Below are 288,358 nucleotides of genomic sequence, written 5' to 3' on the forward strand. Positions count from 1 at the left end.
TCCCGCCGCCGCCGCCGCCGCCGCCGCCGCCGCCGCGCGCTCCCCGGGCCGCCGGCCTGAGCTCGCGGCGCAGGGGCCGCTCCCGACGGCCGGCCGCGGGGCGCGGAGCTGCGGGGGGCGCGGGCTGCGCGGGGCGCGGGGGGCTGCGGGGCGCGGGGGGCTGCGGGCTGCGGGCTGCTCCCGCGCGGCGCGCCGGCCGAGGGCCAGCCGAGCAGGGCGCCTGCGTGCTCCCGGCGCGCTCGCTCCCACTCGCCGCGCCGCGCCCGGGGCCGCAGGAGGCCCCGCCGAGCGCCGGCTCCCGAGGCGCCTTTTCCTGCGCCCGCGGCCCCCGCCTCCCACCTGGGAGGCTGCACCTCCAGCCGCCGCCGCCGCCGCCGCCGCCGCCGCCGCCGGGACTGCAGCACGCCCTCCTCCCTCGGGGCTGCGCCGGGTACTTGCAAACCGGGGCTGTGCTGCCCCCTGCCGGCCCGAGCGCCCCCTGCTGCTGTAGGTGTGCTCACGTGTGTGCACGTAGGTGAGCACACACGTGTTTCCGGCGCCCCGGGCCCCCGGAGCCCTGCGGCCGCCCGGGACTGCCCCCCCACACCCCCCGCCCCCCGCCCCAGCCCCGGGAGGACAGCGAGGCCGCGTGCCCCGCGGGAGGCCTGGCCCCGCGGCCGGAGGGCGACGGAGAGACCAGCGTTCAGGGAAGGCCCTCCTGGGTCCTCAGTTTCCCCTTTTGGAAAAGGAGAGGGGCGCAGCGGGTGATCCGCAGCGTCCCTGCTAGATTCAGTTCTACCCGTTTAAGATCTCAGAGCTGGAAGGGCCCTTTTAGCCATTCGGGGCCAATGCATCAGTCCAAAGAAGGAAACTGAGCCCCAGGCATAGAGGGGGAGCACTTTCCCAACCTACTCCGCGGGAAGAAGAAGAAGAAATATACACCTTTCCTCAAGAAGCTTGTATCCAATACTGAGGCAGAGATAAATAAATAGCTATAACCGGAAAGGCTGGTAAAGGTGGAGGCAGAGAAGTGTAGACCAACATGCTCCTCAGGTATCCAAGCTCCAGCAGGCCTCAGGGAGAAGTGGGTCGGTCATTGTCGCTGGAAAAAACCTTGGGAACACCCGGTTGAAAGGAAGGCAGGCCTCTCCAGAACAATAACACTGCTTTTTTTTTTTTTTTTTTTTTTTTTTTTTTTTTTTTTGTGCCTGACACTGTGCTAAGTAAGCCCTTTGCCTTCATCATCCCACTTAATCCTCAGAATAACTTGGTTCCACAGACGTCTTAGCCCCATTGTCCAGAGGAGGAATTGAAGCTTAGCACGCCTAAGAGACTTGCTCCAGATCTCAAGGTTAACTGGGGCTCATTTGCAGGGCTTGGGAGCTGCTAATCACCGCCAGGCTGAGGCATGTGGCAGGACCCGCAAACAGTGAGGGTTTCTGAGAGGCCTGCAAGGAGGCAGTGGCCACTTGCCGCGTGTTCCCTTGCAAAGGGGACAGAGAAAGAGGGAGGGATGAATTCAGACAACAAGCCGGAAATAGATGTTGATTGAGGATCAGGCCCTGTCTTAGGTGATTTCATGGATGATATTTTCATTAATCCTCCCTCCAACCGTTGCAGGTAATTCTGTTTATCCCCATTGACTTAGGTGGAGTTTGAGGCTTAGAGGAGTAATATCCTTGCCTGAGGTCTCAGAGCTCCTGCATGGCAGCAGCCAGTGCCTTCACCTGTTGTATGGTGCTCTCTGGACGCTCTCCAGGGCTCTACTACGTGACACGGTGCCGTGAGGGGCATCTGCAGTCAGCCTCCACATACCCACTCGGCTCCCCTCCCTGCAAGACTCGACTTCATGGAATACCGTCAACAAGTTGGTGTACAGAGCTAGCCCAGTCTGCTTACCAGTTTCTAAGGACAGCTCATTTCCTACTTGATAGCCCAGAAGCAGCAGTTAGACTGAATAATGGGCCGCCAAAATCTCCACATCCTAATCCCCTTTGCAGATACGGCTAAATTAAGGAGTTTGAGGTGGGGAGATGGTCCCAGATGATCTGGATGGGCCCACTATAATCCCAAGGGTCCTTATAACAGGGAGGCAGGAGGGTCAGAGTCGGAGAGAGTGATGTGACATTGGCAGCGGATGTCAGCGTGATGGACCCAAGAACCAAGGAATGCAGGCAGCTGCTGGAAGCTGGAAAAGGTAAGGAACAGATCATCTGCTAGATGTTCCAAAAGGAATGCAGCCCTTGATTTTAGCTTATAAACTCCACCTCAGACTCTGACTTCCTGAATTGGATAATAATACATGTGTATTGCTTTAGGCCACTAAGTTCACGGTAGTTTATTTCAGCAGCGATAGGAAACGAATACAAGTGCAGTATTAAATCATATCAGTTTGGTGCACCAGTTTTCAAACCACCCCTCTATAGTGAGCATCATTCAGTTTGTGATTATTCACTCAACATGGTCTCCTGCTAGACACCAACCTCTGGAAGGACAGAGCTTTTTCATACTCATCACTGTATCCCCACCTAGCACCTAGCTTGCTGTTTGGTAAGCAGTAGGTGGTCAAGACGAAACAAAACAAACAAAAAAACACTTGTTGCATGAATTCAGGATCTTATTTCATTGGCATTATGGGGTAGGAAGTGCCATTGCCGATCCCGTGTGCTACCAACAGCACTGAGGGGCCGCCACATGGCTTAAGGTCTACCTCCACCTCCTCTGTTTTTGTTTTGTTTTGTTTTTAAAGATTTATTTATTCATTCAGAGAGAGCAAGAGAGAGGCAGAGACACAGGCAAAGGGAGAAGCAGGCTCCATGCAGGAATCCTGACGTGGGACTCGATCCCAGGTCCCCAGGATCATACCCCAGGCTGCAGGCAGCGCTAAACCCTTGCGCCACCGGGGCTGCCCCCTCCACCTCCTCTGTATGAGGCACTGTCACCTTCAGGATCTCATTCAGTCCTCATCACATGAGTGATTCAAGCACTCTTGTCTCTACCACGCGGAGCAGAAACAGGCTCAGGCCTTCCTTTGATTAAATTTCGTGTCATTCATGTTTCAACCTGAGAATTTCAACATTTGATGAGCCAGTTTTCATTTTGTCCACTCGCGGTGCTGTGTATTTCCAAAGAGCAATGTTCTTTCTTCATCTTTGCCTTTTGGGCCTAGAAATCCCTCTCCTTGTTATCTAAGGTTCTGTAACCAGCGCTTCAAAAACATTAATTGCCATTTCCCAGCCCTCCTCTGTACTCAGTGTGAACAGGCCAGAACTGCCCACGGATCCTGTTTGCCAACATATCACTCTTTTTTTTTTTTTAAGATTTTATTTATTTATTCATGAAAGATACACACAGAGAGAAGCAGAGACACGGGCAGAGGGAGAAGCAGGCTCCCTGCAGGGAGCGCAATGTGGGACTTGATCCCAGGACCCCAGGATCACGCCCTGAGCCAAAAGCAGATGCTCAACCACTGAGCCACCCAGGCGTCCCAACACATCACTCTTTTATGAGATCCTTGGTCCTCAAACCATTATTCAGGAGCCTCAGTGTTTTCCCTTGCATTTCTGTCTAGAACCATCATGAGCTGAAGTTCCCAAGAAACAGTGTTTGCTAAGTGCCAGGTCCTTTCCTGGATCGTCACTACTAGCTTGACTTCCTCGGTGTCCTGGGCCATATTTGGAGTCTGGCCCCTAGAATCACCTCCCTGCCGGGTCCTCATCAAAGCTCAGCTCCCGCTTCATCACCCACCTGCTCAGGTCCACGAGAGCTCCCCACTGTCCCGGCCCACGCTACTTCTCCACGCACTTCGCATCATCCGCAAACCTTGGAGAGTTCCTCACGCACTCCCTGCCTCCAGAGTCGTTTTACAAGTTAATTAAACAGCCCTTAGCCCCGTCTCTAAGGAACTCGGTTCACAAGTGTGCCATTTATCCCTATCCTTTGTTTCCTGGCTCCTTTCCTAGACTCCATAAAATCATGCCCTCATTCCATCAGACTCCTTTCTTCATAGAACAAGATTACACTCTAGTACGTGTTCCTATGTACTCTCTTGTCAAGTTTTCTCCGTGGACATTTACTGAGGCCTTACTGTGTGCCACGAGCTATATATAGCTAGGTATACACCACTATATAGCAAACACGCTTTCTAGTGTTGGATAAATGTCCGCTTAATCCTTCGGGGGTTGTTCCACAATAATAATAGCTTTCATTGATTATGGACTGTGTAGAGGGCCATGGTGGTTTGTGCCTGCCTACACCTTCCTTCTTTGGGTTACATCACAAACTACTCCCCCTGCACCCGGAGGCCTGGTGATCTAATTGAGGCTGACCCCAATCCCCTGCCTCAGGTTTGGCTCTTGATCAGGCCTGGCTAATCAGAGCATTGCGTGTCCCAAGAGACCTGGTACTACCTCAAGAATGGGCAGTAACCCATGGAGATCAGCCCAGGACCTCTTGTTGAAATCATTTGGAACCCACAGTGTTAAGCCTGGAACTGCTTGTCGTGTGCCCACCTTGGCACCCTGTAGGAAGAAAACCGAGGATGATAACAACACTAAGAAAAGCAGAACCAAGAGATGGAGAGACATCACTTTCTGGTGACAATTCCATTTTTGACTACCTGGATCCAGCCGTGCCTGAAGCTACCCCCTGGAATTTACAACTGAAGGAGTGAATCTGATTCGCATGATGATTTTCCAGGTCCCAGATCTTTCTTTTGCTTCCTTCACTCTCTTTCCAATGCATGAGCATTGTTTTGAATGGACGCTCACTTTGTTCATTCTTTAAAGGACTCGTCTTCCAGCGAGTAATTTGCAAGGCAATGCTCAGCACTGAATTGTACAGAAATAAATGGGGATTTGTTAACACAAATCATCTAAATTTTTAGATACAGAAATGGCAATGACAAAAGGACGTGGTGACTACAATTGAGTTCCAAATTTGTATTTTTAGCCAATTCTTACCCACCCACCCACCCCCCCGGCTCCAGATCATATTTCTGACTTCCTCCTCAACATTTCATCCCTAGATCTTCATTCCATACATCTACTCTCCAGCCCTCTGTCTAGACTCAAAAGACCAACATCCGGAGGGAACTCAGATTGTCTCCCTGACTTCCCTGATGCCAGCCCTAGCATCAGTTTCCTATCTGAGGACCCATTTCATCCCTAGAGGACATGCATCCATCTTCGGGAAAACACCTCTGGCTCCGACGTGTAGCCCTACCGTTCCTACTGGAGATGCACACAAAGGGCAGAAACGAGGCATTTGTATAGAGCCTGCCCTCCCTGCTGGCTCCCTGGCTACATCTCCAGTGTTGCCCCTCCTCCTGGCCGTCCCCGAGGAGCTGGCCTTTCTCTTACTCTCTTAGCCAGCTGCTTACCTTTTATTCTTTTCTACCCGGTGCTCTAAAATCAGTGCCGTCCGATCGAACTTTCTACAGTGAAGCATTCTACATCTTGTGCCATCTAAGGTGACAGCAACTAACCCCACATGCCCATTAGGCACTTGCAAGGTAGCTAGTGCAAGCAAGGAACTAAATATCTCATTTTGTTGCACTTAAATCGAAAAAGCTATGTATGATTAGGGGTCACCATGTCAGACAAGGCAGGACTAGACTTCACCCCACCCTGTCACCAACAGCTGGCTTCACCGGCCTAGTCTCCGCTCCACGCCTGCTAGGAGAGTCTACTTCCAAAGACTGGCCCCTTTTGCTCTGTCCCAGACTGCTGACATCAACCTTGCCATGCCCACCCAAGTCACAAGATGATAGCTCTGATCCTCTTTGTCATCAAGTAAAAAAAACAAAAAAAAAAAAAACAAAACACAAACTTTTGTCAAGTTGGTGAAGCCAAGGTAAATTGTTCTTTTGTGGAAAGCCCTTGGCAGCTGGGCTAGTGGCGGAGGGGCCGTGCTTTTGAGACCCTGCTATGGCTCAGAGCGCACTGCAGAAGCAGTATTGCAATAAGCGAGGCTTCCGTGACTTGCCTGCGTTAACACCCCACAACCAGGGACCCCTCCCCATCACCTCCTCCTCAGACGTAGACTTCGAGCCCTAGGTCAAGCCAAAGAAAGAGAATTTGAAGAAAGAGAAGGTAGTGGGTAGTAGGGTCAGATGCATGGCAGCAAAGGTGAAGGTTTAAGAGGAATGAGCTCTGTGAGGCGCCTCTGAGGTGGGCTAGCTGGGGAAGAGCTATGGCCTTGGTGGCCTCGAGGATGGGACAGGGGTGGAAGCAGTGAGTGGATTCTACGGTTGAAGAGAAAATGAGAGCAGGGAAGTGGAGATGGTAGGTCCAAGCCATTCGTTTTAAAAGCTTAGCATCAAAAAAAAAAAAAAAAAAAAAAAAAGCTTAGCATCAAAAGGAGGCAGTGAATTATCGAAGAAAGAACGTGGGACTTCTGCGGGATTCTTGTCCGAGACTCGCTTTTCTCATCTGTAAAATGGGCAAGTACCCATTTGGTGGTATCAATACTACCAATAGCAATACTACCACCTGGAAGTTTTTTAATGCTAGGACTTCCAGCTGCTGCAAGGAAGAAAAGAAAACTTTATGAACAGCAAAATCCTGTAAACAAAGGAGACCGAAAGGAAGAGGAAATAGGCCAGTAACTAGAAGAGGCAAGAGGACCAAGCAGGGGTTTGAGACGATGGTTCTTATTTTGATATTGCGGAGGCTAAGGCACATTAGGGGAAAACAAGGAAGACGCAGCTGGAGGGGGAGACCCCCAAGGGATGAGGGACTATGGGAGAATAGGCACACAGAGGGTGGGAGGGAAGGGGTAGGCGGCATTTGGTGAAGCTGAGCAAAGAGAAGCTGGGTGGAGCTTGGAGCTGCAAAGTGGCAAATGCCTATCGGAGGCACCCTGCTTTTCATTCCCAAGGGAATCCTTTTTTTTTTTTTTTTTTTTAATTTTTATTTATTTATGATAGTCACACAGAGAGAGAGAGGCAGAGACACAGGCAGAGGGAGAAGCAGGCTCCATGCAGGGAGCCCGATGTGGGATTCGATCCTGGGTCTCCAGGATCGCGCCCTGGGCCAAAGGCAGGCGCCAAACCGCTGCGCCACCCAGGGATCCCAAGGTCGGATTGTTTATTAAGCGCCCTCACGGACCTGACAGCATTTAGGGCCGCTGCGGGACCACCGGGGCCGTGAGGCCTTCTTGTGCCCAGTTTATAGCCTGGGAACCGGGGGCGCAGGGAAGTTGTGGGACCTGCCTGAGGCCCCATAGCGGGTGAGCAGCAGCTGGCCTGGAACCCCTGGATCCCACAGCTGCCTGGCGGGGCCTGCCTCCCTCCCTCCCTCCTGGCCCTCTCCGAGCAGCCCGGCCCTTCCCTGCAGCCCTCGGCTCCGCCCTCGCTGACTCACTGGGAGGGGGCCCCATCCTCTGTGCTCCCCAGAGCCAGTTTCGGACCTCCCGAGGCCCTGCCCTCTTTTTCATCCCTTCATTCCACCCCCCCCTTCTCCCTTTTGATTAAGCTGTGAGAAATAAAGGCAGGGATTTTGATGACATTGCGATGGAAGCCACTGCAGGCCTGCCCTGCCCTGCCCCTCCCCGCACCCCGGAGATTCCCAGGGGAACAGGCCGCCAGGGCACTTGGGCTGCACACAGGCTCGGCTTTGTTTCGGGTTTGCTGGGCTTGCCCAGCACCCAGGGCCTCTGATAAAGCTGAGAGGGAGCCTGGGGCCTGGCCTAGAGGCCTAGGAGTGCCTCGCCCTCCCTCCCCCTCCCTCCCCCTTCCCTCTCTCCCTAAAACCTCCTTTGTTTGTGGGATGTTTCCTCCCTGCCAGTAACTGGCTCCAGATGCAGAGGCAGGGCACTAGGTGTGGGTGTAAGGAGGAGAGGAGCACATTCTCGAGTGTCACTTTTATGCTCGCTGACCCCCCACCCCCACCCCCATGCAAGTAAACTTGACCTAACCAGCGTCGTTGGAATCTGACCAATCAGATTCCTATTCCGTCCTCTTGGGGTGGAGAGCACAGGGGTGCCAAGGAGACTTCCCTGGTGCAGGGAGGACAGGAGGACTGCAGGGCCCGCCAGCCCTCCTTCTCCCCGGGACACCCACACCCTGCCCAGCCCATCCCCTGGACCACTCCAACGCGTCCCTCCCTCTCCCATCCACCCTTTACCCAGCCCCCCACCCATGATTTTTTGAAAAGGAAATAGGCCAAACCATTGCCTTATTTATAATCTCAATCCCTCTCTTATTTATAATGTCATCTCAGAGGCTGATGACAAGGGACACTGGTAAAAATGACGGTCCCAGGAGTGTGGAAGGGGGCCTGGGGCCATCTATGTTTTATATTGGACAAATTCCACATACATATTCTTAGCTGGCCTATATTTATTTGCTGGGGAGACCTAACAGGTTGTTTTTTTCTTTTTTAAAAGATTTTATTTTATTTATTCATGAGAGACAGAGAGAGAGAGAGAGGCAGAGACACGGCAGAGGGAGAAGCAGGCTCCATGCAGGGGACCCTGATGTGGGCCTTGATCCCAGGACCCCGGGGTCACGCCTGAGTCCAAGGCAGACACTCAATCACTGAGCAACAGGTTTTAAACCAGACTTGCCCTCACTTTTGGAGGTCTTGTCTTTCAGTAGCTCCCCATTACCTACGGGGAAAAGGCCTTCTTAGTCTGGCCCTGCCTCCCGAGCAGCCCGAGCAGCCCCATCTCACTTCACCCCCTATTCTGAATTCTAAATGATTGCCTGTCTTCAGACACCCTCGGGCACCTTTTAAGCCTTTAAATGCAAATCAGTCCCTCTCCAATACATTCCCCCACCTTCCCACCTGCAAACTCTTATTCACCCTTCAGAACCCAGATGGGCCCTCGGGGTAAGGTCTTTCTGAGCCTCTCCAGATAGACCTGGTTGTTTCCCTCTCTGTTATCTTAGGCACCATAGGCACACGCATCTCCCTCTGCCACACAAATGGGGCAGCCTCTCTGTGCTGAGACCTTTGGTCCTTAGCTGTTACGGATGAGGGCAGCTGGGGCTAGCGTGCACAAAGAAAGAATTAGGAGATTAAAAAGAGGTAAATCCCATAAAATGTGGTGAGGGATGGGCTACTGGGGCAAGGGAGGCAGTGTCAGGCTGCTCCTAGGTTGTGGGCTGGTGAGTCCTCTTCCCTCTCAGATTAAGATCTCCTTGAAGGCGGAGCATGTCTTGTTCAGGGGTCCATCCCCTGCCCCAGTGAGCACCCAGTTGTGGGAATTCCATCAGAAGGGGTAGGCCTGAGCCTGCTGAGAAACCAGTATCGGTGAGACCAGCCAGGATCCAGGCGTGAGGAAGGGGCACCCGGTGAGTGGTCCTGGGCGTGTGTCCAAGAACATTCATTACAAGTTACTTCACTTGTTGGCCATCTGCCCCTAACCTGCTCCCCAACTGCTATGGGTGGATCAATGCCCACGGGAAGCTAGAACGGTTGGGGTTTGAAAAACTCACTTGGAGACCCAATATTACCCTTCCCTACCACCCTGACTTGAGTTAAGGGACTTCTCGCCGGGGCCATTTTGTCCTAAGGGTGTGCTCACTCCTGTTCTCTCTCTTTCTCTGTGTGTCTCTCTCTTGGTCTCTCTCTCTCTTTTACATACACACACACAATGGCTGACGCACATAGATGTTCAGTAAATGACCTTGGTCACCAAGCAATCCAATCCAGAAGTATGGTTCAGAGGTGGCATTTGAATCCTTGCTGTATGACCTTGGGCACAGAATCTGAGCCCTCACTCCTTAGTGTCTCATCTGTTTACAGGACATATAATAGTATTGACCTCACGGCTCTGGTGTGCGGAATAAAGGACGTGAAGTATGCCAACTATGTCTGGTAAGGTTACCCAATGAATGTGACTTGTTCTTGTTAGTGTTTCTGTTCCTGTAATTATCGATAATTTTACATCCATTAAAAGAAAGAAAGAAGAAAGAAAGAAAGAAAGAAAGAAAGAAAGAAAGAAAGAAAGAAAGAAAGAAAGAAAGAAAGAAAGAAAGAAACCGAGGCCCCTGGGTGGCTCAGTGGTTGAGCAACTGCCTTTGGCTCAGGTCGTGATTCCAGGGTCCTGGGATTGAGTCCTGTATCGGGCTCCCTGCGGGGAGCCTGCTTCTCCCTCTGCCTGTGTCCCTGCCTCTCTCTGTCTCTCATGAATAAATAAATAAAATCTTTAAAAAAACAAAACAAAACAAAATAGAAACCTTCTGGGTCAGAGCCTGGCAGGCCAGGCAAGGTGACCCAGGGGAGGACAGGGACCCCAAGCCTTGGGCATGGAAGTGGAAGTGAAGTCTGTGGCCCCGGGCCTTGGGCCTGGGGGTTGGCAGGGACTGTACAGGGCCTGGGAGAGAGGAGAGAAGAGAAAGGAAAAGAGAATTTAAGAATAGACCAGAAAGAAAGGGAGAGAGAGGAAGCCGCCAAGGTGGCCCCGGGAACCAGCTCCCAGTAACAGAAACCCTGCAAACCGGTCTGGGCGGTCCTGAGCCGGAGCCAGGCCCGTCAGCTGGTGTGGCCCCATCCAGAGGGAGCAGCCCGGCCCCAGTAGCACTGCCCTCGGGCCTTGCCTGAGGCCCACTCACCCCACGGGGAGGCAGGGCAGGGGCTCTCCAGGCCTGGCCGCTGACAGCCTTTCCGGGTCTGGGACAGAAAGACTGGAGAAAACTGGGGCACACACTCTACTACAAAAACGCCATAGCACTTGAAGTGTGACAGAGCTGGGTTTCAGACTCTGCTCCTACCAGGGTGCCGAGACCATTCAGATAGGAAAGCCAGTGTCTTTAATCACTGGGGCTGGGAAAACTGGGTATCTGCATGCAAAAGAATGAAGTTGGACCCTATGTTATATCATAAATCAAAAATTAATTAAAAATGGACCAAAGGGACCACCTGGCTGGCTCAGTGGTTGAGCGTCTGTCTGCCTTTGGCACAGGTCGTGATCCCGGGGTCTTGGGATCAAGTCCCACATCAGGTTCCCCACAGGGAGCCTGCTTCTCCCTCTGCCTGTGTTTCTGCCTCTCTCTCTCTCTCTCTCTCTCTCTCTGTCTCTCATGAATAAATAAATAAAACCTTTAAAAACAAAACAAAAATGGACCAAGGACCTAAATCTAAAAACCCAAACTATAAACCTCTTTGCAAGCCTTTATATGCCAATCCACCCCCCCCCCCCCAATATATTCTCCTACCTTCCCACCGGCAAACTCTTATTCACCCTTCAAAACCCAAATTGCCCCCCTTGGTAAAGCCTTTCTGAGCCTCTCTCGATAGACTGGTTATTTCCCTCAATGTCGTCTTACAGCATCGTACTCATTGTGAAAACAGTACTCTCAGGCAATACCTAACAGAGGGAGTCGGTTTAATAATAAAGTTAATTTAACAATAAGTTTTTAAAAGTTTAATAGTTTAATAATAACCTTCTTAAGTAAACAACATTCTTTATTTCACAGAAGTGTAACACAAAGACATTTTAAAACAAAAGATAAAGCGTGATATGACGGTGCAATCAGCACACACGATAGTCTGTCAATATGAATATATCCTAAAATTTTAAGCAGACTTAGAATGGTCTGTATGACTTGACCTTCTTGCTGTTGGAAAGCTACTCAAGTGACAGTAAGGGTTGGTTGGAGGTGACAAGTCATCAGTAAGATATTTTTTTCTAAACAAAAATGGGATCCTCTTCCACATGTCATGTTGTTGCTTCCTTTTTCAAGCCACAAAATATCTTTCCAGCAGCCTCACTGATTTTTCAAATATATTATTTAAAATATTTCTTAAGATATGTCAGGGTTTATGGGTGCCTGGGTGGCTTAGTCGGTTAAGTGTCTGTTGATTTCGGCCCCGGTCACGATCTCAGGGTCTTGAGACGGAGCCCTGGGTCAGGCTCCCCTCTCAGCAGGGAGTCTGCTTGGGGATTCTCTCCCTCTCCCTCTGCCCCTACCCTGCTTGTGCACACACAGCCTCCTCCCTCTCTCAAAATAAATAAATATTTAAAAAGAAAGATATGGGGGTGCCTGGGTGACTCGGTTAGTTAAGTGTCCGCCTTCAGGTCATGATCCTGGAGCCCTGGGATTGAGCCCCACATTGGGCTCCCTGCTCAGTGGGGAGTCTGCTTTTCCCCTCTCCCTTTGTCCCTTCCCCTGCTTGTGCTCTCTCTCTTTCTCTAATAAATAAATAAAATCTTTAAAATAAGTAAAAATAAAAAGAAAGATATGGCTGTGTTTCATCACTGTGTATTGGTGTCCAAAGTGGAGTGACTGAGGGATGCCATGTTTTTGCCCACTTTGGGCAGCCTGCTGACTTTAGTGTGGGCATGACCTCTAGGCCAGGGCGGGGCTTCTCAAAGTACCTCCTCCAGGTCACCATTCCTTCGGCATGCTTGGGCACACAAGGATCATAAGGCTGGCCAAATAGGTGTGAAATTCTCTTGGAAGTTCACCAAGCATTTGTTAAAGGAGTACTGAAGGCTCTGAGAAGCCCTGCAGTTAAGAAATGGGCTTGATTTTCTTTAATCCGGTTGCCTTGTCTTTATAAGGACATGGTGCCTGGACAAGTATGCGTCCCAGTCATTGCGTGCAGAACAGCCCTGGAAAACACAATAGGGACTTGGCTACAATGGAAAAAGACTGCTTTTCGGGCGGGGGAGGAGGGTAGGGGTCGGGGATGCTGCCGCTGGAAATATCAAAAGCTGGGGCGTGCTTTCGAAAATGGGAGACAAGGAGAAAAATAGTAGGAGAAGGGGGTGTCTAGATGACATTACTTTGGGAAACGCAGGGAGAAAACACAGGTAGTAACTGCACCGATGGGACACATTATCTTAATGATTATCTTAACTATAATTAAACACAACGTAAATTAAAGCAGACTTTAGGCACTTTCAAACCTTTACTAAAGAAATGCAGGGGATTAGGAGGGAAATGCAAAATAATATTGTCGGTGCTGGCAAGGTTGTGGTAAAACTGACACGCTCAGTTAATCAACGATGCAGTGAAGTCACACAACCAGTTGGGAGGTAACCTGTGGCGAGAACCGCAAAGATAAGTATCTCCTTGACGATTAACCCCACTAGGAGCAATCTATCCTAAGGAAATATTAAATGGAAAGCCTTACACTGAATTACTACCAACAAGAGCAAAATACCGGCGGTCTCTTAGGTTAAAGTTTCAAACGGGAGGTGTGAGGTTAGGTACAAGTGTCCTGTGGGAGGTGACTAAGTACCTATGGAATTAAAACACACTGGATAGGAGTGCGTTGGAGTCTCCGGAGGAATTTTAAAAACACAGATTCCGAGGCTCTCCCCCATTTATGCAAAATCTCAGTCTCTGGCTGAGAGGGCTCTCTCGCTGAGCCACTCCGTTTAGCTCCTCTTCTCTCAACCCCCATCTGCCATTTCTGCTTCCAGTTTAGAGTCCAGAGAAAGGAAATCTCCATGGAGGGCATTCTTTTTTTTTTTCTTTTTTCTTTTTTTTAAGATTTTATTTATTTATTCCTGAGAGACACAGAGAGAAAGAGAGAGAGAGGGAGGGAGAGAGGCAGAGACATAGGCAGAGGGAGAAGCAGGCTCCATGCGGGAGTCAGATGCAGGACTCGATCCTGGGACTCCAGGATCACACCCTGGGCTGAAGGTGGGCACCAAACTGCTGAGCCAGCTGGGGATCCCCCCATGGAGGGCATTCTTTTGTGCAAGGTCATAGGTCACTGTCCAGCCTATGAAGCCAGGGGCTCTGGGGTCAATGCCCAGCCCTGATCCAGCCAACGGCAGGCGGTTGACCAGAATAGTACAAAACACAGTCCCCTGTGTCCGCCTGTCTGTCTCTGCTCAGCAGGACCTCTGCACGGGACAATCTGCCTGGACTGCAAAGGCTACCATGAACACATCTGCAGCTCCTGAGGGTGGGGGGAGGGCAGGCGCAGGGAGCTGATTATGTAATTCCAAATTTCCAGTTGATAAGAAATCAGGCTGAGTCCTTGGATTGGGCCACGATAGAAAACCTCAGCAAGGGAGCCTGCCTTTCTGGGCCAAGTGCTCTGACAGAGAGAAACAAATATTCTATAGCCATTTCATAAACAACCACTGAGACAATTAGCACGTGTAACCTCCAGTAGCATGGACTTTTGCCTCCTACAAATTGCAGAGAGGTTGCTTTCGTTCATGTCGGGGTTTTAAAGTAGCACTTTCCCAAATTATTTTAGCAAATTAGCAGTTTGGAACATGACGCCCAGCTTCAGCCATCCTTGCCAACCTCATCCTGCTCAGAGAAAGCCACACTCAGTCTTTTCAAAGCAGATAGCGTAACGTTGCTTCTTGCTGAAGTTTGGCCAGTGGGGTAGGGTTAGCCGAGGAGAGGCTTTGGCCGTGGAGCTGCTAGAGACTGATGAACCAACAAGGAGAAGCTGAATGTGAGGGAAGCAAGAAAACAGAGAAGTCCAGGAGGATTGAAGCTGGTCCCGTGCGAGTGCTCAAGGCCGCATGAGTCCCGTGGCCGTGGGCTGCCTGCAGATGCAGACCGCTCCTCTTACTGCAGAAAGTTCTGTTGGGCAGGGCTGTAGAGCAAGCCCTGGTCTCTTCCCACCACCCCATCGCTGAACACTGGTCACACCGGGCCCACCTGCTGGGTACCGATGTCACAAAGCCAGCTTGGCAATCTCTTAATGGGTTAGCATTTGTGCTTGGAAATCCGAAGAGCCAGGGCCACGTGATAAAGGTCATCTGAGTAGGGACACTTGACCCTGTCAAGTCACTGCTCACAGGTTTCTTGGATGGAGAGCTTCCCTGGATTTTCTCTCATTTTGCCAAGAGGGAGGGTCAACTGGGTCCTCCTTTCCTTCTTTCCTAGCAACACAACCATTGCTATAATTTCAACAAGGTGGTGATTGGTTTTTGTGTCCCTATAAAGGGAGAGGAACCTTGAAAGAGGGAAGGAGTTTGGGGTCTGAATGTTATGAAGGAATGGGGGACACCTGGAAAGTTGTAGCTTAAAAATAAACCAAACCTGGAATCGAGTCTCACGTCAGGCTCCCTGCATGGAGCTTGCTTCTTCCTCTGCCTGTGTCTCTGCCTCTCTCTCTCTCTCTGTGTCTCTTATGAATAAATAAAATCTAAAAAAAAAAAAAAGGAAACAAAATTTAAAAAAAATAAATAAACCAAACTTCCCACTCCCACTGGGTCAACTACTACTAAGTACCAGGCTGCCCTGGGAGGTCTTGTGGGGGGATCATGTGAACCCCTGTCCCATCAGGATAAGCCTCAGGAGAGAGTTCCACTCAGCAGAGCTGAGCCCTCACTGGCAGATTACTGGCACATGCCCTAGAGGTGCCTGAGGCCTCACTTTCAGCTGAGTCTCCCCTTATTCGGGTCCCACTTCTGGAGACACAGGCCTAGCGGTTCCACTGCAGGGATGTGGGGCCTGGGACATTGGCTTGCTAGATGCTGCAGGTGCCTGCTTGCTTGCTTGCTTTTTTGTTTTTTTTTTAATTTTATTTATTTGAAAGAGAGAGAGAGAATATGAGCAGGGGGAGGGCCAGAGGGAGAGGCAGAGAGAGAATCTTTAACCACTCTCCCCACTGAGCTGGGAGCCCCAAGTGGGACTCGATCCCGGGACCCCAAGGTCACAACCTGAACCAAAGTTAGACCCTTAAAGGACTGAGCCACCCAGGTACCCCACTGCAGGGCCCCTTCTGCTTAATAGCTCCAAACCCAACTGCTCCCTCTTTTGCATTCCCAGCCTGCGTGAAACCTCAGAACGTGCTGAGCAGAGACCTTCTGATTGGTCTGGAGCAATCGAGCCAGCCCTGTTACAAAACACACTGATGATATCGACCAAGGTTTCTCATCTGAAAGGTTTGACTTTTTTCCAAGAGAAGCCTTAATAGATTAATTAGATCTTTGCCTCTCAGGGATTTGGCAAATAAACAATGATGCATTTATACCAATAATAGGTATAAAGAACTAGTGTTTTATCATCAAAATTAGCCAACTGGGGTTTAATATGAAGGGCAACAGGGAGTTAAAAAGTATGCATCGTGGGGAGGGTGGACAATGTTAGGCAGGGAGGTGAATTTACTGCATTTTTAACCCCCAGCCCTTCAGGTAAAATGTGGTCGAGGATAAATCTAAAGGCTTTTTATGCTTGGCCTCAAAGTGAGCCCATATTTCTTGCTCTTAAGGAAGCATAATGCTGCCCTGGATGGCCAAACAGACCTTGTTTCTCAGAGTTACAGCCCTCTCTAGCATTTGAATACATTGAAAATATTTATAAAATTCATTTGTTCTTGACATCTTAAGTCTCCAGTAATTTTTTTTTTAAGATTTTATTTATTTATTTGAGCGAGAGAGTGAGCAAGAGAGCAAGCTAGCAGAGGGTCACAGGGGGAGGGAGAGGGACAAGCAGACTCTGTGCCGAGCATAAGCCTGACGCGGGACTGGATCTCACAACCCTGAGATCATGACCTGAGCCAAAAATCAGAGTCGGACCCTCAACCGACTGAGCCACCCAGGCGCCCCCAGGAATGTTTTTTAATAGTAATTTTCCACTATGTGTTACTAGAACTAAGTGGAATGCCAAAATCGTCAGATGAAATTTCTGTGATTGAAAAATAAATTTTGTTTCTTATTACATTTTTATTTCTGATTATTTAAATAATGAAAGAGGGGATCCCTGGGTGGCGCAGCGGTTTGGCGCCTGCCTTTGGCCCAGGGCGCGATCCTGGAGACCCAGGATCGAATCCCACATCGGGCTCCCGGTGCATGGAGCCTGCTTCTCCCTCTGCCTGTGTCTCTGCCTCTCTCTCTCTCTCTCTCTCTATCATAAATGAATAAAAATTAAAATAATAAACAAAGAAAGAAAGAAAGAAAGAAAGATAGGAAAGAAGAAAGAAAGGAAGAAAAGAAAGAGAGAAAATGCAAGCAGCAAGAGGTCCAGCCCCTACATGGGTTAAACATTCCTTAACATGTGGTAACCAATATGAAAAATCTCCTAAAGTTTGTAGGAAATGAGAGTTTTCTAATGAGAAGGAAATTGTATTACGGTCTTAAGTGCATTTTGCTCTGTGATCCATGAAGGCCCAGCAAAGGGCTCTGGGGCCGATTCAGTATGGCCCCACTGTCTCCCCACCACCCCTGGCTCATTGTCTCACTCGCTGTCCTTTGACACATCACCTCCTCAGTGCCTCCAGCCCTTTGCACACAACAGTCCCTGTGCTTGTGGTGTCCCCTTGGCCCAGCCCTATTTTTTGACAGCTTGGCATACTCTTACTTACTGTTTAAAATGCAGACAGTAAGTGGGTGCTTTCAAAGTACGAAGTAGATCCACTAGCAAATATGACATACATAGCAGAGTGAACCTGTTCAGCTGGTTCCAACAGCTTCTCCAGGAAGCCTGGCTTCTCTGAGTCCTCAAGGGCTGAATCCCAGATGGGCCAGCTCCCTCCTCCCCCTGCCCCTTCCCCTGGCCCTCAGGAAAGCACTCCTGGGTTTCTGGGTACCATTCCTGAGCTTAGGCCAAGGTACCTCTGCAGATAGCTGTCAGGGTCTCCAAGGTGGCTGCTTTACCCTCCCTGTGGATTCCCACCCTGGAAATCTCTCTCCACAGGTCTTGCCGGATCCCTGGATGCACATAGAAGGCCTTGGTTCCTGGAGCCCTGCCCTAAGACTGCCTCTCCCTAGAGCCACTTCAGAAGGGGCCACAGACTTCCTGGTTGGCATTATAGCCACTCTTTGGGCCACAGTTAACTGTGGGATCTGGGCTTAACTCTCAACCTTGGATTGGTCTCTCAGTGGAAAGGCCTGAGGGCATGTTAACCCCAGTAAGTCAACATTGCATGAACTGCATTCTAGAACCAGAAATGAGGAAAGTGGTGGCCTACCTAGAGAAGGATTCTCTCCTGTAATTTCATTTTTTTTTTAAAGATTTCATTTATTTATTCATGAGACACACACACAGAGAGGCAGAGTCACAGGCAGAGGGAGAAGCAGGCTCCATGCAGGGAGCCCGATGTGGGACTCGATCCCAGGACTGCGGGATCATGACCTGAGCTAAAGGCAGATGCTCAATCACTGAGCCCTCCCAGGTGCCCCTGTAACTTCATCTTTTGAGTGACATCGACGAGCCAGAAGGAAAAGGGTATAATCCTTATTGAGCACCTATCTACTCTGTACTGATACAATTTTTTTTTTTTTTTTTTTTTTTTTTTTTGCATTTAATCCTCACAACCACCTAACTGATAGGATTGCTTCCCCCAGGCCTGCCTGTCACATTGGCAGGGCCAGTGTAAGTCCACATACCGCATACCACATGCTTCAATGTTTCAAAATTAAAAATCAAGCTAAGAAGTTGCTGAAATAAGTGCTAATCTCCTAAATTGACAAATATTTTCATAATGACCTGGGAGGCCAAGTTCCAATTTAGAATCCATAGCCTCATTAGAGTTCTGAGCTGAAGTGTGGGGAGGTGGGGAGAACCGCCCCTTCTCTTCTCAACCCGGACTCTGTCCTAAGCCACTAGGAGGACACAGCTGTGTGGAAACCAGATGTCTCTGTTCTGCCCACCTCCATCCCCGTCTCCTGCTCCCCAACAGCTGCCCTTGGCTTCCACCGGGCTTCACACAGGCAGCGTAGCATATCCTCATGAGCAGGGATCTGGGGAGCAGCCCCTACAGATCCTAAAAATGGGTACAAGCCATTTGGACAAGGGGATTTGGGGGATCTGGCTCCTTCTGTGTAGTCTAGATGGGGAGCATGGGTTTTAAGCAACAGGTCCTTTTGGTCTTATTAACCGCTCACCCAGCAGGGTGGCATTGAGGCAAAGGAACACCAGACCAGGACCCTATAGACTGAGAGGACCAGAGCAGGGAACCCTCTTGCCTTAGTCTAAAGAGTTTTTCTGACTTTATTAATCTCCTGCCCAAATGAGCGAGTCAACTATATAGCTGGCCAGGAGGGGGCCGATCCCTGGGAGGATGAACCCAGGTGCAAGAGGCAAATTCCCTAATCCAAGGGGAACACAAGATCTCATCTCAAGCCATGCAGGGTTGACAAAGCAGCACTCTGTACTCTTGATCACCCGCTGAGTCCCTAGATGAGAAACAGAACTCTGAAGGGTTGAACATTTCATGACTGTCCCGTGGCTAGTAAGTGATGGAGCTTGAACCCAGGAACCCACGCTGATCTAACCCCGGGTCCCTGCTCCTGCTGTGCCCTACACTACAGTGTCTGTGGTTGACAAGAGGAAAGGATGCAGAAAACAGAGGGCAGCATTTTGAGGCTCTGGGATGTGACGAACCTGGGCTTTCCTGCTTGCGAGGCGAACAAAAGTCCAGTCCAAGGGGCTCCTGGATGCTGGTGCCGCTGCCCAGGTAAGCTCCTGTTCTTGTCTTCCCGGCTATCCTACTGCATCTAAAATTCAGCCTCTTCCCCGAGGGTGCATATCTGATGTCCATCCAGCTTCTCGATCTGCTATCTTCCAGTTTTTGCTTTGATGCACTTTGACTTCGTCTCTCAGTCTTCCAAGCCAAGCCTGTTTAGTGAAAAAAGGGTGGCCCCAGATGTGCCAGCTCACAAAGCCTTTCTCAGATGGGGGTAGCTCACAGAGCACAGTGACTCAAGGTATTTTTTTCCCTCATTAATTCCAACTATTAACATTTTAACTTGTTTATAGATCTCTAATTGGCTTTGTCAGTGAAGGCCAGAGTACATTATAAAGCAAGATTTAAAGAAATCAGATACCTAAGTACAGACTAGAAATATGGCCATTAAATTTATATGGCCATCAATCCATTAAAGCCTTGGCCTTCTTTCATTATTCTTTTAAGCTCAATGGTTCTCAATCTGGGCTATGCAATGGGATCACCTTGGTTGCTCCAAGAACCATTGATGAATGGGTCCCACCCCCAGGCATTTTGATATGATTGTTCTGGGAGTGGGAATTTCATTTTTTTTATTTAAAAATTTTCCAGGTGATTTTAGGCAGTTAAGATTGAGAACCACAGATTATTATTATTATTTTATTTATTTATGATAGTCACACACACACACACAGAGAGAGAGAGAGAGAGAGAGGCAGAGACATAGGCAGAAGGAGAAGCAGGCTCCATGCACCGGGAGCCCGACGTGGGATTCGATCCCGGGTCTCCAGGATCGCGCCCTGGGCCAAAGGCAGGCGCCAAACCGCTGCGCCACCCAGGGATCCCCACAGATTATTTTTTTAAGGGAAATTCTTACCTGAACCCCATCTGTGTTGCTTTTAGCATTTAAAAGTGTGGGTCCTTGAGCTTGGCTAGATCCACCTTTCCCAAAGCTTCCTATTTCTGCCTACTATAAACATCCACTGTCTTCCTAGGTACCTGCGAGTACTCTAGCACACAGTCAAAACTTCCTATATTTATAGTTTAAGGAAAGGAGGTCTTAGTTTATCGCCTGCACAAATGAGCACATCAAGGCTGGTGACCCAGGAGGGGCCAATCCCTGAGGAGATGGAGTGGCAGGGAAGAGGAGGCAAAGTCCGTGGTCCCAGGGCAACAGACCATGCCATCCTAATTCTCGGGGGATGTCGGGTTGCCACAGCGGTATTCCACATTCCCAGGGCACTTTCTTTCTCTTCTCATCTGCATTTGCCCAGCCACTGTTGGCTGCATGGGTCTGGCAGGCTTTCCTTGTGTTGGACTCTTCTGCTATAAGAACCATCTAGAAAAGGTGGGAGGGGAAAAAAAAAAAAAAGGAAAAGGTGGGAGGGATCGCAGAGGATCTAAAGCCTGGGGAGCCCCTGCCTCCACCTCCTCCAAGTAGGTCAAGAGTCCTAGTCACATGGCTTGCCACCCACTTGTTGGCTGGTGACCCTGAGCCTTGGGCTGAGGACAGTTACCCCCAACAGTCTCTCTAATACAGTCATTACAACTGCAGAGAACTAGTACAACAAGTTCCACAAGATCTGGCCTGGGGCTCTGGGAGCTCACGGGGACTGTGGCTCCCTGGGGCTGGGGTGGGGCCTGCTTCCATAGCCCTCTTCACCGGCTGAGCTTGGCCTTTGTGGTCACCCATTGGTCATCTAAAGATCTAAAGATTCATGACCACACTTGTCAAAATTACCAACTGAGCTCTGCTCCTGACCCAAGATGGGACCAGGCCTGAGAAGAAAATGCTCACATTGTTTCCTCATGAGATCAAGCATAGCTTTGCCAGTGGTGAGGGGAAGCCCTCAGATGCCTTTAATATTTCTTCCAGTCTTGGCAGGTTATTTTCATTCTTCACCAGGACACAGAAAACTATTGTTTTTGAGAACTCTCAAGCTCCCTCTAGTGTGTACAATATATTGGGCATTACTTGAGCGTAAAAACTTTGAAGGACCTAAGGAAGTAATTAGAAATTTGAATGAAGACTTACGAATTATAATAACCATTGCCATGCCAGTTATGATAGCAAAAACATAGAAATCACCTAAATAAGGGCAGGGGAAAAATAATCATGCCACATTACGGTATAGAACTTTGAAATATGATTTTTAAGAAAGACTTTAAAAACACAGGGAGGTCGGGGCAAGATGGAGGAGGAGTAGGGTCCCCAAGTCACCTGTCCCCACCAACTTATCTAGATAACTTTCAAATCATCCTGAAAACCTATGAATTCGACCAGAATACATAGCTGGAATGCTACAGAGAGAAGAGTTTGCACTTCTAACAAGTAAAACTAATTTTTAGCCACTCTGCACTGAGTAAAATGACTAGAAAGAACTCACCACAAAAGAAAGAATCAGAAACAGTGCTCTCTGCCACAGAGTTACAGAATTTGGATTACAATTTGATGTCAGAAAGCCAATTCAGAAGCATAATTACAAAGCTACTGGTGACTCTGGAAAAAAGCATAAAGGATTCAAGAGACTTCATGACTGTAGAATTTAGATCTAATCAGGCCGAAATTAAAAATCAATTAAATGAGATGCAATCCAAACTGGAGGTCCTAACGATGAGGGTTAATGAGGTAGAAGAAAGAGTGACATAGAAAACAAGTTGATGGCAAGGAAGGAAGCTGAGGAAGAAAGAGAAAAACAATTAAAAGACCATGAGGAAAGGTTAAGGGAAATAAATGACAGCCTCAGAAAGAAAAATCTACATTTAACTGGGGTCCCAGAGGGTGCTGAGAGGGACAGAGGACCATAAAGCATATTTGAACAAATCATAGCTGAGAACTTCCCTAATTTGGGAAGGGAAACAGGCATTCAGATCCAGGAGATAGAGAGGTCCCCCCCCTAAAATCAATAAAAACCATTCGATATTTAATGAAACTTGCAAATTCCAAAGATAAAGAGAAAATCCTTAAAGCAGCAAGAGACAAGAGATCCCTAATTTATATGGGGAGAAATATTAGATTAACAGCAGACCTCTCCACAGAGACCTGGCAGGCCAGAAAGGGCTGGCAGGATATATTAAGGGTCCTAAATGAGAAGAACATGCAGCCAAGAATACTCTATCCAGCAAGGCTCTCATTCAGAATAGAAGGAGAGATAAAGCACTTCCAAGATAGGCAGAAACTGAAAGAATATGTGACCACCAAACCAGCTCTGCAAGAAATATTAAGGGGGACTCTGTAAAAGAGAGAGGACGCCCAAAGAAATAATCCACAAAAAGAGGGACTGAATAGGTATTATGATGACACTAAATTCAAATCTTTCAAAAGTAACTCTGAACGTGAATGGGCTTAATGATCCCATCAAAAGATGCAGGGTTTCAGACTGGATAAAAAAGCAAGACCCATCTATTTGCTGTCTACAAGAGACTCATTTTAGACATAAGGACACCTACAGCCTGAAAATGAAAGGTTGGAGAACCATTTACCATTCAAATGGTCCTGCAGGGGTAGCCATCCTCATATCAGATAAATTAAAGTTTATCCCAAAGACTGTAGTAAGAGATGAAGAGGGACACTATATCATACTTAAAGGATCTATCCAACAAGAAGACCTAGCAATCATGAAAATTTATGCCCCTAATGTGGGAGCTGCCAAGTATATCAATCAATTAATAACCAAAGTAAAGACAATACTTAGATAATACACTAATGCTGGAAGACTTCAACATGGCACTTTCTACAAATCACAGATCTTCTAAGCACAACATCTCCAAAGAAACAAGAGCTTTAAATGTTACACTGGACCAGATGGATTTCAGATATTTACAGAACTTTACATCCAAAAGCAACTGAATACACATTGTTTTCAAGTGCACATGGAACTTTCTCCAGAATAGACCACATACTGGGTCACAGATCAGGTCTCAACCAATAACAAAAGATTGGGATTGTCCCCTGCATGTTTTCAGACCATAATGCTTTGAAACTCGAACTCAATCACAAGAAGAAATTTGGAAGAAACTCAAACACGTGGAGGTTAAAGAGCATCCTGCTAAAATATGAAAGGGTCAACCATAAAATTGGAGAAGAATTAAAAAGATTCATGGAAACTAATGAGAATGAAGATACAACCGTTCAAAATCTTTGGGATACAGCAAAAGCAGTCCTGAGAGGGAAATACATCGCAATACAAGCATCCCTCAAAAAACTGGACAAAACTCAAATACACAAGCTAACCTTGCATCTAAAGGAACTGGAGAAAGAACAGCAAATAAAACCTACACCCAGCAGAAGAAGAGAGTTAATAAAGATTCGAGCAGAACTCAAATGAAATAGAGACCAGAAGAACTGTGGAATAGATCAACAAAACCAGGAGTTGGTTCTTTGAAAGAATTAATAAGAAAGATAAACCATTAGCCAGCCTTATTAAAAACAAAAAAGACTCATTAGTAAAATCATGAATGGAAAAGGAGAGATCACCACCAATACCAAGGAAATACAAACGATTTTAAAAACCTATTATGAGCAGCTATACACCAATAAATTAGGAAATCTAGAAGAAATGGATGCATTTCTGGAAAACCACAAACTACCAAAACTGGAACAGGAAGAAACAGAAAACCTGAACAGCCAGGGAGGAAATTGAAGCAGTCATCAAAAACCTTCCAAGACACAAAAGTCCAGGGCCAGAAGGCTTCCCAGGGGAATTCTATCAAACATTTAAAGAAGAAACAATACCTATTCTACTAAAGCTGTTCCGAAAGATAGAAAGAGCTGGAATACTTCCAAACTTGTTTTATGAGGCATCACCTTAATTCCAAAACCAAAGACCCCACGAAAAAGGAGAATTATAGACTAATATCCCTGATGAACATGGATGCAAAAATTCTCAAGATACTAGCCAATAGGATCCAACAGTATATTAAGATGATTATTCACCATGACCAAGTGGGATTTATCCCCAGTATGCAAGGCTGGTTCAACACTCGTAAAGCAATCAACATGATAGATCATATCACAAGAGAAAAAACAAGAACCATTTGATCCTCTCAGTTGATGCAGAGAAAGTGTTTGACAAAATACAGCATCCATTCCTGATCAAAATTCTTCAGAGTGTAGGGATAGAGGGAACATTCCTCAGCATCTTAAAAACCATTTATGAAAAGCCCACAGCAAATATCATTCTCAATGGGGAAACACTGGGAGCCTTTCCCCTAGGATCAGGAGCACGACAGGGATGTCCACTCTCACCACTGCTATTCAACATAGTACTAGAAGTCCTAGCCTCAGCAATCAGGCAACAAAAAGAAATAAAAGGCATTCAAATTGGCAAAGAAGAAGTCAAACTCTCCCTCTTTGCAGATGACATGATACTCTACATAGAAAACCCAAACGACTCCACCCCAAGATTGCGAGAACTCATACAGCAATTCGGCAGTGCAGCAGGATACAAAATCAATGCCCAGAAATCAGTGGCATTTCTATATACTAACAATGAGACTGAAGAAAGAGAAATTAAGGAATCAATCCCATTTATAATTGCACCCAAAAGCATAAGATACCTAGGAATAAACCTAACCAAAGAGGGAAGGGATCTATACCCTAAAAACTACAGAACACTTCTGAAAGAAATTGAGGAAGACACAAAGAGATGGAAAAATATTCCATGCTCATGGATTGGCAGAATTAATTTTGTGAAAATGTCAATGCTACCCAGGGCAATTTACACGTTTAATACAATCCCTATCAAAATACCATGGACTTTCTTCAGAGAGTTGGAACAAATCATCTTAAGATTTGTGTGGAATCAGAAAAGACCCCGAATAGCCAGGGGAATATTATAAAAGAAAACCAGAGCCAGGGGCATCACAATGCCAGATTTCAGGTTGTACTACAAAGCTGTGGTCATCAAGACAGTGTGGTACTGGCACAAAAACAGACACATAGATCAGTGGAACAGAACAGAGAACCCAGAAGTGGACCCTCAACTCTATGGTCAACTAATATTCGACAAAGGAGGAAAGACTATCCACTGAAAAAGGACAGTCTCTTTAATAATTTGTGCTGGGAAAATTGGACATCCACGTGCAGAAGAATGAAACTGAACCATTCTCTTACACTGACACAAAGATAAACTCAAAATGATGAAAGATCTAAATTTGAGACAAGATTCCATCAAAATCCTAGAGGAGGATCTATGAAGGCAAGGGAAACAAAAGCAAAAATGAGTTATTGGGATTTAATCAAGATAAAAAGCTTCTGCACAGCATAAGAAATAGTCAACAAAACTAAAAGACAACCTACAGAATGGGAGAAGATATTTGCAAATGACCTATCAGATAAAGGGCTAGTTTCCAAGATCTATAAAGAACTTATTAAACTCAACACCAAAGAAACAAACAATCCAATCATGAAATGGGCAAAAGACATGAACAGAAATCTCACAGTGGAAGACATAGACATGGCCAACAAGCACATGAGAAAATGCTCTGCATCACTGGCCATCAGGGAAATACAAATCAAAACCACAATGAGATACCACCTCACACCAGTGAGAATGGGGAAAATTAACAAGGCAGGAAACCACAAATGTTGGAGGGGATGTGGAGAAAGGGGAACCCTCTTGCAACGTTGGTGGGAATGTGAACTGGTGCAGCCACTCTGGAAAACTGTGTGGAGGTTCCTCAAAGAGTTAAAAATAGACCTGCCCTACGATCCAGCAATTGCACTGCTGGGGATTTACCCCAAAGATACAGATGCAGTGAAACAGCAGGACACCTGCACCCCGATGTTTCTAGCAGCAATGGCCACAATAGCCAAACTGTGGAAGGAGCCTCGGTGTCCATCGAAAGATGAATGGATAAAGAAGATGTGGTCTCTGTATACAATGGAATATTACTCAGCCATTAGAGACGACAAATACCCACCATTTGCTTCAACGTGGATGGAACTGGAGGGTATTATGCTGAGTGAGGTAAGTCAATCAGAGAAGGACAAACATTATATGGTCTCATTCATTGGGGAATATAAAAAATAGTGAAAGGGAATAAAGGGGAAAGGAGAGAAAATGAGTGGGAAATATCAGAGAGGGAGACAGAACAGGAGAGACTCCTAACTCTGGGAAAATAACGGGTGGTAGAAAGGGAGGTGGGCGGGGGATTGGGGTGATCGGGTGACAGGCACTGAGGGGGGTACTTGACGGATGAGCACTTGGTGTTATGCTATATGTTGGCAAATCGAACTCCAATAAAAAATATACAAAAAAATAAAAATGACTTGTAAAAAAAAAGACACAGGGAAATGTTCGTGATGCAAGGGTGTTAATGAAATTATATATACACTGAGATACAAATAGTGTAAAAAAACATAAGTAAGATGGGGAGGTACAAATAGGGGGAATGCAGAGGATTTTTAGGAAAGTGAAAAATATTCTGTACACTATTATATTGATGGGTACAGGCCATTATACATTTGTCCAAACCCATAGAATGTACAACACGAAGAGTAAACCCTCATGTAAACTATGAACTTAGGTGTTTATGATGTGTCAATGTGGGTTCATCAAATGGTAACGAATGTACCTCTGGGGGGGATGTTGATGATGGGGGGACTGGGGTATATGGGAAATCTTTGTACCTTCCTCTCCATTTTGCTGTGAATCTAAAATTGCTCTAAAACAAGGAAAGTATTGGGGCAGCTGGCGGCTCAGTTGGTAGAGCCTGCAGCTCTTGATCTTGGGGTTGTGAGTCTGAGCCCCATGTTGGATGTAGAGATCGCTTAAAAATAAGATCTTTAAGAAAAAAAAAGTATTTTTAAAAGTTCTGGAAGAAGATAAAGGTGATGCTTATACAACATTGTGAATGTATTTAGTGCCACTGAATCATATACTTAAAAAAATTGTTAAAATGGTGGGGCACGTGGGTGGCTCAGTGGTTTAGCGTATGTCTTTGGCTCACTCAGGTCATGATCCCAGCGTCCTGGGATCGAGTCCCACATCGGGCTCCCTGCAGGGAGCCTGCTTCTCCCTCTGCCTGGGTCTCTGCCTCTCTCTGTGTGTCTCTCATGAATAAATAAATAAAATCTTTAAAAACTTGTTAACATGGTAAATTTTATGTTGTTTATATTTCACCACAATTAAGAAGAAAACCCGTGTAACGTGTGCTCAGAAAAATCTTGGAAAGAAATCCTCCAAAAATGTTAGATATCTTTAGGAGTAGCATTATGGATGATGTTTATTTTTCTTCTTCAATCTCTGTCTGAAGGGCCCACACTATGCATGTAAAAATGTAATCAGGATATGGAATCTGTAATCTGGAAAAAGTTATTCTATCAGGGTCTCAGTAAGAAACAGATGATACACTCATATCAGAATAGTTGGGGGAAGGTTCCCTGATAAAGGGGTTAGCTACAAAGGTACAAGGGAACCTCAAGGGATGCTGTGAGACCTGAGGTACAGGAACAGTGAAGCTGGGGCACCTGGTGGCTCAGGGGCAGAGCTCTGCCTGAGCCTTTGGCTCAGGGTGTGATCCCAGGGTTCTGGAATCGAGTCCTGCATCAGGATCCTCACAGGGAGCCTGCTTCTCCCTCTGCCTGTGTCTCTGCCTCTATGTCTCTCATGAATAATAAATAAAAAATTTTAAAAACCTTAAAAAAAAGAAGAAACAGTAGAGCTGGTACCATCTCTAGGCTGAAAAGAAGGGGCAAAAAAGGAGTTAACAGAGAGCAGGAACCTTCAGTTGGGGCAAAAGCCCACTAAAGAGTCACGCACCTCCCTCCTGAGCTCCTGCTAGAGATCCCCGCTAGACAGGGCCCGCTCCTGGAGGCCAGGGCCCGCTCCTGGAGGCCAGGGCCCTAGACCGCAGCGCATACTGGTTGGCATTATGAAGCTCAGAGCAGAAAGGTAGAGTGACCGGAGGGGCACGTTGAAGACAGACAGTAGTAGAGTTTTTAATAGGAATGTTGAAGTTTTGGAAAGGACAGATGCTCCTCTGTCCCCTAGGAAGCTTCTGACTTGCGTTGTTTTCAGAGTTTCATGACCAGAGCAACAGAAGCAGTCAATGTTTAAAGAAGTCTTTCTCCTTTGCTGTGCATAAATTCTTGGGCCCTTTCCCAGAAAAGACTTTCCAGAATAATTGTCCTAGAAAGCTGCACATAGACTGCCTGTCTCTGAATTGCCACACATTGGCGTTAATTCACAGTTCCCATCACCTACCCGCAATGACGACGGCTAGTCACAAAAAAGCCCTTGGCGTGGAGTTAGAAGATTCTAGGCTCAATTTCCAGCTCTAGAAGGTTCTCTCCGGTTACTAGTGTTTACTTGAGGTGTTAAAACATCAGGTGGAATGACTCATTCACTCGTAAGTTGCCTAACACACATTTAACACACTTGTCCCAGGCTCTGTAGGGGCGGGTGCTAGAGCGATACAACAAACACTTACTAATGACCTCAAATGGATCACGTTCTAATGAAAGAGATCGGTAACACAGAGCTATAATTTAAGGATGGAATAGTGTAATTAATGGTAGCTGCTGCATCAAACAAACTTGCCAAGAATAGTGGCCGATCATGAAACAAAGCCAGGTTTTTTTGTGTTTTTTTGCCCATGCAAAGTCCAATGCCGGTTAAGAAGCCCCCTTCCGTCTCATAGCCACACCATATAGGACACATTATGGTCGCAGTTGGATAAGGAGAGGTGAAGGGGTACCTTGGCTCTTAACTGCCTTCGCCCAGAAATAACACACATCACTTCTGTCCATAGCTCACTGTCTAGACCTGGGTCACCTGACCACCCCTAAATTACCATCTGTGGAGGTTGGGAAATGCAGGGGAGCTCACAGACACCTCGTGGGTGGGTCTTTGTCCCCGCGGGTAATGCGACGATACCAGTGAGCAAGGAATCATGTATTAACCAGGATTCTTTGGATTCAAGTAACAGAAACCGGCTTGAGTTAGCATAAACAAAAAGGGAAGTTTATTATAAGAGTTTTAAGGATTTGGGGTGGTCCTCAAGAACCAAATGGCAGAAATGCAACTGAACGTCAGGCAGGGATTAGAATCAGGAGATGCAGAGCCACTGCAAGATTTCTCTTGCTCTGGTACCATTTTGTGAAGAGAAAAGGGAGTAAGCTGGCTGTTCGCTTCATGGACAATCCATTAGGTAGGTGAGCTTTGCAGGGAGTTCGGGCATTCCTGATGGTGGATATTTAATCCACGTTAGGGAGAGAGAGAGAGAAAGGCATTCCAAAGGAGATGATGTCTGCCCAGTTGTTTTTTGTCATTTTAATATGTATTTTTATCGTGGTAAAATTGCCCTGAATTTTGAAGGCTAAGAAGGCATTTGTTGGGTGAAGACAAAGAGCAAGGTCTTTCCAGGCAGCAGATGCAAAGAAATGGACACACAAAAGAGCTTGGAATATATGGGAAAGTACAAGCTTATGGCTAGAGTTTAGGGTAAAGTGACAGCACTACTAAGTTGACTCCCAATATATGGTCACCCTTCTTTTTCCTTGCTGATAAGGATCCTTGATTTTAGATCCTAGAGGCATCTGTAGTACCATTTCCAAGGTGATCATGACAAGGAGATCTAGGCCAATTATGACCATTTTGTTCCTCACTTTTTAGATCCCTTTGGAGCTAGTGATGGCCATGTGATTTTTCTCCTGGCCAGTGAGATCTCAGCAGACTTCAGCTAAAGAAAGGGTGCTTCTGGAAAAGTCTTTTATTGCCATGATAAAAGAAAAGAGATGCAGCAGGGATGGCTCCTTGTCTTTTTTTCCTCTTTCCTGCTTTATGTGATGAAGCATTGACTGGAACCATGGCAGCTATCTTGAGTAATGAAGCAAGAAACGTGAGGATAAAGACGTCATGCCAGTAATAGCACAGAGAAAAAAGAAGGAGCCAGTGTCTCTGACAGCATCGTTGAGAGGCCAAACCATTGCCATCTATTTCTCACCTCTAGATTTTTGGTTGTGTGAGAAAAATAAACCCTCATCTGTTTAAGCTCTGTATTTCAGGTACTTGTGGATCACATCATGTCTCTAAATCGCTGATTCCCATCACATATATGTTTTGCAAATACTTTCTCCCAGTCTCTGGTTTGTCTTTGGTTTTCTTAACAATATCTTCCGAAGATCAAAAGCTTACATTTTGACGAAGTCCATTTTATCAATTTTATTTTTAAAGTTTGTGTTCTTTGCCTACACCCAAGGTCACAAGCATTTTTCTCTTTTTCTTTTTCCTAGGAGAGTTATAGTTTTAGCTTTTATATTTAGAACTGTGAATGCTTTTTTTTTTTTAAAGATTTTATTTATTTATTCATGATAGTCACACAGAGAGAGACAGAGAGGCAGAGACACAGGCAGAGGGAGAAGCAGGCTCCATGCAGGGAGCCCGACGTGGGACTCGATCCCGGGTCTCCAGGATTGCGCCCCGGGCCAAAGGCAGGCGCCAAACCGCTGCGCCACCCAGGGATCCCTGTGAATGCTTTTGAGTTAATTTCTTACGTGGTTTGATATATGGGTCAAAGTTAAATTTTTCCATATGGATACCCAGTTGTTCCAGCACCGCTCGTTGAAAAGTCTATCCTTTCTCCATTTAAAATGCCTTGGCTTCTTTGTCTAATCAATTGACCACATTAGAATGGGGCTATTTCTAAAATCTCTATTTTTTCCATTGATTTTTGTGTCTACCTTTATGCTAGGGTCTCAGTGACTTGATTATAGTACATTAGAGTGTATTATACATGCAGTTGATTTCTTAATTTTATTTTCCAATTGCTCGTCTCAGTATAGTAATGCAATTAGGTTTTGTATCTTGGCCTTGACTCCTTTAATCTTGATGGATTCACTTATTATTCTATAGCTTTTTTTCTTTTGTATATTCCTTATGATGTTCTGTGCACACTTTCATGATGCCCACAGACACAATTTTTCCTGTATGTAACCTGCTGTTATCCTTGTCACTGTCAGGATTTATTCCTTATCACTGGCTTTAGTTGACTTTAATGTAGCTCAGCATAGCCTTCTTCATGTTCATCCTGTTTAATGTCCACTGAGTATCTTAAATCTTGAAATTTATGCTTTTAACCAAATTTGGAGAAATTTCAGCCATTATTTTTTCAAATATTTTCTCTGCTCCACTTCCTTCTCTCCTGTCCTGGCACTCCAATTATATATGACAGACCACTTGATAGTATCTAACAAGCCCTGAGTCTCTTCTTTATTTTTAAAGATTCTATTTATTATTTATTTGACAAAGAGAGAGTGCACAAGTGGGCAGAGCCACAGGAAGTGGGAGAGGGAGAAACAGGTTTCCCGGTGAGCAGGGAGCCTGACGTGGATCCCTGGACCCTGAGATCATGACCTGAGCTGAAGGCAGATGTTTAATTGACTGAGCCACCCAGGCGCTCCCTGAGTCTCTTCTTAAAAAAACAAAAAAACAAAACCAAACCCACACAACCTCTTTTTCTCTGTGTTCTTCATATTATATAACTTTTGTTGCTCTACGTTCAAGTTCACTTACTCTTCCCTCTGTTATTTTCACTTGGCTTTTAAATCTATCCATTACATTAAAAAAAATTAAAATAGTGTGTGTTTAATTTCTAGAATGTCCATTTCATTGAAAAAATCATTTTGATTTTTCTTTCCCTATTGAGATTTTCTAGCTTTTCATCCATCAGAAGTATATTTTTTTTTATTCCATTGTGAATAGTTGTAACGGCCATTGAAAAATCCTCATCTTCTAGTTCTAACATCTGGATTATCTTGGGGCTGTTTCCAGTTACTTTTGTCTTGAGAATGTGTTCCATTTTCCTTGTTCATTACACACTGGGTTATTTTACATTGTAAATTGGACATTATGAAAATGGGAAGTCATGTTGTACGATTTCCCTGCCCCAGAATCTGCCTGATTTCTGGTCCCCCTTCTAGTGATTTCAGGGAGCTGTTCATTGCATCATGCCCAGATTTTATAGCTGTGGTCTGTAGGATTATTCATCTAGCAAGATCTTATTTAATCAGATTTTTAATTCATTCATTTCGCCCTGACAGATCTCACCTCAAGGACAAGCTCTACAGTTTTCATGTTCTGCCACTTGGCTTCTCCAATGCTCCTGGGAAGGATGGTTTACACATGTGCAGCCCAGAAGGGTGGGGGAGTGTGGGCCTTCTGGGGCAGCCATCATATAGTGGGGGATGGGAGTCAATGGATAAATACTTCTCCATGTTGATTTTAGAGTAGATAATTCCTGTGTGCTCCTCAGGGGGGGCCATAGCAAGACTGAGGTCCAATGGCCCCAGTGGTGACTAACATAACATACTCTTCAACTGTCTTTTCCCACTTTCCCTGTTTCACTTTGTCTGGTACCTCTCACTTTTGGGGTCAACTCCCAAATAAACTATCTGCACTCAAGTTCTTGTTTCCCTTTCTGGAGGGATCCCAGGCTAATGCTCAGTTGTCAATCACGTTACTCCTCCTGTAGCCCAGAGCAACAGTATCTGATACAGATTCATATCAGAAGAAGATGAAGTACAAGAGCTAGGTGGGATTCTGGTTTTAAAGGCTTGCAATGCCATCTAAGAAGTTTGGTCCAGAAGAAAGAGCCGAAGGATACTTGCTATGAAATGGACGTGATCCAACTATTTACAGTCTCTTATTGTCCCAAGATCTGAAGACTCTCTGACTTGCTATCTCTGAATTTCAGTTTCTCTCATTAATACATTGAGAAGAGTAGCACTTTCCTGTCTATTTTGCACAGTTGTTACAAAGACCAAATTAGATAATGCATATTCCACAAGGAGCTAAATGAAAGTAGGGTGTTACTACTATTACTTCGATCTGGTGTTATATGTTAGTGTGGGAAATAAACATTGCAATATTAAAAAAAAAAACAACAACCCATATTTACCTAATAGAATTTCCAACTGGGGCAAAAGTAAATTTTGAGGGACTGTGCAATCCAAATATAATTTTAGGTTGTATCTACAAGACAACAGAATAATAAGCAAACTCTAATATACCTGTAAGGAATTGTGGATTCTACAACCAGGGGCTTAAACAGATAGCGGTGGGCCTTCTAAGACTGGCATGGCAACTCTCTGATGTCCCAGACTTCTATCGTTCTGCTGCCAACTTGAGAGCATGGCTTCTATCTTCCAAGTCCCAAGATGGTTATTGCAGCTTCAGGTCTCGTGTCGACTTTCAGGCAGGAGGAAGGGAGTGGGAATGGACAAGTGTGAGTCTTCAAGTTGAGTCAATGCTTTTGCTCCAAAAACTTTCTCAAAGTCTCAGCTAAGGATTTCTGTTTGTGTCACACTGGCCACCCTTTAAACAACGAATGCTGGGAAATATAGCCTTTTAGCTGATAACAAGTCATCCCCAAATAAAATTAAGGTTCCCTCAGTAAGAGAAAAGAAGAGAATGGGTACTGGGCGGGCAGTTACCTGTCTTGGTCATAGATGGTGTCTCAGAAAGAGCCCTGGGGGCAGCCCGGGTGGCTCAGCGGTTTAGTGCCACCTTCGGCCCAGGGCGCGTTCCTGGAGACCCGGGATCAAGTCCCATGTCAGGCTCCCTGCATGGAGCCTGCTTCTCCCTCTGCCCGTGTCTCTGCCTCTCTCTCTCTCTCTCTCTCTCTCTCTCTCTGTGTGTGTCTCTCATGGATAAATAAATACAATCTTAAAAAAGAAAGAAGGAAAGAGGCTTGGGTCAAATCCTGTATTCAAATGCTACTTTTGCTCTTATTTGTTGGCTGACAGGGCACATTGCTTTTTGAGATTCGATTTCTGCTTCTGTAAGATGCTGTTAACAACTTGTACTTTGGAAAGATTTGCACCATACAGAATCATTTCGGGGATTCTGCGAGTATTCCATGTAATGTGCCCAGAACGACGCCTGGCACAGGAGAGATGCTCAATGTTTCTGTTGACTCTAACAATACTCTGCGCCAGGTGCTAGGCTAGAAGTGAAAAAACACAACAGCACATAATCTCTGCCCTCCAGGAATTCTAAGTGCGTGTGTGTGTGCGTACGTGTGTGTGAAGACGTGTCACACCGTGCCATGCTACTCCACGCAGATTCTTTCTTCAGTGTCCCTGCTCCTGTACCCCAGTCGCTGGGAAGAGTTGCTGCTGATGGCTCCCAGCTGTGCACTTCAGGGGACATTGCCTTCAGCTGCTGGGGACCACCTGCCCCCCATTAGGCACCCTCCTATGGGGTGGTCCATGGCCAAGGACTGGCTGATGCACGGATCAAAAGCCCAGCCCCTTTGTCTTGATTTTGGGACAACTCTCAAGGGCCATCCTGGCTCTGGAATTCCCTGGAGGATCAACTGAGGCTCAGTGGCAGCTGCATTTCATTGTTTTTCCCTCAACGCAGTCCTTCTTCCTTCACTTCTCCCTGGCCTACCTCCCGGAAGCTTCTCCAATACCTCTTGGGCACACAGCCTGCCTCAGAGCCCGTTTCCTGGAAACCCGACTGTGCTACATGACAAGGTACCCACAAGAGATTTCTCAGGTGTCTTCATTACAGGGGCCGGGCCTCGAGCTGGAGAGGCATGAGCCACCTGCTCTGGTCTCTCTCACCACCCCTCGCAGCTCCTGCGCACTGCCGCTTCCGAGAGCCAGGCTGGCCCGTGACCTCTGGTAGTCCTGGTGCCATCTCAGAACTTCTTTTACTTGACCTCCCACCGCTAACTCCCTCATTCTCTGGGCATTTCTGTACGAGTCCCTGCAAGAAAGCACCAGCTAGGCTCGGCCCACCTTTGCAGGTCAAGCACCCCACAGGCTGTCGGGGGGCCTCTAGATTGGCTGGTTGAGGGGTCATGCACTCACCACTGGTCAATCAACTGTGGTTGGGGGGAGCAGGGGGTGCAGAAGGGACCGTGGCCCAGGGCCTCCCCCTGAGCAGGGCTCAGCGGGGAAGGTAGGTGTCGTGGGAAAGGTGTCCAGTATATTATAAAGGGTGCTCCCGGAGCAAGTGAGGCCCCTGAGAGCCCGGGAAAGGGTGACAGCACCGTGCCAGGCAAAGCAAGAAGGCGGGGCTGCTGCCCCTGTGTTCTCGGCTAAGGAGAAAACCGGCTTGATCTGGAATGAAGGGGTGAGGGTGGCAGAGGGAAGAGCAGGTGTGTGTGGAATGAAGCCACGTGGGCTGGCATGGCCCATCTCAAGGGCAGTTGAACTGCAGATAGGGGACAACGGGGACGGAGGCAGAGGGGGGACCCAGGGCCACTGCAGGAGCGAGCTGGAGCCAGCGGGCAGTCGGATGTCCCTGGGACGGATGCGGTTCCCTGTTGTCACATACAGAACGCCTTGTGCCCCGGGGGGCCCCCGCTGGCCCGGGGAGCAGGTGATCGCAGTCCATGCGCCACCACTTTGCGTGTTTTCTTCCCCTGCCCGAGCTCACAGCAGCAGCCTCCTGCTCTGCAAGATCCCCGCCGTGGAGGTTTCTCCGCTGACACATCCCCACGTCCCAGGATGCTTGCGGCCCCATTTATACATTGCTTTGATCCTCTTACAGACTAGGAGAGAGGGTGATAGGTGTCATCTGCTCTTCCAGGCACAGTCTGTCGAGGTGGCCACCTGCCTCACGTGGCTGTTTGCATTTAATTCCTAACGGTCTGCCCCTCAGGAGCGCTCACATTCCAAGTGCTCAGCAGCCCCATGTGTCAGTGGCCTGGATGGTAGAGACAGAGCACATGTTCATCATCCTGCCCAGTGCTCCTGGGTGGTGCTGCCCTTGGCTGGGAACTTGAGCGTGTGTCTGTCCAGCTCCTTGCGGCAGGCCTCGACCTCACAGCAGGGCCAAGGACCTGGCATGTCATCAGTGAACCATTGTGGGACAACTGAGTTGACTGACAGTCTCCACTGACAAGGGGGGAAAGAAGATTCGGAGAGATGCTACTTTCAGGGGTGGTGGAGCAGATATGCGACCGAGCAGGGACTCCGGCCCATCCTTCCCCGGCCAGCACACTGCTTGTTCAGTCTCTCCCTGCCCCTGCTTTATTGGCCCCCAGGCTCTGACAGGAGAAGGTGGGTCCTCCGTTGTCACCCCAGCAACCTCCCACCACCTGATTGGAAAACCACTTCTAAAAAAATGGCTTATGATGTTTTCCCCTAAGGTGAAGGGAATAGAGAATGTGGCAAATACAGGCAAGGAGAAAGAAAAGTTACTCATACCTGTTAACGCAAAAACTGGCTCAGTTAACATTTTGGTACATGTCCTCCAAATGTCTTTTCAGTACTGTTAAAAAACAAAATTCAAAGCAGTAAATTTACACATCTGGGGCGCCTGGAAGCGTCTGATTCCTGGTTTTGGCTCAGGTCTTGATCTCGGGCTGAGATCACAGCCTGAGGTTGGTCTCCACACTCAGTGTGGAATCTGCTTGGGATTCTTCTCCCTCTCCCTCTGCCCCTCCTGCTTGTGCTCTCTCTCTAAAATAAATAAATAAATCTTTTTAAAAAGCTGGCTTTATTAAATGACCCATGAATTGGACAGCATCCCATCTAGCAAGTAGAGAGATGCTCCGAGGAGTTGCACAAAATGGAAGGTTTTTATAGGAAGGAGGCTGGGCCAAGGAAGTTATTAGCAAGGGAACAGGATTGTATCCAGGGAAGGTCACTTGCCTTTAGGGGGAAGAGCAGAGGGTCCTCTCATGCAGATGACCTCATCTTCATTTAGGGGAAAGAGAGAGCTCCTGTGGCTGGTCCCCTCATTGGTGCTGATCAGAAAATTTCTGACTGGCTGGTTCAGACTCACCCCCTGGGGAATGTTGAAACTGCAATTAGATTAGATATTAAGCCCCCGGTTTGGGGATTTGGTCTAAATGATGCCATTTGGGGCACGTGGTTTTAACAATATAGAGGTGTATTGTTAAAAAGAGGTTTTCCACGAGTCTATGTCATTTGCTTTTGAAAACATATTTTTTAAAAGATTTTATTTATTCATGAGAGACGCCAGAGAGAGGCAGAGACAAAGGCAGAGGGAGAAGCAGGCTCCATGCAGGAAACCCAAAGCGGGACTCGATCCCGGGACCCTGGGATCACGACCCGAGCTGAAGGCAGATGCTCCACCACTGAGCCACCCGAGCGTCCCAAAACCTGATTTTCCAAGAGGTTTGTGGGGCCAGACACTTACGGCTTTCTTCTCCCAGCCTTTCTCAAGCTCCTGGGCCTATTTCTCTCTTCAGATGTCAGTGTAGTCCTGGATTCACGGAGGTTCTCCGTCCCTGTGAAGTGTGCCACGACCACTACACGGTGAAGCTCAAGGCAGGAGCTAATAAGATATCAAACCTGGGTGGTGGGTGCTGGAGATCTCAGGCCCGCCTGCGTGGGGAGTCCCGCCTGGGGCTCTGTGCTTGCAGGCAGATGAAAATGCGTTGCCTGCCTGAAAAAAGCTACGAGGCACAAAGGCTGCCTGGCTAAGGAAGCGGACCCTCAACAACTCGGCCTCTTGCTCTGGCCCTCGGGGAGACGTGGGGTGCCCCTCACCTATCCAAGTGGAGAGATGATTGTAAAAACTTGTCCAGAACGGGAGGGGGACATGAAGGTCCTTTATGAAGCCAAGGGACAGGGACACTTGTATAGTCGGAGGCACAGGGCACTCAGACACCCAATAAAGATGGGTTTGCAACACATTTCCAAACCCAAGTGAGGAAATCAGCCACATGCAGTGGGCTGCTGCAACGAATGGAGAATTTGTAACCCAAGAACTAAAGATAATAAGACGATGTGAAAAAAAACCTCTAAAGCAAGCAGGTTTACAGTTGGAGTGATAAAGAAGCAGATATGTTGAACCTTAAAACCAGAGCAGAACAGTAAGGGAAAAATAATGGGCAGGTTTGAAAAGTGTCTACATAGAAAAAAATTTTTTTTTAAAGTTTTAAGATTTATTATTATTTTTTTTAAAGATTTTATTGATTTATTCATGAGAGACACAGAGAGAGAGAGAGGGGCAGAGACACAGGCAGAGAGAGAAGCAGGCTCCATGCAGGGAGCCTGGTGTGGGACTCGATCCCAGGACCCCAGGATCAGGCCCTGGGCTGCAGGCGGCGCTAAACCGCTGCACCACTGGGGCTGCCCAGATTTATTATTTTAGAGAGAGAGAGAGAGAGAGAGAGAGCGTGTGTGCGTGAGCAAGCAGGGGTAGGGACAAAAGGAGAGAGGGAGAATCTTGAAGCCGACTCCAAGCTGAGTGTGGAGCCTGACACAGGGCTCGACCCCAGGACCCTGAGATCACGATCTGAGCCGAAATCAAGAGCAGGCTGCTCAACTGACCGAGCCACCCAGGCGCACTTCTACATAGAGATTCTAGGGAAGATACAATTATTGAAATACAGGGAGCCCATGAGTTCAGAGATGTGAGGAAAGAATGGGAACGGCCTTTTAAAGGACGGTTCTGTTCATAACAATCGTTGGCCTTCCCTATGGCCCAGGCACTGTTTCGGGGATTTCAATTGTATTAATTCACTTAATCTGCTCAGTCTTTTGAAGCGGGTGATAACCATTCCACACTGGGGAGGCAGGGAAGATTCCAGTGGGCCTGTGAACCAGCCATGCCCAGCACAGTCAAGGAATAATAATAGGGTGTATTGTATGTAAACAATAAAGCACTTTGCATGGATTATCTCATTTAATCCTCACTTAGTAATTTCATTAATCCCTCTAACAATCCCTCAAGGCTGGTGTTACTGTCACCTCTATTTCTTGACGGAGGCTGAGCTTACAGCCATTAAGAAATCTCCCTAATGTTTACACCTGTCACCAGGCAGTGTAGTTGGGATTTTAAAATGAGGCAAGCTGAATCCACAGTTCGAGCTCTGAACAACGATGCTAGGGAACCAGCGGTTGTTCATTTTGCCTTTAATTTTGTGTGTTACTTATTATTGAATGGGCAATACAGTTGGTGATTGGATGTTAGTCCTACGGAAACAAAAAATATAAAAATGACAAAAAAAAAGGTACAGAATCGTCTAGAGTGCAACATGTCTGTTTTTTGAAAACCAGTGTTCCAAGTTTCTTGGGTGAACTTCCAGTTATTTCATGCCGACAGAAGCAGGCGTCTCTACGTGCACGTATATACAAATCTATCTGCCCACATAGATGGATGTTTTTTCAACTTTTTTATGTAATTGGAAGTTTCCTCTACACTTGGTTCTTATCTTGCTGTTTTCATTTAACACTATCCTGGAGAGCATTCTGTATTAGTACAGAAGAATAATAAAAGAGCAATATGGAATATTTAGGATTACCAGTAATGTATGACTACAGAGTGATGACGATAAAGGGCTTCCTCTTTGTGCCTGCTGAATATCCCATTGTAAGTCTGTATTATAATTTCCTTAGACCTCGATGCTGGGCATGCAGGTTATTTTCGGCTTTTGGCCATTAGAGTGCTGTAGTGAATAATCGGGTACACGGGCTACTTCACACACGTGAGGAACACACTCAAGAGGTTGAAAGTGCCAGGCCAAAGCGATGTGCCTTTGTGATGTTAAGTTGTACTACTAAGCAACCTGTGACCAGTTAAAAGTCCTGGGGACCTTTTAGAAAATGATTTTTTTTCCCTGATTATAAAAACATACATGGTAGTTGTGGAAAAACCCTAAAAGCACCTTTAATTCATAAACCTAGAGAATATGGTGGCTCAGCGGTTTAGCGCCTGCCTTCAGCCCAGGGTGCGATCCTGGAGACCCGGGATTGAGTCCCATGTCGGGCTCCCTGCATGGAGCCTGCTTCTCCCTCCTCCTGTGTCTCTGCCTCTCTCTCTCTCTCTCTCTCTCATAAATAAAAAAATCTTTAAAAAAAAAAACAAAACCTAGATAATATTCCCTGTTAACCTACTGGTATAATCCTTGGAACCTCTTTTTATGCACGCACACGCACACACATACACAGCTTGAAGATCATGCTACTTACCTAGTTTGTATTGAGCCTTTTACCCTGAACATTATTACATCATCATTGTTTTTAATTTTATTTAAGTGTTCTTTACAAACGGCATTTTCCGTGATTGCATATTCTATATTATATGGCCATACCATAATTTATTTAACTTATATCCTTGATATTGGACACTTATTTGTTTCCAATTTTTCTATGTTTTAGAAGCCTCTGCAATGGGTAATACTGTATATAAATTGATCCCATTTCTGTTTGATTTCAGACACTTTTTATTCTAATCATCAGAATCAATGACTGGAAGTGGAATTTAGATAAAAGAATATCCATATTTTTCAAGATCTTAATACATGCTGTTAAACTGGTAGCCCTCCTGGAAGCTTGTACCCGTTTATGATCCAACACCTTCATCACACGACCCTCTTACCATAGAGGCTTATCCTATAGGAAAGTCAGCAAAACGTGGCATCTGTTGCTTTGCCCTTATGATTATACAGATTATGCTCATTTATTATAAACAAGTGGAAAAGAGTGAAACCTAACAAAAAATTCCCCTCCGGGCAATCCCACAATTATGGTCTAATCATGATTAAAATGTTGACTTTCTTTCTTTCTAGGCTTTTCTCTATTCAAATATCTCCCATAAGATTGTCATTAAATATGCTTAAAAACAAGACTTTTATTTTTGCCAAGTGGGAGCTGCAAATGGCATCTCTTATTTGAAAATTTTGTCATATTTGTTACAAATATTTTTCTCAGTTTATTGATTGCCTTTTTCTTGTGTTTATGGTGTCCTAAATTTTTATGTGGTCAGATCTAGAGATCTTTTTTCTTTCATCTCTCCTCCCAGCCCCTTTATAAACTTCTTGCCAGGGCAGCCTGGGTGGCTCAGCGGTTTAGCACTGCTTTCAGCCCAGGGCCTGATCCTGGGATCAAGTCCCACGTCAGGCTCCCTGCGTGGAGCCTGCTTCTCCCTCTGCCTGTGTCTCTGCATCTCTCTCTGCATCTCTCTGTGTCTCTCATGAATAAATAAATAAAATCTTAAAAAAAAAAAAAAACAACTTCTCGCCAGAGGGATATGGGTGAGAGGCGGTGTTAAGTGACATAAAAAAGGCAGCATGTTAGGGGGAACAGGGTCCTATCTGAGACCAGCAACATAAGGGAGAGGGCACTGGCTCGTGTTCATTCAACAGGCGCTTACCGACACCCACTTGTGCTGTGATTCTCTCGGGCGGGGAGAGAAGGTAAGCGTCACCAGGGGCTAACACAGCAGAGGGGGACATATTCCCAGCCATCAGAGGGCCACACAAAGGGAACCCACACTCACTAGCTGTCACTCCCCAGCCCTCTTCCTCCCAGCCCCTGGGATCTACTTGGTCTCTACGAACTCGCCTTTTCTGGATCATTCCTACACACAGAATCCTAACAATCTGTGACCTTCCACGTCTGGCTGCGCTCACTTGTCATGTTCTCAAAGTTCACCCATGGTGTCATGTGTGTCAGCACTTCATTCCTCTTCGTGGCCGAATAATATTCCACCGCAAGGACAGAGCAGGCGTTGGGTCTCTAGGCATCAGCTGAGGACGTCTGGCTGGTTTCCTGGGAGGCAGGCCACTGTGAAGATCTTTTGCAGTTCTCGGTGGGATGAAGCAAAGGCAGGAGAGCCTACCTGGGAGAGCGAGGCAGGAAGGGGACGATAAGGAATCCGCGGGCGCAGGCCTGCTGAGACCAGGCTCCTTTCGGCCTGAGCCCACCGGAGGCTGCTGGGCGCCGTCTGCAGGCTGGGGAGCAGCAGGGCGGCCTCCGGGACCCCTCGTGGCCACAGTGCCTGCAAAATACGGACACAGGGGACACAGGGGGCCCACAGGGCCCGGTAGGTGGCACCACCCAGGTTTGCTCCCAGAGAGGACTGGCCACCGGAGGGCTCTACCCTTAGCGTTTACCTTAGACTGTTTCTAGGCATTGCTCAGTTGTTTCTGTTTCCATTTTCTTGAGTTTTTATGGGTGACTTGGGCAGCCCAGGTGCCTCTCAGCACCACCTTCAGCCCAGGGCGTGATCCCGGAGACCCGGGATCGAGTCCCACGTCGGGCTCCCTGCATGGAGCCTGCTTCTCCCTCTGCCTGTGTCTCTGCCTCTCTTTCTGTGTGTCTCTCATGAATAAATAAATAAAATCTTAAAAAAAAAATTTTATGGGTGACTTGACGTCCCGGCCTCGATCACTATGAGGCCTGCTCTCATGTGCACACGTCTGGCCGTGGCCAGGTTGGTGTCTTGCTGCTGCCGAGGCTGCGCCCGGTTCCTCGCTGGAGCCCCAGAGGCCCAGGCCACGGTGACTCCACACCCGGGATAGAGTCCAGCCAGCGTGCCTCCGGGGCCAGGTCCCTTCACACCAGGCAGTTGTACTTTGTCCTGGCCGCATCAATACATATTATATATGTTTTAAAGATTTTATTTATTTGCTCATTACAGACACAGAGAGAGAGGCAGAGACACAGGCAGAGGGAGAAGCAGGATCCCTGCAGGGAGCCCCATGCAGGACTCGATCCCAGGACCCCGGGGTCATGCCCTGGGCCGAAGGCAGACGCTCAACCGCTGAGCCACCCGGGCACCCCTGCCGCATCAATATTTAGAGATATTTTACCTTGCTTTTCTTCTCTCACTTCTCCCTTTACCGCTTTACATCCTGTCTGTGCTCTTCTGCTACCGCAGCCTGACGCGCCCAGGACAACGGCGGATCACTGCGGACGGCTGCCTTCGTAACTGAGCGACCTGGAGAGCTTTAGAGCAGATCAGAATGTGAGCACCAATGGTACCAAACAAAAAGCATCTACTGTGGCCAACGGGAGTGGCCGGGACCCAGGGGGTCTACGTCAGGTAACAACGAACCTCTGTGCTCAGACACTGCTGAGACTCCTCAGGCTGGCTACGTGTGTCCCTAATGTTAGGCGCTTCAGACCCAAACAACAATCTCACCCCCTACTCCACACCTAGTCCCCCTGGCTGGTGGCACCCGCCCCCGCCCCCACCCCGCTGCCCAACCCTAGACGCTGGCCCATCCTGGGCTCCTGGGCAGACCCACTGGTTACAGAGTCCCCTCTCCTTCCTCTTACATATGTTGGGGCTGTGACCACGCACCTCATCCTCGCCATCTCTCTCCCGGACCTCTGCCATCACAGGTCCCAACGGGTCTTTCCTGGCTCTTCCTCTGGTTTGGACGACGATGCTGGAAGTCCTGGGGGCAGCCTCAGGAGAAATCCTGGAGCCTTTCTTGACCACGAGAGGAATCCAGAGGTTTAGGGACTGATGAGCATTGGATACAAGTGGGGGGGTGGGCGCTGCACAGGAAGACTGACTTGCTTAATTCAGGGGTGGGGCTCTGGGGTTTCTACAAAAGAGGTGAAGTTTGGGTTATCAGTTTACTCCTATTGCAATGACTTCTGCATGTAATGGGTGGGTGCTGATCTTGTCAGTGGGTGAGTGCTGTACTCCTGGGTGCTGGATCGGCCTCGCTTAAATGACATCATTACATCTGTTCCTGTGTGCTGGGGCTGGAGCAGGGTAATGCCTCCTAAGTCAGCTCTTCAGTAGACCTGCAGTCAAGAAATCTGCAGGGGAGCTGCTAATGTGCCCTAAGAATCATCTCCCCTTCTTCAGTCCAAAAACTCCTGAATTTTGTTTGAGTGCAATCCAAAATAAAGACTTCACTTCCTCTTTCTTTCCAGCTGGAATGCAGATATGATGACTGCAGCTGGAGCAGTCATATTGGACCATGAGGTGGAAAGTTGGAAGGTGTCAGCTGAGGCGAGGGGAGGAACCAGATGGGAGAGGCACAGAGAATGGCAACCACGCAGCCACTATACTAGCTCTGAACACCTGCGTTGATCTGAGAGAGAAAGAAACTTCTGTTTTGCTCCAGTCCACTTCACTTTGGTTTTTGGGATTCGGAATCTGGTCCTCAAAAGTGGGATGCTGCAAATAACATCTAAAATGTGGCATTGGCTTAGTGGAATTGGCAGGCCAGCAGATGGCAAAGACAGATATTGCCCTTTATCGAGTGATTAATGTGTCACTTTGATGAAAGTGTCATCTGTGGTACTTTGGAGGAGGGACCTCATGCTGACCAAGGCCACGATAATGGAGAAAATGGTGGGAGCGTACAGAAAGTGTGGGTGTTGCTCCCTCTTGCTGTTTGCAAAGTCCCCTAGAAGTGAGATTGCCTGGGGCTAGAGCCCTGCTGGGCGGGGGCGGGGGTGGGGGGAGTGCTGCAGCAGAGACGGAAGGGAGCCTGGCTTGCCAAGGGAGGCAATCTAGAGCCTGTGCTCAAAACTGATGATCTTCAAGTACAGTAAATGCCAACTGCTGCTGTTCTTCAAAATGCAGCTACACAAAGTGGTGACCTTCAAGCAGGGGACAAGGCTAGGGGCAGCAAGCCATCTTCAAGACTTTTCCGCTAGGAAATAGGAACCAGGTAGCTCCAATGGTCAGCTGAAGGGTCTTGCCTTCCCACCCAAGCTTCTCTTTCTGGTCGCCTCTAGGTAGCCACATTTTAAGTTAAGACGTACGGGCAGAGCGCAGAACATCATTCTAGGCCAGACCTTCAGCTGTGGGTACTTGCTGGAATTCTGTTGACAAAGAAGTCACAACCTTGGGGCCCCTGCCAAGACTGCCCCAGGAGCAGATAGGCTACAAAAGCTGTCCCCAAGAACGCTGCCCACCGTGGTCCCACCTTGGATGTGGCCATGGAGGCCCACGGATGAGGAGGTCCTCCCAGGGAGCAGGACCTGGTTGTGAGGCAGCTATCGAAGGGACTTACTGGCGTGCCAGAAGTGATTTCATTCTTCCTGTGCAGTGGGCTTGGATAATCGCTGGGGGTAGCGTTTGCTGTTCTTCCCTCTTATGAGGGAATGGTTTTCCTCTTTCTACTTCACTGCTGTTTATGCGCTGTGCTGAGCGATCACTTGTCTCAAATTTATAGGTTATTAGACAAGAAGCCACCCAGAGTTGGAGATGGAGAAGTCCACAGAACACCTGAAGGTGATCTTAGCTTTAGCTTCACACCACAGGTGGCTGGTGAGTGGGTTGTCTACCTTGGGGAGAATGGAATGGCGGAACCAAAGAGTTGAACTATGGCAGAGATCATTAATTGTCCCTCAAACTCTTTCTTCTCAGAAACAGAACTCCTGAATTTGTTAGATACATGTTTGTTGGAATAAAAACCTTCCCTAGGCTCTCTTGCAGTAATTATAGCCCTGCCACTAAGTTCTGATCGATGTGATGTACAACATCCAGACGACACACCCCAGGGAAGCGGTTTTGTTTTCTCCTTCCTCTTTCCACCATCCTGCTGGCTGGAGCCATCATCGTGGACCTCAGCATCAGAGCCGCATACTGGGGTTGGCAGGGCACCAAGTGAAAAGGAACCTGGGACCCCAGGGATCATGGAGCCCCCCTGACAGCCCTGTGCGATAGAAAATACAGAAACTTCTTTCTGTAAAAGCTACTGTTGTCAATGACAATTGAACCTAATTCAGATCTAGAATTTGCCCCACAAAGTCAAGACAGAAACAGGGACTGTGCGTGGTCATTCGTGCTCCTGACCAGAGGGAAGGGAGGGATGGGCAGAGAGCACTCTCGTCCGTGAGAGGTAATATTTACTTAAAACAAAACAAAACAAAACAAAAAAAAGAGTGAAAAACCCTTTCAGAAATCAAGACAATTACTAGAATAAAAATGTCAACACACCGTAAGTGTTGCATAGCTTGAATGTCTTTATATTGATTAAACTTTTCCAGTAGTCACTGACAGAGCGCAAAACATCCTCGATTTACAGAAAAAAAAATATTGCTCGTTAAGATACTTTTCAAAACTACATAATACCAATCTTTCCGTTGCTCCAAACAGAATGGGTTATAAAGATGGTGGACAGTCAGCCATTGGACTCTCACGTGTTTGGCTCCTCAGAGTTAGGCTGAGGTCAGGGTCTTTGCGGATTCCAATCTCAGTGTAGAATGGCGAGAACCAGATGGTGGCAATCCTGGTCATTCTCGGCATTCAACCCTGCTAAGGTTGGAGGGACAATCTCTTGGAGACAGGTCATGGAAGTGGGATACCTCTCTAATAGCTATATGGCTTTGATTTGGGGGCTAACTTCAATTCTCTGGAACAATGACTCCCAGAATGATAAACATTCAAAGAACTCATTTAGTCCAGCCCAACCTCTTCCTTTTTTACACATAAGGAAATGGAGGCCTGAGGGCGACACATCTCACCAAATCTAGGTCTAGACCCCAGTGAGCTTCATCTGAGCTCCTCTGAGCCTTTCCTATTGATCCTGCCTCTCTGTTTGCCTTTGAAGGATGAAGCAGCCTGTTGTTTCCCACTCAAATGATCATTTCTGAGGAACAACAACAAAATATCAGGTAGCAACACAGGAGCAATGGCAACTAACCTAAAAGCATTTTTAATGTTAACTATCTGGAATTAAAACAAAAAAAAAACTTAATTAAAACACATTTTAAAGTATAAATTACGATGGTAGGAATTACAGACCAGCATGTCCGTGATAGAACCCTCCCCATCCTGCCCCACCCAAATTGTGTTCAAGCTTTCTTTCTTATAAAGTCAAAACACCAAGTGCAGGTACTATAGTGACACAGGGAGGAGTGTCCCATCTTAAGTCAGCACATCAATGGGTCCCAGCAGATTTTCCAGAGAACAAAACACAGATGTAAAATGTCCTCTCTATTCACTCCCCGCCAAATTTCCCAGGCAAAGTATTCCCTGTGGTCTTGATGCTTTTCACTTACGACTAAAAAAAGGCTTAAGTGTAATTGCCTACATGTACAAGGTATTGAAGCACGAATGTTGAGGCACAGAATTTAATCGGCTGTATCTGTAGTAATAACTTATTTGTGTATTTCGCCCCTTTAGATAATTCTCTTGTCCTGTTCTTCCTCTGCATTTCATGAATTGTGTTCCCTGCTGGGTCTGAACTACTGGCCTGCATGATGGCAGAAAAAGGCTCGTGGCCAGCTTTTTAGAAATTTATGTACGATAATGACAGCATTTCCGCAACTATATTGAATAATTTGCTTTTTTAAGGAAAAAAAAACAACACTCCAAACACATTTAGACTTCTTAAGCTTCTTGTACACAGGGTAAGGATGCATTTTTATGAAATAGCAGTGATTTGCTAGGCATCCTGATGACATTTAAATTTAGGTCAGCTTTCCACCTTCCCCTCTTTTTTTGGGACATAACTGATAGAATGTTTTGAGTCCAGATTGAAGAAAGGCACTGGTACGAGGATATTCCTTTGTGCTTCTGTTCTCGGCAAAAGAAATTTTCTTTTGTGGAAAGAGCCATATGATCATACTTCTATTTCATGGGTTTCTGGGCTAATGGCTGGTAAATTAACTTTTCCAAGTAACGCACCTGTGGCAGTGTCAGATCGCTACCCGCTGATGACAACTCCCGCTGAGAGCATTTTATTCAGTCCTCATATTCAGCCCATAGCCTCAGTATTATTTCTCCTGTTTTACAGGAAATAGATGAAAGGGAGGTCATGCTCTCAAGTGACCAGGCCAGGAGACAGTTAATCGATGAGTGGGACCAGGAACCAGATCTCCAACTGCGTTAATTCCAAGCTTTCCCGGCTCATTCTGCTAGCTTAGCACGAATTGGACAACGATGGGGCTTCAGGGTCCCCGGTCACGGTAGCGCTATGGCACTGCGTAACACTTCCCTCCCACCACTGCCGGTGAGCAGTAAAATATTAGTGGGCAAAAGATGGGAAGTATGCAACTAAATGTGCTAAGTCTGGAGATAAAGAACCTTTAGAAACCCGGCTCCCATCATCTAGGTCTTTATCCAGCCTGCAACCAGGAAACTACTCGATTGGTCCAGAGTTTGCAAGGCATCAAAATGGCTTCACTTCTGTGCACTATGATATAAAAGCATCCTTTTTCTATAAGTCCCATTGAGAAACTGGCTTAGCTTCCTCTTCCTTCGGGACACATAAAAGCCGCTATTTAAAAATACCACGTTAAAATTTTTATGTAATTTATTTTCCTTAAATAATAATTTGCTACAATCCTGTCACAAATTTTTAAAAAATTTAACACAGTATGAACAAAGGCAGAATTCTTTAGGAAAATCAAAATTAGGGTGCACTTAGAATAAATTAACATCAAATTGTGTTTATATTCAGATAGCCTGATCCTCTCCTTTGAAATGAAATGGAGACCATTCTAACCGAGGGTGAATGCACACATTTGTTCTTCTATACAGAGACTCATTCTTTATAGAAACTCAACTGTAATTTGAATCAAGTTAGGAATCCTGAGAAACACTTACCATGGGCGCACACACACACATCCACACACATCCACGGACAACCCTCTAGAAGCTGGGGTTCCCATGGTTCCATGACTAGATCTTTCCTCAGAAGGGCCAAAGATTCTGAATAGTTAGATGATATCCCATCTCCCCTCAGGAAAATCGTAATGTTTCAAGTTTAATAGCTTGAAGTAGCAGCAATCCATGTAGTAGATTCAGTAGTCGATAATTCCAGTCTTGGGTTCTGCAGGTGCAGCAAGAGGCAGGCGGAGGCGAGAAGCACCCACTCCTAAAACTAGCGACGGATGACAAGACGCACTGGGAGTCTTCGTTCTGAGTCTCAACTGAAAACTCGCCCGAACCTACGTTACTAATCCGGTCCAGGCCCTGTGTGAGCCCCCGAAGAGGGTCGCTGATGCAGGGAGCAAGCGGGGCGTTTCAGACAGGATTCTCAGAAACACCAGTATGGGAAGTGGGAGGGAGTGGGGATAGAGGAACGCAGGGCAGAAAGGGTACTGCCCGCCCTGCAGCCTGAATTCCCCCCACCCTGCCACTTAGTACATCCAGCAGGGTGCCCTTAGCATCGGCAGGTGAACGCCAATGCTTCCAGCTCCGCCCTGAAGCCCAGAAAGCTCAGCCCTTAGAGTCCTATACACATATACACACAAAACATCCAAGCAACTCCGAAGCGCCGCACCCTCTTGTTTCTGGAAGGTCAGCAGCATCGCTGGCATCCCCTCTCAACTGCCCAAGGATGGTTTACAGGAACATAGTAATGTCTAGGGAGGAAGGCAAATAGGACAGGCCCCAAACTGAGATCCCCTTTTGCTTATTTCTGAGGAATAACAGGCCTAAATGTTGCTGTAACTGCATGCGTATCTACACAGTTCCTATGTACACGATACCTCTTCTACAGAACTTTAAAGTGCCCGGCTTCAAATGTGCTCATTCCTCCCCCACAGCCTACAAATCCCTCTTGCTGCTTCCAGAGAGAAGGTCTGTCCTTAAGGAGGATGCCCTTGGGAAAGAGGAATGAACGTTTTTCACAGTTGTCTTAACTGGGATCCAGCATTTGGACTAAGCCCTCTTCATAAACACGAAGAATCGCTTCACATACAAACTTGTACTGGCTCTGGAAAAGAAGAGAAAAGCAAGCTGTCGGTCCACCCACAGCTCCATGAACACTGCACCGTTTCGCATCTATGCCCACTCTTTCACATCGCTCATAAATATGCCCTGAGGTCCAGCTCTGGGCCAGGCCACACCCTGTGCTACACGCCAGGGAAGCACCCGTGGAGCAGATACACCCGTGAAGCCGTCAGGCCTACATGTGAGGGCTGGGCAATGGATGGCGGAAACCACAGTGTAGGGAGGGACCAGGGGTCTGGGGGGGCGGGTCGGGGACACAACCCTGCAGGGTGACCATTCTAGTGTATGCTCAAGTGTGGAGACTCCGACAGCCCGTTCCGCGTGGCACAGTCAGGGCTCAGAGCCCCTGCCTGGAACCCCAGGGCCTGGGAGGCAGGGCTTGCATAGGTGGCTGGGACGTGGTTGTGCAGGGCCTTGTGCCGGGGTAAGGGGTCTGGACTTTGTCTTAAGGAGGGCCATTGAAAGCTGCTCTGTAGGATACGGTTCTTTCTATTCACCAACACCTAAGGAACTTACTTAGTGACGTGTACAGGCTGAAAGAAAGCATTTAGACCATGCTTCAGCAGCTAGGAAGATCTACCAGGATGCACTGTAAACATTTTTAACCAGCCGTCCCCATAACATGAAACAGGGCAGAGAACAATAGTGTCTGATTTTTTCCTCTTAACCATATTTCCAGAGTATAATATAAAACAAGAGCTCACAATTATTAGAGAAATCTTACACGCTCTGTCCATGAGCTTGTGCGGACACAGAGCTGGCTGTAACGTGGAATTTCCGCTCCTTTCTTTGCTGACTCCACCTCCTTCATCTGGAGTCACTCCTCCAGAAAGCCTTCCTTGACTTTCCAAAGTCGGCTTTCGCTGCTCTCCATTGAGTTCTCAGACTCCCCCCTGGACTTCCTCCATTACCGTTGACATTTATAACGGACTAATCCAGTTTTCCCACCACATACAAGCCCGGGTCTTTCCAACGTGTGCAATCCTCTAGACGAATGTGGGCTGGTCCCCATTTTGCAGATGCGGAAGTTGAGGCTTGGAGAGAGGTTAAGGGACCATCCAAAGGTCACCCAATATGTGGGGTAGCCGGAATCATGCTCTTTTTTTTCTACATCACCTCCCCCTCCCCCCGCTTCTCTTGAAGTTCCAGGGGGAAAACCACAAGATCTCCTCTTGAGGACACTTGCAGTGTCCATTACCCAGATGTGACACACCCGGGAGACGGCCCAAGGAGGAGAGGGTAGGGCCATGTGAAACATCCATTAAGCCAAAAGGCTCACCCACAGACAGGCAGGTGGGGTAAAATCTTCGGGTGATTCTGCTTACTTCTGATGGATAAATGATGGGCCAGGGGCTTGACGATGTAGAATGCAACCAGGGGATATCCCTGGGTGGCTCAGTGGTTTGATGCCTGCCTTTGGCCCAGGGCATGATCCTGGAGTCCCGGGATCGAGACCCATGTCGGGCTCCCTGCATGGAGCCTCCTTCTCCCTCTGCCTGTGTCTCTGCCTCTGTGTGTGTGTGTGTGTGTGTGTGTGTGTGTGTGTGTATGTCTTTCATGAATAAATAAAAATCTTAAAAAAAGAAAATGCAACCAGGACTGCTGCCTGGCTATGGGGTTGGCAGGAAACACGTCATGGAGGGAGGGAAACGGGAAGGACAGTGAAGGGGTGGGCTTTGGGGATCGCTCAGCCACTGACAAGCTCTGTGGCCTTGGTCTCTTGACCTGCAAAACCCTTCGGCAGGTCCAGCCCACGGCAAGGGCTCAGAAGGCGTCGCCCATCGTTACTACTTTTATCAAATGGCTTTCTACTCACTGATGTCTGCACCATCATGGCGCGCTGGTCTCGCATCTTCCGGACAATATCCAGTGGGTAAACAGGCAGGTTTCTCTCAATTAGGCACATGGCTGTTTCCATGGTGACCAGCACACCGGTCCGACCTATTCCAGCACTGGGGGGACAGAAGCGGAGACTTGGGATTTGCTCAGGCCGTATTTCTGCACGGCCCAGCTTAACGCCTAGCCAGTTCCCACGTTTACTCAAACAGAGCTTTCCTCCCCTGACCTTCAAGAATACAAAACACACATTCAGGGCGTGCTCTCCAACAGGCTGAGAAGGCCTCTCCTCATATATTCTGAGGCCAGGGGCTCAAACACCAATGAAAAGAAACCCACCTTTCAGTGCAGGCTGCACCCCACTCTCACATCTCATGTGAGGCGACCCAAGGAGAGAGGGAAAGCGGAGGGTGGGGCTTTCCTCCTCTGGTCTACATCCAGAGACTTACGCTTTCGTAAAATCCCGAATCTTTTGAAATAGTGAAGAAATAAAGTAAACAGAGCCTTCTGGTAAAAGCATATGGTCTCGGGGGATTGAGGGTGATCCTTGCCAACTCTCTCCAGGTCTTTCCCTACGGAGTCTGTGGATTCAAACAAACAAGACCAGCCACGGTACCTGCAGTGAACTAACATGGGTTCGCCATCCGCTCTCAGGGACCTCACATAGTTTACGAACTCCAGAAAGTCCGAGGAGTCATCAGGAACGCCGTGGTCGGGCCACGCGACGTACTGGAGATGCGTGACCGTGTGCTCCTCCCCGGTCTGCGGAAGATGCAGGGCGGCCTTGGTGAGTCAATCTGGAAGGCGGGCGGCAGGCTCCGGGCCTGGCCCCAGCTCCGGTGGTGCGGTCTCCTGCTGCCCTTGCGCCCACTGTGCACAACCCTGTCGAGGCCCCTGCAAGCTCCCACTCACCCTCCACGGCTACTCTCCCACGCGCCCATCTTCTAGGACTCGGCTCGGGCCTGCCCCCCTCAGGACCTCTTGCTTCTCCTCTTGCACCCACTATGATTTCTCCCCTTCCACTCCTACAGTACTTGCCATCAGTGGGGCAAAATATACATAACGTGAAGTCTGCCATTAACTATTAAGAGTACAGCTCAGTGGCATTACATACGTTCCCAGTGTTGTGCAACCATCACCACTATTTCCAGAACTTTTTCATCTTCTCAAGCCGAAACTCTGTACCCACAAAGCACTAACTCTTCATGCGCTGCTCCCCGCAGCCAACCACCCTTCCACTTCCTGTCTCTGATTTTGACTACTTCAAGTACTCCACAGTCACACAGTACTTTCCTCTCACGACGGGCTAACTTGACCTCGTACGATGCCTTCAAGGTTTACCCCTGCTATAAATGCATCAGAAGGGCCTTCCTTCGAAAGGCTGAATTGATCCCACTGTATAAATATACCGCATCTTGTTCACCGGTTCACCCGTCAATGTCCATCGCATGTTCCCACCTGCGGGCTAGTGTCAACAGTGGTGATGTGAACAAGGATGCTGGTTCTTTCACAAGTCGGCTTGTACGTTTACCGAAATGTGCACCAGGTAAAAATGGGGAACAGACCTGGAAGCACTGCCCTATCATCCGGGACCATGGTGGATGCTGATGTGGCACCTGCCTCTAAGCTGGGCTGTGCCCGACCAGTCCCTGCAGGGGCGCTGCTTACCTCAGTGTTGGTGACCAGCATTTCTCGGAACACGTAAGCGAGGGTGCAGTCCTCTGACTGACATCGGATGTGAAAGTTGCCATGTTCCATGACATCGGGAGGATCGGGCCAGTACTGGTGACATTTGGTCTGCAAGGGAACCACTGGGGGTGAGCTGACCTCCGCTGTGGGGGGTGCACATGAGCAGTCACCTGGACGGCCAGGTGGGGTGTTTGGCCAGAGCCCTCACACTCACACCAGGGACCGTGAGAGCTGCAGGTGGAGAGAGACTCAGGCAAAGCCAATCTGCTCTGTGCCTGTCTCCTGAGAGCAGCAGAGGAGCCTCCCCTCCTCCCCTGGAGAGCAGGGTGGGGGTGGGCCTGCCAGGGCTGGGGCTGGAGCCTGGAGGAGGAGTCCAGAGCTCATCCACTTCATTACGCGGGTCCCGTTGCTGGAAGAACTGGAGAGGTCTCAGACAGGGTGTCTTTTTATTTTTATTTATTTTTATTTATTTATTTTTTTTCAGACAGGGTGTCTTGATACAGGAGCGACCTCTCCTCCTCATTCATCCCCATCCCCCATCAAGCCCACTCCAGGCCACAGGCCCCACCTTCTCTGCTCTCCACACCCCCTTTCGCCTCACCCTCCTTCACCATCCATCCCCTGCCTCTTCGAGTAGGAGGCCTCAAGGCATAGCAGTTAAGAGCACACAGGGGGAAGTCAGAGCGCCCCTGGACTCATCTCCTCTACTGGTTAGCCTTGTGACTTTGAACCTGCTACTCGACCTCTCAGATTTTCACCGTCTTTGCCTGATAGATGGGGACTGCACCTGCTTCCCAGGTGGTGACAGAGGCGGGAGGTTAACAGTGTGTAGTACTAGGCTTACCCGGGGGTGCGGTGGGGGTGGGGGGCAGGTTATCATTGTTGCTACGGGCCCCACATCAACTTCACTAAGGATGATCAGAAATTCCTCAGAAATCTCAGTGAAAGAAGTCTCCAAACTGAGATGAACATCCCGTTACATTCAAGCCATATCCCCTAGACCCTCAGATGCCATTGTCCGTGACTCACGGAGCTGACGCATCTCCCAGATGGCAGACAGGGAACCTCGGCCTCACAGGGGGTAAGCGACTTGCCCAGGGTCGTAGGGCCTGCTGTGGCTTCCCCACCGGCTCCCTGAGCCCACAGCCTCTCCCTCTGTTTGATCCTCCCTTCCAAATCCTGACGCTTGGGCCACAGCTGTTTCAGCTCTTGCCTCCGGCTTCAAAGCAAAACTCAGGACCAAGCTGTCCATCCCATCATAGTTCCATCAAATTCTGACTCATTCAAATTTTTTTTCCTCCAAGCCTATAGTTGCAACATCTTACATAAAAATTATATTTGTGTACAGCTAAAAGGGGCTATAAACCAACAGATGCACGTAATTTGTCTAGAACAGCTTTTCTATTCTTATTTCTGAACGTCACAGTGAATATCTGAAATTAAAATATGCGGCTGGAGAGCTGGAGTTAAGAATTAACTTGTAAACCTTAAATATGGGTGTGTTTTGGTTAGTGGCCATTTCCCAACTTCCCTTAGACATGAAGGGGCGGCTGCGCCCCCAACCCAAGGCAGAGTCGACACCCACTGGTCTACACCTGCCTCATCCTCACAGGGTGTTTGAAAACATCATCAAAAGGCTGTGACTGCGCTGTGGCCCGTGAACTGGCCCTGAGCACTCAGAGGCATCTCACCCTCTCAACCCTCCGCCGTCCCCTGACCGGAGAATGTGGGTTCTGCTTGCCAGAGGCTGCTCCAAGGGCACAGCCTTAAGACAGTAAGTAATGTGGTGCTGAAGACACCCATACCACATACATAGATAGGGTCTCTCTCGTTATAAACTTTTAAGATTTATCGGGAATCGCAGGGATCCATGTGTCTTGCTGCTGCCCAAGACTAGACTTGGAAGTTCCCTTTGCTTATTACAACTGCCACCTGCCAACCTGGGGTGGCCTGCCTTCAGTTTCTCCCCCACCCCCTGCATAGAGGGGTGGGGGTGCAGAGCACACCTGGGCAGCCCCCGGGAGGGTAGGACCAATATGAGGTGGCGTAGCTCTCTGCTACAGACTCCCGAGTGTCCTGCCCACAGGACAGCTGATGGGAAGGGTCTCTGAAGTGATCAGCCCATACAAGGCAGAGATGCAAATACCTACTTCCAGAGACTCCCAGTGAATGTGACCAGAACTAGACTCTACCCTTTGGTCCAATTTAGATTTTAGGTCTGTTTGCATCTCAAAGCACTGAGGGTGTAGTAGAAAGAGCAAGGCGTCTGTGGAATCCCGGAGTTTCTAATAATAAGCTCCACTAACCAACTGTGTGATCCTGGGCAAGTCACCAGACTTCTTTTGAGTCTCCGTCTCCATGTTAATGCTGGCTGTGGGGGGTGAGGATGCTAGAGCCTACCAGCTATTGAACAGGGCATGCCCAGCGCTAAATGGCACTTTTTAAGGACATTAGCTGGGCCTCAAAAAACCCTACGAGGTAGGCAGCATTGGTGTCTCTACTTTGCATATGAGTAAATGGAGGCTCTGAGTGTGAATCTGCCGCCGATCATACGTATCAGAAGTGGTGCACACATAGATCTAAGAAATAATTTTCACTCAAAGGAAGCATCCCTGATGGAAGGTTCGGGAGAATGCTTTTTCAGTAGAAAAGCCGTATCTCCATAGGTCTTTTTTTCTCTAGGAGGAAACCTGTGAACCTGAAGAGAGACTATAATGAAAAACATTTTGGGTGGGCATGAGAAAAGGCAGAACTCAAAGTGATGCTGCAGTGGGAGCCCCTCACAGGCTACAGGGCGACACAGGCGCTAGAGGAGACCCTGCACCAGCAGACATGCTTGCTGGGCGCAGCCGTGAGAGGGGACTCCGGCCAGCCCCATGCCTGTGGGGCGGCCCGCTCTGCTAAATGCACGGGTGGGGGGTGAAAGCACATGGGGCATGCTGAAAGCCTCATCTCTCAGAACAAGGACGGGGTGAAGCTGCTGACCTGGAGAGAACCCATGGGTGGTGGTGAGGACCAGATAAGGGACCTCAAGATAAAGGGCTCAGGTCAGCCGAGGGTGTGTAACAGCAGGAGGAGGAAACGTGCAGCCTGGATTTTAGAAGAACAGGTTTCTCATGATCGATAAACAGGAGGGCTAAGTCCCCAGGGCCCCAGATGGTGAAGGGAATGCTGACTCAGGACCGGGGGCCGGCTGGGATGCGCTCAGTCAGGTAGATGGCTGGGAGACAAAGCCCACGGTCACAGGGAGACCTCAGAGGGGCTCAGGCTCAGGGCAGATGCCAACAAAAGGCAGGGAGGTGGGACGTCAGTAGGCAGGGCAGGACCCACAAGGGCAGGTGGAGGAAGCAGGGCCTGTGGGTTATAAGCTTTCACAAAGTCTGAGATTATTTTCAGATACCTAAAAGGCCAGTTACGAGAAGACAGGGGTAACTTATTCTGCATCTTCCAAGTGGGAGAAGCACATGGGGTGAAGGTCCAAAGTCATGTGGATTTCAGCTAGTTGTAAGGAAGAATTTTTTTTTTTTTTTTTTTTTTTTAATTAGAGCTGAATACCCACAGGATGGACCCTGGAGGTGTTTTTGCAAGAGTCGGGAGCCCTCTGCCTGGGACAACGCACTGAAGTCCTTTGCAATCCACAGGGCTCTGCAGAATAAGTAGGAATCCTTATTTTGCTGTTTCAGGTGAGAGTGTAGACTGTTCTCAAACATACTAGTCGTTCTATCCTGCATAATTTGATTTTCAGCCTGGATCAATTTGGTATTCCGAACTATGTACCAAGGAGAAAGGCCTCGGAGGAAGCTGCACACAAATCATTCAAAGCAGGTGGCTCAAAGTTAATTTATATCTGATTTTGGAATGGGTTTCTGAATAAATGTTTCATAATGAAGTTATGTTGATGCATGCACAAGTTAGAGGATGCACAACACAGGTATCCCTTGCACAGTGACTTCTGTTATACAACCAGCGATCTGCTCCTCTGGAAATGCCTGCCCGCTAAGCACAGTGTGGTGCCCATCACTCTCCTAATCAAGCCCTTATTCCTCTTTGTGCATCGGGTTTTGAGGCAACCCAAGTGAAGGCTGACAGAGGTTACAACTTCTCCTACTTTTTTATGGCCACTGTGGCACCCCACACTGTTCTTTTCAGGACCAGCGCTTGTCCTAGGTGGCTGAGAATATAGTCAACACAGGGGTTCTGGGGCAGGTGAGGGGAGGGGAGGCAAGGGGAATTGCCTTCTGGCTTGTTATGATGGATCTAAGCTAGGAGTGAGGGGCTGTTGGATCACTCGTGAGCTCAGGGAAGGCCAGGGAGGGAGCAGGAGTGCTGAGGTGCCCATCACTGGAGGTGCCTATCAGTAGCTCTGTAAAGGAGTCTTATGGGTCATTTACAGGCTGGACCAGAGGACATTTAAGACCCTTTCCAGGTCTGAGATTCAGGTTCCACAGAGCACAGTGTGACATGGCCACACTGGAACTGGAAATCAAGCCACTTACCCGTCCTCGCTCTGTGAGAGTCGTCAACATGACAATGAGTGACAACTTCTGATCCCAGACGACTTGCCAAAATTGTGCACAGGTGTGTGGCAGGGGACCCTGAGCAGCAATGTACTTGTTCACAAGGTTAGCAGCAGGAATTTCCATCTGGCAAGAGATTGTTAAGGCATTAGTACCTGTCACTGCGACAAGGTGGACACGGAACTGGATCTTAAAGACTCTTCAAGTTGATCATTGATGTCAGTCACATCAGAATATCCTATCAATTTACAGCCAATAAGGAAAATCAAAGAAAAGGCTATTTCTAAAAATCCTTGAAAGACCCTTGGCGTAACACTAGCATTAAGCACTTATGCTGTTTGACACTCAGGAGGCAATAATCAAGAAATGTGCCTACAAGAGGGCAAGAATTTTAATGACCTTTACTGCTGTATCCTAAATATAATCCATAGTGGCCATCTGTATTTTCAGCAATACATACCAGCCCTCATGCTCCAAATCTTTCCCCAGACAGGGCTTTCTATCAAAATCCATTTACTTTTCTTTGAAGCACAGCCCATACAGGTTTATGCCACCGCAAATGCTGCACTTAGCTCTCTGCGGGGCCGCCAACGCTTGTGTCACTGAGTTGACCTCCACCCAGCCTTCCTGATGTAGGATCGACACAAAACTGCATGTGTTTAAGGTCTACAACACGACGCTCTGATAGACGCATATGTTGTGAAATGATCACCACAATCTAGCTAATGAACACATCTACCACCTCAGTTACCACTCGAGTTGATTAACGTTAAACGTCAAAATGTTTTCAACTGTCCTCAGTGTCTCTCCCCCATCCTGGTTGGTCTGCTTTGACTTCTTCCCTCTGAACTGAGTCATTTCTATGAAAAACGACGCAGAACCTGCTGAGCTTTGAAGTGACACTGTGATTCACTCATTCTTAGGTGGGGAAGGCAAACAGAGGCGCCTAATTCATGGTTTGGTTGATGCTTGGGTAAATGGCTTCATCAACCCTTAGTGTCCCTACATCCCCATGATCAGAGAGATTGGATCACCTGACCTTGCTGACCTCACCAATTCTGATGCTCTGCTGTCAAGACACCAGGAATGGTGAAGTGAGGATCAATGAATTCCATAGGTGTTTTGGAATAAATGGAATCACTGATAAGACCCATTTTTTTAGGGTAGTTCTTGATACTTTGCTGTAACTTAAGAACTTGAGAAATCCTCTGTTCATTTAGAGCAGGGGTTGGCAAACTGTGGCCTGAGGGCCAAATGTAACTGCCACTTTGCAAGCTCAGAGTCTTTCTTTTTTCAAAGATTTAACTTGTTTACTCAGAGAGTGTGAGCAGGGGAGGGAACAGAGGCAGAAGGAGAGAGAGAGAAGCTCAAGCAGACCCCATGTGAGATGTGGAGCCTGATGCAGCGCTCCATCTCATGACCTTGAGGATCACAACCGGAGATGAAATCAAGAGTCATACACCTATTTGAGCCACCCAGGTGCCCTGCAAGCTCAGAGTGTGTAAAACATATTTTTACATGGTGGTGTTTTAAATGGTCATGTTAGTACCTAAGTAATATCCTCCATTTTGCCACGGCTTGCAAAAACCAAAATATTTATCACTTGGCCCTCTACAGAAAAAGTGTACTGACCCTGGTTTAAATGAAGAAACTGAGATTCAGAGAGCCCAAGTAAGCTGCCCACGATGCATTTTCAGGGTGAAAAGAATGCCCTTCCTACAACATGTGATATCCTGTACCTTTTCTGTTGAGATTATATGCACAAGCAGATTTTTTACCCCTTATTTTTAGGTGGGATGTACGGTAATAATGTGGGAGGGGGGTGGAAACACAGAAAGTTACAAGCATAGCACTGGCAAGGGCCAAAAGAAAACAAAAAAAACCAAAACCCCAGAACAACAGAAAAAATAAAAAAGCCCAAAATGTCCACAGCTGAGGCCAGAAGGCATGTGAACTTTGGGGATCCGGGTTCTGGTCTCACCTTCCGTGAGCTTTGTGACTTTTCAAATTATTTAATCTCTGAACCTTAGTCTTGCCCTCCGTAAAATGGGACTACGCTGCCTTCCCTCAGTGGCTGCTGAGGGGCTGAAATGAGGGGGTTCGTCCACGGCAAGCCCCACCCGTGCCACGATCGCGCTCGTGACAGTGATCAACGTGCTCCGGGGTCCAGGTTCTTGACTTACGTTCACAGAACTCGCATTAATATAATCCTCATTTCCCTGCAACAAGACCCGGGTGGTGTCATCTGCGGGGGAGAAAAACAACAACAAAAAAATTTGCCGATTATCCCGAGCGTTATTTTTATCCTGCCAAGTAAACAAGAGTTCAGTGCGCAACCCCATCTGCAGCTCTCGCCTCATTAGCATCAACACGATTCCCCAACTGTTCCGAGTCTGACATGGCGGCAATAAAGACGGTGGTGTTTACAGACACAGTGAGAATCGTTCCAGAATACCAGACAATCTGTTTTAAAAAGGGAAACATTATCTCAGCGTGTTGGGGGGGCGGGGGGAGGCCTGGGCTGGTGGCGGTGGAGGAGGGGAGGGAGGCATTCACACTGGGTACTCACAAGGCAGCACATCTTTATAGCGGTTTTTGTCCAAATTTTGAGGCAGCTTTGCAAACGTGATGGCCAGACCGGGCTTCTTTCTATAGAGTTGCTATATAACAAATACAGAAGTGAGAAAAAAAAAAAAAAACAAAAAAAAAAAAACCCAAACCCAAAACACCAACAACCCAACACTGCAAAAGACAGCTATGGAGGGAGTGAGGAAATCTACTTTAACAATAAAGTCTACCACTCCTGGCACTAGATCTTAGCACTTAAAAGCGATTAGATGCTTTAATTAATTAGTTGAGAGAGTGGGGGACGGGGGAGGCAGAAAATCTCACAGAGCCTGACAGGGGGCTCGATCTTACAACTCTGAGATCACGAACTGAGATAAAATCAAGAGTGAGATGCTCAACCGACTGAGCTACCCAGGTGCCCGTGGGTACTAGATTTTAAAAGAAAACTCTTCCTAATGAGGAATTTTACACTCCCATGAGAAACAGACTAGATTCACTTTTTTTTTTTTTTTTTTAAACCTAAGGATCTTTGGGGAAAAGGAAGTCATAGGAAGGGGTCTGAGTCATAGATAATGGAACGTTGGTAAGTAAAACCTCGCCTTTATGACAGTTATTTGACAAATGCTAGGAGCAAGTAGAGAAAGGAAAGGATCCTGACTCAAAGTTGCATGGAAACCATTTACATTAGTCTAGGAACATTTCCCTCTGGTTCAATGGAAGGAACCAGCTTCTTAACTAAAGAACAAGAGCATTTCATTCATCATTTCAGAAGTCTGTTTCTACAGCAAAAAACGGTAAACTTCATTTAAACAGGCATTTCCCTGTGCATGTAATAGCTAGCAAAAAAAAAAAAAAATGCAATTCAAACCACCTTTGCACATCTCTAAGCACCTATGGGCACACTGGTGCGGCACCTGATAGGATTCTGGCAACGGCTCGTGGAGGTACCCTTACTTTGCAAGCAAGACACAGAGATCAAATATCTTGCTCACAATCACGAATGACAGGCTGAATTCAGATCTGACTCAAAGCTTGAGTTTTCTTTTTCTTTGAAACCAGACTATGGAGGTGTGGTTGTCATGTACGATGTAGTACATACTTCATGTATACAACTTGCTGAGTCGGGTGGGGATAAGTATATACCAGTGAAACCACCACCACCACAAAGGCCACAGACACATCCATTCCTTACCAGTTTCCCCTGCTCTTGGGTTTTCTTTTTTTAAAAACATTTTTATCTATTTATTTGAGACAGAGCATGAGTGAGGAGGAGGAGCAGAGGGAGAAGTAAACTCCCCACGGAGCAGAGAGCTCCATGTGGGGCTCAATCCCAGGACTTTGGGATCATGACCTGTGCTGAAGGCAGATGCTTAACCAACTGAATCACCCAGGCGCCCCTAGAGTTTTTTTTTATACAACTGTTTCTCATTCTTTGAACTAGAGAGTGAAAAAGCCTGAGTGAGCAGAGAAGAGAGGCAGAGATGGAGAGAGAGAATCTTAAGCTGATTCTGCGCTGAGGGTGGAGCCCCACCTGGGGCTCGATCTCATGACCCTGAGATCATGATCTGAGCTGAAGCCAAGAGTTGGGCACTCAACTAACTGAGCCACCCAGATGCCCCTTGCCAGTGGTTTTTTTTTTTTTTTTTGGCCAGTGTTTTTTTTTTTAAATTAACTTTATGAAAGTTTAAAAACAATGCGATTTTTTTTTCAATATTGGAAGTGTTCTTTTCTTCCCCCTAGAAAATCTGGGAAATTCAGACAGGTTTAAAGAAAAAAATATTACCAGTAATTTCACAACCCCCAAAACAACCCTTTTCATATGTTTTCTCTAATTTTCTATGCATACATGCATACAAATAAACATAAGTACACATGTAAACATGTAAGACAGACGTGCTACATTTTTAAAAATAAAAAATGAGACTCAACTACATATTAGCACCTCCTATACTATGTTCCATGGAACCTGAGCATTTTGAAAGACGCTAATAAGTATTTTAGAGAGGGATCCCTGGGTGGCGCAGCGGTTTGGCGCCTGCCTTTGGCCCAGGGCACGATCCTGGAGATCTGGGATCAAATCCCATGTCGGGCTCCCAGTGCATGGAGCCTGCTTCTCCCTCTGCCTGTGTCTCTGCCTCATTCTCTCTCTCTCTCTCTCTGTGACTATCACAAATAAATAAAAATTAAAAAAAAAAATAAGTATTTTAGAGAAAGTTTCAAGGTCAAAGAAATTTGGGAAATACAAGCCACCTGTAGGTTCTATGACTCTCCAAGAAGGCCAGCCCTAAAGTACTTTATCTTAATTCTGATTACCTGAGCATTTCTCAAGCTAATTTGGAGGCCATGGAGGAACTCACATCTCCTAAGAGGTATTCTGGGAAATACCACCATAATTTTGAAGGCTGTTTTTTCCTCCTTATTACAGTGTCTACTTCCCTGTGCCATTAAATCTTCTAAATATTCTCGATATAAAATGATGTTTTCCCTGTATTAATTTATATTCTCATAATTGAACTCTTTTTCTTTTTAAAGATTTTTATTTATTTATTCAGGAGAGACACAGAGAGAAGCAGAGACATAGACAGAGGGAGAAGCAGGCTCCTTGCAGGGAGCACGACGTGGGACTCGATCCCCCAACTGGGATCACACACTGAGCCAAAGGCAGACACTCAACCACCGAGCCACCCCGGCGTCTCTTATAACTTAACTTTGACTCTACTTTTTTGATTGGGCTGTTTTCAATGTTCTTATTCTTATAAATTTCCTGGAGAATTACTTCAAAACATATTTTTAGGGACTTTGATACGTATAACTAAGTTGCCCTACAGGGATGAATGAGAATGGTTAGTCCATCAAATTGTGGCCAAAATCATCAATGTGTTTACAATTTGAAGAAGGCTGAAGAGTATTTTCCCCCCAGTGTTTTTGCAAATTGTATTTCTTGTTTTGTAAACTGACCTCTGGGAGTCTGCGTTTCTCTTATTAGTTTTTTTTTCACTAAATAAACAAGCTGCATAGAAATCACCAGGAGAGGATTAGCACTGAGTTTTGGCAACAGTAATTGTTTCAGGTCTCATGCATTTACCAAATGTTTAGAATTTGCAATCTCTCCCCCAGCTCAGCTACTGAACTTCACCATTCAGGTTCATAACCATCAAGTAGCCACTGAACAACTTCTTACACATTTGCCAGCTTTAATGGACAGAGACCATTCTAGAAATAAATTTATGATTTATGAGAAGGTTTGGTCTGATACTGTAAGGAGAATATCTGAGTCAAATTTCCCAAAATGACTTTTTGGTTCTAACTGCATGGAGGTAAAATCCAATTAAGTGAATATAATCAGTAAAGCTAAGCCGGAGGTTGAAAGATTTTTTTCCCCCCAAATAAAAAACCATAAATGTAATCAACTTGAGATGGTCTAACAGAAAAGCACAGATGTAACAAAAGGTGTTAAGTACAGTACATGAATAAATATATCTTAGCAATAATGATCTGTTGATAAGATTAAGGTACTAAAATAAAATAGCAGTGTTTAGACATTTTTAAATGTGCATACCCTGGGTTTATCTGACAGGAATGCATAAAGATTCATATCAAAGAAACTTCTTCACAGCAAAGTATTTTTTTATTAGCAGAATACTGGAAACAGCCTGAAAATTTCCCAATAGGGAGAAAGAAGTGTTGCATTAAATTATGGTACCGTCATACCACAAAACGATGGGCAATGAAAAGAATAAGATTAAAGTGCAGATTTGGAATGATATGCATTCATCTATTTTTAAGCGAAGAATGCAAATCACAGAATAAAGTGGTGATCCCTTCTGTGTACAACAGCACACACACATAACGCATATATAATGTATATACGTGTGCACTTTTGTGTATAAAACATATTTGCAAGAGCACCAGAACAAGTATGGAAGGACAGGCACCGAATTGTTTTTTGTAAATTGTAACAAACAGAGGTAAACAAGAAGGGAGTCAGGAGACAATTCTACTTTGGCTATTCCTGAATTGCCTGAATTATTACAATGCAAATTCTTTTTTAAAAAGTCTTAAAATTTAGTTAACATATAGTGTCATATTGGTTTCAAGTGTAGAATTTAATGATTCATCACGTACATACCACAGCCAATGCTCATCACAAGTGTCCTCCTTAATACTCATCATGCATTTATCCCATCGCCCACTCCTCCCCTCCGGCCGAATTCTTTCTTTTTATGATTTTTTTTTCTTTTCTTTTTATGATTTTAGAGAGAGAGAGTGTGTGTGTGTGCATAAGAGTGCAAGTGACTGGGGAGAGGGAGAGAATCTCTGCTGACTGCTGAGCATGAAGCCTGATGCAGGCAGGGCTCGATCCTACCGCTGTGAGATCACCACCTGAACGGAAACCAAGAGCTGGATGTCCAACTGACTGAACCACCCAGGAGGCCCAGCCAAAATAGTTCTTAAATTCAAATGACTAAATGAGGAAAAAAAAAAAAAACTAGAATAAATCTATACATAAAATTTTAAAATTCAACCAAAAGCTGGGTGAACAGGGAGATGATTTTGGGGGGCCTTTAGAAAGTAGGACAACACACTCATATTCATGTCTGCCTCGCCAAGATGAACACTGAACCCCATTTCTACTGAACTGCTTCCTAGTCATCCACTTAGCTTCTGAAGGTGTTAAGAGTTGGATTTCCACTTCCTTTAATTTATTGGCCTTTTCTCGAGATCTTGTGAGTTGCTCAGTAGGCTATGCAAACACTACTCTGAAAAGGGTGGTCCGGGGTGGAGAGTGAGGGGTTGGAAACCCAGATGTGTCTTCCCAGAATGGTGAGGGATGGAGGGAAAGAAATTAAAGTCCCACAGCCCCCTGTCTGGAGGCGACCTTTAGAGCAGGCTCTTTCAACTACTACTCATTATAAAAGTATACTTGGCTTCGGTTATTCCCAGGCTGAAGGTATGTGAGGCAAGCAAGAGCTCCCAGTCACGGCACCCTTCAATTGTGCCCTAAGACAAGAGCAACCGGGAGGCTGGAAAGGGAGTCTCAGGGGCAGAGGGTTAGAAGTTTTATAAAAAACTATTATTTTTTAAATCCTATAGTGCTTTGTTCTCATCTTACCGGACTGTAGTTCTAAGAAGCTGTGAAACCAAGGGTGAATGATAAAAACATCAGCTGAGAAAGGGTTGCCGTGGAACAACCATATTTAAGTTAGCACCAATATCAGTGGCCCTGGCCTCCAAAGACAGAAAGCTGAGCAGCGGAAACTAGATGTCTCCAACACAGTATCGCAGGGATGGGTAGGATGTGTGGCTTTCCAGCCTAAACATTTCTTCTTCTTCCAAAGATCCTCTAATATTAGAGAGAGGCCATCAGGAGAGGATTCTGATCTCCCCAGACTACTGGCCCAAGCAAAAGTGTGAAATGTGGTCGCCATCCTCGGACGAAGGCTTCAGACACCCCACAGGCTCTGATCCGTGGATGCTGGCAAGGCCCCGCACGGGGCAAGAGAACATTTTGTCAGCTCTCTCACGGGAGAAAAGGAGAATTCTCGAAGGCTGAGAACCCAAGGGGGTGGGGCTGGGGGTAGGGAGAAAAAAAAGGAGGGGGAGTTGAAGGGGCAACAGGCAAGGAGAGCTCAAACAGTAGAAAGGTTCCTTTCACACCCTCAGCAACGACCAGGATCTACTGAAGGGCAAGGATTTTTCAAACAGCTGCTTACAGCCTACTTCCCGTATCAAGCAACCAACAGCGGTCTTCATGGAGGCAGCATCTTGTTTGCTTTGTCCATTGCCATAAACCCTAGGCCAGGAATCCCTGGGTGGCGCAGCGGTTTAGCGCCTGTTTTTGGCCCAGGGCGCGATCCTGGAGACCCGGGATCGAATCCCACATCAGGCTCCCGGTGCATGGAGCCTGCTTCTCCCTCTGCCTGTGTCTCTGCCTCTCTCTCTCTCTCTCTCTCTCTGTGTGACTATCATAAAAAAAAAAAAAAAAAAAACCCTAGGCCAGCACTGGACCTGGCACACGGTAGGTGCTTCATCAAAATGTGTAGAGCGATGGAGCAGTGGGATCTGCAGCTTGAACAGAGGGTGCAGACCACTGAGTAAAGCATGACAAGAGGCGTCACGGAGCCATACAGGGAAGCCGAGGGTGCGGGTCTTGAGAGGCTGTTTCCCTTGTAGTACTTTGTAGACATAATTCGCTACTCAGGGGTGATCTGTCTACACTGGGGACTTCCCCTCTCTTTCCCTTGGTAAGAGAAAGATGGTACCTGACCCAGCCAGAGGGCAAGGGACGCTGTCTGGAGGGGACCTGAAGCCTCCCCTTATATTCCCATAAAGGTTTGCTGAAATAAACACTATTGCTAGTAATTTGGGGACCTCCAAAAGCGCTACACAGTCCCAGATGTAGATCCCCCCAGCCTGGGATTAAGCATTCCTTTGAGTCCTTTTCACACATAAATACAGGATAATGAGTTGGGGTGACACTGCCTTTAAAGGGCTTCCGGAATTTCAAACGCAAAGCCCTCCCACTTGCTTTCTGTATTCTACAATTATGAAACATTTTCCTTAAAGAAAAAAAACCAGGAAAATTCTTAAATGCTTTTTTTTTTAAGGTATGAATTCTAATTGTAATTGCCTTCACTAATTCCTACATGTGTCAATTTGAACCTCTCATTAAGTCTTCAGCTACCTCAGTCCTTCCAAATCGACTTTTATAGTAGTCATAGGAGCCAGTGAGTCACTAGTTTTCACACTAATGGATGTTTCCTGTAAGGGGGATGTAGGAGGGGCTTCAGGAAAAATGGGTCGGGAGAGAAAAAGCTCTGGGTTTCGTAGAGGAGGACAATGATGCTGAAGTGCAATGGGTGGGGGTTTCTGAGCTGGAGTCCTGAGGTCTCTGCTGTATCAGTGCAGAAAGGGAGGAGCACAGAGGTTCATTTCCTATTGTCCTCACTCCAAATGTCCAAAAAGAAGTCTTCACTGGACAAGAAAGAGGCAGAGAAGTTACACATCACTTGGTCACCGCATGGGAACGGGCGCAAAAGTCCTTTGCTGGGAAGCTGGTTCTCAAAGGACACCCCTCCCCTTGCTTAAATAGGTCAACCCAGGGAAAGCATGAAACGAGCCACAGAGTTTCCTTTGCAAAGAAATGAACCTGGGGCCGACTTAATGAGTTCCTTAACAAAAGAGCACCCTGGAGATGGTAAGACTTGGAGCGTGCAAACCCCAAATCTTCCCCTTTAACGTGAGACAGAGCGACGCCCTCGCTTGGCTGAACCAGGTAGAGTACTGAGGCAGTTAGATGCCAATCTGTAGCTCCCGGAGGGAAGGGCTCCGATTGGAGGCTGGGTGAGGAGCTGGGGGAGCACCCAGCAGTGGTGAGTTCGGACACTCGCTAGACGTTAACAGGTTCTAACCCTACCTCTGTCCCACCGGCCACTTGACACGAGGCAAGTCCCCACCCCCCCAGCCTCATTTTCTCCATCTACAAAGGTGCCCTCCTAAAGTTGCGAGAATCAACAGAGACAACATATGTGCAACATACTTGGCAGATTCCAAAGTGCTACAGAAATGCTAATAATTATTAAGCGTGATTTTATCGCAGCTGGGACCGAATGCTTTCTGGAACACATTAGTAATTGTTTACCAAAAGCCACGGGAGGGATGGGGAATTCCCCTAATGAAAAAAATGCTTCCAAACAAGCTTTGCTGAAAACCAGCTAGCCATCACAGGGGGTATTGCATCCACGGCCCGGCTACACCAGGGCAGGCCCTTAGCTGACGCTAAGGGGGTGGGTAGTGCGGGCACCTGCTAGGGACCAGCCCCCCCCACCCTGCTCCTGCCAAGAGCACAGCCCCCATCAGATATGCTGCCACCATCTGCCAATGGTACTGGAGAAACAGGTGGAAAACCAGAAAAGCCAAGACGCTGGAGTCAGATAGCCCAGAGTTCCAAACCCAGGAGACACGACCACTTCTTATATGGAGACTAAACGTGTTGTTTATAAATAATAATAGTTGTTACTCTTTATTGCATTCTTATCATGTGCTAAACCATGCGTTGAGTATGTATCTCATCTAACCCTTATAGCCAACTCATGAGCTCCCCAATTTATAGACAGGGAAGTAGAGGGTACAGAGAGGTGAAGGGACATGCTGCCTGAGGTCACGCCGGGAGTGAGCGACAGAGCCAGGATTTAAAGCCTGGCTCTGTGTGGCTAGATTGCTTCTCAGATCTTTTCTAGGTCTGATGCTGCTGGACTATTCTAATAACAACTCCCACACGTAAATGCCACTTTGTTGTTTCCAAAGTTGTATACTTGTTAAGAGAACAAGCTCCTGAATTAGCTTGTCTGGTTCTAATCGGGCTGAACCATTTACTGTGCAGTAAGCTCTCTGAGACTCTGATCGCTCATCAATACAGTGGGGAGAACAGTTCTGTGAGGCGATGCCCCCCACAAGGTGCTTGGCACATGCACTAAGTGCTCAATTAAAGGTTTCCCTTTGTAGTCATTTCCTGTTTGATCTGGTTTCCTTGAGCATTCCTCCCCTCTAAGGAGGTGTGGGAGACATCTTCCTCCTTCTATAACAGGGGTCGTTATATTATGTTCCACACTCTAGGGTTCCTTGGTTGGGGGGGGGTAGTGTGGGGAGATCAAGAAGGCAGGGCTCCAGGTACCCCACCAGCTCCATCAGGGAGCAGCTCTGGTGTTACCTATTTTGCAAAAGACCATAGTTAAAAAGAGGGTTTTTCCCCCACTTGATTTCTAGGAAACGTATAGACTGAACGAAACGTGCACATCCTAAAATGTAACCCTAAAATTTCTAAGGTCTCCATTTCTCATGCTGCTGTCCAACTGTAAGCTCTAAAGAGGACACTTGACATGGGCAGCAGTGGTACAGTCCCCACTCTGTGGTCCCCCTGGGGCAGCGTGTCCATCAGAAATCTCCCGCCAATCTTGTGAGGAGGATCAACAGCCAGGCCCCATCCCCATGCGTGCGGCTCATCCAGCAGCTGTGGGCTGAGCCCCATTTCACAAGCACCTGGGGGTATATTCCATGCAGGCGGTGGGTCAGTGGGTCACCCTTGGAGAGACACTACTCAAAACTGCAGGGGATGGCGGGTACTTGTCTCTCAAGTATTTTTGAACCTCTCAGTGAAGGTCGGTTGAACAGTGCTCAAGGAAAATCTTACGTGGGATTCCCATATGTAAAACCAAAGCGGAGCTGGCCGCATGGAGGGGGTTTCCCGGAGCACTGTGGAAGACCACGGTTAAGCTCTTTTTCCCTCTTTGAGGACCCACAGTGCCTCCTTGTGGACAATCCGATCGAGGACAGAGGTGCGCCATTCAAGGACTCCCAACACCTGGAGACTCCTCCCAGGACTCCTTGTGGCACTGCTCAACCCAGGTAGGTACGTGTGTTTCCCTGTACTACCTGACACCTTAGGAACTTAGTCTGCCTTCAGGCTGTGACCCTCCTGGCATGACCTTCCCTCCACACTTAATCCCATCCATCCTCTTAATACATCTCACCCCGGAGGACCTCCTGGAACCACCCCCGCCCCACCTCCATTTCCTAGGGAACATACGTCCTACGTAAGGAAATCTTGCCCTATCCTTGGTCTGTAGCTGTTTCAGGGACTCGTGATACATCCCCCAGATACACCAATTTTAGACCATTAGCTCCTTGGGGCCAGAAATCCTCTCTTCCCCTGTGTTCCTGACCCAATGTTTGGCATGTGGTGAATACCTAACACAGGCTCGCTGAATGAGCCCCTCCAAAGTGTCTCCCCGCCTTTCCGAACCATCCCCTCCAATGCCAAGTATTTATTCATATTCTGCAACCAGCTTTTATCTTCTCGTTTCAATGATTTTTGGAGAGTGTTTAAAAAGTTGAGTTTTACAGTGTTTACAATGTATATTTCAATTTTGAACTTTTTTGCAGTGCAGGGCCCGACAACATAACCTCTACGTTTTTGTCCTTCAAAATCTTCAATCAGTGTAGCCTCCTGCAGGACACTGGAAAGAGGGGCTGCTCCTCTTTGTAGATACTCAGTGCCTGTCTACTACTTCTACCAAGTAATGGTAGTACTCCTACCCTCTTACCCTGATTTCATTTCCACAAGATAGGAGGTTATTTTTTGTTTTTTGTTTTTCTCGGGGTGGGGTTAATTCTCATCTTTTATTTCTAGTTTTTTTTTTTTATACTTTCTACTATTGTTTGGATACACATTGCTCTAGTAACGCACATTATCTACATGCTACTCCTTAAGCCATTATAAACCTTTCTTTCACTTAAGAGTCTTTGCTTTATGGTGTTTGCTCTTCAATATTGAGGTCACTTATGCTTTCCTGAATCCATATGGGACCACATGCATTTGACAAACTTCTCAGTTTTGCTTTTGTGACTTTTCCCTTTCTGTAGCTTTCCAAATACAAATGGCATTGCTGACATCTGCGCTTGAACCGAATCTGGACTCTTTCCTAATTTATGAATCCTGACTCTGTAAGTAGTCGCTAATCACGATCTATTTTCTTTTAATGGTCTATGTTAGGTTATCCTCTTCTGTTATCCTTTATGGCATGAACTACTCTTCTTCTACCTTTAAAAAATTTAGAAGATACACACACTCCATTTTCATTCTGCTAGCAATCCATCCGTGGACTTAAAAACCGAATCTCCTGTGTTCCCACTTTGTTCTGGGAGGGCCCTGAACTGAGCTGTGTCACAGGCTCAATTCTATGACTAGAGGTTCCTCCTGCAGAAGGAAGACAGGGTCTGCCTCTGGATTCTACTTCCGTTCACACGGTTCTGGGGGACCCGGGCAGGCCGGCTGCTCCGCCCTTATGGGATGATGCTACCTACCTGCTCCAAACTACAGAGGGTGTCTGGTGGGGTCAGGGACTGGCTGGCTCCTCCGCCACCCTCCGGGGCTCACCCACACTGCCTCTCCAGCACCTTCCACTGCCGAGCATTCTGAGCTTTTGTGTTGGCAGCTAAATACGCTCAGAGTCCCTCCTCCTCAATTTCTGACACGTTTCTCCATGGCTACGGAGCATTACTAGGTAAGAGGGTGAGGCTGAGTTCAGCACCAGGCTGTGGTCCCGTTCCCGGTGTTCTGGGCCTGCTCTGCTGCCCTGTGCTCTGAGTCCCCTGCTGTGTTCCCATGACGAGCACAGGCTGCCTGGAGACTTGGGTCACTCAGCAGCATCCGAGCAGCCCACGGAGACATTGGGCTGCTGTGGCTTCCCCACAGGCCCAGGACATGGCCCTTGTGGCCTCTTACCTCAAACTGGATCAGCACCGTCCCGCTTTCAAGGCCCTTCTTTAGCTGGTCCATGGATCCCTCCAAGGTATCCCCACCCTCTGGGCAAATGGGGAAAATGGCCTCTGGGAAAAGCTGGTTCAGCTCATCGTCGGATTTGATGTCAGTGAATGAGTGGACAGCTGTAGTGAACAAGAAAGAGTGTGTCTGGCAGGGGTAGAAACGTTCTGGTTGATCGGTTTCCTCAAAAAGAATTATACTTACGACACCTGAATGCAGATGGTTTAAAACAGCTTATTAAACGATTAAGCTCATGGTAATCACTTTCACCAAAGACACTACTTCTTGAATGATTCAGTAAGTGCTAATTATACAAAATGACATACTAATCTTTCTGGTTAGTCTTAAATGATGGTGTTTTGTACTTAGAGCCTTTTGACAAAGGTAAGAGAAAGGGAAAGTTTTTTTTTTTTTTTTTTTTTTTTGAGAGCGAGAGCAAGAGAGAACACAAGCAGGGGAGGGGCAAAGGGAGAAGTGGGCTCAACCAACTGAACCACCCAGGTGCCTGGAAAGAATGCTTTTAAAGTGGGGTGACTGGGTGGCTCAGTGGTTGAGCGTCTGCCTTTGGCTCAGGGTGTGATCCTGGGGTCCTGGGATCAAGTCCTGCATCGGGCTCCCTGCAGGGAGCCTGCTTCTCCCTCTGTGTCTCTCCCTCTCTGTTTCTCTCATGAATAAATTAAATATACATATATATATATATATATATGTATATTTTAATGTTTTTAAAGAGACCTCACTTTTTTTGCTTTTGTTCTGACCTGGTTACTCTTCCACCCACCTGTCTCTCCTTCTATTAACAACATGGTCCCACAGAGCCCAGGCGACCTCTACCTCAAGGCCATTGTCAGGTGGGAGGCTGTGGCATCAAGGTTTGGGGGGCACGGGAAGGGATCTGGAGAGATCTGGTGAGGCCTCACACATGCAGCACAGCTCTGGGCTTGGAGATTTATGGAAGCAGAGGGAAAGCAGGTATGAGGGGGACCGGGGGCTGTACGTACACCTGTGCAACCAGAACAGAGATGTGGCAGGGCCTCGAGTTACACACACATTTACCTTCAGTATTTTTAACCTGGGCAGAAGGATCCAAGGACTCGGCTTGTTTTACAACAACAACAACAACACAAATAATTGTATTTAACAGCGGCCATCCTTCAAATGCCCACCAGGTATCAGGAAGCACTCTAGGTGCTTTCCAAGTATAAGCATCATTCCATCTTTGCTAGAACCCTGTGACAGAGTGGTTATCGTGCCCTTATTCTACATCGGAGGGAACCGACGCACATACTTGGGTAAAAACTTGCTCGAGATCCCTCAACCCAACAGAGGTGGAGGCAGGATCACCCCGGGGACAGCCAGGCTCCTGCCCCACTTCTGCTTTACCGACGTCAACAGAACCCAACACTTTACGAAGGGGCTGAAAAAGCAAACATGTGCAGGGCCAGACGGCGAAGGGAGGGGCGTAATGTGGGGGGAGTGGGCCTGGGAGGAATCAGGGCTCGTGTCCTGGCTAGAGGGGGTGGGTAGGTGCTGCCTACCTCCAGAGCACTGGCCCTGAGGGGCTGGGCCCCGCGTGGGCGCATCTTCACATTTTTCAAGTGAGAAGTCCCACATCCTGGTTGTCAGGCGAAAGGTCTCCATTTTCCAGTGCTGGCTACGAGCTCAACATTTTCAAAACCACGGAATGGGCCAGAGAGGGCCCTGCTTCCCTGAGGCCCCGTGGCTCCTCCCCTGCGGTGGCTGTTACCTTTCCTCCGGATCACCAGGGCCAGCTCCCGCGTGTGGGACTCCCGGCTGGCTTTGATGAACATCACCACCTGGTCATGGGTGTGCTCTGAGATGTCCCGGCCATTGATTAAGACGATTTGATCCCCTTCGTTCAGCTTAGGAATGCAGGTGTCCGCCTGGGTGGAGAGGAAGAGCGAGTTTCTTCGGTTACCATAACACAATCCTCAAGGGCAGGACGCGGGCGCTCTCGGAGCCCAGACACCTGAGACCAGGTGCGGGTTCTGGTCTCCCTCGGGGGCGGCCGGGCCATTATTTTTACATCCGCTGCTACGCGGACGTGGTCGCTGGTTGTGGGAGTCTAAAGAAGTGCTGCTCACGACCTAAGTCATGCGGCATTTCGGAATAAAGCTACGCAACGTACTGAAGCCATTTCTCTACGAGAGCCAACCTTCACCTATTACTGTAATGTCGTCACCGCGAGGCTTCTGATCTTTTGTTTTCTCGATGTGCTGCTAGAAAATGGCTTGTCAGCCGAACGTGAGCGTTTGTCTATCTTGCGGTGGAGAAAGCCTCTGTCAGCATAAATAACCCCAAAGGCAGAAGCCAGCACGGAGAGAAGAGTGCACTGAACAGTGTAGGAATGGAAGCCCTCCTGACCTGTGGGGCCATAAGCAGTAGGAGAAAGCAAACTACGTGCTGAAGGACCACTTACGAGTAAAACCCCCGAACTAGTTCCTCCTTAGGAGACGCAGTGAGTGACTCTTGGCTGCTCATCTGCTCCAGAAAAGCAAATCCTCTGAGGAGGCCTACACGGAGCGCAGAGGGCAGGGTGCTGCTGGTGGGACGGTGGGTGCACGTGCACAGAGTGAGCAGAGCAACACACTCTGCGCCTCAGTTTCCTTTTCTTGAGAGTACTTCTGAATGTTAAAGTGCACACCAATCACTCAGGAATCTTGTTAAAAATGCAGACTCTGGTTTGGGAGGTCTAGGGTGGGGCCTGAGATTCCGCATTTCTAATGAGTTCCCAGGTGATGCAGGTGCTACCCTGACTAGCAAAGTTCTGGAAAAACATGGGTTCCACACTTTCTTTCCATCTATATGCATGCATTTACACACCCCCTTTGTTGCTGGCAGAGAAACAGGACACAGAAATAGGAACGTTAGATTTAATAGAAAACAAACGTAGGCGAGAACGAAATATGTTCACTTACAGGTGACTCTGGGTTTATCCTTGATACCACAAGAGGCATCTTTTGATCCACTCCTCCCTATAAACATGTTAAATTAAAAAAAAAAAAACAACAGAAACACTTGAATAGCTCATAGCAACAAAGACATGCAGATACTGCTGACACATGGAGGGTTCAAATTCCACTTTACCCTATTCTAAGCCCAGGGAATCCTTTCAGAATTACAAGTTTCCTGACTCCTTGGGGTCTAGTGGGATAACCAGAAGCCTCTCACTGCCACCCCTACGATTCCATGAACTAAAGATGAGCTCGGAGGGGTCAACGTTCTTTTTAAAAATGCAAACGTGCTTAGAGGACTCTAAAAGCACAGCCTAGAAGTACTGCTGGGAAGGGAGTTTCCAGCATCATTGGAGAGAGAAGCTGTAGGAAGTCGTCACATGCCTGAGGGCAGGTTCCCAGCACGGGGCTGGGTACAGCACAGGGACTCCGTGGTGGCAGCGGAGACCACCTGCCCTCATTCTGCTCTAACTTTGTAAAGGGCCTGAGGGTACCCAACATTTTAGGTAAGGGAGTGAGGGCTCTGGTGCAACTACTGACCTCTGCCACCACGAGGCCAAGAGAGCCACAGACCATTTGTAAATGAATGGGTGTGGCCACGTTCCAATAAAACTTTATTTTCAGAAACAGATAGGATGAGGCTTGTGGGCCAAAGCAGGCAGATGTAGGTGAAGGCCCTGGAAATGGCCCTGCAACTTGAGCTGTTTCTCTCTCTCATCGGCTTTAGTGATGCCAACAGGTTCCCTCAAAAACCCCTCTTCTGGCCAACTGTGTGTCATCTCTGAGCCCTAGTACATATTTCTAAAACGGGTTTAAAAATACCACCTTCACCGATTATAAGCACTCAGTAAGGCGACATAAAGAAGCACACAGCATGGGGCGCCTGGGTGGCTCAGTTGGTTAAGCGTCTGCCTTTGGCTCTGGTCATGATCCCAGGGTCCTGGGACCGAGCCCCACATTGGGCTCCCTGCTCAGCGGGGAGTATGCTTCTCCCTCTGCCTCTGCTGCTGGCTGCTGCCTCCTCTCTCTCTCAAATAAATAAATAACATCTTTAAGAAAAAAAAAAAAAAAGAAGTACACAGCAAGTACCAAACACAGAGTAGGCCCTTGGTGTGAGGCAGCATTACGGCCACTTTAAAACCTCCCCAGTTCTGAGGGCTGAGCCAGTTTCCTACTGTAGACTTAGGCACGCAACACACTCCTAATGGAAATTTAAAAGCCACCCTTAAAAAGACACACAACTTACCTTCAGATTAAATCCAAATTTTCCATCTTCATCTGGTGTGATGCGGATCAAAACTAGGTAGCCGTCACCATTATCATTCTGGAAAACATTGCAAAAATGATTAATTATGTTACTTCTCTCTCCAACGGGTGGTGAGGAGGTATTTTCTCTTGGTCCTAACCACGTAAGTTGCCCATGAGGCACCTCGGCACAGGAAAGCCTGAGTGGTCGCCTGGCCGCTCAGGTGCCACAGGACCCGAGCTCACCCACCTTGTCACAGTAGTACTGGCTGGAGTCCTCGGTGGAGCCCCCTTTGGTCACCCTGTGGAAGTCCTCTAAGAACTGCTGATCGACGCCCTCTGGTGAGCAGGAGCCTGGAGCATTTGAAGATGGAGACACAGAACTGGATGACTTCTGGGTCAGGCAGCTTTGTGCTGGATTGTTCTCGGATATACTCCTTCATTATGGGGAAGGAGGAGATATCTTAATAACTGGATTGACATTTTAGCAGAGCAAGCATTACTGACTTTTGGGGCCTGGCATCCCAGGGCTGTCATGAATCCCTGCAACCATAGAAGAGCTCCAAAGGTCAAGCCGAGGGCTCTGGCACACGTGGGGGCCCACTGGCCACCCTTCCCCTTGTCTGGCCAAATATCATCACATTTCGGGGAAAAGGAACAGGAGAGCAGGGAGGATCCAGGAGCTGCTGAAAACTCAGCTCCGTTCCCAGCTGCTCTGAAGGTGACAGGGAAATGTGCCAGCTACTTTGGTGGCTTAATTACTGAAGCTCACTCAGATGCATGCCTCCATCCCTTCTGAAAGCTTTTACCTTCCATTTCATTCCTGCTGTTAGCTCTGTTTCAGTAGGACTCTTGGCTGCCCCCCCCCCCCACACCCAAATAGGACTAATGTTCCACATCCAAGATTTACATTAATCCTAGTTTGCATTACTTGCTGTGACCTCCATGAATTGTCTACAATGAGGTTATACTTTCTCGCCCTCTCATTTATGTCCTCCCGTGTCTCAGAGCCCACACGGGGTCCGATATGGTAGCCCCTAGTCATATGTGGCCATTTAAATTTAAATGAAGATCAGGAAGTTCCTTGGTTGTATCAGTCTCATTTCAAAAATGCTCAAGAGCCACAGACGGCTTGCGGCTCCTGTTTTGGACACATCATTTATAGAAAAATTTTCATCAGCATGGGAAGTTCTATGAGACGGTGCTGTCTTCGAGGATTACAGACTATCAGAACTGAACACACCTCTGAGGTCCTCGGTCCAACTCCCATTTCACAGATGAAGAAACTGTGGTCTAGAGAGGCAGTGACTCACCCAAAGGCACTCAGCTTTCCCCTCATTTCTCATACAGAATCTGATGGACTGGGGTCCCCAAGCATCGCTCTCTTCCAGGCCACGCCAAGTCTGTTCCTAGGGACCCCCTCCCTCTCCACCACAGAGGGCTACGGGATTAACCATCTCAGCTGTCACTGTGTAGGACACTCGACTTCTCTGCATCACACACACCTACACTATCTCCCTTCCAGAACCACAAGCCTAGCAGAAGATGCCTTAAAATGCCTACAGCCTATAGGGTTTTCCTTACCTTCTACCGACTCTGCCACATTCTAACCTCATATGGACTCAGGAGATGACTGAGGTCAGTAGACAAGGCATTCAGTGACACATAATAGGCAAAAGACGGTTGCTGCTGCCTCATTAAATTTTTATCTCCAACCCTTCTCCATGGATTTCTCATTAAATTGGGGCTTCTCGGTTTCCTAGCAAGTTCAAATTATCTCACTCTAAATATAAAATCTGTATCATATTCACACGATAAATCACAATCTCAATTTATGTGGATATAAAAATTCAGTGACAGACCAGTGTGGAAATTACACTGCAACATGCTAGAAAAGAGTTTGGCCTTATGGCTTTCCAGTTGCTGGGCGAGGGAAGGGGTGCAACGGATGGGAAGGCATTTCAGAGACAGGATATTTGTTAAGTAAAGCTATCTCCCAGTGGTAAGTTTTCAGAGTGAAAAGGAACAAATCTTTAATTTACGTAAAGCTTTAAAAAAAACTTAAAAAATTACCCCCAGGTAGGGTAACTCCACCGTTTTAATGTTGCTAAGAGCACCCCCTGGTGGCAAGAGGGGCAACTGCTTTGACAGTCGCTAGACCAACACCAGGCCAAACCCGGTTTAGGAAACACTATTTCCAGTTCTAGGGGTGGAGCTGAACCTTTAACATGAAGTTGCGAATAGCAAACACACTATTAGCAAACGTTTGGAAGACTCTGGAGGCTGATAGTCACAGAACGGGTGAAGGGCGTATCAACAAGGAAGCAGAAGAGCAGGGTGACAAAGCAGAAGAGAACAGACTGATTTCAGTAAAATTCTAATTTTATAGTCATTATATTTAATTCCTACATTTTGGATGTATGGCTTACATCACATAAAGTTTTGAAGTATTTTTCCTTTCCAGTATAAAATGTAACAGGTCTATCTAACGCAGCCCACAGTGCTAAAAATAGTATGTTCAAAGCCATTATGCGCCCAATCCTATTTTCTGAGTAGGGATAGAGAGGTTACTTTTGGAGAGCAATTTATTAAACATATGACGATTTTTTTTCTTGGCTGATCAGCTATGTGCAGACGTTCCCTGTAGGCTGCAGTAACGTTCTGCTCAGCGTGGAGGCTGGACAGACAGATGGTGAGGAGGACATCAAACGAGAAGCAACAAGAACGTGGCAGCTGGATGGATGCCAGGAGTGAAGAGACCAAACCAAGTGGGCTTCCTCCTTCCTTGGGGCAGAGTGTGAGGTGCTAGTGAGGGGGGGATGAGGGACGAGGGGAGCTGCCGGGGGTACCTGGGTTCTAGGGAAAGGAGTAGGGTGAGCCGGAGCAAGAAGACAGTGTGGGCTGACAAAGCCAGTATCGGGGAAGTGGTCTGTCCCCGAGGCAGGAAGGGAGCACTCTTCAGAGTGCTCAGGGGACTCAGGAGGGACTGTCACTGAGGTCTGGGAGCCAGAGCAGCCAGCGGGGGACTGACCACCTCCAGCTCCCTGGGGAGAAAGGGGCAAGGACAGACCGATGGGCAGACCAGGGGGTAGTCACCCTGAGGAAGCAGATGCTTCAGAACTGCAAGTGCCATCAACAGGTATCAGGAAGAGAAGCCATGCCAAAAGTCATTTCTCAGAAGAGAAGCAAAGCCAAAGAAGTTATAAATGGCAGGACTGTCCACGAAAGGAAGCCTCCTGCGTGATGCTTCTCTACACTTCCCTAAAGCCTACGAAAGGACGATGACCTCTACCCTCAAGCAGTGCTCCACGGAGGGTGTCCGGCTCTAACTGGGTGCCCGGGGAGGAGGCGTGAGCTGTGTCATGTGATGGGACAGGGGCCATTGGTGTCACATTGGTGTCACATTTCTCTCTCGAGCCTATGAGCTTCTTCAGGTTGGAACAGACCTTCATCCTCTTTCTCTTTTTCTCCTAGTACATATGACAGCCAGGCACGCGGCAAGTGCTCAAGCCAGGTGCTGAGTGCATGAAGGTGCTGAAGCATCTGGGCTTGGCCGAGTTACTCTAGAAGAGCACAGAACTCACTCGGTCCCCTGGAAGCAGGGTGGAAAGGTGGGCTAGAAAGTTCCCCGCTCCTGCGAGCTCAGAGCTTCTGAGAGTGGCACATTCCTATAGGTCCCCTGAGGCTCTTGTTAAAATGCAGACTCTGATTCAGCAGGCCTGTGGTGGGCCTGAGGTTCACATTTCTTTTCTTTCTTTTTCTTTAAAGATTTTATTTATTTATGCATGAGAGACGCAGAGAGAGGGGCAGGGGCAGAAGAAGAGGCAGGGAGGCAGGCTCCCTGCGGGGAGCCTGATGCGGGACCCAATCCCCAGACCTGGGATCATACCCTGAGCTGAAGGCAGAGGCTCATCCGCTGAGCCACCCAGATGCCCCCTGAGGTTCACATTTCCAGGGAGCACTTAGGAGATGCTGATGTCCTGGCGCTGTGGCCAGAACAGGAGTACGAGGGACTAGAAGAAGGGACACTGGCTCACTCCCAATGCCATGTTTGTGTTGAATGGGATTCCTGGAGAAATTTTTCATGTGGATTCTTATCTTCACATCAGGGTCATTGAATGGCAAACAGAATACTCTTTTCAAGTGTGGGTTATGACTTGGAGACATTCTTCATGTGATAAATGCCAAGAGCCCAAGATCAAAATGCACAAAGTTGCTGAAGTGGCTCAGGGGGTATGGTGCACATGGGTTGCTTGCTGGGCTCTCCATTTCCTCACTAACGGAATCATGGGGTATGCATTCATCCCGCACCTCAGGCTGCCCCTCAGACATTAAGACATCTCAACAGCAAGAGAGCACTTGTTACACTTCTGTCAATTCATGCTTTAGTTGTCAGATAAGTTTCCTGCCATGTGCCCTGCAGCAGCACCCACCGCATGGCTCTGCTCACCGATGACAGCATCAAAGTAGATCTGTTTGCTCTCCTCGTGGCATATAAATCCCGGGTGATGCTGTTCCTAGGCTATGGGTACCTAGCATGGAGGCGGCAGACGGGGCGTCCCACTGTGAAGACGCAGGAGTTTGCCCTGTGACCATCTGTCCATCTGTCTGTCCAACCATAGCAAATACTCACTGAATATATACCAAATGCCAGGCATCATGCCAGGTCTGGGGGAAGGAGAGGTGAACAGGGCACTATCCTTGCCCTCAAAGAGCTCAATCGAATAAAATCCTCATGCTGTAACTGAGACGCTCAGACGTCTGGGGAAGAGCAGGGAGCCAGGAGAGCCTTCACAGAGGAGGGGGGCACTGGACCCGGCCTTTGAAAGACGCATCAGCAGGAGTCTTAAGAGGTATAGGGAAGAGGGAAGGAGAAGGTGGTTGAGGCAGATTACTAAGAACAAAAAAGACAAAACAGCAGCACGTGCAGAGGCATGAAACTCTGAAAAAGCATGGGGCGGGGAGGGGGGGGGCGGTGATGTGCGGGGGCACAGATTTCACAAAGAGAAGCCCGTCAGCTCGTGAAGGAGGAGAAACCCAAGACAGGAGGACACTAATGGGGCACTGTCGCGACAATCCTGTGATAGATGATGGTGGCTGACCCCGGGCAGTGTGGTGGCATGGGGCAGGGGTCCGATTCAAGGCAGGTCTGGGAGGAAGATTACCAAGGTGAGAGCCTAGCTGAGGAAGGGCAAAGAAAAGGGAGTCGAGGACGACTGAAGCTCCTGATATGGGCACAAACAGGGTGGTAGCAAAACGTGGCCCCCCTCGCCAAGGTCAGGAGGAGCCACAGGTAAGGACAGAGAGATGACAGGTGGAGACGGGGGCCCTGGGGTTTAAAGTATCAGTCATATGGGATCCCTGGGTGGCTCAGCGGTTTAGCACCTGCCTTTGGCCCAGGGTGTGATCCTGGAGTCCCTTAATCAAGTCCAGCATCGGGCTCCCTGCACAGAGCCTGCTTCTCCCTCTGCCTGTGTCTCTGGCCTTTCTCTCTAGGTCTCTCATGAATAAATAGAATCTAAAAAAAAAAGTATCAGTCATACGTCCCAGCGGGAAGGGGTCCCCCAGATCAACGTGGTAGGGGCCGCTATTTTTCAATTGTTCACCCCACTTGCAACCTGTGACCGCCAACCTGACCCTGTGAAAGACGCCTACTGGTGCACCTGGTGAAGCCGCCACAGGGAAGGCTGCCTTTGAATCACCATTATTTGCTGCTTGTAACATTCAGCTGCAAAATAAATGACAGATGCCTGGTGGAGGACAGGCGAGGTGCAGGGATCATGGACACAGAATGGCTCAGCCCTGTCGCTGGCTGGCCTCCTCCGACAGAGACCCTTATGTACACGGGTCCCATCACCGTGTCCAAATCCGGGTGTCACCCCCTGGTACGGGTCAGAGGTGCACTCAGAGAACAGTGACTAGCAGGCTGGAGGACGGACAGTGGCTGATGGAGCAGGAATTCATTTAAGGGAGAGCAGACGGGGTCGCCAGGGAGAATTAGAAACGGACGCTACTTGTGTTGTTCTAGAAGCTCCAGGCAGGGATCTGCGGATGGCAGTGCTCGTGCTGGGTCAGCGTCAAGGACAACACTTCCTGCGATGGAAAAATCGGGCAGTCGAGGCCCAGAAGAGGCTGCCACACCGCAGGAGAGCTCCCCGTTGCCAGCGGGGCGCCTGGGTGACAGGTGACAGGGCCCAGGGCGTTCCTGCACAGCCGCCGGGGCTGCCGAGGGCATTCCCAAAGTCCCTCTCAAGGCATGGAAGTTCTTTTTAGAGGCTTTTAACAGTGGTTAAATGCACACAGTATAAAATGTACCATCCTAACCTTTCTTCAGTGCACAGTTCAGTAGCATTAAGTGCATTCACACCGTTGCGTGCACAGTTTTGAGATAAAAAGTGACAGCTGCCCCGTGTCCTCTGGAACAAGGCAGGCTCTAAAGAAAGGGGCAAGCAAACATCGGGGCATTGCGACACGAAGCCCCGCTCCCTCGGAGGACCCGTCGGGACAAGTGTGAAGAAGCGCCCACCGCAAAGTTCTTGGAATACAGCCCTCCTCTGCGCCCAAGTGGGGTTTCCTCCAATCTCTGCTGTGCAAAGTCGCTTTCCCTTTAGGGAACCTCCTCCTCCCCCGCCACGTTTTCTGGGTGGTGGGGAGTGATGGGATTGAATTTTTATTTTATTTTATTTTTTGCCATGATGGAAACTTCCTTTTCTGTAGAGTTCGGCCTTCGCTCTGAAGCAAGCCAAGGGCCCCGGACGGGCTGAGCGAGCCCTGGGAGTAACAAGAGTGCAGCTGACTCGGGCACAAAGCAAACTGCCAAGGATTCATAACTATAATCATAAACTTTGCTGTGCTGCTATAAATACGGAACGAGCCGGAGGGTGACTCACCCGCTAAGATAATGTTCAGAGAGCCCGAGCCGCGCCGCTCTGGGTTCAGAGCCAAAGTCTATCTGCTCTTTTTCTTCCTTTCTCTTTCTTCTTGTTTACATGGGTACAGAACGTTACACTTAATTCTCCTTTCTACAAGGAACCCTCCGGACTGTCTGGTATTATTCATCTGACTTCTCTGACAGAATGCTTCTTTTCGCCTCTTTGCACAACCGGGCTGCATAAAACATGCCAGACGTTTCTTAAATGCCTTGCAAATAAATACTCAGGTAACTACCTGGCTTCCCCCCACACACACCGGGCACAGACCAGCCTTTCCTGCTTGCCTTGGGCAGGGGAGGGCCCCCAGACTCTCAGGGGAAGGGGGTGGCAGCTGCCTGAGGACCCAGCAGGCCGCAGCTTCCTGCCAGCAGGAAGGGGTAGCCCCCTGCCCCCCGAGGTGGTAAGGGCTGCCATTTTCAACTGCTCACCCTACTTGCAACCCATGGCTGCTAACCTGACCCCGTGAGGCGTCTACTGGTGCACCTGGCGAAGCTGCCGCAACGAAGGCTGCTTCTGAATCAATCACCTTTATTTGCTACTTTTAACATTTAGCTGCAAAATAAAAAGGGCCCCAGGATGACGCATCTTATAAGGTCTCATGGAGGAGTTTCAGAAAGAACTGATGTGCAATGCGTAGGGGTGCACGGGGCCTGAGATTACTTGAATCAAACAGGATTTAAGGAAGTGAATTTTCAAAGTAACTTCAATGAATGTAAATTTTTTTCTTTTCTTTTTTTTTCTTTTTTCTTCTTTTTTTTTTGTTTTTTGTAAGTAGGCTCCACGCTCAGCACGGAGCCCAACTCGGGGGTGTGGACTCACGACCCTGAGATGGAGACTTGGGCTGCCATCAAGGGTTGGCAGCGTAACCAAATGAGCCACCCAGGAGCTCCTGAATATGAATTTAAATAGCCCTACATGGCTGGTGGCTTCTGTGTTGGACTGTGAAGGTCTGGCTGCTCCACAGTGCAGATCACAGCAAGAAAATCTGACGTGGGACACGTAATTGGGCTTCTCAGAACCCTCAGACCGTTCCCCAAACTTCTTGCTTGTACCTAAGTGGCAGACAATGCAACGATAGAGGCTGACAATGTGCCAATATTTGCTCGGCTGGCCTGGAGGCCCCTTAAGGCAAAGACTTGTCTAATTTGCCTTGACGTTCCCTCTGTGAGCAGCATAGCGTGTATGAGGTGTGCTGCTGCACTCAGCAATGCACGGAACCCTTGACAACGTTCACGCCCCGCCAGGAAGAATCCATCTCTCTCTACCCAGCACCAAGTACTGCAAGCAGCACTTTCTGTGACGATGGAAAGAGACTCTCTCTGTGCTGGCCAGTATGGTAGTCACTACCTACATGTGGTGTTCTTGAGCCCCTGAAAGGAGGTTTATATGACTGAGGAACGGGATATAACTGTTAAGTAACTTAAATCTGAACACCCACTGGTACCTACTGGCTACTGCACTGGTCTGTGGAAGTCTAGATGGTCCACAGTTCCATGATGGGACTGCAAGCCACAAGAGAGAGGGCTGGCAGGGACAGTGTGACCGAGCTTCCCAGAACCCCCAGTCCATTTCCTAAACCCTCCTTCTCCTTTCCCCAAAGCCACAGGACCCCACCTCCGACTCCAAGGGGCTCAGGTCATGCCTGCCTGCCTGCCTTTCCTGCCCGGTAGATCTAGATCTGCAAAACCATGGTGTCACACAAAGGAACTCACGCCCTTCCACACTGTCACTTCAATGGGGCTGCAAGTTAAAGCAAGAGATAGTGATCATTTCAACAAAAGCATCATCTGAGCTCAGGTCACAAGGAAAGAGTGACCAGAGGATTATTTACCCAGAGGTGTTAAGAACACAGTTAAGCTGGAAACCATGTTTGCTGCGGTCAGAGACAACAGAGAGGTAACAACCTCACACTATAAGTGGGAAGATTTGCAATTCACCTGCGATGTCTAGAATATAATCAGGATGCATTTAATGCTTTAAGCCTAGCAGCTAGAGTGGCAAAAATTGACAGATTAATTGAAGTGCCCTCTCCCTAATCCCACGCTGTGAAGGGAGGTGTTAGGTTTCTATATATCAGGTATAGTTTGGGCCCTAACAGAATCAATACCCAGTGCCTCTGGCTGACTCCCTAATGGTTGATCCAGTCCTCTCATACTTCAGCTTAAAATGTCATTTTATTTATGATTAGGGCTTGTCCACTTCAAAAATTTGATTTAGGATAGCTTACTCTAAAATGTATGGATACAGAAGAATTGTGAATTCATTAAGAGAAAAAAAAAAAAAAAAAAAAGACCCATGAATAAGACAAAGAAGAGTAGGGACTACACCAGAAACCTGTACTAAGGGAAGTCCATGCAACTGACCCTTAACTTGGAGCTCTCAGTTCCCTGGCAATCAAGACAAAAAGGAAACTTCGTGAATTCGATACAGCTTACTGAATAATAAAAGAACCCAAGCCAGTACTTTTGGAGAGACAGTTTTTCCTGGCCTTAAGATGTGAAGGGAGTTTGTCACATTTAAAAAAGCAAAGCGGGGACATACAAGAATTTAACGTGAACTGCTGACAAAAAACTTAACAGAAATTCAGGAGACGTTCTACGCACGTTTTTGCTTTACACTAACAATTCATTAAAAACAACCCTCTCTCCCCACCCAACACCCTGAGTGCCTACTGTGGATCTGAGAAGGCTTTCTGTGGATGGGTCCACATAAGCATATTTCCAGCAATCCAGAAATCTTGCAGGGGTAAAACTCTGACAATCTAGAGAAATATTACTATTCAGGTTAACATAACTATACTTCTGGAATGTGAACTGATTTAAACTGGGCTTTGATCATCAACTGGAAACTTATTTAAGAAATCTAACACGTACGTGGACGGTAGGTCTTTGTCATACAAAAAAGAAGTGTGAGCTCGAGACCCCAGGCACACGGCTTGTCCTCCTGTGGCAGAAGGGACAGCCTGATTTATGCTGCCGTCCTGGCACAGAGCAGCCTAGGGAGCTGGCTGCAGGCTCCAGCTCTTGACTTAAACGGCTCTCTCTGGGCCTGGGCAAATTCCTCAACAGCCACCACAAGCAGATACAAAGAAGAGAACAGGTTTCTTACTCTCGGTGCGGGCTTCGGTTCTGAGAAACCTCGGATTCGCTGTCTTTTGGGGACAGGGAGCCCTTGTACGTGTAAAACACATCTTCGGTTTCGGTAATGTAGGTCATCTCGTTCGCAAGGTTATCTGCAGAAGAGTGCCGTGGCTTTCGGATTTCGTGCCGGAGCCGAGGACTTCGCCTGTGTGGGGAAAAGGTCGAGTGGGAAGTGTTGAAAGCAAATTCCACTGAAAAACTTTATCAGGCATCGGGATCTAACTTTGTGCCCTGACCTTTCTAAGGATGCCTTGGCAGACGCTGTTGGAAATGAAGAACCGGTTAACCCGTTAGTACACTGCAATCCACCAAGGGCCACACGAATCCTCGATACTCTCAGCCCCGCAGTGTAGCCTCCAGAAAGGAAGCCTCAGCCATATAAATAGGCAGACGAGACTAATTTATGCCCTTTGGGAAGTGGGGAGTGTTGATTTAGGGTGGGTTATTCTTCTGGGAGGACTCAAGCTCTTAATGCACAAAATAATAGGCTGTACTGACTACTGATCTGTTCTCCAGATTCATTCAAACACCAGTATTAACTAAAGGGTTTAGAAGCCAAAGGTTAGTTTTTGGCAAAACCGAAACCTTACTACAATTATATCCCTTCATGTGAATTTCACTTAATCCAAGAAGAAAGGTTTGCTTTTAAAAATATATCCTCTATGCCCTATGAGATGGGCACGGCAGCACCATCCCATTCCCCTGATAGCAGCAGCAGCTGTGTGGCTTCAGGCAAGTCACACCACCTCTCTGGGCCTCAGCTGTACCTACCTGCTCCTGAGAGTGAACCAAATGAAGCGATGTTCCCCGGACATCAGCTCCTGTAGTGGGTGACCCCAGGCTGCTGAGCCACCTTCTATTTTCTCTCTGTGTTTCCACCTCCTTCTTCCTTAGCCATTTCTCCTGGACACCGTCAGGGCCTCCACTATTCCTATTCCCTTGGGGCCCAGATAATCAATAATACTGTGTCCAGAGTAGGGGAGAAAGGCTTGTGACTCCTCAGGAGGGGACCTATAAATAGTAGTAGGAGCTCCAGGCCACGGGTGTGGCGACATCAAAGCCCGCTGTTCTCCTGGATGCTGTCCTGGGCCTCTGCTCTGGGGCCCTGGCATCGCTGCCTTGGAGGCTTTCAGACCAATTAAGCTGCTACTTTACAGAATAAACTTACCGTTTTAGAACGAAGTACCTAAATCTTAGGAAACCAGGACACAAATCTACGTTGTCATGTTAAGATTTCTGACACTAAATACCATCAGCATCTCTGCCTAGAGCATCTGGCCCCAGGGCAGGGTCCTCACCCAGCCGTCTTGCACAGTAGCTCCATTTGTGCCTGTTAGGATCTCCCTTGGTCCTACATTAAGCAGGGCACGGGATATGAGCACTGGGGGTTGTATAAGACTGATGAATTACTGACCTCTACCTCTGAAACTAGTAATATACTATATGTTAATCAATTGAATTAAAAAAAAATAAAAGAATATGAACTCTGACCCAGTGATACTAAACTCAAATCCCAGATCTAACCTTAGATTACTTATATTATTTCTCTGTGCCTCAATTTACTCATCGGTTAAATGGAAATAATAATAGTATATCCTCATACAATTGCTGTGAGGATGAAATGAGTTAGTAATAAGTACTCAAAAACACTATTATCATCATCACTGATTATACCTATTGAGGCAATAATAACGAATAATTGTTCTTTTCAGAACCCCTTTTGTGTCTGCTCATTTTGTATAATTTTCCTTAGACTTTCTCAGGCATTACTATTCAGTGCCCTAAAGAATGATGAATGTTCAAACATTCTTACTGCTTTTATCAAATTTACTGAATTCCATGGATTCTTTTAGAATTCTTCCGATTTCTAAGACATACTGTCCATTTCCATTTACATAAATTATTATACAAATTAAAAGGGTTTTAAGTTAGAGAAAAAAGAAAGAGAATCTCCCCCAGTCCTCCTAGATCCCTCCTTGGCAATTTACAGGTCCACCTGGGTCTTCTGTGAAATGAATACAAAGCCACAGTCTCTAGTCCTGCGTGGAGCTGGGGCAATGTTTCTGGCTTAGTTTCCCTCCTGCTGACAGTGCCTGGCCATTTTGGACACGTTCACAAAACTGATCCAATGTCTCTGAAGAACCATTCTAATAAAATAATGATAATAATTCCACCTCATTTAAAAAAAAAATCACTTACAAAGCACTTGTACACTGTCATTTGTGGTGATTGTTTGAACCCTCTGACAGATGGGAATACTGAGACCAGAGAGGTAAAGAAACTTGTGAATTAACAGAAAAGCCAAAATCTGAGTCTGGGTGATGCAGCCACACACGTCCTTCGCACTTCGCCAAGTGCAACTTCCTTCCTGTTAAGCCATCATGTTAAATGCTGGCAGGCTACTTCCCCACGTGCATTTGCTACTACTGTTGCTGAGGGCCACGCATCCTACACCGTGTACCTTTACCACGTTCTCCCCTAGTTCATTTTGTGTGATGTTAATGGAAAAACAGCTTAAATAAATCTCAGCGGGCTTCCTACTCACAGGGCTTCCCAGAATGTTAATCTGCCAGTGAGCCCCTTAATTCCAAGAGGGGTGTTTTTTTCAGTAGGCTGTAGTTCTCAAATTCAGACCAGGCAAGTTTTTTAAAAAGGACATCCCAGCATTACACACTAAGGAAAATGTTCAGCTAGGCTTGCATGTTTCACAAAAACAGCCAACTGTTAGTTCTGTAACAGCCAAGCATGCAAACATAAACTCCGACTACAGGCCACATCTATATTGGGAAAACTTACAAAGCTGAATTTTTAAGAGACATAAAGTGTTTAGTGGTGGGTAATACAAAAAAAAAAAAAAAAAAAAAAAGGAGGACGTACCAGTTGGGAGTGATGGGAGGGGATCGAGAAGGCAGGCTCTTGGTTTCTAAGTGCTCCACTGATAATGATCTCCGCATGGCTGGGTTCCACACCATCCCTCCAATCACCTTTTTACAATACTGGTTATTTACAGACCTGAAAAACCAGATGCAAGGTTCACTTTCTACATGGACAGACGTGTTCAACAAGAAATTACAGCATATAATAAACAGTCTATCTATGCTCCCTTTCCGATGAAGGGCTGGTTAGCACCTGGATGACACCAGCCAAGGTTACAAGGAGTAGAGGTACACAGATCACAAGTGGTTCCTTTCTGTCCTGGCTTTTTCTTGTTGTTTCTTCTCTTCCGGTGAAAATATTTTCTTGGGCCTTACTACTGCAAGCAATAAAGCTGCTTTAAGGATATAACCAAACCTTTCCACGAGATGAGGAGGAATTTTCAGGATAACACGCATAAAGTTCGCATAATGTCAAGGAATGTTTGCTTCGCTCACAATGGCCTGAATACAAACATGAACCATCCTTCCAGGAAGGTGCTCTTTGCCATCCTAGCTGGCAGAAGCCATGAGCCCTAAATCACAGCACTCTTTGAAAGAAGGCCCGAGAACATGCTTCGGCAGCAGAGTTCCATGCCACGTGCTACATGAACGGGACACCCTGAGGCTGACTTTCATGTTTTATTGACACCTACAGAATTTAAATCTTATCTAATGAGACCCCTCAAGGAATGAACTACTTGAAAGGATGGCATTTGAAGTCAGTTTAAAAGAAACTCAGTTCTGACATTCCTAAATTTTAAACAATGTCTTAAGACCCCAGAAGAACACAAAAGTCCCCCTAGAATATCAATGTGCTAATTTACAGTAACAAATCTCCGTTGTCACCCTGCTCAAAATGCTCACTGCAGCATCACTGAGAGAATCACATCAGAAAGCAAATTAGCATTGATTGAGAACACTGCCTCAGAACAAGGGGAGCACGTGAGAGGACTCACAAGTTTAAGGTCATAGTTCCCCATAGTATGTGTCATGGATTATTATTTTTTTAAAATATTTTATTTATTCATGAGACACACAGAGAGAGGCAGAGACACAGGCAGAGGGATAAGCAGGCTCCATGCAGGGAGCTAGGTGTGGGACCCAAACCCGGGTCTCTAGGATCATGTCCTGGGCCAAAGGTGGCGCTGAAACACTGAGCCACCCGGGCTGCCCATGTGTTACAGATTATTAATAGATTCTCTTTGATTGGGGCGGGGAGGAGTCCCAATGTCTCTTAAGTTTGCAAAATTCTGATCAAGTTCCTTTTATGTGGAACCTCTATCAGGAGGCCCCATATGCAAATCTGTGTGTGTAGCTCTAGGGTTGGGCAAATCATGTAAACTAAGCCTCAATTTTCTCATCTATGAAATGGACACTGTGAGGGCTGAAATTTGCAATACAATGAAGTTGGTCTTAATAGTAAAGAACTGCTGATCCATGGCCCCCAACCACCGATATCCCAAATGACCCCCAACGGCAGATTAAAAATAGCTCAAGTTCTTGGACTCTTGAATGTTGGCTGGCCTGTGACTGCTCTGATCAAGAGTAGCTGTGCCAGTTCTGGGCCTGGCCTTGATGATGACTGCCTGCTTCTGCCTTAGGCCCTTGGAGCCTGAATTTCTGCACAAGACATCAAATGACCCTGCTGGAGAGTGCACATGAAGAGGCCCTGAGAGCAGAGAGAAGTGGAGGGTCCAAGCGAATCCAGCCTTCCAATCATTCCATCAAGCATGGGAGCCATGTTATCTTGGACCTACAGCCCAGCCCAGCCCAGCCCAGCCACCAGCTGCTTGTCGCTGAGAAACCCTGGTCTATGCTACATGGAGCAAAAGAGGTGGCTGGCCAAGCCCTTCTCAATTTCTCAATTCACAAAATCTCAAGATAGAACAGAAAGATGGTTGTTTTTTTGTTTTTAAAAGATGTTATTTATTTGAGAGAGAGAAAGAGAGCGTGTGTGTGCGCAGGGGAGGAGCAGAGGGAGAGGACAAGGAAACTCGCTGAGTGCGTGGGGCCCCATGCGGGACACAATCCCATGACACTGAGATCATGACCCGAGGCAGACGCCTAACCAACTGAGCCACCCAGGAGCCCCAAGAGGCTTGTTCTATCATACGAAAATAGGGGTAGTTTATTTTGCTATAATGGATAAACAGAACCTGCCCACCTCACCCCTAACTCTGTGTTGGCTGTATGTTACAGAAATGAGGAAATTCGGGACACCTGGGTGGCTCGGTGGTTGGGCATCTGCCTTCAGCCCAGGTATAATCCTGGAGTCCCAGGATCGAGTCCCATTATCAGACTCCCTGCATGGGGTCTGCTTCTCCCTCTATGTCTCTATCTCTCTGTATCTCTCATGAATAAATACATAAATAAATAAATAAATAAATAAATAAATAAATAAATAAATAAATAAATAAATAAATAAATAAATAAAATCTTTTTTAAAAAAAGAAAAAATCGTGCCTGCCTGGGTGGCTCAGTCAGTTAAAAAAAGAAAAAATCAAACAAATTCAAACTAAAAGTGATGCAGGTAGTAGGATTTGAACTCAGTTTTCTTAGCAAAATCCATGTTTTCAACTGCTCCCAATTCAATCCTGTCAGCTGGCCTGAAGGCTCAGATCCAACTAAAGTGAATACTATATTCCAATAAATTACGTCTGTGACATGTTCAGGAAGGGCTACTGAATGTATAAAATACTAGATGATATTATAGAAGCTAGAAACTTTGAAAATATATTTGTTCTTGGTTCATCAGAAGTTGAGAGAGAGCACTTAGCACCATAAATACTATCACTGATGCTAACAGAAATACTAATTGAGTCTATAAAAAGCTACCTAATGATTATCAACATAATGGGAAAGTCACTGGAATAGTCTGATACAGTGCCACGTAGGAGATAATGGTTCAGACAGGGGGCATTGTTTCATTAGTAAGAGCCACATCAACAACACAAAATTATGAAAACAATTTTTCAAGTCAACAAACAGTTTACAATTAACTTGATAATTTCTGTTGTATCTTTACTTAGAAAGGCAGTCTTAGGGGGCACCTGGGTGGCTCAGTGGTTGAGCGTCTGCCTTTGGCTCAGGCCCTGATCCCAGAGTCCTGGGATCGAGTCCCACATTGGGCTCCCTGCAGGGAGCCCGTTTCTGCCTCTGCCTACGTCTCTGCCTCTCTTTGTCTCTCAGGAATAAATAAAATCTTAAAAAAAAAAAAAAAAAAAAGAAAGGCGGCAGTCTTAGAATAAATACACAAAAATACAAACTGGATTAGTTTAGGAAATCCACTTTAATCTAAAGGTAAAATTTTATAAGAGTAATTTCTTTCGCTGCACTGCTCATGAAATATTCTGATTATCACTCCTGTAGACACTAGTACACATGGGATTGTTATAAGATTTAAATATAATTAAGTATGTGCATGGTACAAAGGAAACAATTGCCAGTTTTCGTTATTGCTGTTATTTTGTGACTGTTATATGTATTATGTCCCAGCGTCACTTGACTCTGGGAAACTTCATCTCTGCTCATTCACTATTCGGGAGCACTGTATCGAATTAACATTCTGTGGGAGAGCCTGTCTTAGTACCACGACAACCCCCAGAGTCACTGCCACGTGCTTCCCTTACAGGGACATGGAGTAGGAGCAGTTGTAATTCTGGCTGCCTGGGCGCTGCCCGGGCAACAGAGTTGTGGAGGCCGAAAGGAAGGATGAGAACACGAGCAGTACCTGAGTCCTCGTGGAAGGAGACCCTGCTGTCCCTGGAGACACTTTCAGCCGTGCAGCTCCAGCTCCAGTGCCTGGGGTCCCTGGATGATAGCAACCCCTTCCCCCGAGGATGTCTACTACCCGGCAGTGACCAGGACATATTTACATCTCAGCCTACTGTGGATACTTAAGAATACTCACTTTTTCAGGTTCCTAGAGCCCATAGTCCAGTACTGAGACAGGACATTCTTTTCTTGAGGTAGTAGCTTCTTTGCCTGAAAGAATGTATGATGCTCGACACAGGATTTCCACAAGTTTTTGCAAGATCGGTAATTTAACATGTTGAAGGCCACGATATGTTCCCTGGATTCAGTCTGGGGGAGAAAAACAGAGTAGAGATTTCATCTCCACAGGTGAAGGAGCAGAGGCTCACAGGTGTTCTGTGTCTACACCAGGTAAGGTGCAACAGAGAGCAGAAAACCAGCTTCAAAATGTCCGAGGCCGTAAATCAATGTTACAGGAATATTCAGGAACAGGATCTGTTAACCATCTTATTAATGTGGTAAAGATGACCTGACTCTACTCTTTACCATCACTTGTGATCCTTCATGAAGACTCTGATTTTGAATGTGCTTACATTCCTAGGTTGGATATATTTGGAGCAACCAGAAAAAGGCTGTGTGATACATCTTTTAAAATTTAGCTCTGGGAAAATCTCTCCTGAAGAAACACACTCTTCCATTTCTCTGCAACTTGATATTTTATAAGCCTGTGGATTTCTCTATTTGTCCCCCGAGCACGGAATTAAATCAAGTGCTCACATATTTTCATTTTAATGATTTCCTTGATCTTCAACTACCTAAGCTTTTCTTTTGTTTTCAAATTAAATTACCACCTTCTGCATTTTGGGGCCACTTTCAATCTTGCAATGGGGTGGGGGTCAGAGGAGACCCAGATTCTAGTTCTAGTTTGAGCATTAGTGTCCTCATTTCCAAGCATTCACTGCTATATGGAGACATTTTAAGTACATATTATCTCTGAAACCCTGGAAAATGAACATAGCGACGAGAAGTAAAAAAATATAGAGTATAACAGGACAGAGTGTGGTATCGTGGAAAGAGCAGGTGTCTCTGATTCAAATTCAGAAAACTGTGGGAGCCTCAGTTTCGAAAACTTTGAGTCTTCTTCTCTATCCAGAGTCATCTGGAGAAGGGTGGTCACCTCTTAGGAGACATATGCGAAGATGACTGTGCATTTTATTTTTTTAAAGATTTTATTTATTTGAGAGACTGAGAGTGAGCATACACACAAGCAGGAGGAGGGGTAGAGGGAGACGGAGGAGCAGACTCCCCGCTGAGCACAGAGCCCGACACAGGGCTCGATCTGAGGACCCCAAGATAATGACCTGAGCCAAAGTCAGACGCTTAGCCAACTGAGCCACCCAGGTGCCCCTCCTGTGCACGTTAAACACATCAAGGGAAGGAACTCATCTTGTTGACATTCATTGCTGCTCTGACCAACGCTCTTTCGTTTAATGTACTTGATTCCCTGAGAGGCAGGTCCTACTGCATTCCTGGAACAAGACAGCTTGGGCTAAGGGAGGTTAAGGGACCTGCCTGGCTGGTCAGTGGAGGTGGAGGAGCGATGATCCAAACCCATCTCACTGACTCCCAAGCAAGTTACATCTCCAACCAGAGAAGCACAGGGAATTCTATGGGAACTCTGGATTCCGACTCCCATTTTCCGTCCACCACACGCCAAGCTCTTTCTCCCCCAACAGATGGCCAGCTGCCTTCACCTGCCGTAGAGCTACTGGCTGAGGTGGCTAAAACCTCAAGAAACAAAGCAAGCACAGACATAACTCACCTGTTTTTGTCGCTGATGTATAAAGAACTTTTTCCTTTTGAAAGAAATTTTTAGAATGTTCACCCTGCAAAAAAATAAAACACACAAAAGGCACATAGGGATCAGATGGGTGGCAGCTGACACCTCTCCATGTGTGTCCTCTACTCTGTGACCATGAGGAAGGCGGGCTCCTAGCTTCCGAGAATTTACCTCAGGGTAGAAATGATGGCAGCTCGTTGCCTCGGCCAGATACCAAGGAGCTGACTGAAGCTGAGGATCACATAAGGGCCGTTGGATTATGACGTAACTTTTAAAGAACAAGAACCATGGGCAATGTGCTCTCTTTGTGGTCAGCTGCTTTTGTGATGTTGCAGCTTGGCCTGAGCTTGCGTGGGTCTGGGGAGAACGGCTGAGGGCAGTGTGGAGCAGCAGCAGGAGGACAGGAAGCAGGAGGACAGACAGAGCTGGATCTACATCCCAGCTCTGGTACTTTGTGGCTGCGTGTCAACAGCTCCTCTATTATTTGCATAAGGACACGATTAGAGCTCCCACAGACAGCATTTTTATACACAAGTCCCCTACTAAAAGCTTTACTAGCAGTCCCTCAATTAAGCCTTGCAACAGTCCTGAAATCCATGATTATGCCCATTTTCGGAAAGCAAAACTGAGGCTCAGAGACCTCACCTAAATGCTCAAGATCATGCAACTAGGAATGCGTGGAGTCCCACATCAGAAGTCCATGGAGAGCACTGCCTTCTTCAGAGGGTCTTGGGAGGATTCAAGTCTGAACACTTGGTAAAGGGCCAACTACTAACTGAGGAACCACACTGACAATACAATTCCTGCCCAGAGGAAGTTCTCTGAATTCTGGCCAATGTGCTGCCCAGGGCTTGTACCAGTTTATCCATGTTTCTAAAGAGTATCCCAACAATAGGGTGACTGGGGGAAAAGGATGCCGGTGAAAACCCAACTACTGGTCCCAAGTACTGAATCTGGGTCAAGCCTCCCAGAGGTCAGAGGTAAAAACCTAGGGTAAAGTCTCTACCCCTCCTTCAGAAATAAAAGTTTAAAATTAGACATAACGTTTCTTTTGTTCGGCATATTTTTAAAGCATGATTCAGAAAAATAATTAGAACTGGTTTGCACTTACCAAGGATAGAAACTTGTGCAAATATATTTTCGGTACACGGCGATGCCCGCAGAAGCAATCCCAATCATTAGCTCTAAATTGTGCAGATCCTGTAAAAGGGAAGAACTCAGATTCACAGCGTGTCACAGTCATGCCGATGCCCTCTGGTAACTCAAGCACCCACGCTTTTATAAATAGCAGTATGTATAAGCTCCAAAGGGAAAACGTTATGGAAAACAGGCAAGGGATACTTCAGATCCAAATACTCAGCACCAGATGCTTCTAAAGCGAATGCACACTGCCTGGCACCTACACCTGGGTCCCAGCAGCTTAGAGACTCTGTTACCAGGCAGGTCCACCCATCATTCCACAGAATCTTCAAATGAGCATCCGATTATACATTTTCAACAATTAGATATCATGCTGGTATCAGAAAGGCCTCACCCTCTGCACAGCTTCCCACTAATCTCAGCTCCCATCACTAAAAAGGCGTTAGTTATCTATTGTTTTGAAGGGGAGGACTGCTGTCTTTAAATCCAACGAATAAATAAATATTGCCTATAAATCCAGTACACTCCACATTCATTAAGAGCCTGTGTGCCACGCATTGCCATTGACAATGAAAATACAGAAGATATGGTGACTAACTACAGGGTGTTTTAAAGTCATTTAAGAACAAGGTGAGTACAATAAAATTTAAAAATAAAAGGGCTCCTTCCCCTGAGTCATCTATATCCCAATTTACCCAATCAGATACTTGTAATTATATTAAAAAAGGAGGGGGGGGATCCCTGGGTGGCGCAGCGGTTTGGCGCCTGCCTTTGGCCCAGGGCGCGATCCTGGAGACCCGGGATCGAATCCCACGTCGGGCTCCCGGTGCATGGAGCCTGCTTCTCCCTCTGCCTCTCTCTCTCTCTCTCTCTCTCTCTGTGACTATCATAAATAAATAAAAATTAAAAAAAAAAAAAAAGGAGGGGGGCACAGTCTGACTTAGTTACCACTGAGTGTGAATGGTAGGTTTGCCACTTACTAGCTGTGTTATTTTGGGCTATTGAGCCTCAATTTTTCCTTTTGTACAAGAACGATTATCAAATTCACCTCCCCAAGGGTTTTTATCAGGCTGAAATTAGAGAATATGGGGCAGGTGTAATGAACTTTCATTCTCTTTTGCCTCTCGAGACATAGAGGGATAAATCACTTGTGAACAGTGATGTGAACGTGGGGAATTAGAGAAACTGTCCAAAGAAAACAGTGCTGACACATGCAAAAGTCCGGAGAGCATTTACTATTGGGCAACCCACTGAAATCACATGCATCTCATCCCCGGACGGTTACTGTTCACTAAATTCCCATGCCCATCCCCACATTTCTCAGCAGGGCCACATGACCAGGCACGGTCAATGTTCTAGGAGAAGTGATGGGTCTCTTCTGGGCTGAATCATTTTAGGAGCTGCTACCCCGCCTTCCAGCTTCCTCCTTCCTTGCCACAAGCATGAGGCCATGTGTGAAGCTTGTGAAGCCACAAGACGGAAGCAGCCTGGCTGCCAAGCAAGTCACTGCATGAAGGAAGGCTACTCTGGAGGGTTGTTGGGACCCATCGCAGCTTTTGAACTACTGAAGAATGAACTTTATGGTATTGAGTTATTGATACTTAGGGGGTTTCGGGTGATCCAGCATAGCCGAAGGTAACCCAACTCCCTCTGACACCTTGGGGGGTGTCAGCCAGGCAGGTAATCATCTGGCCTGAGGTCTCTCATGGGACGCAAGTGGTGGGGAGAGTACAGATCAACTCAGACACATATAAAGCCCACTTCACCAGTGTAGAAAGTTCTCGACAACATTCTACAACAAATTATTATTTGCAGATGTAGTGAAAATTAACTATCAAGTCCCAAAGTTAGTATTTTCTAAGATCTCATATCTTTTTCCTATTTTATTACTTAGGTCATAACTTGCCTATCACAGGGTTATAAAACCGAAGAGGCACAAAAGAAATGAAAGTGTGTCTATGAATTACAAAAATACTCTACAGATGTAAAGCTGGTCATTTACTCAACTTCCCTGAGCCTCCATTTTCTCAGTGTAAAATGGGATGATCAGCATACCGATTTCACAAGATTGCTAATAATCTTTAAATGAGACCTTGTGGTCTTGTGAAAAGCATCTGGAACAATGGCTAGTACCTATTAGTTGTTCAACCAATATTTGCTTCCTTTTGGACATGATGTGGGACAATTACTGGTAGAAAATATAAAGATTGGATGCCAATTAGTGCTGGGGTCACGTACTGAAGCTGCTACTTGTGTGCTATGTGACCCTTGAGAAGTCCCTGAGTATCAGTTTCTCCATCTGTAAAATGGGGTAATGAGGATACTCACCTCATGGCATTACTGAAATAAGCAAGCCACTGTGTCTGGCAGAGAGAAATTGCTCAGTCATTGAAAGATATTAGCCAATTTTATTTAAAAGGAACAATCAATTTAAAATAGTTTTCAATAATTTTTAGAAGCGGTCATATTTGAGCAGTTAGCTGTATTTTGAGCAGCACGGAGATGAAACAGTTAAACCCTTGGCTCATTAAAGCATCGCTCTAATGAGCATATACTTCCTTCGCTTCTTTAACCGTAACACGAAATCATCTTACAAAAACTACTTGTTTCTAATCCCCATGACGCCCCTACCCCATGGAAACATGAAACAAGCAACTGGATAAATAACCAACCAAACTCAACATTACTTTATAAAGTTTCTAAATATTGTTTAGGAAGGTCTTTTATTATTTATTATTATTATTATTATTCTGGAAAAGGCAGTTTCAAGAAGTTTTAAAACTTTCAGAAGTTAATTTCTGAACCCGACTGGGCCAAGGGTACCTACCCTACCGCCGTGCAGCTCCACTCCATAGAAGTCGAGGGTCCGTGCTATGTTGATGAAGCAAGATTCGGCTTCTGATTGCTTTAGCCCACTACAGAAGAGGAGAGAAGACGCAGAGTTTGCCAATCAATAGAGTATATAATTCCAACTTTAAAAATAAAATTCCTCTCCAAATTCATAACATTGTTGTAAGGTCATTAGATACCTTATGTTATAAATCTTAAACAACTTAACCCTGGATCCTACTAAACCAGGACCTTTTCTTGTCCACCGAATAGGACTTCATCTAGCCTGCTCCATCCTTTACTAAATACTACTTCTTACCCAGTGGGCTCTCAGTATCAGATCCAGAAGACTGCCACCTTTTGAAATTCCCACCTTCCTTGTTCCAAGTTCAGGTCTCTCCACCTTTATCTATTCTTCCGGCAGCCTCCAGCTCCCAGACGTCACTGGGCTATTTTAGGATGCTGGCTTCTGCCTGGGAAACAATTCTGGGAGGGAGGATTGGCAGTTGCCTTTTAGAAGGGACGCTGGCTGCTTGGCCTTTGTTTTTTCAGCCTTCCAGAGAATGGCAGGTCCCTTGAGACCTGGCCTTCCCGGTTGGGATGGCGCTTTTTTGACCTGGGACTGAACAGATGCCACTGCAGCTTGGACTAAAACGAGGCAAAGGATGAGGAGGCCGGGAGAGGGCCTGTCTGGTGGAGGGCAGGCTTGGCCTGAGGCAGCTGCGGGACACTGGGGCTCCTTTCAGGAATTAGGGAGTTTTGTGACCCGATCCCAGAGAGGACGTGGGATTCACACAGCCTGGCGACCTTAGTCCAGATGCCTGGCTATTCCACGATGCTCAAAGGAGCCACCCATTTTATTAAATGTGGCCAACCGTTCAAAGGTCTGCCTGGTAGGTCATTCGTGGGGCGGTCCGCTTTAAAAAGGGCATTTCCCCTAGGAATTAACGGATTTCAGTGACATCCTAAAAAAGAACACTGTAAATCCCCCTAAACTCTTACTGGATTTTGCACTTTACAGAAATGCTAGTTATGCCAAATATATCTGCCATCATAACAGCTCAAAGATTCACAAACCCCCGACAGCTTAAAAGAGGATTCGTGAACTAAAGGAAGCAAACATCAAACATAAGGACGCAAGGTCCGAAATGCCCAGCCTGGGTTCCCAAAGTAGGCCACCACCCCACCCCTCCTCTCACCTGTGCTGCTCATGGAGCGATTCCACCTTCGTTAAAAAGTCATCGTTCTGGTCTGGTATAAACTGACTATCAGAAAGATAGCCCGGATGATGAATGGAAGAATTATAGTCTCCAAAATGAGCTACCAAGACAGAATGAGGAAGAAATCGCCTTTTCAATACGGTCTGCATTCACGGGCATCGACAGCATCACAAGCAAAGCATGGGAAGCATTCTTCCGAGAGGTTCTACCACCACATGCCCTTGGCCTTCGCGTTGGCTTCAGATTCCACATGGTTATCGGACCCTACATGGGTCAAGTACCTCCATGCATGCTTCAGCTGAATGCTCTTTCCCTGAGGCCAGATGTTTAAGCAGTCTGACCTAGGTCCTGTTCTAAACCCACAGCAGTTTGCACTGTACCCCGGATACAGACACATGAGAGTACCCACTCGGAAATGCCACGTCCTGTATGCCAGGCACCGTGCAGACAGGCAGTCTAGTACCCCCAGGTGATTAGAGCACTGGACCAACCTGCTCTAAAACAATGGGTGTGGGCATCAAAGAGGTCACACTGACCTATTACTTGCACCTTGATTGGCTCCTTGGAATTTGGATAAGGTTGGAAGAAATGGAACCAGGATGTGTTCGGAGGCCCAGAGGGAAGGTGGGGGATGGCATGAGGGGGTGGGAGTGGGTGGGGCTCATGGGTCTGGGCCCTGGCAAGGCTGAGGGCAGAGTTCTTGGGAAGAAGGAAACATTCTTAGAGGAATCAGGGAAACGAGGACCTGCAACTGCAAGGTTACGAGGAAAGTGGCTTTCTAGAGGGATTTCCAGATGCATCTCTGGTCCAAACAGTACCTCTCCCTTGAGATCCTTGACTGCCATTCTACAAACATGCCTCATTGATATCTATGGCCATAGGTATTCCTGAGAGTTGTGCAGTAGCCAACCTGTACAAGCATACATGGTTGCCCTGAGGATTCAAACCGTCTGGGTGTCTGGACTGTTGAGACTGGGAAAAAGACCCTGGGTGGAACGGCCAAGGATCTGGCTTGTGGGACCCAAGGACACCTGCTTCCCTTCTCCACGATTCAGTTCTTCCAGCTTTATAAAAATAGGAGAATAAGTTCTAGTTTTGATGGGCAATTATGTGGTATTTCATTTTCTTAATAAGACACTTTCATCTTTTTCTTAAAAATATTAACCTTGATCTTTCCAGAGGTTGCAATGAATTCTTCCTGCAGCTGGTCTCCACGCCAGCGAGCTTCTGAGGACTGATGTTTCACAGTACCCATTCAACACAGATTTCTAAATCAAATAGCTCCATCTGTGTCACAAGGACGGGGATTGGCAGAAGCTGCAGTGATGCTTTGTGGCCAATCTCAGAAGGGAAGGAGAGGAGCCAGGGAGCTGCTTCGGGAGATTTCATCACAAAGATGAGAAGCCAGATGCAAGCATGTCTTTCTTTACATCCGTGTGGCCCTACTCATCCTCAACTGCCATCACACATAAGAGCTGCTCTTTGAGATCCATACTGTCGTAAAGGGAGGCTTCCTCCTTACAGTCTTCCCTGGGGGCTGGGAGTGAGGCAGACTCATCTGTGGGGCCTAGCACCTAGGCAGAGTACACGCACGGTAGGTGCTCAGGGATGCCGTGCTTGGAACTAACCCAGATAAAAGCTACTACAAAGTTCGATTTTGGAAGGGGAAGGCGGCAGAAAGTCAAGTGATCTACGCATGCAGATTTGGTCAAGGGCAGACCATTGGCCGTCAAGGCCAGCCAAGTGCAGCTAAGCTATGGACAGAAACATCGAGGCTGGATTATACAAGCACCAGTGTGACGCTCAGGTGAGTCTGTACAATGGTGAAATGTACAACAGTACATCTGGGAAATAATTTAGATGCCCTGACACAGAGCACCCAGGGAGGAAAGCTTGAGAAAGCCATAAAGTTACCTTGTGTAAATTCATTTTAAAAGGGAAGAAGCAATCAAATTTTTTTTAAAAAAGGGAAGAAACTGGACCAGAGAAGGGACTTCCTGGTCACAGAAGCCACTTTCAGCAATCAAGACCAGAACCCAGGTGATGCATGCCCCAGCTGGTGCTCCTAACCTACCAGCCAGCCTGCCAGGTCCAAGGCTGCTGCTGGTGGGCCATTTGCTGAGGACAGCGGTCATGTCCCCAGAAGGCAGGCAAATGCTACAAGGGATTGTCCTGAGCCTCAAGGCAGAGTCCTATTAAATTTTACTCTGTAGGGCAGCCCCGGTGGTACAGCGGTTTAGTGCTACCTTCGGCCTGGGGTAGGATCCTGGAGTCCCGGGATCGAGTCCCATGTCGGGCTCTCTGCATGGAGCCTGCTTCTCCCTCTGCCTGTCTCTCACGCATAAATAATAAATTTTTTAAAAATCTTTATTTTTTTATTTTTTATTTTTTTTTTAATTTATTTATTTATGATAGTCACACAGAGAGAGAGAGAGAGAGGCAGAGACATAGGCAGAGGGAGAAGCAGGCTCCATGCACCGGAAGCCCGATGTGGGATTCGATCCCGGGTCTCCAGGATCGCGCCCTGGGCCAAAGGCAGGCGCTAAACCGCTGTGCCACCCAGGGATCCCTAAATTTTTAAAAAATCTTTAAAAAAATTTTTACTCTGTAGGTTTTATAGCTCATGGAGATCCTCTTGGATCTTGATTTGGTCATCCATATTAGCTAACAAGTCCCAACCCCCAGGCCCTTCTACAAATATGAATAGCAAGGCTGTCTTTCGTTAAGTCACTGACAAATATGTGAACTTAAATAAATGGTCAATGAGCCTCCCAGTAGGGTGGTCTTCCTTTGAAATCTTAGTTGGCTACTCTGTGCAAAGTCCTATGCTAACCACTAGAGGGAAACAAAGTCAAACAGTCATCTGCAAACACCAGGAAAGCACAGGGACTTCCCACGATGTTTTCAAAGCCGTCAACCCATTAGATGCTCATTACAACCCAGTGACAGGCATTGCTTTTATCTTCATGAAACAGTTAAGGTAAGGGAGACTCAAGGAGGGGACCTGCCCATTTTGCTCAGCTGGTAACTTGGAGCCTAGAATCTGACCACAGTCCAAAATCCTTCATCTACTGACTACCACATACCCTAACCTCCAGGGTAATACACTTTCCTATTTGTGGAGAAGCAACGCATGCGAAAGCTAATTATAGCAGGAAGAAAAGGAAATGAGTGTTTATTTGGGAAATACATTGTCTTAAGTTCCATGCATTCTTCTGGCTAATATTTTATATTGTTCAGGAAAGAGAGAGGTATATTCTAGGCACACAAATGTGCAGCATTTCCAGAGGTTACACTCTTCTGCTGGGAAAGTCCTTTGCATCTTATAAGCCTTTTCCATGTTATTTGTCCATCTCCAACTTGATCTTGGAGGTTTTTCTCAGTGGTCATCACTAAGAAGCTTTTTTGGACGCACCCGCTTCTCACCCCACGCAGGATGCAGTGTATTCTCTATGCTCGCCCTCAACGCCAGCATCAGCGGGCCCACCTTTGCCTGCCCACCAGGCAGGACACCCCTCGCAGAGAGAGGCCATGCTTTGTCTGTCTTTGTGCCCTGAGGTGGGTGCAGAGCCTGCGCGTGACAGAGGTCAGCAGACATTACAGGATAAATTATGTATTTCTGAAAACTTTATTCTCTGAGCCTCGTAAATAATTGAGGTCACCAGCCACCTACAGTCTTTTCAGTATTTACCTACATTGCTTTTTATCTAATAAGAAAATGTGCTTTTGGTTTGCTCATCACTGGTGGGGCTTATCATGCTACGACACACCCTGTTGGGACTATTTAGTGAAAGGGAGCAGATAAAAATGTAGACTATCCAGCAGTATCCCATCCCACAATTAATCTTACAGAAATGTGTACAGGGAAGTTTGAGGAAAAATACATATGTACCTCCTGATAGTGAAGGAATAAAGAGCTTATACTTAAAAAATGCTCGTCTGACAATCCATGATTTTATTAGCATGGTGATCTTGCTACTATTTCTGCTGAAACTAGTTTGTACTTTCTAGGTGCTAATACAGTCCTTTACCCTCAGTCTATCATCCTTGGCAGAGGGGAACCCGACCACTGACACTTAGAATAGGATTTTCTTATTTGGCTCTTAAATTTTACTCTAAATAGAGTTTATTGTTTACAACAGGCAGTTCTTTAGAAAGCTTTCTTCTGGGAAGACATGAAAACGGAGAGTTAACACTTGCCGTGTGCCACGCACAGTTCTCAGGGTTTTCCATATAATCACTCATTCTATCTTCACTACTACCCCATAGGGAAACACTGTTAGCCCCACTTGACAGATGAAAAAGCTGAGGCCTGGAGAGGCTCAGGGTCATAGGTGTGTATGTGGAAGAGCCAAAGCCCAGGTAATATGGCTTCAGGTGTGCTCTCATCGACTCAGTTAACGGCAAGGGTCCAACTATAGTTTCCAGTTATAGATCATCTCACATGTGTGATTGGACTCAGTCAGTCAGTTCTGAGTTGTCATCAACATCCTCACCTCCATCTTACAGATGGAAAAATGGGTGATTCAGGGAGGTAATACCACGTACGTGGCAAATGGAAGAGCCAGGCTTTAAATTTAGTCGGAATGCATCCGAAGCTATGTCCTTTCTAAAAGTGTTCCTGTCTCTCAAACCTGAAGCTCTCACTGTGAACAACAAACTCACTCTGGAATGTGGCTAAGTTTGTCTTTTCAGCCGATCAGCCTGGCAGAGACGGAATCCATGAGGTCTAGGGATCAGTAAGGATACAGGTTGACTGTGGCCATGTCATTTCCCACCCGGATGTAACATTAGCGGAGTCTGTTCCAGCTGCACTGCAGGGAGAGGGGAACTTTCAAATCTACCCAGACCCACCACTGTGCAACCTCTTCTCAGTTTCCCACTGAGGAGGAGATGCAGGCTATCTGCAGAGATTGAAACCAGGTCTTAGCTGACTAGTGAGTAGGGTCACTGTTAAGTCTGTCTTCTATCTCCCAGTATCACACAGATGGGCAGGTAAGCTACAGGCCCACTTTGCTCTTTACCTCTTTTATTCCTGTTCCTTGAAGCCAGGGGTGTGGACAGACTTAAGGTCACCTCAGGAGTTCTTGTCAGCCTTCTCTTGCTATTTTGCCGCTGAGACCAAATTAGAGTGAGTAATTTAGCCAGCACTTGCTCTGAGACCTGACCATCTTGTCCTCTCAACTCCCTACCATACAGCCAGCCAAAAGAGTTATGGTGTGGAGCTTACAGAAAGGTAGAGGAGCCTTCTTCAGTCTTGGGCTACCATGTAACTCTGTTAGTGTACTGCAGTGGCACCACACAGCTAACTCTGAAGTGATACCTTGCCCTCCATCTGGCTATATACCCTTTCTATATGGTGCACACCCAGCACCTACCACTGGGCCTGATGTGGTATATATGCTCAACAAAGTTCAACTGAATGAGTGAATTCTTAAACAAGTCTTAATGGGAAATTCCAACACAGACTTTCTATCCAATGTGCGGCTGGTCCAATTGAGATATGCTGTTAAGTATAAAATCTGGACTGGTTTTCAAAGACTTCACGTAAAAAAAAAAAAAAAAAAAGGTAAAATATCTTGTTAGTTTTTTATATTGCTTACATATTAAAATAATATTCAGGGGACGCCTGGGTGGCTCAGCGGTTGAGCAGCTGCCTTCGGCCCAGGGCGTGATCCCAGAGTCCTAGGATTGAGTCCCTCATTGGGGTCCCTGCATGGAGCCTGCTTCTCCCTCTTGCTTGTGTCTCTGCCTCTCTCTGCCGCTCATGAATAAATAAAATATTTTTTAAAAATAAAATAATATTCAGGATATACTGGATTAATTAAAGTATTAAAGCTAATTGCACCTGTTTCATTTTCCTTTTTTAATACTAGGTACTTGAAAACTTAACATTATAGATGTGGCTCACATTATACTTCTACTGGACACTGCTGGTACAAACCAATAAATAACTCATTAACTCTACTGAAATTCTTTTTTTTTTCTACTGAAATTCTAAAAATAAATTCCTACGGTCCTAAGCAAGTAGCATGAGTGGCCTCCAGCAAATTCCTTAACTGTGGGATCCGGTTTCCATGTTTCTAAGAGGTGACTGTTAGAAATATCTGCCCCCTGGGGCTTGTTATAAGATCTAATACATGAGCAAAGGTCTGGTTAAGGCAATGTGTGATAGGTGACTTCTGCTGTATGGGCTCAGCCACACCTTCCCTAACCAACATCCCTGTGCCAGCGGAGCATGTCAGGGTGAAAGTGGGAGCGAAGCATGCCCAACGGGATTCCTGGGAAGAGGGGAAGTGACCTGGTCAAACAGGAAAGGCCAGGGACTTTCTTAATACATCGGTCAGAACAGTCTGTCCATCTCGGAAATGCTCCCTGGGTGACTTACATTGTACTGCATAGGATGCTAGAACCACTGCCGAGTTAAGGGGGCAGGTTAACCTGTCAGGAGAAAAAGATATTAGCAAAGTCACAAGAACCAACAACAGCCTTAACCATCCATCATGGGGAACACCTGTCCCTTTCATGGATTAACCATTAAAAAAACATCATGGATCGTAACAAAGACAATTTTAGGATATAATTCAAATAGTAAAGATAAATATAACACTAAAGAGTCAAAATTAAAAGAGAACTTTGTTGTATTTAATGCACATTAATACAAATACCATGAAGCTAGAGGCCTACTGTTGGGCTGGTCAAGAGAGGCCAGGCTCATATCACTAAGAGGGAAAAGTGAGGAAAATTATACTCTTAGATCAATGGGCCACCTTCATATCTTTCTAGTAAAGACGTGAGACTTTTTGTAGGGCTTTCTAACTCAATTGTTGACTTTTGTTGACTCCGTGATTCTTGATTACCCACTTTCTAGAGAGGGGACACCCTCTTAGATGGGAAAAATAAAAAAGGATCTTAAAATTTAAAAACTCCTGTGAGTTCTAAATTGCTTAGTAACAGCTACTTAAGTTTCCTAAATCTATTTACCCTCCTGTAGTTTCTGATCTGTAGGGAATGGTCCATCTGCCTCCCAGTTTGCCTGCCACCTGCCAGAGACCCAAGGACTGGGGTTATACTTGAGCTCCCCGGCCCTCAGGCTCACTATCCTCCAAACAGCCCATTTCTGCCAATGACCCCAGCTCTAGCTTAGTCATACTTCGAGTCCCCCAGTTGCTCCCTTCCCTCTGTTCAACCATGAACGCCACCATCTGTCTGAGCTTGGCCAGCAGACCCGGGCCAGGGATCCCTGCCAGGTAGAGAAATGTGCTGAGGAGAGGCTGAAGAGAAGCAGCACGAAGGAAGGCTTGCTGGGTGGGGAGACCAGATTTCAAGAGCATTCTTCCCAGCAGCCCCGGGGGAAGTGGGGGAAAAGTACTGTTTCCATGGCAGCTCCTGAAATTCCCAAGATGTGAGTCACCCCCATCTCTCTGACTAATCAGGTTGGGCAGCCCAGGGTTCCCCTTCCTGTCTGCTGGGCTGGGACCTGTCCTGAAGCTGCACGAGAAGCCGGCCTTCCTCAATGGAGGGGCCCCCAACTTTCCTCAGGTGACTAGGTGTTTCCTGCTAGAACTGCTGAATGATCTCTCCATGTCTGGAGATATGTCCAGGGATGCTCACCAACTATTTGTTCATCTGGGGACCCAGAGAGCCCGTGGGGAGAGCAAACCCCAGCCACTTGCTGTCCGACCCAGATGGGCTTCAAAGACACTTAAGTCAGTGTTCCTGCTAGAGGCAGAGCAGATGAATGGGATTCAAGGAACTGAGGAGAAGCTACGGAGGTTCCATTTACGGGGAAGGAACAACTATGAAGAAGTCAGAAAAGAATATTTCCAAATAATAGTGTAAATACAAACTAAAAAGGAATGCTGAGAGCCTGCATGGCCACTCAACGATGCCCCCAGGCAGACCCCTTTCTTTCCCTCCAGGCTTTAGAGTCTCACTCTGACAGACAGGGTCACCTGTTCTCAGCTGGAAGGAGAGCATGCCTCGGAGCCAGAGCCGCTGACACAGATGGTTGGAGCAAGTCAGGGCACCCAGGAAGAAGGCTAACTAGATCCATCCCGTCTGTTCAAAGACCCACAGCCACAAATGGCCAGGCCCACCCTAACACACCCAGCAAGTGTCTGGTAGCAGGAGACCCTCTCCTGAGAGAGGTGGTGAAGGCAACCAGCAGGCCTGACCAGCTATGCCAGGGATTGAAGGCAGGAGATGCCCTTCAACAGGTGTGACTAGAGACTAACGGGGGTATTGTGTTTGGAGAAGAATGAAGACAGCCAATTTCCACTGGCTGGACAGAGAGCTCCTGGGGGTGGGAGGCCCGGCCTTATCTGACCAGCACAGCACAGAGCTCATCGCGTAACAGGTGCTTGCGAAACATTTGCTGGGAAAAGAAATTAGTGCCTAGGAGAGAGGGAGAGACAAGTTTCTTTTGGTGCAGAGGGCAGGCTGGACCCAGGAGAGGGGTGGGTAATTTCACCTGTGTCACCCTCACATGTGAGAAGGCTCTCTCACAAAAAAGGGGAGCTCCTTTCTGGGGGATGCTTAAGCAGAGGCCCAAGGCCTGCAGTTGTGCTAGAGAAGGGGTTCCTTCCTTCTCTGAGTGCGAGAAGGAGCTAAATCACAATAATTCTCGAATTCCAGGAGCTCTGAGCAGTCAACAGGTTCTGGAAGTCCAGAAAGCAACCCATGTCTTGTTTCTAAATGTTCCTCCCCCAACCCCATCCCCAGGATCTTCATGGCCCTGCCCGCAAATCTCCCTTCCACCTAGATGAAGCCCCTCCAGCCTCTTGTAGCCTTCCCTTCCTTGCACTGCCATGATCTTTGTAGATGCTGCTCTGGCCACATGCCTTCCGATTAAGAACCTCCAACAGCTCTCCTCTGCCTGCTGGACACAAGATGCTTGTCTAGCTTTGACAGGAAGAGCCTCCCAACTCTATTCTGTAAGCCTGCAACATGTGCTCTTCAGCTGAGACCAAGGGGGTGGCACAGGGCAAAGACCTCCAGCCCGCACTCCTTCTAAATCCTCATGGCAACTGGGGTCTGCAACGTCCATACTGGTCCCAATCGCCTCACGGGCTCCTGTCTCACTGCCCCCAACCTCATGGCAGGCTCCCTCATAGAGGCTTCTGAAGACCCTCCTCAGGAGAGCTGGCAGGAGGAAAGCAGGAATGAGGAGAATAAGCAGTGACTGTTTCCACAGTTCACCTGCTGCAGGTTCTCCCTTAGGTCAAGGAAAAGCCAGGATTTGAAGGAGGGAGCTCAGGGACAAGTGGCTTGGCATTTTTTCCCCCTTCCCGAGCCATTTCAGACACTCCTGGAGATGGTCCTGACACACAAGACGTGCTGACTCGCAGGCAGACACTCGTCTTCCAGCAGAAAGGCTCCCAGAGAGAAAAGGAATCACCTCTAGATAACTGAGGGGCTTGGAAGTGAATCTATATTAGGTCCAATCTGCCTTCTGGAATGAAGCCCGTCTCACATTCTCCCTTCAAAATTTCTCAGGTCTTTACCAGAAAGATAACTGTACCTTTTCCCATAAAACTGAAGTTTTATCCATCCTCAGCTTCTCAAAATCAAGACTGAGTTAAAACCAGATGTCCAGAGCGTAATGCCGTGCAGGATGCTGCTTTCAACATCCACCCTTTGTTTAGATTTAATACTGTTACCAGAAATACACGCTCATTAGATTAAAAAACCAGGAATTTTAGTGCCCGGCAGCTGACAGGAAAAGAAGAACGTGAAATTCTCATTACCTTCCTTCACAAATATCCATCTTCAGTTGTAAGAAATACAAATGCCTACGAAACAATTGTTTTTATTAATTCATCATACTCAAATGGAAATACAAAAAAAAAAGTGATAAGGACAAGATCTGTACATGTGGAGGACAAAATGCATACACACACATTTCCATCTGAATTATCAGGCACTATTTTGTACGTTGCAAAGCTGCCCCTTCAGTAACAATGGTTCATGTGGCTGCTGACTTGCAGCCAGCCCCACGCCAGCACATGCTGTCCCAGGGATGGTTGAGCCCGCCAAAGATCAGCTGGTGCTGTTGCCAGTGGGCACCCCCACCCTGGACATTCCCAACCAAATTTGGGGCTTCCAAGAGCACAGGACCCACAGGCATCATGCATTGGCAGCCCCCATGTGCTGGGGGGCCGCGGTTCAGAACACACCCACATTCCCTCCGCATGAAGCTGCAGAGAGGAGGTGGGGCCATGCGGACACCTCCTTGGCTGGGTGCAAGCACCCAGCTGAGTTTTTTCCTGTGTCCCAGGGACTGTGGGTACTTGAGCAGAAACATAAACATCAGTCAGCTATCAGCTGCCAGGACCTCCGAGCTGAAATTGGTTGGCCCTTGTGAGCCACCAGCAATGTCACTTCAAAACCCAGGACCTGATTTGTGGGCAGCGCTCAGGAAGCCATCACGGGCTCCTCGCCCTGTGAACCTGCCCACCATCCAGGGACTGGGTAACAGCAGCAAGAGTGCTGCACCAGCCACAAAGGGCCATGGAAAGCTTTATATTTTGGGATGTGGCATACATGTGACACTTGGCTACTAGCTCCCACTCTTTTTTAAAGCCCAGATTCAAATGGGATAGACATTCCAGCGTCTGGCCAAGAGGACAAAAGGGGAACTTCTTGAAATATAATACAGATGCAGCAGGAGTGTTCTGGGGCAGGAGAGTGATAATTTTGGCAATTTAAAACACATGGGGTCTCCTTATTCCTTTATAGCTATACATTCAAAGGTCAAGGCTGGTGTTCCGAGATGTGACTACTTCACAGGGCATTACGACCTCCTCTCTGCACAGATGTAGGCCGGGTGTGGGAAATTTATAATATACTGCCTCATTTCAGCCTCCTACCAGCTCTGAAGAAGGCACCACCACCTCCTCTTTTTTGGGGAAACAGGCATTCAGATAGGTTACATGGGGTCAGTTAGATCTTATTTTAACCTGGACGCTCACACTATGAAAAACCCTGACTATGCTACAAATTTCTTCTGCATCTAATGACTTCAGCTTAGGGTCAATTTCCTGTTTCTGATATCATCCCATAGCCTGTAGTTATCATCAACTATCCTTAACGTGTTGAAGACCAGCACTGAGACATCGTGTAGCATACATTTGCTGATTCACACTTACTCTGTATTGGAGACTATATTTTTCACCTAGGAGAACATCACCAGTCCTTTCTAGTTTGTTCCTATGTTTATCCAAGCTGACATTCAACCAGAATTAAGTGTTCTCTCCTCCTACAATGCTACTGGAAGAAAGTAGAGAAGGGAGAGAATGCTAGATAATCCGATGGTGAATCTGGCCCTCCAGTGACGAGCCTAATTGGTGTATCTTCCTAGGGATAGAAAGGAGAACATGAACCTGGATGTCACCATTCATCAAAGGCTATTTTGCCTGAGTCAACCCCATGACATCATACAAAGAGACTGTTATAGCGGGAGGAGGCCCAAAGTAAGGGGTCTCTTGGAAATCCTGCAGGAGCCTCATTTCGAGACTGCCAGTAAATGAAATTCGGTATACAACGACCTAAATTTATCAGGAACAGCAGTTGTGGAGGCTCACAGTCAAAGAGATGTCTAGCAATTAGAATAAAAGAAAACCATACAGAAGAGCTGCTCAGCGCATCCAACTTCAGAAATGTAAAGATCATTCCTAGAGTGTATCCCATCCGTGACCTCAACTTCACACACACACACACAAAAGCAACGAATGCCTCCCTGCCTAGAATTCTAGAAAACAAACAGAAAACAACAAATACTGCTTTCTCTGACACTTGAGAGCTAAATTTCTCTAAAAGGAACTTATTTCTGGATAAACTACAGATCTGGGGCTTAATAAGATACTGTGTGTCAGGAATAAAGGCAAAACAAGGCAAAACTCTAAGTTAAACACACACACACACACACACACACACACACGTGAATTAATGGTGGAAGTCTAGCTCAGCATAAGAAAAGGATCTGTCAGTCCTGGCTGCCCACCAGCTCTATAGGAGCCACGTGGGTGGCTGCTGCTATGGCTCCTGTTACATTGAAATCTGGTGCCCACACTCCCAGGAGGTGACAGCTACACTCTATTCCACCCTGGGGAATACCATGCATCTTAAGTTGGAAGGTGGGGTGGTTAGGGTCAGGTGTTAGTCCTAACACAGTGAACTGTAGCAGGGATTCAAACAAACTTTGATCTTGGACTCAGGGAAGGACAAAAATTTATCTATTACTCATCTTGTGCCCAAATCTGCCTCTCTGCATCCTCCCCGCACTGGCCATGATCTACCACCAAGCACGTCTAATTCCCCTTACCCATGTTGGCCCTTCCAGATCTCAAGACAGCCCGGTTTCTCCCCAAGTCCTCCCTCCATCTCAAATGGTCCCTCAAATGACAAGGAGGCTCAGCAGGATGATTTTGTTGGCACCCAGAGGGAGGAAGCTTCTCTCTGGTGGGGTCGGGAAGTGGATGCCCAATGACCAAGAGGGCCACTGGAGACGGACCAGCCCTAGCAATCCCTCCACTCTAGTTCTACGTTTGGAGACCTCCATCGTGCCCACTGGCCGCCACACCCCCAGTGGCTCCAGCATCACGGGGGAGACAGAATGAGGGGTGACAAGGACTAGTTTAGGCAAGGTGGTTCATACCTGGCATTGGGACCTATCAGTTCGTCGTGAATTTAATGGATCACAATTGGAATTTTAAAAGAAGGAAATAGAGAAGACGAGAGACTGCTCTGTCCTTGCTAATGTAAACACTTGCTTCATAATACATATCTGTACTGCAGGGTGAAGCACAATGTATCTTTGCTGCGTGGCTGTGATTTAAAAGTCCACTGGCTAAAACCACACACATGTAGACACACACACCATATACTGTGTGTGTCGTCATAATATTTTTAATGCATCCCTTGAACAGAACTTGATATTTAGTAATGGCCTGGGGGAACCATAGTGGGGTGACCTCAAACGCCTATTCCTATAGACAGTGTCACCCCTGGGTGTCCATTGGCTTCTGAACTGAGCTCCTACACTAACCCCGTAGGCCACCAGCATAAGGAGCCATGATGGGGAAAACTCAAAGCACTACATGAACCCCCCACAGCTACCCAATGAGCCCTGCCGACATCTCTGACTCTGGCTTACAATTTAACTCAACAGTAAACACGGTTAAATCTCCAATGTCTGCTATTGTGGAGGGAAGAGGTGCACAAAGGCAAAACAGAATAATAGACTAATATTTAGCCTTTAAACAAACCGAAAGCTAAAATGTCATCATGTGAGGACCCTCAAAAAAATAAAACAAAACACCGTACTCGATGCCTGAGTTAATGTCACCTTCTTGGACACAGTCTCATGGGCACAGTGAACAAAGAATGGGAGTCAATATTCCTGAACATACATTGGGTTTTCTTTTTTTTTTTTCTGGTGAAGGAAAAAAAAACTCTGGAAGCTGCCCTCCCTATGAAAAATAAACATATCATTAATAAAAGGGCTCACCATTGCTGTGGGGGAGGGCAAGGAGAGGCGGGGTCACTGTTCAAACAGCAGTCACCTTCCTGTGCCCGCCCCCTCCATTCCAAACACTGTTCCCCACCCAGAAAACCCACGTGCCGGTACAAAACAAGGGCCAGGCCCTATGCCAAGCCCTGAGGGGTAAACAATCCTATCTGGGCTCTCTCCCTTATCTGGTTCACATTTTGCCTGCACAGCCTGATTCACCCAGGAGAGGAGCTGGTCCAGCCTGCATTCCTTTCTATTTCTACCAACTGGGGATCTGGTCGAGAATGCTCAGTTCAGACACCTCTTGTGATCCTAAAGGGCCCCCATGCTCGCCCCACAGAGATACCATGTTATCTTCCAAACCCTGCCTGCGTTAGCAAATGAAGCAAGGAGCACTTTCTTTGGGCCCCTGCAGGCTCCACAGGCAGGAGGGGTTTGGGGTAACAGGAGGGGCAGGAGGTGGTGGGTGGGAGTGTACTTGAAATTGCACCAAATAAGGAAGGAAGTAGGCCCAAGACAGAGAAACTAATTGGCTGATGAAAATTTCAATTATGTACCCCTCTGATTTTCACTTGTTTCATAACCGCTGGTGTGGTTATACCCAAATGCAGTGTACGGCCACAGTGATAAGATAAAGAGTACATTTTTAGTGGTTACTCATTTTCATATATTAAAAAGGAAACTTTAAAAAAAATGTTATTACCTGGTTTGTTCTTGCTGCAGTGTGTTGGGATCAGGTATAAAAAATCTTACTCGAAAATGCAGAGTACAGGGGAAACCTCCTACAACATTTTTCAAAAACAAATTTAAGTTTTCCCTTTAAAAAAGTCAATGCAGGTAAGCGGCTACTCTCCCACAAGTGATGCATTTTTTTTTCACTAGACCACAGCTTTTTTTCATCAATAGAAGGACGAATTTCAAAAGAAGGAGTGCACAAGACAATCGACTGTTTAGAAATCTCCAAGTCTGCAAAGAGTCAGATATTTTGCAACACGAGCACACAATGAGGTATTATCCCCTCCCTACTACATGGCTGTGTTCAAACAACGCACTCCGTCACTTGTAGCAGGAATTTCTTTCTGAATTCTTTAAATCGACAGATTATACAACATTCACAAGGAAATAATCTCACATAGATAGCGATTTTGTACTTTTCCCCCAAACACTTCCATGTATGTTCTTGAGCATAAAGACCAGTCATAGCCAAGACTATGAGTAGGCTAGGGTGATACTGATGGCACTGCTTTGCAGATAAGCCAACAGGCATAGACATGGGCCTTCAGCACACAACTGAGGACAAAATCAGAACTTTAGCACTGAGGTTTTTGATTCTGCTATGCCACACCTCAGTCTTTTGGATACTGGGAAACAGTTCATGCTTTTAACGCAAAGTAAATTCCCAAAGTGATGAACATACCGGCAAGTGTTATAGAATTAACATACTCAAATATGGCTTTATGCGACAATACCAAGAGTCAGTTTGCTTGTAGAGATAAAATTAGCCCATTTCTTTTGCTGGAGATGGTCACAGGAGAGGATCAGGTTGTGCTGCTAAGATTCCATGCTCTTCTTCAGGTCAACGGCACCCCTCTCCATTACACACTGAATGTTTGCTGGCCCTGTGTGCTCAGCGCTTCGCTGCTTCTGAAATTCAAGCCTTCTCCACCCTGCTCCTCTCACTGCTCCTGCCACGGAGCGGGATACCTCACCTTCTCTCTCTGTAGTACTTAATGTCAGTGTCTCTCTGGCATGTGTCAAAGGTATGGGGGGTGGTGTGTTCACCTACGAATGTACCTCTGCACAGGTGCTCGGGTACCAGTGGGTGGCGCTGTAACTCGGTATAGTCTGACCACCCGTACATCTGGGGGATAGCTCAGTCTTCCTACTGCCTTGGACTAGTCTTCCAGCTCCCCTCCTCACTGTAACTTGTCACAGTGTCTCAGGATACCTTTGTGCACCCAGAACATCCTATCATGTGCTCAGAACTAGCCTAGAACCATCGCTCTCCTTGTCTACATCCCCATGCTTGCCTGTCAGCTTTTCAAGTGCAGGGTCCCAATCTGATTTGGGCCAGGTTCTCAGAGCTTAGCCCAGTGTGTTACCAAAATCTGAGCTCAGGGCACATTTCCTGAATGAATGAGTTAGTGAGAGAATGAATGATGATACCTATTCATGCCTGTGGGGACTTAAGGCTCTGAGAATTCAAATGGGGGACAGATATTCACTTGCACCGTGGCTCTGTGGCCCCCCATGGGTAGTTCTGAATGCTAAGGGAGGTAAGGGCTTGGAGGCAGCAGTGGGATCATGGCCATGGGTCCTTCTCTCTACTCCTTTCCATCGGGGTGCTGGGGCAGGTGGGGGGAGGTGGCATACGTGTGTTTATGCTTGTATGAAATCCACCTGCTGTCTACCCCTCAGCCATTCACTGGCTGCCTCCTGAGGAGGGGGGCGCATTGTGAGGTGCCCAGACAACGTTGCAAGCATCCTTCCCTGAAGGAGCTTGCAGTTTCCAAGGAAGATAAAGGCAGGCAACTACAAGATGAAAGAGTGCTCTCGGGAGCTAAGCAGGTAACAACAAATGTAAGGGAGGGTAGGCAGAGTCACGGCCTCTAATAAAAGAGATGGCAGTCTGAGTGGCTTGAAAGAACAGCAAGATTTGGATATAGGAGAGAGACGAGCATTTCAAACAAGAGGGAAGGGACAGAAGGAAGATACAGAGGAATGTGTGCAGCCTGGCAGGGCAGCCAGATTTGTCTGGAGCATAAGGTGCAGAAAGGGGAACAGAGAGTGTGATGCTGGGAAACCAGGCTGAGAACAGTCTGGGCGGAGGGTGGGGACGGGGCATGCTGTGAAGCCTTTCCTAACTGGGAGTTCAAGTACAGCACTGGGGCCCACTCATGGCTGGGGAGCAGTATGTTGTATCTATGATATTACCTACCTATGTCTTAGGCTCCAGTGGGAGGGAGTGTGAGTGTGTGTGTGTGCATGCACATGTGTCCTTCCCACCCTGGCTCTCACACTGGTCTAAGAGAGGCCATCCTCCTTCCCTTATAAGAAGCAAGTAGGTTCCTGGGCTCTTGGCTGCCTTCTTTCACCTTTCCCTTTCCTGCTCATAGCTGAGGAGGGCTGATTGGGAAGCATCTCCGCTCACTGAGAAGTCAGACATATCATACCACCTGGACCACGGAGAATCCAGGTCCCAGATGTTAGGAGCACACTGAGGGTTGGAGGAGAGAAAGGGGCCACGATATACTAATGTTCGGTGTGCAACTGAAATGAGAAGGTCACACTCACCTTTTAACTGCTTCCTGATGGGTTTGCTTGATTCCAGCCATCTCTGTTGGGTAAGAAAACATAAGATATAAAACCAAACCATGTAGGAGTCCAGCATGTCTTAAAGGGCTGGTACTTACCAGAGAGTCGACTGAGTCATCGCCATGCTGCAAACCAAAATACTCCTTTTCAGTCACACCCAAGTGGTTGTATGCCATATCCAGAAGAACTTGACCGGTGTCTTGTTTCTAGAAGAAAAAAAAAAAAAAGTGTCTAGCGGGTAAATTTTTTTTAAAAGATTTTATTTATTTTATTTTTTTTAAAGATTTTCATTTATTTGTGAGAGACACAGGCAGAGGGAGAAGCAGGCTCCATGTGGAACTCGATCCCGATGTGGAAGCCCGATGTGGGACTCGATCCCGGGACTGGGATCACACCCTGAGCCAAAGGCAGACGCTCAACTGCTGAGCCACCCAAGCGTCTCTTTAAAATTTTATTTATTTAAGAAAAAGAGAGAGAGAGAGAATGAGCAGAGGGAGAGGGAGAAGCAGACTCCCTGCTGAGCAAGGAGCCCAACAGGGGACTCGATGCCAGGACCCTGAGATCATGACCTGAGCCAAAGGCAGACATTTCACCAACTGAGCCACCCAGGTGCCTCTAGTGGGCAGATTTTTAAAACAAATTAATGTCTTTATTGTAGGGATGCCTGGGTGGCTCAGATAGGAAGTCAACTCTTGATTTCTGCTGAGGTCTTAATCTTAGGGTCCTGGGACTGAGCCCCATGTCGGGCTCCACACTCAGCATGGACTCTGCTTGAGGTTCTTTCTCTTCCTCTCCCTCTGCCCTTCTCCCTGCATGCGCTTGCGTGCTAAGATAATAAATCTTTTTAAAAGTCTTTACTGTAGGCAAAAAAGGAGTTAAAACATTTAGAGATTTTATATGCACTCATACCTCACAGTAAGAAATGCTTTAATAAAAAAAAAAAAAAAAAAAAAAAAAAAAAGAAATGCTTTAATAAATGTCACATCAAGAAGTCACATGGTATATATGGGAAGTGGGGCTAAAAAAACCACATAAATATGACTTAAGATAGCATAGCTTAATTTTCTAAGACTTCTTCCTTCCCCTCAGCTGAGATTCCCAAGTGATGTCTGAATTGGAAAACAGAGATCACGACGAGAGTAAACTCTCCATGACCTACCCGTGGATTACCCAGAGCAAAATGCTAATCCCACATCAGTTTGTTGGCTCCTTGGGAGCCACGGCAGTGTGTACAGGGAACACAGCTCTACTAACGGTGTGAAAGAAGATGGCTAAGGACACGAAAATGCCATCCTAAACCCCCTCAAAGTGACTTGATACGTGACACCCTGAGGGATTATCTGCGTCTCCGCTCTCCGCCATCTGAAGTGAGAAGCCAGTGGAGACATTTGGCCACGCTTCACGTCCAGAGCAGGACTCGGCTACCGTCACCACTCGGAGCTTACGGAGCAGGCACGATGCTGAGCACGGAGACAGAGCCACAGTAAGTGTCCCAGAGAGGCCAGGCGTGGAAGCAGTGACCAGGACGTGGTGTGTCAGATGCGGTCAAGTGCCATGAGACACTCTGGGCCCAGTAAACACACAGAACAGACACAGATGGTAATTCAACCTGGGGACAAGCGGAAGCAACTCCTGACCCGGGAGGGGGACGGGTGACAGGGCTGTCACCCGTCCCCTTCCAGAGGAAATTAAGAAAAGGCAACATTAAGCAGAGGGCCTGGTACAAAGGCACAGGGGAGGGAGACAGCATGGTGCCGCTGGGAAATCGCAAATTCTCCTTTATCGGGCAGGCTTCTCAGGAATCTTTTGAACCAAGCCATTGACTTAAGGACAATGAGACTCAGAAATAGACTACGTAGAACAAGCAAATGACAGCTCCTCTTTTGAGTGCTTGAGAGCAGATGATGTACCTGGAAACAGGCCACTGGGACCAGGAAGAGGAGAATTAGGTAGCTGGCAGGCCCCCTCCTGCAACCTCTTCTTTGGTGGGATCTTGTATTATTCGGTCATAAGTGTGGGAACAGGAGATACACCCATTTCCCCAAACACATCCCCCTTCCTGCCCGAGGGCCCTGCACCTGCTGCTTCCTCTACCCAGGACAGCTTCCTTCACGAGGGAATCGTGACAGTGGGGGAAAGACAGCCCAGGCCACATACTGCAAGTCATGAGATGCTCTCCTCCTGAATTACGAGCTACTCTCCTGGTGCATCAAAGAGCTATTGGTTCCCCTTATTAAAATCTCTATAGGATTTTGTATTTAAAAGGTAAATAACTACTGAACACCCGCAACAAGCCATGATACGAGGTGCACTTTTCCTAAACCATCTCTACTCTCTGTAGCTACTCGTGAAGGCATCACCAGCATCCCCTTGGCTGTGAGCAAACAGAGGTGCTGGGAGGCTCCATGCCATATGCCATCAGCTGATGATGGATGGTCTGCCTGCCTGACTCCAGGCCCTTGGCTGTCAAAGCCTGCACGTCCCCATGGCGCCGCATCTCCCCTGTAGAGTGTGTAACTCACCCCCCTTCTAGTATTTCTGCCCAAGTTTCCAAGTTCTCAAAAGGAACTGAAATACAATAAGGCACACATTTATAAAGAACAAGCCTCTCAGCCCAGTTCCCCACCCCACAAGAGGTCATCTTTGCTACGCCAGGTCACTGTCTGTGACCAGCTTGCTCCCTGGGCCAGGCTAAGAACGGATGTCCAGGCCAGCTTCCCAATGATGCCTCAAGAGTTGGTGCCAACGATCCCTGCAAGTGGAAAATCTAACGCAAATGGGGTTTCAGCTGCCACCAGACCTCCAGAACCCTCAGGTTCAAGTTCAGCGTGAGTCAGCTTTGACCCGACTGCTGGCGGCTTGGGGAAGTCACACACGAACAGCGGTGCCTGTGACCAAGAAAGACAGGGCGCCCGCTGAGCGCCAGGCTGTGTTCTAGGATCATCGCTCTGGGCAGGCGATTTCCTCATCCCCGTTTACAGGGCTCATCACTCCTCCTTAAAGAGGTTCCTAGCCCAGATTCTCAGACATTGGCTCTTGCTCTCCTCCTCCCTTCCGGGACAGTCTGTCCCCATCCCCTGTAATGCCTGTTCTTCGTCCCTCTAACCTTCCGACGCTGAACCATGTTCCTATCTTCCTTGTCCTCACTTCTCAGGGGACCTCATCCAGGTTCGTAGCTTGAAATACCATCTCCGCCCTAGTAAGCCCCACATCTGTATCCCAGCCTAGACCCTCCCCGGAACCTTCTTCTTTGTGTATCACCATCTCTATGGGGATGAGGAACAGGCACCTCAGACGTGTCCATGACAGAGCCCCCAACCTGCCCTTCCTACAGCCTTTCCCATCTCTTAACTACAACTCCATCTTGCTGCTTGTCCAGGCCAACAACCTTGGGAGTCACCATCAGGCCCCTTTCGCATCCCAAATTCCACCTGTTGGCAAATCCCACAGGCTCTGCCCTCAAAAATATTTTCAGACTTGGTTTACTCTTAGCCACCTCCACACTACCACCACCGTGTCCACCAACCCTCTTCCTCCCCAACCCCCCTGGACTGTTAGAATAATCTCTTAGCCCTTGCCACCCCACCCTCATCAAGTCCACTTTTGACGGGGATCTAGAGTGAGATCATGAGTCAGATTATGTAAGGTCTTTGCCCAAAACTACCAATGCTTGCTGCCTCTCTCAGAATAAAGCCAGAGCCCTCAGGATGACCCATAAGGCTTCCCACAGTCCCCCTGACCATCCTGAAACCAATTACCTCTGACCTCTCTTGCTACTCTCCCCTTTGCTCGTTCCACTCCAGACATACTAGTGTCCATACTACAACTACACTGAGTAGGATCCTGCCTTGGGACCTTTGCTCTGCTCTTTTCAAAAACCAGGAATAAGCTTCCCTTCCAGAGAATCACATGGTTCTTTCCTGCACTTCCTTCAGGTGAGGTCTTTCCTGATCATTTCTGTAGAGTGACAATCCCACCCCTGTCCTGCTCTGGCATGCTCTACCCTCCTCATCCCACTTTATTTCTCTTCTAAGCACATACCACCTGATACACACTTCATTATGGTCCATTTCTTCACACGAGGATGTGACCTTTAAAAGGCCAGATACTTTGCCATTTTGTTCCCTGCTATATTCATTATACCCAGCGTGAAACCTGGCACATAGTAGGTGCTCAGTAAACATGTTAGATAAACATTCATGTTCTTGTCAGGAGGAAGATATATAGCGAAGAAATAGCTCCTAGACAGAAAACATACATTTTAACAAAGGAGCCAGACTTATACTGTCAGTTTATAGCACGTGGAAGAGACACTTGTGACCTTCTGAGAGCACCCACCATGCTGCGACCTCCTGTAAGCAGCACTCTCCTCTGGTCTATTCAGCCATCAAGGCCCATGGTGACCTGGGGCCAGCGGGAGGCAAAGTTAGAGGTGGGAATGGAAGACCCAGGGGCCAGTTACTGTTACCCTTTCAAGTCCTGGGCCTTCTATTACCCCTAGTTGTTCTCCTGTACCCACTCTTTTTTTTCCCCCACTCTTCTCTTTCTGACCCCTTTCCTTGCACACTGAACTTTCCAGGTTGGGGCAGATGCTGGCAGCCAGTCCAGACTTGGGGTTGACCCCTTCAGGCCTGGCTAGAGGATGGGAGAGGGAGGCAGAGGTCATTGGCTGAAGCAGTGACTGGGGTGGAGTGAGGCAGCATGGACTGCTACAGTTCAGGCATCTTATTGCAACTCAGGCAACTCCTGAGACTGGAGGCTGCGTTTCTGGTCCTGCCTCTGTCGTGGGCTTGAGGTGGGAGGAGCCAGGCTCTCCTGAGCCCAGCCATCTATGAGTGGAACTGTCTCACCACCCTTCAGATTGGACCCATCCACTCACACATGTCCTAAGTGCCCGGCTCTGGACCAGGCTCAGGGGGAAATGATACTATTTCTGTCCTTGAGGAGCTCACGGTTTAAAGAACATATAATCTAGTGATTATAACTACTATTAATGAAATGCGATATGGGCTCCACTAAAGCATACAGGGCACCATTATGGAAGAACTAATTCAGGAAGCTGACGAAGATGTCACAGAGAAGAAGTAACATCAAAGAGTCTCTGGGTTCATGTCACCAAGGGGGGGGGGGGCGGGGGAAGACACTCCAGGTGAACAGGAATGTGGGCAAAGTTTTTAGGGTTATTTCCAGTTCAATAACAATATACAAGAACTGAGATCTCAAGCTTTTATTTTATTTTTTAAATTTTATTTATGAGAGTCAGAGAGAAAGACAGAAAACTCGAGCCTGGAGGAGGGGCAAAAGGAGAGGGGCAAGCAGACTCCTTGCTGAGTGCAGAGCCTGATCTGGGGCTCGATCCCAGGACCATGAGATCATGACCTAAGCCAACATCAAGAGTTGGCGCTTAACCGACTAAGCCACCCAGGCACCCCCTCAGGGTTTCATTTTAAAATAGTTTTCATCTCTTGGCTTATAAAATGAAGAACAATTATTTCCAGTGGCATTAATTTAGAAAACATTGAATTTGGAGAACTTACATTAGCTTTGAAGGTCTGTACCAAGCCATCTAGGAAGCGGATGCTGCAGACGATTTCGGACCGAGTTTTCTCTTTGGGTAGTTCTGAGGTGCGTATACTATTAATTCTTCCACCCAACGCACGTAACCGGGAGGTCATAACTATCGCTGAATAACCTATAACAGAAGGTACACCTGTTAGCTCTCTGACAATCAAATTGCCTGTTACATGTGGATACACCTCACAGTCCATCCATCCCTTGTCTGCTTTGACCCCTCATAAAACTGAAGAACTCACAATGAATGTGAACCAGATAACAGACCATGTTTCCATTTGAATTTTGACTTCTAAGTGGCTCTAAGCAAAATTTATTGTTCAATTATAATACCTTAATAGAATTATATGGGTTATTTGTGTGTCTTATCTCCCCGGTCTAAATTTAATTTCTATTTCCCAGGCTTTTAATCTTTTATCATTTTTTAAAAATGTATATTTGTGTATTCTACTTTTTTTTTTACAGAACTGTGGTGTAAAAATGATCTAACATGAAGACGCTTATAAACTGCATTAAATAATTTACATTCATTAAAAGACACCACTTAAAAGACAACCCACAGAGATATCTGCAATATGCATATATAAAGAATATATAAAGAACTCCTATAAATCAATAAGAGAAAAAACAAAGCGATCTGTAAAAAATGGGAACCACATTAGTCGTCAAAGAAATGCAAATTAAAACCACAAAGTAATAGCACTATATGGCCCACCAAGAGTGGCTACAATAAAATCTGACAAAACCAAGTGGTAGCACTTGTAGCAACTGGGCCTTTCTGGCACGACTGGTAAGAATGAAAATTAGCATAACTATTTTGGAAAAATAACTGGCCGTATTTACTACTACTAGCTGAACATACGCATACCCTGTGACATAATTCCACTCCCAGGCACATTCCCCACAGGAGAATGTAGATTTATCCATTAAAAGACACGCATGAGAATTTTTATAATAGCCCCAAACTGGAAAAGACTCAAATGCCCATCAATAGGATGGGGAAATTACAGTACAGTCATACCACGCATGACCTTATAGCAAAGGAAATAAATGAACTATTGTTAGGCCAGAAACAAATGGATTCTTCTCATGTTATGTTGGCAAAAGCAGCCAGACATGATATATTACCAATAGCCTGAACCCATTCACATAAAGTTCAGAAACAGGCAAAACTAATCAATGCTAATAGAAGACAGAAGCGTGGTCACTTCCGCATCAAGTGAGGGTGTGTGTGAGAGAAAGAGAGAAGCAGAGAGAGAGAGATCTTCTGGGAAGCTTATAATACCCTATCTATTGATCTGGGTATTGATGATACCGGTGTACTTACTTTGTAAAGCTGCATCAAGCTCCATTCTTATTTGTGTTCTTTTCTGTATATTTTGATATCAAATTCACTCAAAATAACACACATATGAAGCGGGAGTTAGTCTACAATCTGACTTTGGTGTACTCAGGGAACAGCGAGGAAAGAGGTTTTCCCAGCAAATGCAATTGTAGAATGGAAGACTAAATAAGACTGAGGAAGTGTGCGACTGAGCACAGGGCCGCATCACGCAGGCAGGAAAGCCAAGGGCCTGGGCTAGCTCCACAGCTTAGGGAATGGAGAAGGTTTAAAATCTGATGAGGCTGGATGGAAGAACAGATAAAGATGGAGGACTTGAGTGCAATTTAATGTTCTTTTTTTAATTAATTCTCTGTAAACTTTCTATGATGAGCTGGACCTTTGCACATGCAATTCCCGCTGCCTAGAAAGTTCTCTCTGTTCCTCTTCAAGCCCCAGTACCCAGCACAGGCATCGCTTCCTTAGCAAAGTCTTCCCTGGTGTCCCTAACTACTCTCCATTTGCGTTACTGACTCTCCTCTCCGATGCTTGTCATAATTCCACAGTCATAGCTGGTGAGGTATGTAAGATCTCCTTCTGCCACTGGAAGCTAAGCTTCACAAGGGTAGGAAACAGCTCTGGTTTTGCTCACTGCATCTCCCAACACCCACCTCTGGGAGGCAGCCAATAAAGAGCTGAACAAAGGAAGGATGAAACGAAAACGGAAGCACTGGAGAAACAGTGCTACCTAACAGACAAACGTGGGTTGGTGGGAGCAGGAAAGGAGGATGGAATGAGGGTGGGGACATCCCGAAGACCAGGGCTCCTGGCACACAACACACCCTCTGGGGACCTTGATCAGGTGCAAACTAGGATTCAAGTGCATCTGAGTGATGCCCTAGAGTCTGCATTTCTTGGCCTCCCACATGGCTCCAGGGTCCACGCTGGAAAAGCAGCTCTAAATGTCAGGCAGGGCCAGAGATCAAGATCTGGGAATCAGCAGCAAGTGAGGGGGGAGGACAAAGCAGAGCCATGCCTCTAGAATCGAAGCCTCAGGGAACCACAGGCCCATAGCTCAGCTGCAGGAAGCTAAAACCCAAAGGAGGTAGAGCCTCCAGGAGGGAAGGTGCACTTGGTCCCCTGTCCTCCTGCTCCTGAAGGAGCTCCAGGCAAACCTCCATCCTTCTGTAGTCAGGCACAGGGAAATCTCTAATACCAGCAAAACAAATCCTTGGGACGGGCCGCGGAAGAAAACTTACTGTCTCACTTACACAATCCCGCCCACCCCACCACCTCCACCTTGCTCTTTCCATCGAAAATGTCATCAGAGGCAGGGATGCGTTTTCTGAGTAATGGCAAAAGTCATCAAAAGACTACAAATGTGATCCATAATACCTTAACCGTACTGCATTAAAAATGTCAAATTTAATCTTTGTCTAAGAATTTCAGGTGGGCTATATATTTTTTAAAGATACAATAGAATAGAATCATTGTAAGTGCGGTTCCTGGTGGGAGGTACACATAAGTATCACCTGGGGAGCTTTCCAAAAAAAAAAAAAAAAAGGCCTGTCCTGGCCACACCCGTGGACGGTGATTCAGCATCCTGGGGTGTGGCACAGAATGACTTTCCTCTGGGAAGCCCTCAAAGGAAGGGCCAGGCAGTCGATGGCCAGAGGAGTGGGTTTTCAGGGAAATTCAGGATGTGTCTCGGAGGGTCACAGAACACAGGTCCCACGGGATCGGAGCCACTCACTGAGGGTGCACTCGTGCAACAGGAGGGCAGTTCCTCACAACAGCTAAAACTAACCGCTAGTCACACCAGCACCCTGGATGGAAAAAGCCAAAGGTGCTGTTGAACAAGAGTTTCCAAGTGACAGTACCATGGACTGACGGGCTAATCGCGGGCACTGATTTTCAAACTGCTGCTCACCTGAGCAGCTCCACGTAGCTGGCACCAGTGTGGGTACCAGTGGGACTTAGTAACTTGACCATGATTAATGACCGCCCCCCCCAGCACAGTCACATAGCCAGCTGACAAGGGACATCAGTAACCCAGAAGAGACACTTTTTCCTCCACACATTGATCTCTGCTAATAGAAAAGGGCTTGACACCTAATGACAACGTTCGGAAATAGGAATTTCATGAAAGTCGCAGAAATGTTCTTCCCACGGTTGTTCCTGCAGCAAGCCTTGATCAGAGCAAGCCTCATGCTGAACAACCAAGGGGCGTTTTCAGATGGTCTTGAAATTCTATCTTAAACAATCGGGTCAAGACAATGGATGCTGCCTGACTGGCCTGTTTCCTGTGCCACAGCAATCGGGGAACTCAGGCTTTCTATGGCTTCCTTTATAAGCCTCTTCATTCTAAACAAAGCCACAGCCCCAACCAGGAACACACCGGCCTCCCCAACCACAAGTGATTACAGCTGCAACTGACCCATTTTATAATATGGAAGCCAAGCTTGTTCTTCACATTTTTAAGATTTTATTTATTTATTCATGAGAGACAGAGAGGGGCGGGGGGCAGAGACACAGGCAGAGGGAGAAGCAGGCTCCATGCAGGGAGCCTGATGTGGGACTCGATCTTGGGGCTCCGGGATCATGCCCTGGGCCAAAGGCAGACACCAAACCGCTGAGCCACCCAGGCATCCCTCTTCACATTTTTCAAAACAAAAACCAATCTGTTATGGCTTCAGTATCTGTATGGCACAACAAAGGTTCTACTGTGACTATAGTTTTTATCAGACTGTATTTGCCAGACATATAGGAAGAGGCCACCTCTCACTTGGTGCACAGTTGGGCCCCAGTGCATACCAAGGGTGTTAGGGTTAGCATGTGTAAAGTGTCTAACCAATGTGAGACACCTACTAGGTATTCGATAAAAGGCATCTCATTAAAAATGCTAAGTTAATGCCATCAGGTGACAACTAGATTCCAGATTTTGTAGGCAATGCTGATTTCAAATACCTTCTAAGATATACAAATGTTCTGTTTCTTTTTTTTTTTTTAATTTTTATTTATTTATGATAGTCACACAGAGAGAGAGAGAGAGAGAGGCAGAGACACAGGCAGAGGGAGAAGCAGGCTCCATGTACCGGGAGCCCGACGTGGGATTCGATCCCGGGTCTCCAGGACCGTGCCCTGGGCCAAAGGCAGGCGCCAAACCGCTGCGCCACCCAGTGATCCCATGTTCTGTTTCTTAAAACCTGAATAAAGACAGCTTTTAAGGTTAAAAGATACAATAGCTGTGTGACAGTCCTATCAGCTGCTCTATAAACTCGGGTTCCAGGAGCAGGAGCACGTCGCCTGGAGTATGGCAATCTGGGGCACGTGTGTTGCTAGAGCCCTCGTGGGTAGGGGTGGGTAACAAGGCTTCAACACTATCCCTTCTGGGCTCCCTGTCTGCCCTGGAGCTTGGGATGGGGAAGAGGGTGAGGCTTGATTTCCCGAGTCCACACATAGACCTGGGGAACTCTATTCTTTCACAAGCTCATGAACCACAGACAAAAAAAAAGGGAGAGAACTATGCTCGTCTCCATTAGACAAAGTCGGAAAGCAACTCAATTCCATTTTGGTCATTTTAAAAGAAAGTGTTAAGGTTATTTCATACCCTTTTTTCCCCCCCAAAATAAGAAGTTAGGCCTCTAGTTGAAGAGTGCATGTTTCAGTTAAGAAAGGAAAGAAAGAAAAAAAGAAAGCAATCCTGATTTATTAACACCTGGTCTGTGAATAAACCTTACAAATGAACCACAAGTGGCTCAATACAGGAATCAACCGGAATACTCATCAAGCTGACCTAGGCCGATGCTACCATCTAGTGGGCTCGAGAGGAAAACACTTCACCTCCTACCCTAGGACTTCCTGTTTCCTTCCTGGAGGGGAACAGGCACAGCCACGCTCCCTCCTTCTTATCCCAGTTCAACTTCAAAAAAAATCCCTCACGATACAGAAGGCCTTCTTTGTATCCCAATTCTCTCCTTTTCCCTAACTCTTCTTCCCTGGTAAACTCAGAACAGCTTCTGGGAGGTGGGGAGGATATTTCTAAGCCCCAACAGATGCCTGATGGAGAGCGTGGAAAAGTAATAAACACTCAAGGATCATCAGCCATGCTAGAGAGATGACTCATCAAACACCAATATTGCCTTCTCCTCCTCTTCCCTGCAAATGCACAGCAGTCAGGCTGCATTCATGGTTTAACCAAGGCTTCAGGGGCAAATGCACACCACTCAAGACTTCACTGCATGCCCAGAGGAGAACATAAACCACCTCCCGACTGCTGGCTGACTGCATCTCGCATAGGATGATGGCTTCTAGCTCTGGTCTGTTTTACAGCCAGGCTTAACAGTTCCTCCAACACCTCTGAAGTGGGGGATTCCCTTCTAAAGATTTATAAATGCCTAGATGGGGGATTTATTTATTAAGTGCTAGATTAAGGGCAGATCAAACTGTGAGAATGTATGTATGCTCAGTAATTAAGCTAACAAAGAAATAGCGATTAAAACGAGACTTTTTAAACCAAAGACTTAAATTAAACTTCAATGTGCTTGATTCAATCATCTGGGGGAATTTGTTAAAAATAGATCCTTGGGCACCACCCACAGAAATTATGGTTTGGTAAGGACCAAGGAAATTGCATCTTAAAAGTTAATTTTTTCCCCCAACTTATAGAAAAACAGAACTCTCATATACCCTTATCGGCCTGGATCTAATTAACATTTTGCCAACACGCTTTCTCTCCTGCACACACACCACCCCTTATGCTTTTTACTGAACACTCAGAAGGTGTCAAGATCATGCCCCTTTACCTCTGAATATTTTAGCATGTCTCTCAAGAACGAGGGCCTTTCAAACCACAGTACAGTTACTGCACGGAGCCAATTTAACATTGATAAAGCACTTATGTAACACAGCCCATATTCAAGTTTTGCAAATCATTCTAACATCCTTGATTTCTTTCCTCCTGATCCAGGATCCAAATCAGGACCTTGCCTTGCGTTAGTTGTCAGAAAGAAGTCACATTTTTAATAAACATCCCTATCTACAGCCAAGGGGCTTGGTTAGGTCGGTACAGCCCAGGCTGGGTCAGTTTTCCTACATTACAAATCACTTCCCAGAGCTAACAGGAGTTTCTGTAGCTTAGCAGCTGTCCCCTTACTCAGTCTGGGGAAGCCCTTCCTAAGACGCTGTTGAAATAACACCGGCTTTCCAGTCTATATGTCAGTGCTGGGATTAGCACTGTTGTCATAACAGAGGAAGAAAGCAACATGAAAATAATATTAGTTCAAAAAGGATTCTATCACTTGATATTACGTAACCAGATGTCTTGGCTTGTTCACTCAAATTAGTTCACAATCTTGCACAGTGACTCTTGACAATTTGTAATATCCAAGTTATAAAAAAGACAGCAGTGCCTTCTGTAATGTAGTTCCTCAGAAATGGGGGACAAAGTCAATTACTACCGTGGCGAGGAAGGAAAGTGACAAAAGGAAAAGAGATGCACATGTTTTGTGATTTATTAGGCTTTGCAAATATTTTTAACGAAACTCAGCTCAACCAATCAGTGATTTTAGTTTATTTTTAAAAAACCCATATACCGTAAAAAAAACACTTCCAAAAAAAACACTTCCATATATACTATTTCATTTTATTAATTTTTTAAAAGATTTTATTTATTTATTCATGAGAGACAGAGAGAGGCAGAGACACAGGCAGAAGGAGAAGCAGGCTCCATTCAGGGATCCCCATGTGGGACTCGATCCTGGGACTCCAGGATCACGCCCTGGGCTGAAGACAGGTGCTCAACCACTGAACTACCCAGACGTCCCTTTTAATTTGTTTTTGAGAGAAAGAGAAAGAGAGAGAGAGAGAGAGAACGCTTGTGTGCAAGCAGAGGGAGGGGGAGAAGTTGAAGCAGGTTCCACACCCATCTTCACACCCTGCACAGAGCCCGACATGGGCCTTGATCTCACAACCCTGAGATCATGACCTGAGCCGAAATCAAGAGTTGGATGCTTAACCGGTCTGAGCCACCCAGGCGCCCTTCACTTTAATAATTTCAAATTATGTGCAATTGATAAAATTACAATTGGTACATGAAATCTAATTTTCCTCATGACCAATTTCCATAAATTTATCAACACTACTTTCTGGCAATCACCACCCCTGTCCCTTCTTGGCTTTTTTAATATCCAAAGTACGACACTGCATAACAATACGAAGATAAATACCCAGGCTTCTTTTAAAAACTAGTTTATAATGTAAACAATCACTACGAGTATCACTAAATTAGAAAAAAAAAAGTCTATGAAGGGTGGCATTTTCATATTGCTAATTCAACGTTATAGCCAATGCACTCATTTTTTGGCATAGAGACTCAGGATGAATTTTTTTTTTTTTTTACAGATGAATTAATTTTTAAATAGCATTTTTAAAGCTTAAAGCTTGGTTTGAAAATGATCACAGCTGACAATGGAAGTATTGGTGCACGAGACTTATTTTTAATTTGGGGCATGCATATATAAAAGTAATATTTATATTAAAAAATAAATGCATCCTGGGCCTGGTGTAAGGCAGCAGGATGAAGGCCACTTGGAGCAGCACTTGGAGGATACCATGAAGAATCCATCCACTGTTGGGGAGTCCTGTGCACAGATTCACAAGGACTTAATCTGAGCTGCAAGGGGACCCTGTCCGATGAGCATGCTGTGGTGGTATCTGTTCTAGCCCAGCAAGCAGCTAAGCTGACCTCAGACCCCACTGATATTCCTGTGGTGTGTCTAGAGACAGATAATGGGAACATTATGATCCAGAAACACGACGACATCACAGTGGCAGTGCACAAAGTGGCCTCTTGACGTCTCACCAATTCTCCAGCAGCCTGTCATAGGGGCTCCATCCTATGTTAATTATCTTGTAGAATGACTAAAGTTTCAGTAGTTAAGCCATTTATTTAGTGTGCATTGGGCACTTTTCTGTTAATTTTAGAGTAAGCTGCTTTTTGACACTCAATGGACTGACTTATCAGAATAGTAGTAAGAAAAGATCATGTTTTGAAGCAGCACATCCAGGTCACTTTATACATAGAATTTTCTTATGTTCAATAAATCTGGTCAGAGGAAAAATAAAGCTTCTATAAACACATTTATGAAAGCTCTTAACTCTCACATGTCACATTATTTGTCATCACGTGAGAGAAGATGCTCACTCAAGTCACTTCAATAGCACAGCTCAATACTCAAATTATCTTGCAATTATTAATCCTCACACTCCAGAAGTACAGTCTTGGGATCAAATCATTTGTTCCATAGATCCTGTAATTTGTTCAGGGAGTGGATCTCTAAACCGGAGCCCCCTGGGAAGCAGGGTGGAGTAATTTGTAGGATTAGTTGTATTCAAACAGAGACCGGTAATTAGCACCCTCCTTCTCCTACAACTTCAAAATGCCAAATAGTTTTCTTATTATGGAGTCGGGGTTTATTTATAGGTTCAACACCATGACACTTGCAAAACTAACAAAATGAGAGAGTTATACTTGATACTGGGAGGATAACAAGAAGTAGTTTTAAGCTCCCTGAAGGGCAAGATAAAGAGCTCTGTGGGAGCTGCATGCAGTTTGGGCAAAGAGGGAACGCTGTTATAAAGAGAAGCCAACCTCTTACGAGCAAAGTTTTGAGCAAAGTTTTCAGGATGGCAATGAGACCCTGAGGAACTCAACACAAAGTTTGCCCCCAAGCAATGAGAAAAATTCATGTTAGACTTGTGAGTCTAATAAATGAAGTCATTATCACCACCCCCTTCAAAGATCACATGGGGGAGGGGAGGGGAAGCACAACTCCTTAGTGCACAGCTCTCAAGAAGCCTGGCATGAGCCCCCCCATGCCTTCTTTCCAACATGACCTCCCCCAGAGAGGACCACTCTTCTGACTTTTAACACTATCTTCACGAGAATTTTTGAAAAGTAATCTTTATTCCCAAAATGGGGTCAAACTCACAACCCTGACTGAGGTCAAGAGCTACATGTTCTACTGACCAAGACAGACAGGTGCCCTTTCATGAGATTTTTTTTTTTTTTAAGTGAGATTTTTTTAGAAGGTCGGGTTGTTTTTGTTTATGTTTAAAAAATGTTATCATGGTACAGTGTTAAACTGCACCCCCATCCCCAAATTTCCCAGGACTCAGAGCTCCCAGGGCTGTTTTCAGCATGCATGTGGATGCCTCTGCCACCTGTGTAGTGTGGGCTACAGAGAAATGAGAAGGCTGGGATGTGGTCTCCCCACAGGTAAGGCTTTGAACAGTGCCTAGTGAACTTCTCCCATTAAGATGTCACCTCGGTGAACCCAGAAACTACAGAGGCCAGCAAGCTTGCCTCCCGGAAGAAAGAAGGGGGGGACACCTGCCAGCCCTTAGAGAGACTGAACCAAACCATGCTGAGGAAAAGGACTGCCAGGACTTCCCAGACAAGCTGTTCTTACATCTTCCCAACGACTGGCCAAAGTCCCACAGAGTCCCAGTTGGACTGGGACTACAATTTCACAGACCCTTAATCTTGTTTATAATTACTTTTAGCCTTGATTACTACTTTGGCAAAGGAGTTCCGGACCATTTCTCAATGTTCATTTACTGGGCACCTGCTCTGTGTCAGGCGGGGTTGAAGGGGCGAGGCGGGGAGAGTAAGGTGCCTGGAGTTTCAGTGTCTAAGGGAGATGGCTTCCCAGGACACCAGAGGAACAGGAGAAGGGCTCCCAACCTGCCTGGGATGGCCAGTGGGACCAGTCCACAATGGTCTCGTGGGGGAATTCCGCAGAATAAAACAGTCTACTTGGTAGAATGGGTTCCAACACAGTACATATGCAAAAGCCAGGGGGGAAAACACATTTTATGATCTCCAAAGAAAGAGATTTAGCGGGAGTGTCTAAGGAGTAACTGGTATCCTAGAGAAATCTCAGGGAGATTAGGCGCTTCCAGGAGATTAGGCTTCGGGGAGGTCAACAACAATGGACCCAGATGTGGGCTGGAATCCAGCTTAACCACTTGGTAGCTGCATGAATTTAGAAATCACTCACCCATTTCCTTACCTGTAAAAGGGGAGAAATTTGCTTTCCAAAGTCTTAAGCACTGAGTATGTATGCGCATTAACTGGCACCTAGCTGGGTCCAATCGAAGGTACTTATTACTATTCTCATTAGACTGGTTTACTTAGACCCCAAGGGTTCAATGGGTAGAAGGTTAAGAGAAACAGGATTTCCCTTCAACATAAGGAAGAGCTTTGGAACAGTAAAGGCCACGCAACTATGGAAGGGACTGTGTCAGGAGAGAGGGAGCTCCTCGTCACCAGAGGTGATCAAGCAGAGGGGCTGGATCAGACCTTCAGTGAGAAGGCTGCAGAGGGCAGGCTGGCGCTGGGGGAGGTGGGATGGGTTCACCACGAGCTTCCAAGACCATGCTCCTATTAGGACTTCTGTTTTAACGATGCCAAGGTTAAGTTTCTGTGCATGTAAGCCCACTCAAGGCAGCGCTGTTAAAACTGGATTTCTCAGACTATTCATGGGAAATAATTCTGAAGGGAGACCTCGTTCTTGAAAAACACTAGAATGGCCCATCGTTGGAAGGGGGCGGGGGATAAAAGAATAGGCATGGACAAAAAGCAATGCATAAAGCTCAAAATACAGACAATAGAATGTTTTATACTGAGCCGCTTCCATCGAAAATTAAGCTACCAGTCTCTTTCCATTCTCCCTCTGGATAGTTCCATGAGGCCCCAAACAGACTGGAAAACAGGATGGAATAAATTTACTCTACAGGGACATGAATCAAGTTGCATAAACTTTACAAAAATACTGTGCTAATATTTGCCCTGGCGGCAGAGACACGCCCATTTGGGTGTCAGTCCCTGGTATTTCTATCCTGAGCTCCAGCCCCCACCCCTTTACAGCCAAAAGTAGCAGAAGCCTGCGGAAAAGAAAACAGCTAAAGTCACTTTGAAAGGTTTGAGATGTGCTAATCGCAACTCATCCCAGCCAAGGAGCTGGACTCTCCCACACCAGGACCATGCTGCCAGCTTTGTTCCTGCCAGGGAGTCTGAAGGCAGGGGTGGCCTGGCCAGAGAAACCCAATCCTCAACCACCAGCAGCCCTCGCCATCATTTTATCTCAAGGAAACTCAGAAAAATACCCTCCAGCCCTCCCCCTGAAAGCATCATCCCACTGGTCACTAACCAGCCAAGCGGCCCGGGAAGCTGCTGCTCCATTTCTCTTTAGTTTTCACTGATTTCTTTTCACGGATTTCCCAGCTCTGGAGCCCGCCAAAGGCTCCTCCCAGCTTTTAGAACCCCCTGCCTGTAAGGTTTTAACCCGAGGGGCCATCTCTCGGGGGTTATATTAGGTACGTAACCGGGCGTCTCTAGAAACCCAGATAAGATGTATTTTTATGCAGCCTAAATCAGCCGGGGCTTTAGGGTTTGGTGAGATGGAGTCAGAAGATTAATGAAAGGAAATCGCATAGATTCTAAAAAAGATTTATAAGGGCCTGCCAAAATGCTAATCAGAGTAACAGTGCTTAGGAAGATCTGAATGCAAATAATGTATCTGGTTGCTGCCCTGGGTTACATTTATTTGTACTGGGGCCTTCCACGCGCTAGGAGCTGGGACTGTACAAATACAAAGTCAGTTCTTTGATTTCAAAGAGCAAAAGCAACACCACTGCCATGGGGGCTCCTGGGGGCCCAGAGTAAGGAGTAAGCCAGACCTGAGCTCCAGTCTCTGCCCTGCCACCCGGAAGATGACAGGCCCCTGGGTCAGAAGAACTCTGTTTAAGTCTGTGTCCTCATAGGTGAATAATTCTGAGGAGCAATGCCCTCCTGCCTGGCCCACGGCAGGCACCGCCAGCTGCTGGGAGCACTGATGCTCCCACCCATTCCAACACCTCACTTGTAGTCCCTGGACCATTGCCATCCCCAGGCTTCTTGTCCTGAGGAACAGCCGAGGGTCCTACAGGGCTTCAGAGCTTCCTAAATACCTTTTTTGCATCCATTCCTCCTGACTCCATTCACTCTGCCATGGCCTAGTGGGCAATACTCCTGTTCCCATTTTACAGATTGGTAGATTAGCCATGCTCAGGTCACAGTCTCCAAACGGGGTGATGAGCCCAAGCACAGTGCAAGGCACCACACACCTGCCCAGTGAGTCTGCTGGCCCACGTGACCCGGAAGGAAGTTGAATTACTGGTGATTCACTACTGCTGGTGGGGTGGGGGTGGGGGGGATGGTGAGGCCCCATTTAAGCACGACACTCTGTAATTTACTGACTAAAGGTATGTTCTTACCTTTTGAGATAATCTTGGTAAACACTCCCTATAGCTCACATGTTGGTAGATTTCCTCTTAAGGAGGAAATGGTCCAGAAGACCTTTTCCCCCTAATTCTGCAACATCAGAAACCTGAGTAATGACTTGGGTATTTATTACCCTAATCCCTCTGTTCTAAGATGACACAATTGATTTAACAGGTGTTTCAAAAAAATTTTTTTTAAGAAAGAGCACAAAGTACCCCTGGATCGCCAAGGTCTTGCTGATTAGACAGGAGTTAAGACGCGGCACACAACTCTCAGGGTTGAGGAAACCGTAGTAAAGGACTTCCTCTCATTTTTGCAAAAGGTGTGGGCTGGAGTGCGTGTGCATGATATCTACAGGCCCGTCCAGCTCCACAGGCAGCCACCCCGGTTAATTATTAGCAGCAGGAGAACAGGAGTAGGTCACTTCATTTTTTGAGGCCAGGCCCTCAGGGTGGCCTGGGACCTCTGTGACCAAGGGCTCTCCTTCCAGGGAGACCCTGAGAGTGACAGGTCCGTCCCGACGCAGCCAGTGCCCCCTTCCACAGCACCTGCCTCCAGGGATCCTCGAACTTGGAGGAGTCCCGATGGAAACCCAGGTTCACTGCAGCCCTCGGGAGGCTGGGCTTCTTAGTGAACTTGAGCTCACCTGGACCCTTTCCCTTCACCTTCAGGGACGGGAGCTCTAAGCCAAGGATCTCAGGAGGACAGCTGTGGGGTGGGGCATTCGAGGTGTGCCAGGGTCTGGGTCTCCAGGAGGATCCAGGGAGGGCAGCTGCACAGCATCTAAACCTTGCTCTTAGCGAGCTGTGGGAGGTATGCAAGCAACACAGAATCTAGCTGCATGGCTGTGAAGGTCAAGGTGGCTCCCATCACCCGAAGGTAGCTAACCCTGGAGGGGAAGGAGGCGGCAGTTATGCGGACGAGCTGCCACACAAGGTGTGCTCCGAGATCCGTGCACATTGGATAGAACAAGCCAAGGGACGGTGTTGTCTTGATTGGGGGCTTTTTTTTTTTTTTTAGTAGTACATGTTCCTTATCCCATATCAAACATTTGTTCAGGTATTTCAAACACTTCATCGGTATTTTTTTGGTGACAGTTTACAATAGTCCACCTGGTAATATCATATAACCATGGCTAGGTGTCCAGGTGACTCTAGTTTGTAGGGCTCCGACTTCTGAAAGAGCTCATAGTAAATGTGAAGAGAGGCAGCACGTGACCAAGGGCTGCCACAAAGGTCAGGGAAGGGGGGGCCCCGTAGGAGCCCTGCTTTAGGGCAAAAGCACCAGAGACATGTGGCAGCAAGGGGACAGGAAGAGGCCCCTCCCCCCACCTCCCCAGGGAAAATGGCAAAACAGAGGAGGAGATAATCGATGAGGATTATCTGGGCAAAGCCTCCAGATGTACTGTTTTCTGGTCTTTTCCACCAGACAGAACAATCTTTTTGCACTTGGGAAGGACACATTTAAAGGGGATGGGAAGGTGTCCCTCATGAACCACACTCTACATCTGACTTCCATATCAAAGGAGAACCAGGCTACAGGTGGCAAGGATGGAGCCTGAGCTGATCCGGTGTGCAGGGAAATCGGAAGGGAATCAAACTGAGAGGCTCTGGGCAGTCATGCTCCTCCCAAACCTCACACTGCTTCTCCTCCGTCTTTCTTGTGGTAAAACAAACAGGACACAAAATTTGCCACTTTAGCCATTTTAAAGCATATAATTGATGGGCATGAATTACATTCACCGCATTGCGCAACCAACCACTATTTCCAAAACTTTTTTGTCACTCCAAACAGAAACTCTGTACCCATTAAGCAATAACTCGTCATTTCATTCCTCCCTCAACCTTTGGCAACCTCGACTTTGTCTCTATGAATTTACCTACTCTGGATATTTCATATACGTGGAATTAGACACTATTTGTCCTTTTGTGTCTGGCTTATTTCCCTTAGCATAGTATCTTCAAGGTTCATCCATGTGGTAGCAGGTGTCAAAATGCCATGCCTTTTTCAGGCTGAATAATAATAATACACCATTGTACAGAGACACATTTTGTTCATCTATTTGTGGGACACTTCGTTTCCTGTGTAGCTACTATGAACAGTGTTGCATTTAACATCTCCGTGCAAGCATTTATTTGAGCCCCCTTTCAATTCTTTTGGGTATATACCTAGGAGTGGAATTGTTGGGACATGGTGATTCTATGTTTAGCTTCTTGAGGAAACCAGACTTTTCTATGGAGGTTGCACCATTGTACATTCCCCATCAGCAATGGAAGGGGGTTCCAATTTCTCTACATCTGCTCTCGTACTTTTTATCCTTTTTGATTATAGCCATCTCAGTAGGTGTCAAGTGGTGTCTCACTATGGCTTTGATTCACATTTCCCTGATGCCTAATGATGTCGAGCATCTTTTCATGTGCTTATTGGCCATGATCTTCAGAGACCCATCTACTCAAAGTTCTCTGTCCATATTTTGGGTTATCTTAATTTACGTTGAGTTACTGAAGTTCTTTACATACCCTGAATATACCTTTACCAGATACAGGATTTGCAAGTATTTCCTCCTAATCTGTAGGTTGCCTTTTCTTTTTTGATAAGGTCCTTTGACGCACAAGTTTTTAATTTTGATGAAGTACATCTATTTTTCTTTTGCTCGTGCTTTCTTATATCTAAGAACCCACTGCTAACCTCAAGGTCATGATTTATTTATTATCCCTAGGAGTTTTAGGACTTTGGCTCATATTAGGTCACTGATCCATTTTGAGTTAATTTTTGTATATGGTGTGAGGTAGGGTTGCCCTGCCCTTTCTGACCTGGGTCCCTCCCCACCATGATCCTCTGGTAGGGCTAGCATTGCTGTACTATACCATAAAATGCATGAAGACAGAAATCTGGGTCTCTTAAAAATCACCACTGTGAGGGGCACCTGGGTGGCTCAATTGGTAAGTGTTGGCCCTTAGCTGAGGTCATGATCCCAAGGTCCTGGGATGGAGCCCCAAATCAGGCTCCCTGATCAGCAAGGAGCCTGCTTCTCCCTCTCCCTGCTGTTCCCCTTGCTTGCACTCTCACTCAGTCAAATGAATAAATAAAAATCTTAATAAATCACCACTTTGGGGTAGGCAGCCAACTGCCTGGTATGCATTAGGTGCTCGATAATTGCAAGATGGATGGGTGACTGAATGGATAAACTGGGGGGCATGTTCCATCCCCACCACCTTCCTGGCACTACGCAAGTACTCACAGCTAGCTGAGCAACTCTTGCTTGTAATAAATCTGACAGGCTACACTTACTAAGAACTAAACATCTATGGGGGCACCTGGGTGGCTCAGTTGGTTGGGGGTCCAATTCTTGGTTTCGGCTCAGGTTATGATCTCATGGGTTGTGGGATCAAGCCACATGTTGGGCTCCAAGCTCAGCGAGGAGTCTGCCAGAAGAGTCTCTCCCTCTGCCCCTTCCCCTGCTCATGCTCGTATACTTGGTCTCTCTTTAAAAAAATAAAAATAAATCTTAAAAAAAAAAAAAGAAACATCTGTCAACGATTTTTTATACACTCTAATAAGTTAACTTGAAATAACCAAGATTTAACTAATGGCACTTAATGGAGTCCTAGCCCTGGAAAGCCCCAGCTACCAATTTCCTAGCTCACATTCCACATCGCACAGAAGAGGAGACCCAAGGGCCAACGGAAGTCTTGACTTTCCCAAGTCTGGGTTTCAGCTTCCACAACTTTCCCCACCCAACACAGGCGTTGGCGATCACCCGCCATAGATAAGCAACAAAAAGGTAGGAGGTTAGTCTGAATTGCTTCAAATAGCAGGAAAGCCTCCTAGTGAAAAGACTGAACCTTGGGTCCTAGATCTCATTACGCTACAAGGTCCATCTCCTGCCCTCCTAGAGAGCACCTCACTGCTCTCACTCTGCCCTTCTGCCCGTTCCCAGGTCATGCCCAGCTCATTCCCACTGCTGGAAGCTTGCTTCCCTCAGACATCCTCCACCCTTGCGCTCTCCCTGTGTCTGTTCGAATTTTACATATCAGGATGGGCTTCCTGTCATTCTAACTCCCTATTTCTCCCTACCATTTATCACCACTGGATGTATTATTTCTTGTCTCCTCACAATTCCCACATCCCTCCCTCCTACGGGAATGGTAGTTTCTTAAAAGTCAGGGACTTTGGTTAGTTAAGGGCTGTACCCCTCACCCCTGGAATAGTGTCTCGCACACAGAAGTATTCAGTAGGTGTCTGTGGCATGCATGAACAGAAGGTAAAGTGGGGAACAGCATGGCCAGTATTCACCAGACCGCTAAGCATTACAGCAGGCAGGGCAGACAGCTCCAAACTCATGGTTAGCACTGCCTGGACCCTGCAGCCACGAAGCCTGCAAGTTTACTTCTGGACCCACGGGCTGTCCCTGCTGGCGGGGGCTTGCGGGGCAGGGACGCCGTATGTGATCAAACACTCCCACACGTCTCAAGCAAGCCAGAGATGCTGGCAGCTGTTCCTCTGCTGACCTGACCAGAGAAAATGGAGCCTTTCCCCACAGGCGCTTAATAAATGCTTGTGAAATGCACACAGGAGTGAGTGAACAAACAACTAATGTGCACAGGGCTTACACCTGCACTTTCAGAAGGCTTGTGTCAGCAATAAGATCATCCCAACAATGCTGGGAGGTGGTCTGACGGACTTCATGCCTAGGAACCTATTAGTAGCCAGGATATAGCCAGACATGAAAGTCATCAGCCAAGATTTTCCTCCCAACAACGCTTCACATTGAGAATTACAATCAGAAAAGCTAATTTCCAACTGTAGAGGGCTAGGTAGGTAAATCACAAAACAGGCACAGGATGCCCATGAAGACTTCATAATGGCATAGTGACACAATGGAAAATGTTACAATATTAAGTAAAAAAGGTTTTTTTTTTTTTAGGCTTTTTTTTTTTTTTACAGTGTATCTACAGTGAATACAACTATGAAAGATAATTATAAAGGAACTCAAGGCCATAAATATAATTGCTAGGTTTTCCTATCCTTTCAGCCTTTCTGTATTTCCTAAATTATAATAAGCAATAATGAATTTGAAGAAAATCAAACTGATAGAACCTAAAAAAAAAAAAAAAAAAAGCTGTCACCTGATATTTTATTGGCCCCCAGAGTATGCAAGTCTGGCCACCTCCTTCTCCTTCTGTCCATCACTCCTCCTCTTTCCCGTCCTCCTCTCCTGTGTCTGCACTCACCCCACCCTGCTTCTTCCTCTTCCTCTGGCCTGCCCCCAACTCCCCTCCCAACCGCAGCCAGCGCTTGGGCCTTGTCAGCCACACCTGCAACCAATCCTCCCCCAGAAATTCTGCTCCAAGGCTGGGCTGCCCCACCCAACTCTCCCAGCTCTCAGACCCCAGGCCTGCTCCTCGACTTCCCAGCTCTGTGGCTTCGAGCTAGTTACTCAACATCTGAGACACCATCTCCAACTCAGGAGAATGAGGCTGACCCCAATTCATGGGAGCCTCTGAAGGTCCAGGGAGCTAACAGACCCCCACCTCTCAGGGCACTGAGGCCCAGGGAGCCAATGGACCCCCACCTCGCAGGGCACTGAGGTCCAGGGAGCCAATGGACCCACACCCCACAGGGCACTGAGGTCCAGGGAGCCAATGGACCCCCACCTCGCAGGGCATGGAGGTCCAGGGAGTCAATGGACCCACACCCGCAGGGCACTGAGGTCCAGGGAGCCAATGGACCCCTACCCCGCAGGACCCTTCTGTAGGGAGGTTCAACATGCTAAGGGCTATGAATATGCTCCAGCCCTGACGTGTTGATTCAATCTGCTGCTTCTGCCCAGGCTCATGAAGCTGAAATTTTTTATCCTTTGTCTGCCTAAGTCTGGGCACCTGTCCTCTCCTGAAGGGAGAAGAAAAGCAAGTTTGCTCCTGGACCTCAGACCAAGACAATGGGTGCCTGGCTGAAATCCCTATCCCCTGGTTGGCCTTCGGCTCCTTTAGAGAGCACGCAGCCCAACTCGCAGAGCTGATGCCCAAATCCCCAGCAGCTGTCCCTCGTGAGGCCCCATTCTATCTTCAGAAGACATTCCTGGCGTTTTACTTAAGGTCCTGAAGACTCCTTCAGTCGTCTTCCTTCCTTCACACCAACGTTCTCCCACCATCTCAGCTCAGTGCCTGCTTCCCCTGCTCTCTCGGTCACAGGGATTTACACACGCTTCCTTCTTGAACATTCTGCCTTCGTCCCTAATACCTGAGGCATTTAATGAGCCCCACCTGCGGCCAGACTCCACGCCAAGGGCTGGGGTTCAGGTGACCAAGAGGCTGTCTCAGCTCGCTGCTCTCTGGCTGTCACAGGCTGGTCAGAGAGAGAAACGCATGAATAATCAAATAATCGCCTTTCAGTGTGGCAGTGCTCTGAAACAGCTGTGTGCCCCTGGCCGCTGGGCCTTGTCTAGGCTGTGACCAAAGCTCAGCCTGCGACGAAGGCAGCTTCTATGGAAATTCTTCTGGCAAAGCTAGACCTTGAAGGATGAACTATCAAGCAACGAAGTCAAAACTCAACGCTGATCTCAGAGCTCTCAGGGTCCCCTCCTGCCCCTCCTCCACCATCACCACAATCTGATTCCAATCTAGCTGCCAGGCTGCAGACACCTGAGTGCACCTGCCACTCCAAGGTATCTCCATGGAGCTGAAGAGAAAGGGGTACAGCTGCGCTTATTTTGCTTTTTCTATATGTTCTCCAGGAGCCTCCTCCCTACCATAGTCACGTTCCAGACCAATGCCACTCAAAAGAGTAGTTTCTAGGCAGCTGGCATCAGCGTCACCTGAGGGCTTGTTAGTAATGCAGAATCTCAGGCCCCACCCCAGAGCTACAGGACCTGAAGCCTCCTGTATGCAAGTTAAAGTCTGAGGGACCCTGCTCTCCACCTCAATCCAACGTCCCCCTGGTCTTCAGCTTCCTCCTTTTTACTGTTGCCAGCTGCCATCTTTTCTTTTGGTGCCTTTATCATTCACACAACAAGCGGACTCCCAACCCCCAGAGCGCCTGTGTCTTCAGCTCCAAGGACCTTCCCATCTATCCCCCACCGTGGCACCACCTCGGGGCCCACCCTGCCCAGGGCAGCACCCACAGCTCTCTCCAGCTGCGACCTCTGGCTCCACCTGTGGACAAATATCACCATGGTCCTTTTGTCAAGCTTACTGAGGAGACAGGATGGCAGGCAGCAAGTGAAAACCTTGCAGCTCCTAAGTAAAACCATGATGCCACTGGGAGAAGCACTTCCCCGGACCTGGTGAGTTGGAGATACTTGTCATTCCCAGTGTGAAGATGAGGAAACTGAGACGTTAGGAGCTCAACTAGGGCCATGGAGTTAGTGGGGGAGGGGGCCAGAGAGGATCCCAAGCTTACCACCTGTACCATGAGAGAACAAGCCCTGCAGCCTTGCAGAGAAAACTGTGGAATGTGGGCTTTGGGCTGAGGCCGCCCATGTGCACTGGCCCAGGAGCCAGGTCCCACAAGCGGGAGATGCCAGGTCATGAAACACTTTGCTAACAGACTACAGAGCTTAGACTTACTGGGTGACAGGAAGGTAGCAATATTTTGGAGCAGGCTGGTCAAAAATGGCTACATCCATCCCACAATTCACCCCCATGTACAGTATTCTTTGCCCGTGGTCCTTGCTGCCCTCCTGGTGTCAGACTCTCCCAGGTACTCCCTGCCTCCTTGCCCTCAGCCCTCCAAGGCCTCCTCTCTCCCCTCCCACGCTGAAGCCCAGCTCCCAGAAAACCACCAGCACATCTCTCCCAATCGGCTCCCTTCTGCAAAACCTTATTAAGAGTCATAAAATGAGGGCCAACGTGCTCCTCAACCAGGGCCAGCTGTCAGGAATCCCTTCCCTCTTCCTAGGATGGATAGCGCCTTTTCCAGAAGGGCCGGGGGCACAGGCTCCCCTTCCCACCTAGGCATTGCACATCACACCAACAGTTTTCCATGATGAGCTCCTCTTGGAGGAAGACCCAGATTCCTCCTCGCCTCCAGCTAACATCCTGAGGAGGTCCGGGCTGGGCCCTAGGGATGGAGCTGATTAAGAGACAGTCTCTGCCCTGCAGAAGCTAAGAGGGAGCCCTGACCCTGAGTATACAGCTCTTTAAGAGGAAAACATCTTCGAGACCCCTGTACTTTCACACACTTTGACTTATTTGGTAAGTCTTAAAAAATGGAAGCCTTTCTTTGTCTTCTAAAATGTCTTTAAAGTGCAAGTAATCACTGCAACAGTGAGTCAGCCTTTATGATTGAGAAAGTAAAGACGAACTGTATAAAAAAGAAAACATTAAAACTATACCACAACATTAAAAAAATTCTTGCATTATTTATAGATTGAAAATATGTTAGTAGAACTTTATTTGTGAAACATAGATCTATTCCAGAGTCTGGCTTCTCAACGTGTGGTCTGTGGATCAGTCTCAACACCACCCGGGAGCCTGTAACAAATGCAGACTGTAGGCCCAACCCCAGACATCCTAGAAGCAGAATCTGCAACTTAACACCAAAGCTTGGGAAGCCCTGGGCTTACAGCACTTGGCTTGTGGGGTTGGGGTTGGAGACGGGGGAATCAAGGCCAGATGGGGGGAACAGGGTGATCTTAGGTGCTTTTGTAGGGAACATTTTTTTGGCAGCAATATGAAGGAGGTATAGGTGTGAGGGACCTACTGGGGAGAAGGGGAAGGAAGCCAGAGTAAAGGCAAATGGGAGAAGCACAGGGACTAACCCACTTTTTTGCAGGGGTGGGGAGGGTGGGGGAGTGGGTAGAAAGGAAGGGCAGGCTGCAGGCTGGAGGTGGAATGTCTGAGGTGCAATGAGCAGGATCTGTCCAGTGCAGGTGTGGGGGTGAGTAAAGGATGTCCCTGGGTTTCTAACCTGGAAGACCTGTCACTTATGGAGAGGGTGTTTTTAAGGAAGAAGGTGCAGAGGAGGGACCTGGGGACGCTCATGGAGAGGTTCATATGTGATGCACATATGACCAAAACTGCCCAGAGATGACCTGGTCCTGTGAGGCCCTGATGATGGCATCTGGTGAGTCTACCCAGAAACATTTGCAGAAGGATGAAAACAAGATGAGCCATGGTGTGTGTGTGTGTGTGTGTGTGTGTGTGTGTGTGTAGGGGGGTGTGGAGCCACATCATAAAAGCCGTGGTATGAGGGAGGGGCAATCAGCCCGCTGCACAGAGACCCAGCAGGCTGAGACATGAGAACCAGCCACTGGTCTCGATGAGTGAGTGGTCTCTGACCATCATGGTGAGGGCAGTGCTGGTCAAGAGGCAGCTGGGGGACGCTGGGGTAGATAAAGTCAGGACTGCTATACAAATGCTTCAACACCCTGCCTGAGGTTGCAAGTCCCAACCAGAGGGACGCCTTTGTGTATGCCCATGTTCACAGTAGCATTACTTGCAATGGCCAAAAGGTGGAAGCAATTTAAGTGTCCAGTGACAGATGAATGATAAACAAAATATGGTATACGTGCATTCCACGGAATGGTACTCACCCTTGAAAAGGAAAGAAATTCTGACACATGCTGTAACACAGATGAACCTTGGGGACATCATGCTAAACAAAATAAACTAGTCATAAAACATCAGATACCGTGTGAGTCCACGTATGTGAGGTAACTAGAATCATCTAACACACAGAGACAGAAAGTAGAAGGGTGGTCGCTGGGGGCTGGGAAGTTAGTGTTTTAATGGGTACGGAGTTTGTTTTGCAAGATGAAGAGTGGCATGTGGTGCACGGGGGGGTGACAGGAGCGCACCAACATGACTGCCACCTAATATCAGCCACTGAACTGTACACTTAGGTGCATTTTACCACAATCTAGAACAATTACATCTTTTGTCACAGGCATAGAAAATCTGCACTCACAGAACTGAGCAGGAGGTCTGTGTTGACAGGTGAGAGCAAATCTTTTTCAGGGGCCACAGACTCCTCCTGTAGCCAGCCTGGCAGTAAAAGGGAAGAGAGTGACTGGGTGGTGACCTAATGGTGAAGCTGGGCTCGGGGAAGTCTTTCTTTCCCAGGTGATGGGGCGACAGCCTTCAGCTGTAAGTGAAGAGGCAAGCCTGAGCCAAAGGACACTCGTTTTCTCAGACTGGAGAACAGGAAGAAAGAGGAGAGGAGCCAGAGTGTGAAGGACAGGGCCGGAAAGGTGATGGAATCTGGGCATTTCAGGGTCACGGGCCGTCTGGAGAGGCAAGGTGAGGACAACAGGTAGGAGACCTGGAGAGCGTGGAATGGTCAGGGTAGCTGGTGTGGGAGTAACAGGGGAGAGAGCTGGCTACATGGTGGGATGGAGGGGAGGTGGCTGGGGGGCGGGTGGGGACAAGCTGGCTGCAAAGCACAGAGCACTTGTCTGACACTACCACTGAGCCTCAGGTCCTCAAAGGACAGTCCTTGGTCTCGGGAGCACCTGGGGCCTGTTAGAAATCCAAGTTTTCAGGCCCCACCTGAGTCTGATTCAGACCCACTGAATCAGAAACTCTGGGAGTGGGGCCCAGCAGCCCATGTTTTAACATGATTCTGATGTGATAAAATCTAAGAAACCAGTATATACTACAGAAATTCAGTGGAAGAGACAAACCATTTCTCGTATGAAAATAGAAAAAAAAAAAAACAGCCTAGCAACTTCCACGTAAAAGAGCCAGAAATGATAACTGCTTTAATGCCAACACAATTCATTTCTGTGGTTAATAAAATTTCTGTTAACCACTGAAATATGCGGTCCACCTCATAAACTTCCTTAGACGGAGATCTAGAAAACACACCTAAGATCTGGGGTTGGAAATGCGGGACTAGTCCCTGCTCACCAACTGGCTACTTGTGTGCCGTGGAGCATGCTACAGACCTCCTGGGACCTCAGTTTACCCATCTATAAAACGAGGGAGCTATAAACATTTCTTCTGAGGTCTCATCCAGTTCTGACACTGTGATTCCTTCTGTCCTATAAAAAAGCGACCTTGGACCAAGCGCTTTTACATAGCTGTGCTTCAGCAAGGGAGAAAGAATATCTTTAACTGGTAAAAACATCATATCACAGTTAACTAGAAAACCTTTCCAAAGTTCAGTAAGTGCTAGTGTCTCGCATTCTAAGAACGAGGACACTCCCTCACTGGCTTTGCCATTAAAGCCACCAATGCCTCGAGTTATAAAAATACTATCCTGCACTGGCCTGTGTTCATGAAGTCCACATGACTGGGATGGCCCAGAAAGTATCTCCAAACCTTCACATTTTTATCCTATGATACTTTTTAATCCAGGAAGGCGGGGTTTGTTCTCTTTTGCTAGGCAGAGAACGAGTTAAAGAGCTGTACCATACAGACCCCCGTGCCTGCCCCCTCTGACCCCAGTGTCTGGGGACAGGGCATTGCAAGTCTAGGCTTCCTGATAAATGGCCTCGTATTGACCTTGTTACCGGAATCCCGAGACGCTGGTTTCCTGCCTGGTTTCTCTGAATCCAACTCCCTGTCTACACCTACTGGTCATCCAATGCGCCTCCTCTTGTGCTTGGGTCCCTGATGCCACCTGCTTCCCTGCCTCTGCCAAAGGCCAGTAGCTTGGTTCTGATCTCAGAACTAGGGCTGGGAGAGGGATGTGGTGTTTGTGCAGGAAGGACAGTGGAAGTGTGAGCACCAGGGGAAAAAAGATAAGGTCTAGGCAGGGAGGCTCTGGTCTCCCGCCCCACCTCGCTTATACACCCTGGCTCTTAAATTCCATTAGAATTTATCAGTGGGAAACACAGCTGGCTTGTTGGTCCATCACAGAGCCAGTCCCTCCTCCTCCGTCCAGCCCAAAGTATGTAAACGACCTCCCTAGTCCCCAGGCAGGAAGGTCCAAGCGAGGGGAGGGCCACAACAAGGTTGGTGTAGCAGGAGCAAAACTGGGCAGGGCAAGGGAAGTGTGACCACCACGAGGGCTAGCGCCACGATCAGGGGCTGGACAGGCGGTGCCAAGGAGGTTAGTTCTGTTTTTATCCAGGCAGGGGATTCCCAGTGCTAGAGGGCTTTCCAGGCTGATCTCCAACCTCAAAGTCACATTTGGGTAGGGTGATCACAACTCCAGATTTGCCTAGGGCAGCCCCAGCTGAAGCTAGTTCACGGGATGCAATTATTAATAGCCCCACTTTTATCTCAAACTGTTCTGGTTTAGGTGGTGAATTCTCGTCGCTTGATTCTTGGGGCCCCTAAGCCTGCAAAGGAGGCGTCCCAGATAGAGAAAGGTGCTGAGCACTCGAGGGACCTCCAGGCTGAGTCTCGCCCCTCCTCAAACGCCCCATTCTCCTCTCCAGCACCCCTGCCACGCCGTCACCCGGCGTCTGCTTGTATACTTCTAGGGACGGCAGGCTCGCTCGCCCCTGATGAAGCCTCTCTTTTTTTTGGGAAAAGCTGTATCATAAAAATAGCAGGATGCAAACCTATAGACCGTATGACTGCAACATCCTTCGGCAAGGAAAGTAGTGGCGGGGGGCGGGGGGGTGGGCGGGGGCTTGAAAACCTCTGCTTTTTCCCTTCCACCTCCTTCCATTCAATAAATATTTACGGAGTGCATCTGATGTTCCAGTCGTACTGGGGACAGAGTGGGGAGTTAAAACAGACTCAAATTGAAGGGCATTCTATACAATAAGTGGCCTGTGCTTTCCAAAAATGTCAAGGTCATAAAGGGCAAAGAAAGGCTGAGTAACAGTTCCAGTTTAAAGGAGATTAAAGAGACAGGATGACCTTATGAAATGCAGGATGGGGGGAGGAGGTGCTTTGCTACAAAGGACACTATGGAGACAGCTAGAAGAAACCCAAGTGAGATCTACAGATTAGATAATAGTATTGTTTCAATAATGATTTCTTGGTTCTGAAAATTGTGCTGGAGTTATATAGAAGAATGTCATTGCTTTTAGGAAATACACTGAAGTATTTTGAGGGAAAGGAAAAATCTATAAATAACCTTCAAATGACTCAAGAGAAAAATATATATATACATAAAGAGCAGAATAAAATAAATGTGATAAAACGGTAACATTTGGGCAATCTGGGTGAAGGGTATGAGAGTTCTTTGTTCTATTCTGAGAACCTTGCTGTACGTCTGAATTAGGTCAAAATAAAAAGTTAAAAGAAAAAAAAATAAGTCCCAGAGAAAGGTTGTTTTCTTTTTCTTTTTTTTTTTTTTTCCTTTTTTGAAAACAAAGCCAGATCGATCCTGACTTCAGAGAGCACCCCGTGTCGCTGGGGAGACAGGTACTAATACAAATAATTACACTAATTAACTGCAAAATTGCAACTGCGAGAACACTGTAAAAGGAGAGAGATCCGGAGGCATGAGCGTTTACAGCAGGCAGTTTTACCCCAGTCATGTGCAGTCACGGACTAACACCCAAAGCAAGAGTTGGGGGGTGGGGAGGCAAGGTTCCAGGTTCTCACAGCCCCGTGGCAGGTAAGGCAGGGCAGGGACCAAACCATACATGCCACACGGGGGCCTGCCTGCAGGAGATGCCCACACCAGTTTTCTCCTCTCAGAGCAATAGGAGGTGTTTCTGAAAGACCCCCGTGACTGCAGAGAACGGGCTGGCAGGTGGGAAGGCATGTGGAGTCCACCGGAGCGGTGGTGGCGACTGTCGCCTCCAGGATGAACATCGCTGATAATTTTTTCTGTTCCCTGACACTTTAATTTTCTACAGCAACCATGTATGAACTCATTGATAACCAGACCAGGGGACAGGGCTGGCGGGGGTGAAGCAGGCTCAGACTGTCACACCCCCTTTCCAGACCTGCTAGTGGTTAGGGTCAAGGGATGGCTGATGGGGGTGGTTGCTGCTTTGCTCACAAGTACCCTGGGTCTAAACTGAGGCTGACTCCACCTTAGGGAAGCATGGGGGGCAGGGGAGGTCAGGTCTTCATGCTCCACTCCCAAAGTCAGCCCAGCGCCTTCCATCACACAGCATCCAGCTGCCCACGGCTCCCCTTCTGGTCCTGGATCCTACTCCTTGGAATGTCCCTTTAGCCCTGAGACCTAGGACCTGAAGCCCTGGCCTAGGAGTGGACCATTACTCACCCACAGTGACTCTTGGCACCGAACACTGAACATACCATTTGTCTGGAGGGTCAGAGGCCCAACCACAAAGGGAGGGGACCCTTTCCTGTGCCAAGTTCTGTCATAGTGGGTTTTCATTCAGTAACTCCTTTAAAATAGACCATTTAAAGGAAATAGGTTCCATTATTATCCTCATTTTACAGTTAAATGATTTGTTCAGGAAAAAAACTTGGGTTCACATCTTGGCTCTCCTGCTTATGAGTAACAAGCCCTTTGGGTGGTCACTCCATCTCTCTGAGCCTCGTTTTTTTCACCCTACCGGCAAGGTAGGGCTGGTGGGAATGAACAAGATTCTGGGACTAGATAGTACTATTTATTCCCTTTTGAGGCACCAAGGGGCTCAGTACAGAAAATCCACTCCAAACTACACATCGCTTAAATATTTACTAAAAGCTTGTATATCCTGACAGTAAATCATGGGACCTGAATTTTCCAGGACTATCCCAACGTCAAATCCTCTGTCCTAACTTTCCACAGAAAGCATCAAAAGGTTTCAAAAATTCCACTCTCTCAGTATCCAAACAACACCTCCCAGGCCTCCTCTTACATGAAGAAGCAGCACAAACATTCTTTTTCAGACTACAGATCCTAGTCTTCCGTTCAGAAAATATAGCCGGTGGAGTCCTGCTGGCCCCCCGATGGAAACGGAGTCGTGGCAGCCAGTACTCCATCCCAGCTCAGACTCGGCTGGGCTGTTTCCCGGCACACTGGTATAAACCGCAGCCAGGAGAAGCCATACCATGATCAGAGCACCCCCCCCCCACCCCAGAGGGACTGGTCAGATGAGCTCTGCCCCCACCCACCCAGCAAGCTGCCGGTACCCAGGTAGGAAGCACAGCCGGAGGGTTGTTCCAAGGTTTAAATGAATGAGTTAATATTTAGAAAACATTCAGAACAGCACCTGGCAGCCAGTAAGTGCCATAACAGTGTTTCATAATGAAAACCAAAGGCATCCTGGGCGGAAAGTGCTCATGCCTCAAAGAACCCACAGGCATCACTTCTGGGAGAATAAGGAGAATGGGCCCTTACCCCTGGGTTGAGTGAGGCTGGGGCCCCTTCCAGACACAGGGTGGGGGTTGGCACCCTGACTATGGGAGGTAGGGCCTGCATTTGCCAAGGTCAGGATGCAGGACCTGGGGAAGTCATCACTTCTGAAATACACAAGGTCTCTGTGTCTCGGGGCCTTAGCACCTGATGTTCTGCTCACCCCCTCCCCCCCCACTATCTTTTTCTACCTTCAAGGCTGAATTCAAATGCCAACTACTCCTTATGGTGTTCCTTGATTTCCATCAGAATGAATGGCCGCCTCCACTGGCCTCTCCGGCATCTGGCTTTATCTCCTTTTAAAGTAATTGTGAGACACACAACTAGACAGAGCACGTGTGCGCAGGCCTGTCATTGTCTTCCCAATTCTACCACTTGTCCTTCCAAGATAAGGGTCTGACTTTCCTCTCGGTAACCCTAGGGCCTGACGCACAACTCAACAGGTGTCTGAATTTGCTGTGAAATCTGTGCTGTCCGCTGGCCTTTACCCCGGAGGCAGCAAGTAGCTTCAGGTGGACACACAACCAGAAGCTATGTAGATGCAAGATCTCTAGGTCTTGGAGCCCATGACTAGATCAGATTTTAGCCAGGGGCCTACCAAAGCATTCCCTTTCATCCCTCTTCAGGTGGATGAAAGGAGACACCTGTGAGACCCGAGCAGCGTCGACACTGACCAGATCCTGGCCTGCCTCTAAGAGAGCCGGTAAGAAGAGCCCAAGCTTGGGAAACATCAGCAGGCTGCCCTGCCTCCACCAGCGCAAGTCAAGGCCAGGGCAAGTGCCGACTGCCTTAGGCATTCCAGCCCCTGCAACAGACCTGGGAACAGATGAAGAGGGACTGGCCCCGCTTTCCAGGAACCACTGCTGTCTGGCATAAGGAAGCTGAGCACTGGGATTACAGTCACACGCACAGGTTCCCTTCCATAGCACAGGTTCCCTTCCATCGTACCACGAACCCTGAGGGCTCAGCAGGGAGGTAGGGGGCCAGGCCTTCCCGGTCCCTCAAATCCCCAAAGCTGGTGGGTTCCGTGCATCCTGGAAAACACAATTCCTTCTGTGCCTGGACCCAAGGTTCAGAAGGTCACAGTTGGTCCCTCTTGCTCCTGGCCCCAGGCTGCCTTTGCTAAACTTAGTTTTCTCAACTGCAAAAGTGGGAGAGAACAGCACTAAAACTGAACAATGTACGTGAACCTTCCCAATTCACGGTCAACAGTCAAGGAAGTTAGTCCCAATCCCCGGAGGCCAGTTACCAGCTGGGAAGCCCAACCTCTTTCAGGGATAAGATTTGCCTCTGACCAAGTTCCTGCCACTTGACTGAGGTTGAAAGCTACCAGAATTCTTCTCTATGAAAAAATGTGAGAGAAGACTTTTAAAACAGGAATGGTGAAGCCGTGAGTTTTCCTGAATTTGACTGTGTTAAGTTGGGTTCTTTCTCCTGCTCCCAGATGTCCCCGAGGACCTGCCCTCTCCTTGCAGGGAATTTCTTCCAAGTACCCTGAGTTTGCTGGGGTCCACTGGCCTACTCAGCATCCCCACCCAGGACTGCATCTAATATACAGAAGCAGCTCAATAAATGCTTGCTTGAACGGAATGCCACTCAGAAAAATGCCTTCAGTAACTTGACCTTTTACATTCCTCAGCTAATGCCTAATTTACATATAAGAGTCCGTTTTAGGAGATGGCAAATCACCAGAGACAATTCAGGATCAATACAGAGTATTAGGCATGTTTTATTCTACTCTAATTCTCTGCAAATTGGTATTCCATTAAGTGTATGTGGGATTTATGGGAGCTCACTATAAACTAGAATATTTAACTAGAACAGCCTACTCTCTGTCAGATAATAGCTTACCGTTGTTAATTTTCAACTAGTCAATCTCAGGAAGGTTTCCAGCTTCCAGTCTCCTTTACATGTTGATTTAATCGCCAGGAAAGTCATCTATTTGCAAGTCTCCATACAATAAAGAGCCGCTTGATGCAGAAGAAAAAGACCTGCCCATAGAAGCAGAAGACCTGAGTTATATCCCACCTAGGCCAATACCCTGTGATGGCTGTTTAAGACCTCAATTGCCTCATCTGTAAAATGGGAATAACACCTGGCCTCATGGGGCAGTTGTACAAATTGAGGTGATGCATGTGGATGCACCCTGTACAGTTCTATGAAGCTATAAAAGGCGAGTTAAACAAACATAAGATAAAATTCTCGAACAACTCAGGTAGGCCAACGACAGCAGGGTGGTTCTAAAGGGGGAGAGGAGATATTTTGCCCTCCTCCAGGAGACACTTGGCCACGGCTGGAGACATTTTTGGTTGGCACCATTGAGGGAGAAGGATTGCTACTGGAATCTACCGGCTAAGACCAGGGATGCTGCTAAACATGTTGCAATGCATTGGACAGGCCCCACAAAAAAGAAAAAAAAAATTATCCAACCCCAAATGTTAACAGTGCTGAGGTTAAGAAACCTCGATCTAAATAATAGGGAAAGTTGGGTAGGAGAGCTTTTTAGAACAGAAATCCTCCTAACCAGGCTGTTCTTCCTCGCCTCGCATCATCTCTTTAAACATTCGCAAGATGGATCATCTTGCAAAACAGCTCTTTTGTAAGTAAAGCTGAACTGCCAACTTCTGGAGTTTCTGAATGTATAAAACTGCTTTTAACTAAGATGCTCTCCGACTACAATTCGGCTAAATTGTTTTTCCGAAGCCCTTGACTTCTGCAGTTCTCCAGGGCACCAGACAGGGTCTGTCACTCTGCCACCAGGCCCTGAAGATGCTTTCGTCATTCTAATTTCCTGGTCAAATGGGAGCCACGAGGGTCTCTAAACGAATTAAATTCACATCACGCCAACTGCTCCCTTGCTTTGTGCTGGGCACGGTGCCAAACACCTCCACATAATTTATCCCACTTAATCCACCCAACCACCGAGTGAGGTGGGCATTATTACCGGCTGTTAGCAGGGGAGGAAATGGAAGATCAGAGAGGTTAAACAAGTCGCCCAAGGTCACCAGCTGGCCTGGGGGAGCCCAACTTGAACGGAGGTCTCCAGTTTCCGAGTCACAAGCTCTTTCCACCGGCTCGGAAACCCCAGGTGTCAAGTTGTCTCAACTTCCCATGAATTTTTAAGGCACCCGCAACTTCTCAGTAAGTTCAGGTCGCTGAAAATGGGAATTTCTTGGGGTGGGGGTGGGGGGAGGGGAGGATGGGGGGCTGGCCCATCTCCCGTGCACTCCCCCACTGCAGCTGTCTCACCGCAGGTACCTGATAAATCATTCCCTTTCGCCCGCGGAACGGGGAGGATTTATCGGCGCTGGAGTTCGTGCCAGGCCCAGGAAATGCCATCTTTGAAAGCCGAGAGGCGGATTCGCCCCGGGAGCCGGGAAGGTCTGGCCGCCGCGCCCGGCTGGCTCCCCGCGGGGCCGCGCGCCCCCCGGCGCCGGGGGCTGGGGCTGGGGCTGGGGCTGGGGCTGGGGCGGCGGGGGCCCTCCCGGGTCGCCGGCCCGGTCCGCCCCTGCCCGGGTCGGAGCGCACGCCCACGCCCCGCCGCCGCCGCCGCGTCCCGCCCGGGACCGAGCCCCACCCCGCCCCGCGGGCTCCCTCCCGCCGCCGCCGCCGCCGCCGCCCCGCCAGGTGAGCGCGGCCCGGGCCCCCCCGCCCCGACGTGGCCCCGGGACCCCGGGGCGCGGCGCCCCCTGCCCGCCCGCCCGCCCGCCTGCCGCGCTCGCGGGGCCGGGTGGGGGCGGGGCGGCTCGGAGCGCGCCCCAGCCCCGGGGAGCCGCGCGCCCTGCCCGGGGCCGCCGGGGTCGCGCCCGCCCGTACCTGCAGCATCCGGGGGCGCGGGGCGCCCAGGTAGGTCGCGCGAGCGGGCGGCGCGGAAGCTCGCTCGCGCCGCGACCTGGCCGCCGTCTGAGCATGCCCAGTGCCGCCCGCGGGCGGCTCCCGCCGGCCGGGCTGGCCGCGACGGGCCCGCGCGCGGGGCGGGGGGCGGGGGGCAGGGGGCGGGCGCCCGCGCCGCCCCGCGGGGCGCCCCTGCTCCGCCCCGGCCTGGCGCGCCCCGACGCGCCGCCCCGCGCCCCCGGGCCCCGGCGCAGGCCCGCGGCGTCCGCTCCCTGACCATTTCCCGGGGACCTACTGTGCGCCCGGCCCGCCGTGGGTCTGTGCTTAGGGAGGTCGCGCAGACGGCGCTCAGCGCATCTGACAGGAGGACTCGCAGTCCGGGCTCCTCCCGCTCCTCCAGCGAGCTCACCGGCTTGAACCTTCTTTCCAGAATTTCTCGGTACCTGCCACCCCCCTCCCCTCTCCCCGCCCCAGTCTGGGCGCTGCTGCCCTCTGACAGCTCCTCTGACCCCGGCCTTCCTACAGCCCCACGGGCACCTTTCGGTCCCCCAGACTCTCAGGACATTTGCACATGCCTGTCCCCCTCCCGCTGTGTGGGACTTCTTTGCCCGGCCTTGTACGCGGCTGGCACCTTCTCCTCGTACCTGTGTCCTCCTTATCCGAGAGGCCTGGCCCGAGCACCTTTGCTAAATCAACACCCTGTTCCTGGACACTCTCCATGCCCTCATTTCATTTCCTTCACGTTGATCATCATCCACGGAGCCATTCATCGAAGAATTATTGATCACCTTACTCCCGCTTCTTCACGCCGGTAAACAAAGAGGCAAAGATCCTGTCCCCAGGTGGAGTTTGGGGGAAAGACAGGCAGGCACCAATCAACGGGTAAACCCGCAAGCTGTGCGGGGATATTAGAGGGTGGGGGGAGTCCCCAAAAGGGAAAAAGAACAGGGTAAGGAGGTGATGGTCTAGGGGACACGGTTCTCAAAGAGGTGGTCTCATCAGCCTGTGGGAGTGACCTTGAGAAGGTGACGTTGCAGCCCCGCTCAGGGGACACCTGGTGCGGACACTAAGGGGCGACACCTTAGGGCTTTGGCAAGGAGGACCGAGTAGGAGGTGAGGTCGGCGAGGTGACGGTCCCTCTCCTGCGCTGACTTCTGTGTCTTCACTTAGGGACCCGCTGCAGCTGCGCGGCCCTGCCGGTCTTACCTGCGGTGTCCCAGCTCCCGTCCGGCGGCACGTGGCACACAGTAAGCGCTCAAACATTGTTTGTGGAGTGAATGAGTGAATGGGGGGATGGCCTGGGGTCTGGGGCCGCGCGGTCCCGACCGGGGTGCCCGCGGTCCTGGGGGCCGGTCTGCCCCGGGGCCACTCGGTGGCCGCCGGCAGCCCCTGGCACCTCCTTGGGTCCTGGTCCCGGGAGCGCCACCGCAGCGGGCGCGTCGGGGGGAATTCCGACCCGGGCGCGGAGTCCCAGGAACAGGACCCGCCCCGGCCCTGCCCCGGCCCTGCCCCGCCCTCCGGTGGCTCGCAAACCCTGGAGCCGCCGCGCCCGCCCCGCCCGTGGAGCCGGACGGGGGTTCACTGGGCATGCTCGGAGCCCGGGGAGGCGAGGAGGGGTCTCCCGGGGGCGCCCCCGCAGAGCCCAGCCCGCACCTCCTTGGTTGTCGATGCCTCCCGGAGGGCCTGGGGGCGCCCCCCCCCAAAGCGCAATAGGAAACCTGGGAATTCAGAGTCTCCAAAAGGCATTATTCCCTGCCCTCTGCGCTGTGTGATCTGGGCCAAGCCCCTTATCCCCTCTGTGCTTCCAATAACTCGAATACCTATCACTTGGATCTGGGCGGAATGTGGGGGCTGAACGGGATAAAAAAAAAAAAAGTGAACGTGTTTAATCCAACTTTAAAGATCCATGTCCTGGAACACCTGAGTGGCTCAGCGGTTGGGCACCTGCCTTAGGCCCAGGGCCTGATCCTGAAGTGCTGGGATCGAGTCCCACGTCGGGCTCCCTGCGTGGAGCCTGCTTCTCCCTCTGCTTGTGTCTCTCATGAATAAATAAATAAATAAAATCTTAAAAAATAAATTTTAAAAAAGATCCATGGGGCAGCCCTGGTGGCTCAGCAATTTAGTGCCGCCTGCGGATTGGAGTGTCATCCTGGAGACCCGGATCGAGTCCCACATCAGGCTCCCTGCATGGAGCCTGCTTCTCCCTCTGCCTGTGTCTCTGCCTCTTTCTCTCTGTGTCTCTATGAATAAATAAATAAAATATGTTAAATAAATAAATAAATAAATAAATAAATAAATAAATAAATAAATAAATAAATAAATAAAAATTTAAAAAGATCCATGTCCTGAGCGCCTACCTCAGTGTGTCATCTGCTACTAGCTTGCCAAGTGCTTGCAAGGAAACGTTAAGTTCACCGACATGTGGATTCTTGGAGTTGTCTCAGTTTGCCTTCCCTGACGGCTGAGGCAGTAACTACCTTTTCTTTCCCCACGTTCAACAGTCATGAGCTTAAACAGTGTTCTTATATTCAAGAGAAAACATATCTGCACACGTAAGGGAAAGAGCCCTAGATCTTTGTAAAATTGCGCGTTTCGATCACCATAAACAGAAGCAGGAACAAAAGGAAAGAATATTCCGCGAACTGGAAACTAATGAACGTCCGAAATCAGCAGAATGGTTAGGTTATGGTATATTCGTTGAAATACTAACTAGTTTAGACTAAGCTAGTAGACCATACTGCAGCAGGGGGAAACTTAAAGTACAATGTTCAGAGGGAGGGAAAAGCTGAAAACACAAATACACTGCATAAAGATTATGTCTGCACATTCACCCAGACTGGAAGGAAATACGGGAAAATGTCAATAATTTAATGGGAGGGGGGGAAGGAGTGTGGTTGGTTTCTTTGAGTTTATTGCTAAAAAAACACGAAAAACACAAGTTTATTATTGTCACAGTGTTGTGTTTGCAGTAATAAACAGCAAAAGACCAAATTACAAATTTGTGAAGTTTTGGGAAAGTCTAATCATAATAAAACAATAGTTACTATTATCAGGCTCAAGTACGCTTGACATTTTACACATAATGTGTCTTTAATCCTCATAGTCACTCTCCAGGATGGGTGTTTCTAGCTCAGTTTTATAGAAGAGGAAACAATCTAGGAGCCATTCACAACTAGTAAGAGACAAGGTTAGGACCGAACACAGTTGGTCTGACCTCAAAGCCAGGGTGTTAGGGTTTACAACACTGCCTGCCTGTGTAGTAGCTTACAATGTGTTGATCAGAAGAGAAACCACATATCCTTCATTTTGTGTCTTTTTGCCTTATTTTTTCTACCTTTGATGTGCTTGTAGGCTGCAGATTGCCTTTAAATGTTCTGGCTTCCTGTTACTATTTTATTGTTGGAGCCAAAATGTTAAAGTCCATCCTTTTCAGCTGTTGCACCTAGAGTGACATGACGTTATTTTATCAGCAATGACAGTTGATCTTATATCATAAGCTCCCAAACTTTATGGAAATGAAGCTTTTGGATGGACACATAATTTTCTTAGTGTGTGTAGTTGAACCCAGCCATATTGAGAGCAAATAGAGGCCTTGTCGGGACTAAGGCCATCCCAAGTCCCAGATCATGAGGCCAGTCCAGACATAGATTATTTTTCCCTGGGTAATCATTTGGGAGTCAAAATCACAGCATAATGGAACTACCTGGCCCACGGACTCCTCAGAACTTTACTGTGATGAAAAGATACAGGGCTGATAGTCCTGACGATGTTTGCCAAGAGAAAGCCAGAGCCCTAAGAGCAGCCCTCCTCCTACTGCTGATAAACAAAAACAAAACAAAACACCCCAGCTCTCTCTTTTAGTAATGCTGGTTGACTGTTCCTGGCCCAGAAATCCCTAAACAACAAGAAACACAGAAAGCCAATGGGTCATTTCATTGGAAAAGAAGGTGTGCCACGAAGCCAGTAGGCATCACTCGTAATGGGCCAGGTTCGTACAAGAGGAATGCAAGATGTGCAACTGGACACGGTTACTAGCATATTCCCAGAAGCTGCCGTTTGGACAGAAAATCTGGTGCCAAGCACTGCACACAGGCAATTGGCTGGGGGCATTTATAGGAAGGATTTCCTGGAAGAATCACTGAGGATTGTCATTCACATCAAACTCAGGAAGTCTGGGCACCACATAGACAGTTTCAATGATTTACAGGGCAGGGCTCCCAGCTGAGATGCTAATGCTCATCAATTATTTGTGTTGTTAATGCAAGCTCATGAAGGGCCTAAGCATCGCCAAATACATGGGCAAGTGGTGCTGTTAATGACAAGCGAAAAGAATACAATGTAAAATTATATAAATAGTATGGCCTCCGCGCTGAATTACCAAGTCAAACCACATAAAACGGCCATTTTGTAGGTCAATAACGGTTGAACATTGGCAACTTCCTATATTTCAACTTAATCCATGCACATAGAAAAAAGACTGGAAAGAACTGCACCAAAATACTAATGGTGACTCTATCTGAGCGTTGCATTTACAAGCAGAGAAACAAGGTATGGAAGGGAGCTTTTATAGGAGAACCTCAGGTCTTTGGGCATCTATTTCTTTGCTATGTCCCTAAATCTTATTTTACGGTAAGTTTCTTTCATTATCAGGAAAAGCGAAACAAGCTTTAAAAGCTGGCAAGCCAAACAAAATGGCGGAGAGAGGGGAAACAGCTACTGTGGAATTGTACAGACACCTGAGAGGTTCCTTTCACGGAGAGGGCAGGCCACCCTGCCCTGACCGGCACTGGCAGTTGACAGAATGTCTGCTCCAGGCCCAGGAGGGAGGGAGAGGAAGGAGTGGTCGGTCAGTGGCCTAGTCAGGAGCCTGTGGAGGGGTGTTCGTCTGACTCGGGACCCAGTTCATCCCCTCAGCCTGTGTTCTTGGGACTCTGGGACTTTGTGGATGTCCCTTTGAGAAACACAAATTGTTAGCCTAAAGTGGGATCCATTGAAAAGTGTCTTTCCATTGCAAATTACCACCACCAAAGGAGTCTTGTCCATTGTCCTTTGATGAACGAACTTGGCTTGGGTACAAGAGCAGCGTTGTGGATTCATTCATCACATTTTTAAAAAAAATTTATTCATGAGAGACAGAGGAGGCTGAGACACAGGCAGAGGGAGAAGCAGGCTCCATGCCCGGAGCCCAGTGTGGGACTTGATCCTGGGTCTCCAGGATCACACCCTGGGCTGAAGGCGGCGCTAAACCACTGGGCCATTGGGGCTGCCCCATTCATCACATGTTTATGAAGCACCTACTGTGTGTCGGGCACTGCTCTAAGTGCTTGGGAGACATAAGTGAACAAAAGAAACAACAATTTCTGCTCTCATGCTCTACAAGCAAGCCAGACAATGAACAACAAGCATGATAAACCGGTGAATTGTGTTGTATGTTAAGAGACCGAGGGTAAGGCTCATAGAAAGGGTACTCGACGTGAGGTGATTGGGGAGTTGCAATTTTATTTTATTTTAAGGTTTTCTTTATTTACTCATGAGAGACAGAGAGAGAGGCAGAGACACAGGCAGAGGGAGAAGCAGGCTCCCTGCAAGGAGCCCAATGCAGGGCTCGATGTAGCAGGCCTCTGTTATAAGAGAGTCAGCCATATGATCCCGAGTATGCATACATTTTTAATATTATCATGTAAATGCAAAAATAATGTAACCAGTTATCTCAGAGGGATCTTGGGCCTTCAAGAACACTTGAGTGAACGCTTAGGGATACACACACCTGAGTTGGAAAAATAATTTCCTGGTGCACACACTGTGGATGTACCAGAGGACTGGAAGGACCATTATAGGTCCACGGGGACTGCCCGGGTGGCTCAGTGGTGGGATGCCTGGGTGGCTTAGTGGTTGAGCATCTGCCTTTGGCTCGCGTCGTGATCCCAAGGTCCTGGGAATTGAGTCTTGTATCGGGCTTGCCATGGGGAGCCTGCTTCTCCCTCTGTCTCTATGTCTCTCTCTGTGTCTCTTATGAATAAATATTTTAAAAATCTTTTAAAATAGTAGGCCCATGGACCACCATATAGATTTGCTGCTACACAAGAAATGGAAAGGTAAGTCTAGGGATTTCGGAAACCTGCTCTGGAAATGGCAGCAGAAGGTTGTAGCTTTAGAGACAAAGAGAAATGATGACAAATGTGGGGAATGAGAGTTGGTATCCTGAACTGTGGCTGTTGGTGGTTAAGCAGTGGGTGGTGTCATCTTACAAAAGCTGGGGAGAATGGGTTTGTCAAGTCTCCCAACCACACCTTTAAGGTTCAAATGTCCAACAATAGAAGGAGAGAGAAAAAAATACCCAGGGAATATGGAATAGTCATACAGAGGTCATGGCTTCGAAAAATCAGCAACCTTAAGGGAAAGATTCAAGGAATACCCTAATAGAAGATTCTAAGGAGTAGAGTCTGGGAAATACTGAAGGCAGCATTTTTTAAACTTTGATCCAGAACCACACATCATGATCACCTTGAGAGATGGAGTCGTGTGTAAAAGCAGACTTCTGGCCTCAGCTCAGAGCTTCTGATTCTGCTTGTGGACTCCAAGAACCTGCATTTTGTAATTAACTATAAAGGGGTGCCTGGGTGGCTCAGTCGTTTAAGTGTCTGCCTTCAGCTCGGGTCATGATCCCAGGGTCCTGGGATGGAGCCCTCTCCCTGCTGAAGTGGGGAATCTGCTTTTCCCTCTCCCTTTGCCCTTCCTCCCACTCGTGTGTGCACACACGTGTGTGCTCTCTCTTTCTCAAATAAACAAATAAAATCTTTAAAAAAAATAAATCTTTTGTACACTGAAGTTTTATAATCTCTGTCCTGTAGCCTCCACACTAAGAACCTAGTCTGATAAACTAAGAGGATGGGAAATTTTACCAAAAGATGACCGTGGTCCTGTAGAAATCACTGATGCTTACTTAGATGGATGGGGCAAAGGACCACAGGCTCAGCTTCTTAACCATTTAAAGGGGTAGAAAGAGAGGGGACAGGAGGTAGAGAGAGGGCATCTCCTGCAGGCAAATAGGGACCCCTAGTAGAGAGCTGGCAGGCTTTCTGCCTTCTACTCTTGACCTTGGATCTCTGACTCCATCCACCTGACCATGCTTTCCTGGGGCCAGGAGGAAGCGAACCATGTGACTAGAGAGGAGGTGGTAATGGTGATAGTCACAGTGGTGGTGATGTTTGCTGAGAGGAGTAGACACTAAAATAAACACATTGGAGTGTGTAGAGTACACACAAAACTGAAACTGAGAAGGTCATTACCTCCTGAAGAGGAATTGGACAAGTGGGGGCAGGGGAGGGATGAGTGTTTACCTTTTGCCATAAACCCTTTTGTTCCTTCTGAATTATGCACCATGTGATGTGTAACCTGTTTAAAAGTACATTCTCTGTGGGAAAAAAAATATATCATGATGCATGCATGATGGTTTTTAAAAAATTGTTTTTTTTACATTTTGAGTCCCTCTAAATTTTACTGGCCAAATACAAAGCCCAGGTTACTTGACAAATCAAGGCCGTAACTATGAATAACAGCAGGGCGTAGCACGGTGTAGCTTGCTCGAAAGAGCCATAGGTCACGGGCTCTTACTCCTACTGGCAATTCATGTGGCTGAGGGATGGAACAGAAAGAGCGCTTTGGAGGAGGATAAAGGAATAAGAAAAATCACTTCAGTGATCCCGAGGTCAAGAATGATACTTTCCTGACACAGCTGGTAAGAAAACGGCCGGGAAGTAAGACAGAGTAGCTACCCACGCCTTGCCTGGAAGTCACAGGCATGGAAAGACGATCATCTGAAATCTGTTCTTGCTTGGCTGACCATTCTATCCTCGGGGACACTAGAAACCTGATCTGACCCCCAAAGAAAACTGTGCTTCCAATCCCTGGTGACATTTCAAGAACAGGGGGCACTGTTCAGCCTGCCCAGTGCTCTGGTGACCTTCTAGTGTTGCGTGGATGACACACCACAGGATTTCCTCAACTGCGCCCCGGCGTCCTGCTAGGATGTTGCTCTCATTTTTTCCATGGTACACACAGTCACTGCATTGAAGTCCAAACAGATAGTCCAGCGATGCCTCCATAAACACGAGTCACATGGGAAGTTTAAGGAATCCGTGTTCGGCCAGGGACATCAGAGTTCCTAAGGCAAGCCATCCTCACATACAGCGTCCCGGTTACTGAGAGTCATATGATTTTCTGCCAACACACCCGGGCAGTGATCAGGGACAGACTTCATGTGGCAGCCACCAAGGCCTACCCAGATACTGTTCTTCTTCACCCCAAATTCTCTGATCCAGGGTGAAGTTCTCCAGCTATTATATCAGAAAACATTACTCTCTGTCCATTTCTTTATCTCCTTGGGCTTCTCCTAGTTTGGTCTTCAATGCCACCACCTTGCCCAGCCTTGTCATCCGGCCCAATCACTGGCAAATCTTTCTTGCTTCCTCTTGAAGAATGAAGGCGACTCATGTCAACCTCCTAAAACAGATCATTTGACCATCGCTGCCTGTTGAAATCCTACCCTTCTTTTGAAGTTATCTGACAAGCTACCTCTTCCTAGGTTACCCCAGTGGTTATGAACAGTCTAATCCCTGCACCCCTGCAGTTTTGGTCTGTTCTTTCATGTTTCTCATCGTGTGCTGACTCCCATGTAGTTATTAATGTACATGCCCCTTTTGGAAGGCTCTTGGAAAATCTTCTCAATGGGGTCATGATGTCATGATGCCATGATGCCATGTGGGCTGTGACTATTATTTCTGAGCAAGGTATGCAAAGGGCCATGAGTCTCTTCTCAAAAATTGCCTGCCTCTCTGCAATAAGCAAGAAGTTCTGGCATATCTAAAATCCTTCTGGAGTTCTTTCTGGAATTCTGCTTGCGAGCTTAATAATTAAGTGGCCAATGGACAGAAAAGAGATACAGACAGATGTAGACACACAGGGAATATAAGAAGATATAGAAGATAAGCTAAGGGAGAAAAATGAGCAGTAGTGTCTCAAATAAAGTATAATTAATTTGTGCACTCTCAATTTCTACGTAAAACAAAGGAATTAGGACATTGCCCCTGCCTCTCCACACTTGGGAGTCACCTCCTTGTGCTGGCAGAAGGTCTACAGGTCAAGGACACACCCCTTTGTTGTCTACCTGGGTTGCTGCGTGAGCTAATTCCAAACCAGCTCTGGGGCCCATGACCTTCATCTTTGGGCAGTAGGACCAGGAACCACAGGGTGAATAAAATCCATCATAGAAATTACCAGGGAATAGAGGGGGCCTAAAAACTCCTTGATGTCTTGCAGTTTCAATTTCACTGTAATCTAGAATCATGATCAGTCTCAAGCTTGGGAAGCTGCCCCGGTTTTGTCAGCACCCATGAAAATATTTTATCCTTACATTATAGGGTCCAAAGGATTGAGGGCAGTCTTCATTTCTCTCTCGGTCATTTACAATCTGAGTAAGAGGAGGCTTTCTTTGACTGCATAGGCCGACTCAGGAGCCCCTCCTTCTGCATTTAGATCCCACTAGATTTACGCTTAACACATCACATACAGTTGAGCAAGCCAGCTGCCCCAACTGTGAACTCACATCATTTTTTTTTTTTTTTTATGATGGGAACCTAGATAGAATCTGGCACCTAATAAGAGTGTGAAGAGTGAGAAAATTAGTTGAAATTGGATTGCTTTATTGATGTGTTTCTGTCAGTCCAAGTCCCTTGACTTCCTAAGGCCAGCATATTATTTTCCATTACATTTGGTTCATTGGCATAAAAAAAATGTACATAATACTAGCGCATATTTCAAATGCCAATTCACATGAGAGAACAATTTCCCAACAGTGTTATCTAGTTTCTTCTCAAGTTCCCTGGGTTGAGGTCAGTCTTTGTAGTTAATGTTGGGTTCCTGACCCAAACACAGCCTGTGCCAGTTATGAAAAAAAAAAAAAAAAAGTCAGTTTTCCATGGTTTGGATAAAGAGGTGACCGTGGGAACATGTACAGCTCTGTCTCTGGTTCTGGTGAAGTCATTGAAAAGCCAACCCAGCCTGGCTATCCTGTGCGCCCACACGGAAATGAGGAGAGACAAGGACTGCAGAGCAAGAGGAAGTACACCCCTTCTGCAAACCAGCCTTGGTGTGTGGAGCCGAGGAGAGTACCCATCCCATCCAGGAGGAAAAATATCTCTTTTGCTATTTATTAAGAAACACTGAAGTGATCTTGAAAACCATGCTATTCAAAGAAAAAAAAATATGGACCCAATCTATTCAGAGGAAAAATCCAAATGCAGATAAAGCCTTATGAATAGAAATGGATTATTTTAGCACTGTTGATAATTGCTAAAAATATGAAATAAGGGACTGAATGAATATGCAACCCTGTGTCCCACCGATTACCCTATAACTCTTAAAATTATTTTACAAAGAGTTTGTAATGACTTGAATGGGAAAATGCTTGTGATATAGTTTAGATAAAGAGTGTAAGACAAAGCTGTATTCATAGCATAACTTTGTAAAAAAATAAATAAATTTATGAACGTAAAAAATCCTGAAAGTATAGTAAAATATTAAGAGTAATGACTTCTAGATAATGATGTATCTATCCTATATCTTAGTTTGTTCGGGCTGCTACAACAAAATACCATACACTGGGTGGCCTATAAACAACAAACATTTATTTCTTACAGTTTTGGAGGCTGGGAATTTTAAGATCAAGGCATTGGTAGATTCAGTGTCAGATGAGGACGTGCTTCCAAGGTTTATAGACAGCTTCTTCTCACTTTGTTCTCACACAACAGAATGGGGTGAGGGAACTCTTTGGGGTCTCTTTTATAAGGCCACGGATCCCAATCATGCGGGCTCTACGTTCATGACCTAATCACCTGCCAAAGGCCCCACCTCCAAATATCATCACATTAGGGATTAGATTTCAACCTAGACATTTTGGCAGGACACGTTCAGTTTATAACAACTGGTGATTTTCTTCATATTTTTCAAATCTTCTACAACATATGTATAGCACTTCAAAAATAAGAATGAAATATTTTTTAAAATCTATGTGACCAGTAGCAAACATAAAGCTTTTTTCTCAGATAATCATATGGGAAGGTATTTTTATATCCAGGTGACTGTAGCATTGACCACAGGAATTTCATGACTCTTCTGTGGGAGGTTTAACTATGGTACCTATGATCCCCATGGCCACCTCACTCCCTTATACCAGGCCTCTTGGCAGTTCTTCTGAGTCCTAGAATCCCCATTGGTTGGGAAGCCCATGAGCCAGGGAGACACTTAGCATGATCAGTTGGATTCCCTCCTAGAAATTTAAACACAGCAGAAAAGATGTGAAGACACACAAAGAAAGCTTAAGATCAAGAGACAGCCAGAGGAATTGTGGTTGAATATTACACAAAAGACTTGTACCAAACTGACTTCCTGATGTACACACCCCTGTGTTGTCCCCTCCCACACAGAGGCTTAGCCAAAGTGACTTGATTTGGCCAATGGGACATCAGTGAACATGACACAAGTAGATGTTTAACAGACACTTGTGCACGAGGACTGGCCCTCTTGGAACCCTGAGACCACCACACTGTTTAGAAGCCCAGGATGAAGAGGAGAGAGGCACAGCCATGCAGGTTTGTCTCAGCTGAACCCAGAGAAGACCAGTAAAAGAACCACTCAGCCAACACATTGTATCATGAGATATTTTTTAAAAATTAAAAATTGTCGTTTTCAGCCACTGTGATGGGAGTGGTTTGTGACCAGCAATGGATAACTGGAAGGAACAGGAAGTCCTGTTACTGAGGACTCCGCCTTAAATCCTTTCCATTTCCAAACTGCTTTTCTTTGAGATTTCCATCATCTCTACTTATCTTTTTAGTCTTATAGCAACACTGTGTTATTTTAAGGCAGGTGGTGTCAAACCCCAGTGTTCGAAGACCTGAGCTGAAATCCAAGTATCTTTAGGAGAGGGATGTTGTGGGTTTTATTCACCATGACACCCAAGTGGAATGGTGTCTGTCACATAGCAAGACCTAAGGAGATATTTGTAGGTAAATGAACAAGCAGGTCTTGGGAGCTTATTTAAAATATAGATTCTAGGGGTGCCCGGGTGGCACAGTCAGTTAAGTGTCTGACTCTCGATCAGGTCATGATCTCAGGGTTGTGAGATCGAGCCTCACGTCAGACTCTGTGCTGGGCATATAGCCTGCTTAAGATACTCTCTCCCCGCTTTCCCCGCCCCTCCCCCCAGCTCCATGCTCCCACACTTCTCTCACTCTCAAAATAAATAAAATAAAGTAAAATAAAATATATATTCCAGGGCCCCACCTCTGGAGACTCTGACTCTGGGTTGGGTCCAGGAAACTGCATCATGATTTTTTATAAAATATTTTATTCAAATTCAATTTGCCAACGTATAGTAGAACACCCAGTACTCCTCCCATCAAGTGCCCTCCTTAGTCCCCGTCACCCAGTCACCCCATTTCCCCATCCTCCTCTGGAAATTGCACCATTATTAAGCCACCTGAGTGAAACCAAGGCAGGTGGCCTGTGGGACCTGTCTTCACCATCAGGGCCTCAAGTTACTCAAAATCAAAAGCCAATTGATCAATTTTCCAGCTGTCTGTGCACCAGAATCGCTTGGGGAGCTTGTTCTTGATATTAGTCCCTGTTCCTCACTCCTGACCTACCAAATCTGAAAATTGCTGAAAGTGAAAATCTATTATGTGTATTATTAAGAAACTCCTGGGTGAATGTGATGCAGCTGGTCCACAAGCGTAAGGGCATTTGGAAACCACTGGCCCAACCAACACAATTTTCTGAAAGTCATTTGGCCACCAGACACACTTTTCTCATTCTGGAGAACAGAGGACACATCCCTCCCTCAATTAGATATCTCACACTAATCTCTCTCTGGTCTTTGTTTTTTTTTTTAAAGAGGTTTTCATGATGACTGTGAGAAGTATTTGTTAGGGACTCTTTCTAAGCCTAAATGTCTCATCTGTCAATCAGATGTTCCTAACACCTGCCCTCTTTAGTGCCTGAAGGACTAAAATGAGGTGAGGTGCATGACGGCACTTTGAAACTAAGCACACCATGCACGTGATTCGTGAGCCTTTAATCATAAATGTGTCATGTGGGGATTATAGTATTTCCATTGACTTTTAGATAAGCAACCAGATTCATTATGGGTTATCTCATTCTCCTAAGGAAGGGAGAGCCAGCCCTTTGGGATCCCCACATAAAATGTTTCAGGGATAGGAAGCCCTGGCTACATTTCTAATTCCTTCATGTGGTGTTCAAAGCCATGTGTAATCTGAGCCCTGCATCACCTTCGTCTCTCCTGACCCCTCTCTTCCACACCTTCCTGCTCCCCCTCATCCCCACCCTGCCCCATGCCAGCCCTTCAGAAATGCTAATGCAGCATTGCTGGCTCACCTCCTCCACAAGCCCTGGCTCAAGCTGGGGCACTACGTCTGGAATGTTCTTTATTAATGTCCAATCCCTGTCTACCTGGACCTTTCCTGAACCTTTGGTGTCTGTTACTATCTTCCACCCTCTGGCCAGAATTGACCAGCCTCTGTTTTGAACCCCCACTGAACATCCATCCAAGATCCTATAGCACTTGGTTGCACTTACCTAGATCACTCTACCCTCTTCCTTCACCTCGAGGGCAGGCACTTTTCCTGACTCCTCCCTGGGTCTCTGGCCCTGAGCACAGTGCCTGGCACAGAGAAGGGACTAACAAATATTTGTTGATTGCACGAAAGTTCCGGGCTGTCTTTGGGGAGGTCTTAACTTCTAGGGAAAGAAAAATGCTCCTGCCTGGCAGTGGCCACTTATGGCTCTCTGACTCTGATTTCCTGCTGTTGTCCTTTATCCCTCTCTCCTCCATGCCAAGACTTAGGAAAACCAAACAACTTGCAACAAGCTGCTTGCCTGACCTCGAATGGGTGGGACTATCCAGCAGGTTCAGGAGAGTTTTCCTAAGTGGGTATTATTATAAATGTGATGTTTGATATAAATGAAAATTTAAGATATTAGTGAGAAATCTCTTCTGAAGGCCAGTTTTGAATTGTTGGCGTCTACTAGCTACCTCCAGCTGGGTGTTCCAGAAGCACTTCAAACCCAACCAGTTCCAAACTAACAAATTGGCTCCAGCCCACAAGCCTGCTCCTTGTCCATTGACGATCTGCCCCGGGGCCTGGGCTCCCAGCTCCAAATCCTCCCTCTTTCCCTCCCTCCCTCTCTCTTGCCATCCAAGAAAAATGACTTCTTCTCTTTATTCTACCCCCACAAGATTTCTCACATCCTTCCCAAGCTCTGCTTTCTGCTTCAGGACCTCTTGTCTCTCACCGGAGCTCTTGCAAATAGCCTCCCAGTTGGTCGGCCAGCTTCCTCTCACTTTTTTTTTCGGAATACTGATAACAGGTTCATCTTGCTGAAGCACAGATTTGAACAAGGCTCCTCTGCTTGAAAATATACAATGCTTCCCCATGGCCTACCTCCTGGAAAAGTCTAAACTCCTTAGTCTGCAGGGTATTTGATAGCAACACATCTGTCTGATTGCACGGCATCTCCTGGGAAGTGAGAATGTAAGGAGGAGGCAGCAAGAAGCCTTCATTTGTTCACCAAATATTGATTAGCACCCGTGATGCGTCATACTCTGTTCTAGGTTCTAGAGATAGTGTGAAGTCTTTGATTTTATGGAGCTTAAATGTGAAGAGAGAAAGTGGAGTCACTGTCGTCTGCTTTTATGATGACCTGTAGCCCGAAAAGCAGGACTGCATGGATTGCATTGGCTCCAGTTCTTCCTTCTTCTCTGCATCCATGCTCTTTGCCACGTAACCTTGAAGCTCCTTATGCTACGAGTAGATGGATATGTCCCTGCTCAACTCGGGGGCCTGGCCGTGTGACTTGCTTTGGCCAATGGGTCAATGGGTTGTTAGCAGGTGTTACACAATTAGAGGCTTGAAATATGTCTGCGTAGTTAAGCTTGTCCTTCTTGCATTTCTGCTTCTGCCATAAAAAGACTGCCCCAGGTAGATTGCTGGTCCCAGGAGAACGAGAAACACGAGAAGTAGAACCACACTGTGAAGGAATGGTGGTCGTTTTAAGATGCTGTGTGTGGAGTGGTTTGTTATGTAACATTGTTGGGGCAACAGCGGATCGATTCTTTCCTCCATGAGCTCCTCTTGGCATCCTTGCACTGGGGTTGCTGTTCCAGAGGAACTGGGCTGCTGTGGGGGGTAGGGGTGGGGGTCTCTCACACTTCCTTTCCTCTGTACAAGTAAACCCTTCCATGTAAGGAATATTTTTTTTTTAATATTTTTTTTTAATTTTTATTTATTTACTTACGATAGTCACAGAGAGAGAGAGAGGCAGAGACACAGGCAGAGGGAGAAGCAGGCTCCATGCACCGGGAGCCTGATATGGGATTCGATCCCGGGTCTCCAGGATCGCGCCCTGGGCCAAAGGCAGGCGCCAAACCGCTGCGCCACCCAGGGATCCCTGTAAGGAATATTTTAATGTAGCCATTTACACCAGCACCTAAGAAACCTGAGTATGGGGGTCCCTGGGTGGTTCAGTCAGTTAAGCGTCTGCCTTCAGCTCAGGTCATGATCCTGGGCCCATGGGATCGAGCCCCTCATCGGGCTCCTTGCTCAGCGGGGAGCCTGCTTCTCCTTTTCCCTTTGCCTGCTGCTCTCTCTTTGTGTGTCAAATACATAAATAAAATCTTTAAAAAAATAAAAAAAGAAAGACAAGAAACCCAAGTAGGTCTTTTCCTTGCAACCCGAATGAGCCTAACTTAGGTGATGTCTCCTCTACTGTCACAGGTCCCTGAGGGAAGAGATACTGGCACAGAACCTGGTGTAGTGCATGGTATACCCCACTAGTTGTGAGTCCAGATGAAACTCTGGTCACAATAAGTTAATTTAATGAAGCAGTCTTCCCTAGATCCTGTCTCTCCGGAGATCTTTTTCCATGCAGGAGGCTATTGTAAATTCAGTTTATCTGTCCATTCCACCCCCACACCCTGCCATTGGTAAAAGGAAGACACTGTGCTGGGCCCTGAAATATACAGGCAAATCAGGCATTGCAGATCTTGTCCTAGTAGAGATCACAGATTAATAGAAAGATAAGTAGACTATTCCAAGGTGCTGAGATAAGATCTGTCAGAGAAATGAGAACAAGATAAGAAGGCAGTGCAGACTAATCCAGCTTGGTGGCTCAGAAAAAGACTTCAAGGATAAGATGACACTTGAGTTTTGATTGGCAAAGAGGAGTTGACCAGGTAGAAAAAGGAGAAGAACGTTCTGGGGAGGAAGGTTAAGCAAGTGCATGAACTTAAAATCCATGATGAGGGTGTCCCGGTGTGGGGGGAGGACAGGGAGGGTGTGGGAAATGATGGGAAATGAGGTAGAAACTCAGGCCTGGCCAGGTGTGAAGAGCCTTGTGTGCTACAGTGAGGAGTCTAGACTAGGCCCTGAGGACACTGGGGAGCACTGAAGATTCCAAGCAGGGGAGTGAAATGTTTAGATTTTACGTATTTAAAAGATCCCTCTGACGGTGGTTGTGGCTTGGGAAGGAGCAAGGGAGCTTATTCGGTCATAACAGGAATACAGGGGGAAAATTTCGATGACCTGGAGTGTTGCTAGAAACCTAGAAAAGTGAGGGAGTGGGAGAGTTAGGGGGTTGAATGGATGGACCAGGTATCTGGTACCTGGCGCCTGGTACCTGGAGAGAGCAGTGTTGAGATGGCCCCAGGCTGCTGCTTAAACACAGGCCGCATGATGATACCACTCACTGAGGTTGGGAGCCTTGGGGTGGGGTGGGGAGGAAGATGTGTTCCCTTAGGGTCACGTGGGTCAGCAGGGGGCCTGGGGAGCCTCTAAATGTATGTCTCATAGGCAGCTGAACACCCACACTCAGGAGAAATAAGTATTTGGGTGTCATAAGGTGTGATGGTGGTTGAAATCATGGGTTTGGCTTGTTACTTTGCCTGCCCAGAGCTGCTTGCAGACGCACTGAAGAGTCATCTGCACATGGTAGGAATGACTTTGGAAGTCCTAGAAGAACCCCTACATGTATGTAAGAGGTTTTCCTAGGATATTCACGCGGGGACCATCCTTTTTCAACTTCATCTGGCCAGAACTCTCCAGGGAGCCCAGGCCATGCTCAGTAATGAACGAGTGAAGTCCCCTGGTGCTCTGGAAGTAGCAGATGGAAAACCAGCTTTGTTAGACCTTGTATCATAACCTGATTCTGGGGGATCCCTGGGTGGCTCAGCGGTTGAGCGTCTGCCTTCGGCTCAGGGCATGATTCTGGAGTCCCAGGATCGAGTCCCACATTAGCTCCCTGCATGGAGCCTGCTTCTCCCTCTCCCTGTGTCTCTGCCTCTTTCTGTGTGTCTCACAAATAAATAAATTAATTAATTAAAAAAAATAAAATAAAAAAATAACCTGATTCTGTAGGTTCAAGTTACGAATTAACAGCATTCAAAATTCTCATAATTCCATACCTTCCAGAGATCCCCAGGTGATCTCTACAGTCACCTTCAGGTATTTTCTGAGAGTACAAATCCTCAGGCCCCACGGATAGATATGTTGATTTAGTTGGTCTGGGCCAGAGCCTAAGACTCTGCTTTTGAAACAAGCTTCTGAAAGGTTTCTTTAAAAAAAAAAAAAAAGAGTTTTATTTATTTATTTATTTATGAGGGACACACAGAGAGGGGCAGAGACACAGGCAGAGGGAGAAGCAGGCTCCCTGCGGGGAGCCCAATGTGGGACTTGATCCCAGGACCCCAGGTTCACGCCCTGAGCTGAATGCAGATGCTCATCGACTGAGCCACCCAGGTGTTCCCTGAAAGGTTTCTGATGCTGATGCAATGTGGGCCATATTTTGAGCGAAGCTACTCGTGCTGGATATTCCCCATTTCTCCCTCCAGATCTGCTCTTTGCTTTTACCGGTAGCTGTAGTCTGTGTCCAGTCAGGCTGCCTTCTGTGGCCGGCACCAGGGTGGGCATTGACCCCCACCCCCACCCCCCCGCCAAGCTGTGGTTTGGCTGCCGCTATATCCACGGCTCCTGTTGGGCAGCCCCCCTGCTGGCTGCCGCTCTCCCCAGATTCTATGCCAGCTCCCTTCCTGTACCCCTGCAGGCCCGGGGTAGTCACGGCTTCTCACAGCAGCTGGCCTCCGGGGGCTTCGCTGTCTTTATTTCCTCTGACTCCATCCAGACATCTAAAGAATTCGTTTATTACGTGCTCGTCAATTACCTCTTGGAGTGTGCCCTCCGCTTCCTGCCAAGGCAGAAAAACAAAAACAGTGACTGGAAAGAGTCAGGAATTCTGGGCCCAGTTCAGTTCAGTTCAATTCAATTCAGCAAACATGTTTGCTGAGCGAGGTCCTCCGAGCCGGGCTCGGTGCCAGAAGCCGGGGACACGGAGAGTGACTTAGACCCAGTACCTGCCTAGAGAGGGCTCGCAGCCTAACGGGAGACAGAGCCCCGGGATGCAGGGCGGTGATGTGGCGGCCCAGGGTGACGTTGGAAGTGCCGGGGGCACCGCTGTGCCAGCACTGGCAGGACACAGAGGCTTCCCAGGAGAGGGGACATGGAGAATTTGGGTGGGCAGGAAAAGAATGAGATAGAAGTTCAGGTGGAGACAGAAGTGTTAGGTCTGCTTTGTCTGCTGAGAGGAGGAACAGAAGCTGAGCTCTTCGTGCCCGCTCTGCTGGGAGCCAACTCAGAGTCTTGAGATGTGGGGGGCGGGCCTGGGACAGGTGCTGCTCAGGGTACCCCTGCCTCCAAGTGTTCTCTGTGGCCCGGGAACCTCCCATTCTTTCCCAGCTTCTGTGATCTGGACTCCTCTCCTTCTAAAGCAGGTCTACGCTCCAAGGGTTGTCTGGGAGAAAAGAGGGGAGATTGCATGCAGTAATGTGTGTGTGGGGAGGGGGGCTGGTCCATGAGGTTAAGACAAAAGAGCAGCTCTGGCGGGTATGTGCAACACACTTCCCATTTGGGACTCCTGACTCCACAAATATCTCCATTGTCTTTAAAGGAAGACGAGTCTGGCAAACTCTTATTCATCCTTCAAAAGCCGACTGAGAGTCCACCTTCTCCGGGAAGACTTCCTGGAACTCCCTCATTAGTGCTCCTTCTTTATATTCATCATAGTCTTTGGTAATATGTACGATCACCGGCCTTTCTAGCCTGTTCAACGACTAGATCCTCGCACACATAGCTGTGACCTACTCGTCTCTTTCTTTCTGGGACCCCGCACTGGGCCCAGGGCATAACAGGGCATGAGAAAATATCTGCTGAACAGAACTAAAAGGAATTCTTGCTGCATTAGCAGAAGTAGTAATAATAATAATGGCGATATTATCAGCCCTATTAGAGGAATGAGGGACTGCGGCCCAGGGGCAGTGAAGGGGCTTGCTCATCCTGGTGGCACAGCCCATAAATGACAGGACACAACTGGGACTTGAACCCGAGCAAGCCTGTTGATTCCAAGGGCTCGAGTACACATGGCTGGGCTCTTCACCCACACGGGCGTGGCGTGCAGTGGCTGACCAGTGCTCCTCGGCCAGGAGACTGAAAACAAGAGCACCCGTTGACAGAATGATTGCTCCTGACCAGGAACTGTCGGAGCACTCCATTTCCAGCAGCTCACTTAACCCTGACCTCAGCTTCGGGAGGTATGTGTGCGATCATTGCCTGATTCTAAACATTAGGATCCAGAGAAGCGGTTAAGAAATGCACCCACGGAGAGGCAGAGCTTGCCTTCAAACTCAGCCTTGTTCGGGAGCCGATGCTCCAAACCACTGCACTTTCCCCAGGGAGCGTGTCACCAGCTTTAGATTCAGGAAGAAAGAGGAAGCACTTACATATATTGTATTTGTCGTTGTTGTTGCTGTTTTTTTTTTTTTTAGTGAGAGAGGGACAGAGGCAGAGGGAGAGAATCTTAAGCAGACTCCGTGCCCAGCGCAGAGCCTGACCTAGGGCTCCGTCTCACCACCCTGAGATCATGACCTGAGCCGAAATCGAGTCGGATGCTTAACCTACTGAGCCACTCAGGCACCCCTCTATATCTTGTATTTATCTGCAAGAGGTTTATAAACCAAAACTATGCCTCTACATTATGCTGGGGGGGGGGGGGGTGGGGACAAGGAAAAGAAGAATATTTCTAGAAACATCCTGAATTATACAAACTGAGAGTCTTAGAAAATTTAGGACCTTGCAGAGCAAATTGCATGGGCCTGGCGCAATGTGCTTGTTCTGCTACTAAGCAGTTGTGTTATCCTGGGCACATGTCTTCCCCTCTCTGGATTTTGTCTACTTCCTCCTCGGCCTAACCTTTGCAAAAGCGTTTTCCTGGATTGCCAAGCCCCAGGCAGCTTGGCTCAAGCGCAGTCTTTCACTGCCCTCTGCTGTCCAATTGCAGCCCTGCCAGCGGTTTGAAAGGAGAGGCCACCTAGGTCTGCACCCAGCCGTGAGCAAGCAAGGGCGCCCCCAGGAGAAGCCCCCAGGACGCGAAGCAAAGGCCAGGCCTGTTGCATGCTTTCCAAGACTCAGAAGTCCTGCCCACACAATTTCAGTTGTTGCCCGAAGCCTCTACACCCTGACGTGGTGCCACCTGCACTCTGATGGTCCTCGGGTTGTGTGGCAGCTACTTGTGGACGTGTCGTTCATCCTAATAAGCACGGTACCTGGGGTTGCTCATTCTATATTCCCTTCCTGCCCCCCAGACGAGTGTGTGACACAAAGGCCCTCAGTTCAGGCTTACTGAATGGCTGACGAATGGTGAGAAGAATGAATGAACCAACAAGAGAGAGGGCCCCCTGCAGAAAAGTCTAGGCTGGGGAGGAGCAGGAGTAGAGGGGCAGCTCTGAGCTTGGAACCAGTGAACGCTGGCTGGCTATGCCTTCCCATCTGCCTGGAACACAGTGGGAACACTTCCCACTTCCCATGCCTGGCTTCACCTGGATCCCACTTGATCCCACCTTGTTCCTTCTGGGGTCAGCTCAGTAATGATTTCCTTTGGGAGCTCTCCTCTGACTCCCACTGGTCGCAGTGACATCTGTTTTCTATTTGGTACCATGGTGCCCTGAGCTCTTCCTCCCAAAACACTTAGCAAACTATTTCCGACTCCCATTTGCTCGTCTTCCTCAGTACACTTGCGCTCCCATGAGAGCAGGGACTGTGCCTCTCTTGTTCGCTCTTCCGTTGCTGGTGTTTTAAAAAGGTGCCCGTGCTTCCCCCCTGCAGCTTAAATATTCTTTGTTGAGTAAATAGTATGTGAAAAATAACATGAACGGGCTCAAGAAATCCAAGATCGAGATGAAAATCATAGAAAGGACTCAGAGAGTGTCTACTGTCATCCTCTCATTGTACAGATGGGAAAATTGAGGCTCAGAGAGGCCCTGCAGGTTGTCAGAGGCAGAGCTGGAGTTAGACGGCTCTGGTGCGGATTGTCTGGGTTGTCTTTGCTGTCTGGTTTATCTAAGAGATAAAGGAGTTAAGCTCTTTGGACCAGCAGCATTAGCACCACCTGGGACTTGTCGGGCTGCCCAGATGCACTGAACCACAATCTTAGTTTTGACGAGATCTCAGGTGTTTTGTAGACACATACAGTCTAGGAGGTGCTGGTTTCAGTGACCAAGGGGACAGCGAGCCTGGCTTAAAAGTCATCCCAGTTTGTTCAGGAAAGCCAGTTTGAAAAGTGGGAAAGAGAACCTGGCCAAAAAATATTGTGGCATTTGGTGCATGCTGTAGGCAAAAGATCAGAAGCGTGTGCCCCCTCCCCTTCCAAAGTTCCAGGTGGTTTGGAAGTCCAGGGCCTGGCCTGATAGGGGACGATGGTTCAAATTCAGGTGAGGTGAATAAAGGCGCCTTGAATAAAGGGAAACTCCCAGAAGCACAGCTGATCAGCAAGCCTCTGCTGCAAATTTCCAGCTTTTTTAAGTTCTCCAATTAAAAAAAAATATTTATATATATATATATTTCAAATGTATATTCATTTATACAAATAATTCCAACCGTGCTGCTTGAGGTGGTGGTGACATTGTCAAATGGTGCAGCCTGTTTGGTAAACGCTACAACAATATGTAGGAACAACCATAGCATACTTTATCCTGCTGGAGCAAGTAATGCCATTTACAGAAAGTGATCCTAGGAGACTTCCGACAGACGAGAGAAGCTAGATGCATGAGGATGCTTATTTCAGCTGAAAGCGGAAAATAAGAAATGAAAAGAGAACAGTCTGAGCAAATCAGGATATGGGATCTTTCCAAAGACCGTTTACAATTATAGTGTAACTAATATGTCTCACTTCATTGGCTTGGGGTACGCGGGTAGTTAAGAGCATCATCTCTGCGTTTTCAATCCTGACTCTACTATTTTCTGTGTAACCTTGGGCACGTTTACTTAACTGCTCTATGCCTCAATTTCCTCATCTGTAAAACAAGGTTACTAACAATACCTACTTCATAAGACTGTTGTGAGGAGTAAGTGCTTAATTTATTTTTAAAAAAATTTTTTAAGTGCTTAATTTAATTGAATTGATTGGAGTGCCTGGAATGGTCCTCTCCGTGAATGTATATTGTTATTATATTTTTAAGATTTATTTATTTGAGAGAGAGAGAGCATGAGTGCATGAGTCAGGGAAGGGGCATATGGAGAGGGAGAATCCTCAAGCAGACTCCCTGCTGAGCACAGAGCCTGATGGAGAGGGGAGGTGGGGGGGCGCGGGGAGGGGGGTCCATCTCACGAACCTGAGATCGTTGCCTGAGCTGAAATTAAGAGTGGGATGCTCAATTGACTGAGCCACCTAGGGACTGCTATATTATTATTATTATTAATTTTATTTTTTAAAAAAGATTTCATTTATTCATGAGAGACACAGAGAGAGATGCAGAGACACAGGCAGAGAAAGAGGCAGAAGGAGATGTAGGATCCCTTCAAGGAGCCCAACGTGGAACTCAATCCCAGGACCCCAGGATCACACCCTGAGCCCAAGGCAGATGCTCAACCATTGAACCACCCAGGTGCTCCTATTATTTTTAACTGTCAGATTGAATGACCTGATACTCCCACCCCATTTGCCTGACATAAGAATGCTTTTCTTTCACCCTCAGGGCCTGACCTCCTGTGATAAGTCCAAGACCCCAGGGATGTTTCCTCTGTCCTCCTTGGAGTCAGTATGGTTCTCTAGCCTCAAGGAGAGAAAACCAGAGAATTTGCCCAAAGGGCCTCTGCATTCCATTCTAAATGGCTCTTGTGGGTGTCTGGTGTTGCCATTGAAACAAGTGGTCCAGGGGCCCTCTTCAATTTTCCCTCCCCTAGAATCATGCTCAACCATGGGAACTGAACCCCACAGAGCCCTGGACTCCTAGCTCTTTCATGTACACACACACACACACACACACACACACACACACACACACACACGCACGTAACTCCTCACGATGCCTGAGTCTTTATTGCTGAGGGGAAATGAGATCCTTTCCTTTATCTCCCAAGCCCTTGGTCTATTTACATTTACTGCCCTAGAATAGCGTTCCATTCAGTCGATAACCTCACTCGTTCCAATGGTGGTAACAGCAACCATTCATAGAGAGCCCAAAGTCGGCAAGTCGTTCTCCTGTTGTTTCTTTACAAACACCCATCCTCATAATGAACCTATGAGGTAGGTACCATTCTTCCTACCTCTCAAGTAGTCTATGAAGTTCAAGTATATTGAACGGTTTGCTGGAGACCCACAGCTGGCAAGTCAAAAATCTTAGATTTTAATCCAGGTGTGTCTAACTCCAAAGCCCACACTCAGAACCACTACCCTTATGAAGGGATATAAGCAAGAAATTCATTATAAATGGTAAATAACGAAGTAAAATTGCATCACCACAGTGAGCACAGTTGTGCAAAAATATGTCTGCATGTTGAGAATATTTGCTGTGCAACAAAGACAGGATTACGTATGCTTCTTCTCCTCTTAAGTAATTTCCCTCAGTGACAGCTGCCATATGGTTTTTACAATTTAAAAAAGTTGTCTTCCATCTGCCTTTAGCCTACTAAGTTCTTAGCGTTGGTTGCACATGAGAATCACCTTGTCTATTTGAAAAGATCCCCAGTGCCTGGGCTCCAACACAGATGAAGTAAATCAGGCTCTCTGGGGGTTGGGTCCAGGCTGCAGTATTTTAAGAGCCGATTTTAGCGTGCAAGTAGGATTGAAGACTAACTCGTGGAGAAGCTTCACCTCCCACTCTTCTTCCGGAGAATCTAGCTGCCTTGTGTTCTGCAACCCTATGCTACTTAACTCAAGCTTTCTGCTCTGTGCCCAGGAAGGGGCAAACAGTATATCTGTTTTTTTTTTTCCAATCTTTTTTGCAAGGAGGCCCTTGAGAGGACTTTTTGGCTGATGGAAATATCAGCCAAATGCCACATCTCAATGGCTACATGACTGTATACATTTGTCAAAACTCATGAAATTGTATAATGAAAATTGGCCAGTTTTATTTCATGGAAGCCTGTACTTTATTAAGACATTTTTTAAAAAGACATGAATCTTGGGAAGGAAGAAATAAAATGTATTTATTCACAGATTGTATGTTTTGAATGTAAGGAAATCTAATATAAAGTATTAAATAAGTAAATTGGCAAGGGAGCTGAATCGATGGTCGATGTACAAAACACGTTTATACCTCTACATACTAGCAGCAAACAACTAGAAAAAATTTTTACAATACAATTTGTAATACAGGAAACACAAAAGAACTAGGAAGGACTCCAATGAAAGATTTTGAAGACCAGTATACAGCCAACCATAAAACATTCCTGAGATAAATTAAAGAAAAATGAAATAAATTGAGGGATAAACCATGTTCATGAGTTGGAAGACATAGGATGGATAGGATATGAATTTCCCTTAAATGAATCTACAGACTTAATGCAAACTCAATAAAACTTCCAGGAAGCTTTCTTTTTTTTTTTTTTTAAAGTGGATATTGGCAAGTTTGTTTTAAAATTTATATGGAAGCAAAGGACGTAGAATAGCCAAGGCATTATCGAAGAAGATTAACATAGCTGAGGATTTCCACTACCAGGTATAAACTTATTATAAAGCTACAGAAATTAAGAGAGTGTGATACCTGGATAAACAAATAGGCCAATGAAATAAAATAGAGCCCAGTAACATTCTCATCCATATATGGTCATTTGATTTATGCCAAATGTTCAACAGTAAATCAATGAAGAAAGCATCAACTTTCAAAAAAAGGAAAAGAAAATGAAGAAACTGCACCCTTCACATAATGTACAAACATTCATGATGGACCATAAATATAAATGTGAAAGATGAAATAATAAATATTCTAAAAGGAAGCATTGCAGAATATCTTCGTGATCTTGGGAGGTATGCAAAGATTTTTAAAAATAGGATACAAAAAAGTATAAACCATAAGAGAAAAGCTTGATACATTGGATTTCATTAACATGAATGACTTCTATGCATCGTAAGTACTATTAACAGAGAAGGCAAACCACAGACTAGTCGAAAATATTAGCAATACACATATATCTGACGAACGACTCATACTCAGCATATATAAAGAGCTCTCACAAATCAATAAACAAAGGACATACGATCTAATTTTAAAAATAGCAATGATTGTTTCAGAAAAGAGGATATCCAAATGTCAGTTGCTTATGAATAGGTGCTCAGTATCATTATTTATTTGGCTAATGCAAGTTAAAACCTTATGATCCTCTGAGGGGATGTATGGGAACTCTGTAACTATAACTGCTCAAGAGAAAATCTGTTAGTTAAAAAAGTTATTGATAAGGGACAACAACAACAAACTCATAGAAAAAAGATCAGAGCTGTTATCAGAGGTGGACAGTGCAGGGAGCAGTAGTTGGAGGAAAGGAGTCAAAAGGTACAAACTTCTGGTAATAAATAAATATTAGGGATGTAGTGTACAACATGATCACTGTAGCCAACAGTGCTGTAGGATATATAGGAAAGACATTAAGAGAATAGATCCTAAGCATTCTCATCTCAAGGAGAAAATTTTTTTTGTCTTTTTTTTCTTCCTTTTTTCTTTTTTAAAATTGAATTTTAGGAGAAGATGTGTGTTAGCTGAACGTATTGTAGTAATCATTTCATACTGTAGGTACATCAAACATCATGCTATATGCCTTAAACCTATCCAGTGATGGATTATTTGGGTGGCTCAGTCAGTTAAGTGTCCAACTCTTGATTTTGGCTCAGGTCATGATCTCAGGGTTGTGAGATCGACCCCCGGCTCTGCACTGGGCCTGAAATCTGCTTAAGATTCGCTCTCTCCTTCTCCCCCTCCCACTGCCCCCCCCCATAAAAACAAACACAAAAAAACAACCAACCAACCAACCAACCAAAAAAAAAAAAAAAACCAAAAACTTATACAGTGATGTATGTCAATTATTTCTCAGTAAAACTAGGGATAAGACCCCCACGTGATCCTCCATCCTTCCCCACCCCATCTCTTGATATGATTAAAAGTATTAATAAAGGTAATGTTAACGAGGATATAGAGCAACGGGAATTCTTGTGGCTACAACCACTTTGGAAAACTGGCAGTATTTACTAAAGTTAAACATAAGTAAATCTATGTCCAAACATGCCACTGTGTATACCAAAGACAAGCACATTCCTATGTTCATCAAAGGACACGTATATGAATATTCTTAGCAAACTGAAAAAACTCAAATATTCATTAATCGTAGCATAAAAAACAAATTGTGATATATTTCTACAATGGAAAACTATGTATCAATGAAAAAGGACAAACTGCTACACACAATAAAGAGGATGAATCTCAAAGAGATAAATTGATCAAAAAGAAGCCAGATGCAAGGAAGCATTGTAATTTCTGGTTCCATTTGTATGAGGTTCAAAAACAGTTGAAACAAATCTATGATGTTGAAGGGCAGAATGGTGACTATCTTTAGGGTGGGGAGCCTTCTGGAGGGCTGGATGTTTATTTTGATCTGAGTGGTGATTTCAACAGTCTATGTAAGTATAAAAATTGAACTATTCTATTAATATTGGTACACTTTCTATACATTATATTTTTTCCATCACTAAATAGAACTTGAAGTGGAATTTGAGTCTGTAGATGCACGTCCTTTGAATGCCATCTTTTAAAAATTGTGGTTAAATATATATTATATGAAAGTTACCATTTTAACTGTTTTTAGGTATTATATAGTTCAATGGCATGAAGTGTATTGCATTTTTGTGCAACCAGCACCACCTTCCCACTCTAGAACTTTTACTTCTTCCCAAACTGAAAGTTTGTACCCATGAAACACCAACTTCCATTCCTTCCTCTCCAACAGTGCCTGGCAACTACCCTTCTACTTTCTGTCTCTATGGATTTCACTACCCTACGTGGAATTATACAGTATTTGCCCCTTTTGTGACTGGCTTATTTCACTTAGCATATTGTATTCAAGTTTTATGCAAGTCATGCCCTGTGTTGGAATTTCTTTCTTTCTCTCTCTCTCTTTTTTTTTTTTTTTAAAGACTGAATAGTATCTATTGTATGTATATACGCATTTTGTTTATCAAGGATGCCTGGATTTCTTTCCACTTTTTGACTATTGTAAATACTCCTGCTGTGAACGTGGGTGTACAAATATTTCTTCATGTCCCTGCTTCCAATTCTTTTAATACTTTTGGGTATATAGCCAGAAGTGGAATAGCTGGATCATGTAGTAATTCTATTTTTAATTTTCTGAGGGACTGCCATACTGTTTCCCATAGCAGCTGCACCAGTTTACATCACAGTGGTGCACAAGGATTCAAATTTCTCCACAGCCTTGCCCACACTTGTTGTTCTCTTAGTTTTGTTTTGTTTTTGATAATATAGTCATCCTAACAAATATGGAGTGGTATCCCATTAGAGTTCTTGATTTTCATTTCCCTAATGATTAGCGAAGTTGAGCATCTGTTCATGTGCTTATTAATCATTTGTATATCTTCCTTGGAGAAATGTCTGTTCTAGTACTTTACCTGAATCTGGTTGTTTGTGTTTTTGTCATTCTTTTTATATTCTCGATATCAATGTTTTGTCAGATGTAATTTTCAAATATCTTTTCTCATTCTATCAGCTACCTTATCACTCTGTTGATTGTGTCCTTTGATGGAAAAAAGTTTTTTATTCGATGAAGTCCACTTTGTTGATTCTCTTGTTGCTTGTGACTTGAGTGTCTTCCCCAAGAAAATCAGGGCCAATTCCAATAGCGTTGAAGCCTCATCGTTCTTTTTTTTTTTTTTAATTTTATTTATTTATTTATGATAGTCACAGAGAGAGAGAGAGAGGCAGAGACACAGGCAGAGGGAGAAGCAGGCCCCATGCACCGGGAGCCCGACGTGGGATTCGATCCCGGGTCTCCAGGATCGTGCCCTGGGCCAAAGGCCCGCGCCAAACCGCTGCGCCACCCAGGGATCCCCCTCATCGTTCTTCTCTGCATGCTGTCTTGATCCAACCTCTCATAACAGTTTCCAATTGTCTGCTAATTATGCATAAATATCTAGCTTTTCAACCTCCACCCTGCCTCTGTCATTAGCATGAATAGTTAAAACTCAGCACTTTTGCTATCAATTCAAAGGGCAGACATAGCTGCTCTCTGATGGAAGACGAAGATAGGCTGGAGTAAGTAGGTCAGGAATCAGAATGATCTTGATCTTAACCTTGGTCACACTGAAAAGGGACCTGAGAATAGTAGAATGGACAGAGCTTTGGAGATCAAGGGAAACTTGCTCAAAATGTTGGATTACAGCCTGCCTCTGCTGCTGCCAGCTGGGTGGCCCTGAGCAAGTTCTGCAAATCTGAGTTTCAGTTTTTATTTTTTTTTCTTTAAAATGGGGAAAATCTTACCTACCTTGAGAATGACAGACAATCTATATAAATGTCTGGTTCTTGGAAGCTGGGAGCTCTAATTATTAATTACATGGTGTTAGACCTGATGGTCACTTAGTGCATCTCCTCTACTTGGCCTCTGGCCTGTGAGCAACTCCTGAGGCCAGCCTAACACATCTTCATCTCCGGATCCCAACACCTGATCCCAAGCCTGGCACATGCATGGTAAGTAAGGACCTCGGTAGACGTTTGCTCAGTGAGTGAGTTGGAGGGTGAGAAGACATTCCCTTGCAGCCTGCGTGAAAGTCACGTGGTTATCATGGCACACGTGTGAAGCTCGAGTCTCGGAGCTCCTGTGGAATGCACTGCAGCCTTGACAGCTGCACCCTACTGACTTCCTGCATTCTTGCTCTTTCTACATGATGGATGCCAAATGATGCCCATCTTTCCCTCTCTCTTCTTCACTGCTGTTATTATTATTATTTATTATTATTAATTAATTAATTTATTTATTTTTTACTTTCCAACTGTAAACAATCCGGCCCAGAAGATAGAATTTTGGAAGGGGGTGATCCCTGGGTGGCTTAGCAGTTTAGCACCTGCCTTAGGCCCAGAGCGTGATCCTGGAGTCCCGGGATCGAGTCCCACATGAGGCTCCCTGCACGGGGCCTGCTTCTCCCTCTGCCTGTGTCTCTGCCTCTCTGTCTCTCATAAATAAATAAATAAAATCTTAAAAAAAAAGAATTTTGGAAGGGGTTGTGGGTGCAGTGAAACCAGGTACCCAAATGTTCTGGCTTCAGTACTGGAAGTCTGGGGTCTGGGAAACCCCTCCCTCCTGGGGCTTTCTTTGGAACCATTGGTCACTCTAAAAAGACAAGGGGAAGCTGACTGGCAGATACACTAACTACAAGATCAAGACCTTTTGAATTTCCTCTAAAGTTCAGTTAGATGGATTCTGTATGGTCCCAATAGGTCACATTCAATTTAGTATTTGGTGAGCATGGAGTAGATCAGATTTTCCTTGTGGCTTCATTCAAATGTTTATTCTCTGTACACAGAAATCCCATTTGACTACCTTTAAAAAGTTACAGCATGAGACACAAAGATATGGAAAAACATTCCATGCTCATGGATTAGAAGAATAAATATTGTGGAAATGTCTATGCTACCCAGGGCAATTTACACATTCAGTGCAACTCCTATCAAAATACTGTGGACTTCTTCACAGAGTTGGAACAAATAATCCTAAGATTTGTTTGGAACCAGAAAAGACCCCAAATAGAGGAGTGTTGAAAAAGAAAACCAAAGCTGGGGGCATCACAATGCCTGACATCAAGCTGTATTACAAAGCTATAATCATCAAGACAGTATGGTACTGGCACAAAAACAGACACATAGATCAATGGAACAGAATAGAGAACCTAGAAATGAACCCTCAACTCTATGGTTAACTCATCTTCAACAAAACAGGAAAAAATATCCAATGAAAAAAAGGCAATCTCCTCAATAAATGGTGTTGGGAAAATTGGATAGCTACATGCAGAAGAATGAAACTAGATCATTCTCTTACACCAGACACAAACATAGACTCAGAATGGATGAAAGACCTAATGTGAGACAAGAGTTCATCAAAATCCTAGAGGAGAACACAGGCAACAACCTTTTTGAACTTGACCATAGTAACTTCTTGCGAGACACATCTACGAAGCCAAGAGAAACAAAAATGAACTATTGGGACTTCATCAAGATAAAAAGCTTCTGCACAGTAAAAGAAACAGTCAGCAAAATAAAAGACAACCTACAGAATGGGAGAAGATATTTGCAAATGACATATCAGATAAAGGGCTAGTATCCAAGATCTATAAAGAACTTATCAAAACTTAACACCCAAGAAACTAACAATCCAGTCATAAAATGGGCAGAAGACGTGAACAGACATTTCTCCAAAGACGCCATACACATGGCCAACAGACATGAAAAAATGCTCCGCACAACTTGCTATCAGGGAAATACAAATCAAAACCACAATGAGATGCCACCTCACACCAGTGAGAATGGCTAAAATTAACAAGACAGGAAACAACAAATGTTGGTGAGAATGTGGAGGAAGGGGAACCCTCTTGCACTGTTGATGGGAATGCAAAGTGGTGCAGCCACTCTGGAAAACAGTGTAGAGGTTCCTTAAGAAGTTCAAAATAGAGCTACCCTATGACCCAGCCAGTACTACTGGGTATTTGCCCCAAAGGTACAGATGTAGTGAAATGATGGGACACCTGCACCCCAATGTTCATAGCAGCAATGTCCACAGTAGCCAAACTGTGGAAGGAGCCACGATGTCCTTCGATGGATGAATGGATAAAGATGTGGTATATATACAATAGAATATTACTCAGCCACCGGAAAGGATGAATACCTATCATTTACTTCTACATGGATGGAACTAGAGGGTATAATGCTGAGTGAAATCAGTCAATCGGAGAAAGACAATTATCACATGGTTTCATTCATATGTGGAGTATAAGAAATAGTGAAAGGAACCATGAAGGAAAGGAGGGAAAAATTAAAGAGGAAGACAAACCATGAGAGACTCCTAACTCTGGGAAAAAAAAAAGGATTGCAGAAGGGGAGGTGGGTGGGGGGATGGAGTAACTGGGTGATGGGCATTAAGGAGGGCACTTGATGGGATATGTGCTGGGTGTTATATGTTGGCAAATTGAATTTAAATTAAAAAAATTACAGCATGCCGTATTTCTTGACATGGTACCATGGCTGAAATTGAGACTGAGAAAATAAGTGTATTAATTTTGGATCATACTTCCTTTTCTAAACCTATTTTCAGACTGCAATTTGCTTTCATCAAAACCAGCCTTTCTTCTGCGGTGAAGTATTTGCTCAAAGACAAGTCTTTAATGAGTAATCTTTAGAGAAAGAGGAAGCAGGTTAATTTTACGTTAAAATCTGTTGGATGCCAAAGGTGGTAGGATGTGCAAAAATAGGGGCTTTAGCTGTTTAAAAAAACACCCACAACTTTTCTTCCCAGTTACTGTTTCTGAGTTCACATTTCGTGGAAGATGGTTTTAATCACTTGACTGAAACATGATTAGGGAGGTAGTGTGCATCCTGGTATATCTGCTATGCTCTCTCCCTGGGCCAGCAGACTGCACATTCTGTTTCCATGGGTTCAGCCCCTCAGCCATCCACTCAAAATGTCTAGGTTGTTTGTTTGTTTGTTTTTAAAGATTTTTTAAATTTATTTTGGAGAGAGAGAGAGAGAGAGAGAGAGCAAGCACGGGAGTGGGAGGAGAGGTGAAGGGAGAGACAGAGAATCTCAGGCAGACTCCATGCAGAGTGAGGAGCCCTACTCGGGGCTCATTCTCATGACCGCAAGATCATGACCTGAGTGGAAACCAGGAGTCAGATGCTCACCCGACTGAGCCACCCGGCATCCCCCAAATGTCCAGTTTAAAAGGTCATCCACCTGCTTAAAATTCCTCACTGACTATCCCACTTCTCCCAGGATGAAGTTCAAAGATATCCCCAGTTTGCAGGAGCCTATCCTCAATGGATTCTATAAGCTTGCTTCCTGGCTCCCTCCCGGGTTCTTCAGAGCCCTCCTCTTAGTTACAGAATATAAAACTAACCATTTTAAAGTGAAGAGTTCAGTAGCATTAGTGCATTTGCAATGTTGTGCAGTCCATTGCTACCCTTTAGTTTTAGAGCATTTGCATTCCATGAAGCAGTCACTCCCTGTTGCCCTGCTCCCCAGTTCCTGGCCATCCCCAATCTGCTTTCGGTCTCTGTGGATTTATCTATTTTGAATTTTTTAAAAAAGATTTTGTTTATTCATGAGAGACAGAGAGAGAGAGAGAGAGAGAGAGGCAGAGACACAGGCAGAGGGAGAAGCAGGCTCCATGCAGGGAGCCTGATGTGGGACTCGATCCTGGGACTCCAGGATCACAACCTGGGCCAAAGGCAAGCGCTAAACCACTGAGCCACCCAGGCTGCCCTATTTTGAATGTTTTACATAAATGGAATCATACAATGAGTGAACTTTGTGTCTAGCTTCTTCTAAGTAATGCAGAATTTTTGAGGCTCAGCTGTGGTGGTGGCAGTGTTAGAAATTCATGCCATTTTTTAAAACAAGATTTATTTACTCACAAAAGAGACAGAGAGAGAGAGGCAGAGACACAGGCAGAGGGAGAAGCAGGCTCTCTGCAGGAAGCCCGATGCAGGACTCGATCCCAGGACCCCGGGATCATGCCCTGAGCCAAAGGCAGATGCTCAACCACTGAGCCACCCAGGTGCCCTTGAAATCATTTCTTTTTAATGGCTGAATAGTATTCCATGGAATGAATATACCACATTTTGTTTCCCCATTCACCTATTGATGGTGGACATTTGGATTGCTTCCATCTTTGGCTATTGTAAATAGTGCAGCATATACATGTGTTTGTCTAAGTACCTGTTTTCAATTCTTTTGGGTATAGGCCTAAAAGTGGAATTGCTGGGTCACATGATAATTCGATATTTAATGTTTTGAGGAACTGCCAGACTGTCTTCCTCTCCTTTCTCTTGTGTTTCAATAGCACCATATATTCAGGTGAATTTCTGTCATAGTACAATTAGAAGATGCCTTTAATCATAACAGGCTAGGGATCCCTGGGTGGCACAGCGGTTTGGTGCCTGCCTTTGGCCCAGGGCGCGATCCTGGAGACCTGGGATCGAATCCCACATCGGGCTCCCGGTGCATGGAGCCTGCTTCTCCCTCTGCCTGTGTCTCTGCCTCTCTCTCTCTCTCTCTGTGACTATCATAAATAAATAAATTAAAAAAAATTAAAAAAAAATCATAACAGGCTATATACGTATCTGAGAGCAGGGATTGTGTCTTCTTCATCTGTGAATCTCAGGGGGGCCTAGGACTTCATGGAGAAGGTGCTCAGTAAAATGTTTGTGGGATCCCGGGGTGGCTCAGTGGTTTAGCGCCTGCCTTTGGGCCAGGGCTTGATCCTGGAGTCCCGGGATCGAGTCCTGCGTCGGGCTCCCTGCATGGAGCCTGCTTCTCCCTCTGCCTGTGTCTCTGCCCGCACAACCCCCCACCCCCGTGTCTCTCATGAATAAATAAATAAAATCTTAAATAAAATAAAATATTTGTGGAACTGGATTGACTCTAGGAGGACTAAATACAGTTTTATCCTTGAGGAAAATGTGGTGTATGCGGTAAAGCTTTGAATATGAGTAACGAGCTAAGTGGAGATGGAGAGTGGGTGAGGTGAAGAAGAGCCTGCCGACTCCTTTGGACAAGGGGAAGGGAACACCAGTGTAGTAGAACCAGTTAGAACCAGTCATCCATATGCCTGGCGTCTATTGCTGATTTGCCTTTAGCTAACTCATTATAATTCTCTGGCAAGTTAGAGTCCTTTCTCGGTCGAATGAAAAGGTTGCATATTTTAGTGATACTCAATTTTTTGGTTTCCTTTAAAGCAATGGGCACTGTTTTTCCTGTGAACTCAATGGGGTTGGGGTACCCCTTTGAGGAGACAGAGTTGAGAGGGAGGCCAGAATGCAGGGCACCCTCTATTCCTGCAGCCCCAAGGACCTTGGCAAGACCCCAAGATCCCAAGGTGCCAGCACATTCTGAGCTCCCCTCAGTAGCTGTGAGAGACCTCTGTTCCACAAAGATTAGGAAAGCATTTGTGCACCCGGTACATATTATTCTGTAAAAAAGTTTTCTCCCCCCCCCCCCCGCCCCCAAGCAATAAAGGGGAACTTAAGGATGGAGGCAGCAACGTGAGCAAAGAACAAAAGGTCTTTCTTTATGAAAAGTTCTAGTGAGTAGCGCGCTTGATTAAAAAGAGGGTATCCCACCTCCTTCTCACCTCCTCATCCTGAAAAAAGGAAGAAGCAGAGCTACTGGCGGTTGACTTCGTGACAGAGTTGTCACACAGTTTACATTCCTAACCGAACGGATTCCTGCACCATGAGAGCATTTCCTCTGAAAAATGTCCTGTTCTGAACCAAAGCCGAGCACGTCAAGGGCAGGCTTCGTCTTGTCCTAACCCTCCGAGTTTCCTTTTCTTTCTGTCTCTCTCGCTTTCCTGGGGGGAAAATATCTTAAAAGCAAGTGGGACATTTACACTGCACCCTCGCGTTGCCTTTTCTCTGCTTTTGAGTGAGCCCCTAAAGTCAGGGGTTAGCTGGGTCCCCCCCCCCCCCCCCCGCCCCCGACCGTTTCCTGCCACGCCTGTGGCGCTGGCAGGCCGCAACCTGTCCCCTGGGCAATGGTCACTGCTGACACTCGCCTTGCTTTGGCCTCGTCCGGTTCTTTATTGCTGTGAAGCTCATTTGCAGGCCACACTGCTGAAAAGACACCGCCTGAACTTCCACATCTCTTCTCCTCTTTCAGGTTGAGGCACAGAAGTTACTCAGGCACTGAGATCGAAGATGGTTTACACAGATGTCTGACTTAGCCCAGCACACACGAGGTTCTTAACGTTAACATTCCTACCGGCTGTCATGGAAACATGGTTTGAGCAGTGCGACCACAAACGTTATTCCCATTATTCCCATTCTAGCATTAACTCTTTCTTTCTTTCTTTCTTTCTTTCCTTCCTTCCTTCCTTCCTTCCTTCCTTCCTTCCTTCCTTCCTTCCTTCCTTCCTTCTTTCTTTCTTTCTTTCTTTCTTTCTTTCTTTCTTTCTTCTTTCTCCTTTTCTCTTGTGAGGCTTCCCTTGAAATCCTAGAACTTCTCTGGAAACAGACCTTCTAAACCATGACCCCCCTTTGGGTGGCAAAGCCCTATTATAAAAATAGAAAGGATATTCAGTTTTATTAGGCCTCTGGTTTTCCTTGCTTGACATTTGCTTCCATTCCAGAATGGGCGTGAATGCAAACACCGCAATATTTCCACCATTTCTTTAAATGCTTTGTTTCCAGGAAACTTACGGTTTTCCGGAGAAGGATGCCCGCAGGACGATAATCCCTCTTGCTCGACCATGGTGCCCCGGGACGAAGGGAGCGTGGAATGCCCTAACGCTGCGAGTGGCGCTTCGAGAATGACTTAGAAAGGCCGCAGTCTGTCTGGTAAACCCCAGAACCTGTCTCAGGACTCTTGCCTCGATCGGCTCCCAAAGCATAATGCAACGTGATTATTTTCCTCTGGGGAAACCTGTGAAACAGGTCTTTGAGCTCCATTTAATGTGTCAGAGTTTTAATTGATTCTTTACCTCGGCGATCCACCCCATAATAGCAGCGCTGAGCACAGGACGTGTTTTACGGGAATAGTCACCCAGAGCTTAATTTGTTGTTGCATAGCAGACGGACGATTTCACAATGAAAATAAATCTGTTTCGTGCCCCGAGAATTTCTTCCCGGTGAAGTATGCTCTGTGATGTGGAGAGTGCAGTCCTCGGAAGCCTCCCAGTAGCACTACTGTGGTCGCAGGGAAAACTTGGTCACTGCTCCCTGTGGGCTCTTAAGACCTTTTGGTGGAGGAGAGGGGTACCCCACAACTCTCATCCTTGAGCTCATTTACTCTTGCTTCTTGAATCCCAAGACCGAGGGGATCCACATGTCCTAATTGACAGTCCATGTACAGCAACTTCCTATACCTTATCTCCATCTGTTCTCCTGATAAGAGGAAGGCGGGGCAGATTTCATTATGCCCATTTTACAGATCAGAGAACCGAGTCCTAACGAACCTTGCGACCTGCTCAAGGAACAACAGATAAGCACTGAGCGAGGGCTAGAGAGCAGATACTCTTTTGAGTAATTACTATTTTTCCCTGGAGAACAGCCAGGCCTGCTCTACCAAGGAACTGGCTGCATGCAACACATTTTCCTTCCCCCAACACAATTGGTTCATTCATTCAATCAACAAACATTTGTAGGGAGTGTGACTCTGGGGACTTAGAATTCAGATCTGCCCACAAAGGTGGCTTTCTTCTTCTACAGCTTCAATTGCTTTCTCTCCCAGGCCCTAATTCCTTCTGGTAGTAGAAATTTGTCAATTCTAGGTTTTCTCAGCTGGCTCAGCACTTCCCCAACCCTCCCTTTTTTTCCATGGTTGTATATAAGTTCAAGCCACTGAAAGGAGTGTGTGTGTGTGTGTGTGTGTGTGTGTGTGCGTGTGTGTGTGAGAGAGAGAGAGAGAGAGATGGAGGATGTGTATGGCCTTCAGAGGTCAGAGGTCTTCCCATCCTGGCTGCTATTAAAATGTGTGGCCCGTCTGGTCTTCAGACATTTGGAAAATGCTGGCATTCATTTTTTTTTTTTTTTTGGCATTCATTGTTATGTGGTGTTTTTGTTTGTCGGTTTGTTTAAACGTGATCTTGAGGCATCTGTAGAACTGCTAGCTCTCTTTCTTTCCGCTAGCTTCTGTGTCTTCCTTGTAAGGGAGATGTTTGGTGGCTCTCCTGGGCCACGCAGAGGATCTGGGGAATGCCGGAGGGCTATCTCAGGCCCTCTTGGTCTAGCCTTGTCATATGTCATTTTTGTTCTAAAGTTGCTCCCTCCTATCCTGTGCATGGAGGTGGGCAGAGGAGACTGTTTCCCCATCTCTCCTCAGGTGTCACCTGGTGTGAGGCACAGGTCCCTTCTCCTCCAGGATGTACCAAACCAACCTGGGCTGTACCTGATATCTCTAAGCACAAGCATGCCCCTCACCCCCAGCCGTAGCCCAGGGGAAGGAGGGCAGTGCAATGTGGTGGCTGACAGGAAGCAGATGTAGGGTGCAACTGGTGCTTCTCGGAGACCTAAGCAAAGGCTACAATTCTACAATTTCCTCGTTATTCTAGCTATTTGGTGCTCACAATTTTGGGCAACTGATCTGAACTAAGATCCGAGTAGAGAACCAAAGGAAACTTAATGATAAAACAATTGCGGTTTTGTATCTTTGATCTCACTGGCCTTCTCCACCTCAGCTAGAGTGAGTAGGGTTATGTCCATGTGGCCCCTATGAAGCCAGTAGGGTTATGTCCATGTGGCCCCTACTCAGTAGTCTCTTGTAGGCACCACTGCATGTCAAGAAACACCAATCTGGCATCCTGATATAATCCAAATTTTTACCTCTGCCTCTCAAAGAAGCTCTGAGAGTAAGTTCTTTATAGAGAGCAAAGTCCCCCCTATTCCCATATGTTCTTTTCTCATTTTTTCTCCCCTTTCCCTTCCTATTTATCCTATCTGTCTACCTACCATCCATCTATCTATTCATCCATCCATCCATCCATCCATCCATCATCTATCATTGACTCATTGTTCTCACACCCAGCTTGGCTATTTCCCCAGTCCAAAATCCCACCCCCTAAATCTCTCTAACTGAACTGGCATAGCACCCCCCCCTTTTTTTTCTTCCCCCCCCTTTTTTAAACAGTTTCAAGCATTTCCTGTTTCATTTTCCTCTCTTTCTCTTTCTCCTTTTCTTCTTCCTATCCTTCCTCTAGAGATAGATGATAGTGGGCATCATTCATCTTGTCTGCACGATGCAGGTGTCGATCTCACCACCCTGAGATCATGACTTGAGCCGAAACCAAGAGTCAGACTCTTAACCAATGGAACCACCCAGGCACCCCACCAGAAGTTCTCCTGAAACTTATTAAGTTTCATCTTTTAAAAATCTTTGATCCTTCTGGACTTGATTTTAATGTAAGGAGTAATGGAGTTTGCTATATTGTTTGTTGTTTTTGTTATAGGACATCATTGGTAGGAAAATAAATCAGGAACCAGAGTGGGAAGACCATGGGATTTGCAGTCAGATTAGTCTGGTTGCAGGTGACTCCACCCTTAGGATTGTGTGACTTTGGCCATAACCTCCCTAATTCCAGCTTCTTCATTGGAGTAGTGGGGATAATTGTAGCATCTGCCTCATGGAGCTGCTGTGCATATTAAGTGAGATAATGCTAGTAAAGCACTTTGCACAGTGTCAGGCACCTAGTAGGGACTTGGTCCAGTTACAGGGGGTATGATGATGGTGATAATTGCTGTTATGTAAGTAATGAGGCGGAGTCATCACACTTGTGCATCAGGTTCACTGAGGGCTCCGGGAGATGTTGCTCAGCCACTGTACATGCTTCAAACCACATAGAAAGCTGCTTTCTACCCCAGAATATGTGTGAGGTTTTGTTTTTTCTTTTTTTCAAATATTTTATTTATTTATTCATGAGAGACACAGAGAGAGAGGCAGAGACATAGGCAGAGGGAGAAACAGGCTCCCTGCAGGGAGCCTGATGTGGGACTCAATCCCAGGACTCCAAGATCACACCCTGGGCTGAAGGTGGCGCTAAACCGCTGAGCCACCCAGGGATCCCAGGAATCCTACATTTTCTAAGATAGAGTTTTTCAAAGTCAGAACAGAATTGTCTGGTACCCTTGCTAGGATGCAGGGCCCCATCCCTGCTGTAAGAAATTAGAACTGTGGGCAGGGCCTGGGAACCTGCATTTGGCAGGCTCCCCAGGTAATTCTGTGCACCAACATTTGTGGAACACTTCTCTAGAAAGAAAAGGAAGAGGGTGGGTATGGGGATGGGAGAGGGGAAAGGGGAGAGGAAAAGAGAGCAGGAGACAAAATAGGAGAAGAGAGGAGACGAGCTACTATCGTGAATTAAGAGTATCAACATCTCCCCTTTGTAAATCTTTCTTACCTCTGCCCCCTGTTACCCGCCATGATAAAATATAATCTGGATTCCACTTCTTACAGATCACTCAGAAAGCCCAATTAGTCAACCAAAAGCTTTTTTTAAAAAAAATATTTTATTTATGAGAGACAGAGAGAGAGAGAGGGAGGCAGAGACAGAGGCAGAGGGAGAAGCAGGCTCCATGCAGGGAGTTCGACGTGGGACTCGATCCTGGGAACCCAGGATCACACCCTGGGCCAAAGGCAGATGCTCAACCACTGAGCCACCCAGGCGTCCCCCCCCCCCCCCTTTTTTTTTTTTAATATTTTATTTACCAAAAGCTTTTGAGTCTGGTTGTGGACCAGAACCCTGAAGAGAGACAGAGAAAAGAGACACATTATCCAGTAGAGAAAGACACACACTCATGTCCTGAAATTCAGCACGAAGGTGCTGTAGTAGAGACACGCATCAGGGCATATGTGGAAGGCTGATATAGGGCCATTAGAAATGACTTCGGGAGGAGAGGTGTCTGGACTGAGTCTCGTAGAGAGTAACCATTCGTTACAAAGAGGGGGAAGGAATTAGCAGGGAGAGGAGAGAGTGGAGCCAAAGACTCACACCGACAAACAGCAGGGTGTGTCCACATGTGCTGGCTCAGTGTTGCTGGAGGAGGCAGTGTGAGGTGTTAGAACAGTGGTTAGGGGACGTCTGGGTAGCTCAGCGGTTGAGCGTCTGCCTTCAGCTCACGACATGATCCTGGGGTCCTGGGATCGAGTCCCACATGGGGCTCCCTACAGGAAGTCTGCTTCTCCCTCTGCCTATGTCTCTGCCTCTCTCTGTGTGTCTCTCATGAATAAATATATAAAATCTTAAAAAAAAAAAAAAAAAAGAACAGTAGTCAGAAGCCAGTATTCTCATAGCAGTAGCCACATTGTGAAAGATCCTGCAGGTTATGTCAAGGAACCACCCAAAAGTGGAAACAAGGGGTGAATTAGTAAGATTCTCATTTGCATTTTGTAATGTTATTTTTTTTCAAGATGGAAATAGTTTGATTTTTCTGATTTATAAACATGATCCATGCCAGTTGTGAAAACAGAGATAGTTCAGGAAGATACAAGGAAGAAGGTCACCTGGAATTCCAACACCAAGAGAAATTGCAATTAACATATGTGCTTATCCTTCCAGACTTCCCCCTAGGTGCGCGTACATCCACCCACACACATACACACGACGTGTTTTTAAATGAGGTTGTTTCATACTCATTGTGAAATTCTGCCTTTTAAACCTCTTAATCTTGACAATAGTGAGTGGACACCTTTCTCTGTCTAGAAATACAGATTTATACCTTAATCACAATTTCTAATAGCTCTGTTGCACAGAGCTTCTGACCTCCCTCTCACTCCCCCTCCATGCACGGTCCACTTCCCATTTTGGCCTCGCTCTGAGTAGCAGCTCTTGGGCTCAGCACTCAAGTCCATCAGGCAGCTGGAGATGCTCCTTTGTGGGACCTTGATTCCGGTGGGGCTTCTGTGATGGTTAATTTTGAGTGTCACATGATTTTGCTTGGGCCATGGGGTGTCAGGATATTTGATTAAACATTATTCTTGGGCAGCCCAGGTGGGCTCAGCGGTTTAGCGCCGCCTTCAGCCCAGGGTGTGATCCTGGAGACCTGGGATCGAGTCCCTCGGACTCCCTGCATGGAGCCTGCTTCTCCCTCTGCCTGTGTCTCTGCCTCTCTCTCTTTCTCTGTCTCTCATGAATAAATTAAAAAAAATAAAAATACACATTATTCTCATTGTGTCTGTGGGGGTGTTTTAGGATGAGATCAACATTTGAATCAGTAGACTGAGGAGAGCAGAATGCCTTCCCCAGAGTGGTGGGCCTCTCCCGATCCACTGAAGGCCTGAATAGAACAAAAAGGTGGAGTAAGGGAGATTTTGCTCTCTCTGCCTGACTCTCTTGGAGCTGGGACATCAATTTTCTCTTGCTTTTGGGCTCAAGCTTGAACCAGAATTTACACCATTGGTTCTCCTGTTTCTTAGGCCTTCAGACTTGGACTGCAATTATGCCATTGGCTCTCCTGGGTCTCTAGCTTATCAACCGCAGATCTTGGGACTTCTCAGCCTCTATAATAAATCTTTTAAAATAAATTCCTAAATATGGGAATACATATTTAAATATGGATATGTTCTGTTTCTCTGGAGACCCCTGCCTAATGCAACTTCCTGCTTTGTTCTTCTGTGTCTTCCTGGCCCATCACCTCCTCTGTACCCAAATCCCTTGCTTTGTCCCCTCAGCCGGAGCACCCTGGATCTCGGTAATTTTCTTCCTATCCTAACACTCACTGGCTTTTCTGTGGCTCCCTGTGGCCTTCAGGATGAAGTCCCAGTTTTCCTAGGCTGGACCCGGGAGCTTTCTTGTCAACTTCTCCGGTCTCACCCCACATGGTCCCCATCATCCATCACCCCCAGCCACTCCTCCTCAGAATCCCCTTGTTTCCTGTTTCTTGTTTCCCTACTGTTGCTCCTGCTGCTCCTGCTGCCTGGAATGCCCTCACCTGCCAAATGTATCTGGTTCACCTGGCTAACTCCAGTTCATCCTTTAGAACTCCACTCAGTCATCACGTCCTCCAGAATTGTCCCCGACACAACTTAGCCTGGATCAGCTGCTCCTCCTGGTAGTCCAAGAATACTTTGTGTTTCTCTCTGTTGTTTCTTTTACCGGGTTGTATTAGCATTATCACGTGCATCTGTCTTCTTCATGAGATTGTTAGCTCCTTCACTCTTTAATTTTGTATTCCTAGACCACGAAATGTAATTGGTGCTAAGTACATGTTTGTTGAATGAACAAACCCACATCTTTGTAGAGGGGGCTCCTCAAGAGCCATCATACTCTTCTCATACCACCTACCCTGGTGGCTTGGATCTCTATGCTGTGGATCTCTGCTGATCACTGGTTTCTGCTGCCTAGATGTGCACCTGTCTGGGACAGGCCTTGAATTAGTGTGGACCTTGGCTTGTGATGCTTGCTTCCGCCTCTGCCTGCCTTCTCTAACTGATCTTCTGGTTTGGACTCCTATGTCTTGCCCTTGACAATTAGCCAGTGATGGTCTGTCATCTGGGTCTATTTGAACTTCAAGGCCCAGCTCTGCCATCCAATAGGCCATCTTGTAACCTCAAAAAGCAAAACAAACAAATAAACAAAAGACCTCGGGATCCCTGGGTGGCGCAGCGGTTTAGCGCCTGCCTTTGGCCCAGGGCGCGATCCTGGAGACCCAGGATCGAATCCCACGTCGGGCTCCCAGTGCATGGAGCCTGCTTCTCCCTCTGCCTATGTCTCTGCCTCTCTCTCTCTCTCTCTCTGAGTGTGACTATCATAAATAAATAAAAATTAAAAAAAAAAACCTCAACAACCCTGCCATCTCCAAATTCCCTGTTTCACTTCACAGACATTAAACATTATTATCGATTTTATTCGATTATGACACCTTGATCAAAAAATGCCCTTCAGAGCAAAACAAGAACAAATGTGCACATTTGTGTGGTCCTGTGAGGTTTACAAGGAGCCTTCACATAATTTGTTTCATTCATTCATTCATAACAACTCTGGGTAGTGGGTTATTATCCCCACCTTACAGATGAGGAGACTGAGGCTCAATATAGTTCTATGAGCTACTTGAGGCCTCATAACTGGGGAGTGACAGAGCATGAACCTTGGTTGAGATCCCTGGATTCTAAAGCTTTCAACTCTTCGGAGTTTACCATGGCATTAAAACATTAGATATATCTGATTGTAAGCTTAAAAATATGCCCTCTCCAAATCTATCCTGGGTATTACTACTAACATAATTTTTTAAAGACTTAAATTTAGATCAGATTTCTTCCCAGATTAAATTATCTAGTGGACCCTGGTCCCTCACCTAGTTATGTGGTGTTCTGATGCATCTCTGATCTCAGTCCCCACATTCGAGCAATCAATCTCTGTGGCGCGGCGTACCTTGCTCTAAAGGCGAGTGGTGGTCCAGCCTTGGTGCTCTTTGGCTTCACCTCCTACCTCCACTGCATCTGCCCTTTGCCTGGGCAATATGTCCTTCCTGTCTAGCTTAGGTATTACCTCTACTCTGGACCCATTTTTAACACACCCCATCCTCACTGTCCCTACTACCTGCTTCATAGTGTCATGGAGTGAGTCACACACCTTTGTCCTGGCACCTCTAACTGTATGTGGTATTGTTTTGATTATCTGTCTGCCTCCCTCTGAAGACCTCTATATTCCTCAGGTTTAAAACAAGACCTTGGTTCTCCTGTCTTTATAGACACAGCCCTTAGCACAAGCCCAGCATGGATTAAGAGCGGGAAGTGGGAAGCAAAGGCAAGAAAATTAGGACATGTCCTGCTGTGGTCTGTGCTACGATCCTGGTGGGGATTTTGGGAAGGAAGGGTTCAGTCCATCAGTCATGCTGCTGTGGCCTGAGGCATCTTCCTCAAAAGGAACCAGATCACAGCCACGATATGCTGGTGGTTTCCTGTCCGCTGAACTCCAGAGCACGGAATGCAAGGCATTCTGCACCTGTCCCAGTTCCACTTCCCTGGACACTGCAACCTGCCCCACTCCTGTGCTTCGGCCACACCCAGCGCCTTCGTGTTTCTAAACACGCCCAGGCAGGTTCAGTTCCCCTTACTGAATGCATTGCAGTGCCTGGCAGCTGGAAGGCACTTTCCTCCCTTCCTTGCCAGAACATTCCCAAACATTGAGCTTTCAAGTCAAAGCTCATTAGGACCTCCTTCATGGGTTCATGATCCATCATTCTCTCCTTTGTGATTGCTCAAAGACTTGCTCGGATTTCTTCTACTTTGTCTTCTTTCTCTTTGCATGTTTTCCTCATTGCCAACGGTCCTATTTAAACCAGCAACCTTCAGGGGCACCTGGGTGGCTCAGTGGTGGAGCATCTGCCTTTGGCTCAGGTCCTGATCCTGGAATCCTGGGATCCTGGGATCGAGTCCCACATCCGGCTCCCTGTAGGGAGCCTACTTCTTCCTCTGCCTGTGACTCTGCCTCTCTCTGTCTCTCATGAGTAAATAAATAAATAAATAAATCTTAAAAAAAAAAAAAACAGGAAACTTCATTTCTCTTTAGCCCCTTATCTTGCTTTATTTTCCTTCATGGCTCCTAACACCACCTGACATTCTCTGATATATTCATATTTTCCATATTATTGCATGACTCCTCCCACTAGAAAGCAATGCTTCCAAATTCCTGATAGATATTTATCTTAGGGATTTAAGAACAAAAAATGGCAGTTTCATGGAATTTGGGGGGGATCCTGCAAAAAATGTTATTCTCTTTAAAAATCTAAAACATAATTTTTCATAACTTTACTTGTTTTAAAATGACGAGTGACCATTAATAGTAAACAAGGAATCATTTTTCTGGGGTTGAGTTATACCCAAAGCTTTAGAGATTTTCTGATTTAAAAACCTGACATAAAAAAAAGACCCCTGACATAATAAAAAAATACAAGGTTTGTTAATTGTGACTCAATGGCTGTGATAAGATTATGTATTTCAAAAACATGCGGAAATGATTTTTATCTGATATTTTTAAATAAAATATTAAAGAAGAACATTAACACAAATAAATTACTTTGTAAAATTCATCCTATGACTAATATTCCAGATGTCAAAAATTTTTTCATGTTTCATTGATTCAATTAAGAGTGAATCCAAAAGTATCTTCAGGTTGGGTACATATTCTTTCAGACAAGCTCATTTTCTTAATAATGAAAAATATTTGTCTGTCATACTTTTTTCAACTTAAATATCACCTCCTTGGAGAAGCCTGGTTGGACTGTATGATTCAAAAATAGCAGTGCCTCATTCCTGGCTTTGTCTCAGTCCCCCTTCCTCCCTGCCAACAGGTGGTAAGTGCTAAGAGAAGAGCAGTGACAATTTATAACTTTTAACCGGGCCCTCAGAATTCTACAGGCTCAATGTGAGTCAACCTTGTAAGAAGGATGCTGATCCTTCGGTTAGTAGCCATAGCAATAATAAGTAGTAATACTAATATCAATAACAAGAGCGATTTTTAAAATTTTTTTATTATTTTTTATTTTTTAAGAGCTATTTTTAAAAGGATATTTGGTTCTCTGTGGGTTTTTTAAAATTTATTTTTATTTTTTACTTCTTTAAAATTCTAGTGTAATTAACATAGTGTTACATCAGTTTCAGGTGTACAATATAGTGATTCAATGATCCTGCGCAAGACTCAGTGCTCATTGTGATAAGTGTCTTCTTAATCCCCTTCACCTGTTTCATCCATCCCACCAACCCGCCCTCCCCCTGCCCCCCTTCCCTCTGATGACCATCATTTTGTTCTCTATAGCTAAAAGTCTGCTTTTTGGTTTCTTTTTTTTCCCCCCTTTTGTTCATTTGTTTCTTAAATTCCACATATGAATGAAATATATGGCATTTGTCTTTCTCTGACTGGCTTATTTTGCTTAGTATTATACTCTCTAAATCTATCCATGTTGTTGGTATGTGTACACCACATTTTCTTTATCCATTCGTCAATCCATGGATGCTTGGGCTGCGTCCATAATTTGGCTATTGTAAATAATGCTGCAACAAACATAAGGGTGCATATATCCTTTCTAATTAGTGTTTTTATTTTCTTCAGGTAAATACCCAGAAGTAGAATTGCTGGGTTATATGGTGGTTCTATCTTAAATTTTTTGAGGAAACTCCCCACTCTTTTTCCACAGTGGCTGCACTAGTTTGCAGTCCCACAGGGTTCCCTTTTCTTCACATCCTTGGCAACACTAGTCTCTTGTGGTTTTGATTTTAGCCATTCTAATAGGTGTGAGGTGATATCTCATTGTGGTTTTGATTCTCATTTCTCTGATGATGAGTGATGTTGAGCATCTCTTCATGTGTCTATTGGCCATCTATATGTCTTCTTTGGAGAAATGCCTGTTCACATCAGCTGCTCATTTTTAAACTGGATTATTTTTTGTGTGTGTTGAGTTGTATAGGTTTTTTTTTATGTATCTTGGATATTAGCTCCTTATTGTATATGTCATTTGCAAATATCCTCTCCCATTCAGGAGGTTGTCTTTTAGTTTTGTTGGTTGTTTCCTTTGCTGCGCAGAAGCTTTTTATTTTGATGTTGTCCCAACAGTTTATTGTTTGTTTTTGTTTCCCTTGCCTCTGGAGACATGTGGAGAAAAATGTGGCTATGGCTGATGTCAGAGAAATTACTGTCTGTGTTCTTCTCTAGGATTCTTATGGTTTCAGGTCAAACATTCAGGTCTTTAATCCATTTTGAGTTTATTGAGTTTGCGTATGGTATAAAAAAGTGGTCCAGTTTCATTTTCTTTTCACATGTAGCTGTCCAGTTGTCCCAATACCATTTGTTGAGGAGACTTTTTCTCATTGCATTTTCTTGCAAGAGCTGTTTTGTTTTTAGCTCTTATTATGCACCAGGCATTAAATCTTTAAAATGTTTTGTCTCTATGAGACTAGATAAAATTATTGTGCCCCATTTTGCCGGTAAGGTCACACAGAAGTTAAACAGCTTGCTCAAGGCCATGCAGCTGAGAAGTAGGAGAACCAGGAGCAGAATCCAGAATGCTTGACTCTGGATTGCATATTTTTCACTGTGACATCTTCCTGGCTCCAGAACAATTTTCTTCGACTCATGACATGGTGTATGTTTCCAGGAGAAAGGTAGGCACGGACTCACGGCCTCTACCCTGCGCTAACTATGTGGCACAGAAGACCGCTGTGTTTGGTTTTGGGCTCTACCAAGTGGAGTCCTCTAAGAGAGGGTCCGGAAATAAATCTTGAAAGTGAGACAGTCAGGGACCATGGGAGCAGGCCCCGAGTGAACAACATTTTGCACGTGGGGTACTTCCTGTTGGCTGTGATTGCTGAATTGCCTCTCTTACAGAGCAGAACCAGGATGTGGCCCAGTACACAAGCCAGACTTAAATCCAACAGCTGCAGCCATACCCGGCGGACATGCAAAAAACCCACAAGAACCTCCACAAACCTGAAAAACAGCTCCCCTAAGCACCAAAGAGCTGCATGAGTTGCTCTTGCCAGTATCAATGAACCAGGACGAGACATTTTTCTATCCCTTATATTTTTTAAAATTCAATTTAAATTCAATTTGCTGGCATATAGTATAACACCCAGTGCTTATCCCATCAAATATCCTCCTTAGTGCCCATCACTCAGTTACCCCATTTTCCCCTCAGTTCCCCTTCTCCAACCCTTTGTTTCCCAGAGTTAGGAGTCTCTCATGGTTTGTATCCCTCATTAATATAATGGCCCAGAGAACCTGAGCAGAAGTGTCTCCTAGAAAGTTCTCTAGAGAAGCATGGCCTTGGGATTGTTGGGGAGGCCAGCCTCACCACTCGCACCATGTCTCCTTCAGCTAGCTGGTGCTTATGTCCCCATAAATCCTTGCCTGTGCCTCTGATTTATGGGTCTGGCCTCGTTTCTACCCTTGTCAGGTCCAAGAACCCGGCTCTGGTAACAAAACGAGGGGCTGAGAGCCTGATGATGCTCCACCTGGGGAAGAGAAAGCACGGGATTGCTTCCTGACTTTGTTCAGATCCCTGCTCAGGTGAGACAGCCCTTCCCCGATCACCGTGTTTCAAACAGCAGCCTGGTTGTGCTGGCCCTTCTCCTGTTTAATTTTTCTTCTTAGCTCTTATTGCCGCCTGACGTCTTCTGATATGTTTGTTTCCAACCATAAGCCACTGTCTAGCTCCCCACTAGAGAGTAAACTCCATGAGCTCAAAGATAATTGTCCAGGACTATCCCTCCAGGGATGAGAAGAGTGCCTGGCACAGAGTCCATACTCAATGTATTTGTTGAGTGAATAAATAAATCATAAATAAATCTCCATCTGCGAATATTCTCGTGTGTTGATATCCTATTCTAGTCCTTATCCATGAATGGATCCAATTTGTATATACTTCTGGCAATACCACAGAAAGAATTTTATGTCCTGAATTTTCCATTGGTACCAGGCCATCCATGTCTTTCTTTCTTTCCTTCTTTCTTTCTTTCTTTCTTTCTTTCTTTCTTTCTTTCTTTCTTTCTTTCTTTCTTTCTTTCTTCTTTTTTCTGCATTTAAGCCTTACCTTCCTCTTTCTTTTCCCATCTACACTTTCCCAAAGGCAATGAATAGTAAAAGTCAATCCTCCCTTATCTTTCTCCCTGGTTGTACAATCATGCACACATATGACATATGTACATGTATGTTTTTTTCATTGTTTTTCAAAACTGGTATTTTATATAGCTCTTGCATCTGCCTTTCTCACATAATGGAAATTCTTCTAGGTCAAGACATAGAATAAGCATTAAAAAAAAAAAAAACAACCCTCGCATAATATTTCATGGATGGCATAACTGTTTCAGCAATTTATACTATAGTTCATACTGATAGGCCTTTTGATTGTTTTCCGTTTGTTGCCATTTCTCTATCAATTCTGCAATTTGCATTCTTCCATGTATATTCTTTTGACCTTGTGCTTCATTTCTATTTGTTGCCTTCCATAAGTGGGATTTCTAGAGTATGAAGGTGTGTGGTCAGAATAGATTTGCTAGATTACTTCCCCAAAGAGCTATGACAATTCACATTCTACCAGCAAAGCCCAAGAATGCTCTTTTCTCTCTGCAACCCTTTGTGGGGGCACAAATCTTCCCTGGACTTGTCAGCATTCCTGTAAAAAGCCCTCGCCTCCTGAGACAGAGGAATGTGCATGGTGCAAAGCCAGGGAATGTCTGACTTCACTTCTCCTAGGCACATTTTGCTTTCCACCGAATATGAGAATTAGATCTGTAGTCTTTTTGGTTAATTCCTCTAGTTCAAGAGGGTAATCAAACTTCTCCCTCCAAGAGGGACCAATGATTATAACCTGGACTAGACTTCTGTTAAGCTTCCAAAGTGTCAGGAATACTGGACTGCTATCTTGCCAGGTATTTACATTTCAAAGGGAATGAAGTCCAGACCTCAGAGACATCTCTTGATTGTAAAAGCCCAAGACTCTGGGTTTAGCTGGCCCTTGGAGAGAGTTGTTTTTATGTTCCGAAGGGCAGAGTGAAAAGCCAGGATCCTTCTCATCCCTTTTCCAAAGAACTAAGGTTTTTCTCCTTCCTTTCTAGAGAGAAGGGGGATGGCTGCCTTTCTCCTGTATACAAATGGAAGAAATCCTTTCTCCCACCCTTTGTCTGTGGAGTGAAACCTGCCACTCATGAGAGAATTGCTATGGCAGTCCCAGCATTGCCTGTGGGTCTAGGTGTCAGGGACTGATATAGGTGTCAGGGCCTGACACCGCAATTTACTCTGATTGTTCATCAGTAAAGAATGCCTTCCCCCATCCAAGCACCTCATATTTGTACCGTATCCACACAGAGAAAGTACAAAAATTGTGCAAGTGACCTGACATTCCAGACCCTTCACAGTTCTTGGCAAAGCAACCTGCCAGCATGGGCAATGATCATTGTTTAATTTTTGCCAATCTAATGGGTGAGAACTGGTTTCTCATAGTTACCTACATTTTGTTTCCCTGGCGGTCAGTGCAATGGAACACATTCCATTTTAGACGTTTCAGTTATCCTGTGGGCACATCTATGTATGTGTGTGAGCATTGCCTTTTCATAAACTCTGCTTATTTTTTTTTTTTTTCAAGGGTTTCACTGAAAATTTTGTCAGCCTGTATGGGCTGTTTTTCTAGTAGCAGAATAGTTATGAATTTGGACCTGACAGTGGCTCGTTAGCAAATGTTTTGTAAAAACTTTTACTTCCAGTCAACCTTTCTTCAGGGCTTGGTCCTCCTCCTGCCCTTCTTTCTTCTGCTTTCTCTGTGTTATCCAATGGGAAGAGGATCCTTAATGCCTGCCATTTGCAAGTCCAAATGGTAAAGCATGTCCCTAGCTGAGGGAGGGTCCAGAGTCACCTGGAGAGAAGCCCTTCCAGAGGGGGTGACTGTAGGGAGGGTGTGTCCATTGGCAATCTCTTGTCTGACACTGAGTCTGATGTGGAAGAGCAAAGCCAGAGGAAAGGTCCTGGTCGTTCTCTCTGCTACAGACACTACCCAAGGAAAAGAGGTTCAGTTATCCTGTGATTGAATCCCCAATTGAGTTGGCCGCAGTGGCTTGAGGCTTGGAATGTACACTGAGTACTGCGTTGAGAAGAACTTCGGCACCTTGATTTCTACTTCATCATGGGTCAACTGGCATGTAGCCATACCAGCAGGGCTCACCCCTGTCTCTCACCCCAATGGAGTAGGGGGTGGTCACAGAAAAGCAAGCTAAGCAGGACCCACAGCCAGCAGGAGGCTGTGTCTGGACCAGACATGAAAAGGATGCAAATTGGGGCTGGGGGGTGGGGGGCACTGCATATCCTTTCGGAGCATGGGGTGGTGAGAGGGTGGGGCAACAGGCCATGCGCTGGGTACATTCCTTCCGTAAAGTTTATTTGTAGAAAGAAACCACATGGTAGCTGATCTGAGAATGAAGTCTCTTTTCCAGACGTAAGCTCTGAGTGTAGAGAAGCCAAGAGGAGCCCAAAGCTTCAGGAAAACACTAACCCTCCCAGAAGCCTAGTAGAAGCCTTGTTTCCAGGGACAGTTGGCCAAGACATAACAAGCTGGGGGCCAGGAGCACGCTCTGAAAGGTCAGTGACGTCCAGACTGCCCTTTGCCTGGGGCCTCGGCTGGGGACCTCACTCCCTGCAGTTCTCCTGCTGGACAGCCAGGATGGGTGGGGAGGCCCTCAAATCTCATTCCCCCCTCCCGGTTCTGTGGTGAGGGTTCCTGCCACACTCCTAGAGCCTGAAGAGAGAGGGGAGAAAGAAAAGAAAGACAAGCCAGGGTCATGCTTCTGCAAAGAAGCCTTTGGGGCTATTCCAGTGAATGGACTGGGTAGCAGTGAGGGCAGGGAGGCAAGGCACTGACTTTGCATCGTGCCCAGGTGTATATATGATAGAAGCACCACATTGTAGGCTGTCCCGGAGAACTCGCACCAGGATGGACATGTTCTGTGTTTGTGGTCTGGCCAGGCATGGCTATGGGGCACTTGGAATGGGGCTGTTACTACAGAGGAAGTGGATTTTTAATTTTACTTGATTTTCATTGACTTAAATTTAAATTTTTTTTTTATTTATTTATGATAGTCACAGAGAGAGAGAGAGAGAGGCGCAGAGACACAGGCAGAGGGAGAAGCAGGCTCCCTGCACCGGGAGCCTGATGTGGGATTCGATCCCGGGTCTACCAGGATCGCGCCCTGGGCCAAAGGCAGGCGCCAAACCACTGCGCCACCCAGGGATCCCTTCATTGACTTAAATTTAAATGTAAGTCACTACCGTACCGGCTCAGGGATTCCAACATTGGGGAGCCCTGCACCGAGCATAGGTGTCTAGAGCTTGGGCTTCAGAATAAGACAGAGCATCTTGCGTCCCTCAATTCCTAGTCCTGTGAACTCAGATAAGCAACTTCACCTCTTACTGCTTCAGGGTCCTCTAATCCAAACTGGGCCTGGTAGAACCAACCTCTCTATCTTTCCGGGAGTGTTGAATGACGTCACCCAGGGGAAGTGAAGAGAAACTAGCTTGCCTGCAAGAACAGGTGCCCGGCAGAGAGTGGCTCCTATTCCCAGAGGTCTATTCAAGTTCACAAACACGAAACAAACATCTAAATTAATTGTCAAGGTCCTGAGAAGCCACACCTGTAGTCAAGGTGGAGGTGCCAGGAGTTATCAGGAAATGTAGGTGGAGGTGGGAAGGGAGGGGATTCTTTCTGAGAAACAGGCTCCTGCTTGGAAAGATCCAAGTTAATGGGCTCGTGTATCTCTGACGTTTGAGGGTTCCCAGATGGTGAAGAGTTTCCCAAGTAGTCTCTACACCCTACACGGGGCTCAAACCTATAACCCTGAGATCAAGAGTCAGGTGCTCTACTGACTGAGCCACATGCCCCCAGATGCTCAGCTCTGTGCAAGCTTCTTTTCTGAGCAGCCTTCAGGACCAAGTCCTTCACTATACAAGAAAGACTGACAAACTCTAATGTGACCCCAAGGGACAGCAGGAGGTGGAATGGTGTTGAAATGCCTGTCCAATGTGTCTTGCTTGAGGGAGAGGAGATGCAACAGCAAAGGCTGGGGTAAGGTCCCTGCTTTCCGGGCCTGCGGAGGAAGGAAAGATCAGCCCCAGACAACATGCCTGTGGTTGGAAGCCACCCTCAGGCACAGAGAGGGCAAAAGCTTAGGAAGACTGCAAGGTCAAGTCTCATTTTCCTGGCTGTGAACCTAAAATAAGCTTCCAGCTGTTTTATCAAGAAAAGGTGCGCGGTGGGGCGAGATTTTACAGATGGGCGTTTTCTTACATTATGCAATTCAACTGCAACCTGCACTGCCTGCCAGTGACCTTTGTGCATCTACAAGGGGCTGGGAGCTGTGTTGAACTGTGTTAGGCCTAGGTGACAAGGTGACACAATGAAGGCACTTGCCTTCTGTGATGTTGTAATGTATAATATCTATACTTTGTAAGATTTTATTTATTTATTCATGAGAGACACAGAGACATAGGCAGAGGGAGAAGCAGGCTCCCTGATGTGGGACTCGATCCCGGGACCCAGGGATCACAACCTGAGCCAAAGGCAGATGCTCAACCACTGAGCCACCCAGGTGCCCCTATAATGTATAATATATATTTGAGCTTCATTCTCCTCTCTGGTGCAGATCTCCTAAAACCCTTGGAATTTCCTAAATGCCAACAGTGATAAAGGTGTCTTGTTATGTTAAAGAGGTAACTTCTAGAAGACCTTTAAGGATGGGGAGTGGTTGGCAGGAGAAGCACCCCTGAGATTAGAGGGTTGGAACTTTCAGACCTCGGGAGGGGAGAGGGGTTGGAGGTTGAATCAATTGTCAATGACCAATGATTGGGGTAAAAACCCGAAAGGATGGGTTTGGAGAACTTCCAGGATGGCGAACAGGTGGAGATTTGGGGAGATGCAGCCCCTGGAGACCCCTTGGAAGCTCTGCACCCTTTCTCCATACTTTGGCCTCTGCATCTCATCCATCTGGCTGTTGTTCAGTCATATTCTTTTATAATAAACTGATTGTCTAGTAAGTAAAATGTCTCCTTAATAGGATATCATGTGTCTCCATCACCAAGAAATTATCCCCACATCACAGCGGCTAAGAGAAAAGGTTCTCTTCTGCTTTCTAACCAGTGATGACAGAATGGGGTTGGGGATGATAATTAGAACAGACCTGGGTTCAAATACCTCCTCTATTATTTACCAGTCGAGTAAGTGACTCAAAGGCTCAGAACCTCAGTTTCCTCTTTCGTGAAGTGAGGATAATAATGATAACTACCTCATAGAATGTTGTAGGGATTAGGTGAAAGCGTTGTATCTCAAATGCTTAGCACAGTTCTTTGGACTTAGCAGGGCTCAGTAAGTGTTGGCCATTACTGATAATATTTGAAGAGTAGCGCCAATCGTAAGACAAATCTACAGTATCAGAATATAGACACTTATTAGACACTTATGAGTTTTTTTTTTTTTTTTTTTTTTTTCAGTTATGAGGTTTTAGTAGTAAGCACATGGAATGTATTCGGGTAGAAAGCTGTGAAGTTTTGACTTTCTTGTGACCACTATAGGGAAGTGAGCCAAGGACACTCATGGAATATGACCTGGGGTCTTGGCCAAGGGCTGATGGTGTGAGTCTCCTTTCTGGTTTCCTGAGTTTTGAGTTGCCTCTTTATGCTGATGACAGCATGATGCGCCACCCCCCTACAGATGAAGTAACTAGGAATCAGTAATAGTAATCTGTGGCTCATGAGCCCCACCTAGAGGAAGGGGTTGGGAGGGGCCAGCTACTGAGGGAAGAATGTGAGCTCTAGATAGAGAGGTGCCTTGGGCTGGAGTTTGAAAGCCTCTTGCACATGTATCTGCCTGTAATTTCTCTTCCAGGCATGGCTGAGACCTGTTAGAATAAGCTTCATGCCCTCGTCTGTCCTGCTCGCCCAGGCCATGGTGAGAGAACACTCTGTACGGGGAGACAGTGGCTTCTGTGTGTGGGTTTAGCTTGCCAGGGATTGTGGCAATCTGTGCCTTGATGTGTTCCTGGCCCCTTGCTGCTTCTAAGGAGGGCAGAGCCTGCCTGTGTGGGTGGGATTGGGTGTCAACAACCTTCCTACCATGGCTATTGGTGTCCCTGACTCTGCCACCACCACCCTCAGTTACACAGCTGGCAAAGGGTATGGGTTGGTCCAGTAAACTCCCATTGAGAGCTCAGTTTCCTCTACATGGATAAAGAAGAGCAGAAAAAAAGGAAGAAGAAAAGATACTAATGAACAGTAAGTAACCAAGATGAACGTTGAGGTTCAGCTATGCGGGAGCAGAGGCCAGAGAAGGCGATGAGATATGTCCAGGACAGCTATCCGGCAAGATACAGCACTCCCTCCTACCCCCAGGATGGTTTTTGATGGCCTGTGATGTGATGGACAGCCTGCAGGTGCAGGGCACAGGTTGTCTTGTGTCATCCTTGGGACAACCCCATGATGCACTAATGACCTAAAATGGTCATTGTACCTATTTTACGGTTAAGGTAAAGGAGGCTTGAAGACTTTGAGGAGATTGTTCGGTTTGATCCAGCTAGTAAATGAGAGAGGAAAATTTGAACTCAGATCCGTTTGGATCTAAAGTTCTCTAATTCATAATTTGGACGTCACCCTCCACCACCACCTCCCCCTACCAAATCTCTGCTTTCCTTCTCAGAATATGAGGGGGTACAACTGATTCTAAGACCATCATTTTAACCTCAAGGATCCTAGGGGACCATCAAGCAGTACTGGAAATGGGAAAGAATAGGAAAGGACCCGGATCAATGGAGCAGCAGCTCTGTGTCTGAAGAGAGTAATTCAGGCAAGAGGTGTGTGCCCGGAGCTGGCCTGGAACAGGCAGCTTTGGGAGGGAAGCTCTGAGAAGGTAGGGATTGGGACATGGAGGCGGTGCCTTTCCTCAGGCCACTTGGGTCCCCTAGAAAGGACATGGAAGATGTCCTCCCCTGTGCCTCTCTGCCCTCCATCCCAGGAACCCCGGGTTCTCACTCTCACTTCCTCCCTAGGAAAGACACAGTCCTGCCTAGCTGGCTTTGTGCCACCCGACTGGGCTCTCCACTCTTACAGCTATATTCCTCTTGCCTGTGGTTGCCTCTCACTTCATCCCTCTTCGTTCCTCTTCACTACAGGGCCAGCCCCAGCCCCAGGAGGTTCCTGGAAAAGCGGCTGGAGACTTGATCCCCTTTGTCCACGTAGCCAGGCTGATATTGCCAGTCTGGGAACTGTCATGAGTGACCCAAGTACTAAGCTCCCCCCACCCCCCCATGTGTTTTGAGATCTTCACATCTTCACCGATCTGGCAGCCGCAGCGGCTCTGTCTATATCCACTGCGCTGATATGAGGTTGGGGTTCAAACTGTCACCAGAACCCCAGCAGACAGGCTTCTCTGACCTCACCAGTTGGGGATGCTGGAGCATTCCGTGGTCCAGCCCAAACTCATACCTCATTGCATCTGCAAGACCCTGTAAGGACACTTCTTTTCTCCAATGGGAATCCCCAGGGATGTGTTTTTGTAAAAAAAAAAAAAAAAAAAGAAAAGAAAAAAAATCAGTTTTATTGAGGTATAACTTCCATGTTAAACTGCACTTCTTTTAGGTTTCATTTGTTGACTTTTGACGTATTTATACATTCGTAAAATCAGGATCACAATCAATCTATAAGAACATGTTCACCATCCTACAATGTTCCCTGTGCCTTTCCTCGGTCAATTTTCCATCTGCCCCTGGTCCTAGGGTTCCAGTGATCCGCTTTTTATTACCATAGATTTGTCTTTTTTTGCAGTTTCATATAAATGAAATCATACGATATGTACTCTTTTATGTTATGCTGAGTAGTTTCCCATTGGATGGATGTACTAATTTGTGTGTCCATTCCCCTGTTAATGGGCATTTGGATTGTGTCGGGTTTCTGATCAGTATGACAAACACTGCTATGAACATTTGCATGCTAGTCTTTGGGTAGACAAATGTTTTAATTCCCCCCTGGGGGGAACACCTAGGAGTAGAATTGCAGAGTTTGTGGCACATGTGTATTTAACTTTATAAGAAATTGTTGTCCTGCAAATGCTTTTTTCTGCATCGATTGAGCAAATCATGTGGGTTTTCTCCTTTGATCTGTTAACACTTGGCCCATGTGTTACCTTTTTTTATACATTGGCTGATTCGATTTGCTAAAATTTTATTACAGATTTTTAAGTTTGTATGATGGACATTGGTCTCCGTTTTTCATTTCTTGCCTGGTTTACGACACCAAGTTGTCCTGGTCTCATAAAGTGAGTTGGGAAGTGATCTCTTTTCCTCTATCACCTGAAAGAGTTTGTGTAGAATTGGTATTATTTCTTCTTTAAGTGCTCGCTAGAGTTTGTCAGTAAATATATCTGGGTCTGAAGGTGTCTTTGTCAGAAGGTTTTAAAATCACAAATAATTTATTTTCTATAACAGATATTGGGATACTCAGATTTCCTGATTTTTTCTTTTTTCCTAATTTTTTCTTGAGTCAGTTTTGCTAATTTGTATCTTTCAAGACAATTATCTACTTCATTGAGGTTGTTGAATTTATTGGCAAAAATCTTTTAATATTATCTTTTTGTTGCTTTCATGATTGCAAACGGGATGGTGGTGTTCCTTTATTTCTGATATCACTAACTTGTGTTTCTCCTCTTTCTTTTTAAAAAATTGATGTATAATTGACATATAACATTATATTAGTTTCAGGTGTACAACATAACAATCTGATATGTGTCTATATTGTGAAATGATCACCACAGAAGACTTGTTGACATCTCTCACTGTACATAGTTACAGGTTATTTTTTTGTGTGTGTAATGAAGACTTTTAAGATCTACTCAGCAACTTTCAAATATGCAATACACTGTTAACCATAGTCACCCTACTGTCCATTATTACAACCCCTCTTTCATTTATAGTATTGGTAATTGTGTTTTCTCTCTTTTTAACTTGGCAGTCTGGCTAAGGATTTGTCAAATTTTGCTGATTTTCTTCATGGACTTCGCTATTTTTGTTTGTTTGTTTGACCATATTCTATATCATTGATTTCTGCTCTTATGTTTATTATTTTCTCCCTTCTACATACTTTGCATTTATTTATTTATTTTTCCGTACTTTGCATTTAATTTGTGTGTGTGTGTGTGCTTTTTTCTGTATTGAGATGGAAGTTTAGATCATTTAAGCTATGGCTTATTTCATTAACTTTTTAAACTCACAGAAATGTATATTTCAGAAAGCAAGAATTTCCAATAATCCAATCCCCCTTGAGGTAATCGCCTTTTAAAAAAATATTTTATTTATTTATTTATTTATTTATTTATTTATTTATTTATTTATTTATGAGTGAGCCCATGTGAGCAGGGGCAGGAGCAGAGGGAGGAGCAGAGGGAGAGGGAGAGACTTTCAGGCCGACCCTGCTGAGCACGCAGCCTGACTTGGCGGGGGGGGGGGGGGGGGGGGGGGGGGCGGCGGAGGGTAGTCAGTGTCCCAAACCATGAGATCATGACCTGAGTCAAAATTGAGAGTCAGGTACTTCCCAACTGTGTCACTCAGACGCCCCCAAGGGAACTGCCTTTCCCCCCCTTTTTTAAAAAAAACCAACACTCTGCCCACCAAAGAGTCAACAAAGGGTTCGATGTTCTTCTAACATATCACATGCTCTTGAGTGTATGTGCTTTGCCTCATGGATGTAGATTCCTTCAGACTGGAATACCCTGCCCAACATTCTCCACATGGTATATTTCTGCTTACCAAGCTCAGTCTCAAATTCAGCCCCCTCCTTGAGTCTTCCTTCTGTTCTTCCAGTCAGAGTTAGTTGTTCTCATCTTTGTATACCATTGATTTTATGTACAACTCCACCATAGTGCTCATTGGATGGGAAGTGTAAAATTTTAATATGGTGCATCTATTTCAAAAGTACACACTCTTGTGTGCTCTGCTTCTTCCTTGGAACTTTTCTATTGGAATTTAAAGCAGTGATCTATGTTTCTTGATTTGCCATACTTTTTTTGGGGGGGAGGGGGTGGAATATAATTCACCAATCATATAATCTACCTCTTTAAGGTGCACAATTAATTCTATTTCTTACATGCTTTTAATCACAGATTTCTTTATGGAAAAGTGACATCTGTCTTGCTTTTTCCAGTTCCTGGCACAATGTTTAACATTTGATAGTAAGACACTCAATAAATGCTTCCTGAATAAAAAATAAGTGTTTACTATATGCTCCAAGCCAGTACTTCTCAAAATTAACATGTATAAACATCATTTGGGGAAGAGTGTTAAGATGTAGATTCTAATGGAGGATTCTGGAATGCAAGATCTACATTTCTAGCAAGCTGCTAGATATGATATGATACCCACGCTGCTGATCTGAGGACCACCCTTTGAATTGCAAGGCCCGCAGTTCCCTTTATTCTCTCTAGAATAAAGTTAGTTCCCCTAAACTCTCACAAGAGGGCGCAATGGGCAAATATTTCTACGGCTATTTATAACATATATTAAATGAATTCATGTGACGGGCTTTCAGCAGCTGTTTTGCTAATTATTATTTATTTCATGGAACAAGCACAGTGCATATCTCAGTATACTAAAAATAGATTTTCCTTTACGCCATATTGTCTAAAGAATTTGCCAAGATTGTGCTCCTAGAAACTGGGACCATTCAGTATCTCTGTTATTGGAAGTGTCATATGAGAATAGTACTAAAAAAAAAAAATTATTAGATACGAATGATCTGAAAGATGTGAAAATAATAATTGTGATAATACAAGTAAAAATAATAAGAGCGGTCATTTATTACATGTTGTGATAGAGTACTAGCTGTCTTGGGTAGATGGCTTCATTTAATCCTTACAACCACCACGTGAAATAGGTAATAATGCCCTCGTTTTAGAGGAAATAAAACTTGATTTTTTTTTAAACTGATGTTTATAGAGATGAAATAAAATGCCCGAGTTCTGGAGATCATAGTTGGAGGGGTAGAACTTGAATATACTTTGTGTTTTTCCGAGGTCCAGGTCGTGTATGCTGCACTGCTTCTAAGGCATTTCCTCCTGGGATTTAGGGCAGGGGTCTGTGATTCTTATTTGCCATCCTTTTTAAAAATTGAGGTGTGATTCATATGCCATAAAATATACCCTTCTAAAATGCACAGTTCACTGGTTTTTGGTATAAATACAAGGTTGTGCAACCGTTGTCACTATTTCCAGATTATTTTTGTTACCCCAAAGAGAGATCCATACTCATTAGCAGTCACTCCTCATTTCCCCCTCCCCGACAACACCCCCCCTCCCTCCGGCTGAAACCATGAATTTACTTTTCTATCCCTAAGGATTGGCCAATTCCAGGCATTTCATATAAATCATACAATATGTGGCCTTTTGTGTTAGGCTTTGTTCATTGAGCATTGTGTTTTCGAGGTTCATCCATGTTGCAACCTATATCAATCCCTCATTCCTTTTTATGTCTGAATAATATTCCATCATATAGATATACTATATTTCATCTATCCATTTGTCAATTGATGGACACTTGGGATGTTTCCAATTTTTAGCAATTATGAATGATGCTGCCATGAACATTTATGCATAAATTTTTGTGTGAACATATGTTTTCAATTCTCTCGGGTATATACCTCAGAGTGGAAATGCTGGGTCATATGTGGTCTCTCTGAGCTTTTTTTTTTTTTAAAGATTTATTTATTTATTTATTTATTTATTTATTTATTTATATATTTATGATAGACACACACACACAGAGAGAGAGAGAGAGAGAGAGAGAGGCAGAGACACGGGCAGAGGGAGAAGCAGGCTCCATGCCGGGAGCCTGACGTAGGACTTGATCCTGGGACTCCAGGACCGGTCCCTGGGCCAAAGGCAGGTGCTAAACCGCTGAGCCACCCAGGGATCCCTGTTATTTTTTTTTTTTTTAAGATTTTATTTATTTATTCATGAGAGACACAGAGGGAGAGAGAGGCAGAGACACAGGCAGAGGGAGAAGCAAGCTTCCCACAGGGAGCCAATGATCCCAGGACCCCGGGACCACAGCCTGAGCCAAAGGCAGATGCTCAATCACTTAGTCACCCAGGTGACCTCTTTACTGAGCTTTTTGAGAGACTTCCAGACTGTTTTCCTCAATAGTTGCTCCGTTTTACATTCCCACTTTCATTTTTCTCCATATACTTGCCAATACTTGTTATTGATTTACCGTGTTCTTGTGACCACAAATTAATGAAGGGGAAATCACCAGATTCTCAAGCATGGTTCCAAGTAATATGCCCTTAATTTTTTTTTAAAGGAAATTAGTAGGCTTTTGTATGCTGCTGTGAAACAACCAGACTGGGATTTCTGTCATTACCAATCATTCTCGATCATTACCTGTAGTGTGATCTAGTCTTTCAGATTCTCAGTTGGAGATTTGAGATAATAAAACCTGAATTGTACCCCCTCCTATTCCCCATAAAGCAAGCAAGCAACAAGCAAACAATCCTTACTCACTTCCCTGGTGGTCCTGGCATGAAGCTAAAACCAAATACCTACATCACAAGAAAGAACTTTCACAAATGAAAGAGTTGCCACAGAGTTTATGAAGTTTAAGGACTAGCACCCTCTGTTGCATGGGCCCTGGCCTCTGTCCACCCTGTAACCCTTCTCTGGAAGTGGCACTGGGGTGGCCAAGGGCATATTGAGTCAGAGCTAAAGGTTAGTTGAGTCCTAAATGACTTGTGCCTAGGACATCTGCTGGCTCAGTTGGTCAAGCATCTGCCTTCGGCTCAGGTCATGATCCCAGGATCCCAAATCCTGGGAACAAATTCCAATTTGGGCCCCCTGCTCAGCGGGGAGTCTGTTTCTTCCACTCCTTCTGCCCTTCCCCTTGCTTATACTCTTTCTCTCTCAAATAAATAAAGTCTTTGAAAAATATAAATAACTAGGTGAGTCCTAGATATAGAGAAGGTCATAGCAGTATCTTTACTTATTCAACTACAAACTGTACTATGTCTAGTACTTATACTAAATACTGGTATACAGTTTTGTGTAGAGTAATTAGAATTTTATTACAGAGCAGACTTAAAATAAGCAAGGTATAGAAGAACTACATAGCATACCTAACAAGACTGAGAAAATACATACACATCACACTTCATAGCCAACATACAGAATCTGTACATGTTGATCATACATTGTACATTTATTAGAATTGGCCAGGTTCTAGGCCATAGAAAAAGGTACAGTTCATTCTAAAGAGTCAATATCATGTCAACTATGTCCTATGATCATAATGTAATAAAATAAAAAACCAAGAACAATAAAAGAGTTAAACATTTTCCATTTCCTGGAAATTAACAAGGAATAAACCAAAACCAAAGAAAGGCCCCCCACATCTTTGGGTTAAAGGGATCATTATATGTCAAAATTCATGAGGCATAGCCAAAAAACAGCATTTAAAGGGAAAATTATAGTTTTTAAAAAAGATTTTATTTATTTGATAGAGAGAGAGAGAGCACGAGCAGAGGGAGGGGCAGAGGGAGAGGGAGAAGCAGATTTCGCTGCTGAGCAGGGAGCCAGACATGGGGCTCAATCCCAGGACCCCAGGATCAGATCTGAGCCAAAGGCAGATGCTTAACCGACTAAGCCACCCAGGTGCCCTGGAAGATTATAGTTTTCAAATGCATTCATCAGAAAACAGGAACATTTAAAGGCAAATAAATGAAGCATTTGGTTACAGTAGTCTGAAGAAGACAACAGAGCAAGTTCTCCTGTTGGGGGACAGAAATTATAGCACAATTCACACTCCGACTATATATACACAGGACACCGAGGGAGCCCACTGGAGAGGCAGCCAACCTGGAAAGATGACATATGAGCTGAGTTTGATGGACTACGAGGGATTAGATAAGGATATAGGAGAAAAGTTGTGGGGAAAATGAAGAGCAAGTGTACCGAGGTAAGAAAAAGTCGGTTGGTTGTGCCCAGCTGCATAAAGGCTCCTATGATGGAGTGGTCAGAGAGAAGGTGGGGGTCATGTCAGACCATGACAACTTGGTTGTGAAATCGACAGGGAGGCCTAGCACATTTTTTTAAAAATAAGAGGATGATAAGCATCAGTATAGGGAAGTGGTTAAGCATATGAGCTCTATAATATATGGGCTTATGCAATCACTATGTTGTACTTCTGAGACTAACGTAACATTGTGTGTCAACTATACCTCAAAAAAAAGAAAGAGGGATCCTTGGGTGGCGCAGCGGTTTGGCGCCTGCCTTTGGCCCAGGGCGCGATCCTGGAGACCCGGGATCAAATCCCGCGTCAGGCTCCCAGTGCATGGAGCCTGCTTCTCCCTCTGCCTGTGTCTCTGCCTCTCTCTCTCTCTCTCTCTCTCTGTGTGTGACTATCATAAATAAATAAAAATTAAAAAAAAAAAGAAAGAAAAGAAAAGAAAAGAAAGAAAAGAAAAGAAAAGAAAAAAGAAAAGAAAAGAAAGAAAAGAAAAGAAAAGAAAAGAAAAGAAAAGAAAAGAAAAAAGTATGAGTTGTAGGATCAGCTGCTGGTGCCAAGTTTGAATCTTACTCATTCCAACTGTGAGTTTCAAGCTGTGTGTTCATGGGCAAATCACTTAACCTCTGCAAACCTTAATTTCCTCACCTCAAGTGGATAATAATAGTTGCTTGATAAGTGTATTGGGTATAGAAAGTACTTAGCACAGTACCTGGCAGAGACTTAGGGTTTATTTCCCGTTCCAGTGCAATTACTCATAGCACACCCTATTACTATCAAAAGTGTCTGTTTGGCTGATAAATTACGTGGTCACACCTAGTTGGCAATTTGTGGGTCAACTCTATGTGTATGAGGATGTTTTAGGGAGATCATCCTGGATACACTTTGCAGAGCAGATTTGGAAGACATTAGCTAGACCAGAGACAGAGAGTCCTCTAGGAGGGTCTTGAATGACACAGGTGAGACTGGAGAATTCAGAATGCAGGTGTATTTTTTTTTTCTTTTTAAATGGAAGCAGCATTTATACAGCTGGTGGCTGATGTGATGCTCCTAGGCGTATACTAATGTTTTTGACTTAGGTGACCAAATGGATGGTGACAAGGTAATGACCAAGGTGGGGCTTTCAGAAGGAAGCACAAATTCAGGATGAAGCCATGTGGGATGGTGACTTTTGGATATGTTGACTTCAAGATGCTCAAAGACTGCAATGCAGAGGAGTTCATTAGAGTCAAAAACAGAATCAGAAGTTCAGAGAGAGGCCAGGTCTGGAGATGGAGATATGGGTCTTATCTGTATGTGAGACCAAATGAGATCACTCAGGAAGAGAAATGAAAAGTGAGAAGAGATGAGGGCTGGAGACCAAGCCGGGGGCACACTGCCAGTTAGGTGTCCACGAAGGATGTTGTTGCCTGGGAGCTGGGGAGAGCTAGGAGACACAATGGTCACAGAAGCCAAGGAGGCCAGAGTCTCAAGGAGCAGGAAGCTGTTGGCAATGTCAGTGCCACGAAGAGGTCAGATATAATGAGGGCACGGATGTGCCACTGGGTTCAGCCACATGAAGGTCATGTCTTCTATGGAAAGGAAAGGTTCTGTGACGTGGCAGACTGAAGATGGATCGCAGAAAGCTTAGTGTGAATGGCAGTCCAAGGAGGAATGAAGAGTCAGGCTGTATTTATTCTTTTTTTTTAATAAATAAATTTTTAAATTGGTGTTCAATTTGCCAACATATAGCATAACACCCAGTGCTCATCCCATCAGGTGCCCCCCTCAGTGCCCGTCACCCAGTCACGCCCACCCCTTGCCCACCTCCCCTTCCACCACCCCTTGTTCATTTCCCAGATTTAGGAGTTCTGTCTCATGTTCTGTCTCCCTTTCTGATATTCCCCACTCATTTTCTCTCCTTTCCCCTTTATTCCCTTTCACTATTTTTTATATTCCCCAAATGAATGAGACCATATAATGTTTGTCCTTCTCCGATTGACTTACTTCACTCAGCATAATACCGTCCAGTTCCATCCACGTTGAAGCAAATGGTGGGTATTTGTCATTTCTAATGGCTGAGGAATATTCCATTGTATACATAGACCACATCTTCTTTATCCATTCATCTTTCGATGGACACCGAGGCTCCTTCCACAGTTTGGCTATTGTGGCCATTGCTGCTATAAACATCGGGGTACAGGTGTCCCGGCGTTTCACTGCATCTGTATCTTTGGGGTAAATCCCCAGCAGTGCAATTGCTGGGCCGTAGGGCAGGTCTGTTTTTAACTCTTTGAGGAACCTCCACATAGTTTTCCAGAGTGGCTGCACCAGTTCACATTCCCACCAACAGTGCAGGAGGGTTCCCCTTTCTCCACATCCCCTCCAACATTTGTGGTTTCCTGCCTTGTTAATTTTCCCCGTTCTCACTGGTGTGACGTGGTATCTCATCTCAGGCTGTATTTATAAAATTTCTCAGAATCATAGATTCAAGTCAAGTCCATCATTCTGATCATCAAAGTAATGTATCCTCAAGTTGTGATATGATCCTCAAAGCTGACGAATAAGCATCCACGGCTGTGATTTATCGTGCACTCAGATGGCCACACACTGCCTACGTTGTTATTTTACCCAGGCACAAGGCCCCCCCTTCTTGTCCGATGTGACACAGGGATGGGCACACGAAAGGGGCAAAGGAGTGCCCCTTTCCTCCCCTCCACTGCAGGAAGTGAAGTGCAGGGGAGCTAAGCGACCTGCTCAAGATCACACAACCACTGCGCAATAGAGCTGCAAGTTGCACTCATCTCTGCCCCACCCCAGAGTGCATGGCCATCCCTCTGAACCTCAGCTCCAACCTCAGGACATCCCCCATTTTTAATTGCCTGAAAACAATTAGCGACTACTGACAGAGTAATCACTTTTTCAAATAAAAATGCTGAAGTTTTCACAGAATTGCCAAAGAAGACGATCACTTGTTTTCATAGTGCAACCTGGGAACCTCAGAAATGTTAAAGGCATTTAAAAAATAAACTCATTGTGCTTTCCTGTGTGGACAGCAAACAGTGGAAAATGACCTGTCTTTCCAACCTGGGCTCCGCTTTAGGGGAACAAGGAAACTTTGTGTATCTTTCAGTTCCAGAAGAAGGGGGGGCCTTGTGCCTGGGTAAAATAGCAAGTTTCATCTTAACCTTCAAGAATGATGTCTTTTCATGTCTTCAAGGGGTACCTGAGGCCCTGCCAAAACTCTTGAGTGAGAAACCAAACCCAACTCACCCTGGCCGGGTCTGCACCATTCCCAGCTGAACATGAGGCCCCTGCAGCGGGGTGAGTGCACCCCTGTCCTTGGGGCTCCGACCGTGTATTATTCTTGATAGTGCATGCATGTCATATAGAGCTTATCATGTGTGTGGAACATCTCATGATACAATTCAAAATGTACTGCTTAAGATATAAACAAAGTAAGACTAATGTTTAAAAAAAAAAGATTTTTGAGGAGAGGAGTGGTTAAATAAAACAGGGTAATACATTTGATGGAATTCTGTACAATTAAAAGAGTGGACTAGATCTGTCTGAATCAATGTGAGTGAAGCTCAAAAATACATTATTGCCTGAAAATAGCACATTGCAAACTGGCATACTCAGCATGATATTTATCCAAATGTAAAAATAACAAAGAATCTACAGATTTTCTATGGCTATAGTCCATAGCCAATTACCAATCCGATAATTATGGGTATTTCAGTGTCTGGGAGGTGGTGGCTTTACTGGAGGAAATGGGTTTGGTGACAGATGAAGAGGACTTGTGCTTGATCCATAGCAGCTGTTCAAAAGTGTGGTCTGAGGATCCCTGAGAGTCCCCACGACTCTTCCAGGGGTCCTCAGAATCAAAACTGTTTTCATAACAACATCAAGATGTTCTTTGTCTTTTTCATGGTATTGACATGAGTCCTTAGTGCCCGGGCCCCAAACCGTAGGAGCTGTCATTGTGTCCTGTCCTGCCACAATTTTTTTTTTCTTTACAGATTCATTTACTTATTTGAGAGAAAGAAAGAAAGAGTTGAGCGAGTGGGAGGAAGGACAGAGAAGGAGAGAGAATCCTCAAGCAGATTCCCTGCTCAGCATGGAGCCCGAATGGGGGCTCCATCCCAGGACCCCGGGATCATGACATGAGCTAAAATCCAGAGTTGGCTACTCAATCAACGGAGCCACCCAGGTGGCCCCTCTTGGATACACATTTTAAAAATATATCCTGAGTAGGGGGTGCCTGGCTGGCTAAGTGAGTGGAGTGCACCACTCTTGATCTTGGGGTTGTGAGTTTGAGCCCTGCTTTGGGTGTAGAGATTGCTTAAAAAGAAAAAAAAATCTTCAAAAAAATATGTCCGGAGTATTTTTTTTTTTTTTAAAGATTTTATTTATTTATTCATGAGAGACACAGAGACAGAGAGAGGCAGAGAGAGGCAGAGACACAGGCAGAGGGAGGAACAGGCCCCATGCAGAGAGCCTGACGTGGGACTCGATCCCGGGTCTCCAGGATCAGGCCCTGGGTCAAAGGCAGTCACTCAACCGCTGAGCCACCCGGGCTGCCCTGTCCGGAGTATTGAAGTATGTATAAAGTACCTTTGCTGCATTCTGAGGTACAATGGTTGTCTTTATTAAAAGTGCTTGTGTAAAAATAAAATAAAATAAAAAAAAATAAAAAATAAAAGTGCTTGTGTAAAAAAAAAAAAAACACTTGTATGTTTGAGTTGAGAACTCAATTAGTTCCCTCCGTCTCTCTCTCTCTCTCTTTTTTAATAGAACACCATTTTTACTTGAAAGAATGATTGGCAGACAAATTGTGGTTATTCAGACTAGGGTGTTTGGGGGATATTTTCTTGGAAGTTAACAAAATGAACCTATTTAATCAAGGAAATAACTGATGGTATTTGCTACCAATGATAAAAATACAAAATTGCGACCAAAAATTTGAATTTTTGGAAAACTTGTTTCTGCAACCTTGAGCTTGACAGCTTCTCGGTTCTTAAAGAATTTTCTAATGAAACTTGTGGTAATATTAACACATGGGATTTTTTGATATTGTATAATAATATGAGCCAACATTTAGAAGATCTGCATAAGGCACTGAACCAATATTTCTCAAAAGACTGGTGTTTTACTATAAAATCATTTTATTCTGTTTTTCTGCATCTTGAGCTTTTAAAAAAAATATTTGTGCAAGATGCTTCTTTCTTGTTAGAAGCCTAGGTCATTAGAAATAAAGTTATTTTTGATGGCAACAATTCACATCATGCACAGCTCTAAGGAACTTTTACTTGCCTTTTTCTCCCAAATCTTATACTGCGTCTTCCTTTTCCCTCCACTTCCCTTCTTTTCCATTTCCTGCTTCTTTCCTGTGTCCCAAGCCAAAATGACAGGTGTATCTGAGGGTTGTTGCTGTTGCTTGTGTGTGTGCACTCACATATGTACACGCATGTATGTAGGGAAGGTAGCAGTTGGATCAGATAATTGTGTTTTGTGTTTTTCCTGTGTGTTGGCTTTAATACCCCTTTCCTTTGTTCTACTATTAAGAACAAACTCAGGTGCCTGGGCAGTTCAGTTGGTTAAGTGTCTGCTTTCAGCTCAGGTCATGATCCTGGGTTCCTGGGATGGAGCCTCCCGTGAGGCCCCCTGCTCAGCAAAGAGTCTGCTCCTCCCTCTTTATTTTTTTAAAATATCTATCTATCTATCTATCTATCTATCTATCTATCTATCTATCTATCTATCTCTCTGAGAGAGAGAGAGCACAAGCAAGGGGAGCAGCAGAGAGAGAGGGAGAAGCAGGCTCTCCGATGAGCTGGGAGCTCGATGCAGGGCTCGATCCCAGAGCCTGAGATCATGACCTGAGCTGAAGGTGGATGCTTAACCACCTGAGCCACCCTTGCACCCCAATAAATACAATCTTAAAAAAAAAGAGAGAGAGAGCAAGAACCTTGGAGGTCAGAGAGAAGAAATTTGAGCATGGAGCTTTTGTCCCAAATGTCTTAGGCAGACATTTTAAAATAAGGAAGAAAAGAAGCAAATATAATGAAATATATTATGTATGGAAATATAATGCCAAGGCTATTATTTCTCAAGGGGTGGGCCAGTGTCAAAGTTGTGCGAGAACATACATTCTTCCTACAGCCTGACTGGGAGTCCTAGGAAGGGTAATGAATTCTTGTGGTTCCAAGTCATGCTAGCCTTTTAGTATTTTAGGGAGAAAACTGGTCACGGTACGGTAGGTGGGGAGCAATTGAAGAACCCACTATTTCCTGCCTCCTCCTTTGTCAGAACTAAAGCCCACCCCCCTTCCTCCCCACAAGGGGAGTCAGCAGAGGTGAGCTTGAGTTCATCATGCGAGCCTATCGTGGGTGGTGTTTGGACCCAAGCAAGGCAAAAATCAATCTCCTTAGCCCGGGACCCACGTCTAATGCAGCATTTGCAGCCACTTCTCAGGGATCTTTTGAGTTGTCCTTGTGGGTGTTAATAACTGCGACCCGTAATATTTACTGAACACTCACAGTGTACCTGGAATGCTTATTTTATGAATCTTGCCATAATCGTATAAGGTCATCACCCTATGGCAGTGACTGGCTGGCTTCCCCTTGTGAGCACACAGCTAAACTCTATTTCCCAGGCTCCTCTGCAGTTAAGAATGGTGATATGAAAAAAAAAAAAAAAAAAGAATGGTGATATGATTGAATTTTAGTCAAAGGCTTGTTAGCAAAGTGTTGTGTGTTCCTTCCAGGCCTGGCTGACCATTCCTCCCATAGCTCTGGCCCTCCATGTTCTTTTTTCCTCCTCTATCTTATGAAGGCAAGCCTGGTGATGTTGGAACTATAAGCTGGGAGGAGTGTGACTTTTTTGTTTTTTTAACCATTTTATTTATTCATGAGAGACACAGAGGCAGAGACATAGGCAGAGGGAGAAGCAGGCTCCCTGTGGGGACCCTGATGAGGGACTCAATCCCAGGACCACGGGGTCACGACCTGAGCCAAAGTCAGATGCTCATTCACTGAGCCACCCAGGTGCCCCAGAGTCTGACTTTTGAGTGACATCTTGGAGGACAACCACCACTCAGTGACACCCATTTTGAACTTCCAGCAAGCAACAAATAAAGGTTTACTGGGTTAAACCAGTGAGATTTTTTGGAGCTTGCTTATTAGAGCAGCCGTGGTACTCACGTGAACACTCATCTCCATTGTAGAGGGAAAAAACAGCCTCAGAACATTTTATTTGTCCAAGGTCTCACAAATAACAAAGATCTACGTAAGTTTGAATCATGTGTGTTTTTTTGGGAATGATGTGGCGAGAATGGCAGTCAGATAATGGTGGGAAGTGTGTGTGTGTGTGTGTGTGTGTGTGTAGTACACTTCTACCACTGTTTATGGGCTCTATGGTCCCCAAGGTCCCCCCGCAATTCCCAGCAGGAAAGAGAAATGTGAGTTTCAGTGACCACACGGTACCCTAGTACCCTAGTCAAGGGATTGAGAGCTGCACCATGCCCTTCTGCTCCTGGGCACGGCTGAGCAAGAAGCAGTGACCCCAAAAGTGGACTGAAACTTCATCCCCCATGTGGCTGCTGCTGTGTGGCTGCCTGACAAGATCCCAGCCCTTATCTGAGATGTAGGAGGCCTGGCCGAGGATGACGCTGACCTGCCGGAGAATGTAACTCTGTAAGATGTCAGCCTTTCCCAGGGATATCCGTTTCGGGAGGCTGGCAGGATGTGGAAGGGAAACAATCTCAGGCTGGCTTACCTGGCCCCACTCTCATCCTGCTATGTGGAATTTCCACCAGGGCAGGCAGAAAGCAAACACCGGCCCCCTGCCCGCCCACCGCTCCACTTCTTAGCCAAGTTGCCAAGGCCGGCCGTCCTTTCTTCTCATACCTGTGTCAGCGTGGAACCGCGTGTTTGTGAAGAGAGAAGGGACTCATGTAGCTTGCTAGTGGCATATTTGAGCCCCTACCATATGCTCAGTATTCTCTCATTGTTGCAGGATCGTGTTCCCAAGGAAACCCACTCTGAGACTCAGAGGCTCTCATGCAAGAAATTTATTGGATAGACCCTTGGGAACGCACCTGTAAGGGAGCTAAAGAGGCAGGACTGGGCGGAAGGAGAAGTTGAGCTGTGATTTAGTTGCAACAGAGACCCCAGCCGATCCCATGGGGAGCACCGAAGTGGAAGTGGCCTTTTGGAGATGTTCCACATTGAGGAAGAGGGCTGAGGCTCTGTATCCCCACCTGGACTGAGTTGCAAGTAGGCTGCTCCTGGTGGGGGTAGGGGGTAGGGGGTAGAGGTGGTGGTGGGGGGAGGTCATATCCTTGGGTGAGGCAGCTCCCTTTGGCCCTGGGGAAAGGCTGTGCTATGAGCTGGGGGAATGAGTGCCCCAGTTCTAGATCCTGGGGTGGGGGGTTCTGGACGGAAGACCATAGCATTTGCTATATTCATTTATACAAACACAAGTGCGGAGATTTAGGATGATGGAAATTGGGGCTCAGGGAAATTATGTCGCTTAGATCGCATAGCCATCAAGTGACCTAGAAAAATGTACGTCTCTGGTCTCAGACTTTTAGCTCGAAGTCTCCAAGTGGTTAGGAAGCACAACAGAGAAGCAGAACAAGGTTGGTCTTGAGACTGATGGACTTCCCAGTTTAGGAAAGTGGCCCGAGGAGGATGCTTGGCCAGGGCTGAATTGACCCCGGAAGTGTATACTGGAAAAGGAGAGACAAATCGGTGGGACCAGGGACAGGGAATAAAAGGACTTGGTAGTAAGGGCAATGGGACGGGAAAGCTTGGTCTTCCTGGAGGAGCTGAGGAAGCCCTGTAACCACTGAGAAATTAATTTTCCTGCTGTCAGGGCCTTGGGAGCAGCAGTGGGTAAAGGAGGAGAGAGGCCATCCTAAAAGTTCCTGAAGGCCACTTCCTTCCCCTCAGGAGACTCCCCCCTCACAGAGGTAAATGCCTTAGGTGATTGATGACGTTTAAGCAGGTGGCCCTAGCACCTGGGAGGCATATAGTCTGCCAGGAAAAGAAAATGTGAAAGACATTGAAATGGGCAAAAAAATGCCTACTGGGTGTCTTGTCTAGTGCACCCTTCATGGTTATCTGCATCTTTCATTGCTTCGGATCTTTTTTATAATTCTGTCATTTGTAGAAAACTGATAGTAATGCAAATGATTCTTGCCCATAGAAATGCAAATGCATTTTGTCCAGGGGAGATGCAGTTGGTTATTGCACTGTGGATGTGGACTAGGTTTGCATTTGTTTGTAAATTCATTTCTGCATTCCGGATTGACTCCCTCTGTGTGTTCTTTGAATGCTCCTTTGATCTGGTTGTAACACCTTATGGTGATTAAATAAATCTTTGACACGTGCTCATTAAAAAAAAAAAAAAAAAAAAAAAAAAAACGAAAGGAGAACCCCTCCAGGTTCCCTTTCTCTCAGTTGACTTGCCCTAAAACTGAGGAGAGTTGTTACACCTTGCAGAGACTGCAGGAAGAGGGCGGTGCTAAGGGGGTGGCCGAAACTCTGCAGGCTCATGTCAATTAGAGAAGCTCCATTTGTTTTTTTTGAGAGCATCCTCATTAGATTTCAGTGGAACCATAGTGGCATGGGTTGTGTCCCTCTAAAAGGTGTTGAAGCCCTACCTCCCAGTACCTGTGAACGTACCATCGTTGGAAATAGGGTCTTTGCGGATGATCAAGCTAGGATGAGTCATTAGGGTGGGCTTTCATCCAACATGACTGTAGCCTTATAAATGGGAAATTTGTACCCGGAGATAGAAACCCACATCCAGGGAGAAGGCCAGGTGAAAAAGGCAGAGGTCAGGCTGATGCATCTACAAGCCAAGGAATGTCAGAGATTGCCAGCATACGACCATGAGCTAGATGAGAGGCATGGAGATGATCCTTAGGAGGAACCGACCTGCCAACACCTTGACCTTGGACTTCTAAGCCTTCAGAACTGGGAGGCAATACTTTTCTGTTGTTTAAGCCACCCAGTTGTTGTATTTTGTCACGGCAGCCCTAGGAAACAAATATACAAGGCGGCTATAGCTACATGCAGTGAGAACCACCAGATTTTGGCTTGCTGCCCCCTCTTTACCATGAGAAGTAGAATTAAGGCTGTAGAGTGTTGTAGGACCTCAAGCACCTTAAATACAACCACTATGTGAGTGGGGAGGCACTTCATCTTTTTGGTTGTAAAACCCTTCAGGAAAATACGAAATCCAAAATAGCACGCCCAGCTGCAGTCTGACATTGTGTAATTATAGCTCTCCTGTTTGTTGTAGGCAAAAGAAGAGACCCTCCCCGTGTCTTAACAAAAGGAGCAGATTGTTGCCTGAATGGCACCCTGTTACCGTGCCCTCAATTTCCCAATCAGAACCGTCAGAGGCTGCACTTAATTAAGCTGTCTTCCCAGCCTCCTGGCATCCGACAGGTTCCCATAGTAATTACTGAGGTTTCCAAGTGGGACTGGCTTTCCTGCATTTCTGCACACTCTCATGGCAGGCAGGGGGGGTTTGGACTGCGATGAGATCTTGCCTTTTCCCGCAGCATATACTGGAATAAACACGGATTGATTCTGAACATGATTTTAGGAAACCTTGGCTTATCCAATTTTCAGCAAGAATAGGAGTACCGAAGAGGAAGACACCCAGGGCTTGAAGGGGGAGTGACCTACGTGCCTTCAAAGGGGTCCCTGGCTGTTCTCTAGGATGCTGGGGGCTGTGAGAGGAGGGTGAGCGGGTAATGAACCTGGGGAATCAGCCTCATGGTTCTCTTAGGCTGAAGAGTCTGCCAGCTGGTCAGTTCTCCTCTCCGCTTAATAATCCACGTGATGTCTATCAGAAGCCCACGCATTGCCTGCATCCCCTAGACTAATTAAACATTTGACTCTGTTGGAGATCTGCTCATTTGTTTTCCTGCAAGAGCTCAAGTCAATGACCAAAGCTGGATGATGGGGAGGGCAACAGGGGTGAGGCAGGAATAGGGAATTAGGATCCTGTTTTGCATCTTCCCTGCTTGCTACAGAGCACTTGGCCTAAGGGGGTACAGCTTCTCTATGATGATCATACCTCATTCTCTAGACCCCCTCTTTTTTTCCAACAGTCCTCTTTTTAGGCTTAGAGTTTTGAGGACCTAGCACACCCTCCCCATCGGAAGAAAAAAATCATCTAGACTCCTCTTGTGTCTTGTAAGATCTGACACTTCGGCCTTCAGGAGGTCGGTGGGGCTTCCTCTGGTGCCCCAGGGGGTGTCTCATGTGAGTTCCTGGAACTATCGGTTCTTTTGCCGCTTCTAATCTGTCCATGAACTTCTCTCCTGCCTTCAGAGGAGTCTCCTGATCCCTTTGCTCTTGAGATTTCACAGAGTGGCTCCTCCCCCCTGTGAGTGCCCACAGTGTGATCTGATGTCCAAGGCAAGTCCCCTAAGGGTGCACCTGATGTCATCACTAATGGCAAGGATTAGCAAGGAGGATTCCTCCCCACTGTGTACCATACTTTGCCTTTTTTTCTAATTTTCAGTTCATGTTAGCACTACAAAGAAAATAAGTGCTAGACTTGCTCAGCCTCAGGCTCACCGCAAGGCCAATGACAACACATGGGGGAAAGGCTGGTGGTATATTCATGTTGGGGCCTGGAGCCTTGGCTGTGGAGTCCTGTGGCCACAGGGATAAGATGGGCTGAGATGACAGAGAGTGATGGTTTCATTATAGACCTGTCTCCATCAGGTGTCTGCACTTCTCCTCACAAAAGAGATAATATATGATGTATTTGCTTTTCCTGGCACAAAGTTAAACTATCCCCCAAGCCCTTCTGACCTGCAGACTTTGTAGCTGCTTAGTGAATGTTTGTTCAAACATTTGCAGGGTCAGATATGTCCAGTCACTCGCGTCCTCAGCAAAAACTTTCAGCGTTTCTCCTGTTCACTGAGAAGAAGCTTTCAGAACACACAGGCCTATTCCTAAGCGAATCTAGCAGAGACAGTAGGTTAGACTGGCAAGGTTGAAATCACAATTAAAGAATCTACTGGGGCACCTGGTAGCTCAGTGGTTGAGTATCTCCTTTGGCTCAGGTCATGATCCTGGGGTCCTGGGATAGAGTCCTGCATAGGGCTCCCTGCAGGGAGCCTGCTTCTCCCTCTGCCTGTGTCTCTGCCTCTCTCTGTGTCTCTCATGAATAAACAAATACAATCTTTTTTTTTTTTTTAAAGAATCTCCCAACAGGAGCTCATGCATTGTTTTGAGAACAAGAGAGATACTCCGAATGAGATTTTGTCCTGTGTTAATCTGATCCTTGATTTAGCTAATCCTTATGTGTCAGTTATGAGTAAAGGTTACCCAAGAATGTGGAAATCATGCAGGTCTGTAGATTTCTCAGTCCACGAGGAACTCCAGCCTGCATGAAACACAGGACATGATCATCATTCACCTGGCCCTGGCCTTGGGCCTGTCAAGAAGGCCTCACTCAGAGGGGATGCTCAGGGTTCCTTATAATGGCACTGCTGATGCATAGCAGTCAAGGTCTTGTCAGGAGATAGAAACCACATCTTATTTAAATTTAAATTAAATTAAATTAAGTTTTTCTTTTGATTATCGTGGGTGATGTTCAGGGTCCAGGGCCTAGTCCTAGTGGGTGGAATGTGGGGTTTCCTAGGAAGGGAAGCTGGACATGGCTGGAAGCCTCAGGGTGTGCTTGTGGCTTAGCGTGGGTGTGGGAATAAGTCTGATTCTAGACACAAGGGCAGGAAGAGAGTGGCCTGAGATAGAGAACAGATCCTTTCTCCAGGTCAGTGTGTGGCATTTTTTCTGGCCTCCATCTGATGCCCCAGGCAACCCTTTGTAGCTCAAGGCATGGTGTGTGGAGTCCTGATCTATCTTCTCTTTTTTGCAAGAACATTGAGGCTTTGCCCCTTGTCCCTGAGCCTCCCGACCACTAGAGGCCAGACCCAGTTCTCATCCTTCTGTGAACCACATGGCGTTAGGGTTTGCCCCTGGGTCGAGCTGTGCATATCTTCCCTTCACTGTATCTATGGATTTTCTTTCTTGCTAATACATATGTATATTGAAAAGGTTCTTATTTTGAGAGACTTGTGCATTTTATCTTGCATTTCTACATGCTTGTAGCTGAGGTGGGGAGAGGGAGGAGATGCTTTTATGACCGGTCGGTGTTTTGTGGTGACCCAGGGCATCCAGGAGACTTCTGCCGACAGCCGGAGACACATAGGATGGGAGAGATAGGCAAAGGGCACGTTATAGTGTTTTGCCAAGGACTGAGAATGTGGTCTTCTGCTTGCCGCTGATAATGAGTTGTTTTTAATTATCTTTGTTTATCAAACTATAGTTTATTTTTTTAAAGATTTGTTTATTTATTTATTTACTCATAAGAGACACAGAGAGAGAAGCAGAGACATGGGCAGAGGGAGAAACAGGCTCCCTGCAGGGAGCCCAATGCAGGACTCGATCCCAGGATCCCGGGATCACGACATGAGCCGAAGGCAGATGCTCAATGACTGAGCCACCCAGGCACCCCTCAAACTATGGTTCATTTGATTACAACTCCATGCACCAAAGGGAGTCACCTAGAGCTCTAGTTATATTTAGACAGGACTTTAGGTCTCTAATGATGGAGATTGTGACTTTATTTATCTCAATGTTTGCCATGTAGTAGGTCCTCATATTTGTGGAACAAATGCACGCACGCATGTATATAAGGGTCAATTTGCTAGGACAAAAATCTTACAATTGGGACCTCCCACCCCTAATAATTTAACAACTCTGATGACTTGAGGAGGTGCTGTGACACTGACCAGCAGCCCCAAATTAAGGCAAAGGTAAACAAAGGCATTCTTGACGAAGGGGACACCTGAGAAGTATGAACAGCAAAACTAGAAAGAGGGAGCTTGCAGAGAAAACATTTCTCCAAGAGAGTGACCTATTGAAGGCAACTTAAAAAAAAAAAAAAAAAAAGAGGCCTGGCTGACTTTATGTTAGAAATGGCTTTATTGTCTCTCTGGAGAAAAATCAATAAGAATTTTAGAGTGAAAAGAGAGGAATCGTGGGTTTCTCAGAGCACATTGTCCGCTGGGTGTCATGACAGCTCTCCTCAGGGGAGGCTTTCACAGTGACAGGAGAAAGGTGGCTTCACGGGGCAAGTTGCAGGCCAGCTGGGGAGCAGACCTGCTGGACTGAACGGCAGGTTTTGCAAAACAGAGCTGGCTCAGAAAAATTATACTTAGGTGTTGTGGAGAAAGGAAAGCGATCCAATAAAAGAGATCTTTGATTCAAGAAGGAAGAACTTGATAATCACATCAAGTTGATGTGAACAAGTGAGCTGGGAGACAGGTGTGAGAACAGAAGCCCGATCAATGGCAGTCATCAGTGAAATGGGATCAGAGAGGAAGCCCTGGACAATGGACCACACTCGGGAGGAAGGTGGGGACAGGAAGCTTGGGAGGAAGGGATCCCAGGGGGCATACAGGAGAGAGTGACAGGGCCACAGCTTGGCCCCAGGCTGTTGACAAAGAAGGAAGAGTGATTCCCATCTGTTCTTCCATTCTCTCTCACTCAGGGGTATGGTCTTCGAACTGGAAAGGGTAGAACGGTGTGAAAAGGGAACTGCAACCATTCGGTTAAGGAAATAGCAGGTGCTCGGCCCAGATGAAGCATATTCTGGCGATTAAAGGGCTAGAACCACCATAGGAAGTTGCTGGCAACAACCTATGAGAAACTGTAGAAAATTGGTGCCATCCAGGAGATTGGAGGGGAGTCTCCAATCTGCTTGGGCCGCTGGAACCACGTACCATGGACTGGGAGGCTTACAAACAGAAACCATTTATTTCTCACAGTTCTGAGGAAGGAATTCAGGATTCAGGTGGCCTCAGATTTGATGTCTGCTGAGCTCCTGCTTCATAGACGACCTTCTTCTCCCTGTGTCCTCATGTGGCTAAAGGGCAAGGGAACTCTTTGGGGTCTTCTTTGTAAAGGCACTATTCCCGTTCATGAGGACTCCATGCTCATAACCTCAGCACCTCCCAAAGGCCCCACCTCCAAGTACCCTCACACTGGGGAGTGGGTTTAATGGAGAGTTTTGGGGGAGCAAAAACATTCAGTCATAGTGTGAGTTAATGTAATTTTCAGCAAGGCCACCACCGGCCCATATGAAGACTTTGTGTGACATAGCAAAAGGCACCTCTTTCTCAACATACTTTGCTTCCATCTGTAGAAAAATTATCATAATATAATTTTTAGAGAATAAGACACTCCATGGCCTTCTGCCAGAACAATTTGGGTAATATTCAGGACTCAAATCTACAATATCCCCCAGGTGTATGGTCTCTCTATGTGTCGCTCTTAAAGTAGTGTATCACCTGCACACCTTGCCCAGAGTCGCGGATTTTCAGGACAGGAAAAGGGCAGATGACAGAAATTATAGACCAGGAACATGATGGATATGATCGTTGGAAGAAGTGAAGAACATTCAACTATCCTACCTGGGAACATTTAGAAAATAATGTGATGATCAGTAGGACTCATCAAGAATTTTGATTTACGGAGACAAGTTAACTTGGAGAGAGATTTCTAGGGCAGATGATAGTGCTCTGCCCTTGGATCTGCCTTATTTCTAGATGAAACATGCCTCAAATTTTCCGATGTGACGTTAAAAAGTTAGGAATACAGAAATGCTGGGTAATAGAATTGGGGTGCCCCAAATGTTGACAGGTCAAAATGATAGAGTAATCTATTAAAATTATATTTAATTGGGAGAACTTGTAGACGTCAGCCCTTCCATGTGAAAACAATGCCTCAAGTACAGGATGGGGGAAAGGATGTGGTTTAAGGGAAGCGTGTGCAAAAAAGAATTTCTGTTGCCAGGAATCTCAACATAAATAACTGGTGGAAAGCGATCCCTATGGAAGTTTTTGGGGTCTGAAGCCACATCCGTAGAAGCAAAATCATTAGCATGATGGAGATTAGGGTCCTTTCTTATATTTAAAATCTCAGGCCATGATCTTACATGTAGTTTTGTGTTCTATGTGTGAAGGTGGGTATAACGAAAGTGGAGTAAATTCAAATGTTTGTGTAGGAAAGTGAGAACATTTGAAATTACAGTAGTGGCCCCAAACCTGCGGTTTGGCTTTGCGCAGCTTCAGCCCTGGGGAAGCAGATGCTCCTCCTTCTGATGAATCCTCAGCGGGTCATTAGCAGCCATGTGTCACACGACGTCCCACACCTGTGTCATCCACGTCACTTGTCTCTCACCTTGCAGCATCTTATCCTCTCACATCATCAAAGAAGGCTGAGTATGGCAAAGTGGGATATTTGGAGAGGGAGAGAGAGACCACACTTACAGAACTTTTATTGCAGTATATTGTTACCATTGGTCTCTTTTATTATTAATCATTGCTGTTCATCTCTTGCTGTGCCTGATTTACACATTCAGCTTTTTTTTTTAAAAGATTTTATTTATTTATTCATGAGAGAGACACAGGCAGAGGGAGAAGCAGGCTCCATTAAGGGAGCTGGATGTAGGACTCGATCCTGGGACCTCAGGATCATGCCCTGAACCCAAGGCAGATGCTCAACCACTGGGCCACCCAGGCCTCCGGAGCCACCCAGGCATTCAGCTGTATCGCAGGTATGTACCTATATCACAGGTATAGGAAGAAAGCTTTAGTATATGTAGGGTAATGTACCGTGTGTGGTTTCAGGCATCCAGCCGGCGTCCTGCAGTGTAACCTCCCACATAAGTGGGGACAGCTGTGTGGTGTGTGCAGCAGTCTAAGGAGTTGGAGGCATCAGCTTGTGACAGGGAACGTCATAAAAGAAGAAAATTAGTTGAAATTTATAATTCTCCCATTGAATTGGTTGTGGTCGAACACTGTTTTGTTTGCTGAAATCAAAGTCATCCTTGGGAAGATAACCTTTAGCATTCTGGGATTGTAGGCGAAAGCAAGAGAATGATTAGAGAGCAGCTAGGGGGGAAAGACGTTTGGGAGAAGGCTTGTGTTGGACTGGGATTAGTGGAGTGGGAGATCCTCCCTCCATCACATCATCAAAACCTGGAAAAGTTTATATTACTCCTTCCTGATGATGGAAAATATTTGGGGCCACAGGCTGAGATGAAATGTTGAGTCCTGCTTCAAGGTGGGCTAGGTCACCTTGGAAAAGATCATTTTTTTTCTTTTTTGGTAGTGAAAGTAATGGTTACACAAAGCCAGAAGTTGGAAAAATTAGTGACCGTCGCTCCCTTAAATCTTTTGATCTTAACAATCAAAAGGCACGGGATTGTTGGGAGTGGGGTCCACTCCCACCCCGCACCTTTGTCATGCTATTCATTTGAGGAAGAAATATGATCATTTCTCCTGCAGGAATTCCTATATCCTGGATTTGGCCAGTTGCTTCTTGTGTGTCAATATCCTAATGAGTTGATATCCTGGCACAAAGTGACCAATGGGTATTATTATCATTATTTTTATTTATTTTTTGGATTTTATTGATTGATTGGGCGTGAGTGGGAGGAGAGGCAGAGGGAGAGAGAATATCAAGCAGACTCTGTGCTAAATGTAGAGACTGACGTGGGGCTTGATCTCACCACCCTGAGATCATGACCTGAGCTGAAACCAAGAGTCAGACACTCAACTGACTGAGCCACCTGGGTGCCCCTATTGTCATTATTATTTTTTTTAATTTATTTTTTATTGGTGTTCAATTTACTAACATACAGAATAACCCCCAGTGCCCGTCACCCATTCACTCCCACCCCCCGCCCTCCTCCCCTTCCACCACCCCTAGTTCGTTTCCCAGAGTTAGCAGTCTTTACGTTCTGTCTCCCTTTCTGATATTTCCCACACATTTCTTCCCCCTTCCCTTATATTCCCTTTCACTATTATTTATATTCCCCAAATGAATGAGAACATATGTTTGTCCTTCTCCGACTGGCTTACTTCACTCAGCATAATACCCTCCAGTTCCATCCACGTTGAAGCAAATGGTGGGTATTTGTCGTTTCTAATGGCTGAGGAATATTCCATTGTATACATAGACCACATCTTCTTTATCCATTCATCTTTTGTTGGACACCGAGGCTCCCTCCACAGTTTGGCTATCGTGGCCATTGCTGCTATAAACATCGGGGTGCAGGTGTCCCGGCGTTTCATTGCATTTGTATCTTTGGGGTAAATCCCCAACAGTGCAATTGCTGGGTCGTAGGGCAGGTATATTTTTAACTGTTTGAGGAACCTCCACACAGTCATTATTTTTAAATGATCACATAACCTGGGCCGCACCCTCAGGTGGTTTTCTCGTTCCTTTCATTCTTGGCAGATGTTCCCTGGAGAGGCTCAATCTTTCCTCTGCAGGTTTCCACCATTCATTCCTTCCTAAAGCAGCTCCAGGTGGGATAGTTGATGGAGGGGGCTGTCTATCGGGGTGGTTAAGTGGACTGGCATTGGGCTGGTGGATCTAGGTCCACATCCTGGCTCCACACACTTAGCAGGTGTGTGATCTTAGCCACGGCTCCTGACTCCTCCGAGCCTCAGTGTCTCCTCTGTATAAACATGAGGAAATAATATTCACTTTGAATCTTGTGTTAAATGAGATAATGTATGGAAGGCACTTATCACAGGGCCTGTTAAGTAGTTTGGGTTAGAAAAATGGGAACTGTTATGAGAAGCCTCTTGAGACAGGCTTTTACCTCACTGATTCATCCAGACACGTCGAAGTCCCTGCCAAACACCAGTCCTCTTTCCCTGCCAGTCCCACGGTGGTTTGGCTTGTTCAGTCCTGCATCAGCTTTCTCCATCAACAGATTAGGCAGCTGGGGTTCTTAAACCTACCCTGAAGAGAAGGCTACCCCCGTCGCCCCTTACTGTGCTCATCAATAGTATTTCTTAATATTGAAGCTATTTATCATGTGCTCATGCTTTCATTAAGCATATATGTTTTGGTGGATTTTGTGCATGGAAATAAAAAATATTTCTCAAAGTTGTGGCATATCTGCCTTTCCTGATTCACTCTCTCCATCCTTTATCTTGCTCTGTGTTGGGAGGTTGATGCTCTATGCACGACAGCAGAGGGTCCCCCCCCTCCCCCGCCCCCGCCTCTGGCTCCGACTGGGCTTGGCCAATGGGAGGCACGGCCTGGGGACCCGATTTTATTCCTGTCACTCCCTCCCTGCCTGGTCACTGTGGCTTGGCCACATCCCTCTGATGCAGGCTACAGCTCCTGTCTGGCAGCTCTCTCCATATGCTGTCTGGTTTCTTGTGTGCACTCATTCTCCATCAGGCCTGGGGAGGGTAACAGCTCCTCAGCACTTCAAGCCACCAGGCAGTGCACCATCTGCAGTCGCTTTTCTTAAATCCTCCCCTTCACTTGTAAATAGTACCTTAATTTTTATTTTTGGTAAATAGTACTTTGATTAAGCTCTCCCTGAGTTTCCCGATTCAATGTACCACCTGTGTCCTGCTGAGAGGTAGGACAAGGGGTAAAAGGTCAGCAACCACCTAAAATAATCACAAATGGCAGAGGATTCGTTGATCAAACTGTGGTGTAGCTATGAGATAAAATAATAGCGTCTGAATTCAAGTTTTTGAAAAAATACTTAATGACAAATTAAAATGGTCCAGTATTATCTTCAGGACTACCCAATTTTAGAAAAGAAAGTGTGTCTAATGAGTACGTAGAAAAAGACTAAAAGTTAATATGAATTCCATATAGGATTGTGGTCGATTTTAACCCAATTCATGGTTTTATGTTCCCAAATTAAAAAAAAATTAAAAGGTGGAGTTTGTAAGAATAAAACCAACACCTTTCATTACTTTTATATTATTGAGAGGAGTATTCCACTTATGGTTATGAATGTCAGTTATAGCAATACCAAAATGAGGTAGCCTGTTCTTTGGGCAGATGTTCTTTTCTATTTGTAGATTTTTATGATGTCTATAGTTTGCTTTAAATTACTTCAGCATGGATATGTGTGTGAGACAGAGAGAGAGAGAGAGAAAGAGAGGGAGAGAGATTGAGAATGAATTTGAGCTTCTAAGGGCTGTCGGTTGCCCTCAACCATAATTCACACTCCAGGGGTGTGAGTTTAGCATTTAATCTGAAAGTCCATCACCCAAAGGGAGCTGCTATAGCATTTAAGCTGTTGTATCTCAATCACCACCAGAGACTTTATTAATTAACATAATGAATGTCGGAAATGAGTTTTCATGGATGAACTTTATGTCTCACCAATCTGCATATAGATACTAGAAATAAGCTTTTCCTAGTAAAATGACATGTTCCCCAGATATGGAGATTGGCGATAATATTTTAGAGACAGTTGCCGCCTTAGCAAGTCCTATAGCCTGTTTTTTTGGGGAGGGATGGCCCTCAAGGTTTGGTACCTAAGTGGTCCTGTGTTGAGCCAGAGGGGGATGATTCTGGTTGCTTTCTATGTGAGGTGCAGTGAGAGCACCTATAAACCAAAAAGGGTTGTATGATGTTTTATGCCTACTAGTAATAAAAGTTTGTTTAATCAATAAATCTGTACATGTGAAAGAATTTAGTCTCAGACCTGCTTTCATAAAAACCTGGTAGTGAGGTTATGGGGGAGTAGTTCATCCCTACACCCAGAGCTTTTTGATTTAGACAAGACAATGAATTTAAGAGTTTTGGGTGACTAATGCAGCTTAAGTTCATTTATAACATACAGCATTTGGACTCTTTTTTTCCACATTTTATTTTATTTTATTTTTTTTCCACATTTTAAAAAAGATATTATTTATTCATGAAAGACACACAGAGGCAGAGACATAGGCAGAGGGAGAAGCAGGCTCCTCGAGGGGAGCCTGATGCAGGGCTCGATCCCAGGACCCCAGGATCACGCCCTGAGTGGAAGGCAGACACTCAACTGCTGAGCCACCCAGGCGTCCTAAGCATTTGGACTCTTAAGACACAGATATTCTCTACCAAGATTTTGGAAAACTGTAGTTGCAAAAGAGCTATTTGAGGATGGAATCAGGATGGAAAGCACTCTTTGACCAGTTGAAAATAAATATAACTGAAGGGTATGCAGCAGAATGAGATGTTCATTAAATGCCAAAAAGTTTGCCTCTTGTTGACCACTGTACCCCACGCGTCTGTAGTGTTCCCAGCACTCACCTGCTCCTAAGACTAGGGTGTTGCAGGTAGGGATGTGATCAGAACCCCAGTTGGGCCGGGGCTTCCCAGAAGGTGGCTGTGTCTGGAGGAGAATGGAGGACCTTCCCAGGTCAGAAGAAGAGAGTGGTTATGAAAATCATTTCAGGGCTGAAAGGGAAATAGGGGCCCCTTCCAAATATTCTTGGATATCTCCAAGAGAGAGCACATAGACGTAAGTCAGCCACGGTCTCGATGACTCCTGAGATTAAGATATAAAGCATCAGTAATTGTGGGCATGTCAAATGCGTTTCCACACTGAGTTCACTTAGGATTTCCAAGTCATGCCCTTATATTGGGCATCAGTTATGAAGTCACATATAAACAATATTTTCATTTACCAAAACTCTGCCTTTGTCCTGGAACTATTGAGGCAGCTGAACAACATCACCTATATAATGAAGTGGGGTTAACTTGTGCAGTATTGATGATACATTTCATGGGCTAGCCTAATCTGATAAACCTTGTAGGTGCACTTTTGTTCTCAAGGGCATCAGCTTATTGAAGAAGCAGGGCTTTACCTTTTCTCTAAATCTGTCCGTTGACTCATCTTCCTCTGCCCTGGATGAAACTGAGGGTAGCTCCCACAGCCTTTCCAATAATCTTCAGGTGTTAACACATTGTCTAATTTTCCAGGCATTCGTTAAGTCTAGGTCTGATGAATAGCAAACTTCAATCTTTCATCCCAGTTAAAGCCTCTTCTCCCCCACAGTGTGGCTCTCTGTCAGGCAGGAGACGGGGCTGTGGGGGGGATGGAGGTGTGGCTGCATTCTTCACTCTTCCTCACTCCCGTACTCTTTGTCCTCTTCTCTGTTGCTCTGGCTTCTACATGGTTCCGGCCAGAAAGGGAGGGAGTGAAGAGTCAGAAAATGCTTGCCTTGACTGCTATCGTTATAATCCACATTGGTGCCCTCCGGGTGGGGCCAGGGGACAAATGCCCGTCTCTCTACAGGCTCCTTCCTGGAAGGAGGCCTCCTGTTCCTTGACATAGCACTTTCCTTGGACACTCCCTGACTCTCAGTGGCTCCCTCCATACCCTTTCTGGTGGGATTGTCCCCCTAGATGACTTGCCCTTTGTCCCTCTAGATGACTGAGCCTTCTTTCCTTCTGAGGGATCCCTATCTAACATGTGGGAAGCATATATGCATCTCTGACCCCTCCATATGTTTCAAGTGCTGGCCAGTTTTACTGCAGCCCCCTTTGACCAGCAGTCCCTCTGGCCAGCTGACCTTTCATGTGCTGACAATGTCAAGTGTGGGACAGGTCCATTCTCTATCACTAGAGTATACCTATCAAGCTCTCTGAGACCTGAAAGTAGCCTCAGCTCAGTAACCTTATGTGGCTTACGGTGAAAACAACTTCCCACATCCTTCCTAGTTCCCAATGGGAAGGGAGGAGAAATGCCACAGTGCACCAAGTCTCTTTCTAAAAAAAACCTGCCCACTTCCTGATATCTGTGGCAAATCCTTGAGTCTGTCCCAATGTGAAGAGTGAAGGACCGAGCAGCCTCCCTCACATTTCCTAGCACATCCTAGGAGGGTGACCTTGTCCTATGGTCCTCAGCTGAAACTTCGATGAGAGAAGTCCTATTTAACACCCTGTAACTCGAACTGCACACACCCAGAGGCAGTTCTGAGTAAAACGGAACATTCCAGAGGAAGCACGATAATTAAGATCCTACTGCAGTAAATGTGGTTGAGTAATGCCTGCTCTCAAAATCTATTGGGCCAACAGCTTCACATTCCCTGTCTTTCACTGTGAAGAATTTAGAAACTTAAACACATCAAATACTCAGAATTACTTAGCTTTTGGGAAGTCTCTAGAGATCTTCATTTTTGCATTGACTGCCAGATGGTTTCTGTCAATATCTTGGGCACAGTTGGAGCTACCCCAGCCGTCTAGACTCTCTCTCCCATATCAGGCCAGGACAGGCAATTCACTGAATGGTCTTCATAGGACTATGATCTAATTCCATGGCTTCCATTGAAAGTCAGTATAATGAACAACCATTTGCAATTTCCTTTTAGCTATCCTAGAAATATCAGGGAAAAAGCAAGTTTCACGGAGAGATAACCAACTACCTTTATCTTTCTGTAAAACATCAAAGTTGTGAGATAGAGCTGGAGATTCCAGAGAAAAAAAAATGCAGAGAACATCAACATTGCCTTACGGCCTTACAACTCCCGTGACAACAAGAGAACATGTCAAGGGGAGATGTTGCAGGTGATTGCTCTGCCTCGTTTGGGGACAGCCTATTGCAAATAGATAGCAGAACAAACTTTTGAGAAGTTGTAATAATTGCATCTGGGCCGGAATGGAAGAGGAAACAATTGGGAATAGTGAGTTTAAATGCTAAGAACAAGAATGATGTTAGCAGCTACAGAACGTAGCCTTTGACCAAATCATTCTCCCTGCCCTGCCCATCCCCCCAGCCTCCCTCAAAGTCTTCACAGCCTAGAGCAAGGTTTCTCACCCTTTATTCATTATGGCCCAGTAAGGAGCTTTTTCAGACATTTGTTTCCCTACTCTCCTTCTCCCACAAAAATTTAATATCGCATATCTGCTTATGTACTTATTGTATGTTTATCTGTGTTTTACACATAAAAAGAGTAAGATTTTTTTTCACCACCTATATTGATTTTCTAGGATTGCCATAACAAAACTGTCATCAATTTGGTGACCTAAAACAACACAACTTTATTCTCTTATGGGTCTGGAGACTAGAAATCCAAAATCAAAGTGTTGGCAAGGTGGTGCACCTCCTGAAGGTTCTAGGGGAGAACCTTCCCTGCTGCGTCTAGCTCTGGTGGCCCCAACCATTGCTTGGCTTGTGGCTGCATAACTCCGGTGACAGTCTTCACATGGCCTTCTTCTCTCCGTGTTTTTGTCCGTCCTTTCCTGCATCTTACAAGGACACTCTGATTGGAGAGTGGTTCCATCCAGTATGATCTCAAGCTTTACCTTAATTATATCTGCAAAGACCCTATTTCCAGACAAGGACATATTCTGAGGTTCTAGGTAGACATAATTTTGGGGGACACTATTTGACCCAGTACAGATCCCAAGAACCAACATTGGCCCCTCTGGGGTTGATGTCATCCTTATCAAGAATGCTTAGACTAGAGAATAAATGATATTCAAAGGACTCTAGAACCTAAATGAAGCTTACTTGGAGAAGTGGGTTTCAACTCTCTGAAGGGCTTCTCTTACAGATCCTCTGTTGGAGACTTTTGTAGATTCCACTGAGGGACATCATGCTCCCTGGAGGAGCATCACAGCCCATTCACCTTCCTGCACCCCCGACTCAGCTGTTGGAAGCACTCTTTAGCACCTTGCATCCTCCACCGCAGCCTAGGTAAAGTGGAGAGAATAAGAGTATCTACTTCCAGAGTTAATTTTGGCAATAATCAAGGTTATGTGTGAAGAGGGGTGCTCAGTGTCTGCGATAGAGCAGGTGCTCAAGAAATTATTAGTCCTTATTTTCACTGTTACTCTCTTCCCCTCACTGTCTTTCCTGAAAGATGGTGCTCCTGTTCTTCCCCTGCCAGTTTCATGATCTGATTCCTCTCTCTAGCCATGAGTTTCGAGGCTTCTCTTTCCCATGAGTCCCACTTAGTGACGACTGATCTGACCTTTACAAGCTTCAGCTTTACTTCCCATCAGGAAATTATGAAAATGCCTGTCCTTGGCCCACAGAGCTTGCCTTGATATAAGCAAGGAGCTATGCACAAGGGAGGGCCAGCCCATCGAGGTGGGGAGCCACCCACATCATGAAAAAGCTGGGTGCATTGTCCTGTTGCATTCCCTTGAGAGGCCTTCTGTGTGACTGTTCTTCTGGAAAGGTAAGAGACCCATACATTGCCTTTACTGAGAAAACATTTTACTATGTGGTATGGTTATAAATAATCTGCTTTCAGCACATTTACCTTGGTATAGTCCTAATTTTAGGCTTTATATCTTTGCCTTTATACTTCTGCATGGCAGAAATAAAGGGGGAAATAGGTGCCCTTAATCCCATCAGCCTCAGAGGGACTCCTGTCAAGCAGTCCCTCTTGTATGACAGGAAACTCTTATCTTGTGGTTTTGATTTTATCGCTGATTAACAAGTCGAGGTTTGTCTTCACTATTTCATCCTCTCCCCTTGAGTTGCACCAAGAGTTCTTGGTCACATAGTACTATGTTTAGGATCATTTACTATTAATTTGTCCTACGTACCCTTTGGCAGAGTTAAGCATTTGTGGGGACTTGAATGCTGTTTGGGGACCACTGCTGAAGGACATGCTAATGATCCTTTCCTCCAGATAATCTATCATATTCCGAGTCCTATTGAATCAAAGACACCCAGGAAGGTGGGTTGCACTGTCCTGGTGGCATGCAGTTTGCTTTGGGGAATTGCTTCTTGATTTGATGTCTTCAGCCTTTAGCATGTCTTTAGTGTCTTCATGCACCAAGCCCTAGGAAGCTTCTGATTCTGTCAAAAAGCAATACTAGGATGTCATGCTTTCCTTCCATGGTGTCCTCTTGGGAAAGTTCTTATCTTTACTACTGAATGCTGGATCTGTTTTTTGCCTCATGGATGTTGGAATTGTATATATGATGCTGTTTCTTGTGTTGAAGGCAAAGCTTGGAACCAGTTGGTGGTTCCCTACATAGCCTAGCTGAAAGCCCCTCCTCTCCCAAGCTCATTCCTCTCCCTCTCCTTGTATTATTCTTACTTCTGCACCTTTAAAAATTTGTGCTTTTTTTGTTTTCTTTTTTCCTACTTTCCTCCTTCCCTCCAACATGTCACTTGTCAGGAACTGAACTGGTGGACTCAGGGGGATAGAGGAGGCAGCTTTAAGCTATTTAAAAAAGGACTTTACAATGCTCCGAACTGACCAAAGATAAGCAATTACCACTTGTACCAGGGCTTCATAATTTACAAAGCATTTCTGCACACATGTGATTTTGTTTTACCTTCACGGCAATGCTCAATTGCAGGTATTATTTATTATTTTCACTGATCAAGAGTCTGAACTTTAATGAGAAATTCAGCCAACACAATTCACCTGCTAAATGGGAGAGGCAGGGATTACCTTCTGGTTTGTTTGCCCTTTCCGTGACCTGATACTCCCCACTGCCTGTCCCTCCTTTGCTCCCCATGTGGTAGGCATACCTTATCAGTCTGAATGTGCTTCATTTCACTCTGACATCATTTTTACCCAAAATGCAAATAATTTTCATGTAGTGTTATTTCTGTTTTTATTCTCTGTGATTTAAAAGGCAACAGAAATATGCCAAGTATGTTTCCGTTTTCACTCTTCAAGTTTTGCTTCAGGAGATGGAGTCTTCCACAGGGGCACCATATGAACACTGGTTGGGAAACAGGTGGGCCAGTGTTGCCCATGACTCAACACTCCATTGGATTCAGCACATAGTTTTTGAGTCACCTCACACCACCAGCTCCACCTGGGAGGTGAGCTCTAGTTTGCTCTTTTTGTGTGTCTATATTGTGTGTTATCTTAGAGAGAGCAGAATGGCATGTTCTAGAACAAAGCTAGTGCTTGTCACAGCATGCCCCACCAACTACTGTTAAGGCACTTCCTTCTCCAAAACCAGTATAAACTTGGAGAGCATTAGTGTGTGTGTGTGTGTGTGTGTGTGTGTGTGTGAAAATTCCTCACCATGTCCCTATTTAGCATGAAGAAGTAAAATTTTCTAAGATATAATTTGTTTAAAGAAGGAGTATTGGGTCATCCCTTAGATCCTTCCTTAAACTTATTTTTGCTGAAATTTTGCTGAAATTCCCCAAACCCTGTGGCTTATGGGTGGTACTCTTCCTTAGCTTCTAGAGAGATGCCATTTCCCCCTATTTTTATGATTCTTTGGTTATTTCCATGGCGCCCTTGAATGAAAGCCCACGTGTGTAGTGTATCAAGCAGAGTGAGTCAGGTTGTGCTGTGGTAACAATACACCTCAATAAAACAAAGGTTTATTCTTTTCCTGGGTTCACTGTGGATCAACTGGGGGTCTGCTCCTCATCGTCTTTACTCTGGAACCCAGGCTGATGGAGCAGCCACCACCCAAGTGGTGCTGGTTGTTGTGGCAGGGGGAAGAAGTGTCACAACTTATGCACTGGATCCTAAAACGTCAATCTTTCAAAGCAAGTCATTTGGTCACACCTCATTTCAAGGGACACTAAAGTGCAAATCCCACCATGTGCCTATGTGGAGAATCTGAAATAGTTGATACAAGGAGTTAGATCCCTGTAGTATATACTTTAATATTATCTGGAAACATCATCATTTATATTTTAGGCAAAATCAGGTTAAGTTTTAATAGGGTTTTGAAATCTTGAGACTAAATCTGCCACTTATCACCTTGTACTTTTGGATAGGTCACTTATTCCTCTTCTGAGCCCAAATTCCTTTATCTTAACATTGTGGTCATAGCCTCTGATCTGGCTACCTTTAGGATTGTTGGTGAGTTTATCAGTGAGATACTATATATGAGAATACTCTGAAATGTGAAAAAAGCTTTGCTCCTATTTTTAAATTTTTGTAAATTTTTAATTTTTTTAATTTAAATTCAATTAACCAGCATATACTATATCATTAGTTTCAGATGTAGTGTTCAATAATTTATCAGTTGCATATCACACCCAGATAGTTCCTATTATTATCATATGCCTCTTTTGGGTAGGATAATAATTCTAACTCATATCATTTAGATTAAGAGGAAACACACCTATTTTGAAGACAGGCGCCTTTTCCTGAAAATGATTTTCTCAGTTCTGCCCAAACATCAAGAACCATTCAAAATTAATGCACAACAGCAACAACAACAAAAAATTAATGCACAACACCCTGGAGAAGAGGCCATGGCCAAGGTAGCACCTGGCATGACCCCCCCTCCCCCCAATAGTTACTTCCATGGGAGTCTAAACTCATGGGTAACTTTGTTTTTAGATGCTTGTGAGAATATCTTTAATCAGATGAAGAAGGGTTGTTTCTGCCCTTTGTTGGCCCTTTATAAGTAGACAAGTAGAAGAGTGACATTTAGAGAGGAACACACAAATCTCTAACACCATAGATTATGAATGGATAAGATTTCCTGAGAGGTCTGAGGAATTTACTCCATATCATTCTCATTTTTCATGGCAGTTCATAATTATCTTCTTTGGGGCTCCCTAGAGGGGAGCATCGAGCATGGATGCTCTCCTTAAGCTAGCAAGACAATTTCCATCTACCCCAAATTTTACAGAACACCATGGAAGGTATGGTCTTTAGGTCTCTAAGACCCTACACTGGATACATATCTCCAAGTGGGTAGCACATGTACTTACAAAAGTTGGTCCTTTGTTCTTGGCTTTTTCATTCACTAAACACTAATTAAACACTTAAAAGGTGTTTATACCTTAGTATAAGGGCTAGTGACCTAGTTAGTATGGACATGAAATTAATAAGACCCAGTCGGCCTTTGTGCAGTTCACAATTGAGTGAAGGAGACAATTATACAAGTGATGGTTACTTACCACATGTCAGAGATGTCCAGAAGTAGCTTAGAAAAGGGGACCCTAACTGTCTATAGAGGTCAGGGAAAGCTCCCAAGAGGAAATAGAATGCAAATCGAGTCTTAAATGGCTGTCAACATGGAGGATTAGAATTGAGGGCAGAGGGATAGCATATGTAAAGACCTAGAGGGTGAGAAGACTTCATATTAAGAAATTGGTTCCCTGGGAGTCATGATGCCCTGCAGAACTAGAAAGGTGTGCATGACCAACTCTGTGCTGGGAGAACTGTCCTCCTCACAAGCAGTTACTATCATCCCAGGGGATTAACCAAAGGTGTAGTATATATACATTACAACCTAAATTGGAATTCAGGGAGCCCTTCTCAGGTTTCCCCCATTTCCTCCTTCTCTGATCCTCTGCCTTTTCCCTAGCCCCCTACTCTCCCTGTCAGGGTTTTGGTTCCATCCGGCTGCCATGTGGCCAAGCCTGGGACACCATGTACCTCTTTGGCCCATGAGACTGCTGCATCTTGGGAAGATAGCAGTAGATCTTTGCATTTCTCAGAATGGGGCACCTACCAGACAAATCCACCTCTCTCTTGCCAATACCCATTACCCAAAAGGCTTAATTTTGATGCATGATTATGCTAGAAGGGAAGAGGTTGGGAAGGAACAAAGCAGAAGAACAGTACAGACACCCACGTCTATTCACGTTACCTTCTGAGGAGGAGATGAAAAATCTCAGAGAGCAGCCATGTCTCTGCATTTGTATTGTTCACCGCCTTCCCTGCCAACCTCCTGTTTTCATGGTAAGAAAAATAAACCCTGCCCCTGTGAGAGGGTGATACAAATTCAAGAGCTTACTTAGCCAGCTCACCCTCAATGGCAACTTCATGGATTCCATTAGATTTTTCCAGGTTATGTAAGCCAACAGCTGTGAACTCTGAGGTCAGCAGAATAACCAAAGGAAAAGCCAGGAAGAATGTATTGGTGGGGCATTTGGTCTAAAAAAAGAAAATTTACAGTTGTCCCTAGTAATGTAGAGAAAGGCTGTAGGATTATTACCTGGGCAAGAGTTCTATTCTTTTGCTTAGTGTCAGTCCTAAGTAACAGCCAATGTAGGCTGGAATGATCCTAAATCATTGTCTAAAAAAAATAAAAAATAAAAAATAAATCATTCTCTATATTTCCAGCTAGGTCCCAGCTGGTCATTTTCTGTCATTGTGCCTGCTGAAAATGAAAAAAAATTGCAGCTGACCCATAACACAAAGACTAGTGTATTCTTCGAGATTTGTTGATTTGATTTTGAAGATCCCAGAAGCTAGCCCTGCATTTTGAAATGGCACATTGCTTGACATGGGGTTTAAATTCCTCTTGGATCCAATTCCTCACCTACCACCCGGTTTCTTACTGACAGGTCCTCAGAGCATTTCTAACAGCAGAATGCTATTCTCCCATATTTTCCCACAAACTGGTAAATTCTTTTCTGTTCGCCACTTTACATGATGATCAAATGTAGTGACCATAACTGAATGATAGCTGTTTTCAAAATTCTCCCAACTGTGGCAGCATTTATGGCAGGAATTGTCAATCTTTTGCTGCCCAGTGGGTTCCTTTTTTTTTTTTTTTTTTTAATTTTTATTTATTTATGATAGTCACAGAGAGAGAGAGAGAGGCAGACACAGGCAGAGGGAGAAGCAGGCTCCATGCACTGGGAGCCTGACATGGGATTCGATCCCGGGTCTCCAGGATCGCGCCCTGGGCCAAAGGCAGGCGCCAAACCGCTGCGCCACCCAGGGATCCCTGCCCAGTGGGTTCCTAACCCCACCACTCTTCTTGGCAGATGGCAGGTGTTCAATAAATATCGGATGATCTTATGTAATAGCTTTGCTTAAACATTTTCAAGTTTTCTTGTAGTCTTTTGACTACCTCCTGACTTCAGGATTTAATGATAAATCATTCTGTATAGTTTGGGGCTGAGGGATTCAGAGAATATCCTTAGGTCTGTGACCCAAGGCTTTCTTTACCCCTAGATACTTATAGTGTCTACTTAGATCAGAAAGGCTACCCCACTTCTTTTCCTCATTAGCTCTCACTTGAACTGTGACTGTGGTTTCTTATCTGGTCTCCTTGCCTCCTGACTCCCCCCTCATTTTAATCATTCATAACCCCATAGCCTAAATTCAAGACCAGCCACATAATGTGGAGGTCACAAGACAAGATGAAAATGCATGGACTCATATTCAAAATTATTCAAACTTTCAACACAACAGCAGTGCATTGCATCATGCGTAGGACCCTCCTATGTGACTGCATAGTTTGTATAGCCATGAAGCTGATCTTGCCTGAGATCTTTTTTTAAAAAAATATTTTTATTTTATTTATTTATTAGATAGAGGAGTGGAGGGGGAGGGGGAGGGAGGGGAAAAGAATCTCAAGCATACTCCTTGCTGAGTGCAGAGCATGATGCGGGGCTTCATCTCATATGACCTGAGCTGAAACCAAGATTCAGAGGCTTAACTGACTGAGCCACCCAGGTGCCCTTAGTTCAACTCTTTTTTCTTTTTTTTTTAAAGATTTTATTTATCCATTCATGAGAAACACACACACACAGAGAGAGAGAGAGAGAGAGAGAGAGAGAGAGGCAGAGACATAGGAGGAGGGAGAAGCAGGCTCCATGCAGGGAGCCTAACCTGGGACTTGATCCCGGGGTCTCCAGGATCATGCCCTGGGCTGAAGGCAGGTGCCAAACCGCTGAGCCACCAGGGATCCCCAGTTCAATTCTTTTAAAGTACAGTTTTGGTCATGGTAAGTCCTTGCTCAAAAACTTTCAACAGTTCCGTGTTGTTTAGAATTGTAATTTTAGGGACCTCTACATTCTAACTTGCAGTTGGTGACAGAGGTAAAGATAATTTTGTAGACTCCTGACCTTTGTAATGGGGGGTACAGATTTGGCAAAGAGAAACCCTGGGTGACCCAGCTCTTACACTCCATTGGTTAGCTGAGTCTAGAAAGGCCTGAGGAGTAAAAAGAAAACAAAGAATGCTGTTGTCTCTTTTATTTTATTTTTTATTTTTTTTTAATGCTGTTGTCTCTTGACAACCATCTCAGGGGAGGGCTGCATACAGGTGTGACCTGAAGAGACAGCAAAGAAAGGCAATCGATGCCTTTAGTCATTGCACATTATGAAATCTGTGGGAAGAAAGAGGACACATTGATATGCCAACCACAAATATGGTTTTCATCTAATTGAATCCATTCATCACTACATAAAAAAAGCTGATGCAATTGAAAAGTGAGTTAAAAGGAATCCATCTTTCCACAAACACTGCCTGGTGTGGGGTGGTGTGGTGTGTGTGTGGTGATGTAGATCTCATTTTAAAGAAAAAAATAAGTCCTGACTTCAGGTAAATGGAGGCTTATGTCATATGGTAGCCCCCTTGCAGACAGCTGATGGCCCCAGCACATGGAATTACTTGTATCTAAAGCCTCTGACTGAAAATGAGGATGTGGCTCTCGATTTATCATCTTCTTTCCTGATATTTAAAGGACTCTTTAGAACATAAACCAATACCAGTTGCTATTTTAACAAATCAGTAAGTATCTTCGTGGACATAATCTTCCCCATTTGGCAACATCCCAGAGCTCTCCTGTGGCTGCAGTGGTTGTCATATATGTGCTGGACACAGTCAGCTTGGAAGAGTATGGCTTATTTCACAGACTCTAGACAAAGCAAGGGCAGCACTTGTTCAGAGCTGTGAAAACCAGACATCCTTCCCTCAGTATCTCAGCTTGGATCAGGGTTGTATTAGTTATTTATTGCTGTTTAACAAGTTACTGCAAATTTAGTGGCTTAAAATGATACACATTTATTACCTTGGTTTCTGTGCATCAGGAATCTGGGCATGGGGACCGTTTAGCTGATTCCTCTGTTTTAGGGGATCAAGTTACCAGCTAGGGCTGTGGTTTCATGTGAAAGCTCACATGGGGAAAAAGCCACTTCTAAGCTCATTCGGATTGTTGGCAAAATTCAGTTCCTGGAGGACTGATTGACTGAGTGCCTCAAATTCTTATAGCTATTGGCTGGAGGCTCCCCTGAGTTCATTGCCAAGTGGACCTCTCCAACATGGCCATTTATTTCATCAAAGTTTGCAAGCAGAGAAAACAATGAGAATCTGTTAGCAAAACAGAGATTATGATAATAATCATATATGCAAGAGCCATCATCTCCACTGTACTCTATTGACCACCCCACTCTCGTGGGGAGGGGATTACGCAGGAGGTGTGAATACCAGGAGATCATTAGGAACCACCTGGAATCAACCCACCACAAAGATGTGGTCCCTGGCTCAGGGAATCATAGTAATATTCTCTTATAAAGAATGTGCTGCATGTTCCAGAGTTTCAAAAAGTTTTGTGGATAGGTTCAGCAGACAACGTATATTCCCGGAGAAACTATAATGTCCCAGTGGCAAATTTATGTCCCTATATCAGCTGATTTTTTAATCTTTCCCATAAAACATTATTTTCTATTCCCTCCAAAAATCTCTTCTTTTATACCCCCTTTCATCATAATCTAACGGAGGAAATGTCTGGTCAAATTAGAACCAGGAAAGAGCTCAGATTCCTTGAGTTTGGGCAGAACAGTTTAGAATTAGCTGGTGGGCAGTGTTGTGTGTGCAGGGCAGCCTCCTGACCTTAGCTTTTCTCAGTTTCACTATTCCTCTCTCATGTTTGTGACGCCCTGAATCAGACACCCACACATTTCCAGAACTCTTTCTTTGTGGAGTAGTCATGACAAAACACTTTTAGGGAATTCCATGCTTTATCCTCTGGAATCTTAAAACCTATCGAATATGTTCCCACCAATTTTACTTGTAGACATTACTAAAAGTTGTAGATGACATTCTGCAACTTATATTTATAATTCTGCAATTTATATTATATATATGCCATTTTTTGATGACAAATATAAAGCACCTATGTATCTTTTTCAAGTGGGCAACAATCTCAGGAATTAGAACATTGTTGTTGTGGCTGTTCTTTTTGGTCATCAAAATGTGGTAAACTGATTAATTCAGTCACTCATTCACAGAGTGACCTTTACATGGTCATGGCTGCTAGTGTTGACAGTGGCCAGTGCCCTTGTTGGTCCTTGCTCTCCTCACTCTTCATGGCATTTCTTCTTAGCATACACTGTTCTGGCCTCTCCTGGAGATAGAAAGTATCTTATCTCTAGCACCTCTCAGGGTCCTAGCTGACTCAAAGCGAATATTCCTTGTATCTGAACAGAGTCAAGGGCAGTTCTTAGGTTCAGCCAAATCATCAGCTTCTTCTGCATGTTCTACTGGGGACTTAGGTGCTATATAGACCTGCCTGCACTGGGTCAGGCCCAAGAGTAGGTAAGGTTCCCCCTTTCATGACCTACTTAGGTGTAGCAGATGGAGAGGGAGAGGAGATAAGAGGGGTGTCAGGAGTCTGAAGTCTAGAGAAGATGGCTAGAGTTTTTTAAAGGAAAGATGGTAAATTTCAGAGCCTCTGAGAAGGCCTCAAGGAAGTTCTCAAGCAGATTAGTGTACATTAGAATCACCTGGGGAAAGTTTTTTAAACGCAAATTATTTCTCTCTCTCCCCAGATACTTTGATTGGAGTAGGAGAGGTCTAACTATGGCCTAGGCATCTGCATTTGCACTTAGCATTCCTCACAATTATGATACTGACGGTCTACACAGCATTACGTGGAAACAGTGGAATCTTTGCAAAATAGATAGATCACATGTAAAACTGTAAGAAAAAAAAAATCCGAGGAATGAATTTACTATTTGTTTTTCCCTTCATGGATTTCAGACATATAATCACAAACATAATACAATCTACTTATTATATGTGACCAGAGGGGGAATGATTGCAATGTTTATTAGCTGCAGGAAGCCTAAAAGCTGAAATTAAACCAACCGGCTGCTTAATTTGATCATTTACCTCCTCCGTCTAAGGGGCATTCATTCATTTCCTCTTTTCTTTCATTCAAGAACACAGTCACCTATGCTTTATGAATGAAAGTCAGCAGCCTTTCACAGCTAGACAAATAATGCTAGCTTTGGACAACCAGACAATGTCTCCTTTATATCTGTGTCTCTAAATCATACCCTGAGTACCCACTGCGGTTGCTCTCCCTTGTTCTCAAAGTTTTGGGATTACAAAGACTCAAAGAGAGTAGGATATGATTTGCTAAAGAAAAGAGAGCACGGTACAAGATAATGAGTGATATGAATGAATGATATAATGTAACATAATATCTATCTATATATATTTGTAATACTTTTATGACGAAACATTTTTATGATTTTTATGAAATATTGTCATGAAATATTTTTATGACAAAAAAAGAGGTAGAAGATAGACTCCATCCTATTTATGTGGATTTTTTGTATCATTTTTTTTTATCATTTTTTGATACAAAAATGATACATTTTTTGTATCAAAAAATGTAGAATATTACAGTGTGTATTACGTGCAAGGAAATTCTGGCTTTTGGGTCCCAGGTCCCGGGTGTATTAAAATTGGGGGAAGAGCATAGGTATAAAGGTAAATGTACTTCAGCTGGCTTCCTATCAGATACCTCCGCTCACTGTCTTGTGAGATCAGATTTACGAAAGATTTGTGAGAACCAACCACACGCTTTCTTCTTTCCTCAATATGTGAATGCTACAAAGGGTGTCACTGTCACCAAGAGGCCCAGGAGGGTGCTTTGCCAAACACAAAGCACCCCCCAAATGAATGATGATAAGATGACGGGATTTCTGATAACACTTCAAAAGTGCCCTGATTTTGGAACTGAGATTTTTGCTTGCTACTGAGTATGACCAACTGTTAATTGTTTAAGAGCTACTAGCAAAAGTCCCAGGGCCTAAGTTTTGAGGCAGGGATCAGGGTACCATTCATTCATTCACTGAATGAATTTTTACAGGTGGGTGGAAGGCCGAAAAGAAAAAGTTGTGTATTGATTTCATTCTGCTAGTGATACCCAGTCAACAGCTGGTTATTTTAGCTATGATAATTGTAAACCAATAAAATTCAATTTATACCAGAATAATTTTTAAAAAGATTTATTTATTTATTTATTCATGAGAGACAGAGAGTGAGAGAGAGAGAGAGAAAGAGAGAGAGAGAGGCAGAGACACAGGCAGAGGGAGAAGCAGCTCCCTGCAAGAAGCCCAATGTGGGACTTGATCCTAGACCTTGGGATCACGCCCTGAGTCGAAGTCAGATACTCAATTGCTGAGCCACCCAGGTGTCCCTATCTTAATAAATTCTTGAAACCAGAAAAGGACAAAGATTATATGATTCTATGTATATGAAATACTTAGAGCAGTCAGATTGATAGAGACAAAAAGTAGAATGTGGTTGCCAAGGGCTCGGGGGAGGAGGGACAGGGGAGTTAGTGTTTAATAGGCATAGAGTGTTAGGTGGGGAAGCTGGAAAAGTTTTGGAGATGGATGGTTGCCCAATGATGTGAATGTACTCAGTGCCACCAGGACTGTAGACTTAAAAATGGATAAAATGGTACATTTTATGTCATGTATAATTTTACCGCAATATAAAAAATTACTGAAAAAACTTGATGGAAAATACAAGATGCTTCCAGAAACCTCTTCAAAGTGTAGCATTCCTGATCTTATTACCCTTGTGGTGTGGTCTTAATTACTACAATCCAGAGGGAAAGCGCAAGGGGGGTCCCAACTGTCCCCCTGTGTCCAGGATGGAGAGGTTTCTTAGGAGGTGGGACTTTCAGTGTCCAAACTGGAGAGCCTCAGGAAAGCAGAAGCAAGTTGGTTACCTTCACAGTATACAGCAAAGGCCAGTCTTGAAGAAGAAAGACAACAGGATGGCAGGATTGCTGACCATGGAGAACAAGATGGGGGAGGGGGGGAAGCAGCCTTTTTTTTTTTTTTTTTTAAAAGATTTTAGTATTTATTTATTCATGAGAGACAGAGACAGAGAGGCAGAGACACAGGCAGGGAGAAGCAGGCTCCATGCAGCGAGCCCGATGCGGGACTCAATTCCGGGACTCCAGGATCACGTCCTGGGCCAAAGGCAGGCACCAAACAGCTGAGCCACCCAGGGATCCCCCTTTTTTACTATTATTATAGATTTTATTATTTATTTATTCATGAGAGACGGGGGGGGGGGCGCAGAAGCAGTCTTGATCTGAAAGCAAGCCCAATCAGGGATTCTTGCACTTGCAACAGTGGAAATGCATTTTCATTTTTTTGCAATTTCATTTGAAATCTGGATTGACTTGGCTTGTTTTACTTTACCTTTTTGATGATAAGTGCACAATTCAAATAAAGACATGGTGCAGACCCAGCCTAGTCTGAACTGGAAGCTTTGACAGAGAATACGCTGAGGGATGTAATGCACGATGTAGACACACTGTGTTCTGTAAGAGTCTGAGTTAACCTCCTCAGGTCTTCTGGAGAATAAAAAAACGAGTCAAATTGCTTCTTTTGATGAGCCATTCAGCTGCCCAGGGACAGAATCCTATCCCTGCACTGGCCTTTTGCTTTTTGGTGGCTGCCAGCCAATCAGCGTTGTACCCTAAGTATGGAAATTAAAGTTTGTATTCCAAAATGGCTTTTTTTCCCTCTTCTACTTCTTTCTCATATCTAAATCCTGTTCGATTGTTTTTTTTTTCTGCCTCTGTTAGAGGAAACCAGCTTATTGATATTTCTCCCTGTGTACAAAAAAAAAATAGCATGTTAGTTTTACTGTAAGTCTTGGAGTTATTTTTTGACCATGATTCTGGAGGGTCCACTGTGACACAGCCCATCACAGAAACATGTGGATTAAAGTGTACCAGGTCTGTATCTTTTTTTTTTTTAGATTTTATTTATTTATTTATTCATGAGAAACACAGGGAGAGAGGCAGAGATATAAGCAGGGGGAGAAGCAGGCTCCCTGCAGGGAGCCCAATGTGGGACTCGATCCTGGGACTCCAGGATCATGCCGTGGGCCAAAGGCAGATGCTCAACCGCTGAGCCACCCAGGCGCCCCTCACCTGGTCTATATCTTGTCTGTCCCTGGACCTTTGGGTCCTCGACTCATCCCTTGGTTCCTATGTCGTGTGGCAGTTGTGCTCTCTGGCTCTTACATGCTAAAGCTGATTCTTGGTCCCATCTCTCTCTGCTTCTGGTTCTTGCTCTGCTTGAACCGGGTTGATTGAACCTACTTTGGTGACAACAGTGGTAGGATCTGGGTTTTAATTTTATGGCCTGCTCATTAAGTCGTATCTGTCAAGTTGTAGCTGAAGGGAGTCTGCAGTCTGGTTTCCATGACCTTCTTGGGTTGTTTGCATGGGGATTCTGATGGTGCCTGGCACTGGAAAATGCAGGGTTGAAAAGTTTTTAGTGTTTTTCTTGCATTGATAGCATTTTGATTATAGCTTTGATAGCATTTGATAGCATTCTTTCTATTTATATGTATTTTGGTTTGTGTCAATTTGGGCTCCTCTGACTCCAAACATCAGAGTCTTAGTCTTTTTTCAAAACTCTGGTAATTTTTCACGTGTATTTATTCTGGACCCAATTGATTGGGCCAATATCTGCAAAGTGAAAATTGCTACACCCAAATTAAAAGGAAGCAGAATCTCTGCTTTCTGGCATAAATTATTTCAGGCTCATCTTGTATTTATTTATTTATTTACTTATTTATTATTTAAATTCAATTAGCCAACATATAGTACATCATTAGCTTCGGATGTCGTGTTTAATAATTAATCAGTTGCATATAATGCCCAGTGATTATCACATCACGTGCCCTCCTAATGCCCATCACCCACTTACCCCATCCCCTTTACCCACTGCCCCTCCAGCAACCATCAGTTTGTTTCCTATAGTTAAGAGTCTCTCATGGTTTTTCTCCCTCTCTGATGACTTCCCATTCAGGTTTCCCTCATGTACTTTCTTAGTCCCAGATCTGGAATGAGTATTCAGGGGTCAGATTTCATTTCTTTTGGTGATTGAATAATTCCAGAATTACTTTCTTCAGGAATTATAAATAAGGTCAAAGCAAGATTTGTCACTATTATTTAAAAAAGGGGAGGGGCACTAGATAAAAAGGAATCTTTGTAGATTCTTTCTAAATCTACCAAGATTAAGAAGGAAAACTCACAAAATTACACAATATCAACACTAATGCTTCCTAAAAGGAGCAAATGGTGATCAATTACATGCTTTATTCTTTAGCTGATCAATATCCTTAACAAATATGGGCACCTGTATTTCCACCTCAAATTCAGTTCCCTATCACAATTAGCTCCTCTAACTTGCATAAAAACTGATACAAGTTCCCAGCTTATAAATATGAATCAGTTTCTGAGCAACTAAATGGATATATTTTGTTTACCTACAGAGCTAGCTAATAAATTAGATTATAAGGGTACTTAAAATCTAATGGGGCAAATACCTTTTCCAGTTAGCTTTTACAATTTCAAAATATTAAGTCCTTATATAAATGTCAAGTAAGAGAAACTAAAAATTCTACATATGATTTAAATAAGTTGACTGTATAAGAGTTTTTTCTTGCTAAAGCTGTAACTCAGAAAAAGGTTTTACTGAAAGTTTCGTTAACAGCCTTGGATATAGGGTCAAAAATCAAATGGAAAAATTTGGTTTTAAACATGTTGGCTGCTTTAACATATGGTAATATAAAGTTATAGAAAATATTTTCTTTTAATATTTATAATCAAAATACCTCTAAAAACTAGACAGATTTAATAAATTTGTTTAAAGACATTATCTCTTTCCTTTATGCCAATGTTGGATATATTTTCTTATGGAAAAGGCTAATTAATTTGAATTTCCTAAATTCTTTTTTTAAAAAATTTCCTAAATTCTTAATACTGGTTTAGTTGGTTAGGTAAACTAACATCCCTTTATTTAAGATGACAAAATTACAAAAGCATGTGTTCAACTAAGTTAAAATTTAAAAGGTAATTTCTTTGTAGAAAGATATAATGTAGATAAAAGTAGTTCTTGCTTTTCTGCTTCAGGTTTTCTGTATCTGGAGAAAAAAATTGGTTGCTTTGGTTAAAGGGAGCAATTAATAGAAAAAGCTGATATACTGGTATAACATATTAAAAAATAAATATGAGGGGTGCTTGGGTGGCACAGTCGGTGAAGTGGCCGACTCTTGGTTTTGGCTCAGGCTGTGATCTCTGCGTCGTGGGATCCAGCCCCTTGTCAGGCTTGGGTTTCAGTATGGAGTCTGCTTGAGACTCTCTCTGCCCTGTCCTTGTCTTAAATAAATAAATAACAAATGTTAATATACAAGAGAATGGATGTTTTGTCTGTTTATCAAGGGAATTGTACAGTTTATTAAGATGGCAAACTTTGTATATTATATATATTTATATTTTACACATTTATACATATGCATTTATACAGTCTTATACATTTTACAGATGAAACCATCACAAACACATAGAAAGGCTGGAAATACTACAAAGACCTTTTATTTCCTGGGCAACTGGAGAGCAATTTGCCAGCCCAATGCCCTATCACTCTGTCTAATGTGTACAATATTTCTTATGAATAAAGCCATTTTTCTGTAAGACCAAGATACAACCATTGGAATTGGGGAATTAACCTTGATATGTTATCAGTCTACAATCCTCAGACCACATTCAAACTTTCTAATAATATATTTTATAAGAAAAGGACCTAGTTCAGAATCATGAATTGCATCCAGTTGTCACATCTCTTTTGTTTCCTTTAGTCTGGAATGTTTCCTCACTCTTTCCTTGACTCTCATGACCTTGAAACCTTTGAAGATTATAGGTCACTTATTTTATAGAGTATCCCTCATTTTGAATTTGTCTGATGTTTCCTCATGACTTAACACAGGTTAAGCTTCTTCGGCAGGAATATCACAGAAGTGATGCTTGTTCTTTTCACAGCATCCTATCAGGTGGTGCAGGCTGTCACTTTGTCCCATTACTGGGGGTTTTCACTTCAGTCACTTGGCTAAGGTGGTGTCTTCCAGTCTTCTCCACTGTAAAGGTCTCTTCCCAGTAGCTCATTTGTCATCCAACTTAGCTACCTTCTTTTGCTGCTTTTCTCTTGCTCTGTCCCTCCCTTCTATTACTATTGACTCATGGATTTCTAATGGGTTATAATCTGTTTCCATCATTACTTCTATTGTCCCTAATTGTTCCTGAGACCAAATCAGTGCAAGTTGGTTCCTGTGCCTTTCTGATGTATTCTTCATTCTTCAAGTACTTTTTTGCTCTCTGGCATAAGTTGTTTCAGGCTCATCTTGTACTTTTTTGACCCAATTTTGAAATGAGTCACTTCTCCTGGGGGCTTTGGTGCCTTTTAGTGGAGAATAATATCCAGAAACCCAGAATGGGGGAGTAGGTATCCTCACCTCACTTTTGTTGGGGTGTCATTGTTTTCAGACCCTCTATGAACAGAGCCAGAGAGAATATGTTTGCACGTTTATATTACAGATACATCTTACATATACACACATTTGTATCTATATTAATTTTTATATCTGCCAATCTATATTTAAAGACCATGCATTAACACCAATATCTCTAATTCCAGTCCAACACCACAGGTTTCATTTTGATTTTCACTCTTTGTATATTTATTGCTCCTTTTGCAGATACTGAGAAACGTGGCTCCCATTACCCATCTGCATTTACTTATTTGTTTGCTCTTCCTGACCAGTCTCCAGTCTATGCCACCATCCTCATTTTGACTTGACTGATAATTCAACTCTGATTGTAATCCTAATATGTTGTTTAATAATACCTCATATATATTCTTTGTTCTGATATACAATAACTTTTAAATATTTTATTATATAAGAATGTATATATATAAAACAATATAGAAAATATATTGTTACCTGTGCTTATTCTCTTCAGATAGTCTCCCTACTAGAGGTTTAAGAGTTAACATCTCTACCAATTGGGGATATGTCTTCAGAGTTGGTTGACATGGTATAAAAATAAAAGTGAAAGGTAATGACTTCTTGAAGAGACACTTCAAGAGCTGAAGAAAATCTCAGTTATTAAAATTAAAGCCAAAGAAAATGCCTCAAATGACCAATATGCCAAAAAAGTAACTATTGTGCATATGGGTTCCAGGATTCTGTGGAGGTAGAATGGGCTACGGTATGTTAAAAATCAAAATAGGCCAAACTTTTGGAAGAGCCTATTATTGACATTTAGATCTAATAATAACAACACACTCCACACCTGAAACTCCTCCTGTGCTCTTACCCTGTGAAGTTGCAGGAAGACCCATGGGACTTGCTTGACTCTTCATCTAACAAACTACTTCCTGAGGGTACTCTGACTCAGTCATTAGTGAGATTGCATATTTTTCTTGGGTTTGTTGGTATCTCATCTTGCTCTTCCTCAAGTTTTCTGATTCTGACCTCAGATTGTCCCTGAGTCTGATGTCTTCCCCTCTCCTCTGTTGACTTGGAAGTCTCCACTTGATTTGGTTATTGACCTGGCTCCTGCAGTGCTAATCAGGCAAAGGCCTCTTTGATTTTCACAAGGTAGTTGAAAGGCACATGGTGCAGAAGCAAAACACATTCTAGAACATTTTGCCTTATAGCAAAGGAAGTCAAAGCCCAGAATTATTATATTCTAAAAGGCATTGATTGTTAGCATTTTATTTATGGGAGAATCCTATGATTTATACAATGTTGTATTTGGTCTAGTCAATCTGCAACTTCATACTGTGACTTTAATATTCATTTTAAAATTGATATTATTCCAAAGACTAAGTGGTACCCAAATATTTTTCCCAAGACCAGTCACAGTGTCTGAATCTGAACATCAGAGATTCATTTGATGATGAAGGGAGCTTGAAAATATTTTTTGGTCCTTAAGTGCCCTCCATGGAAATCTGAATCTCCACAGGAGGATTGTAAGACTGGGAGAGGTTCTGGGGTTCTTGAGATCAATTTCACTTTTTAGAGCAGCCTCTCCTTGCCCACTATTTTTGTTTAAACTTCTCAAACACTTTCTCATGTTTTGGTTTTGCAGTGCTGTGCAAATGAAGCTTATGAATTATGGAAAATTAAAGGGGAAGTTATTTATTGTTGGAGACAAACACAGTTAGCTCAAGTTCATCTTTGTAAGCTGCTTAAGAGCTCAAATTAAATAGAATACCTAGAGGGAGAGTTATCTGTAATGTGAAATAAAACCATGGGTGAAGGCAGGGGCCCAGAGAGTGGAGTGGGCTTGAGAGGCTTCAAGGACGACTGGAGAGGCAGAAAGGCCACCCTTGGCAGAGGGTCTGACAAAGGGACATATGCACTTCAGGCCACCATCTTTCATATAACACCTACAGTCGACATCTTTGTTAACTGGGTTTTGAGCCAATCATCTCCAGGAAGAGAAGCTGCAGAGACTGCTGCCACCTCTGAGCTCTGTGAGAAGTACCCCTGTTCCCCTCCTGTTACTCATTTGCTTATAGGCTCCTTAAGTAGCTTGTTCTGACTTGTCCTGAAACCCATAACTCCCCTAAGAAAATTGTATATGCCCTGGCCTCTCCCCATTCCTAACAACCAACATTATCCGGACACCCTTCATTCCCAATCCATCACCGAATAGCCATGCAATAAACTGTGTGACTCTGCAAGATGCTATAAGACATCCATGTGATTTGGGAAATTCAAATCCATCACTGTGGATTCCTTAAAGCAGAGGTTGTGTAAAAGGCCACAGGATTATTTAGAAATTTTTAGTAGGTACTCATATTTTCTTGGGGGAGATTTTACAAAAATAATTTTTTTCTTTGAGAAAATTCAGAAGATCTGGACATACCAGACCTATATTCCTACATAGTGGTAATTGGCTGAGGCTGAGTAGAGGTTATTACCTCTAGATGGTGTATAGATTGGTCACATTTTCCACAGTTCCCTATTATCACTCTACCAAGCCCACTTTATCACTTAAAATATGTGCCTGGTCTCTGTATGCTGAGTTTGCCAAACTCACCTATAACTATCCTTAGCTAACATCTTCACTTGGTACAAGTAAGTTCAGAGAAAATGGTTCAGAGAGGATAGGAAAGCAGTAGGGAGGTTCTACAGACAAAATTATCCTCTTTCAAAAAGTTGTACCAGACACTCACTCCTTACAGGCCATAAAACCTTATCCTGATCCTGACTTGGACCTTCTTACAGACTCACGTTTCCTGTCCAGATCTGCATTTGTGTCAGCCTCAGTGGGCACACATTGGAGATGTGGGCAGGAATATTCCCTCTCATTCATTGGAAAGAGACCAAGGTATACTTCCATTTTCCCTAAGCAATCTGAGAGTTCCAGGGCCAAGAATATTAGCTTGGGGAAGCAAGGAGAGAACCTACCCTTGCCCCATACCTCCTCTCAGCTTCTGTTTCCAAAACCTATGCCTGTGTAAAGGAGAATCAAGAAGAGTGTGGAGATGCCACTGTACCATCTCTTTCCTAAGATCTGCACCTCAACCCTGGAGTACCCTCGCCACCCCCTGTTCTTTTCATGTTGCAATAAGTTTGTAGGAATATAAGGAAGCAAAGTAGATATGGAAAAACATGGATTCTAGAAATCTGAGAAAGTAAAATAAAACTTATCTTTCCTTTAAAAGTAGGTCATGTTCATATTTGGCATTTCAGGGTGAAATCTGATGGGTGTCATTGACTTAAGTGGAATGGAAGTTAAGTTGCTGGGTTGAGGAGGTCAAGACACTGTGAAGAAAGGATTTTCCCAAGACATTCACATGAGCATTTAATCCAATGATGTGATGATGGTATCTGGCTTACAGAGGAATTCTGGGAGTGTCAATGAATGTGAGTAACCAGCAAAGGTAATGGAGGGAGTAGTTGGTATGGTTTACTTGGTTCAAAGGGAGATATTTAAAAGTTTTATCTGAGAATAGAAGTTTCATGGGGAAGAAGTGGCAACTGGGAGCTAAGAGGACACCTGGCCTAATTTACTAATCTTTCTACTGATGGAAAGTTTGCTACCTGAAAATCAAGTGATTTCTTATTGAGAGTAACTTACCTAGTTCTCTAGATTAACACATAACCAAATAGCACAACTTTGGAATAATCAGTTACTTTACCGACTTTCCCTGAGCCCTCTGATACTATACTTTCATAGCTCTCTGGAATAGTATATGGTAGAAAATTAAATTCCATTGTCCTCAAATGTTGCTTCCCCTCTCCTGACTTCTCTGCACAGCTCTACTGTTAGCAGCTCAATGTACAAAATACAAGGTGGTCTTGGTCTAGAGGGAAATGATAAGCTGCTTGTTTGTTGAGGTCAGAATCCTCTGGTGGCACCTGCAGCCTCCTCTGGAATGCTCTGGCTCAGTTGGTCTTATCACCTTTCAGTGAGTCATTTGAGCAGTGAGAATCAGGCGTAATGCCTTTCTCTTACCCACACATTCTGTACCCTGGCATATTTCTTGACCCTTTTTCCTTTCTTTTCTTTTTTTTTAGAGATTTTATTTATTTATTAATGAGAGGAACAGAGAGAGAAAGAGAGGCAGAGACACAGGCAGAGGGAGAAGCAGGCTCCATGCAGGGAGCTCAATGTGGGACTCGATCCCAGGTCTCCAGTATCAGGCCCTGGGCTGAAGGTGGCGCTAAACTGCTGAGCCACCTGGGCCGCCCCCTTTTTCCTTTCAATACCAACTCCGACTGCCCTAATTTAAGACCTTATCACCTGTCTAAACTATTGCAACAGCTTTTTAACTAGCTTTCCAGCCTTCAGTCTTGTCCACCCTAAAATCCATCATCCATGCTGTCACGGAGTGCCAGTACCTTGCCAACATGACACGGAAGCAATAACACAAGACTGAGTGGGAGAAGTCATGATGCCAAACCTCCAGATAGCCCCTTCCTTGCAGCACATATTGTCTCGATATCCCAGAGGGGAGGAAACCTAAACTGTTTGAAATGTGGCAAACATAAATTATGATTACAGATGAAATCAGCTGTGTCAATCATGAAACATGAGTATATTCTGTGCACATCCCAAAAGTTTTGAAGAAATAGGATTATAAATTAGGAGAGACCATGAATCAGCTTGATAATCTGCTGTGATTTGGAGGTAAGGAGGGGTGTTGTGTTTGCCAATGTCATCCTGTCCCTTAGGTAAGTTTCAATACCTCTGGTGACCTTCTTTTTTTTTTTTTTTTTTTTTTTTAAGATTTTATTTATTCATGAGAGACACAAAGGGAGAGAGAGACAGAGACACAGGCAGAGAGAGAAGTAGGCTCCATGCAGGGAGCCCAACGCGGGACTCGATCCCGGGACTCCAGGATCAGCCCAGGGCCGAAGGCAGGCTCTAAACTGCTGAGCCACCCAGGGATCCCCTGACCTTCTTTAGTGTCATCCTTAACACTTCCTTTAGGACAACTCCAGCGGATATCATTACATTGGATTGTATATAAATGGTGCCTCTGGAGTTGTGGGATACTGTAGTCCTTCTCTTTGTACACTCCAGTAAATGCCAGAAATATGTAGACCTTACCCTGCTGGGTCTTGTTTCTTTGTCTTTGATTTTTCTGGCCCCTCCTGGAAGATCTTTTCAATACTTTTTCCCACATCCTTGGATACACAGACACATACAGACACACACACACACACACATACACACACTTCTGGTTAAGTGTTATTCATCTTTAAAGACCTAGCATAGGCATCAAACTCTACCAGCAAGCTTTTCCTATTTCTCTACTCATCCTCACCTTTGTGATCACATTCACAACATTGTATTTCAATTTTGACTAGATATAAGTTTTTCCTCCACTAAACCCTAAGATACTTAGAGCAGACACCATGTCTCAAGCATCATTGCAGTCCCAGTTCCTACCATAGTAGGAACTGACACCATCTTTCCTTTGACCATTTGCTAACATTCCTTTCTGCAGTTCAGATTTCCCATCCCAAGGCTTGCCCATTCCCTGGATGATGAGAATGGAACTATATACTTCCTTCACTGGAAACCTTGCCCTACCTACTGGTGTATGATTTTTTTCCTAATCCCTGAATGGCATTAAACACAATACTTGGACCCACACATATTCCCAGGGTCTAGGTTTGTTGAGTATTAATACCAAATGCCAGTACCATTTTTGCATTAATAGTAATACCAATCAATAGGTGAAACACTGAAGAAGTCTACACCAAGTTGTATCACCTGAGCATTATCCAGTTCCTTTTTAAAATGTTCTCCAGCATCCAAGCATCCAAGAGAAACAGATCTGCATACTTTCTTGCCTATCTTTGTGTGTGTGTGTGTGTGTGTGTGTGTGTGCTTGAGTGAATGGGTCATGTTCCTGATCCCTGAGATAGGATCATACACACATGAACACTATTATACAGAGCAGTCAATGCAGACTTAGAGAAAGAAACACTTCTATGGGAAAGACTTGGATTTGATAAAAGGTACATCCAAGAAAGTACAATTTCTTGGGGTCTTACATAAGATGATTTTTTTTCATTATTTTATTTAACAAGTATTTATTCAGAGCCTACTATGTGCTAGGCACTGTTCTAGGGGATATATGGGTGAACAAAATAGAAAAAGAAATCTCTGTCCCCATAGGGCTTATATTCTAATGGGTACTTGATTGCATTTGCAAAAGCAAAATGTTCCGCTCACATTTCTTTTTCCTAGAGTCAAAGAACATTTTACCTCAAGAATAAATCCAAATTTCCAATTCTCAGAAGGGAAAAGTGGTTTTCAACTTTCCAATGATCCTCCCTGAAACAGGTTTAAAAAAATCTTGAGGTTCATATTCAGTCGTGTTACTTTTAACATTGACATTTAATATTTGTATCAGGAGATGAAAGTATTTAATGAGTATATAGATAAGCCAACCTTTAAGGATACCACCAAGTAACCAAATAGCTTTTCCAGCTTCATTCAGGATAATGAATGATAGAGCTGATAGGATTATACTAAATTAAGTATTAATGGCCTTATATCAATTAAACATCACCAAGGTCTTCTGGTTCCCAGCTCAACCAATGTGCAGTGTAGCTGGATGACATTGAACTGGTTTTTCTCCAGTGTGTGGTAGAGGGGCGGCTTTTCCTTGGCAAAGTCCCCTTGATGAGTCCATGGTGTCACTGGCGTTATCTCTGAGAGGTCATTGTTCGTCTTCCATCATAGGTCAGACTTGGCAGTAGTGAAATAAATGTTCTTGCTACATCTGTACATACATAATCATGGGCTGTTCTGAACACATACGTCATTTGGTGGGTGGGTGAGAGGATTCTAAAAACAAAAAACAAATAGGCCTTTTCAGCTTTTTGAACTAAAAGAAAACAATAAATGTGTTTCAACAAGAAGGATGATCCCAGGTCAATTGTAGAAGTTTGTGTTGGCTGATGGACTAGGTAAACCCCAGAATCCCTCCCATTGTCAATAGACTGATTCTAAGAATCATCCATGATTCAGAAGGCAGTGCTATTAGTGTCTTGTCTGAGTGTAGTCATAAATATATAGAGAAGTCAATAGAAGGACTATGAAGAAGAGAGATAAACTTTGCCCGTGTTTAACCAAACAAAAGAACTCCTTGCATTTTGCCAATATCCTTCCCGTCACAATCTATGGGTTAATTTTACCCAACGTCAGAATTACATGGAGCCATTTGAGGTGACATATTTTTAGAGAGGACTTATTAATGGTGGAAGAAGAGTGAGACTTGAAGTCTAATAGTGCCTCCTCCGTATTAACTCCAGCTCTATAAGCCAAGTGGGAAATCTACAGATCAATGAAACTTAGTAAATTAATTACACTTCCCCATCCCCCACATGCACAGCTCTAGATGAGCAAATAACCCAGTTTCTGTTAGAGATGTTTCTTTCCTACATACCTCTAGTAGTAACATTATTTACATGGAAGTAAAAAGGTAAAGTGGTGTGTTATAAAATATAAAAAAATACATAAATCTCCATAGGACCTGTTACTTCTAGGATTAGAGTTAAAATCCAGTAATGCCAGGTAAATTAGGGAACTGCCTGTGTTTCTATTTTAATGATCAGTCTAATGAGTTGCTTTGGATTTGTTCATGTATTTGAATTATACCTTGAGCTTAGCAAAGTGATTGTGCCTATTTTTATTCCCTTCCCACCCAGTTAGACATTGAAAATTATAGTAATATCTCCATTAACCAAACATGGATGAGAAATGAGACTGAACATGAATCACCAATGCACTTTCCAAATAACTCGATTCTAGCCTAGCTGAAATATAAACATTAAAAACCTAATATGAAGGGGAACATTTGAGAGCCTGTTTAGTCTTAAACACAGGTGCTGAACATGATTATCTTGTGATGTTCTCAGAAGCAACTTTGATGTCTATGACTGTCAGGTCCTACACTGAATGATTCCACGCTGGTGTTTTTGTTTCATTGTCCTGTGACCATTTTCATACTTTTCTTCCTCATTTTTTTTTTATTAGCCGTCATGGCCCAAAGTGACACTTTCCCGATCCTCTCCAACCTCTTCTAATGTGTGTTTCTAATTCTAGTGACCCAGAAACCATTTAACCAAACATACTAAGTATTAGTAGTCCTATTCAGAATTTTGTTTTGAATCAGGGAACACTGAGGAAACACAGGGAGAGGCAAGGACCTGTTCTCTGTACTTCATACACCAATCCCAGCCCATAATTTTGCCTGTAGTCTGAGGCAGATCCCACAAAGCCCATCCATGGTGCCCAGTTTGAGAATTCCAAAGCTTAGACATAATGATGTTAGATAGAAATCATGTTGGGGTTTCTCTCAGAGCTGCTTATTCTCTTTTTAGGTCAGGAGGTTGAGGACTTTGGTTTTGGTTTTATGAATTTGACCCTTGTTGACATGCGACTCATGCAAGTATTTAACTACTCTAAGCTTCAGGGGCAGCCTGGGTGGCTCAGCAGTTTAGTGCCTGCCTTTGGCCCAGGGCGTGATCCTGGAGACCCAGGATCGAGTCCCACGTCAGGCTCCCTGCGTGGAGCCTGCTTCTGCCTCTGCCTGTGTCTCTGCCTTTCTCTCTCTGTGTCTCTCATGAATAAATAAATAAAAAAAAAACCTACTCTAAGCTTCAGTCTCTTCATCTACAAAATGGGGATAATAATAACTGTCCATAAGACAATCACAGGTTAATATAAAATAATGTATATGGGAGCAAGTGGCAAACTCCAGGCCAGTAGAACTTAGCCGGAGGGCCACGGGCAATGGTTCAGCTTCAGGGGGGTCTGCAAATCATCTGATATTATAAGAAAAATTGAGTTTGTGCCACTTGATTTTCTTGGGAGAAGGATCCCTAGTTTTTGTCAGATACTCAAGGAACTCATGACCCTAAGGAGGTTAAGAATAATTGCTTATAGCATGGACCTTATATCACCCTTTTATTTACCGGTTCTAGACTAAATTTCAGATGGGTAAATCTGTTAAGGTATTGGCTTCCAAGTTAGAGAGGTGTTAACGTGTATTTGGTGTACTAATAGTATCTAGTGAGCTCAACTTAAATGAGTAAACTATTAGAGAATGTGTATCAATGTATCTTTTTTTGTATCGATGTATCTACATAGCCATACTCTGTTACTTTGTATGCTACTTTACTATGTTATATTATTGATATATCTATATCATTTTAAAGAATAAATAGTATATCATCTAGTGTAATATTCTTATTTCATCAAAGAGACTAAACAAGTTGATCTTCACAGTCTCGACATCTGTTTTAGTTTCAGTTCTTCAAAGGGATGCTGTGAAGGTAGAGCTGTTATGATGTTTGGGATTTCAGAGGAAAGTTATAATGTAATAATAATGATATGGCAACAGTAATAATTATGATAATAGTTTATTACTACTGTTAATTGAGTGTCTACTAAATACCAGGCACTGTACTAGACATTTTGTATACACTATGTCTAATTTTCAAGCCAATCTTTAAAGATAGGAATTATTGTCCTCATTTTATAGATGAAGAAACCTATGAATTAGGTTAAAAAACATTTCCCAAATCACAAAGCTAATAAATGACTAAGCTGGAATTTTAACCGGAGTCTGTTTGGCTAAAATCTGTTATTTTTTCCTACAGTTAAATGTAGCAAATGATATATTTCCGACTCTTAATAAGGTATAGGCCAGCCCTGTAAAACGAATTAATTCTTATTTTTCTACTGCATTTGAAAATTATAATAGTGAATATCTAACTTCAAAAAAACTTGGGGTGCACCTACAATGCAATTTGACCTTTATCTTAAAGTTAAGAGATGCCCGTTGAAAGGTGTTAGGTAAGGGGATGATATAATTAGATCTGTGTCTTTGGAAGATTGCTCTGGCTGTACAGTTGGATGAGTTGGAACTCAGTAAGGTGGGACTAGAGGCAAAGAGGCCAGAAGGGAGGCTGTTTTATCAGCAGCTGGGGAGATAGATAGGAGTGAATGGGCTCCATGACTCTTCAGGTGGCAGCCTTGATAAATCTTGATTGACTGGATATAGGAGGTGAGGATGGTGATGAATTCAAGAAGGTGCCCAGGTTTCTGTGTGGACATTTCCCTCTCTGTTGTTAGGAGAGGCGTACAGGTTACTAGGAGGAGATTTACAGGTGAAAATGATAAGTGCTTTTTGGACATATTGGGTTTGAGGTGTTTGTGAAGATGTTACAGTGGACTTTGGATATTCCACGTAGTGACAAGTGCTGGAGATTTAGTTTTGGAAGAGAGTACCATAAAAGCAGCTAATTAAAGCCATGGAAGTAGATAAAATTGCTCAGGGAGGGTATGTATGGTCAGAAGGGAAGAGAGTTTAGACCAGATCCTGTAGAACATTAACATTTAGAAGACAAGAATCAGAGAAAGGGTAGATAGAGCTGTGGAAATATGGTCTCGAATAGGACAGTTCCAGAATGGAAGGAGTGACCTCAGGTATTTACTCAAAAGAAGTGAAAACATATGTTCACAAAAGCTCTGTACTTGAATGTTTATAGAAGTTTATTAGTAATTGCCACAAACTGGAAACAGTCTAAATATTCATCAACTGGTGAATGAATAAATAAATTGTAGTGCGCTTGTACAATGTACTCAACAATGAAAAGAAACTGCCTCTCCACACAACATTGATGACTCCCAGAAGCATTTGCTAAGTGAAAGAAGACAAATATAAAAGGCTACATACTGTTTATATGACATTCTGGAAAAGCAAAACCACAGAGACAGAAATCAGGTCAGTGGTTGCCAGGAGCTAGAGGCAGGAGAAGGGGATTGACTAGGGATTCAGAGGAACTGTTTGGGGTGATGGTAGTGTTCCTTATCTTGATTATGGTGGTGGTTACATGAGCGTATAGTGTATCCAAACTCTTTGACCTGTACGCCTGAAAAGGATGAATTCAACTGTATATGAATCATGTGTCAATAAAACCAACTTAAAGAAAGAAAATAAAGATATGAAAGGGAGTGGTCAGAATGCCAAACGCTGCTCATAAAAGATGCAAGAAGAGGCCTGAGACAGGCCTGTTGCATCTGGCACCAGTGACTATGGGGAGCAGTGTTAGTGGCATGGGAGAGGCAGAAGCTGGACTGCTAAGGGTTGAGGAGTAAGAAAATACTGCTTCTTCCACGGGAATGGAGCCCTGGATTTCTGGCGAGGCTCACGGCTATGCAGAACAAAGACTGTCTGCCCAGTCTCCCTGGAACCTGAATAAGGCCATGTGACTGAATTCTGGCCAAAGAGATGTAAGTGAAAGTGTCCTGAGGAAGCTTCTGGGAGTGTTCCATTAGAGGCAGCTGGTGCGCTTCCTTGGCCTCTCTTCTTTGCTCCTTCCACCTTTGTGGAGGCTGGAATGCAGACATGATGGCTGGAGCTGCAGCAGCCAGCTCTGACTATGACATGACTTCAGGAAGGGAGATCACACGTGACAGAACAATATTTTGGAGGAGCCTGGGTCTCTTAGCTCTTTGAGAGATACTAAACCAGTCCAGGACTGCGTACCTCTGAACTTTTAAGAGGTAAAAGTCTGCCTCTTAAAATCTCTTAAATCTCTCTCCTGATTGAGCCTCTTAATTACTCACAGTTGAGTTTAATCCTATAAACTACCAGGAGCAAATAGGAGGTGACGATGGAGAGATGGTGAGTATGGGCAATGTTTTCAAGAGCCTTGACTATGAAGGGAAAGAATAAAGATAGGATGGTAGCTGAAGAGGGACATAGGTTGAGGGAGGATTTTGTGACCTCCAAATTCACACTAGATTCTCTGTGAATGGAGACCTGGAGATGACCCAGGTTTTCTTTCCACAAAACAGCCCTGTGAATCTTTACTAAGATTGACTTTGTGGTTCACTTTCCTTCCAGAGGGAAAGGAGGAGCAATGCATTCCCCAGAACAGGTTGCAGCCATCTCCTTCCAGCCCCTTGATCGTGCAGAGCTCTTTCCCATCTAGATTCACCAAGCAAGCTGGGGCTGCATATCAGGGCCCATCTCTCTCAGGCCAGTCTCTTCAGGGGTCCTTCCCTGAACACCTTACCATAGCAGGTCCACTTCCCCTTTATCCTCCATTGGAGTATTTTTTTAAACTGCCTTATTAAGATATAATACACATACCATAAAATTCACCCAGAATGTACAATTTAGTGCTTTTTTTAGTATCTCGTGAATTTGTGTAATCATCATCACAACTTGATTTTTAATGATTTTTAAAAGATTTTATTTATTTATTCATGACACACACACACACAAACACAGAGAGAGTCAGAGACCCAGGCAGAGGGAGAAGCAGGCTCCATACAGGGAGCCTGATGTGGGACTCGATCCGGGGTCTCCAGGATCACGCCATGGGCTGAAGGCGGCGCTAAACCGCTGAGCCACCCGGGCTGCCCACAACTTGATTTTAAAACCTTCATCTTGGTATTTTATTACTTAATTTTTAGGGCAATATTTTCAGCCTGGGGTGATGTCTATTCTTCTCTTTCTCTGTGCTTTGTCTTTCTGCTTTATCCCGCAAGCTGCACTAGGGCAGGGACTGTGAAGACCATGGTTAAGGCTGCATCCTCAGCACCCTGCGGACCCCCCTCACAGAGGGACCCGGCCTCAAGGCGCAGTGGAAGCCTGCAGCCTGTCCCGTCTATCCTTCATTGCAGCAGGTGCAGGGCACCTGGATGGGAGCCAGGTTTCCACTTGGGAAACCGTTAGGAATAGGGATTCCTCAGAGGCGGTATAAGGAGAGAAATACATGCTCTAGGGCGGCTTGTAACTCTGGGGTGGGGCTATGGTAATTTGGGAAACCATATCCAGTGTATCTATTGTTTTCAAAGAACGAACGAGGGAGAGGATCACTGGATAATACCTTCCTGGTGGGCAGGTCACGCAGGAGATGGAGAGATAAGAAGGGCCTGGGGTCGCCCAGGATAGGAAGCTATATGTTGGCAAATTGAACAGCAATAAAAAAATAATAAATGTATTTAAAAAAAAAGACAGAAAAAAAAAAAAAAAGGAAGCGCCGCCTGAACGCGCCGCTGCGCTGCTAGAGTTTTCCTTGGGAAACTCGGGCGGTTGCCCGCTGGGCTGGCACCGCGGCGTGCCCAACCCACGCAGCCCGGCCCGCGGGGGGCAGGTTCTTTTGCAACTTCCCATCGCCCAGAGGAGAGCTGCAGGCTTGCGGATGACTCACGCGCTTCCCGAGCCCTCGGGGCCGTGCCCCCCCCCCCCGCCCCCCGCGCCCGTCCCCGGGGAGCCGCCGCGGGCGCACCTGCCGCCCCGGGCGCCCGGGGCACTGCGCGCAGGTGCCCGCGCGCTCCCTCCCGAAGCCTGCCAGCGGGGCGGCGGGTCCAGCGCCCAGCGAGCCGCGTTATCCAATTGCCTCCCGTCTTACTCGCAGGCGGGGAGCCGCGAGAGCCCGAGCGTTCACTTTGAACCCTCGAGGGGAGGCGGGGGTGCGGGCGCGGAGGGGAGAGGCTTGCGGCTCGGGCTCCACCTCGCGCGCGGCTCCGGCTCCGGCTCCGGCCCCGGCTCCGGCCCCGGCCCCGGCCCCGGCAGAGCGAGCAGCGCCCGAGCCCCGAGCCCCGAGCCCCGAGCCCCGAGCCCCGCAGCAGCGCCGCGATGGAGTGAGTATCCCCGCGCCGCGCCGCCCGCCGGGTTGCCATGACGACCGCGGAGGCAGGCCGCGCCCGCCGGGGTCCCGGTCCGGGATGGGTGTCGGGTGTCGGGTGTCTCGTGGCAGCCCCGCGGCTCTCTAGCAGCCGCCGCCGCGGGGGGCAGGAGCCCGGGGCGCCGCTCGCTCGGCCCGCAGGGCCTCGGGAGGGGCCGCCGAGGGGGGAGGCACGTCCCGGGCGCCCCCACCCCTGCCCCGGCTGCCGCTTCCCCGGGAGTCGGCTGCGAGGGCCATTCCTTGCGATCCTAACCCTGCCAGCAGGACTGCAGCTAAAAAAAGGGGGGGGGGGTCACTGCGGATGGGAAGCAAATGTGGTTGGGTGTGAAGCGTGTAATGGCAGGATGATGAGTTGGTGGGTAATAGGACCAGAGCTGCAATGCCCTGGCTACTAGAAACCATCGGACGACCCCCCCGCCCCCCCCCCCCATGATTGATTTGTTCCTGGGGTAATTGACAAACGAGAAAGAAAGGTGGGAGCAGCAGCCCGCGCGGGGTGGGTTACAACGTTTGGCCCCGTGGGCACGGCACGGGAGGGTTGGGCAGCAGAGGGCAGGGAGCAAGAGGGGCGTTAACCAGAAGGACACAATAAAGGGCCTGGGCTGTGGGTTCGAACTGGGGTTTCTTCCTCGTCAGTCTGTGCGTGCCTGCATTGCTTTCTGGTCACTCTCCCAGGCTGCTGCCGCAGCAGGGCCACCCTGACAGGCGACAGGCTCCGGGGAAGGGTCGGTTCTGAAGCCAGCTCTCAGATGCTGCTCCCTTGGTCAGCTTCTCCGCCTCCTGCTCTCTTCCCACGGATACTCCCTGACACTGGGGCTGTAGGAAATCATATTTCAGCCTGGAGATAACGTCCAGTGTTCAGGTATCAGGACCTTCATGCCAAACCCAACAAACCCTAGATGCAGCTTTTATCCCTCTGCGTATCTGATCGTGCAGATGCAATTTAATTCTCACCAACAAGGCTGCTAAAGCAGGGGTAGGAGATGGTGTGGGGTTTTAGGAGCGAGGAGTTGCACATTTCAGCCCCTGCCTTGGCTGGGACCAGTGCTACTGATTTCCTATGCCAGTAATTTAATGTCTCTGAGCCTCAGTTTCCCCGTGTATACAATGGAGACAAGGATGTTCCTGACTTACTTTTTAAGCATCCTTAAGAGGATCAGATAATGTTTCTGTCTCTTCTAAGGGGCTTTGTAAAGTGTAAGGTGTATACAAATGTAAGGAGTTAATGATTAAGTCTCTGGAAAATCAGTTTGCTGGGCTTGAGTCCCTGTGCACTTTGCTGAATGACGTCAGTCTCTCTGGGCCTCATTTCTGGAAGCAGGAATAATAGCGATTTCAGGCAATTTTTGTGAAGATTAAACAGATTGATACATATAATGGTCTTAGAGCCTGGCACAAAGGAAGCTCAATAAATATCATCTCTTATCTATAAATATTATCTGTTGTCTACTATTATTATTACTGTGGTCTCCAGCCTACTCCATTGACATTTTGTGAGGTCTCAGGTTGGCACCAAGCTGTTTTTTTCCCCTCCAGACAATTTATAAAGAAGCTTAATGCCCCAAGGGCAGCTGAGAGTAACACAATTCTCAAGATACCATTGTAGATTTGGAGAAGCAACCAAAAGATAGAACAGACCTGGGTACACAGAGCAGAAGCTGGACAACTTGGCCTTTAGCATGTTCTATTCTTATTTATTTAGTTTTTTATTTGATAGAGAGAGCAAGCCTGAGTGGTAGGGATGGGCAGAGGGAGAAGCAGACTCCCTGCTGAGCAGGGAGCCCCATGTGGGGCTCGATCCCAGGACCCTGAAATCATGACCTGAGCTGGAGGCAGACACTTCACCGACCGAGCCACCCAGGGGCCCCTGGCATGTTCTATTCTTATTGCCGTTGCTGTTTGTTTAGACATGGAGACTGTCCTTAATAAGAGAATGAATGTAGATCTAGTCATCGCACTGGGGGAGGTTAAGGGGTACCCTGGCCGTTTGCCAGGGCAGCAACTTCCATCTTTACCCTTCCACGTTAGTACATGAATGTATTGTGTATCTTCCAGACTCCCAACTTGAGTGCTCAGTAACTGTGGAACAGCATAAAGAATTTGTCACTTCCCTTCCTCGGACCCTCCCTCATTTCCTCTCCCTCCTCCAGCTAAGTTTTTGTTCCCGGGGTGCTCACCTCCCGCGCCCTTCCTCTCCTGCAGGATCCACATAGGTGCCACAACCAGCCCCCTTCTCTCCTGATCAACCTGGCCCTGGCTTTCCTGCTCCCCTGTGACATTCCAAAGTCCTTCTCCCCTTCCAGTTAACCTCCTGCATTTCCAACTGTCTGTCTGTTCTCAGTCCCACTTTCTTTGCTTCATTAACATAATCAACTTTTAAACTCTTTTTCTCTCCTTTCAGAATACCACCTTTTCCTGTCTTGGGTCTAACAAAATTTCTCAGCACCTATTCTTCTCCTTATCCTAAGCTCTCTCAAAATCTCATCTTAAATAGAACAGGCTGCTTTAAATATCAGTGAGATAGGGGCTCAATTCTTCTTTCTTATGGGGTTCAGCTTATGTTTATGAAAAAGAATTAAACGGGGAATAAAATTTCACTTCCTTCTTTTATTTTTTCATTTAGCTAACAAATCCTTGTTGAGATTAGCATTGGTCAACAAAGCAGTCACGATTCTTCATCATCTGAAGTTCGTAGTCGAATGAAAAGGTAGATGTTAAAGCAGTAAACACAAATGAATATATAAATAAAGGTGCAATAAATGCCATGGAGGGAAATGCACAGAGAAAATAACAGGAAGGGGATATAAGTTAGATTAGAGTGTCAGCAAAGCCTCCCTGGGGAACTGATATCTGATGTGAGATCTAGAGGATGAGAAGGAGTTGGCTAGGTGAGGAGTAGAGGGAAGAAGCCGTCTGGGCTGAGACAACAGCACGTGCTAAGGCCCTGGCCCAGGAGAAGTCCTTGGAAGGTTGGAAAAACTGAAAGAAGGGTGGTATGGCTGGAGCTTTGGCAGTGAGAGGAAGGTGGTTTAGAGACGTGGCTAAGTGCTATGGGGAGCCACCAAAGAGCTTTATGAATGGGCGTGATGATAATTATTTGTCTTTTGAAACTTTGAGGCTTAAAAGTTCAAGAAGCTAATATAAACTTTTCCTCTGAAGGTATGTAAAATAGACGGCATAGAAAATGTGCCATAGCATATCAGATAGAGGGCTAGTATCCAAAATCTGTAAAGAACTTATCGAAGTCAACACACCCAAAATAATCCAGTTACAAAAGGGGCAGAAGACAGGAACAGACGTTTCTCCAAAGAGGACATACAGACGGCAAACAGACACATGAAAAAATGCTCAGCATCACTCATCATCAGGGAAATACAAATCAAAACAATAATGAGATACCGCCTTACACCTGTCAGAATGGCTAAAATTAGTAACTCAGGAAATAACAGATGTTGGTAAAGACAGAGGAAGGGGAACCCTCCTGCACTGTTGATGGGAATGCAAACTGGTGCAGCCACTCTGGAAAACAGTGTGGAGGCTCCTCAAAAAGTTAAAAATAGAACTATTTTATTCTATGACTGAGCAATTGTACTAGTAGGTATTTAGCCAAAGGATACAAAGATGCTGATTTGAAGGAGGGCATGCACCCCAATGTTTATAGCAGCATTATCAACAATAGCCAAATTATGGAAGGAGCCCAGATGGCCCTCGACTGATGAATGGATAAAGAAGATTGTGTATATATCACATTATATTATTATATTATTCCATCATATAGATGCAATGGAATATTACTCAGCCACCAAAATGAATGAAGTCTTGCCATTTGCAACAACATGAATGGAACTAGAAGGTTATGCTGAGTGAAATAAGTCAGTCAGAAAAAGACAAATACCATATGATTTCACTCATATGTAGAATTTAAGAAGTAAAACAGATGAACAAGGGGAAGGGAAGGAAACAAGATAAAAACAGAAGGAGGCAAATCATAAGATACTCTTAACAATAAAGAACAAACTGAGGGTTGATGGAGGAAGGGGGATGGAGGATGGGTTATAGGTGGGGACTGGCATTAAGGGTGCTTTTGTGATGAGCACTGGGTGTTATATGTAAGTGATGAATCACTAGGTTCTACTCCTGAAACCAATACTACACTAATGTTAACTAACTTGAATTCAAATAAAAACTTGGAAGAAAAAAAAAAAAAGAAAATACGTGTCATAGCCAGGCATCAGAATCCTGCAAATATCTGCTACAGGAGAAGCGGATTATCAATTTAAAAAGCCAGACAGTGTGTGATAATCTAGTACCTGATAGTTTTGAATAAGCCAAGGTTGTTAATTTTAAATCAAATATGGTGAAAATAAAAATATAAACATTTATTCATGAGTATTATTGCTTTTAATAAAACAAGGGCATCTCCGTTGAAATAGGAAAAAAAAAATACATATAGCCAGCAGAGTTCTAACTGATTGTACCTGGCTGCCCTCCTTGTTGGGTTGAGTGTGAGATCAATGTTATATGTGGGAACAAACTTTAGTATGTGTGGTTATTAATTTGATACGACACCTATTGGTTTTGCTGGATACTTCTCTAGAACACCGTCTTCAAAACTGTGGGAGCTGAAAGGCACAGAGGACGTAACGTGGGAGCTCTTTAAATTGTTGCCCTCTCTGCCTGCACTGGGCCTCTGACAACATAGATGGCAGCCTCAGAACTGATGTGATGGGACTCAGAAATGACATTTCCCATCGCTTGTCAGGTGCCTGCTTTTTATTTATTTTTATTTATTTTTTATTTTTTTTTTTAGATGCCTGCTTTCACATAGACTTAGCCACAGGCCAAGCCACAGGAGATCACAGAGCATCTCAGCTAAAGATTGTTCTTTCACATAAACAAATCTAGTCTCATGAAGAGATAAGTGTGTGAGGGATATTGAGTCATAGCTGATTTCTGATTTTTAATATATGCCTCATTCATACATTCACCCATTTATTCAGCAAACATTTACTGAATATTTCCTATGTGCCAAGCACTGTGATAGGTACTGGGGATAAATGGTGACCTGATCCTGTCTTCAAGGAACTTCCTGTTTAGTCTAAATGTGACTATGGGTGCTATATGACCTTGAACCCTTGTTGTTGGCTAAGTCTGTCCTCCTATTACACAAAGTGTGCCATTTCACGTGCTCAGCACATCGTAGACATTGAATAAACGTGTTAAAAAATGTGTGAAGGCTTTTAAAAGTTAATTTTATGATGGAAGCAGTGTATGCTTTTTACAACAGTTCAAATGTTTTGGGGTTTAGTTTAGGAAGTGAACCTCCCCCTTTCCCTATGCTTTCCCCCAAGGCTTAGTCCTTAGAGCATTACCACGAACAGTTTGGAGGTATCCTTCCAGATATTTTCCATGCAAACAAAAGAGAGTTGGAAACACATACTTATATAAGTTTAAATACTTCTTTTATATAAATGAAATCATACCATATACATTATTCTGTAGCTTGCTTTTTCCTCTTAATATATGGTGCATAATTTTATATATCAATATGTATTCATCTATCACATATGCTTTTTAAAAAAGATTTTATTTATTTATTCATGAGAGACACAGAAAGAGAGAGAGAGGCAGAGGGAGAAGCAGGCTCCATGCAGGGAGCCTGATGTGGGACTCGATCCTGGGACTCCAGGATCACGCCCTGGGCCGAATGCAGGCTCTAAACCACTGAGCCACCCAGGTGTCCCTCACATGTGCTTTTATTAGCTGATTAGCATTTACTTTTGGAATATAGTTCATCAGTCCTCTTTGATAAAGATTTAGGTTTGTTACCACTTTTTTTTTTGCTATTATATGCAATGTTGCAATGAACATCTTTGTACATCCTGCAGCTGAATCTGTATACTACTTTCCAGAAATGGAATTGCTGAGTGAGTGAATATGCATATTATGAATTTCTCTATATACTGTCAAAGTGCATCCAAAAATGTTCTATCACTTTACATTGCAATCCGTAATTTTGAGTCCCTGTTTCTTCAACTCCTTGACGACCCTCACCACCTCTGAGTATATATACTCAAGCATATATTTATATCTGAGTAATACATTTATATTTGACTCATCTAACTTAATGTAACTACTCAGTGGTCACAGTCTGTGCTTTTCCTCACTGGACTGAGGGCCTCCAGGCTACTTTTCATTTTTTCAGAGAGCACTATGGAGCTATAAAATATAAATAGGAAGCTTGAGTCCAAAAGAGAATGAAAATTATTTACAAAGGGAAAACTTAAAATGCCTAATTTACTTTAAAAAGTGATCAAGTAATATTTGTAGAGTTTGTCAAATTTCAATTTCATTGGTTGGTTTCTTACTCCTATAATTGAGGAAATGAGAGTATATCACTCAGCCCTCCATTTACTATTTGTTGCAGTTACATTGTTCATTTTACATTTTCAAAGTTTTTAACATTGGCAATTTTGATTTGTAACCATAATTCTCACAGTTCACTCAATCAACTGAGCACCCCTTATGCACTGGGCACCATTCTAAGTGCTGAGAATACCGCAGTGAACAAAACTGAAAAAGATCCTCCCATCACAGAGCTTTCATTTCATAGAGGAGACCCAATGTGTATATACATTAATGTCAGGAAGTGTTATGTGTTAAGAATAAAAATAAAACATATTAGGAGACTGGAGGGTGATGATGGAGGGTTATTTTTGATGGAGGAGTCAGGAGACAGGTTTCTGAGTGGGAGCGTTTGAACAGAGTCTTGAACAAGTGAGTAGGTGAGCCTCAGAAGGAAGAGCAGTTGCAAAGGTCCTGAGGCAGCACCATGCTTTGTGGGCTTAGTGTTAGTCTTGGATCTGGATGGAGCCAAGATCACCAGCCCCTTCCTCACTGGCATCCTCTTTCCTGAGCATTAAGTGTTTAGTTGGAAAGTACTGTTTTCAAACAGGGCCCAAGGGCATTATATTCTGAATGCCTTTCTGTTGCTTCTATGAACAAATAAATCGACTGTAAAATTATACATTCCTGTACCCCCCCCCCCCATAATTCTATAAGACATTGTTCCGCTGTGTTGTGGCATGAACTGTTGCTCTGAAAAAGAGTGAGGCTAGCCTGATTATTTACTCTTTGTAACTGGCTTGCAATGCAAGCCCTCCCACTCTTGCAATTTTTTTTTTTTTACCTTGGTGCTGAAAAAATTATTTTTAAACATGAGAGTTTAATAACTTTTTGTGATATTCCTCACTGCAAGTCACTGGTCAGTTTTTTTTTTTTTTTGTCACTGGTCAGTTTTGATATTTCTCACTGCAAGTCGCTGGTCAGTTTTTTCTGGAAAATGATACATTCCCTTGATCTAAAGATTTATATTTTCCTTTTTTTTTGGTAAAGACATTTTCTTTATGGCTTTCAATTAAACAATATACTTGTTCTCTTATTTATGACACATACATCTATTATGTTTTATGTATTATACATAATAGATGTATGTGTCATATCCATATCTATGTCAAATTGATAACTCCATAACTAACCATAGTTATCCATAACTATCTCAAATTGATTATGTTTTTTTCCCTGATTTTTCCTGTGAGTTTTTGTTACATTTTAAAGTCAATCCTCTAGGCAACTGACTGGTTCTTAGCAATATTTGTTTAGTTCTTACTCATTCTAATGTAGATTTCATTTCTATAATGGTTTTATTGTCATCTTCAATTTGTTTTCTGACTCCTCCAGCTCATTTTGCACATTTTAGAAAGGTTTCATATTTTCTTTAATTTCTTTGCATGGAGAATTTATCTGAAAATTTCATTTACTTGTATTATTTCTTTTGAAATATACTTACTTGCCTTTTGCATGTAAATCTTTCCTCTCTTTTTAAAAAATAATAATTAAGCATATAGAATCTATGCATGTTGAAAGTTTTGCACTTATTACTCCTCATTTAGAACTCCAAACAGGTGTTCTATCCAAGCATTCTGTTTGCCCAAGAATAAGGGGGAGACAGTGTTTGGGGAAGATCGTGACTTTATTATTTTTTTTAATTTTTTAAAAAAGACTTTATTTCTTCATGAGAGACACAGAGAGAGAGAGAGGGAGAGACACAGGCAGAGGGAGAAGCAGGCTCCATGCAGGGAGCCCGATGTGGGACTCGATCCCAGGTCTCCAGGATCACGCCCTGGGCTGATGGCAGCGCTAAACCACTGAGCCCCCTGGGCTGCCCAAGATTGTGACTTTAGATGCGATCTTTGTCTCATAAATATTTCTTTTTTTTTTTTAAATTTTTATTTATTTATGATAGTCACAGAGAGAGAGAGAGAGGCAGAGACACAGGCAGAGGGAGAGGCAGGCTCCATGCACCGGGAGCCCGACGTGGGATTCGATCCCGGGTCTCCGGGATCGCGCCCTGGGCCAAAGGCAGGCGCCAAACCGCTGCACCACCCAGGGATCCCTCATAAATATTTCTTACAACTCTATAATATCTTCTCTAAAAATGCCTTGTAGTATGTGAGCAGGTCACTGAGATAGATCACATATTCCAGCTCTGTGTGTGTGTGTGTGTGTGTGTGCATGTGCATGTGTCTCAGAGCAGAGGGGCAGACAGATATTTGGTGCTCATTTGTCGCTATGTGGTCAGCTCTGTTTAGCATCTACAAACAGAGGGGAGGGGGCAAGTCATCTACAAAGGTGATTGTTACTTTCCTTCTTTTGTACTCTAACCTCCAGACTATGGCTAGACTGTGGTAGATTATGACTACCCTCTATGTGTTCAGACGAGTCCTCTACATTAAGTTTTAAAATTTTAGACTTTCACTGATAAGAGATAGAGATAGAGATAAATAGATAGAGAAAGAGAGAGAGAGAGAGATATTTCACAGAGTAGTAGCTCCATTGGAGTCATTTCTGTGCCATGCTGGTATGGAACCAGGTGCTCCACTCAGATGTTTCCCATGTCTTTCATGACTTGTTCATGCCACTCCTCACCATCCCAGCGTTGGGCCTCTGTGAGCTCTCTCTTTACTTATAGAGAATTTTTTGAAAGCCAACTGGAATCTCTAGAGGTAGAGATCACCTTTTAGGATTGTCCACTGTTTTAACACAATTTTTACTCCTTAGGGATGGTGATTCTTAGAATCTGTAATTTAGAAATCTTAACTCTCCTAGTTTCATAGAAGATAAATTTTGTCCAACTTTTCTTTCATCTCAGCAGGTTTCAGGGAGATAGAAAATTTGCCTTTACCCTGTCTCTGAGTGAAAGAATCAGCCAATCTTGCATCCCCATGAAAATATTAGGAACTAGCAAATGTCATCATTATTGGAAAATTTGTTGTTATCATAGATCCTTTCTTCAATCAGTTCTCAGCAGTGTTAGGACAGAATAAGTTTGTGAATAATATTGTAAATACTTTGCAGTAGAAGAATTTTTTTTAAAAAGATTTTATTTCTTCATTTGAGACAGATACAGGGAGAGAGAAAGCACATGAGCAAGGGGAGAGGCAGAGAGAAAAGGAGAAGCAGACTCTTTGCTGAGCTGGGAGCACTATGGGGCTCAGTCCTAGGACCAGGAGATCCTGACCTGAGCTGAAGGCAGATGCTTAACCATCTGAGCCACCCAGGTGCCCCTGCAGTAGAAGAATTTTGAAGGAGGTGTGCATAGCAGGTATTTTCTGTCCACCCTTCAAATCCATTCTCTACTTCTGCGTACTGCCCCATGAGGCTGACTTCTGTGGACTGCATCAGTTAGGCTCTTTTGTCCTTTGGTTTCCTATTGGGTTGGATCAATGCAAGACACCAGCAGGAGACCTAAGGGTGGAAAGAAGAGTGAGGTCAGCGTATATGCTTTATGGTCTCCCTTCCAGTAGGGTAGGGCATTGGCTCTGGCTACTTTCCTCATGTGAAGGCTACACCTCCTGCCTGCAGCCCTTTCCTGCTTCTGTTCTCTACTAATTCTGGTAACCATTCTCTCCCCTTCCTCCTTCAGGGCTTGGTGAGACTGTGGCTGATCTCCCTACTTGGTTTGCCCCTGGCATGTTTCACCATTCCTGTTGGTTTCCCTGAACTCTGCCCGTGGTTTTGTAAAGCAGACCCATTATTAAGCTCATTTCAATTATCCAGGTTAAGCATGCCTTCTATTTCTAGCTGGGATTCCAGCTCACAGAGTGTGCAAAGGATAGAAGTGTTTGAAGGTTTAAAAAAATACTTCATATTACTGGGTTGGAACTTGGCAACTTTCTGTTTTGTTTACACATTTTGGTCATTGGAGGTCAAGGCTCCAAAATATGAAGAAGCTATTTGATAATCGTTATGAGTTGACTCTTGAACTTCAGAAAGAGAAGTTCTTTTTTTTTTTTTAAGAATAAATTTTTTATTGGTGTTCAATTTGCCAACATACAGAATAACACCCAGTGCTCATCCCGTCAAGTGCCCCCCTCAGTGCCCATCACCCAGTCACCCCCACCCCCCACCCTCCTACCCTTCCACTACCCCTAGTTCGTTTCCCAGAGTTAGGAGTCTTCATGTTCTGTCTCCCTTTCTGATATTTCCTACCCATTTCTTCTCCCTTCCCTTCTATTCCCTTTCACCATTGTTTATATTCCCCAAATGAATGAGACAATATACCTTGGTGTCCATTGAAAGATGAATGGATAAAGAAGATGTGGTTTATGTAACAATGGAATATTCCTCAGCCATTAGAAATGACAAATACCCACCATTTGCTTCAACGTGGATGGAACGGGAGGGTATTGTGCTGAATGAAATAAGTCAATCGGAGAAGGACAGAAGGAGAAGTTCTAATGCCGCAAGTTACTGAGGTGATTGTTTGCTTGCTGTTGAATGTCATTTTTCTTATAACAAAAATTCCCCCAACTTGACTCCTCAGAGGGAACACCAATCTCAGTTATGAGGTGACTTAATTAGAATTGTATTTAAGAGGGGTGCTGGGGTGGCTTAGTTGGTTAAGCACCTGCTTTTGGTTCAGGTCATGATCCCAGGGTCCTGGGATTGAGCCCCTCGTTGGGCTCCCAGCTCAGTGGGGAGCCTGCTGCTTCCTCTCCCTCTGCTGCTCCCTCTATCTGTTCTCTCTCTGTCAGATAAATAAATAACTAAATAAAATCTTAAAAAAAGAATTTTATTTAAGGAAATGAAATTTTATTTGTTCTCATAATAGAAAAATTGTTTTCATGAATAGAACTTCATAGTATCTGACCTACTATTTAAAGAAGTGTTAACTTATCAGTTGTATCTAAATGAATACTTCCAAATTACCGTCAAATCAATAAAATCTGTCCCATCTTATTTAATCTTCTTCACAGCACAAAAGCATAAAATATAGTCTAATCAAAAGGTGTGCTTTACAAGTTCTGAATAGATGGGATCTAAATTAAATATATTTTACTCCATGTATTTTCATATAGCATTTCATGCTTAGAACGTGAGTTTAAGGGTGCATAGGAGGCTCAGTTGGAGATTGATTGGGTCAGGTCATGATCTTAGAGTCATGGGATCAAGTCCCATGTTGGGCTCCATGCTTAGCATGCGTCTGCTTGAGATTATTCCTCTCCCTCTCCCACTCCCCATGCACACACACACTCTGTCTCAAATAAATAAAATCTTTTTTTAAAAAAGAAAGATATTTAGATTCTTTATCCTTCTTTAAGTATTTCTATTTCTCTGTCAATTATCTTCATTTATTCATTCATTTCATTCATAATTATTAAGTACCTATTATGTGCTAGGTACCTGTGATACAAAAATGAATATGCCAGCCCCTGCCTTCATGGAGACCACGATCTAATTAGGAACAGACATAAGTGGCCAAGTTATTATAATAAAGTATGCTAAGTGTTGTGCTGGGGAAAGTTTTGGTGGGATACTGTCTGAAGCTATGACATAGCAAGGGGACAGGAGCCTAAATGAATTGAAAGAGCTCAGATGTTTTCTGAGGTCAAAATCCAAGCCTAATTCTTAGCCCTTGAAATTAATTTAGCATAAAACATTTTGTTTTTAATGTCTGGACTAGTCATCTTACAACTTCTTAAGTCACTTTCCAAAATACTAGTCAAGCCAACTCCACTGTTAAAACTAGTTTAAATAGTCAACAGTCTTCAAATGTTTGTTTGTGCTATTGAACCTATGGCTCATGCTACCTCCATGACCAAGCATGTTACAATCAGTACCATGGTGAATGCCTGCCCCCTTGAGGAATGAGAGACTCAGTTGTCCAGATGACAATGCAAAGTGAGATCACTGATAGAGACAAAACAAAGGACAAAATGCAAACAGAACAAACACAAACACTTAAAGACTTACAGGTCTCTGCTACACATTTTTAAGGCACAGTACTTGATTTGTGTTTGCCATCTTTGTTGAAATCATATTAAAAGCCTCTAACTTTTGAAAGTCATCAAGATCTCCTACATTGTACAGATTAACCAGGGAAGCACTAAGGACGTTGACCTAGAAATGACTGGAAGTTCTCCCTCCTTCTAATGCTTTCCTTATCTTTTTGTCTCCAAAGAGGGAGGTGCCCAGCATTTAAACTTACTGATGCCATAATAAAGTCTCATTTCCTGAGACACTCACACTGTAATGTGCGTATGAATCACCTGGAAATAGTGTGAAAAGGCAAATCCCAAATCTGTAAGGATGGGGTAGGGTTAGTGATTCTACATTCCCAGCAAGCTTCTAGAAGAAGAGGCTGTTCTTGCTGCTGGTCTGTAGACCACACTTTGAGTAGCAACGTTCACAGAGCAAAGACACAGTGTAGGGCTGTACATAATGCAAGAAGTAAGGGCCTCATTCTTTTACACTTCCTCCCTCAAAACAGAACTGGAGTTCAGTAATCTCTGTGTGAAACTGGCCAATCTAACAGAGCAAAACCAGGCTCTTCATTTTAGTTGGCATAACATGACGACAGTTCCATGGGAATAGGTAAAGTCTTTATTTTTTGGAAAATCAGAATGGATAAGGGGTTGTGAAAAAAGTGTTATGAGGTAAAAAAAAAAAAAGAGTAATGTTTATCTTTTAAAATATGAATTTGAAAATTTTTGTGGTCATAAATAATTTAAAATCCAAAAATATTTTTCTTTGGCCAATTCCTTAATATTAAAAAAAATAACTAGTGAATCTAATTATCTGTAGCCTCAAGAGTCTGCTAATCAGTAATATCTTGGTATAAATGTCAAGTTATGATTCTATAAATATATTCCTGTGATTATGAACATGATATATTAGGACTAAGTAGCTTGTGGTATTACATTTTTTGAGCAAGACTGACAAACTTAGGGTTCTTGAAAGCCAGGGAAGAGCAACCTATTTCATGAAGGATAATTCAAACATGTTATTAAGTTGTATTTTCATTAATGGAAGACGGGAAATATCTCCCTCTTTCCTTGTTATGGGAGCTAAATACTATAAGGACAATACATATTGGAGAGCTAAACTGTACAGAACAAAGTTCTGTCAAGGATTCTTGGTTGCTTAATAAAATGATGGCTCTCCAAGCCTAATTACATTTTCAGGAATTAAAGCACAGTTCTTAAGGGCTCTCAATACATCCTCCTTTAGCCTGTGTCAGCCACACAATTTGCCTGCCTGTTAGTTTTACCCCAGGTCTTGAAATTAGGAGCGTTTTTTTTTTTTTATATCCGGGTGGTGGGCGTATGATGTTAGTACAAGAAAAGTAAGAGCATCATGCCCTGGAGAAACAAAGATTAGGTTGTGTGCATGTGTGTGTGTGTGTGTGTGTGTGTGTGTGTGTGTATGGAACTCTACTTTTCAAGACCACCTTTTTTTTTTTAAAGATAGATAGATAGACAGATAGATTATTTATTTATTTATTTATTTATTTATTTATTTATTTATTTATGAGAGAGAGAGAGAGAAAGAGAGAGAGAATGAGCGAGAATGAGCAGAGGGAGGGCTAGGAGACAGGAAGACCTGAACTGAGATCATGACCTGAATTGAAATCAAGAGTGAGATGCTTAACAGACTGAGGCACCCGGGTGCCCCAAGACCTCCTTCTAAAATGTCTTTCTTCCAATATATCTGTGTCTTATTTTGATACTTTCACTCTTCTCCCATTCATCCTTACCTTGGGAATTTTAAAAGGATTTCTAAGACCAGAATCCCGAGGTTGATGGAAAAGCTTTGGCCCTTGTCACCCACTGTCCAGATTTGCCTGCTTGGGGTCTAAGCTGGCATCTTGCACCCCCATTGCCGCAGAAGCCAGGGCTGGCTGCTGGTGCAGATTCTGAGCTCTGGCATGGGTGGGTAGGGGGTGTTGGTGATGGAGGAATGAGGAGTTGGGGACAAAAGGGTGACAGAGGGCAGCAGGAAGGGGCACAGACAGCTGTGAACGCAAAAACCTATAGGGCAAAAGCTGGTGAAATCTGCCTGAGACCCTTAGTGGCTGTTGGTTTCTTCAGTGGGGAGAGCTGCTGAGTTCATCTGAGGAGCAGATCACTGGAACTATGGTCATTCCTCTCTGTGGCTGATAGTGGTAGCTCCTGCTTTTCTTCCTTGTTCCCAGCTGGCTCTGTGTATCTCAGCCTTACCAGTTTCTGGATGGGGTAAAAACCCAAGGGGGTCCTGAATATAGCGTCCTGAAAGGCTAGGAAAGCTGGCTGTTCACCCGGTTCTCTCCTTCTCAGGGAACGGCCCTCCTTCTAGCTGGAGAGTTCCCGCTTGGCACTGAGCAGTGTCAGCCAGCAGGACAGGATGCTGTAGGTAAAATGAAGCTGTTCTTCCTTCCCTGTTTGTGGGGTTATCTTTGTTCCACTGTGTTACTTAAGTTTCTTAAGTAGGCTTCTGATCTCTCTCTGAGCTATTTTTGTTCTAATTGCTGATCTCTGTTGGGGGACAGAGGCTGGGGTATCCTATACCACCACCTTTGCGACATCACCCTGGAACCTAACAGGAACTGTGTTCCACTTGCAACAGGCCTGTCTGTGTCTCATCATGTCTTAAGCCAATATCCTTATATTTTTGCTTTCCAGGGGTACTAAGATGCAGATTCCATGTGAGCATCAACAGCTGGGGACCTATTTTGAGACTCTCAAAGCTTTGGTTGTCACTGTTTTAACCCATAGAAAAAGAGAGATCTGTAGGGTGGAAACACATAAACCTGAGATCAGAGGTAATACTATTACCTAAAATCTGCCTGTTACTGGAGTGGAAGCTTAGGCTTGCAGTTGATGGAGAAAACTGACCCACACTTAGACGATTAGCTTATAAATAGGTCTACATTTAGGGAGGGTAAAAGATTTGGCCTTTCCACCAGCAGGTTAGCTTCAGGCTTTTAATAGATGCTCTTGATCAAAAATGGGATGTTCCAAAAAAAAAAAAAAAAAAAAAAAAAAGGGATGTTCCTTTCTTCCTCTCCTGTGCTGACAGTTGTTTTTGTTTTTTAAATAAACAGCCATTTCATTTGTCAAATATTTTTTTTCTAGATCTAATGAGATAATCACATGGATTCCCTCTGCTAATATTTTGTGGAGGTTTTTGCATCTACATTCATGAAACATATTGCCTCTAATTTTCTTTTCTTGTGATGCCATTATCAGGTTTTGGTGTCAGTGTCATGCTGACATCATAAAACTTTAGGAAGGATGTATTCCTTGCCTGTTTTTCTGGATGAGTACACATAGAAATAGTATTATTCCTTAAATATTTGATAGAATTCACTAGTGAAACTGGGCTGAATTTTTCTTGATTAGAGGGTTTGTAATTACAAATCCATTTGTTTAATAGATAAAGGAACACAGATTTAATTTTTTTTTGAGATTTAAATTTTTGTGTGCGTTGTTTTCAGGAAGTCGCATTTCCAAGGAATTTGTTCATATCACCTAAGTTGTTGTATCTATTGATAAAATCTTCTGCTGTTATCTTTGTAATGTGCCCAGGAATCAATTGTGATGTCCTTGATATCATTCCTGATATTTATTATTAGTGTTTTCCCTATTTTTCTCTTGGTCAGTTTTGTTTTTATTTTTTAAAAAGTTTTATTATTTCTGTGAGAGAGAGGGAGATAGAGAGAATCCTAAGCAGACTCCCCATTCAAGGGGGAGCCTGATGCAGGGCTTGAAGTCAGGACCCTGAGATCATGACCTGAGCTGAAACCAAGAGTTGGACGTTCAACCAATTGAGCGACCCAGGTGTCCCTTGATTAATTTTAATATAGATTTGTCAATTTTGTTAATCTTTTCAAAGGACAAACTTTTGGTTTAATGGGTTCTTTATCATTTACTTTACATTTCATTGATTTCCATTTCTTGGAAATCAATTCTTTTCCTTTTTATTTCTTGTATTCTAAGTACCTTGGGTTTATTTCATTATTTTCCTAGCATCTTCATATGAAAACTTAGGTCATTAAAAAGATCTCCTGTACTAATATTAATATTTCAAGTTATAAATTTCCATCTAAGCACTTTAGCAGCATATTTTGATTTGTTGTATTTTCCTTTGTCTTAAATATTTTTTTATTATTATTAAGTAATCTCTATACCCCATGGGAGGCTCAAACTTACAATCTCTGAATCAAGAGTCATGCTCTGGGGATCCCTGGGTGGCTCAGCAGTTTAGTGCCTGCCTTTGGCCCAGGGCGCGATCCTGGGGTCCCAGGATTGAGTCCCGCATTGGGCTCCCGACATGGAGCCTGCTTCTCCCTCCTCCTGTGTCTCTGCCTCTCTCTTTCTATGTCTATCATGAATAAGTAAATAAATAAATCTTAAAAAAAAAAAAAAAGAGTCATGCTCCACCAACTGAGCCAGCCAGGGGCCCCTGTTGTATTTTCATTATCATTTAGTTTGATTTTTTTTTCTAATTTCTCTGTAATTCCTTTTTTGACTCATGAAATACCATCTATTATCATATTCCTTCAGCCTGAAGAAATTCTTTCCACTTGTTTCTATATAACTAACATGCTTATGATGGTGACAAATTCTTCTGTTTTTTTAATAATAAATTTATTTTTTATTGGTGTTCAATTTGCCAACATACAGAATAACACCCAGTGCTCATCCCATCAAGTGCCCCCCTCAGTGCCCGTCACCCATTCACCCCCACCCAATTCTCCTGGTTTTTGTAATTTACCTTCATTTTGAAGAATATTTTTGCTGAATATAGAATTCTAGGTTGATGGGTTTTTTTTTCTTTTAGTACTTTAAAGATGTCTTTCTGTTGTTTTTCACTTTCAATATTTTTGAGTAACATAATTTTTATTTTTGTT

The 288,358-nt window shown here is 45.5% G+C and overlaps 1 protein-coding gene, 2 long non-coding RNA genes and 1 pseudogene across 12 annotated transcripts; 2 read left to right on the top strand and 2 right to left on the bottom strand.

Annotated features, from left to right (window-relative positions):
• Positions 1-12,828: 12,828 nt before the first annotated feature.
• Positions 12,829-36,531, bottom strand: LOC106559500. Its single transcript, XR_005367141.1, has 4 exons — positions 36,466-36,531; positions 20,176-20,637; positions 19,238-19,471; positions 12,829-15,056 (listed from the first exon to the last, which is right to left on the bottom strand). It is a non-coding gene; the product is annotated as an uncharacterized LOC106559500 (long non-coding RNA).
• A 9,403-nt stretch (positions 36,532-45,934) lies between these two features.
• PTPN3 (protein tyrosine phosphatase non-receptor type 3) lies at positions 45,935-189,619 on the bottom strand. 10 transcript variants are annotated; one of them, XR_005367142.1, is made up of 27 exons: positions 189,497-189,619; positions 121,957-122,111; positions 116,518-116,625; positions 116,399-116,441; positions 113,808-113,886; positions 109,341-109,385; positions 105,980-106,032; positions 99,571-99,691; positions 98,370-98,457; positions 95,514-95,602; positions 94,385-94,448; positions 92,720-92,892; positions 88,772-88,906; positions 85,863-86,039; positions 76,073-76,259; positions 75,824-75,901; positions 74,542-74,598; positions 73,350-73,506; positions 71,567-71,727; positions 60,284-60,374; positions 59,898-59,959; positions 57,694-57,840; positions 53,177-53,305; positions 52,125-52,270; positions 51,489-51,624; positions 50,397-50,706; positions 45,935-49,655 (listed from the first exon to the last, which is right to left on the bottom strand). XR_005367142.1 is itself a non-coding variant. In XM_038553062.1 (27 exons), the coding sequence occupies exons 3-27, from the start codon at positions 122,092-122,094 to the stop codon at positions 49,578-49,580; spliced, it is 2,742 nt and encodes a 913-aa protein (XP_038408990.1). In that variant the 5' UTR covers positions 122,095-122,111; positions 151,654-151,793; positions 154,843-155,050; the 3' UTR covers positions 45,935-49,577. The 10 variants fall into 10 exon arrangements, 9 of the variants coding, with proteins under 9 accessions (XP_038408990.1, XP_038408989.1, XP_038408988.1 ...); XM_038553062.1 differs by lacking the exons at positions 50,397-50,706; positions 189,497-189,619 and adding exons at positions 151,654-151,793; positions 154,843-155,050; XM_038553061.1 differs by lacking the exons at positions 50,397-50,706; positions 189,497-189,619 and adding exons at positions 151,654-151,793; positions 153,619-153,741.
• Positions 129,858-130,165, top strand: LOC119874000 (annotated as a pseudogene).
• LOC119876822 lies at positions 153,874-155,590 on the top strand. The gene is made up of 4 exons (XR_005367144.1): positions 153,874-154,075; positions 154,162-154,447; positions 154,807-154,883; positions 155,539-155,590. It is a non-coding gene; the product is annotated as an uncharacterized LOC119876822 (long non-coding RNA).
• Positions 189,620-288,358: the final 98,739 nt, after the last annotated feature.

This window comes from Canis lupus, chromosome 11, assembly GCF_011100685.1.
Source record: "Canis lupus familiaris isolate Mischka breed German Shepherd chromosome 11, alternate assembly UU_Cfam_GSD_1.0, whole genome shotgun sequence".
NCBI lineage: Eukaryota > Metazoa > Chordata > Mammalia > Carnivora > Canidae > Canis > Canis lupus.

Bases quoted from the DNA above. Each gene is read 5' to 3' on its own strand.
- PTPN3 (XM_038553060.1), bottom strand. From the start codon at position 189,548: ATGGTCGAGCAAGAGGGATTATCGTCCTGCGGGCATCCTTCTCCGGAA. The intron at 86,040-88,771 runs GTACGTCCTCCT...TTCCCCACACAG, and splicing joins CCTCCCATCACTCCCAACTG to GCGAAGTCCTCGGCTCCGGC. The intron at 73,507-74,541 runs GTAAGTGAACAT...CTCTCCACCCAG, and splicing joins GGATAAACCCAGAGTCACCT to GCGGACACCTGCATTCCTAA.